Below are 251,488 nucleotides of genomic sequence, written 5' to 3'. Positions count from 1 at the left end.
TTAAGTAAATGGTAATTAATAAATTGAATATATAAAACAGTTTCTTCATTTTTTTATATAGTTTCTTCAGTTAATAATTGAATAAAAGTGTTTTCTTTAAATTAATGAGTATTCACCATACTTATGATATTGATAATTGTATAATTAATCATGTTTCTATAGATACCGGAAAATTCTATCAGTTTAAAGTCGATTGATGGAACACGAACTACAAAGAGACAACACCTTGAAATTATTTCATAAATATATTTATGTAGTTATTTTTTTTAATATTAATTTTATAGTTACTCTACAATAACTTGCAAAATTTACAGAGGTAATATTTTATGTAATCATTAAATACATTTTTTTTTCAAATTTATCGCCTAAAATATTAACTCTATAAAATTTGACCGTCCTAGAATTTCAATCCTCTTCGGCCAGATGATAGCTTAAATTACATCTGAAGTAGTGTGAACTCTGCAAGAAATTTTTCAATCAATTAACGAGGCTTTCTTTGGCGTGACGAGTGGGTTAGAGGAAAAAAATTCCGGAACTTTGAACTCTCGCCTCCATTCATCATTTATTCAATGGCGTACGAGAAATTCATGATTAGAAAATGCAATAAATTGATAGTTTATTCCAAATAATAGGATTTTTATTTTTAAAAAAAACAATATTTTCCCTTCCTGGCGTAAGTACATACGACATGCGCATGAAGTTTGTGATCTAAAACGTGAAACTAACTTACATTTGAAACACAAAATTATTAATATGTAAAATCAATATGTTAGTAACTTCAAGTCATTTGTATCACAACAAGTTAAAAGTGCGGTACAATTACCTAACTACAGTACTAAATTGGACATTAAGTAATTGTTTGTGGTTTAATTTTTAAACACCTCTATTCAGTGGATGCTTACTTTCTCGTACATACAGCAATGACATTGTCAAATGTCAAAACACATGCCAGAGTTATTAGTTACCACACATCTTATAGAAAGTGAGATTATTGACATTTAATATACGCGGTCTTAATTATCAATTTATCGTATAAAAAAAATATTATTTTAGTCAATAAACCATCAATGAAAATCAAATTATTTGACATTTTAAAGATCTGCGTGAATGTCCAAAGAATTGAGTCGATATATAGTTGTTTCTGCCCATCAAAGACGTCATCTAATAGAGCTTTTTCATAGTGAAGCTTCGAGGTTTTCATTACAGAATGGTTTGGTTCCTCATTGTTATTAAAGTTTTTGGTGCCACTCTCTGGGACAGGTTGGAGACATTGTTTTTCTCTTATAATTGGGTAGAGCAAATACAATCTCTTCCACAAATATAAATAAAATAGAATTATCTCAAATATTAGTAGTATGGATATATCCAACTATATGATTAGAAACTAGAGTTGTATTATGATAAAAACAATTTGGGTTAATCTTAACAAATTTGTGATTTAAAATATTAGTAAAACTCTTATTGTAAATATATTAATATTTCAAAACAAAAAATGAACAAAAACTTTACATTTTTTCATAATAAGTTTTGTTCTTACTATAGTAAAACCTCAACAATGAATATTTGATAAATTAATAACCTTGATTAAATAATAAAATTTTCCAACCTGTCTTGGGCTAGTGCAGTAAATTAATAATTTCGCTGAATGCATAAGATAATTATTTTTTTGTTGAAATCTTTTAGGGCCCAATGAAAATATAAATTAATAATTAGTCAAGTAAAAAAAATATGAATAATAAATAATATATAAAATTCATAATACTAAGGAATTTTTTATTGACAACTTCAATTCTATGAATTGAGGCTAAAAATAAAATTAATGCCTGATGTATTTATAGAGTTTATGCATCAATGTACTTTAAATATATAAAATACTTCAGTCTTCTAGGGTATCAAGTATAAAAAGTATGTATATTAATTTCATATCTATGTACAATATACTTACATTAATTTTTGGGCTTCTATGTGCATGCGCATGACATTTGTTAATGGTTTTTGTACATGCATGACAACTTTTTAAATTCATACATGAATCTTGGTCAAAGATTAATTGTTCACGTACCAAGATAACAAAAGTAATTAAATTATAAAACTCTTCTTAAATTAATAAATTTTTGATGATAAATTAATAAATTATTTATTCATTGATAAATAAAAAATCTCGCTAAAATAATACTTTTTCCTAACCCCAACAATATTATTTTGTAGAGGTTGTATATGGAAAAATATTAAATGAAACAAAATGTTGAAAAAAACAGTCTAAAGACACAAGCAAGTTTAATGCATTGAAAAAACTGTAAATGCTTAAATCCGCACAGAATTACACATTATTTTTGTTAGCGTTTTGTCTAATATTTTTTTTCGGCTTAATGGCAGTGTTCATGCATATATTATCACGGTTATACCTGAACTGGATATTTATGACGACCCACTTAATTACAAAGAATCGCACCTGTTAACTTGCCATTAAACTTCGACAACCTGAGGGCACAGTTTGGTGCCTCGCTGCCACTGGATAAAAAATTGCCATATCATAACTCTACTTCATTTTGTATGATTAAAGTGGAAGGAGTCATGGGTTTGAATTTTCACTCGCATAACTCGTCCACTAATTTAAGTACTTCAAAGCTGACAATAAAGCTTTGCTTTCCGAACCGAAACTCCGACCAACAAATTGATTGATAAGTACTGTTCATATGGTTTTAATGGTGCGCATTTACTAATCAGTAATCGGAATGGACTGTAATCGAAATTAAGAATGAGAATCAGAATAAGTTATTTATTTGAGCTGTAAGAATCAGAATGAGAATGAGATTTATTTCCATTGATGTGTTTTTGCCTTACTTTGGAATTAGAATGAACTTCTTACAACAACAACAACAACGTCATTATTATTATTATTATTATTGTTATTATTTATTGATTATTATTATTATTACTATTATTATTTATTATAATATTATTATAATATAATTTATAATTATTATTATTTATGAAAATATTATATAATTAAAATCTATAATAATAAGTTATTCTAATATATTTATTAAAATATTTTTATAGTTATAATTTATTAATTTATTATTATTACTATTAATTTTATTATTTTTAATTTTTAATTATTATTTAAATTAAGGATAAAATGGGTATTAGGAAGTTTAGTTAGGGATAAAAAAGTCATTTCTGGGGATGGAGTTCTGATTCCCAAACCCTTCTTGGGAATCAAAACTTTGGTAATGATTCCCAAATTTGTGTGCCAACACTATTTTGTTTTCAATTACAAGCCTTAATTTTGCAAGTAAATACATCATTGAATTCTGATTCCTGAATTTTCATTCACATTCCTGCTAAGTAAACACACTATAAATATGCTCACTTTCTCGTCTCTTTTTATATGTGTACATACGGCAACGACATTTGTCAATAGAAGTTGAGAGCTTGGTAGGAGTGGTTGTAATTCCATTATTAAAGTTGGTCATGGCATTGCACTGACGGATTATTGCGTGGATGCCTTCCTTTGGCTCTCAGAGGAGGCATTGACAAGCCTAGAGGATGCAAATATGTGGGGTGAAAGAAGATCGTGTACAAAAGGCATGAATGCATGGAAGACATGGCCAAGTTGTGGGGGTTGAGTTCTGCATGAAGACTTGGTCTGGTCTATTATATTATGAATTATTGTATTGTAGTAAGTTAAGTTTTTTGGAGTATGTTGCTTGAGTCAATAATGTAAGAGTTCTTTCATAAGTTTAGGAAAAGTAATTATTATGTTATTATTATTTAAATTTATTGAATGCGTTAATAGAATGAGGCGAAAAATATTTTATCTAATTATTGTGATCTCTTCTCACCCAAAGAGAATCTTGTGTGTTGCATAAGTGTAGTTTTGACTAGAACATATCATTGGTATCATAGCTGCATTATCTTGTTTAAACACTTTATTGTTCTCATGGCAACTGGTAAAGAAAGGATTAAGAATTTAGAAGCACGGCTCAGCAGACTTCAAAATGGAATACAACAAATGGAGATTGGTACTAATGATAAATTGTATCAGCTCGAAGAAACCATCAATCGCATGTCCAAGGCTTTATTTTCAAACAAAGAAGGGTTTAGTCATAGCGTCAATAATCACACTAACTACTTTTACAAGGAGAATGCCAAAGAGGAAGCATATGGAAGCCGAATGATTTTCTCATAAAAAATGGCTAAACTATAATTTCCAAGGTATACTAGTGATGATCCTACCAAGTGGTTTATCAAGGTTTCCCAATCCTTTGACTACCAGGGAATCACAAAGGCACAAAAGGTTACATTGACATCATTCCACCTTGAAGGTGAAGCCAAACAATAGTGGATGGCTACACAAAGCTTATAAAAAGGAGTGAAGAATGGTGACATGGACAGATTTTGAAGAAGAATTGTGGGCACATTTTGGACCTATTGAATGCGAAGATATTGATGAAGCTCTATCTAGGGTGTGAGAGGTAGGCACCTTACATGATTATCAATGTGAGTTTGAGAGATTGGGTAATCGGGTTCATGACTGGAAGCAAAAAGCTTCAGTTGAAACTTTTATAGGTGGTCTTAAAAGCAGACCAAGTCCAACGTAAGTTTTCTCAACCATTCCCAGTTAACGGAACACCAATGGCGTTGCCTGCCCTACAAATGTACTGGCGTTGCATTCCTTATCAGATTATAGAAGAGCTATTTAATCTGTTAAAAAATGTGAACCTCGAGGACAAGAGGATGCAAATATGTGGGACGAAGGCAGATTGTGTACAAAAGGCATGGATGTGTGGAAGACGTGGCCAAGTTGTGAGGGTTGAGTTCTATATGAAGACATGGTGTAATTTGTTATATTATTAATTATTGTCATAAGTATAGAAGAAGTAGTTATTCTATTGTTATTTAAATTTATTGGATGCATTAATAGAAGGAGGTGAAAAATATTTTATCCCATTATTGCAGTTTGTTCTCACCCAAAGAAAATCTTGTGCATTGTAAAAGTGTAGTTTTGACAGGGACCTATTAGTGTCGCAGTCAAGGTTGTTGCCGAATGTGAAGCCTTAAGAAACATAACGCATCGTAATATTGTCAAACTGATAACGTCATCCTCTAGCTTGGACTTTAAAAATATGAAGTTTCTTGCTCTGGAATATGAATTCTTTGTTGGGAAAGGAGCCTGTTGAGTGTTAGAAATTATATATTTATAAATGAGAAAATCATGATTTTACACTTAAAGTTTCACTAACATTCCTATTTTTATGTATTTAAGTCTCTTATGATTTAATTATATATGTTTTATTTTTATTAAGTATTTTATGTATTTTAGGGACATCATGGTAATTTCACAATGAACAAGAGATCAGACAGCAAAACGGACATCACTTTTGAACTTAAGACAGTAAAAAACCTTAGGAGGAGCATAAAAGGAAAAATGATCATGTTCACATGTACAGTACTATCTACGTTACTGTTCACGACACTGTTCACATAGACGGATCAACGACGTGGCATTGACCGATGATGTGGCATTGACTGATGAGGTGTCACGATTGTATTGGACTAAAATTCTTATGTACTGTTGATCGGTGACATGACATCATGTTAGTAGACCAAAAATCTTGTGTATGATACATGCATATACACAGAATTATTTACAACAAAACCGTGTCACTATTCAAGCCGCCTCACTGTTCAGACTGCGCCACTATTCAAACCACGTGGTCAAACCGCATACTGTTGACTGATGGCGTGGCACAATCCTGAACGTCCAAAATATTTTTAATCCGATGCCCATGATTTACTCAGTGTATCTATAAAAAGAGGGCTCTTCCCCCCTAATTTGGCATCCCTGAATTTATTTTTTAGTTCTATTTTCTGTAATTCCCCCACCATCTTGTATTTTTTACGTAATTTAATAAATTTCTATTTTACCCATAGTTCAATTATGAGTAGCTAATTTTCTTTCAAGCTTAGGTTGAAGATGAAGTCTCAACATGTGACATAGGATTTATTTGGTAAATTTATTTTCTTTTTCCCTCTAATTATTGTGGATGTTTTGACTTTTCGTCGACAAATAGTAATAATCTTGTCTAGATACCGCACTGGTTTAACCGGTTCCGTAGTACAAGGTTATTATTATTTGGCAAGATAAGCTCTTAGTACCATATTGATTAGAGCACGGTTTATGAGGAGTGGATACTCCCCTCATGATTTAATTAGCACTAATAAGGAATATTTAACCCATGGTGCATGTTAATGCAGATCCAGATACCCAAGCACTCTTTTTTAATAGGTTTCACTTCAATTTATTCCCACCATTTTTAGTTGAATTTTAGAGTAATTTAAATCACTTTCACCACAAATCCAACCACCCTCATAGAAAATTAATTCTACATATAATTAAAATCCACATCCTCGTGGGATTAACACCCGTCACCATTAATCTATTCTACAATAGATTCGTGCACTTGTAAGTTAAATAAAATTTGCATAACAGACCCACACACATGCAGTTGCAAAATAAGTGAAAACAAACTTTTTCCCGATTTGTATGATTAAAATGAGATGTGTGCTACAAATTAATAAACATAAAATAAACAACACAATCGAAAGTAATAAATCAAATATAAGAGACAAATATTTTTATGTGAAAAATCCAAATTGGGAAAAATTATGAGACTATAATATGATATAACCTTTCACTATATTAATAATGAGATTACAGCACAAATTATGCTCTATATAATACGAGAGACTAACAACATAAAAATTTCAATAATTTTGGATTACAGTAACAACTTAATATCTATCTATTTATCTAAAAAGTGAGTATCTCAAATAATAGCAAACGAGAGAATAAACAAAAATCAAGATTATTAAAAATGTAGAGGGTGATGTCAAGAACTAATCCTCTAAATTTGGGAGAAAAAAAGTTAAATTCGTCTTTCAATCGTTTAATTAAAGATTGAAATCCTTACCCCCTAAATTTAATATCACGCCACTCTCTCTCTCTCTCATCTTTTTCTGCCTTTTGCAATCTCACACAACCCCTGCTTGCCATTACTATTTATATACATATTTTTCTATCGACTAATTTCACTTAGCCCCACATTATTTATTTAATATTTAAACACCCAAACTAATGAAAGCTTAGCCCTTGGATCACCCAAATGAGATGGACCCAACATTTCTTAGTAGGGGAAGCTTGGGAGATTGGATTCATGGCGAGAGAAAGAGTGACCACGGTAATGGACCTAAATTTCAGAAGAGATTAAATATAGGCATTGATATCATCTCTGTACTGGACTTTTTTCACAAGGACTATGAAGTTCCAATTGTACATTGTGATTTGAAGCCAGGCAACATTTTTTCATTTAGATGAAGAAATGACAGCTAAGGTAGGAGATTTTGGACTAGCCAGGTTTCTACTAGCTAGAGAGAATAAACTATCATGAGAGTTGTGCTGGAAAATGTGTTGCAAGTGTTAGATCTGGAACTGCGACAGCTCATAATGAGCAATAAAATCCAAACCATACAATTCATGATTGATTGATCACAATCGTTGGGTCAGTTAGGTTGTCATGTGTTGGATTTTTAATCCAATATTGTTAGATCTTTAATCCAACATTGGACTTATATGTGAATAATTATATGTTGCAAACTGTCATATAAGGTTAATCCTAATTAAAAGTGATCTATTTATGTTTTCGGTATTATGTGCTTTAATGTATCTAATAGGGTCTGAGCTTTAATGTGTAGAGACCCAATAATATTCTAATTCTATGATGGGTAGAATTAGGAATATCCAGTGATAACAGGAAAATATTGTCTATATAAGTGGTTATAGTCCTCAGGTCACACATATCTTTCTATTCTCTACTGACATTCCATCATTAGAGAGAGAGCGCAGAGATAACTAAAGAACTCTCTAGGAGAACGTATAGATCTAGAAGGCCAACCACACTATTCTAGAGAGGAATTAAATATTATGGATTCAGGTACCCTTCCGCATAATTTTGTTATTGATTCTTGGTGATACAACATGAATGTTCCTGCATTATAAGTGATGATTTTCACTAAAGGTTTTCTTGTCCTAACAAATGGTATCAGAGCCGCTTCATGTTGAATCATTAAGAATCAAATTTAATTATGATTAATGACTAGATTTTTAGTGTTCTTGAATTTAATAATATCATAATTATTAAAATTATTGAATTTGAGAACAAATATGTAATTGTTTTTTCATAATTTGTTTTTTAAATTCGGATTTACAGTTTAAAGTAAAAAATTTAGATTTAAAAAAAATCGATTTAAGGTTTAGAGCCAGTGGCAGCCTAGCTACCACTAGCATCGTCGCCAGGTCGGTGATGGTCTGGTGGAGCTGCGGTTGAAGGCCGTGACAGAAGATAAAGAGGCAAGGAAAAAGAAAGAGACTAACAAAAAAGGGGTGGACGACTTCCGGCCATGGCTGCGCCGGTAAGCCAGTCGCGATCATCACCGTGGCAGCTTGATTGAAGCAGCAACCATGGCTGCCGCCTAAGGTAAGAAGAAAAGTGGTGGCATGGCTACGCATGAAGAAGTAAAGAAACAAAAAGAAATTAGGTTTTCGTGGTTAATATTCTAAAGATCCCTAAAGCATTATAAAAATTTCTTTTCGGCAAAATAATAAAACCCTTTTGCATTTAGTTCCTAAATCTAGTTGGGCTTAATGAAATTTAGGTTTGGGCCTAATAAGTTGGGCTTGATGAGTTAAAGTTAAATCTAGCCCATTAAAAAAAAAATTGGTTGGATTTGTGGGCTGGTTCAGGATACTGTTCAGGTCAATCCTAACCGGTTCAACCCTGAATCTATCAATGGTCAATGTTGACCGTTGATAGTTGACCAAACTTTTACCCAAATATTTTTAGTTAATTTTTTGTTCAAGTTTAAATTTAAATATTAGCAGGTTTATATGTATTTTGAGATAAATTAATTGAAACATGTTGCCAAAGTGACATCTCTTGTGGAAATTAATTTATTTTGGCACACAAATAATTTTGAACATGTAATTTCTGTAAATATCGATCGGCCCAAAGGAAGGTCTATATTTAATAGAATTGCATGCGTACCTATGGTAATAAACATGTGATGATTATTCGGTTTTACATGTGAGCAATAAATCGACCTAAATGAATCTTCATTGTTTGACATATTCTTATTATCAATGTTTGATTACTACACCAAGATATCATTTACAAGTTAATATTTTGTCAAAAAATAAAATATTAATGGAGTGCCGGGTATCATGAGATGAGGTTTACCTTTATTTGGATTTAATTTTGTTTTAAGACTAATATTAGTCTGTTTGGTTTGTGTGTTATTCTCTATTCAATTATGTTTGCTGCTAATATTACTGTCAATGTCAATTTTATTCATATACTAAATATTTGTAATTTCAAATCATGGGAAGAGAACATCTTAATAATTCTCACAGTCATGGATTTTGACTTTGCGTTAAGGGTAGATTCTCCCCCACCTATTTCAGATAAAGTACTTTTGATGACAAAAAGGATATAGAAAGGTGGGAGAGATCAAATCGCATGTGTATCATGATCATGAGGAAGGCCATTCCAGAACCATTCAGGGGCCCTATGTCTACAAGGATAACTATGGCTAAAGAGTTTATTACAGAAATTGAAAAATGATTTTTTTAAGAATGAAAGGGCATGAATGAGTACGCTCTTGACAAATATGATTTCAGTGAAGTATAAGGGCAAGAACAAGGATAAGGAAACTACAAATACAACACCTTAAAGGAAACAACAAAAGAAATCATATAATTGAGAAGCCACTAGTTGTTTCTTTTACAGAGTTGAAAGATACGGTTTGGTTTATTTTGAGGTTAATTTAACTACAATACCTAAACACACGTGGTGGATAGATTCTGGTGCAACCGCTTACATCAGTGTGTCTATGCATGGTTGCATGAATTGTCGAAAGTCTAATGATGGTGAAAGATATATCTATGTAAGTGATGACAAGACGATTAAAGTTGAAGCAATTGGAAAATTTAGATTATTCTCAAAGATCAAATTTTATTTAGATTTTGATTAAACATTTGTTGTTCCATCTTTTAGACGAAATTTGATATCTGTTTCTACTTTGGACAAATATGATTATTCTTGTTCATTTGGAAATGAAAATTTTAGTTTGTTTCATAATTCAAAACTAATTGATCCCAGTTCTTTGTCAGGCGATGATAATCTTTATATGCTTGATACGATTGCTTTATTTAATAAATCCTTGCAATTAAGTACATGGGGCGTAAAGAGAAACTTAACCAATGACAATTTAGTTACGTTATAATACATGAGATTGGGTCATATCTCCAGACAAAGAATAGAGAGACTAGTGTTTGATGAAATTCTCAATCCCTTAGATTTCATAAATTTTGATATCTGTGTTAAATGTATCAAGGGGAAACAAACCAATAAAAAGAGATTTGAAGCCAATAGAACTTCGAATGTCTTAGAACTCATACATATAGACATTTGTGGGCCATTTCTTGTGGCTGCTTAGAATGGTCAACAATATTTTATGACATTCATAAGCGATTTTTCTAGATATGGCTACATATATCTGTTAACATATATGTTTTCATAATGTTGATTTTGATGATAACAAACAAAATTAAGAATTAGACTAGTGTGAAGACCCTGGATTGAGAGGAGAGTTTAGAGTTGTACTTATTTAAGAAACAACAGGAGCATTTGTTGATGGTGTTGCCAAAGGAACTTGAAGATGAACAAAAGAATGACTAGAGGAAGAGACATATGACTCTGATATGGAAGGTGAAGATTAGTAATTATCAGAAGATGAGAAGTCTACACCAGAAACATAAGAAAAAGAATTTTCATGAAAAGCAACATGATTAGAAATGTAAACTCTCTGTGAAGAGTGAAGACATTGATAACCCTTATAATGTGGGCTATAACTAATAAATATGCATCTGCTAGTTCTAAAGTCAAATTTGTGTTTATTATATGGTCAAAGAGTGGGATAACGGGCACAACCAAAAGTTTTAAAATATGAATAATCAGGTCTTTGGTTAATTAGCTTTTGAAAAGGTGAAATGTTATTTAGGACTAGAGTAGGAAGTCTATTTATTAAGTAAATAGTTGTATGATAGTCATTCCACCAGAATTTGAGAGGCAAGTGAGCATGAGCTAGTAAACTGAGGCCAATATCAACTATGTGTCTGTGTTTCCTTTTAATTTTTCTATTTTGGTGATGAATATGGGGATAATGATGTTTGAAATATATGTCAGAGGCAGTGAGTAATGAAGAAAAGGTTCTGAATTCCCCTCCCGGTCAGTTTAAACAATTTTAATTTGATGCTACAGATGTTTTTCAATAAATGGTTTGAAATTTGAAAAGACTTCAAGAGCATATAATTTTGCTGATAATGGAAATATTCAGGTAAATCTACTGAAATCATCTAAGATAGACAGATAACAGTTACATCCCTGGGTAGAAGAAATTTAAGAAAACCCCCAAAGGTCTGCATAGATCAGTTGTAGGGGTGTTGTTGTTTTGGTTTCAATTGAATTAAAATGCAGCATATGGTTTTACCATATTGACATGCAGTACAGAAAGACAAACTGTCAATTTTATTGAAACCAGTAGAACCATTACAAGCTTTTAATATGGTTTTGAGAATATAAGGTGTTGGATGTCTTAGTCTCATATGAAATACACTAACATTAACAGATTGCATTGCAACGACAGAATAAACAAATTTGTGACCTACTTTAAATGTGTTTACAACATCTAGTTTATTGACATGTGACACAGAACATGAAGCAAAAATGGACTCAAATTTATTTAAATTTGCTGAATTGAAATGGGCTGACTGATCTGTAAAGAAATGAGAATGACAACTTTTGACCTTATACAAGCCACCTTTAGCAACACCTTCAAGCAAAGTTATTCTTGTGTTCTTGGCCTTTATAACGCACATATTGTTAAAAAATTCAACAATAACAAGATTATCAGCTAATAGTTTTGAAATACTAAGTTTTTGGTGATGTTTGGTACATAAAGAAGATGATTAAGTAACAAGGGTTCTGAAGTTAAAGTTTCAAGCAAAGTTGATTCTATATGTTTAACAAGCAATGCATTTCCCTTTCCAACAAACAATTTTTCTTGACTAGTATAAACCTGGGAGTAAAGAAGCTTACATAGATAATTGGTAATGTGATTTGTTGCTCGACTGTCAATATACTATGAGGGGTCTTCAACAAGCTCAGGTGATGGATTTTGAGTTGATGTAGGTAGAGATGATGAAGTTGAGCCAATGTATTGTCCATTATTGTCATAAGTTGCATTGGGAGGATATGTAAATGAATTAGGAGTGAATGAATAATATACAGAGGGAGTGCTAAATGAGTTGTCTGTATGTATAATGTTGCCTTGAAAACCAGGACCTCTTGGTGGATTATAATTACCATTAGCTGATCCAAAACCTCTACCACCACCATTGAAGAACCTTCCTCTTCCAAATTGTCGAGGAGGTCTAAACCACCATTAAAATTACCTCTACCATAGTTTCTTTAAGAACAAATGATGAATTATATATGTTTTTGCACTTATAAGCTCCATGTCCAGGTATGAAGAATATTTGACATACAATATCAGAAGAATTAGCACCATTATTGAATTGTCCAGTACCATAAACTGAACTATTTCCAACTCCAAAATTACCTCCAAAATTCTTTTGAAAACCACCATTATTCTCCCCAGAATATGTGCTTTTTATAGCAAAATTTATTGTCATGTTATGCACCACATCACTAGCAATTTTTTCTCTCATTTCTTCAATTCTATTTTCATGATTCAACAGCAAAGAATACAATTCATCTAATGTAATCTTATCACCTCTAGCCAAAACAGCAGTAACCAATGATTAATAGTCAGAAGAGTCAAGGCCAGTCAAAACACGCATGATCAGATCATTTAACTCTACTGGTTTGCCAATCAGAGCTAAAGTATCAGCCATACGTTTGATTTTAGCAAAATAGTTAGCCATATGCATTGATCCTTTTTTTAGTAGTTTGAATTGGCATCTTAAGTGTTTGAATTCGAGCTTGAGATTGAGAGATAAGCATACTAGTAAAAGTCTCCCAAAGCTGCTTGGAGGTTGTATAATCAATGACAGTAGAGAGTAAATTTTGCTGAATTGATGACATCATCCAGCTTAAGAGGAGTTGATCTGTTTTCATCCAAGCTACAAACTCGGGATTTATATATCTAGATTTGTTTCCAGTTGAGGTTTCAACTCCATTGTTGCTCTCAGAGATAATAAACTGTTCAGGACACTTATGATCACTATTGATGAAACCTTCTAAATCATTTCCTTTTACAGATGTAAGAACTTACGTTCACCACAAAATAAAGTTGTTCTGATCAAGCTTAACTGGTGTAACGAAGCTAAATGAAGAGTTGCTTTGAGTTATGCTCGCCAGTTATAGCTATAATACCATGAAAGAATTCTAAAATAGTGTTGTTTGGCAAGCAAGAAATGCATGAAAATGAAAGAAAAGAGAAGAAAATGAAAGAGAATTTATGTAGAAGCAAATAGAAGATTCTCAGAATTAATTGTCTAAAAAGTGAGTACATAGTACATATTTATAGCTAGCTGAAAATGATTCATTTAATCTGTTATACACACGTGAATGATTCACTCAATTTGTTATACACACGTGACTTTTGATTCGTGTGAGATGAGTTGTATAACTAACTTTCCAAATCAGTTGAATGAGCAAATCAGCTGCATCCAGTCACATGATATTAAGATGCTTTTGTGCTCTGCTCAGTACTCTACTTTGCTTGTAAATCAATATCACTAATATATGTTACAACCTTATAAAATCTCGAATCAAAATTTTTAAAAAAGATGGACATATGCATTAACGACTATATATATATATATATATATATATATATATATATATATAATCTTGACATGCATGCAATCACATACCTAATTAGCTTCATGTGTGTAAATACACACAAACGCAAATATAAATAGAGAAGTATAGAGTCAAGAAGAGGTTGTTGCTAGATTATTCTACTTGTTAGTGATATTTATTCTTAGATTTTAGCTAGATTTAATTACGATGACCCTTCACATGAGGATGATTATCGGGGGTAAAACAAGATAGGATAGGACAATATATTTGGCAGGATGGGAGGGGAATGATTTTTTTGGTAAAAAAAGATATTATGCAAAAGAGACACTTATAGTGTCTTGATTCTGTACATAGGATGGGATTAGGAGTAACGAACTTTTGCCCATTCTGGCACATTGTCAATTGTATCGTCTAAAACTCGAAAAATTGATAACGTTGAGCCTATAGAAAATTTATTAATTTAGCAATATTAATATATCGACAAGTAATATATTATTAATTTATGAAAAAAATTCCTTAATTTTAGAAAATGTAATCATATTTCTAGTATTTACTTACCTTGATTTAATATTTGTTATGTTTTATTTGAATAGTGATTAGTTGTCTTTAGTAGTAACTAGATTATTCTCGAAATTGTTAGAAAACGACAATGTAAATTGAAATTACGCATTACAAAAAGAGTTAGAAATGAGATCTAATTCCAAATTAATTTCAAGAAGCAGCAAACAACAATAATATATTTTGCAAAAGCCAAATATGACATATCTCTTGGATTTAGTTTCAAATTTGGTAATTATAAATTTATATAATAGGTGGATCTTATAGGAAAATTTGATTTTTTAAAAAATTATTTATCTAGTAAATTAATCAAATTATTAATTTACCACATTGACCTTAGTTAGGACTACAAAAACTATTTAATCGAATTATCGAGATTATCAATTTATCAAGAATTAATTTACCGATGTTCTATTATATTAAGTAATGATCGTCATTTTTTTTCGTTATCAATGATAATTTTTTAAATTTGTATGTACGTACATCCTCATCTATCAGCAGAATCTCGTATATTATTAAAAATTTAAGACGTGTCCAAACCCTAATAAAAGAATATTATCATAACGATTAACGACGTCCAACTAGAAGTTAAAGATCTCAATCTAGCAGACAGCAACTCGCTCCAGATCTTCAAATAAATATTGAAAACCAAGATTATTAACTTCATCATCTTATCCAAGTTCCAAGAAGGAATCGATATTCTATTCAAAATCCTGCAAGTGAATGTTTTGCTTATTAAATTTAGAATGAAATAATCAATAAAGAAACAAAGCCACCGTAATGCAAGGTATATTACAAAAGAAAAGTCTTCTTCTCTGTTCTAAAAATTGAATATCGGCAACTGGCAATTTGGCAATTTGGCATTCTCAACAGACAAAATAAATTTTAAGCACATGGTCTGTGATTTGTTTCACCTCTACTTTGTTCATTTTATTTATTTGTTTTGCATTTTTTAAAAGAATTTCGCGGCGGCCAGTCAGCCAGCCACGTTCTGCACCATCCAATTTTGTTCACTCAAAATATTGTCTTGTTGGATAGGAGTTCTTCCATTGAAATTATTTAATCGCAAGTAGTCTATTATTATATGAAGTTAGGGATTTCGTATTCTATGTATTCAGTATGGGTTATTGTTTTTTAATCTTCAATCTAAAGATGCATGGCTTATTTTAAGATATCTACGCAGGCCATGACTACCTTGTGTCAGTGAATGCAATGCCCCCCACTTTTGTCTTTACCAAACCTACCATTGGATATTACCTAATGGCTTAGGAAATTAATCTGACGAGTAGATAGGAGCCGGTTATCAAAAGTCTTACGATTGTTTTGTACAAAACTCCAACTAATTGATTAAAAATTGCTAACAACTAACACATTCTTGAAGGCAATAACCCGTCACATGCATGTTTAGGTTGCAAACTACTCTCTGCATCCATGCCAGTATCCGTTGGACTAAATTTTACGTGTAATGTTATAGAATAATTTCGTGAATAAGCACAAATAATCAATCTATTTACTCTCTATAGGTAAAAGTAAAAACCTTGGCCTTGGTTACATATACACATGACATAAATTAAAAAAGACTCCAGTCATTATAATGAAAATTCAATTTTTACCGTAATCGATCCTCCAAGCCCTTGGGGAGATTGTTACAAGTAATTTAAGAATTTGTTTATAAAATAAACCTCAATTCATTGATAGTGTTGAATCCGCAGGAAATCAGTAACAGCATCTTAGTATCGAGTTAGTGGAGTTGTGTGCCGAAGCCAAAACAGTATCAGGGATATAACACAACTGCTTTATAATCTCAATAAAATTAATAATATCTATATCAGCGCCAACAAAAACTTATGTACATAACTAAGATAATTCATAATAGACTCAATAAATAAAGTTTGTATAATATTTGTTTTAATTTAGTCAGGATTAAGATAATTTCATAGCTTTGCCACTGTGTACACTGTACACCAAAGTTCTGGTAAAATGACAAATGCTGCCATATGTTAATTTTGCCATTAAATAGATTGGATTGAAGGGTAAATTTGTACTTTTAAGGATTATAGGTAAATTTACATTCTCAATAAATAATGAAACAAAATATCAATGAACGTGTAGATCAGTTGGTATGAGATTGTTATAACTTAATACAGATTCTTAAATCGAGACTTGAGAACGTAATTGTGTTAAATACTAGTTGAAAGAATTTTATCATTTTAATGGTCTTATTTATCTTGAATCCGGATTAATCGGATCTCAATGTAATTTTTTGATACCAAATCGTTAATATACCAAAATAATAATAATAATTACAATGAAAGAAAATCGAGTCGTTTCAACTTTAGCCAAAAAAAGTTGGCTACTAGCTAGGCTTCCACGTTCCGCCGACATTTCAACATCTCATTAATTGTCAACAGAATCAAAAGAGGAAAGGAAAAGCACTCAACTGAAATAGTCATCCCTCTTGCTTCTATATAAGCAAACGAAGGCATGTCTTTAGAAAAGTGTATCCAAGCAATACTGCGTTTCATTCTATTTAAATTAAAATGGAATTTCTGAAGAATCTCTTCACAGCACCTCTGCATCATTTCATCCACAAAGACTTCCATGAAGTTGTCTCCAGGATGACTCTCATCGACAAATTTCTCTTCCTCGTAAAATATCTCTCTCCATGCATGCATGCAGCTTTTAACTATTTTAATTTGTTAAACATTAATAATATTGATTGTCATTCTTACATTTTGTTGTTGAATTTTTGGTTTCTTATTATGTATGTGTCGTGGTCATGCTTATGCAGATTGTGCACACCATGGATAAGCTGGGAATATTATGGCACCGGTTGCCCGTGTTTGTTGGTTTATTTTATCTGGGACTTCGGCGACACCTTCACCAGGAGTACAACTTGTTCAACGTCGGGAAAACCCCGGCAGGCGTTCGGTTTAATCCGGGCGATTATCCGTACCGGACCGCCAATGGCGAATATAACGATCCCTTCATTGAAGGTGCTAGCAGTGAAGGAACTTTCTTTGGCAGGAATGTTCTCCCTGCTGATAAAAAACACAAGGTATATACATGTATATCCAACAATAATATTAACAATGATAAGTACAAACTAGTAGAAACTGTTTTACAAATTTTCATGAACAATTTAAGGCGGCGGCTTACGTGACATGAAATAATTACTTAAAGTCAAGGCAGTTAATGAAAATAATCAATCCCTTAAACACTATGTAAATCGCCACTCAGATTGCATAAGAAATTTTGTACAACAATTTGTAGATGTATAATATTATACACGCAATCTACAAATTACTTCCCCAAGGATTTAGCCATATGATTTTTAGCAATTTTATTTAATTAGCTACTAAAAATCGAATTATAAAATGGTATGGTTAAATAATTTATATATATATCAACGTCGCCTATATACCCTTCTATCCCTAAAAAATAAAAAATCTACCAACTACTTAAATTGACCCCCAAAAGTTGTTAAATATGAGTCCTGGACAGTAGACAGCAGGAAACAAAAGCCAATTTAGAATGAAGTCAAACATTGATTGGTTTTGATACAATTATATTTGGTTTGTGGTTCAACTTATCTAAATAGTATATATTAGATTTTTGAAGCATGAATTAAGATAGAATCATTCTTTTTCTTTTTAATTTTCCGTAAAAAATATAAACAGATTTTCTAGTAAAAATATAGTTTATTATTTCGTAGAATTCAATTTTTTTTTTTTACTCTTTATTGGGCGTAGTATGACATTGGATTGGATTGTAGATAATGATTTTATCATTAAGAATAGAATAATTAATTAACTATTTCTATATTTATTCAACCATTAATTTGAATAAATTAGTACAAACGCAAACTAATGAAATATTTATTTATTTTTTCATTATAGTGTGCATTTTATTCAATTACATATTTATATATTTTATATCAATATCAAAATAAATAATTTTGATTTTTTAATTATTTAAATCAGCATGAAATTAAATATTAAATAATAAATTCAACAAATTATTTTTTATCAATGAAAAGAGAAAAAATGACAACTACACCCCCAAGGTTTAGAAAAATAGTCATGTACACCACCAAGTTTTCAATAAGAGACACCAAAATTTTTTCTTGACCATGAAAATTTTTATTTCAAAAATTTTGAATAAGTACAAATATAACATAAATGAAGTATATCCTCTATTTGGAGGTTTAAATAGGAACCCTTTGAGAACATGGAATAAGCTTAGAATTTGAAATTTTACTGTTCAAATCAAAGTTTCGACCAGCAGCTCAAAGAATTTTATCATTTGATTTTGAGTCAATGCCCCAGTGGTATAGAACATTCACATAAAACATGTTATATTGATTTTAAAATTACATAAGACGTCCTATTAATGTATGAGCATCGTTCAAGTACAGTAACAATAAAAATATATCTCATATTTTAAGTTCAATCTAATCATGACTTTAATTTGACGCAGCTACTGAAACCAGATCCAGTCGTAGTTGCCACAAAACTTCTATCACGAAGGAGTTTCATAGACACAGGAAAGCAATTCAATACGATAGCAGCTGCGTGGATTCAGTTTATGATACATGATTGGATTGATCATTTGAGAGTCGACAGCCCCTTATCAATGCTTAGGTTTGGGGTTCGAATAATGAAGGGGGAGGGGGATGATTACAGATTTTAATATGGGGTTTCCTGAAAGAATTTAAAAATACTGTTTAAAGAAGTTATTTTACTTGGAAATTAAATTAATAATAATAATGGTATGTATAGGTTGAGCTGGTGGCGCCCAGAGAAGTGGCAGGCAAATGCCCTCTTAGTTCTTTCAAATTCTACAAGACAAAGGAGGTTCCAACCGGCTTTCAGGAAATCAAACACGGGCATTTGAACGTTCGTACTCCTTGGTGGTAAGAAATCATTGATTAATAACCGGACATGTTCATGTATAAATCGAGATTTAAAATTGAACGAATCGATCATAAATTGAGAGTGAATCGATATTGTTGATGCACGTGCATGAAGGGATGGAAGTGCTATATATGGAAGCAACGCAGAGAGATTGCATAAATTGAGGACTTTCAAGGACGGGAAGCTGAAAATAGCAAAAGATGGGCTTCTTCTCCATGACCAAAACGGAGTTGCTGTAACAGGAGATGTTCGCAATACTTGGGCTGGTCTCTCAACATTACAGGCTCTTTTCGTTAAAGAGCACAATGCGGTTTGTGACGCCCTCAAGGTTCGTGTGTAAAATTAATTGAATAAAAATACGCACATCCCTTGTTAACTAAAAATATTATTACAAGTTATCGTTGAAATTTGCATGATATTTTAATTTTCCAATTTAATTTTCAGAAGGAATATCCAGATTTGGGAGATGAAGAGCTTTACCGCCATGCAAGGCTAGTGACTTCAGCTGTGATTGCTAAAGTTCATACCATTGATTGGACTGTGGAGCTCCTCAAAACCGACACCCTGCTTGCAGGGATGCGTATCAACTGGTAAATTACTTTTCAACAATGAAGCATCAATTGCTTTATAGCGACACCCTTTATTTGACAAAATGATCATTTAAACTCCTTTATTCTCAGATGATTGCGTATACCTTGTAAGAGAATTGTATTACTTGACCACAATGATCCAATACTGTAATTTACGAGGGCACTGTTATCTAACAAAGTGTTTCTTTTTCTTTTCCCAGCATATGTGATATTAATGTTATGAATTTAATTAATTTTTTTTTAATATATCCTGTGCAGGTATGGAATTCTGGGAAAGAAATTCAAAGACACATTTGGGCACGTTGGAGGAGCCATCTTGGGAGGCTTTGTACGCATGAAGAAGCCTGAAAATCATGGGGTCCCTTACTCATTGACCGAGGAATTCACCAGCGTTTACCGCATGCACGCGCTTCTACCAGATACCCTTAATCTCAGGGACATCGATGCTCAACCGGGACCCAATAAATCTCCTCCGTTGGCTGAGAAGTAAGCATATGTATTAGGAAAAAGGACACAGAGACCCCTAATGTTTGAATAAAGGACAAAGAGACCCTCAATATTTAAAAAAATGACACAAAACCCCCTAAAGTTTCAAAAAAGACACTCAGACCCCCATTTGTTAACAGAAATTATAATTTTAAAGTGTAATTACTATTATACCCTTATAGCATATTAAAAAATAATTGTTCATTGTCCAATTTATTCCTATATTATTAATAAAATTACAAATATAACTTCATTACCCAATGGATTATTAATAATATAGGAATAAATTTAATTTATTTTTATTTTGATATATACGAAAATGGATTAAATTTATTTTTATTATATTAGTAATCAATTTAATTTATTTTTATTCTTATTATATTAGTAATCAATTTAATTTATTTTTATTCTTGAGCAATGGATTCAATTTATTTAGTTGAAGAGAAAATTTGAAGTTATATTTGTAATTTTATTAATAATATAGGAATAAATTGGACAATGAACAATTATTTTTTAATATGCTATAAGGGTATAATGGTAATTGTACTTTAAAATTATAATTTATGGTAACAAATGGGGGTCTGAGTGTCTTTTTTGAAACATTAGGGGATTTTGTGTCCTTTTTTCAAACATTGGGGTCTCTGTGTCCTTTATTTAAACATTAGGGGTCTTTGTGTCTTTTTTCCTATGTATTATTATATATATGGTAACTATTCTCAAATCCACACTTTATAAAATACAGTTATCTATTTACAGTGCTGTACAAACAACCTAAAGTAGTGTACGCCATTTCTATCACTATAAAGGAGTGAATATACGCTTTTTAAGGTTCAAACATCTGTACCTAAAAATGCCTCTCGCATATGTGATTATATCTTTATTAATTAATTTATTTGCTTGCTTGTTCGAAAAGGGTGCCTATGGAAAATTTGGTTGGACACAAGGGAGAAAAGGCCTTATCAGACATTGGATTTGGGAAGCGAATAGTTTCAATGGGTCACCAAGCTTGTGGGGCATTGGAGCTTTGGAATTATCCTCTCTGGCTAAGGGACCTTATTCCGCAAAATACTTATTATTAGTATTAATTATAATACATAATAATTATAATATTATTGCTAATATAATTATAATTACTACTACTACTACTATTATTATTATGACGATGACGACGATAATAATAAATTAAGATCAGTTTAATAACTTATAACTATCAATTACAATTCCAAGATAAAGTAAACACATTAATGGCAATAAAGTTCATTACAATTTTGATTTCCATAGTAAAAGTAAACAATTTATTCTGATTCTCATTCTTCATTTCGATTTTAGCCTATTTCGATTTCACTCCATTCTGATTCCAATCCATTCTGATTACTGATTAGTGAACACACCATTAGTGTCCTGATTGTGTACATAGGATGGGATTAGAAGTAACAAACTTTTACCCGTTCTGGCACATTGTCAAATGTATCATCTAAAACTAAAAAATTTATTAATTTAGCAATATTAATATACCGAAAAAGTAATAAATTATTAATTTATGAAAAATTCCTTAATTTTGGAAATTGTAATCATGTTTCTAGTCTTTACATACCTTGATCCAGTATTTGTTATGTTTTATTTGAATAGTAGTTAGTTGTCTTGAGTAGTAACTAGATTATTCTAGAGTTTTTATTTTTTTCATATTAAAGATGGCAGATAGAGCTCGTCTCGTAGTTGTTAGAAAACGACAATGTAAATTGAAATTTCACATTACAAAAAGAGTTAGAGATGAGATTTAATTCCAAATTAATTTCAAGAACAGCAAACAACATTAAGGGCCAGTTTGGGAATGTTGTAGCTTTTAAAATAATTGTTGTTAGCTGTGCTATAGAAATAATCAGCTGTGAAGAAAATCAGTTAAGTGTTTGGTGAATTTTGTTTTCAGAAGTACTGTGAGTTTTGAAAGCAGTTATGGATGTTTGGTAAATTTTACTGGTAAACTGCTGAGAGAAAATAAATGACTAAAATATTCATAATACAAGATTAAATTTACTTATACATATAAAAACATGTACATATAATATTTTTAATTGTGTATTATAATAATTTTACTAAAAATAAAATTTATAATTTATTGATTTTACTTTTTTTATTTTTTTATCTCAAAAAATTTTGATAATTAAATTAATAATATAGTGAAACAAATTTAATAATAATTCGACCAACAAATTAATATTAATAAATTTATATTGATGAATTATAATAAAAATTTATTAAAATACTTATTTTGTTTCTAATTTGAATAAGGATAATTTTGGGTTTAGTTAATAATTTTGAGGATATTTATAGAATTGTATTAAAGGATAAAATTGATTCTTAAAATCAGAATCTAAAAGTTACTCCTTCACTGCTTTTCAAAATCAGCTGTGGAGGGGCTGATTTTGACAAAAGTGATTTTGATTTTTTTTTACCAAACACTAAAATTAGCTTTTAGATTTTCAAAATCACTTTTAAGTCTCCTAACAGCAATCCCAAATGGGCCCTAAAAATATATTTTGCAAAAGCCAAACATGACATATCTCTTGGATTAATTTAGTTTCAAATTTGGCAATTATAAATTTATATAGTAGGTGGATCTTATAGGAAAATATGATTTTTTTTTAAATTGTTTATCTTATAAATTAATCAAATAATTAATTTACCACATTGACCGTAATTAGGACCAATAAAAATGATTTAATCGAGTTATTGAGATTATTAATTTATTAAGAATTAATTTATCGATGTTCCACTATATTAAGTAATTATCGTCATATTTTTCGTTATCAATAATAACTTTTATGTATGGACATTCTCATCTCTCTGCAGAATCACTTATACTATTAAAGATTTAAGACGTGCCTAAACCCTAATAAAATACGGGTCCACCTAAGTTACGTTTAATGTAACTTACGGTTTGGCCCTAAAATTTTGTCCAGCCCCCTATACTTTATATTATTTATAATTTATTCATAAATATTATAAAACTTTCTGAATTGTAAAATTGCGTTTAACTCCTTACACTCAATTTTATTTTATTGAAACCTTGAAGTATGAATTCGCCCCTTATAATTTTAAATTTCCAAAATAACCTCCATTTAATTAAAAAATATAATAATTATTAAATGAATTATAATTATTATTATTTTATTATAATCATAAATATAATTATATTTTTTAAAATAGATGATTATATATTTTAAAAAATATAATCATCTATTTAAAAATTGATGATTTGACATATTCACATTGTGCGATTAATTTGTTTAAAGTTCTCCAATAGTGCACCACTTTCTCCAATGACTTCCATTAATTGCAATTAATTTTCTCTTGATCACAAAATTTTTTGTACTTTTTTTGCTTGGATGTTCTATTAATGGTGCCATTCCAAAATGTTTAGACAACACCAAAAGTGGCAATGGAAATTGGTGTGAGCTTCATTCACAAAAATGTTTTTACTGTTGCATATCAATTAAAAAGCAAGTCATTGGGGGAGTTACTATAAATACATCCATTGAAACTCTTAGCATCATTGGGCTTTTTTTGCAACCGTTAATTGGCTCCATAAATTCTATTACATAAAAGAAATAGTAGGGACTTGTGACTCTAATTGCTCCCTCAAAGCCGTTTCCTTATGATTTACAATTCACAAAAAGAATGTAATAAATAAATAAATGTTTAACTCGCATATACATATAAATATGTGAATACGTCAAATTGTTTAAAGTTCTCCATCAATCTTCTCTTTATATTGTTAAAAAAATATAATCATTTATTTAAAAAATATAATTATATTTATGATTATAATAAAATAATAATGATAATTATAATTCATTTAATAATCATTATATTTTTTAATTAAATGGAGGTTATTTTGGGAATTTAAAATTATAGGGAGCAAATTCGTACTCTAGGGTTTCAATAAAATAAAATTGAGTGTAAGGGATTACACGAAATTTTACAATCCAAAAAAGTTTACAATATTCATGAAAAATTATAAATAACTAGAGTATAGGGGGCTGAACAAAATCTTACAGTCAAGCGGTAAGTTACATTCAAGGTAACTTGGGCGGACCCATAAAAGACTATTATCATAATAACGTCACAACTAGCAGTTAAAGATCTCAATCTAGCAGACAGCAACTCGCTCCAGATCTTCAAATAAATATTGAAAAACAAGATTATTAACTTCACCATCTTATCTAAGTTCAGGAAGGAATCGATATTCTATTCAAAATCCTAAGCGAATGTTTTGCTAATTAAATTTAGAATTAAATAATCAATAAAGAAACAAAGCCACCGTAAAGCAAGGTATATTTCAAAAGAAAAGTCTTCTTCTATGTTTTAAAAATTGAATATTGGCAACTGGCAATTTGGCACGCGGTCTGCGATTTGCACATGGTCTGCGATTTGCTTCACCTCTACTTTGTTCATTTTATTTATTTATTTTGCATTTTTTAAAAGAATTTCGCGGCGGCTAGCCACTGCGCCATCCAATTTTTTCAGTCAAAATATTGTCTTTTTGGATACGGGTTCTTCCATTTGAATTATTTAATCACATGTTCTCTATTATTATCCAAGAATGAAATACGTGCAAGGTAGAAACTATTACATTGGTCGTTTGATCTTTTTAATGAGAGAATTAGCTAAGCGTTACAACGGAAAAATGTCAAATTGGCAACTGATAAAGAGTAATTTATTCTATATGAAGTCAGGGATTTCGTATTCTATATAGATTATGGCTTATTGTTTTTAATCTTCAACGTAAAGATGCATGACTTATTTTAAGGTATCTACGTCGGCCATGACTACCTTGCTGTCCTTGCATAAGTGATTACGTACCCAAACTTTTGTCTTTACCAAACTTACCACTGGATATTAATTACCTAATGGCTTAGAAAGATACACGTAAGGAAATTAACCTGATGAGCAGGTTGGAAGCTGGTCATCAAAAGTCTTACAATTGTTTTGCACAAAATTCCAACTAATTGATTAGAAATTGTTAACAACTAACACAATCTTGAACGCAATAACCCGTCACATGCGTGTTTAGGTTTGCAAACTACTCTTTGCATCCATGCTAGTATCCATTGGACAAAAATTTACGTGTAATGTTATAGAATAATTTCTTGAATAAGCACAAATAATCAATCTATTTACTCTCTATAGGTAAAAGTAAAAACCTCGGCTTTGGTTACATATATTCATGACATAAATTAAAAAAGACTCTAGTCATTATAATGAAAATTCAATTTTTACCGTAATCGATCCTCCAAGCCCTTGAGGAGATCGTTACAAGTAATTTAAGAATTTGTTTATAGAATAAAATCAAAAGTAATTCATTTATAGTGTTGAATCCGCAGGAAATCAGTAACAACATCCAAGTATCAAGTTTGTGAAGTTGTGTGCCTAAGCCAAAACAGTATTAGGGACATAACTTTTTATAATCTTAATAAAATTAATAATATTTATATTTCCCCCAACAAAAGTTCATGTATATATATAAATAAGATAGTTCATAGTAGACTCAATAAATAATGTTTTGTATAATATTTGTTTTAATTTAGTCTAGGTTAAAATAATTTCATTGCTTTGTAAAAATGACAAATTCATCCAATCACTTTTAGGGAGGACTTATGCTGTCTTATATTATATTTTGCCGTTGTTATATCATGCATGCATTAATTAGTTGTAATACATTAGAAGTATTTTAGAATTTTTCATTAAATAGATTGGATTGAATGGTAAATTTGTATTTTTGAGGATTATAGGTAAATATGTATTCTCAATAAATAATGAAAGAAAAGCAATTTGTTTGAACTTTAGCTGATCAAAGTTGGCTACTAGCCAGGCTTCAAAGTTCCATCATCATTTCAACATCTCATTAATGAGGAATTTTAAAATATATTGGAGGTACTATATCAATCATATAACAAGTAAATGATATTATGTCATGTGTTCATTTATTTTGAAAAACTAAAATGAAAGTGGTAGTTGTATTAAGTTAAATTGATGAGCATTAAATGACAAACAAATTTGTGAAATTATTTTGGGAAAGACCTATAATTTTGTGAAGAAAATTATTATAGTTGCCTTCATTAAAAGATCATCATCATTATCTTTACATTCACCTTTTGTCAGTGAAATTGAAATATTGATGTCCACGTGTTACTCTCTTATTGGCTGTTGTTAAGTAAAGTTGTTTGAAAATCACTTGTTTAGACCCCTAGGGAATTATTGATCATAATAAATAACATTATTTTATTAACTAGTTAAGTAAATGATAATTAATATGCTGAATATATAAAACACCTTCTTCATTTTTTTCTAACATAGTTTCTTCAGTTAACAATTGAATAAAAATGTTTTATTTTAAATTAATGATTATTCACCAATCCTAATAGTTATGATATTGGTAATTGTATGATTAAGTCTTGTTCGAAACTTGAGAATACAACTGCGTTAATTATTTGTTGGGAGAGTTTTGCTGCCTTAGTGGTCCTACCCGGCTCAAATTTGGATTAGTTAGGGTCTAATATGATATTCAAATATCAGATGGTTTAATACACCAAAAAAAAATCTTATTTCTATAGATGACTGAAAATTCTAACGGCGTCAAGTGAAATAAGGATGAAAAGGCTGTACACACACATATATATAGTTATATAGTTAGTTTTTTATTAGAAATTAATTTATAGCTAGTTACTTTGCAATAACTGTTATAGTGTTGCAAAATTTACGGAGCTAATATTTTATGTAATAATTATATACTTTTTTCTTTTTAACCTTAACGCCTAAAATATTAACTCTATAAAATTTGACCATCCTAGAATTTCAATCCTCTTCGGCCATGACGATAGCTTGAATTTCATCTGAAGGAGCGTGAACTCTTCATGAAATTTTTTCTTCGGTGTGACGATTGGGTTAGAGGAAAAAAATCCCTGAACTTTGAACTTTCACCTCCATTTACCATTTATTCAGTGGCGCATGAGAAATTCATAATTTGAAATGCAATAAATTGATAGTTTATGCCAAATAACGTACGTACGCACGCATAAAATTTGTGATTTAGAACGTGAAATTAACTTAAAATCTGAAACACAAAATATTAATATGTAAAATTAACACATTAGTAACTTTAACTCATTTGTATCATAATAAATTACTAACCCCTTAAAGTAGAGTGTGAGGACTTATGAAATATTTAAATGTTGTAGTTTTTAAACTACAACTATTTAACTACAATACTAAATAGGACATTAAGTAATTGTGCGTTGTTTGAAATTAAACACATCTATTTTTTGGATGCTTACTTTTCTCGTCTCTTCTTAATCTTTATATGTGCGCACACAGCAATTACAACGCCAAATGTCAAAAGTCAAAACACGGGCTAGAATTATTAGTTACCGCGCATCTTATAGAAAGCGAGATTATTGACATTAAATGACGTGATCTTAATTATCAATTTATCTTATAAAAGAATTATTTTAGTCAATAAACTCATTTTGTTTTCCTGATCAATGAAAATAAAATCAGTTGACTTTTAAGAGACCATTTGCCAAAGTAGCATTACTGATAAAAATTTGTAGGGAATAGCGAAAGATATAAAAAAGTTTAAAGTTACCAAATCTTTAAATCTGAGTATGTAGAATCTGATATAATACCTTTTTTGGGGAAAAAAAAGAAAGAAAATCAAGTCGTTTCAACTTTAGCTAATCAACGTTGGCGCCTAGCTAGGCTTCCAAGTTCCATCGACATTTTCAACATCTGATCAATGAGGAATTCTAGAATAAAAAGAAGAAACCCAATGATCAACAGAATAATATTTTTTAAGCACAAGCACTCAATTGAAATAGTCATCTCTCTTGCTTCTATATAAGCAAACGAAAGCATGTCTTTAGAAGAGTGTATCTAAACAATACTGCGTTTAAATCTCTGTAAATTAAAATGGAATTTCTGAAGAATCTTTTTACAGCACCTCTGCATCGTTTCATCCACAAAGACTTCCATGAAGTTGTCTCCAGGATGACTCTCATCGACAAATTTCTCTTCCTCGTAAACTATCTCTCTCTTCATGCTTGCATGCAGCCTCTAACTATTTTAGTTTGTTAAACATTAATAATATTGACTGTCATTCTTATATTTTGTTGTTGAATTTTTGGTTTCTTATTATTTATGTGTCGTGCTGAGGCATATGCAGATTGTGCACTCCATGGATAAGCTGGGAATATTATGGCACCGGTTGCCCGTGTTTGTTGGTTTATTTTATCTGGGACTTCGACGACACCTTCACCAGGAGTACAACTTGTTCAACGTCGGGAAAACCCCGGCAGGTGTTCGGTTTAATCCGGCGGATTATCCGTACCGGACCGCCAATGGCGAATATAACGATCCCTTCAATGAAGGTGCTGGCAGTGAAGGAACTTTCTTTGGGAGGAATATTCTCCCTGCTGATCAGAAACACAAGGTATATACATATATATCCAACAACAATATTAATAATGATACATGTACAAACTGTTTTATAAATTTTCTTGTACAATTTGAGGTGGCGGCTTACGTGAAAATAATCAATCTCTTAAACATTATGTAAATCGCCACTCAGATTGTATAAGAAAGTTTGTACAACAATTTTGTAGATGTATAATTATTATAATATTAAACACACAATCTACAAACTACTTCCCCAAGGATTTAGCCGTATGATTTTTAACATCTTTATTTAATTGGCTACTAAAAATCAAATTATAAAAAGGTCGGTTAAATAATTTATCTATATGAACTTCGCCTACCCTTCTATCTCTAAAAAAAAAAAAAAAAAATCTACCAACTACTTAAATTGAACCCAAAACAGTTGTTAAATATGAGTCCTGAACAGTAGACAGCGGGAAACCAAAGCCAATTTAGAATGAAGTTAAACATTGATTGGTTTTGACACAATTATTTTTGGTTTGTGGTTCAACTTATTTAAATATTATATATTAGATTTTTGAAGCATGAATTAAGATAGCATCATTCTTTTTCTTTTTAATTTTCAGTAAAAATATAAACAGATTTTAATTATAGTAAAAATATAATTTATATTTCGTAGAATTCAATTTTTTTCTTTTTTTACTCTTTATTGGGCGTAGTATGACATTGGATTGGATTGTAGATAATGATTTTATCATTAAGAATAGAATAATTAATTAACTATTTCTATATTTATTCAACCATTAATTTGACTAAATTAGTACAAACGAAAACTAATGAAATATTTATATATTTTTTTCATTATAGTATGCATTTTATTCAATTACATATTTATATATTTTATATCAATATCATTTTGATTTTATAGTTATTTAAATCAGCATGAAATTAAATATTAAATAATAATTTCAACAAATTATTTTTTCATCTATAAAAGGGAAAATGATAATTACACCCCCAAGGTTTAAGAAAATGATCATCTACAGCACCGAGTTTTCAATAAGAGACACCAAAATCTTTTCTTGACCATGAAAATTTTGACTTCAAAAATTTCGAATAAGTACAAATATAACATAAATGAAGTATATCCTCTATTTGGAGGCTTAAATAAGAACCCTTTGAGAATTCAAATCAAAGTTTCGACCTGCATCTCAAAGAATTTCATCATTTGATTTTGAGTCAATGCCCCAGTGGTATAGAACATTCACATAAAACATGTTATATTGATTTTAAAATTACATAATACATCCTATAAATGTAACAGCATCGTTCAAGTACAGTAACAATAAAAATATATCTCATATTTTAAGTTCAATCTAATCATGACTTTAATTTGACGCAGCTTCTGAAACCAGATCCATTGGTAGTTGCCACAAAATTTCTATCACGAAGAAGTTTCAAAGACACAGGAAAGCAATTTAATATGATAGCAGCTACTTGGATTCAGTTTATGATACATGATTGGATTGATCATTTGGAAGATACCAATCAGGTTTGTAAATTTTAATTACTATATACATGATTGGATTGATCATTTGACAGCAAGACCTAGCTCTTTAGATCGACACTTAGGTCTGGGTTATAACAACGAAGAGGGAGGGGGATATTACAGTTTTTTTTTTTTTAATATGGCATTTCCTGAAAGTATTTAAAAATACAGTTAAAGAAATTATTTTGTCCGGAAATTAAATTAACAATAATAATGGTATGTATAGGTTGAGCTGGTGGCGCCCAGAGAAGTGGCAGACAAATGCCCTCTTAGTTCATTCAAATTCTACAAGACAAAGGAGGTTCCAACCGGCTTTTATGAAATCAAAGAGGGCCACTTGAACGTTCGTACTCCCTGGTGGTAAGAAATCATTAATTAATATAACAGGAGATGTTCATGTATAAATCGAAATTTAAAATTGAGTGAATCGATCATAAATTGAGATTGAATCGATATTGTTGCATGCACATGCATGAAGGGATGGAAGTGGTATATACGGAAGCAACACAGAGAGATTGCATAAATTGAGGACTTTCAAGGACGGGAAGCTGAAGATAGCAAAAGATGGGCTTCTTCTCCATGACCAAAATGGAGTTGCTGTAACAGGAGATGTTCGCAATACTTGGGCTGGTCTCTCAACATTACAGGCTCTTTTCGTTAAAGAGCACAATGCAGTTTGTGACGCCCTCAAGGTTCGTGTGTAAAATTAATTGAATAAATATACGCACATCTCTTGTTAATTAAAAATATTATTATAAGTTTTGGTTGAAATATACTTTTCAGAGGGAAGATCCAGATTTGGGAGATGAAGAGCTTTACCGCCATGCAAGGCTAGTGACTTCAGCTGTGATTGCTAAAGTTCATACCATTGATTGGACTGTGGAGCTCCTCAAAACCGACACCCTGCTTGCGGGGATGCGGATCAACTGGTAAATTACTTTTCAACAATGAACCATCAATTGCTTTATAGCGACACCCTTGATTTGACAAAATGATCATGTAAATTCCTTTATTCTCAGATGATTACGTAGACTCTTTTAAGAGAATTGTTTTACGTGACTAAAATGATCCAACAGTAATTTACAAGGGTATTAATTAACAAAGTGTTTCTTTTTCTTTTCCCATTGTATGTGGTATTAATGTTAGGAATTTAATTAATTAATTTTTTTTTGATATCTTGTGCAGGTATGGAATTCTGGGAAAGAAATTCAAAGACACATTTGGGCACGTTGGAGGAGCCATCTTGGGAGGCTTTGTGGGCATGAAGAAGCCTGAAAATCATGGGGTCCCTTACTCATTGACCGAGGAATTCACCAGCGTTTACCGCATGCACGCGCTTCTACCAGATACCCTCAATCTCAGGGACATCGACGCGCAACCGGGACCCAATAAATCTCCTCCGTCGGCTGAGAAGTAAGCATATGTATTGTTATCTATTCACAGTGCTTTAGCGACACCCTAAAGTAGTGTACACCATTTCTATCACTGTAAAGGAGTGAATATATGCTTTGTAAAGTTCAAACATCTGTACCTAAAAATGCCTCTCACATATGTGATTATATCTTTATTTATTTATTTGCTTTGCTTGTTCGAAAAGGGTGCCTATGGAAAATTTGGTTGGACACAAGGGAGAAAAGGCCTTATCAGCCATTGGATTTGAGAAGCGAATAGTTTCAATGGGTCACCAAGCTTGTGGGGCATTGGAGCTTTGGAATTATCCTCTCTGGCTAAGGGACCTTATTCCGCAAAATACGGACGGCACGGATAGGCCTGATCATGTGGACCTACCAGCTCTTGAAGGTAATAGATATATCAGCTGATGATCTCAACCGTTCATTTCATGAAGTGATTGATAGCTCGTGGCAGGCAAGGTAACTAATCAAAATTGGCTGCTTATGATGATGCATGCGTGCAGTATACAGGGACAGGGAGAGAAAAGCTGCTAGGTACAATGAGTTCCGTAGGGCTCTGCTCTTAATTCCTATCTCCAAGTGGGAAGATCTGACGGAGGATAAGGAAGCGATTGAAGTGCTTAATGAAGTGTACGGTGACGATGTTGAAGAGCTTGACCTTCAAGTAGGCCTCATGGCAGAGAAAAAGATAAAGGGTTTCGCTATCAGCGAGACCGCTTTTGTAATCTTCCTATTGATGGCGTCCAGGTAATTAACTACTAAACCAAGCGCTAATGTTAAAGAAACAGAACTCCACAGATATTATATATAATCGATGAGATATTATTGAAATGTGTGATGTGGCATCCATATATTTGCAGGAGACTTGAAGCCGACAGGTTCTTCACAAGCAGTTTCAATGAGGAGACATACACGAAGAAAGGACTTGAGTGGGTGAACACCACGGAGAGCCTGAAGGATGTATTGCATCGTCATTATCCTGAAATTACAGAGAAATGGATGAACTCGACAAGTGCTTTCTCGGTCTGGGACTCACCTCCAAATTCTCACAATCCCATCCCTCTTTATCTTCGCGTTCCTCAGTGAACCTCCAAATTAATTATGAAGCCACGCACATATTTGTTACGTATGTGGGAATTAATTCGAACCCTTTTAATGTATTTGTTTCATTTTTCGTTGATTGCCTTTGGTTATTATTCTTTGTGTACTTAATTGTTTCTGTATCTTGTAAAGCTGTTTGTGACAAACACCTTAATTTCATTATTCTACTGTTTGTGGTTTGCAATAATAAATGAAATGCTACTATTACTTGTCATAAAGTTTTATTACATTCATGACATCCGTTGCCTGGACGAACGAGTTTTTATATTTCAAAATGTTACGTTTTTAAATCATATTTCTTTGAATGTATGGAATTATTTCTTTATTATAACTCAAAAAGTTTTAAAAATATCACAAGTTGTCGAGTGCAACGAAAGATTCATCAATTAACATGATTTTCTTGGTTTTCTTGGGTTATATAGTAATATCTATAATGCAATTTTATCGTTCATGAATTAATATGGTAGCTTTTTACAAATTGCAACACTCTCCAACTTTTACAAGGTATTTTAATAGGAAAAAGATTCTGACATTCCTGTGATTTACAGAATAGTAATGAAGACTATTATTTTCACAACGGTCACACGTCTCTTTTAAGTCAAACTTTAAGATCTATGTTATGATTTCGTAATATAAAATGGTATTTGCGTCCGTCCCAAGAAAAGGTTTTTGTGACCGATTCTGAGGAGAATTTTTCTTACCCAATTATAGTGTCTCTAATAATTTTGCTAAATTTTGAATTACTAAAATTCTCATCAAAATACTCATTATTTATCATGTTCGGGTAAAAATAATTTTACTCTTTGCACCCATTTGATTTGAAACCTTAATTTATCATTTAATATCTACCTAAATTTCATTATAAGCAAATAATATTCAATATAGAGATCAGATTGGTATTAAAAAAGGTGTGGAGCAAAGAAGTATGTTCTGTTCTGTCTACTCGAACCAAGCACACCTATCAACATGGCTTGCATAAAATACTTCAAGAAAAATTCTCTCACTTCTTTAAGAAAATACTTCAATAATAATTAAAATAATAATAATAACTAGTGTTATTTTTGTTGTTGCTATTATTATTACTACCACTATTATTGTTGTTGTTGTTGTTAATATTAAAACAACTCACAATTATTATAACAAATAATAATATAAATGACAATAATTAGCTAAGTGTATTTTAATAACTTAAAACAGTTCATTCCAATTCCTAAACAAATTAAACACATGAACGAAAATACAACCCATTCCAATTTCGATTCCAACAGCTTAAGTAAACAACTTATTTTAATTTCTATTCCTCATTTTCAATCTAACTCACTCTAATTCCAACTCATTCCAATTACCAATTGGTAAAAGCACCATAAGCCCTAAGGGGAAGAATTTTCAGATGCTAATGATAGATTTTAGCAGTAAGTTCTCAAAAGTGGAAAAACCATAATTCAACTTAATTTCAGAATCAGAAGGGAAAAAAAATAATTTCAAAATACCAAGTCTATTAGGGCTTGATTCACATTTAATCAATTAAGAAGCTACATTTATATCTTTAACCAGTAAAAATTAATTTATTAAACAAGATATAAAAACAATTTATGGCATCATTCTCTGGTAAATATAATTCCCAAAAAAGAAAACATGGGAAATAAGAGTATGGAGATTACTGTTAGATGATTTCCTAGGGGCACAACTACTTCATCAGTCAAAGCCTCTAAAGGAGTAACCTCCATCCAAGAGGCCCATCACACTGAATATGAATCCTCTTATATTTCATATCAAGAGCTTTTCGATGGCATCCTGCATTTGGCAGAAAGCAAACTCAGTATGCAGGATCAAAATGATTAATAAATTGATGATATTCAATAATATCGCTTGATGACAACTGAAAAGCAAATTACCTTCAGTTGTTGAATCTGAGTTTTCAGTTGGCTAGCCTCATTCGATGTCACAGAGCAAGCAACGACAGGTCTTGTAACCCCACATGCTCGGCCAAGAGCTTGTTTTGAAGGGACAAACACATAGGGAACATTCTGCCGAATTCAAATAAAAAAAGGTTATTTGGTTCTATAACCCAAGTTAAGCCATTAGGGGAAAAGGAAAACAGAAAACACATACATAAATAAAAGTAAAGGTTGGCTATAATCATGAAACCTAATTTTTGAAATTCAGCATTTCTTGGAATGAATCACAGCATTCATTTGGCTACAGTGCACAGAGAACACTTTAACTTGAACAGGCAGAAATACCAATCTCTCTAGGGAGAAAGCATACAGTACAACCATTGACAGTCATAATGGCTCCCCCAACTTCCCATTGCAAACTCAAAATCTCAGTTAAAACCTTAAGTTTTCATTACAAACCCCAAATTATGTGTGTCATATGTTACAGGATTACACTATGCTAGGAAAGCTCAGGGCTCACCATGTCAGTATCAAAAACTTGAGGGTTTAACTGAGAATTTGAGGTTTTCAATATTGAATGGGTACCAATGTACCTGACAGTGGCTGTTCCGTAGACATGCCCCTCTTTAGGACCCATGAAAATATTTTCCAGCTGTAGAATGTAAGATGCTTTGTCCTTGATTAAACAATGTTGATTTTGCATGCTGATTCCATGATTAACATTCTATGGAATGAACACCTTGTAGCCTATAATATAGGGGTTCAAACATATTTGTAAGTGTCTCAAACAAAACCTTCCGACACCAGGTAAAAGACGCTTTGTCCTTGCATCTACCAGGGTTTGGAATTGCAACTGTAAAAATATCAACAAAAAAAAATTCCAATTTTTCAAAAGTATAAACATTCCAAAGGGGCTGAAGTTTATAGTGACACAAATAAAATTCACAAGCTATCAATGATCCTCTAGTGAGTTCCTGTTTTCATATGTCGCTTGCTGAAAGTCTTAATAAGCACACTATATCCTATTTTCATATTATGGGTATGAGGACAAGAAGTACTAGTTTTGATAATGATATCAAACAATAAGCTTCCGAATAGTTCCAATATAATGCAAATGCATTCCAACATGCATGGTTCTCAAATTACAACAAGTGACGTGTGGCATCCTCCAAATGGACAATGAACCAAGGGAAGAAAAACAACTTAAAAAGAGAGAAAAACATTAGACTGATATGCACTCAAAGTCTCAAACAAACATTTAGACGCTCTATGAAGCATGAAGACATGGCCAAACCATTTCATTATTTATAATCTCGCCTGTATTACACATGGTAACCATTTAACTATTCTAACTAAAATAAAAGGGTCAATAGCATCTAACAAAAGTTAAAATTTGAGAAACCTAAGAAATTAATTTATGTAATCAACCATTATTTGCAAAAAATAAATAAATAATAAATAAAATAAAATAAAATAAACCTTGTCTTCAGCTAGCAGGGGAAGATGAAGAAGATCTCAAGAGGCTCAGTATCAGCAGCCATCACAATAAATTCGGAAGTACCCTTGTTAAGAGTCTTGGTTGCTGAAATGAAAATCATTCATATAAAAAATATATATATATATATATATATATATATATTAGGGTTCAAAGAACACAAATATATATTTATTAAATAAGTGAAAAGCAAACCTTCATTGGCGCCCTTTTTGAGGAGCTTGTAGTTGGCAGCTTGTTGAACAAGATCCATTAATGTAATTGTCAGATGTGAATCTGCCAATGGGTACGCCTTCGAGTTTACGGATTCTCCGCTCTGCAAATTCAATTAAAAATAAAACAAAAAACAAATTGGCAAAAATTACTTCAGGAAAAAAAAATGAATCTTTAAGAATTTGCGGGAGAAGAAGATACCATTTTCGAGCAGATAACGCAGAGCCGCAGAGGGTGGTTAGGGTTTTGAACGAAAAACGACCAGAGCACTGAATTGGCAACCGGGGTTTATTAATTATCAATTTATCATGCAACTCTCTAAACGTTTGTTTATTTTATTTTTATTTAAAAATGAAAATATAATTTATTTTGCTACATTTTAATCGGGCAGTTAATTAATTAATTAATTTCTATATTTGCATTTGGATGGTTGTATACTAATATTGTCATTTTATTAGTGCTACTTATGTTAAGAAAAAAATTTCAGTTCTCCCTTATCTTCTAGTTTATGAGTATTAAGTTTAAATATGCCGTAATAATGTTGTGGGTGTAGGCCACTCAATCTTTGATCAGCTGGATAGACATGTCTTGAAAATTAATAAAAATTAAAAATTTAGATAATATTTTATAAGATGTGATGTAAATTATTTCATTAAATATGAGTATAGTAAATATTTATTGAATAGCAGAAAATGTTAAAAATTTGTATAATATTTTATAAGAATTGAAGTAACTTATTTCATAAAAATTTAAGAATTGATATAAATTAATTTAAGTAATAATTTAATAATCTAAATTATAGCATGAGCACCAGTATTATGTAATAAAAAAAAATTGTTATGGGTGTTAAATTTAAATATTTTTAGTTGGGATATTTATTAATGTATCATTAATTATTTAATATGTATACAATATTAATTAATACTAAAATGTATAATTATTTTTTTAAAAAAATTGAGAATGTAAATTATAATGTCACATTTTAAAAGGAATGTTTTTTAAAAAATGTTATCTAGACTCGTGTATATTTTCCTTTTTATTCTCCGTCGGTATAGCTATTCGCAATTTTCACATCCTCATTTGTTTCCCTTCTCAATATTTTCTTTTTGTTTTGATTTCTATAAATTATTTATTAATTAATAAACCACCTGCGCATCACTTCAATTTCCACTCTTAATTTTTTCATCGCTACTACTCAGATCTCAATTTTCGATTTCTGGGTATTCTCAGATCCCTATTTTAGCTTCTGCGTTTCTTTAGCTCCTCCTCATTATCTCAATTTGGTTCTTTGTCTAACCTTTTGATTTTCACTTTTTTTTTTCAATTGGGTACTATTGGATCTCAAATTGGGCATTTGGGTACTCATAAATTTGCCTCAAATGTCACAAGGTTATGCAATCGAGCTGTATTTCGATCCAGCTTTAGAAAACCAAGTGTTGAAAGCATGGAACGTGTTGGCCCGCCGCCAAATCAGTACTCAACTCATTGAAATCGAATCACGTCCTCACATAACGCTCTTTTCGAGCCCCACTATAGAGCCAGCGAAGCTTGAATCAATCATCAAGATTCATGCTTCAAAGCAAGAGCCACTCCCCTTATGTTTATCAACAATCGGCAGCTTCTGCAACGACAACAATGTCTTGTTTCTTGCACCCACGCCTTCAATTCCGCTACTTCAGTTCCAGTCTCAGCTTTGCGAAGCTTTCAAAAGAGAAGGGATCGAGTGTGGCGACGAGTTTCGTCCCGAAAATTGGATTCCTTATTGTCCTGTTGCTCAGGAAGTGCCCAAGACAAGAATGGCTGAGGCCTTTTGTGTTTTGAGGGAATTGAAGTTACCTGTCACTGGCTACGCAATGGATATTGGGTTGGTGGAGTATTCCCCTGTGCGTGAGTTATTCTCTTTTGCGCTTGGTAACAATGCTGAAGCATGAGTTATTTCATTCGGCCTTATATAATATGTTAATTTGATGTTGGTAGTTCTATATAAGTTGAATGTCCTACTTATTTGGTTTCAACTCATATGAATGATGGAAGCAAGAGCACCTGGTTGGAGAATTGCAGTTTATGGGTTCTCAAAAGTAGTTGCAATTTGACTTATGTTTATCTTATATTGTTTTTAGGCATTTTGAAAGCTATATTATTACATGCTCATCTGATTTCCATGGTTAGTCATTAGTGGGAGAATCCATTTGCTATGATTTTTGGACGTTTAGTGAAATCAGACATGGCCATCCTTTTCTTATTTGGTTTGGGGAGCTCTTGTAGAAAATGATGCCTAGTGTTCCTTCATGCAATCCTTAGTCAGTTGATTCCAGAAAGCAATAAAACCATCCGAACTACGTGATACCTGTTTTATGGTTGGTGTTTAGCACACAGTCACTCTTTTATTCTTGTTTTCCAGGCATTAATTCTTTATTCATTGCTTAAACCCTTAGTAAATGTGATGTTCAGAAATTTTCCTAGATTCCCACTTCCTCATATTCAGGTAAACCTCTACATTGCTGTACTCATGCATTTTGACTTCATCTTCTCGGCATGTGCATGATGTTTTACATGTATTTGTCTATCGATCATTACTTTTCTTGAACCCAAATTGATGTTGTGACAACCACACCCACTTATTCTTACATGTAACTGCCATTCTACAGAATTTAACCAGCAACATTTGACTAACTGCTTCATTGCATGGAATGACCTCTGCTGGCGCATCTTTTGGTTCGTCTTTAAACTAGGAGTTATCAGAATATTTCATCCATAATTTCTAGTTTACCATAAAGAAATCGAATATGTTTTTGTAGGTTTCCAATGTGTACTCTATATGTAATTGTGGTTTACTTCAAGTTGCATTTTATGCACTGTTTTGCTCTGACTTAATATAGTGTGAGAATTTGATTAATGTCATCAGCAAAGAATTTAGGTCCATTAAACTTAGTATGATGAGCAATTTGCTGCTTTATAAGAAAGAAGTTAAGTTTCGCTGTCATGCTTGTGCATAATCCAACCGAAGAAGCACCTTGAGCTGCTTTGCTATGAATCATGCTTATTATTAATCTAACTTCTTTTTTTTCTCAAGAATGTAATTTGTGAGTCTTGGCCTAGCGGTAACAAACAAAAGAAGGAAGAAATATCTTTCACTTTTTTAATTTGGCAAATATAGATCTGTGTTATATTTTACAGTTTCTAGAACATGTCATCCTAGAATTATTTGCTAGGGATATTAGTTTTTTCATTTACTGAAGAGCCTTTCTTAGCTTTGGCTTCACTGTTTAGTGAAATCTGAGTTGAAATTTAGATGTAGGATGTGTAGCCTCGCAGCAAGGTATCTTTGTTTGGTAGCTTATCACAGATTTCTCAAGACTAGATTTTTTGATGGCCGGATAATGTAAATTGTGAATTGATCTGCTTTACTAGATTAATATGGTATTCAAATGAAATTCTAGTTCAAAGTTGTCAGACTGTCACCTAAGATGCTATCATATGTCCAGGCATGGGTTTGTTGTTGCAAGAAACTTTATTTGCCCATTTGTTAGGCAAGCCTTGTGGGAGAGAGCGGGAAAAAAAAGGTAGTCTTGGTCTATATCAGCAAGCAGATTGTAGCTGTTATAGATTTTTATTTATTTTTTCTTTTTAACCAGAACAAAAATTGTTTTATTCTTTTGTTGTTTGTTTGTTTCTGTTTCGTAGTGATGTGTCATTTCCCATTCCTATGATGTAAGTTAAGAGACATCAACCTGAAACGGCTGTTCTCGGCTGCTTGTTCTTACTATTATTTTGCTAGAAGCTTTGCTCAAAAAGTTAGACTTTGCATCATGTTTCTCACCATGTTAAAAAAGCGAATGACCAATGTAGATCATAGCGGTAACCATAAATCTGAAGGATGAGCCTTGGTGTTGCTCTATTACTTCAATTGCTCAGTTACTTAAATTGCTCAGAAATCAATGGGCATTTCTTTTGACAATTACATATAAATTACTGATTATAGACAATCAAAAGATTCTACATTTAAGTAATATTTTTAAACTATTTAGTATCATTCCATCTTTCGACAAGGATGATATATGTACGTTATGGAGGCTATTGATGACACTTTGTACATGCACTGTTCTTTTCTAATTACATTAGCTTTTTAAGCAACTAGACCAGTCTCAATTTCCAGAATCGCCATAAAAAATTCATTCCATGTATCGATGGGACCTGGCAAGCACCAATGAAGACAGTCTCTAAAATCTTTGTTCCGAAGGTTTCCCCAGTAGTCTCCAGGATGCCCATCAGGCCTCATCAGCATTGCTTTTGTTACATCCATTGCTACGAAGCTTTTACCCTGCTCTTTGCCTTCCTTCCCCATTCTTTCAGTCTCTTCTACTTGAATTTTCCTTATGTTCCAGGGTTCTCCTACCCAGATAATCTGTCTTTCATCACTAGGTTTTGTCCTATTGCAGATTCCGCCGGTATCCCAACTCCCATGCTCAAAATGAGTCGGTGAAAATGTCCTTACCACTGTCACTATGCCCCTGCACTCTTTACAGCCATTGATGTAGACGAGTGCTGTTCGGAGGGCCATTTGAATGGCACCGCTAGGGCTGACTTTGGTGACATTTGGTTCCTCACAGTCTACACATCCAACTACTGTGTCGCCTTTGTACAGGTAAATCTGTCGGAAGAACCAAAGCCCATTAGAGATGACAACATAGTCAATTGTTTGAAGGTTTGCGGTCCAATCTTCGTCAACCTTGTCAATTTGCAAATTATAAGCAGCGGATAACGAACCATTGATCATTCTCTGCTCTGCAGCTACAAGGAATCTGGACCAGAGATTCATGAGGATGAAGTCATGTTCAGGGAAGTGCCATATCCGGTTCTGTTCTGCTGAATCCTTGTAAACAAATTTCGGAACTTCCTCCTGAAGAACTAAAATGGAATAACTTGAATAAAGAGTTATTTTACATCTGCAGTTGCCAGGTAAGTTGAGGTTCAGGAAAATATATATGGACAGGGGTTTGTCATCTTATTACCTTAGACAATAAACACACGAGCGATTCCACTTGATTCATGCTAACGGAGTCGCCGATAAATGCCATTTTGTTTCCTCGAACCATATCCAGAAAAATCTTGGGATCGAACTTCGGAAGATTACAAGCATAAGGTTTCCACCTCCAGTTCAGAAAATCTCTATCCGTCCTCCCATGCAAGATGCAATTTCTTGCTTCGGGAATACAGCTTGAATTCTTATAATTAAAATCTCTGCGGTATTGTATCCAGCGACCCTCGTACAAGTTACAATTCAAAATCGCATTTCCTACAGAACAAAATCATTCATGCATAATTCAAAATTGTACCGTCTAGTACTCACGTTACAATTTACTAATCTTCATGCGTAGTAAATGTTGAGTCATGCTGAGGTTCGAATGCCCAAATTTTATAAAATTTGAATTTGAACTTGGATCAGAGTTGCACAAGATTATACCCTACAATTATTTTACACTGCTGTACAAATTCAAAATTCTAATTATTTAAATTTGAATTTTGTAAAATCCCGACATTCGGACCTAAACACCATTATTAATTACCTTCGGGTGGTTTGACAATGGGGGCACCCTTTTGTTGAATTTCTCGTTTGGAAACGGCCTCAAAAGGGTTTGGAAAGTAAAGGAAGAGGCTGAGAATTGTGGTTAAACATAGACAAGGCAACAAGAATGGAGCTAATCTCCCAGTGCTGAGACATCTCTCCCTTTCCTTTTTGCCGCCATGGAAAGGATCAAGTCTATCGAGAACGTTAGGAGCCTTCATTTTGAATGTGGATGTGGCCACCATGCAAACCAATAGACAAAAGAAATAAAAAACAATGGAGAATCTCTCTAATCTCTTCCTTTTAATTTTAGACAAACTTTTTAGAGCTAATGAAACAGCCACAGCAAGTGTGCTATGCCATGCAATTCTTTGGAGGGCCTTCGGTAGTTAAGCTAATTCCTCGGCGCAATATAATCTTTGTTTGGAAATTTCCCGTAAGAGTAGTAATTATGTTTAACATCTATTGAAGAATTTTATTTTAATACTGTCTCCTTACAATCATAAGTCCAAAGAGTAGTAATTACTGGGACTAACCTAAATCAGTTCTCCTATATTGGTATGTGGTTGAGTCTTGGATTCAAGTTTCATTGTCCAGATTTAATGATATTATCGTGTTGTTATGGTGGGACTGCAATCTTTTTCTTTTTCCAATTGAAATGTGGTTTTCACCTAGAATAACTGAGGTGGGTGGACTAGACCAGTCCGGTAAAATATCTCATATACTTCTTTATATCTTAGTGTATATCTATTTATTCTTCTTTTAATGTTGGAAAATTTACAAGGAATGTAGTCAATCTTTCTTATTGTTAGAATGTTAGGCGTTATTCTAATTTGGACTTGGAGTTTTTGGCATTGCCCTAAATATTGTGTTTGAGCCGAATATGGCCTTATATTCGCACCCTTCATAGAAATATCTTGTTAGTCATTTTTTACCTTTTAATACAATTATTAGCTAATTTCGACAAATTGGACAATTATATTAAGCAGAGTAAAAAGAAGCATGCACCAAAACTATTTTAGTTCTCTGTTGATGTTGACATGTGTTATTATTGATTTACTAGCGAAAATAGGGATAGAAACTCATTTAGTCCCTATATTTTAAGGTCAGTATTTGTTTAGTTCCTGTATTTTTAAAAACACCTTAAAACATTTCTATTGTTACTTTTTGTTCATTTTACCTTACTTTTATAATATTATACTCTTATAATAATTTTTTTGAGACATTAATAAAAAAAATTAAATTATCAATTTAATCCCGAAAAATAAAATAATAACAAAAAGAATTTATATTAACCTTTATGGAATACTCTAATGAGGAGTTAAGATATTTTTTATTAATGTCCAAAAAATTATTAATTTCATTTTTTTACAATATTAATTTTTTTAACATAAATGAACTTGCACAAAAATTAATATATGTTATTTTTATTTTTATTTTATTTTTGAGATTAAGTTGGTATGTTTTTATTAATATATAAAAAATTATTATTATAAGAAAATAATACTGTAAAAGCAATGCAAACAGTAGAGGTGTCAATAGTTTAATTACAAGAATATTTTGAGCCATTTTTAAAAATATAAAAACTATACGAACACTAATTTAAAAATATAAAGATTAAACGAGCTTTTACCCCAAAAAATAAAATATGGGTATAGACGAATAGGTATCAATTCCAGGGGGAAAAACAGCCAGTTGAATGGAATTTAATGTGTGTAAAACTAAAACATATATTATGTACCACATATGGCATCGGAAACTATCCTAACCCTGAATCCTTGATTAGCCACCAGCCCCCACTTTTGTAAGAACTTGTATCAACAAATCATTCCACACATCAATAGGCCCTGGTAAACACCAATGAACACAGTCATTGTAGCCCTTCATGTATTTGTTATCCCAAAAAGCACCAGGATGCCCATCCGGTCTCATTAGCATAGCCATGGTCACATCCAAAACTCCAAACATCTTGTTACCATCTGCAGCCTCCTCTCTGGCTCTTTCAATTTCTCTTTCCTGAACGTTTCTCAATTTCCACCTAAAATCTCCCAAATAATCTATATCTTTTTCACTGAAGGGGGATGTTCTGTTGCAGCTTCCTCCAGTGTCCCAAGCGCCGTGCTCAAAATGAGCTGGTGAAAATGTTCTAAACAATGCCAGCATCTTCCTCTTATTGCATTGCTTGCATTGGTTGATGTATCTGAGTATTGCACGGAATGCCAATCCAATGGCATCGAGAGGATCCATTGGTCGGACATTTGGTTCATTGCAGAATACGCATCCGATGACTTTGCCACCATCATGTACGTGAATTGGCCGAAAGAACCAATGTGCGGTTGAGATGATTGCATAGTCAACGTAGGGGAGGTCACTTGCCCATCTATCATCAACCTTGTCAAGGTACAAATCGTAAATGCCCGATGATGAACCATTGATCACTCTCTCCTCACCAAGAACGAGGAATTTGGACCAGAGAATTGAGAGTGTGAAGTCATGATCAGCAAAATACCATATCCGATGCCGGTCTTCAGAATCTTTGTAAGCATCAATTGGAACTTCTTCCTACAAAATATGTCAGCTGGTAAAAAAAAATGCATAATTATACGAAATAAATTCTTTAAAAAAAAAAAGGCTTCCACAGTTATTTTACTATTATTTTCTCACTCTGAACTCTCAATGGGACAATGTCTTTCAAAAACTAAGTTTGGTTAATTTCCAACATTGAAAAGTCACATTTAACCTTTAACTGTAAAAATTTGATTATTAAAATTGTAAGTCAGCTGTGTATTAAGGTATTTTTTTTAAAAAAAAAGAAAAGGAATAAAAATGAGAAACATTAGAGATGTATAAAATTTTCCCTTGATTTAAAAAAAAAAAGAAGTAATTATGTGACACTATCCTACCTTTTCACTAATTCTATACAATAATGACAATAAGCATACAAACTTAGGATACAAATTGAGTCATTGCTCAATAGTTGACTTTATTATTTCATCATTTTTATTTTATGGGCGGTGTTTATTAAAATATATTATCAAATGACCCACTCAAAGAAAACATGAGCTAAGCTACAAAATTTTATGGAAACTTAATATTGGAAAAAACACTTATCACTTCTATCATCTTATTTTTTACAAATTTTCATTTTTAGGCCACATGGACCTCAAATTTCTTGTCATTGCATTCAAAATCTAAAATATTGTAATTATAATGTATATATAACACCTGTCTTCAGCTTTTCTTATTGATATAACACCATAATTACCACACGAAAGTGTAGTTTGATTCATATTCACAAAAGATTACAATAGATTACTTCATGGAAATGGAGAAGTACCCACAGATTCCAAATTCATTATGGAGCCTATTTTTGTTTGTGCAATTAATAAGAATCAAATCTTTAGCTGGTGCATGCGAAGCATACTTAAAACTATCACATTATAAGTTTACTTTTCCAGAAAGCATTTTAGAAGGCAAGCAATACAAGCAAAGGATATCAATATCTCCATATCAAATCAAACCACCACCTCATAAATTGCCCATAATTTTTTTTTACTTTCATCTCATTATTAATTATTTTTACAGTTTACATTATGCGCCGGGGCTAACCTACATTTACTGTTAACTTAAAACGACACAACTTCATGCGTTGGATTCCATGCATTACATTAAGTTATCAAAGGTAATCAATCACCACAAGAAAACTGAACCAAAAAACTTTGAATTAATTAAAATTATATTTGCTGGCACTGCATAAAAAGGTGTTATATATATATATATAACTGGTGACTAAAATAAATATGAAAAAAAATAAAAAAGGAATTAAAAGTTACCTGTGATAGGAGACAGAGAAGGGATTCCATGTGGTTTCGAGCAACAGAGTCGCCAATGAAAGCAAGTTTTTTGCCACGAACAAAGGCGAGAAATTGCTTGGCATCAAACCTTGGGAGGTCACAATTGTGAGGTTTCCATCTCCAATTCAGAAAGTCAGTGTCTTTCCTCCCATGCCTGAAACAATTCTTTGATACCGGAATTGTTGGACAGCTCCAATTCGTGTACTGTGACCCTCTAAAATCTGGAACCCAACGCCCCTTGAACAAGTCACACTCCTCAACGTCAATTTTCTCTACAAATTAAACCCATTAACCAGTTAACAAATAATTCATTATTAACATCAACGCCTCAATATCATATACGTATGCATGTATGCGGACGCGGCCCCTGAAAATAAAGATTAAAGAATCAAAACACAAACCTCTCCCTTGATCATAATGGACACTACTTTTAGGCAAAATCTTTACAGAGCTTGGAGAGAATAGTAAGAAGAAACTGAAAACGGTTGTTAAAGCTAGAGAATAAAACAAGAAAGAACCCAGCCTTCCCATGCCACCATGGGCATTAATATAAAATTTATCTTGAGATAGAGAAGAAGATGAAGACGACTTCATTTTTTTCCCTTTTACTGTAACCGAGAGCAAGTAATTGAAAAAAAAAATGAATTTAGAAGAATAATTGGGATGCAAGATTTTCTGTGGCTATGTCCTTAAATTGTGAGGGAGACAGAAAATTGGTGTCAAGAAAGTCTATGGCTTTTTGTATACATACGTTAAAGTAAATGGTGGAAACGCTTGCCGTATGATTGAGACACGTGGAGCCCTACAATGTGTACCAGCAAATTTACATCCATGCGATGAGCATTTTTAGTCAGTGGGCCTCAACTATTTATATACCTTATTTCACGGCGTAGTTTATTCAGCGTAGTTGGGGAAATTCGTGGCTCTTAATACTTTTTTTCCATCAATCTTTTAAATTCTACCTGTGGAATTTTTTTGTATGATCGTGGAAATTGGTTCTCATTCTGGGTCTTGTTAAGGTGCATCAGCTGTATTGTATATTCAAATAAAAAATTTTAAGTGCTTTTGGAGTATTTTTTTTTTCATTTATTACTTATAATTTGTATACTTTAATAAATCACGATACTTAAGTAGTAAATAATTAAACAATAATGCTTTAAGAAGTTCGTAATAAAATTTTCACTGTTCGTAAAATTAATAGTTACTATGCTATTGTTATGCGTAACATGCCCTTTTGTAACATACATGATAAAAATATAAATTATATATAAAACAGAGAAATTATCACCATTAACGAAAATATTATTATTAACAACAAAAAATTTGAATAGATGTACGGTACAGTGATACACCATAGACACTCACACCCTTTTTATAAAGTACAGAATCAATAACTTAGCTGGCAAATCGGGGCCGTTGAAGAGAAAGATCATTTACATTTTTTTATTATGATGATCATGACTTGAAGAATCAGGAACGGTCCATTCAGGGACCAGTTTATGTTTAGATTATATTAATAATTGCCGACATTCTTTAATTCTTTATAACAAAAGCGTTCTCTTAAGAGACGATTTGGTAAAAGCTTATGATTAAAAAGTTCATTACTTGGGGTCATCTCGAATCTCGACCGTCTATTTGAATTCAAAATTCTGAAAAATTGGCGATGGCTTCACGTGTACACGAGTTCATTATAAATATCAGATCCCGGAGGCAAAAGAATCAAGGAGAAAGCTATGGCTTTGGGTACATGCTTCTCACATCACATGCTCTGATTTCATCGTTGTTCAAATAAGGTGGTGACAACTTGCGCACCACACAAGTCATCCGACAAAGCTAATTTATTTATTTGTTTCCTTGTTTAGTTTGTTTTATTTGTCAAAAGTTATAATTTGAATTTGGGAGGGCCAATAAATGCCAAATTAAAAGGCAATATTTCTCAGCCAATCAAGGATTGATATTTTCTTGATAGAATTACCAATTAAATCACTGCAAGAAATTAGGGTTGTTGTGCAATTAAATGTTTAATTTTCTTTCGAAATTTTGTATCTTTATCTTGAAAAACTTGAATCATTTATGAGACCATTCTCGTCCAAGTTCCAAACATTTTAATGTTGTTTTCACAGTCCACAGAGTCTCACGTGTTCATACCAACTCATTTAATTGCATTGATAAGTACCTCCTTCCTTTTTTTTTACAAGAACATTTTATTGGATGAAAAGAAATTAGATATAATATATGCATAACACAATTAAATAAAAAAAATTCTCAAACATTAGCAAAAAGCAAAATTCGACGAGCTGATTAAATCTAAATTTAGGAATTCCACTAGCATCTAATGAGATAAGTGGTTTGTTAAATAAAATGAAATCAGATATATTATATGCATAACACAATAAAGAAAAAAGCTGCAAGCATTCGAGTAACTAAGATATTGTTTGCGATTGAAGTGTTATAACTTTTAAATTACAGTTATTATGAATTAAAAAAACTTTAACTGTAAAATAAAAGTTAATAATATGTAGTAAATATAAATTTTAAATAATAATTTTGACAAAAGTATTAAATATATAATAGATTTTCTATCATACAAGTGAAAAATCATATCAACAAAACTTTCAAGTTACAGCAGTTAGTGTTTACCAAATATTTTAGTACTGTAACTTTTAAGCTGTAATTGCCAACTTCAATCTCGAACACACCCAAAATCTAAATTTGGGAAATCCATTAGCATCTATAGTAGATTTAAATTACCAAACTCACTCACAATCCACAATGAATTTTTAATTTTTTTAAAAAAAAGAATTGTTTGCTGCAGATTTTAACAATTACCAAACCTACATGCAACCTGTAGTAGATTTTTTACGGGTTTTGTCATCTAAAACCACAAGTTAAAAAAGTACTCTTAGTAGTACATATAAAAATTAAATTTTATAATTCAAACTATAAATTTATAACAAATAAATAAAAAATCTGCATACAATACTCAATTCTAGATTTTATCAATGTACATAAGAAATTAAAATTTCAACATAAAACAAATACACAAAATATATTAATCTTACACAAAATATTTATGTTGTAGGTAAATCATCATCATTAATATGAATGCCTTACTCCATCTTATAATCAATACGCAAGTATCATTTATACTGTTAACACGTAAATTTGTACAACTATTATTAACAATTAATTAAACAAATAAAAACCAAACTTTAAGAAGCAATCATTAGGCTCAAGTCATTAAAGGAAAGCAAACAAAATCAATCAAACTCAAATAAAACATCAGTAATATTAAAATAAAAAAATTTATTATTAAAATTAAAAATATAAATAATTAAAATAAAAAATACGAGTTGATAGATACTAGTATAAGTATCTGGTGGATTTTTTCTAAGGGAGCCCCTATGTTACAATTAATGTAACATACACACTCAACAACAACCACACAAATGATGGACCCACACAATTTGTGTGGTTGTTGTTGAGTGTGTATGTTACATTAATTGTAACATAGCATTTGCTTTTTTCTTAATATCAAACACGCCTGCAACCCATGATGAGTTTTTGCGAGTGAGATTGGGTGGCTTGGCGGGTAATTTTGCCATCCTTTGTTCTTTCCCTCTCTTGGCTAGGATTGTACGGGATTTAATGAAGGGTAATAAACACTTGAACAAGGGTTTTATATGAATAATGAAGGGGTGCGAATAGTCCAGCTCAATATTAAATCAAACAAGCCCATTATTAAAGAAAGGTAAGGCCGACATCCAGCAAATAGAAGCAGCTTTGAGCCCAAGTTCAAGCCCAAGGAATGAACTTCATCTTTGTGCAAATATGAGTCCGCATAAGGGAGTGGTACCATTGGCACCCTTTAAAAATCCTAATCAATCCCCGCCTTTATAATTACAATTTTGTCCCTACATAAATCTATAATCATAGACAAAAGAGAGTAGAACATCTTCTCCATAACTGTGAAACCAAAGCTCACTGACATTCCTCAAACTACATACTAATTTTTTAGATTCTGAGATCAAATCTCAAACTATCAATAACCAATAATCGTACTCATTAGTCATAATTTGATATTAATATTTCTCTTTCTTTTTTTTTTTTCTGTTTTCTTTTGTTCTAAAGAGAAAGTGGGCTTGCAACAAAGAGAATATGAGTCCTATATAAAAACCTTTATTGGAGAGAATACCAAGAACATGAGATTAATAGCAGTGAGTGGATTGTTCGTATCAATCAAAAATCAATTTTAGGAAGACTTGTTACTTAAAATGAGGACGAAAAAGAAAAGGTGACATGGGGTTGGGACGGGATGCATAAGACAAGGGTGTTTTTGGAATAAAGATATGTGGGTTTAGAATAATATTATTCTCTAAATCATTTAGTAGGGTTTTTTAAGTAAAGGGATTTCATAAGGATTAGAAAGCTACTCCTCACATAAACTTCAATTCAAATGAATGGTTAGATTCTCAAATTGAATAAAAATTCAAAGAAAAGGGGTAAAAAATAGAGACCTTTAAGACAAGAGTTGGCATTCTAGATTAGAAGCTAAACTTTAATTGATTTTGTGGTCAAATTGAGATAGAGTTTCTATTTTCTAATCAAAATAACTTTTAAGTTCTGAGTGGGTATTTTGTTAGTGCTAGCAGTTGCTTTTGTTAAATTTGATTTCAAACCATTGTAGTAAATGGGAGTTAAAGTGTCAAACAAAACTAGGGTCTAGTTTGTTTAAAACTTAAAAAAAAAAATTCACTCGTTTGTACAACCAATCATTATTAATTGAATAATTAATCATATCATAAATAAATTCAAAATCTTTAAACTTGAACCTGAAACAATTAATAAATATGTCAGATAAATTTAACTTGTTTAATAATTTTATCATGTTAGATCTACGCAAATTTGATAATTCATACAGTCTAAATATCAAATTAGTTGATGATGTCATAAATTGACACCCCTAATAATAATAATAGTGACATCCTTCTTCCTTGATCTTTCTCCTGCTCTTCAGTTGAGATCTCATTTGTTAAATTGTCAAGTAGTCCTAGATTATATATATATACTATATATTAGTTTTCCAATCAGATATCCCTTACTTTAATAAAGTAAGAGATTAGCTAAAAGACTAAAAAAACACAGGCTTTAATGCACTGTATTTTGTCATGTAGTGTATTAAAATATAATTTTTTTATCTTTTAACTAATTCCTAACTTTATTAAAATTATGAATCTCTGATTGAAAAACTACTATATATATATATATATATATATATATATATATATATATATATATAGATGCATGCAAAAGATAACTTCAATAGTTGGACACGTACCATCCATCAATACTTATTACTATATTATACACAAAAAATATTGCCAAGCCTTGCCTAGTTTGATAGCAGACAATTCATGAACATATAACCAATAATTCAGGCATGGTGGCAGCTATACATATGTATTTCATTTGTCCAACTCTCTGTATATGATAGACATCTTACCAAACAGACAATTGTTAAAATCTAGACAAATATTTGCAGACACACTCACATTCTTCTTATCCTTTTGCAAAAAATGACCATTCATTAGTGTTTTCCAAATTGCATTTTGGTGAGGAAGCATTGGAATTAATACTGCTTTTATAAATTACCTCGATATAGTTGATGATAATTTATGAAATATAGACAGCTCAAGTTTTTGTGTCGGCAAATCACGACGCAGAATTGAACATGTTTTGCTGTTAGTGGGTTCCCCTCCGACTCTCCGAGCCCCATATATTTATATGCGAACAAGAACAGTCATTTTGTAGGCCTTGACATGAAAGTGGCTTTACTACAGAGCCGTTCCTACCTTTTCATTACATGTATTTAATTTTTTTTTCTTTTACATGACCTTATTCACTATATATTTTGTATTAAAACCACATCAGCATATTTTTCTTTATTAGAGTAGGGGCATCTTCACATTTCATTATTGAGGTTGAGGGTTCCAATCTATTCGTGTGTTTTGAAAGTAAGTTTTCTCCTTGTTGGCTAGTTTGATCTAGGCTTCAACTGTGATAAATCGAAATAAAATCTTGGGAAATTTCTGATACAACTATTAATCAATGTGTAATGTATTGTGAAAAAAAAAAAGGAAAGAAAGAAAGAAAATAAGGTCCGCGTTTTGATCCGTTAAAATTTAATCTTTGGACACCATGTTGGTTAGCTTGTTAAATCAGACTTGACGATGCGGCCCATTAAGATATGCCCTCTTTAGTTCATGTAGCCTGAGAATAGATACGAGGCTATAAATTTTGGAACGAAATAATAATTTTTTTTCAGCATTTGAATTTTCATCCCCACTATATTTTTTGAGGGACATGTCCGACCTTGTTCATCTAGAATAAGAGGAACCTTTTTGGAAAGCAATTGAGATAGGTGTTGATGGTCGGACTAATAGCATCAGAACAGAGATCATCTCCTTATATGGGCTTCTCATGAATTTTTAAAATATTATGCTACGTGTATTTAAGTGATAGTGTATGTGTAGAATTTAATTTTTTTTATTAACTATTAATCACTCACATGTATTTTTATTTAAGAAAATATCATATAATGAGATAATCATAATTCTCGCTAAAAATCTCTTCTAATTTTTTTCTTTAAATACTTATTTATTAACTTATATGACAAATAAAAGTGTAGAAAATTAAGTCTACCAAAATAATAACAATTATATTATTTCTTTCTCTTCAAGAACTATAATATAAAAAATAATATAATATTAAATTAAAAACTTCAAAAAGATTTTCAAATGAGATTTTTCAAACGAGATAGTGTTTGTCTGTGTTCTTACTTATATAACTCTTCAAATTATAAATAAAATCTTATTTAAATTTTTTTTTGATGATGCTATAAAAGAGACTTATAAAGTACTAATAACCGTCAAAGCATAGATTGTTAAAAGTATTAATTTTTTAACGTTATTAAATAAAATTATTTAAAAATAACTCGAGTAAACTTCGAGGGGAACCGAGTTATTTTTTTTAAAGAATAGAAAAGCAGAAACACGAAGTGGCAAAGTATCAAAACACAGGGCCCTCGAAGCTTCTTCGATCTTATTCTGTTGGCTCATTGATTAAATTCCACTTAAAACAAACACCGATCCACTGGATATGGGAACTAAATCAATAAACAAATCATTCTTATAATATTTCTCAATAATCAACAGGTCAAATGATGATAAGACTAGCTTGCCGATGTTGTTTATGTATGAAACTGATGAAGATATGATGCCATGCTGGCCAGAGTAGCCAGCCAAATCACATGGGATTTGAAACAGTGGCATTATGTTGTCACATGTGACTGTGAGCCTGCCGTCAAACCAAGACAAAATTCATGGCTTTTGAGATTCAAATATCTCCCATGTTCACTGGTACCTGTAGGTTGTAGCCTGGTGGGCTATCTTTGCTAGCTAGCTGGCTGTGGCTTCACTTCCAAATTGAAATGCGTGGCTGCTAGCGTACATGCATGCACACCTACTAATATTCAACCACAGATCAAACTTCTACTGCTATCTTTGTTTTTTTATTTGATGGAAATTACTCTATGTTCAATAATTGTTTTTCTGTCAGAGTCTTACTTATCGTATGTCCTCTTTTATTCTAACTTCTAGCACATTTATAGGCATCTACAAGTAACCCAAGTCCCAAGAAATGGGATGTGCAGGAATGCAATAAATTTTGAACATTCTGTGTTTCTTGATTAGAACGTTTGGATATACACATTTATAAAGTAACTGCCCAAACTAACAAATATGAACTTGAGGAGATATCATGGAGAAGTAATATGAACTTCCCCCACAACACAGTTGTCCCAGTGGTAGTTATAGGCTTGCAGCTTGCTCACATGGGACTACAGGAAAAGGTTTTAGAAGTTCTCAAAGACCCCACCCCAATAGATAAGGCCTTCTTTTTTGGATCAGGCTACAGTGCAATTATAATATCGTATCACAGTTGCATTCGGCCGTTGAATGTATTTAGATTGGTGGAATCTATTGACATACAATGATTGGATGTAACTGTAACACAGTATCACAATTACACTACAAGTTTCCCCTCTTCTTTGACATCTACTTTGGTTGTGTATATTGTTTTGTTTCTACTTTATTTTTGCAGTAGAGAACAAATCAAAGGTGACGGATTCCGTCTTAGACAAAAAATCGTTGGGCTGATCATTGGGGTGACATTAAATTCGATGTGATGCATTTTATAAGTATCAAAAAAATTTGCGAGATTAGAGATTTCTCTAAAATATTCTTTGGGATTGGGAATTGGAACGCATATGCTCTAACATGAAGATACATAAATCATAATAGATATACTTTTACTGAGTCGACAATTCAATTTTGCGTGGGTACTAGACTATGTTTGTAAACCTATCGCACATTAAAAAAAAATAATTACAACAAATTCACATTATTTTAAAAAAAAATTTTAAAAATTCATGAGTTAAACATTTAATTTTTTTTCAAACATTTTTTATTATTTTTAACCACATAGTGCAATTTAATTACTTTATAATATAAAAAATAATTAAAAATCTATTTTAAAAAATATATATAGTAAAAGATTGTCAAATATCCTAAGTCAAAAAGAAAAAAAAAGAATTTAAGAAGGATTTAGTTATTAGTCATTCAAATTAGATATTGACTTTTATTTTCTTTAAGTAATTAATTATTTTCTAAAAGTAGGTGGATTTACAAAAATTATGGAGTGAAAATATCCCTCTTTATTTTTGAAAAATTACTTCATAATTTCCTAAGTTTTGACCTATGTTAAAAAAAATACACACATAGAGTTAAGGGAAGAGATACTGATCAACCCAACCAATGAATTATTGCCCACACACATATTTGTTATATCTGGTGAATAGTCATCAAATAAAATTATGAATCCATGAGATTATTGTCCACATTCACTTACTTTTTTCTGAATTAAAAAATATTTTGAATAAAATTACATTTACTAAATTATTTTTTAGCCTAATAATCCTTTCTCACCCATTTGAGTTAAATTTGAATACTAAACAGATTATTTTCAATATGAAATGGTATTAAAAAAAATAACACAAGGTAACTGAAATGAAGAAAATTTATTTCTTTATGCATCCACATATCTACTAACTGTAAACCCTTTTTTTTTATATATACTTATTAAATTTTCTTCTTTTACACCATTAATGTTACATTTTTTTTCAAAATCAAAGTAGTTAATTATTGCGACTTATGACGACATCAAATCAAGATTAATGAGCCCTATTAAAGTTTAAAGTTTCCTCTTATTCCAAACAAAATTTTCAAAGATGTGATTGAGACTTTGGGTTAGGTGTAATTAAGTTGGCAATAAAATTCAAATCTCAATATCATGCGCATGGACCCCTTTATGCTCATACTCGTGGGGATACAATCAAATGAAACTATGAATTAAGAAAGAAACATCAATGTTAGATTTCCAAGTATGAAAATAAGAGAGACCGAGAAGAAAAAGTATGATGAATTTTAGTGATTTAGAATTAAGGTGTGTATAGACTATAGAGCTCTAGTTTTAGTGTACAAGTTTTTTCTAATATTAGAATTAGAATTCTGTTAAGAGTAGACTTAATTAATAATTAGTTCAATTGAGAAACCAGCTGTGAAGTTATAGAAGCTATAATCCCAAACCTAGGTCAATTTAGTAATACTGCAATTTTTTAAATAATTGTTATTAGTTATACTGTAAAAACAATTAATTGCGAAGAGAATTAATTAAACTTTTGGTAAAATTTGTTATTTAAAAGTACTGAGAGTTTTAAAAATAATCACGTATTTAGTAAATTTTATTATTAAACTACTGTAAATTGAACATAATGTTGAATAAAATTTATTTAAACATTTAATTAAAACATTTATATGTATATAAAATATTTTTATTATGTATATATAATAAATAATAAAAATATTTTATATTATTAATTTTATTTTTATTTAATTATCTCAATACAATTGGTAATAATAATAATAATCATCATCATCTCTTTAAAAATGAAGATTTTGTTTCTTAATTGATAAGGATAATTTTAAATTTTTATAATATATATGAAGATATATATAAAATTATATTAATTATAAAATAATTCTCAAAATTAAAATTTAAAAAGCTATTCCATACCTACTTTTTAAAATTTCTGTAAGATAGATAATTTTGTCAAAAGTAATTTTCAAAAAAAATTTACCAAATATCGGAATTAATTTTTAACGTTTTAAAATCTCCCAAAAACAATGTGAGCCCTTAATCTGCAATGAGTTAGAGTAAAAATCAACTTTGAAATTTGATAAAATTATACTCTAATTTACTACAAAATGAATGAAAAATTTGCTAAAAATTGTCACAAGTGGGATTAAGTCTTCCGTCAAAATTATAAGAGGGAGTTGAAATCCACATAAAAAAGAGTGGATTAAGCTTCTATCTGCCCAAGTTTGAAACACTCATAGAGTTTCTATTATTATGATTATTATTACTTTTTTAAAGTGAGTCACGACTCACGAGATCCTGAGTTTCCACACTCCGATTCTTGTGAAAACAATAATGGTGTTTTCATATTCATAATAAAAGCAACAGTTTCCTTTTAGCTTTTGATGTGCCACTGCATCGGACTCATTATGACTGTCGGATCATCACACATTCCACTTGTTACATTTCCGAAATCTCATGCATGCTAAGGATGAAAAAGAAAAAAAAAAAAACTCTAAATATTTATTCCTTCATGTTAATTTTTCTTAAATTTTTAATGCACGAGCACTAATCAAGAATGCACAAGCTGCGGCACACAGTAAGGGGAAAATCAGAGCAATGATATGATATGAGCTTGTTTTTGACTTTCTCCATTCAATTCAGGAATCTAGTATTAATTACTTCAATCTTTTTATTTATTTCATTCCCAATAGCAATCACAACTAGTAAAATTACTAAATTAGTATCTTTTCAGAATTGTCAGATTCAATACATAAAATAAAGACAATGAATTAATGATTTACAATTTTTAATACCTTTTTTACGCGATCCTAGGAATTGATTGTTTTTAGACAAATTTTCTAATTCATTTTTTATCTGCCTGTAAATGTTTAATTCCGGTGAATATTATTTCAATCTAGGATTTATAAAATTTTCCGCAGAAGAAAGAGAGAGCTTACTTATCAGATCTAGTGTTGGCACCGCGCAAGTGACAGCAATCAGAGAAAGTCAATATATTAAAAAAAAGAAAATCATACTCCAGGAAAGGAAAAAAAAGATTAGAAACTTCATAGAAGTTTAGTAAATTAAGAAATAAAATTAAGTGCGCGCCACACCATTACGGCATTACTGCAGTAATACACGGTCTCCGATTTCACATAATAAGAAAGAAAGTTTGGTCAGCTGATCTGCAATTTGGCTGTGCTTAGTTGTCACTCCTCTGATATATTGCTACTTCACTCGAGTGCACCAATCAACGCATACTGTTCTTGATCTTCATCTCTCGCTTTCTTTTTCTCAGCTATAATGCTGTGAAAACAAAAACATAAATCTCATTTGCTTGTTTATTTATTTATTTATTTTTTGCAAATCTTGATCTGGGTATCAATCATTTTTTCATTTAACAATGGCTCCAAATTCAGTTGTGGTGACTATAGAGAAGCCTAACAACATCTCTTTAGTGGAGCTAAATGGCTCAGAGTCAGAGTCACTGTTGTTTCCAGAGAAACAAAAGGCTGTGAGTCCCAAGCAGTTCACATGGTTTCTTTTCCTGAAAGCTCAGAGAGCTTTTTCTTGTCTTTCATGGCTAGCCATGGCTTTCAAGACCACGTTTGTTTCAGCAAAAAAGCGGATTGAATTGTCTGATGTAAATGAAGAAGAAGGGCCTAGAAGCAGAGGAAGATTGTACAGGTTTATCAAAGCTTTCTTATTTATTTCAATAGCAGCTTTGGTGATTGAGGTTGTTGCCTATTTCCAGAAATGGAACTTGAATCTGATTCAGCCATGGGAGGTTCAGGGTCTTGTGCAATGGTCTTATATGGCTTGGTTGTCATTTAGAGTTGATTACGTAGCTCCTTTGGTCATAACGCTTTCCAACTTCTGTGTTGTACTTTTCTTGATTCAATCTCTCGATCGGTTCATCCTATGTGTCGGTTGTTTCTGGATAAAGTACAAGAACTTGAAGCCAAAGATTGATGGGGCAGCTTACGACGTTGAGGATTCTGCTTCTTTCCCAATGGTTCTTGTCCAGATCCCTATGTGCAATGAAAGAGAGGTAACTGAAACATCCTCAACAGTTCATATTTGTGCCAAAAGAGTTTGTTGCTTGCTTGCTTTGAATCTGATTCTTAGTTGGTACATGATATTTAGGTGTATGAAACGTCAATTGCGGCTGCTTGTCAATTAGATTGGCCTAAGGATAGGATTTTAATTCAAGTCCTAGATGATTCAGATGATGGAAATTTGCAGCTATTGATCCAAGATGAAGTCTCAGATTGGCGTCAAAAAGGAGTTAACATAGTCTACCGACACCGATTAATCAGAACCGGATACAAAGCTGGGAATCTCAAATCAGCCATGTCCTGTGACTATGTCAAGGACTATGAGTTTGTTGCAATATTTGATGCTGACTTTCAGCCTAATTCTGATTTCCTCAAACAAACAATTCCCCACTTCAAGGTACAAAAAGATGAATGGGATTGGATTGTGGTTGGTTTGCTCTCTAATGTTTTTGTTTTGTTGATGATTATTTTATTTATTGAATCAATCTTGTGATTTACGGCAGGGGAATCCTGAACTTGGTCTAGTTCAGGCTCGGTGGTCTTTTGTGAACAAGGATGAGAATTTACTCACAAGGCTCCAAAACATCAACTTGTGCTTTCACTTTGAGGTGGAGCAGCAAGTCAATGGTGTGTTCCTCAATTTCTTCGGTTTCAATGGAACCGCGGGAGTGTGGAGAATCAAAGCTTTAGAAGATTCAGGAGGGTGGCTAGAGAGAACAACAGTCGAAGACATGGATATCGCGGTACGTGCACACTTGAATGGATGGAAGTTCATCTTCCTCAACGATGTCAAAGTACTTTGTGAGTTGCCAGAATCCTATGAAGCTTACAAGAAGCAGCAACACCGGTGGCATTCGGGTCCTATGCAGCTCTTTCGCTTATGCCTCCCTGCAATCTTAACTTCCAAGGTTCTTGATTGCTCTTCCCATTTGTTTTCAACACTCCTACTTGTACCATATTTGTTGAGTGATTGGTTGATTGATTTGTGTTGCTGTATGCATATTGCAGATATCAATCTTGAAGAAGGCCAACTTGATATTCCTTTTCTTCCTTCTAAGGAAACTTATACTTCCATTTTACTCATTCACATTGTTCTGCATCATACTGCCATTGACAATGTTCATACCAGAGTCAGAATTGCCTATTTGGGTGATTTGTTATGTACCAATTTTCATGTCACTTTTAAACATACTCCCATCTCCGAAATCCTTCCCATTCTTGGTACCTTACCTTCTCTTTGAGAACACAATGTCAGTCACAAAATTCAATGCCATGGTCTCCGGATTGTTTCAGCTTGGAAGCGCGTACGAATGGGTTGTGACAAAGAAGACAGGAAGATCATCTGAATCCGATTTGCTAGCCCTCGCAGAAAGGGAAGAGAAGATGCAGTTGCACAGAAGGAATTCAGAGTCTGGCTTGGAATTGTTAAGTAAACTCAAGGAGGAGAAAATCCCTGTTACAAGGAAGAGAAATAGGCTCTACAGAAAGGAACTTGCACTTGCTTTTCTTTTGCTCACTGCAGCTGCAAGGAGTTTGCTATCGGCACATGGAGTTCATTTCTATTTTTTGTTGTTTCAAGGGCTATCATTTCTTGTCATGGGATTGGACTTGATTGGTGAGCAAGTGAGCTGAAGAGGCACATATATATACATACCTTTATACATAGATTTACGCTTTGAAGAATTGGAGGGCTAATTTCCATTTCAATTTGTCAATCAACTTGAGCTGGAGCTGGTTTTGATTGCAGGTAGAAAACTTACTACCTGAATTAGAGAAAGGCATCAAGAGATCAAAGTTGAGTTTATTGTACACTCATATGTGTTTGGTATAATTGTATGAATAATGAGGGTCTAAATTAATACATAAATTCTTTTTTTTTTTTCTTTTTTTCCCCCCCAAGAAAATGGACTAGAAATCCTTTTATGGTTATTGATGAAGAAAAGTTCTGTTTTCTTGATTACTTACCCTATGGTTTGCAAATAGTCTCAGTAAAATTGTTCTCCAAGGAAAAATGCCTTCTTTTGAACAATTATATCTTATTTTAAATATTTCGTATTATGTGTGTGCCACTGTTCGACCATAGACTTGAAAGTTGCGGTAGGGCATAGTTTGATTTGATTTGGGTTTAAGGTCAACCAAAACCAAATTAATTTGGTTTTAACCCACAATCAACCTAATTATTTTGCAACCAAAACCTAAACCAACCCATTTTATTTGCTTTAGATTTGGTTTGAGTTTTTGATTTCAATGAATTGACTTTGAAAAATCCATCTGTTATATATATATATATCATAATTCAAATAGGTGTTTGTCTATTGGATAATTTAAATAAGTTACTACTACTTATCACACAATTCGTTATTAAATGCATATTAAATATATATATATATATATATTTTCAGAACTATATTTAGTTGGGTGGATTTCACATTTCTTTTCTAACTTTGAGGAATGGCGTTCAATATTCACTTGTGGTGGGGGTTCATAAGTTTATCCATTATTTGGAGTAGATTCTGCGTACATTCATCAATGTTGAAAATCTGTCCAATGTATTTTGTTATTTCATGAAAGTAAACTAAATTTCTCTCTAACTTTGATGCAAGTAGTAAAATTAAAACCCCAAACTTCTAAAATATATAATTTTATCTATCCACGGTCACAAGTAATCTGTAGTCAAACATGGGGTGCAGAAGTTTCTAGAGTATTACTAAATAAAATGGTAAAATTGAATTTTTTTTTTCTCTTTTTTTTTTTTTAGTGAAAATAGTATTTCATTTTTGAAAACAAGAAGTTATAGCAAAATTGAGTTGGTTTTCCATTTTTTCAAATGAAAGAAAATAATGTATAGCTTCAAAAGAACACCGTCATACGTAATTACGTATAATAGCTCCATCCAGGGTAATTTTTGTCGTCGATCGCTAGTGTCACCGTCACTGCACATGCAAATGCAGTGAGATAATAAATATTATTATTAATACGGAGTTATTATTATTATTAATTCCATTCGATGCACATGGTCACAGTCCCCCCTCAACACGTAGATGATTCATTCTACGAAGCCAATAAAATTCAATTAAAAAAAAAAACCCAATAAACCTTTAAATAATAAGTGAAATCTAAAACGAAAGTTCCAAGATACCCCATCATTCCAAATTCAAAACTGGCCAAATTTTGACGGTCAAATCCGCGTTCCTTCCTGTAATTCAAACGTGTTCGGCTACAGGCCACTTTCCAGTTTCCAGTTTCCAGCTGTGTTTTATTTATTCTATTTGAATTCTCATTTTCAACATCAAATGACACAGCAACGACATCGATCTTTGCTGCGCATTCGATAATAATGTTTCGTCCAAGAGAGGTTTTCCCATTAATCTTGTTCGTAAGTTCCCTCGTGTTCTTGTCCGTGGATGCTGTCAGATCGTTTCCGAGGATTAAATTCGATGCTTCCGTGCAATTTCTAGAGGCGCCGGTGTATCGAAACGGCCTGGAGTGTCCGAATCTGGCCGCAAATGGCGAGCCTGTTCACATTGCGATGACACTTGATCCCGAGTACTTGAGGGGCACCATTGCTGCAGTTCATTCGGTTCTCAAACACACTTCTTGCCCGGAAAACGTTTTCTTTCACTTCATCGCCGCGGAGTCAAGTCCGGCGAACACAAATGACCTGGCACAGACTGTCCGGTCTGCATTCCCTTATTTGAGCTTCCAAGTTTATCTGTTCCGAGAAAAATTCGTCACCGGTTTGATCTCGTCTTCTATCCGCCGTGCTCTTGACAGCCCCTTGAATTATGCGAGAATTTACTTAGCTGACATACTTGAGCCTTCTATCAAACGCGTAATCTACCTCGACTCGGATGTCATTGTTGTCGATGATATACAGAAACTCTGGAGGATTCCCCTATCTGGGGGAAGAACAATCGGAGCTCCAGAGTACTGTCATGCGAATTTCACCAAGTATTTCTCCGATGAGTTCTGGTTCGACCGCGAGTTTTCCAGGGTTTTCGAAGGGAAGAGACCTTGCTACTTCAATACAGGAGTGATGGTCATGGATTTGGTGAGATGGAGGGAGGGTGATTATATGAGGAAGATTGAGAAATGGATGAGGATTCAAAAGGAGAGGAGGATTTATGAGCTGGGATCTCTTCCGCCATTTTTGTTAGTGTTTGGGGGAGATGTGGAGGCCATTGATCACAGATGGAATCAGCACGGGCTTGGAGGACACAATGTGGAGAATAGTTGCAGGAATTTGCATGCGGGTCCTGTGAGTTTGATGCATTGGAGTGGTAAAGGGAAGCCATGGGTGAGGCTTGATGCCAAGAAGCCCTGCCCGGTTGATTATCTCTGGGCGCCTTATGATCTTTACAACTCCCACACTCACTCTCAGTACTAGCATCAACAATGAAGCGAGTAAACAAACAAGCATACACTCTACAACAACAGCCAAGTTTATTCAATTTTGTTTCAGGAGACTTCAATTCTTTCATTTACATAAGAGAAGATTCATTTTTTTTTTTGTGTAAATAGGCGGATTTTCACATAGAGACACGTGTATTATTTCCAATTCTTTTTTTTTTTTGGGTATAGCATGATTAACTTCCCTGGTCCTTATTTTTTTGTTCGGTACATATAAATAAATAACATAATTCAAATTTGTGTTTTAAAAGAGTTCTTCTTTGTGTTCTTTTAAATGGCCAAAAATCCTAATATCAGTTTCTCACAATTCCAAAAAGCACAAAGTGGTCTCTAAAATCCACTTTGTAATTCACAAGCCGTGATACAAAGTATTTGAGGTGTAGAAAATGAGCGATAATCTTGAACTGTTTTATCTTCTTTTACCTTGAAGAATAAACGTTATACAGATAAAATAAAGGAAAAGAAAAGAAATTAAAAAGGGGAAAAAACAAAGAATATACATGGCTCTTACATTCTGTGCTTTACAACAATCCAACAGCACAGGTTAGATGCAGTCTATTCTCCAGTCCTCTCAAATGATGACCCAATAACATACACCTGTGAACAGAGAAGAGACTCTTAATACTTTGGGTTCAAGAACAACATTGCCTTCTCAGAAAAAAAAGGAAAATTAAGAACATTGTTGATTTATTCGTAACATAAAAAAAAAATTATCACTATTACAAAAGAGACATAACTCAGTTGTAAGTTATCAGTTATATGAAGTAGCCAAAGTAGGAAAAGATGCCTTGTGATTGTAACTTCTAAGGCATGATTAAGAATATCTTAATAAAATCATATTGTCTAATACATGTGCACACACATGCATGAACATATATGTCTGCTACTACTCAGATTCATTACTTGAGATCCGAGTGCAATGGGAGGGAAATGTTGCAAAATTATAAACATGTAAAAGCAAATTGTACATCATAAACTTAAATGATGATGGGGTGGTGAAGTTTTAAGAACAAAGTCAACCACATACCAGAAAAGCAGCTTTGCAAGGTAATCCCGAGATGTGTCAATGCTGTGACAATTTTCATTGTTAACTTCTTCAAGATTCTCAGCCTTTGTAAAGATAGAGTGTCCTTTAAAATTATTGGATGCATCATCTTTGAAGAATCTATGCAAGATGTTCTGAACTAGTTGGTGAATAATTTCTTCCACCTCTATTGATGACGGTTGGGATAATTCTTTCACCTGTTCATAAAATTATTATATAAGATATTACAAAATGACCAGAGGCTTAAACTAAAAAATTTAATTAGAAGTAAAACGAATACATTTAGAAAAAGAATCTGAGCATGTTACCATATCAGGATCCAAGAATCGGAGATACTCCAACAAACTGTTCCTGCATGTCTTATCACTTTCCATTAGCATATTTTTGTGCTTCATGGAATTCAATTCCTGAAAAAACATACAATAATCAGCTACAAGGGAGATGTCAAGCGCCACAATTAAGTATGGAGAAAATCACCATAATTCATTCAAATCTTTTTTACACATCTTAAATTTACCCTGTGGAATAGATTAAAAAGGAGTACTGCAAGAAAATTCTTGCTGTTCAACTAGTTCACACAAATCAATTTAGAAGTAAACTAAATTGGGGAATGTTCAGCAGATATGCCATTTCTGCAATAATTGAAGGTGTAGTGACAATATGGAATATATTGTGAGTTCGTTTTCCTACTTTGATCTAATTACACAGCTGAAAATAATGTCAGAAAGAGCTAAAGCTTGCTACTGCAATGCTGGTTATATCCCTTTCTCACTTCCATTTTCGCATCAAGAGAACGAATGGCAACATCACACAATTGAGTTTAAAGGCAGGCTCGTTTTCCCACTACCCCTAACAGATAGATACACTGGCATAACAGAAAGAACTAATGCTCGCTACAGCTTGGATACAGTCAAAAGGAATTAATGCTCCCTAAGCTCTCTCTTTTCCACAGCTCAATGTATGGTCAGAAAGAAATAATGCTCACTATAGCTAATGCTTGTTATGGCTCTCTCTCACATCATTCTGCATCAACAGCAAGTGTTTGTGGCAGTAGAGAATTTATTGTAACAGCTTGCTCCTTTTCCTACCATACTCTGACTATATGCAGCTTATACAACTCCGCCCGCCCGCCCCCACCCCCCCCCCTCGGCGGGGCCCATGGCAACGAGGTTATAAAGCAGCGAATAAGACCTTTCTCTTCCAGCTCTCTCTCTCCCCTCCAAGTCCATGCCATCAAGGTTCAACCAATATGAAAAACTTTATCATAATCAACGTGTCAGTCTCCCTCTCTCTCTTTCACCCCTTCTAAAAAGGTTCCCGTCTCTCTCCCTAGTCCATGCTAACAAGGTTCGGCTAAAGTAAATGAATGAAATTTATCATAAGAGTAAATGTCACTTGAAGTCACGCAAGCAATTTTATCTCCATCAAGTAGATGATAACATTTTCACAATATTTCAAGATAATTTATTATACTATCTCGTTGTCCAATTGATGAATGACTATCATTTGGGATTGAGTTTTTGAGATAAATAGCATTAACTTACCATAATTATGAAACAGATAAAAGCATTAAGTCAAGACCAAATTCGATGGTAATAAAAACCCTTGGAAACATCCTAGTAAGTCATACCAAGGTTTGTAAAAAGCAAAGTAAGACATTAACAGTATGTAACTCATTTACTAGTAACTTTAAGTTCAGACTAAAATCCTAAATGGCTAAGCATCAAGAGGCCATTTGCAAGTGCAAATCTTTTCCATCAAGTAGAGTCATGAGATGACACTTGCAAACACTCCCAATGATCCAAAGTGAAGTAGGTTTATTCTCGATGAGACTCATATTCTCACTAACCGAAACCTAAATCATTCGCATAATATTACTTGGATCATTCTCCTTGATTACAATAACATCTTTCATTAACTAGCCAAAACTCATTGAGCAACCAATTGTATCATGTTTTTTTTAAAAGGCACCATGCACAAGGTATAAACTAGAAATAACAAAAGCATCAAGCTGAATGGCAAACAATTCCGCACCTCTTTTACGTTGGATAAATCTGATTGCAACTTCTGTATATAGTTCAAAGCATCATGAGACAAATCCCCAAGAACTTGAGGACTAATCTCCAAATCTTCAACACTAATCTCACCACCCTCATTCTCACTCTCTTCGCAATGCTTGTCCAAAACCTCACCTTCTACAGAAAAGTTCAACCTTTTTAAACCATCCACAGATATATCAAAATTCCTCATCAACGAAATCCTGTATTCGGCATTCCACAACGTATACCTGCTCAATTAATTGGGAAAGAAAATAAAAAGCAATACGAATAAAGCCACCGTTCATCAATGAAGAAAATTAACAAAATAATGAATCAATTGAGACAAAATCATTACCCTGTGATGATCGAAGAGACGAGAAGAGAATGCAGAGGTTGTTTGGAAAGCCTAACGGTGATGGAGAATTGATCGGATGGGAGCAGACCCAGCATACTAGAAATGGTCTGCTTCATGGAATCCTTAGCGGACTCAGAAATTCCCTTGGAAATAACAGAATTGTCCAGCGGCTCGATTCTCTTGAGCATATTCGCAATCACCCGAAATCCACGGTCAAAGTTTGACTTCCGCGTCGAAACGAAGTCGTCGTTGGAGACTCCGCCGCCGCTGCTGAGGCAACTGACGGTTGCGGAATATGAGGCGGAGAGAAGGCCCCGTCTCGTCGGCCAGCGGATGACGTCGTGGTGGTGGTGGTGGTTGCGGGAAAACGGCGCGCGATGGAGGTGGAGAGGATTGAATGACGCGTCGGTGTTGGTATTGGTGCTGGTGGTGATGCGAGAGAGAGTGAAAGCTCGAGCTGACGCCATATAAGAGTTTTTTTTGCTGAGCTTTGGAGAAGCTCTGGCCTCTCTGGCTTTGTGGTGTTGTTATGTTGGTGTAATGATGGGGTGGAAGAATTTTTTTTTTTTTTTAATTTTTCCTCCTACCCTCTTCGTTTCTCTCTCTAGCCCACAACCAAGCATTGTCGTTGGATTTTACGAGTTCGAGGGGTTTTGTTCTGAAAAATGCCGTCGGGATTTTAGTTTATTACGGATTCGCCATTCCAGTTTGCAAAGTAAAAATGAGTTGTAATTTCCTTCTTTTCACTCTCTGTTACTTTGGATGAGCTCATTCGATTTTACCGCCAATAACAGAAACTTTTTCTGCTTTATTTCCATGCTGCGTTTCATTTTTTCATGCCACGCAAATAAAACCATTCCGGTGGTGTTTGTCTTAACTTCGTGAATAGATTTTATCACAGTAGACTTAATCTAAAATAATTTCAATAGAATTTAATTTTAAATGTACACTAATAACTAAGTTGATGTAAAAAATGGCATGAAAAAAAATTATCATTTTTCTTTCAAGATTTTATACTCACTAGTGCTTGTCATCTTGTGGTCGGGTAGGTCCATTTCTTCCGTTCACCATAAGACCGAAAAGTGGATCATCTACATTATCAAGTGGTGAACAAGAACAAATCTCAAAATTTGTCCAAAACGTGCTAGCACCACATATCCCTTGATTTCTTCTTAGACTTCTCAAGTCTGATTGATCCACAAATCTAAATCATTTACAACATCTGCTCCAATTGACAATAACGGTTCATGGCTTCGTTGAAGCTTATCAGAGTTCGAAAATTAGACAAACCAGACCATTACCATGATAGAGACATAAATATCAGGTAATTTGATTTCTAAGAAAAATGGTAGAAACATCCATAATTGTTACAGATGCAAAAACAACAATGAAACCATATGATGTTAACGTGTCTTTTCATAATTTTTTGAATTAAGCATAACATTGTGTGGTTAAAAGTCTAATCTATCAAGTCTGCATTAGCAAATAGACACGTAATCATCACAGAATGCAGTTCAAATCCAGAATTAATATCCTATTCTACAGAGAATGCTACTGACAAATTGGAAACTGATAATCTGATATGTAAATTAGGGGAAAATGCTTCGATATGAACTAGCATCAAATTATTCCTTGTACTATGAGGGGGAAAAAAAATGGGTAGAGCTCTTCTTCAGTGAGCAGACATACATGAAATTACTGCATGTTCAAGAGATATACTAAAACAATTAGAAACTAACCTGTTAAAAAAAAATGAAAAAAATAAGAATCTGACTATAATATGAAAGACTTATGGTTGATGAAGTGTGATGGTCATCAAGTTGGTGCATCAAGAAAATACATCCAACAAGCAGCTATAGATCTGTCATCGTAAAGAATGTACTCCTTCGAAGAATTTCTACTCATCATTTGTAATTGCGGATATGAAGAGTAGCATCAAGATCTTCAGGTTTTCTGTTCTTTATCCCCAACTTCGGCATACCAAGACTTCCATGCCTCCACATAATGACCAAAAAGGCCATTTACAGCTGCCACACCATTGAATAAACATTATTATGTTCTACAATTAGTTACTGTATCAGTTATGCGTCAAGCATAATCAGAATGAATATTGCAAATGCTGTGCCACGCAAGAAACACAGATATGGATTAACAAATGCCAACTTAAAGAAGCATAAAAAATAAAAAGAAAATGGGGCATAATGAGCTGAAATTTATTGCGGACATAAGAAATGCTGTGCCTCAGTGTTTTGGGAATGGCTAATCAGTGGGATCCAAGAATGAAAGTAAAAGAATGCTAATACTTTAAAACTATGAAAACTGATTCATGAAATGCTCAAATTCCTAGGACAAAACAACCATGCTGATTGCAACACAAAGGGAGTGCCGAGAGAAATTTGTGACATAGGAAAAACCACAACCCAAGGATGCAAAGACAAATCCATTATTGTTGATATGTGAAGGTTGTAAACCACAACAAAAAATTATTAAACATTATCAAAGCCATTACTCGTCAAATAATCAGCAAATGTTGATGGCATAATTAAAAATGTTATTACCCCAAAAGAAGAATCAAGGTAGAAAGGATTATGACTGATCAAACACAAAAAGTTGACAATACCATTCCAAAAAATCATCATACTTATAAATTTAAAAAATTATAAAAAGTACCTTCATTGTGATACTTAGGACGGAAAGTAGAAGCCAGGCTCGCAAAATCCAGAACCTGTTTCGTATTCTTGCTTCTAGAATCATGTATGCCAGAAATACTGGCTGGAGTAAATGGGCCATATACAAAACCTTTTGATTTATGTTTTGAATGCTGCTCCAATCTGCTCTCATCAGGGTTACTTTCTTCATTACAGTGTTTAAAATACTTTGGCACATTTAACTTTGGATTCGACTTCTTCTCAGTTAATGAATCCACCTTATTTTTCTTTAAACGTAAGTTTGTAATGTCAGTCCCAAACACCCTCTTCTTAGGCTCATTCAGATCCAAAAACCCGGCAGATCTGTTGCAGGGCTTTCCTTTCCATCCCAACCACCTGAAAGCTGGTTTTCTGCTCTCTGGATGATGGGTCTGCATACCAATCAACCAAAATTAGATCTGATGAGAAGAAATGAATATTATTTCTTAATAGTGGTCTCTCCACTTACTAAAAGATGAGCATTTCTGAAATACCTTCTCAATCAAATTCATGGAAGAAAAAACATTGGCAATATCATATAATCGTCGAATTTTTGCTGCAGAGACATATCAAAATAATTTCAGTGAATCGACTCCTAAATAACTTTGTAGTGCAAAGATGATGATGGTAAGGTCAATTACTTCTCATAGCAGTGGAGTTGTTGGAGTCACCAAGCAAGGCCATTGCAGCACTGTCAAGTGTAATCATATCCACCTAGATGAAAGAAATACAAGAATTAACCAAACGAGAGATAAACGAATAGCTCGTGACAGGAAAAGAATACAAAAAATTTCACGACTTACATCTGAACAAAGGAAAAGCTTCACAAAATTCTGTGTTAGAAGCCATAGGGACTTTTCTCTTTTGCTCTCTGTGTAAATAAACATGAATAACACAAAAGTCAGCATAGACAACCAGAAATGCTAGTCTCAACAGTCTACTCAAATTAAGTTCAATTGAAACAGCTCTGTGGAGAACAATTTAAGTGGGAAGTTTATATAGCTAAACTAAATGATTGAAAGATAGGAATGAAGATGTTACCTATTTTTGATGAAGAACTATCCTGTCCATCAGTAACTGTACAGGTTGAACCTTCATTTTCATTGTCATTCAACACCTATTCAAAATCATTCAAACAAGTACGATTCATAAGAGAAAAGCTATAAATTAAATTTCTTTTTCATTTTTGTCCGTATAAATATTACAGCACATCATTAATGGCCAGAGAGAGATTATATTTTGATGAATAAAGTGAAAATAAATGATGGTGGTTGTAACTGATGAGTAAAAAGAGTATGATCGCATCGATAAGGGTTGTAACTCATGCATAGGATATATCCATTTGTAGATAATAGTCCTACATTTTAACTTAGTTTCTATTCCTCAACTCTTTGCAACAACCAATGAAGATATTGAAAGAAGTGATAGAGGATTTCAACTTACATTCCCTGAATTGGTGCAACCGTTGATATTGAAATTCTCTCTCAAACCCTCTTCCTGCGAACAGCAAATATGATACAAGTCGATTAAGGCCTTATCATTAATGAAGAGCGAGAGGCAAACAAAAGTGATGATTCACCTTGAGCACTTCCAAGGCCTCAGGAATCGCATCAAAACCCTGCCACGAGTATAGGTTCTTTGCTTGTCTTGCTACAACCTACATGATACAGAAGCCTAATCACCTCCAGTAATTCAACTCAATAGAAGAAAAGAGAAAGAAAATAAAAGACACGAAAAAAAAAATGACAAAGAAAATTGAATGTCTTACTCCTATGCTTTCCAGTATATTGACTACATCATATATGCGGCGGCGCTCAACTCCTGCAAAATCAAATATTTATATATATTTTCTTATTTCAATTAAAAAACCCTAGGTAATGTTTGGGGGCTGAGAAAAATGCTAATAAAGAAAAAAATAAAATAAATCAAAGTCTCTGACTTATTGAATTTTCATGAATCAAAATTCAAAGAACCGCCCCTCAACATTTCCATTTTCTCAGCAGCCAAACGTTGTCAACTCAACTGTAACTCTTGTTAAAGAAGTTAGAAACTAAAAACATCAATAAAGAAAAAGAAAAAGACACCTAATCGGCTTGCGGCATCATCGAGTCCAATCGATTCGACGCCATCTCGATTATATAACTTCAAGAACCTGACCAAAAGAAAAAAAAATGAAAATAAATAAATAAATCACTCAAAATAACGAAAACGAAGCTTAAGAGAGATTCAGTACAAGAATAGTGTAATATAGATAAATACTTGGAGCACAAGAGACCGAGAGATTTCTCTTTGCGACTGTAGAATTGCTTCCCATCGGGTTCGGCTTCTCGGAAACCAAACGCCGAAGAAGAAGAAGACGACATGCTTTCAAACAAAAACAAAAAAAAAAAAATCAAATATCTGTTTCTTGATTTTCCTTTTTCTTGAGAGACAAAAAGAGAGAGCGTGACTCTGTTTGATCCGTTGATTGTTTTGTTTTGTTTGGCGGGTTTCGGAAATTTCAAATGTGGATTCGGATCAGACGGAGGAGGGTTTCCTTTCCTTCCGATTGGATCGGGGGGGATTATTCAAATTCAGATTTTCCATCAAGAAAGCGCGGTTTCGAGTGAATTACGATTCTGCCCCACTGTTTGGCCCACCGTTAGGTCTTTAGCTTCTTATTAATTGTTTTATTATTATTTTCAGTTACAAAGGTGTCGCCGCAAAGGACAGCAGAAACAGATTTATTCTCATCATCAAGGTTCTTGATTTGTTTTGTTTTCAAAAGAATCTTCGCGGGAATCTGGTGATATGGTCAGAACATGTGTGCTCTCTACTTCTGGTCCCTTGTTTTTATGATTTATGATGTGCGTACGTTGATGTTATTGTTATTGTGGACATTTCACTAAATTTTTCTTTCAATTGGAATGTGGTTTTCACCTACAATAACTTAGGTGAGTAGACCAATCATATAAAATTCCTCCAATTTTCATAAAACTTTGTGGCTAGGCGTTGCCTTAACTTAGGCTTGACTCCAGGAATCAATTGTATTACCGTGTATTTTAGGTGTAAGTCAACCGTTGTCTTATTTTTTTTCTTTACATTCTATTATTTAATCTATACTAGTTAGTGTTCCAGGAATATGTAATGTAATGACTTTTTTTATTTAATAAATTATTTAGTGACATAAAATTTGACCTTTATAGCATTGCAAGACTAGATTCTAGCAGTCAATCAGAGCTCCTTTGCTAACGAGTAGCGAGAATAAGCTTCATGTAAAGACCTAAGCAGAGAACATGCCTCGACCTTTCTGAAGAACATGGATTTTTCTTTAGGGCTTTTCTGGATTTTAAATTTTAATCATACAAAAAGATTGTTTAGCTCTGCCTCTGCGGGTACATGCGTTTTTGTTTAAAGCCTTGATTTATATGTTAGAATCCAACTGATTGCCATGAAAAAGAACCTTCCTGCTCGCACTCGAAAATCATTCCCCAGTTACATTGGATGATTTGTGAAATCTGATTTCACCTTCAGCATAAAGAAGCCATAAAAACCCCACTAAACAGAGACAAATTTAATAAAACCTCCTAAAATTAAGCCCCCCAAAACAAGATAATATAGAAGTTCCCTACTAAACAACAATCTAACTTAAGTTCAGGAAATCACAAATGCAAAACTCAGAGTAAAAGTAAATAAGCCAACAAGCAATTTACATTCCAACAATTGAGATCAACTACCTAGAGAACAGAACAAATGACAAGGAAAATGAACGATATACTCTCATTATCATTAGCATTAGTGCAGTGGCATGATTGGTTAATTTCAAAGTGAAAGCACATGTGATAAAGACAATATTCAAATGAGCGTACAAATAACGTAATACACCCATGAGCCATCTGCATGAATCTCTTACGATAAAAACTGAGCCACCAAGAAACAGCGTATATGACCAAATTGAAATGATCATAAAATAGCCACAAATCCATAAAGTCATCAGTTCAGTCTAAAGTATACAATGATACTGCCCAGTAGTATTGACAGAACCACAGTTACCCACATCTATAGATCATACAAAATTAGTTAAATACCCTCATCTGTTTCTTTTTGGACAATAGAAATTGAAATGCTCCGCATCCCAGCAAAACCATGACAATATCCAAGCTGATAAAGAAAATAGTATACATGACCGATTGAAACAATCATAAAATAGCAACAAATCCTTGAAATCATCATTTCAGGATAAAGAGTTCATATGTAATTTAACAGAAATATTGGCAGTCACAAATACAGACGTATGGATGGAGATTAAGACACCATCATTTGTTTCTGAATCTGGCAAGAAAGAATAACAACTAACCAAATACAAATTAAGTATTCAAACAAAATCAATCCAACCCAAAAAAAAACTAAACCAGGTGTAAGAAAGGCTACTTCCAATAAGTCCAAAAGAGAACACAATGATTGTGAAAGGGTAAGTAGGAAGACACCTTATGTCTGTGGCTCGACTACACTCACTTGTTGCCACTCACCATCAACAGCTTCCTTCCACAATGTCACATTATTTGCATCAGCCACAGCCAACAAATTTCCAGTCAGTGACCACGAAACACTCCAAACTGGTGTCTTAAAATCCTTCAAAACTCGACCCTCCCATTGCTCCCCTTCCTTGGCACAGGTCCAAATAACAACTGTCCCATCCTGTGATGCACTTGCAATTGTGGATTTTGGAAGACCCAAGTTGGGTGCCCATGCCACGCTCCGCACCCAATCACTGTGCATCTGAAGGGCAGGGAAGCAATCCATCTTCCAAATCCCATTATACATCTTCCACACCTTTACAGTATTATCACAACCACAAGAAGCCAATTTCTGAACAGGATCCAGTAAGCCCAATCCAACTAAAGCACCAGGAGCCATTGCCGGGGCCCATGAAACAGATGTTACTCCGACTGGATGGGCCTGGTCTATCCTGGTAGTATCCCAGCCACCATCAGCTGTAGCAGTAAAGACTGAGATGTTCCCATCAGAAGATCCACAAGCCAAGGAGAGACCAAGTTCATGAGGTGCCCACGCAATGGAGTTGACAGATGATTTATGATCATTAAAAGTATGAGCCTGTGTCCAATCATTTTGATTACCTTCCTTCCAGATAATAACTTGGCCATCATAGGAACAGGAAGCAAGGATTGACCCAAACTTGGGGTGTGCCCATGCAACTTGCCAAACAGGACCTCTATGGCCTTTCAATGTAGCAAGGTGCTGGGAAGCAGAGTTGCTTAAACCAATTATCTTAATGCTGGAGTCAGACGAAGCTGTGGCTAAACGTTTTCCATAGAAATCCATGGCTACATCATGGACAGTGTCTTCATGACCAGTTTCAATTTTTTGTGCAGGCATCTTACTTTATATTTCTTTATTTTACCCCTCAAACTTCAACTCCTTGATCACTAGTTCGTAGCTCCTTTTTATCTTATGTTCTCAGCTCCAAATTTCTATAAGAAATTCACGTTACACCATCAGCACCAATGATAACAAAATCGTTGCAGGAAAAAAAAAATGAACTTGCCAATATTCACATGCAAATAGATCAAAATTCAATGAAGTCATTCTACATCTAAATTCACAATATCACAATATCAAAATTCATTGATTCCCAATATTCACATTACACCATGAACCCTAATCACAATAGTCACTGCATGCTTGCAAAGTAACAGCTCCTGTCAATCACTGGAGACTTCATTAAAGCCTACAAGCATGTTCACTCCACCACTTTCCAAGGCCCGACATACTTGAAAATTTGGTTTCCCTTTTTGGAGCATTATTCAAACTTCGCTTTTCAGCTGCGGCCTTCGTAACACCATGCAACCATGTACTAGGAGAATGTTTAAAATTACAATAGATTTTGAAATAATCACTTTCTTGTTCGATTTGTTTTCGCCTAATGATGAACTCCAACTAATCAAATTCATCGAATCATCAAAGATTACCAAATCAAACCACTATACACACACAAGACAACACACAAGAGATTCTCATTTACACCTAAAATTCAATCAAATCATAAAACCTAATCCAAACATCAAATACCACAAATTCAAATTCTGTGCCTTACCCAGATCAAAATGGAAAAAATAACAATGATTTACCCACAAACAATTTTTAGCCAAAATTTCAGCTAGGGATATGATCAAATTAACAAGAGACCCACATGTAAAACGCAGCAGATCTAAGAATCTAACGATGATTTCCTTACACATAACATGATAAATTCAAAGAAACGTAACAAAAGTGAGACAAAGGGATTCCATATAATTACCTTAAGAGAGGAGCGGATTCGAAGACCGACCAGTAGCACCGGCTGAGAGTAATAAACGTTTTTAGGCTTTTTGCGTGGTGGTCGGAACTTAAAAAAGCTTCTCAGTCGAAGAGAAACGTCTTCAAATCAAATGGATCTTATTGAAGGCTCTTCAATTACTACGGCCTGTTTGGACGCGCGGAATTTTATAAACCCAAACGGGCAGAACCTTGGCCCTTTTGGGTCATGGGCCTTCGGCTAAAGGAGTTTCTTAAAAATGTATTTTAACAATGTCTTTTAGAATTTGATTTTTACTTATTTCATCAAACGTTATATATATATATTCTTCTATAGTGCGGGTCCCCTCATTTTTTTTTTATGTAAACATAATTTAAGCCGCAGAGTTTATAGCATTAAAAACTGATTTTATTAAATTACATGCCTTAACAGCGTGTCTGAATTAAAAAAAAAAAAAGAACGTCTGTATTACAGAAATATTATATATACACAGACACATTAGAGTTTATAAAATCTTTTTCAATTTTTTTCTAGCAATATTTCTACCTATTTCGAAAGACTAGGAAATGTAAAAAATACTTCAAAATACACATTCAACCTAAATATCCTAATCCATGCCACTTGCGTCTATTAGAATTTGGTCAAAGATCATTAATCAGTTCTAGCATCTTGAAGAGTTATTAGGAATTTAGATGCAAGATTGGAGGAAAGATCTTTCAAAATTGCCGAGGTAATAATGTAATTAACAATAAAAAGATTCTGACTAGTTTATCGTATCAAACAATACAGTGACAGCACTGCTTTAACCAAGCTTGAAATGAATTGCCATCAGCCTAATGCTTAATTAAAATTTAATTTAACATGAAACGCTCTGGAGTGAGCTTAAGTTACATAAAGATTCATATGCCAACAACAGGCATAAATATTTAACTCTTGGTTTTTCCATTTGGCACCTGCTGCTTGAGAAGGATCTCTTGAGAACTTTTGAGCCTACGGAGAGCTTCTCTGATGCCAATGCGGCCACCGGGAGATTCAGTGGTGCAGGACAGCCCAACTGATCCAATGATTGTGATCAAACAATCATGCAATTGTATGGTTTGGCTTTCGTTGCTCGTCATCAGCTGTCGCAGCTCCGGATCTAACACTTGCAACACATTCTCTGGGAGATTCGATTCCACCCATTTAACAATATTAAATTCTCCGGCAAAACTCTCGCTGGTTGGGCTCATCCCGGTAAAAATTTCGAGTAGCATCACTCCGAAGCTGTACACATCTCCAGCTGTTGATGGCCTTTCACCTAAACCATATTCTGCATCATAATTTAGTTTTCATTTGATTGTTAGTTTAAACTTATATTAGTCTAGACGACTTAAACCTTCGAGGGAAGCGTAGAGTTGCAAATTAAGGCACTAACCTGGAGGTACGTAACCAATTGAACCCATGAAAACGTGCGTGGAGCTTATGGAAGATTGATTGTCTACTCTCTCCAGAAGAAACCTGGCCAACCCAAAATCTCCCACCTTTGCTGTCATTTCTTCATCCAAAAGAATGTTGCCTGGCTTCAAATCACTGTGCACTACTGGAACTTCACAGTCATTGTGAAGGTAGTCCAGTGCAGAGGTGATATCTCAGTCATTGTGAAGGTAGTCCAGTGCAGAGGCGATATCTATGGCTATATTCAATCTCTGCAGAAAATTAAGGCCATTACCAAGTTCATTCTTTCTCTCGCCATGAATCCAATCTCCCAAGCTTCCGTTACTAAGGAATTCGTATACCAGAGCAAGAAACTCCATATTCTTGGAGTCCAAGCTAGAGCATGATGTTATCAGTTTGACAAGATTGCGATGCCTAACATTTCTCAAAGTTTCACATTCGGCAATGAAGCTCTTCCAAGATCCAGTCCTTTCGTTGTGAAGAACCTTGACTGCAACACTAGTGCATTCTCTGAGATACCCTCAATACACTGACCCAAAGCTCCCGCTTCCAATCAAATTTTCATGGCTAAAATTCCCAGTGGCTCGACGCAGCTCATCATATGAAATCTTTGGATGGCAAACTTTGAACAATGCAGAAACTCCAACGCGCTTCGCTTTCCTTTTCCTCACTATAATCGGCCAAACAATAAGGAAACAACCAGCAATCACAGCCATAATGGTAACAATAATAGATAAAATGATTAGTCTACTTCCATGACTACGAGGGTTCTCACACCCCAATTGCAAACAAAGCTTTGGATTGCCTTTTAAATGGACGTTAGACATATTTCTGAAAATTCCTTCGCTGGGAACTACTCCTTCTAGATTATTGAAGGTGAGGTTCAAAGAACGGAGGGCTTGTAAATTTTGGAGATCAGAAGGAATGGAGCCAGAAAGTTTGTTGGAGGAGAGGTCTAGAACTTCCAAGCCTTTCAACTCTGCCACGATATTCGGAATAGGCCCTGAGAATTGATTGTTAGTCATCAATAGCTCCTCCAAACTCTTACAATTTTTTAAGGAGTTTGGCAGATTACCAGACAGACTATTGTCCGATAGGTCGATTGTAACAACATTTTCTAGCCTGCTAATTTCTTCAGGCAAAGGTCCTTCAAGGAAATTCTTTGACAGATTCACAATGGTGGATAAACTAGGGATACTAAGAATCCCTTTGGGGATGTTTCCATTGATTCTGTTGTTGGACAGATCAATCGAAAGTAGACTCTGAAAGTTCCCAAATGAAATTGGTATTTCACCAGTCAATTCATTTCCTGATAAATCAATCTGGTTTAACTTCTTGAGATTAGCAAAGGAATTCGGAATAACGCCGGAGATTTCATTTCCAGCCAAACCCAGAACTTGTAGTCCTTGTAATTGGCCTATTTCAATTGGGATTTCGCCAGAAATTGAATTGTAGCTCAAATCCAGCAAAGTTAAGCTCCTGAGACGGCCAATCGAGGCAGGTATTTTACCATAAATATGATTGCCTCCCAGGTACAGTTTTGAGAGCTCGTTGGAAAAATTGCCGATGGATTCTGGAATTTTGCCTTCAAATTGGTTGCCGTCGAGGGCAAGATAGTTGAGATGCGTGCTGTTTGTTAAAGAAGTGATGAATGAAAGACCCTCATCGTCTCCTGAGCTAACAATTTTGTTGAATCCGATGTTATACGTCCGTAGGAAAGGGAGATTCCCCAAGCCTGGTGGCAGAGTTCCCTCCAGGAGGTTGTGTGTCATGCGGATAATTTGTATATTGGTGAGGTTGTGCAAAGACCCTGGAATTTTCCCTGTAAATCTGTTGAAGCAGTAAATGAAGTCCAATAGATTTGGGAGTGTATCCCGAACATCATAGGGAATCTCTCCCCCGAGCTGATTTGAAGCTAAACGCAAGTGAACAAGAGAAGTCATGTTGTAAATTGTAGAAGGAACAGTGCCAGCGAGCCTGTTGATGGTGAGATCAAGAACTTTCAAGTTTTCAAGACGGCTCAAGTCACTCGGTATGCTGCCAGTGAGATTATTTGTGCCAAAATTTTAAGGTGTTGAGTGATGACAGATTTGCGATGGATGGTGGAATTGATCCCCAGAGAAGATTTTTCCCGAAGTTCAGAACCTGGAGACTCCTAAGATTTCGGAGTTGATCATCAGTAACTCTGCCTGTAATCTTATTCGCCATCAAGTCAAGCATCTTGAGCTCAGTTAATTTGCTTATATTAACTGGCAGCTCACCTTGTAAGTTGTTGAAGCTAATGTTCAAAACTCTCAGGCGAAAAAGATTACCAATTTCTCTGGAAAGATTTCCTGAGAGCTTGTTGTTTTGGAGTTGAATTGAACGTAGGAATGAGAGATTGCCAATATGAGGGCTTATAGTTCCCTCGAGTCCGAAGCTGGAGAGATTGAGGCCAATCACTCTGTTGCCGAAGTTGTTGCAAATAACTCCAGGCCATGTGCAAGGAGAAGAGCTTGGATTCCAATAAGACAGAGGGCTACTGGGACTCTCCTGGCTTATTTGAGACTTGAATGACATCAAGGCCTCCTTATCCGTATTGATGCCGACAGAAGCTGAATCTGCACCAAATGGTAGCCATGTTACGTGGAGGAGAACAGCTAAAGTGGCAAAATGCATTAAAGGGGACGGTGAGGAATGCATGTTACTGTAGGTTTTTGTGTTGCTCTGAACAGACACGAATTCTGTATTTATAAATGACCCAACTGCCAAGAATCGCACGTGAAAGGCACGTGTTAACTTGCTAATTAAATTTGTAGACTTTAAAAATGGGGAAATAGGAATACAACCACGGTGAACCTCACAACTATCATTGGAAAAGCGAATAAAATCATAGGACTCCTCTGTTGAGAACAAGAGTAAAATTTGTTTATTAAATGAATATTTATTTTATATTATATCATAAACTTCTATTTACCCTTTATTTAAAATAATAATTTTCAATTTACTTTTTCAAGGTGTGAAAACATCAACTTACCTCTAGTAGTCTAGTTCCTGCAATGAAAACAATTAAAAAAAAATCACCAGCATGCCCCAATTTTTGCTCGTCTTTTAAATAGAAATAACAGTAAAGTGAATTTCTCACACTTTTGGAAGTAAATTGAAGATTATCATTTAAGTTGAGAGTAGAAAGAAGTTACATACAGTAAAACCTTTATAAAATAATATTGTTGAGAGCGGGAACAATTATAATTTTATCGAGGTTATTTATTTATCGATAAATGAATATTTATTAATTTATAAAGAGTTTTCTTCGTACATGTATTATTCTTTTAACTAGGATTCATGTATGAATTATAAATACAAGTATATGTACATAGAAGCCAAAAAGTTAATGTAAATATATTTTAATTATCATGTATTTACAAATGATTTTGATAACTTAATACAATTACATGTACATAGAAGCCAAGAAGTGAATGTAAATACATTTTAATTATCATGTATTTACAAATGATATTAATAAATTAATGTAATTACATTGTACATAATTCATAGAGCATGGAACACAAACTCTATAAATACATAATCCATTATTTTTAATTTTAGACTCAAATCACTGAATGATAACATCTCATTTGAAAGAAGTAAAAAAAATCAACATTGACTGATGGGATGAGGAAAGTATTGTCCAAATATTAAAATAAACATCCCTTCTTAAGTCAAAAAGATCTACAACAATGAGTTTAATAAAAATTTCACTTCTCTATAAGCCAGTCAACAATATCAAATACTCTTAATATTCTTATAAAGAATGAGAATGTTAAGAATAAAATTGAGAAATGTAAGTTATAAAAAAAATCCTTAATAATATAAACTTTATATGTTGCTTATTGTTAATATTTTTTATATTTGAGCAATTATTAATATATATTTTCGTTAAGCCCTTAAGGATTAAAAAAAATGATCTTACGGATTTAGCAAAATTATTATTTTAGTACATTGGCCTAAGTCGGGAGACTCGGAACCAAAAAAATTTATTATTTAAGCGAGGTTATTAATTTATTGAATATTCATTTGTCAAGGTTTTACTATAAGATCATTCACATCTATTAAATGAAAAAAAATTAATATGAGTCATGCTGAGATGATGCTCTCGTCCATAAAAACCTTTTAGTTGGTTAAGTACGTTGAATTCATCTGAGGAATTCTTTACTTTAAAAAAAAATTATAACTAATGGTTGATAGAGTATCACTGATTATGGGTCTTCCTCTAAGGCTCTAACCTCAGCAGCACTGAAGTATTTCTCATGTTAAATCTCAAATCATCCGCCACCCCACCCCACGACACCCCCCCCCCCCCCCCGCCGGGGGGGGGGGGGTTGTGGTGATGAGGGTGGAACTATACCAATTAAACATATTCTGCTATTTAAGATAGGTGGGTCCCCCAATTATATTATTTATTAGCTTTAATATAAAAAATTATAGTCCCATCATACATGTCACAGAGCATGAACGGTTAGTCGGTTACGGTTCGGCATATCACCTCTGACCAATTCCTGTGGTATACGCGTATTTCGTCTTTTCCCACATCATACTTTCTATAGGACACAAACGTATTAACTACTAATTTCGTTGAAGTCAATTTTATTCAAGTAGAAGACGACTTATGCAAGTGAATATTCAAAGGCTTGACTCCTTCCACTTTAATCATACAACATGGAGTAATTATGATTTGTCAATTTTACATTCTTTGTGGTTAGGAGGCCTCTGGGCACAGGTTCAAGAATGTCCGCTTTTAATTTATTAGGGACTAAATTATTGGATCCGTCTCATTTGGGTGGCCTAAAAGTCTAAAGTTTAAAAGACTAATCGTTACGGTTCGGCACATCACCTCTGACCAATTCCCGTGGTATGCGCGTATTTCGTCTTTTCCCACATCATACTATCTGTAGGCCGCAAACATATTAACTTCTAATTTCGTTGAAGTCAATTTCATTAAAGTAGAAGACAACTTATGCAAGTGAATATTCAAAGTCTTAACTCCTTCCAGTTTAATTATACAAAATGAAGTAATTATGATTTGTCAATTTTACATTCTTTGTGGTTAGGAGGCCTCCGGGCACTGGTTCAAGATTGTCCACTTTTAATTTATTGGGGACTAAATTATTGGGTCTATCTTATTTGGGTGACTTAAAAGTCTGAAGTTTAAAACACTTACTTAATGTGCGATTATTGTTAAGTTTTGAACTTGGATGACGTTTGTCATTAAAAACAGGTTTTAAAAACCACATGGGTATAAAAGAAAAAGAAAAGGAAGCGACTACAATTATTGATTTTTATGGATCTAATTATTTTGTAATCTTAATTTGATTATTTGATTTTTATTTTAATTAAAAACGTTGTGATCTATAATTTTAACTTGGTCATGATTAATTGTTACAATGAAGATCAACAGTGGTGTTTGGGAGGAAATTTGGATGTTGATATGGACTAATAACAAGTAAAGTCAGTTTGTTTGAGGAATGGCAGTATAACTCTCAAAGGTTAGAAGAAAACTCTTTGAGGAAAAAGATAATTTTGATAAATATGTCAAACATCAAGGAATATAATTGAAACACAAATTTTGATGGTTAGAGACAGTATGTGAATAGTGCACGTCATCATGAGAAAGACTAAAATATATTTTTTTTAATAAGGATAAAGAGCTAATTAGAAAAAAAAAATTCTTTGAGCAAAACAATATGAGGGGACTACATTAGTTGTTCTTTTGTTATCTTCTGAAAAGTAGTAAGACCACAAGACTAAGAGGCTGCCACGCTCCTAGCTATGGAGGCTAAAAGAAAGAAATATGTTTCCTTACCTCTCAAGCTCATGAATGTCACCATCAAAGGGCAAGAATGTAAAATACTAAAATAACCTCACTTATGAAGGATAAAGAAATGAAATTTTTTTAATTATCCAAAATTATTAAAATACCCTTAGGAGCACTCCTATATAAGCTCCACATGTTCAATTTTCAGGGGATCTCTCTCTCTCCTTTTGCTTTATCCAACTCTTGGGGGATATTTTTAGAGATTTAATTTCTTAAGAGACTACTTCATCTTCTTCTTCTTCCTCCATCTCTAGGTTTTCTTCTTCACTTTTTATACCTCCATAAAAGATTTTGACCATCTCATATGTAAAAGAAGCTTTTCCCTTATTCTTATCTTAAAGAACTCTCTAATTTCTATAACTCACATCTCTTTTATCTTATATTCACCATAAACAACCTTTAATAAGGTTTGTTCATACTGACATGCTGTAAAGTAAATCATATAATACTTTATCTATATAGTGGATTAGAGATAAGCTATGCTCATAGATGTAGGCCAAAGGGCCAAACCACATAAAATCTTGTGTGTTCTTTATTGTTTATACTTATTTTCTGCTTATTATAATGATTTTGATGCCTAAATCGTATTTCATATATGAGTTCATATGAGTTATCCTACAAGCTCTACTGCGTTCCCTAGACAGGCTCTCTAGAGCTATCCTCAGAGCTCTCTTGAGGTCTCTATATCAACTCTCCAAATTAAATCCATAGAGCTCTTTATATTATTTCGAACTCAATTTACCTCCCCAAATCACCTAAGTTCACCTTCCAGATTACCACAACTACACCTCTTACCTTGGATAGTAGAAAAATATGCCCAACCCCAAATATAGCCCAATCTCCTCCTAAAATGTAAAATTTATTTGTTATAATTAGATTTGACTTTGATCAGGTGAGAACAACCACTTAATGGTTCAAATTAGATCCTAGTGAAAATTTGATTAAAACAGGTGGAGATGATGCTAATATTAGAGAGAAAATAATGTAATCATTTTTGTACGGGAGTAATTTGAGAAATTAATGAGGAAAACTAAGAGTAGGAGAGATAGGTTAAGAGGGTCAATTATCACAGCCTTTTTTATTCAATGGAAGTGTGGGCTTTTATTCTTTTAAGGTTAAAGTTTTAATTTTATAGGTTTATAAATTTAAGAGTTTATGAGGAATATTTTTATAGATCTAATAAGGACTATTTTAATAGAATTAATAAACTAGTAAGAAACTCAAGTAATTTTTTTCTTTAAATTTTAAAGTTTATTTTCTCCAATGAGAACTTGAACCCACACGTTGGTCATGAGCTAAATGAACTCTGTTCAACTTCCAACTGTCTCATCTTGAGAAAGGGCAATATTTTTTTAGGTCAATCTGGGACTGTCAATGATATACTGGAGGAAGGGTGGGGATGACGTCAAGTCCGCATGGCCCTTATCCATCCCTGCTTTTAATTGGGTAGGTATGATGATGTAGATATATTATTTGAATATTAATGGAGTATATATACCCTAATATAAGACTAGAAATATGAGGCTTGCTATAATAGTAATAAAATTTAGATAGGTGGAACTTCGCCGTGAGCAGGTAAGTTTTGGAAAATTAGACGACTTATGTTGCAAGCGAAAATTCAAAGTCAAGTATGACTCCTCCACTCTTCTACTTTAGGGACTGAAGTTGTTGTGATACAAATAGTCAGTTAAAGTTATTGTTACGGACATATGATTCACAGTATTCCCCATTTGGCATGTGACTTTTACGGATGGTATTGTTATGGACTAATTCATAATATTTCATAACAATTATTTTCATTGTTTTGTGCCAAATCAACAATTGAATCTTCAGTGGTTTGTTAGTCTTCTTCATCATTTGAAAATTATAACAAAAACTCTTTCTTGTACTCATTTGATTTTTGCTAAAACAAGTTTTGAACTTAAAATGTAATTTCATGAATTATCATATCGTTCCTCGGATTCAGAAGAGGTTCCAATTAATATAAGTTCAAAATTTTTAACAATTTCTTCATCAAGTTCTAATTGGTTTATTTTTCTTCTTATTCAACAATATTTTGTTGTGTGTCCAGATTTTCCACATTTGAACAAAGAATTATTTTATTTGAAAATTTTTGTAGTATTTTCTTGGAACTTTTATCTTTTTTTGATGTATTTGGTTTTCTTGGGTCTATTATAAAAATATGAATTTTCTTATTGTTTTTCAAATTTTTTTCTTCTACAATAAGATTTCCTAGCACAATTTACATTACATGTTTGATAAATTTTCTTTTCTTTCTTGTTTGCGTAAAAGAAAATATAATACAAAGAATAGAAAAGCAAATCCAAGAAAAAGAGATATATATATCGGGTGATTTTCTGTATCATCCCTAGAGGTTTGGGGTCCCTTCACTTAGATAGAATGTATAAGAGTATCTCCACTTTACACCCCTACCATTAGTATAAAGTTTAATATATATTCAGTATGTGAGGACATTTAAGTAATTGCATGCTAAATTAATTAATTATTAAAAATATTTTGAATTTTTGCACTTTGGAAACTGGAACATGTCAGAAACATTGTTATGTCCGCTGGGTAATAACAGAAGCATGTTAGCATTCAACAAGTTTTACGCCAAATTGAAAACAATGATTTGTTTAATTTTTATCTTCACTAATCGAAAAAGCAAATTCATATCACCATTAAGCGAATTCGTTGTTGTGAGGAATAAGATTTCGGGGAAGCAATCGAAATCAAGTTTGATAGGAATTGATGTAAGATTTCAAACTGATTCGACGGCCGTGAGCGAATATCGATGACGACTAAGAACCCACCCACTTGTGATGGAGCCGCATGCCAGGTAACTGAAACTTCCCTTGTTTGTTGTATTTTTTTTTTCATTTTTACAGTGCTGGGATGAGCTAAAAGTAAAGCTAAGGTTGAACAATAATGCTAATGTTGGTTTGCAGAGGTGGTGCATGTTTTTTTTTTTTATAATTCAAATCATGAAAACCCATGATAAAAATTGTTGTTTTAGTTGATTATTTCTTCGTTGGATACTTATTTTAGAGGATGACCGCCGCTAGAATCAAGAACTTGGCATGCTAATTTTAGTTGGGTTGTATGTTTTATCTCTAAATTGTGAATATTCATTGCATAAACAGTTGTTACGTTGGTTAACATCTTGTTAAAGATGAATATTTCGGACAAGATTAAGAGCAATAATATGGAAAATGCATGTATTTATTTAAACTAATAAAGTCTGTACTTGATGTTCTTTTTTTTTTTTAATAATTATTAAGTGTGCAGATTACTTACCATGATAATGTTGGTCTGTAGATCGAACTAGGAGCTTGATACAACAAATGATAAGTGTATTTCTCATGGGTTTTACTGAGATATTAATATAATTTGGTGCCACATTTTTGAATGATCCAGTGCCCAGTATGTATCTAGAATATTGTTTTCTGAAGCAAGGGTATTTCAATCATTTATTCAATCAATTAACAGTTAAACTTTATACTAACGGTAGGGGTGCAAAGTGGAGATACCCTTATACATTCTATCTAAGTGAAGGGACCCCAAACCTCAGGGAATGAAACTGAAAATTACCCATATATATATATATATATATAAAAGAATTTTACAACTTCAATAAACTATTAAAGAAACAATTTGTTCAAACTTATTAAATGCTTTTTGGGAAAGAAAACAATATATGGCTGAACTTCCTTAATCCTTACGAAAAAGAAATTGATGGGAAAATCAATTCCAAGAAAAGCTAGACCAGTACAAATGAATAAAGAATGAGAAAATTATTGTAAGAAAGAAATTGATTATCTTTTGAATAAAAAATTAATTAGAAAAAGCCAATCTCCTTAGGGTTGTTTGGCTTTTTATGTAATGAAGAATGCTAATTAGTGATAAAGGCCCAATTTGGGATTGCGAAGGCTGATGAAATAAGTTGTTTGTACTGTGCAGATGAAATAAGCTGCTGATTAAAAAAGTAGCTCAATGTTTGGTAAATTGTGCTGTTGCGGCCGCTGTGAGTTTAAAAAGTAGAGTACATGCGTTTGGTAAATCTTATTGTGAAAGTGTTGTTGTATTATATAATGACCAAAATAGACATACGTTTTAATTACTTTTTATTTTATGCTTAATAAATTGTTTGGACATATTTTTTTTTCTTAAATATGTAAAATTACATTAAAAAGGCTCAATTAAGAGAAATGTGAAGAATTTCATAATCTATTACATAAAATATGATAAAAATTTATACTTTTATATAATCTAAATAAAATAAAAAGTAATATGTATTACATCGACAATAAATTTTTTGCAATAAAATTCCGCAAATTTTCCATTTTCCATCACTAGAGCAAAATTGAAGAGAACGTACTTGGTTATGGCGATAACTAAATTGTGATGGTAAAATAATATTTAATAATTTATAGATTAGGGTTTATGGATAAGTAAGATATAATTGTCTTTTTATTAAAATACTAGGGTTATAATAGGTATTTTAAAAAAGTGTGGTAGCTTATTGAATAAGTTGCTTATGAAAAGCAACCATATACCTGCTTTTAAAAGCTGTTGATGAAATGGAAAATATTATAAAATAAGCTGCTTTTACAAAATTTACCAAACACTATTTTTATCAAAACTTATGAAATAAATAGTTTATTGAGTTTCAACCTCAATCCCAAACGGCCGGGGCCAAAGTATAAACCTCTAAATCAAGCTTTAAGATGGTTTAGATATCTAATTCTCAATAAAAAAGATTTACTGTAGACACTTTATAATGCTAAAATATTTTTGAAGTTTAATATGAAATTTGGGTTTTAGCAAATACAAATAAAAGAAAAGGATAGACTTGAAATTGTGTTTACTATACAATTTGACTAATATAAATGGAATGTTGTACCATTTGAATTAAAAAATGCTCCATTAGAATTACAAAGAATAATGAATGAAATATTAGATATTCAAGACAATTCTATAATGCCGTAACGAAAACTACGGCATCAATACCGAAATAGACATAAAAATTATAAATTATGCACAGAATTAGTAAATATAAAATAAAACCAATAAATTCATACAAGATTATTAATTATTTAAAAAATTAATATTGTTTCTATAGAATTTTAGTGAAAAAAATTTTCATTAAAAAAAAGTTTTAAACAAAAGAAAATTACAAATTAATTAAATAAAAAAGAATCCTAGACTATGGGAAAATGCACACACACAAATTGTCAAACAAATAAAAAAAAAATCAAATCAAGTTTTTGCCTTGTTCGCATGTAGCTGATCTAAATAATTACAAAATTATTGAAACTGATGCATCTGAAATAGGATATGGAGGTATCATTAAACAAAAGAAAAATAATACAGAATAAATTGAAAATCTGCAAAAGAGATTTATCAAATCAAAATTTCTTGTATGTGCTGATTGCGAATCTGCAAAAGAGATTTTACAAAAAAGATGATAAAAATGTTGCATCAAAATAGATTTCCCGATGGCAAGCAATTTCTTGTATAAAAAGGAAGTCTAATTTCCTTCTTGACTATCTCACCAAGGAATTTCTCCGAGGGAGGTATAAATGCCACGTAAACCCCAAGAGAAGAAAACCACCCAAAAAACCGTCAAAATCGTCTTACGGTCAATCTTCCAGTTCTAAAATTCATGATATGAAATTGTGTAAAGATAAAGAAGCTCTCAGAGGTCAAAGTGATCAAAACCTCAAAGAGAAGGCTACATCTAGTTCTTCTCCAAAAAAATTTGTCAAGAGAGAAATTTATTCAATTATGGATTTATTGTTTGAAAAATCTCCAAAAGTAACTCTTGCGATTTCTCCAGCAAAACCGGAGATAGAAATAGTTCCATAATAGATTTGAAATCTGTTGTAAAAACAACTCTTTCTTTGAACAAAAACACAGAGGTTGTTCCTTTTGCAAATCGAACACCTCTTAAAAGCTATTTTCAAGATAAAGAATGTTTTAAAAAATCTTGAAATAAAAAATTCTTATATTGGAAGATAAATATATTTTAAAAAATGCACAACAATTTGTCAAAAATCTTCTTTCAGAAAGATTTCATTTCGAACCAAAAGACTTTAGGGAAAATCAAAATTTTTATGAATTTATTTTGATTGATTTAGAATTAGCTAAATTCAAACATTACCCTCGTCCAAAAAATCTAATTTTATTACCTATTCCACAGTCAAATTTTGAAAGTTCTTACTCCTCCTGAGGGGGGAAAAATCAAATTAGTACAAAAAATTCTCAAATAGTTTTGCCCTCCAGGTCATAGTTATTGGAATTACTATCGAGCATGGCTTAATGCATTTTTGTTTTAAACTGACAACAATAGTGCTCTTGATTTTTCTACATCAAAAGAGGAATCGATTTCATATTTTCATACTGGTTCATTGAATGGTGGAATTACTTTGGAACTATTCCAGAAATCCTGGAATTTCATAGATATAAAACTCACCCACTTTTGTTTTTAGCCGAAAGAAGTCTCACAATACTAGTAAGAGAGTGCTCTTCATATTTCGCTAAGGTCACGGTAAAACAATAGATTTCTCTTTGCTTATTTATGAAATCCTATGTTGAGTTTTGTCCAGACTTCAGTTGATGTTAAGCAATAAATTAAAATAGTGAAATTACAGCTACCCAAGTAAAGCTGATTCAAGATCAAGCTCATAAAAGCTATCATAGAGTTTTTGTTTTTCCCTTTATACAGTACATTGAGAGTGAATGAAGCCTTTCAAAAGATTGGAGTTCAAAAAATCTTTTTCAATATATTTCTAGAAATACGCCTATCTATATATAGTTTAATTTTTTTTTTTTGAAAATGGCAAAAATATTTAAAAATGCATCCTCAGCGTAAATCTATGCCACTTGCTTCTGTTAGAATTTGGTGAAAGCTCATTAATCGGTACCAGCACTGTGAGAGATATTGTGAATTTAGTTAGATATAAAGACTGGAAGAAAGGTATATCATACGAAATAATGTAATTAACAGTCAGCAAATTCCGATTTGTTTATTCCCACGCTTTTGTACCATACACAGCACTGCATTATTAAGCTTGACATCAACTGACAGCAGCGTGAATTGCTCTCGAACGAGCTTATGTTATATATATGTGTGTGTGTGTGTATTAATTCATGGTTTTTTCATTAGGCTGCCGCCGCTTAAGAAGGATCTTTTGAGCATTTTTGAGCCTGCGGAGAGCTTCTCTGATGTCAATGCGACCACCGGGAGATTCAGTGGTGCAGGACAGCCCAACAGATTCAATGATTGTGATCAAACAATCATGTAATTGTATGGTTTGGCTTTCACTGCTCATCATCAGCTGTCGCAGCTCCCGATCTAACACTTGCAGCGCATTCTTTGGGAAATTTGATTCCACCCATTTAACAAGACTAACTTCTCCAGCAAAACTCTCATGGGTTGGACTCATTCCGGTAAAAATTTCGAGTAACATCACTCCGAAGCTGTATACATCTCCAGCTGTTGATGGCTTTTCACCTAAACCATATTCTGCATCATGATTTAATATTCATTTAATGGTTAGTTTAATTTATAGTAGACGACTTAAACCTTCAAGGGAAGCAGAGAGTTGTAAATTAAGGCACTAACCTGGAGGTATGTAACCAATTGAACCCTTTAAAACGTGTGTGGAGCTAATAGAAGATTGATTGCCTATTCTCTCTAGTAGAGACCTGGCCAGCCCAAAATCTCCCACCTTTGCTGTCATATCTTCGTCCAAAAGAATGTTGCCTGGCTTCAAATCACAGTGTACTATTGGAACTTCACAGTCATTGTGAAGGTAGTCCAGTGCAGAGGCGATATCAATGGCTATATTTAATCTCTCCAGAAAATTAAGTCCATTACCATGTTCATTCTTTCTCTCGCCATGAATCCAATCTCCCAAGCTTCCATTACCTAGGAATTCATATACCAGAGCAAGAAACTGCATATTCTTGAAGTCCAAGCTAGAGCATGATGTTATCAGTTTGACAAGATTACGATGCCTGGTGTTTCTCAAAGCTTCACATTCGGCAAAAAAACTCTTCCAAGTTCCAGTACTTTCGATGTCAAGAACCTTAACTGCGACACTAATGCCTTCTCTGAGATATCCTTTGTACACTGACCCAAAGCTCCCACTTCCAATCAAATTTTCATGGCTAAAATTCCCTGTGGCTCGACGCAGCTCATCATATGAAATCATTTGAGGGCTATGTTTGAATAATGTAGAAACTCCAATGGGCTTCGCTTTGCCTTTCCTCACAATAATCAGCCAAAAAATTAGGAAACAACCTGCTATGATAGCAATAATGGCAACTATAACATATATAATGATTCGCCTTCTTCCATGACTAGAAGAGTTCTCACATCCCAAATGCAAGCAAAGCTTTGGATTGCCTTCCAAATGGACCATGGACGTATGTCTGAAAATTCCTTCACGGGGAACTACTCCTTCTAGATTATTGAATGTGAGATTCAAAGAACGAAGGGCTCGTAAATTTTGGAGATCAGAAGGAATGGAGCCAGAAAGTTTGTTGGAGGAGAGGTCTAGAACTTCCAAGCCCTTCAACTCCGCCAAAATATTTGGAATAGGCCCCGAGAATTTATTGTTAGCCATCAATAGTTTCTCCAAGCTCTTGCAGTTTTTGAAGGAGTTTGGCAGATTACCGGACAGGCCATTGGCTGATAGGTCGATGGTAACGACATTTCCTAGCATGCCAATTTCTTCGGGCAAAGTTCCGTCAAGGAAATTCTTAGACAGATTCACAATGGTGGTCAAACTAGATAGGCTTAGAATCTCTTTAGGGATGTTTCCGTTGAGCTTGTTGTTGGACAGATCAATAGAAAGTAGATTCTGAAAGTTTCCAAATGAAGTTGGTATTTCACTGGCCAATTCATTTCCTGATAAATCGATCTGGTTCAACTTCTTGAGATTACCAAGGGTATTCGGAATGCTACCAGAGATTTGATTTCCAGCCAAATCCAGTGACTGCAGTTCTTGTAATTGGCCTATTTCCGTTAGGATTTCGCCAGAAATCGAATTGTAGCTCAAATTCAGCAGAGTCAAGCTCCTGAGACGGCCAATCGAGGTAGGTATTTTCCCATAAAAACGATTGCCTCCCATGTACAGTTTTGAGAGCACGTTGGAAAGATTGCCGATGGATTCTGGAATTTCGCCTTCAAACTGGTTGCCATCGAAGGCAAGGAAGTTGAGACGGGTGCTGTTCGTTAAAGAAGTGATGAATGAAAGACCCTCATCTCCTGAGCCAACAATCTTATTGAAACCAATATTATACATCTTTAGGAAAGGGAGATTCCCCAAACCTGGCGGCACAGTTCCCTCCAGAAGGTTGTGCGCCATCCGGATAATTTGTATATTGGTGAGGTTGTGCAAAGACCCTGGAATTTTTCCTGTAAATTTGTTGAAGCAGAAATTGAAGCCCAGAAGATTTGGGAGCTTATCCCCAACATCATAGGGAATCTCTCCCCAGAGTTGATTTGAAGCTAAACCCAAATAAACAAGAGAAGTCATGTTGTAAATGGTAGAAGGAACAGTGCCAATGAGATTGTTGATGGTGAGATCAAGGAATTTCAAGTTTTGAAGACGGCTCAGATCACTTGGTATGCTGCCAGTGAGGTTATTTGTGCCTAAGTTTAAGGTGTTGAGTGATGACAGATTTGCAATGGATGGTGGAATTGAGCCCCAGAGAAGATTTTTCCCCAAGTTCAGGACTTGCAGACTTCTAAGATTACGGAGTGGTTCATCAGGAACTCTGCCTGTAATCTTATTTGCCGTCAAGTCAAGGATCTTGAGCTCAGTTAACTTGCTTATGTTTAGAGGTATTACACCTCGTAAGCTGTTGGAGCTGATGTTCAAAACTCTCAAGCGAAAAAGATTACCAATTTCGCTTGGAAGAGTCCCTGAAAGCTTGTTGTTTTGGAGTTGAAGTGAACGTAGGAGTGAGAGGTTGCCAATATGAGGGCTTATAGTCCCCTCAATTCCGAAGCCGGAGAGATTGAGGCCAATCACTCTTTGGCCGAAATTGTTGCAGGTAACTCCCGGCCATGAGCAAGGAGAAGAGCTTTGACTAATATTCCAAGAAGACAGAGGGCTACTAGAACTACTCTCCAGGCTTATTTGAGACTTGAATGAGATCAAGGCCTCTCTGTCCGTAACAATGCTCAGAGAAGCTGAATCTACACCAAGTGATAGCCATTTTATTATGTGTAGGAGAACAGCCAAAGTGGCAAGATGCATTAAAGGGAAAGGTGAGGAATGCATGTTATTATTGTAGTAGATTTTATTGTTGTTCCGAACTCTCTCAAGTGGCGAATTGGATATTTATAGTTGTAAAACGATCCACCCACTAAGAATCGCACGTGAAAGGCACGTGTGAACATGTTTACCAAAATTTTTATATTTCAATTATGGGAATAGTAATACAACTCTTGTCAAAGTCACAACATATGTTCACGTTTGTCAGCTTTGAAAATAATTTACTTTAGAGCATTATTAAAAAACTCTTCTAATCAGATTTTATTATTTATTTGAAGAGTCACATCAATATTTAAAGTTTCAAAAGACACTCCAATTAAGATTTTTCAAATAAGAACTAATTCGCTCTCTTCAAATTTGGAGAGTTAATTTCTCTCTCTTCAATATATATTTTATTACTTTTCATTGAAGAAAGAGAGAGAAGTGCTTTAATTGCTATTGACTTTGCCTTTAAAAAAAATTATTTGATTAAAATAATATTAACTTATTTCTATTTGAAGAGTTTTTTCGATAATATCATATTTTTTCAACATTCTATTTGCCATATAGGTAAGCAAATAAGTATTTGAAGAATAAAATTTATAGAGAATTTTGGAGATGCTCTTAGTAGACGACTTATTCAAACCCATGGCTCCCTCCACTTTAATCATACAAAATGAAGTGAAATTATGCGAATGCCAATTTTTCATCCAGTGGCAGTGAGGCATCCAGGGGCGGTTCAACTGATCATATGGGTTGGGCAAATTGTTCCATCATTTTTCTTTTTTGTTCAATTACTAACCTTTTACTCAAGGTAGCATCTTTATTACTACTTGTGTAAACTCATTTGAAATAATTTTTCTACTATGTTTTGTTCAAATTTTTTCTTATCCTGCTGAATATTAATTTTCTTGTAGATATTTTTTCAAAACAAGCACACAATTATTTAAGGAAAAGTAGAATCAAAAGCCTACGATACAATTTTTAAAAAGAAATAAGATAACTTAATAAGACAAGTAATTAATAGGAGCAGAAAAAATATTTACAATCAAAGTTTTATTGATATTTTAAATCACGAATTTATTATTAGTTCTATTATAATACAACTCATACTTCTAACTAGTTCTAACCTACTAATATTTGAAATAAATGTACTTTATTTATTTTTATGGTAGAGATTGTACATACTTTACCCAATTATAAGAGAAAAATAGTATCTCCAACCTGTGCCCAAAAATTAAGTGGCACCAAAACTTCAAAAATAATGATGAATCTTCATTACAGCAAAGCTCTATTAGATAACGTCTTTGATGGGCAGAAACAACTATATATCGACACAATTTTTTTAACATTCACAAAGATCTTTTACATGTCAACTAATTTGATTTTCATTGATCAGGAAAACAAAATGGGTTTATCGGCTAAAATAATTTTTTTAATACATAAATTGATAATTAAGATAACGTCTATTGAATGCCAATAACCTCACTTTCTATAAGACGCGTGGCGACGGATAATTCTAGCATTTGTAGACATTTGACAATGTCATTGCTGCATGTACACATAGGGGTGGGTATAAACCCACAACTCATGGGTTTACCCAAACCCAAACTAAATTAAATGGTTTGGGTTGGGTAAATCATGAAAATGTGTTAGATGTGGGTTTTATATAGAAAATCATTTCATTATGGGTTGGGTATGGTTTACCCATGGGTTATGAACAAAACCCCAACACTCAAATTTTTCAAATGAAATAAATGAAAACAAAATAAATGAACACAAATAGGTAAAATATTTTATTATTTATCTTAAAATAAATTTTTATTTGTCATTCAAGTTTTCTTATAATAATTTTTTTATCATTTTACTAATAATTTTCTTATATATTTATTATAAGAAAATTTTCACAAAATAAATAAGTATAAAAAAATTTTATTATTAATTTTTTTGTTAATATCAAAACATATATTTTTTATTTTTAATGCTTTATTTTTATTTAGTTTCTATTCATGTGATTTATTTAATTTATAATAAATATAAATAAAAGAGTAGTTGAAAATAAGGGTAATATTGTAAACTTATACTATTAGGGGGGTTTTTGGCCATTATAAAAACAGAAAGGGGAAAAATGATATATGTTGATTACTGTAGGGAGGAAGGTGGCAATCTCCCTAAAATTAAGCATATAAGTAGACAACATAACGCAAAACTACCAAAACGATAAATAAAAATAAATATTGCATAATTAAATAAACAACAAGTGGCAAAATTTATTATTGATTGTTAATGTCATGTTTGTGAAAGTTTATTATTAAAGTATATGTTCTTATTTATTGAGAAATAATAATTTTTGTGATTAAACTTTATTTTAATTTTTTAGTATTCTTTAATTTAAGTAAAAATTATTTTGATAATAAAATTCAAACCAAACCCAAATGGTTTGGTTTGAGTTGGGTTAAAAATATTTGGGTTGGTTTGTGTTGGATCTAAATTTTTATGGTTTGATTTGGGTTGACTTAAAATCCAACCCAAACCAACCTATGCCCACCCCTATGTACACATATAAAGATTGAGGAGAGATGAGAAAGTGAGCATCCTCTAAACAGACGTGTTCAAAAGCTAATGCACTTAAATGTTTCATGAGTCCTCCACTATACTTTAAATGATTAATAATTTGCTGTGATGAGTTAAAGTTACTAACACGTTATTACATGTTAGTAATTTTGTGTTTCAAATTTTAAGTTAGTTTCACGTTTTAAATCACAAATTTTATGTGTACGTACCTACATATTAGGAACAAGGGGAAATACTTTTTTTAATAAAAAAAATCTATTATTTGGCATAAACTATCAATTTATTGCATTTATTTCTAGTTATGATTTTTTCTCCGACTAGATTGAACAAATGATGAGAGGGGATGAGAAGTCAAAGTCCCGAAATTTTTTTCCCTAACCCAAGCGTCACGCCAGCGAAAGCCTCGTTAATTGGTTGACGATCCTTCCATTATCTATATGATAATATCTAAAAAACGTAACTATATAAATTATATTCATGAAATAAAGATTTGTCTCTTTCGTACTTTGTCTTCGAACAATTGCCTTCCAACGCGTTCGGAGCAAAAATTCAGCTCCCAATCTTGTCAACACTAATATATAGTTTGAAATCTTGTAAGTTGTTGGGAAAGAGACTCACACAATCAACTGTAAATTAAGCGGAACCAAAACTTTTTCTTTGTTTGTGTGATTAAAATAAGATGTGTACCACAAATAAATAGGTAGAAAAATAAACCAACACAATCTAAAATAAAAATCAACCACAAAAGACACAAATTTTTACGTGGAAAACCCAAAGCGGAAAAATCACGGAACCGTAGTCCTAAAATCTTCTACTATATTAATGAGATTATAATACAAATTCTTCCCTAAGTAATACCATAGGCTAGTAACATCAAGAATCTCAATATTCTTGTGTTACAGTAACAACATAATATATGTCTCTCCAACAAGTGCGTATCTCAAATAATAACCAACGAGAAAATAAAATAAAAATCAAAATAAGTGAAATTATAAAAGACGATGACATGAACTTACCCTCAAAATTTAAGAGAAAATAAAGTTAATTTCGCCTTCTAATCGTTCAATCAAAGATTGAAAACTTGACCCCAAATTGAATGTCACGCCACGGTCTTCTCTTTTTTTCCCTCGTCTTTCACGTCTTCGCCAAATTTCATGGTAAATTTCATCCAATTCCAAAACTTAATTTTAATTGCACATTAAGCAAGACTTTTTAGGCTTTTGACTCTTGGGCCCCCAATGAGATGGACCCAACATATGTTTGGCTTTATTTGGGATTGAGATACTGTTGAAATCAAATCAAAATCATATTGCATGCCGACTATCTTTGGACAACTGTTCATCCTTATTTCGTTGACACTATTAGAATTTTTCGTTTAATCAATTATTTTAACTGCTTTTGTGTTATACATTTGACTTACACCAAACGTAAGTGATCATGTTCTTATGTGATTATTGTACAAGCCGTAATTAAAGAAAAAATTTGTTCTCAATTTTTTTCTCTCTCTTCCTTCTTCCCCATCTATCTAACCTCGTTACAAGCAGGGATGGCAATATTACCCACACACCTACAAATACGCATTTATATGCCCACTAAAATATGTTCATTGTAAGTAATTTTATGAGTAATGAATGGTTTTGTTAATAAATGCGAGTAGTGGACGAGTTTGATTAGGAGGGAAAATAAATAGGCAACGGCTAACCTGCATTATTATTCATTATTTTTTAAATTATTAAATTTTAAAAATATAATTTAAAAATAGAAAATATTAGATCTATGGTGAAACAGAAATTTTATTGAGTTTGCTGTTAGAAGAAACTAGATTTCTGAATGATGATAAATTTTATTGAAAGTTTGAATAAGTAAAAACAAGCCTAAATATCACGATTTACCAAAATAGGTAAATCAAAATATAATATGACAATAAAATTTTTCTAATCAAAATAAGAAGAGGAAAACAAACGGCACCCAAATTCGAGTTATAGAAAAAAAACATAAAAATCCTAGAAAAATTAATAAAAAAAATAAGAAAAAATCTTAAATTTGAAAAACAAGTAAGAAAGAAGTTAAATGTCTGGTTCGACCCCGAGGCAGAAGTGTAAAAATTGTTCTAGGTTAGATTCATATCGTCGCAAGCTTTATAAAAATATATTATATGTCGAAAATGGACACTTATAACTCAAATTATGACCCTAGAAAAGTACCCTAATTGTAATACACAACTATAATCTAATCGTAATTTCCTAAACCTAACTCGGTGCCTTTGCTCTTATCAATTGAGTAACCAAACATAATAAATGATATGTATTGTATCTAGTTTTTGCCTAACACCCCCTATAATGTAAGTCTAGAATATATAACCAAATCAGCCTTGAAATCTCTCAAGGTTGCAATTTTTAAATTTGTTCTTCACCGTCTTTCGCTCTAATTTTATTCAAAGTTTAAAAATCTTGAGTTAGGAAACTTTAATTTCTCATTTACATAGAATAAAATTAAAATTGAGTATTTTATGTGTATTTCTTACGTTAAATTTATAAATTTATAGTTTGAATTATATGTATATTTTTAAGTTTAAGAATCCATAAAAAAATCTGTTGGGTATTAGTGTGGTTTGGTAATTGGCTAAACCCGTAATAAGTGGGTGTTTTTTTTTCCCAAATGAAATCGACAATGGACATGGTGCGAGGTTGGTTGTTCATTTTTTCCACGAGTGTAGGTGTGAAGTTAACAAACCCCACTCTACTCTACCAATTGCCATCCTTAGTTAGGAGTTTCCATTACATCAACTTTTTGGGCTATTTTTTGGGTTAAATGACGTTATTAGCCTCATGTGCTTTTGACTTCACTATAACGGCAAGTTTTCTATAAAATAACCAATAGGCTTGTAGCCTATTGGCAACCCATGTGCCCAATAACATTAGGCAAATGGGTTCGAGTCCTAGCAACATCTGGGACTAAACTCGATTACTGTTGGGATAAGTTTTATGTAGAGTTTTACTTGTCTCCCCATATTTGGAGTAGAATCAATTTTTCTTCATTATTAAAGTGAGGGTAGATCCCCCTCTAGTATTAAGTGAGGGTCGACCTTTGAGCTATGCCATAATAAGAATATTAAGAAGAGTCTCGGATGATTTTTTATCGTATTATTTGATTAATATAGTATTAACTTATTTCTATTTGAAGAGTTTTTTTAGAGAATATCATATTTTTTCAACATTCTATTTGCCACATAGGTAAGCAAATATGTATTTAAAAAGTAAAATTTATAGAGGATTTTGAAGATGCTCTTAGTAGACGACTTATTCAAACCCATGAGTCCCTCCACTTTAATCATACAAAATGAAGTGAAATTATGCGAATGCCAACTTTTCATCCAGTGGCAGTGAGGCATACAGGGGCGGTTCAACTGATCATATGGGTTGGGCAAATTGTTCCATCATTTTTCTTTTTTGTTCAATTACTAACCTTTTACTCAAGGTAGCATCTTTATTACTACTTGTGATAAACTCATTTGAAATAATTTTTCTATTATGTTTTTTTCAAATATTTTCTTATCCTGCCGAATATTAATTTTCTTGTAGATATTTTTTCAAAACAAGCACACAATTATTTAAGGAAAAAATAGAGTAAAAAACTTACGATACAATCTTTAAAAAGAAATAAGATAACTCTATAACACAAGTATTAAGAGGAGCACAAAAAATATTTAAAATCAAAAGTTTTATTGATATTTTAAATCATGAATTTATTACTAGTTCTATTATAATACAACTCATGCTTCTAACTAGTTCTATCCTACTAATATTTGAAATAAATCTACTTTATATATTTTATGGTAGAGATTGTATATATTTTACCCAATTATAAGAGAAAAATAGTATCTCCAACCTGTGCCCAAAAATTGAGTGGCAGTGGCACCAAAACTTCAAAAATAATAATGAGCCAAACGACAGAACTGAAGACCTCGAAGCTTCATTACAAAAAAGCTCTATTAGATAACGTCTTTGATGGCCAGAAACAACTATATATCGACTCAATTTTTTAACATTCACAAAGATCTTTTACACGTCAACTAATTTGATTTCATTGATCAGGAAAACAAAATGGGTTTATCGACTAAAATATTTTTTTTTATAAATAAATTGATAATTAAGATCACGTCTATTGAATGTCAATAATCTCACTTTCTATAAGACGCGTGGTGACTGATAATTCTAGCATGTGTGTTGACATTTGACAATGACATTGCTGTATGTACACATATAAAGATTGAGGAGAGATGATGAGCATATAATATATACATATTTTACCCTTAATTATATTATTATTAGTTATTTTTAATTAATTAAATTATTTTATTGAACAAGGAATTAATTAGAGATTATGGATAAAAAAGGCAGAAGAAATTTAATTTGGGAGCATTAAAGATTAATTGAATTTGGAAGTAATTAGACGTACATGCACATGAAAGTGAAGCCGAGGAAACTGAAGCTAGTTAATTAATCCATCCATACACATGAAGATAAAGAAGATTATCGTCATCACGTGAAGATAAATATAGAAATTTACTTTAACTCAATTTGGTGGCTTTCCCGTTTTGCTTCATATAACAATTGGAATAAAAATCTTCAAAGATTTAACTATAGAGGCAGCTGGTTGGCTTACTACAATTATAATTTAAGTTAGAGAAGAATTCTGTCAACTAGGATTATAAAAAGAGAAGCCGCCAGAGAAAAAAAAGGGCAGCCGCGAGGCAGGGAAGAAAATAACGGCTGCAGCACTTCAATAATTTGCATGGCTGGTTTTATTAATTTTGTTGTTCTCAATTCAAGTATTCTAGCTAATTGTCTTATACTGAGGTTAAGGATGAAATCCTATTCAATGAAATAATTATCTTTTTATTTAATTAATTCCTTATATATATTTTTTAATGTTAATGATTTTTGTTTTACATGATTAGTTGGATGTTATTAAATCTTTTAACTAATTCTGTCATGCATTATTGATTGTTAAAATTAATATTTGACTAAATCAGTGCTTGGATCTATAAAGTTTATATATGATTATATCTGATTCTGTGTTTTTCATTAAATTATTTACATAGAGTGCTTAAGAAAACTTTGATATTTTGTTGTTCAATATGTTTACATGGGATGCTTATATATCATACTGTTAAGAAGAAAAAGAACTTATACAAGATTAATTTTATTTGGGCTTAATTGTTATATCCATAAGATGATATAGATTGATTTCGAGTTGTCACTCTAAAATTGAGGATTAATTAATAATTAGATAATTACTAGTTGAATATTGATGGATTCTGAAAAGCTTGGTAATTTTTGTCTTATTGAATTCTCCTTTGTTTTAATTGTTTCTTAGTTTAATTAGTTTAATTTCTCTTGAAAACTCAATTTCCTCAACTAGGTTAGGATTAATATTAATTTTAAATTTAAATTATACATTTCAATTTATAGCAATCCCTATGAGTTCGACCTCATTACTACTATTATATTTTTAGATTCGTGTACTTACGAGTATATTAAAATTTTTCACAACAAGAGATGAGAAAGTGAGCATCCTCTAAACAGACATGTTTAAAAATTAAACCACACACAATCACTTAATATCTTATTTAGTATTGTAGTTACATAGTTGTAGTTCAAAAGCTGCTGCACTTAAATATTTCATGAGTCCTCCATTCTACTTTAAATGATTAATAATTTGCTGTGATGAGTTAAAGTTACTAACATGTTAAGTTTTACATGTTAGTACTTTTGTGTTTCAAATTTTAAGTTAGTTTCACGTTTTAAGTCACAAATTTTATGTGTACGTAATTACATTAGGAGCAAGGGAAAATACGTTTTTTTATTAAAAAAAAATCTATTATTTGGCATAAACTATCAATTTATTGAATTTTCTAGTTATGAATTTTTCGCGTACTGGATTGAATAAATGATGAGAGGGGATGAAAAGTCTCAGTCCACAAATTTTTTTCTCTAACCCAAGCGTCACGCCAAAGAAAGCCTCGTTAATTGACGATCCTTGCATTATCTATATGATAATATCCTAAAAAAGGTAACGATATAAATTATATTCATGAAATAATTTCTAGGATTTGTCTCTTTCGTAGTTTGTCTTCGATCAATTGCCTTTCAACGGATTCGGAGCAAAAATTCAGCTCCCAATCCTTTCAACACTGATATTTAGTTCGAAATCTTGTAATTTTGTCTCCTGATCTAAAATTACTAAAATTAATATTTCCTGTTGAAATCAAATCAAAATCATATCGCCTGCCAACTATCTTTGGACAACTGCTCATCCTTATTTCGTTGACGCTATTAGAATTTTTCGTCAAGTCAATTATTTTAGCTGCTTTTGTGTTGTACATTTGACTGACTCCAAACGTAAGTGATCATGTTCATATGTGATTACTGTACAAGCCGTAATTAAAGAAAGAATTTGTTCTCAATTTTTTTCTCTCTTCCTTCTTCCCCATCCACCTAACCTCGTTACAAGCAGGGATGACAATATTACCCACACACCTACAAATCCGCATTTATATGCCCACTTAAATCCATCCATTGTAAGTAATTTTACGAGTAATGGGTGGTTTTGGTAATAAATGCGAGTAGTGAACGAGTTTGATTAGGAGGGAAAATCGATAGGCATTTGCTAACTTGCATTATTATTTATTATTTTTTAAATTATTAAATTTAAAAAAAATATAAGTTAAAAATGGAAAATGCTAGATCTATGACGAAACTGAAACGTTATTATGTTTGTTATTAGAAGAAATTAGGTTTCTGAATAACAATAAGTTTTATTGGAAGTCTGAATAAATAAAATTAGGATTTTGAGTCTCTTTTATAATAAACTTAAATATCACGAATTTACCAAAATAGGCAAATCCAAAAATATAATATGATAATAAAATTCTGCTAATCAAAATAAGAAAAGGAAAACAAACGGTACCCAAATCCAAGTTCTAGAAAAAAAAATAAAAATCTTAGAAGAATCAGGAAAAATAGGAAACAATCTTAAAACTCAAAAACGACCAAGAAATAAGTATAATTTTCAGCTCGACCTCAAGGCAAAACTGCAAAAGTTGTTCTAGGTTAGATTTGTCTCATCGCAAGGTTCGAAACAGTAAATTATATGCCAAAAACGGACACCTATAATTCAAGTAGCCTTCGAAAAATACCCTACTTGTAATATACAACTATCCTACATCAATCTAATCGTAATTTCCTAAACCTAACTCGCTGCCTCTGCTCTCATCAACTGAGTAACTAAACATAATAAATGATATATATTGTATCCAATTTTTGTCCAACACCCACTTTGATGTGAGGAAGTCTAGATTATATAACCAAGTCAGTATAGAAATCTTTCAAGGTTGCAATTTTTGAATCTTTTCTTCATCATCTTTCGCTCTAATTCTATTCAAAGTCTGAAAATCTTGATTTGGGAATGTTGGAGATTTAGTCAATTAATTGTAAATATTTTTGGTGTATTTTTTCATTTATTATTTGATTTAGTCATAACAGGAAAGCATATATTAGGGAGATATTGTAGGATTAGTTTACATAATTTAGAGATTCTTTATTTAGTAGGATTAGTTTACATAATTTAGAGATTCTTTATTTAGTTTCCTTTTTAATTAGCTTTCTAAGTGTATACATTCTGTCAAAGTTAATGAGAAAACATGAACAAGAATTATTCATTCATTAGTATTCTTGTTTCAGGGGAACTTTAATTTCTCATTTACATAAAATAAAATTAGAATTGAGTATTTTATGTGCATTTCTTTGGTTAAATTTATAAATTTATAGTTTGAATTATATGTATATTTTTAAGTTTAAGAATCTGTATAAAAATTTGTTGGGTACAAATGTGGTTTGGTAATCGTTAAAATCTGAAATGAGTGAGTGTTTTTTTTTTTGTTTTTTTTTTCAAACAATGGACATGGTGCAAGGTTGGTTATTCATTTTTCCATGAGTGGATGCGTGAAGTTAACAAACCCCCCTCTACTCTACCCATTGCCATCCTTAGAGCATCTCCAAAAGTCTCCATAAATTTTACTCTTCAAATAACTATTTGCTTACCTATGTGACAAATAGAAGGGTAAAAAAATATGATATTCTCCAAAAGACTCTTCAAATATAAATAAATTAATATTATTTTAATCAAATAATTATTTTTTAAAAGGAAAAGTCAATAGTAATTAAACCACTTTTCTCTCTTTCTTCAATTAAAAGTAATAAAATACAAATTGAATAGGAAGAAATTAACTCTCCAAATTTGAAGAGAGAGAATCAATTCTTATTTAAAGAATTTTAATTGGAGTGTCTTTTGGAGCTTTAAATATTAATGTGCCTCTTTAAATAAGAGCATCTCCAAAAGGGTCTTTAAATTTTACTCTTCAAATTTCAATTTGCTTACTGATGTGGCAAATAAGTGTATAGAAGAATATAATCCCCTCCAAAAGACTCATCAAATAAGAATGAATTAATATTATTTTAATCAAATCTTTCCCACTATCAAATGGAATTATTATTATATTTTTTAAAAGAAACATAAATAATAATTATTACAGTCTTATCTTTTCAATAAATAATAATAAAATATTAATAGAAGAGTGAGAAACTCACTCGGCAATATTGAAGAGTGAGAAACAAATCTTATTTGAAGAATCTAAATTAACGTGTCTTTTGGAGTATTTAATATTGATATGGCTCTTCAAATAAGAAGTAGAATCTTATTTGAAGAGTCTTTTGGAGATGCTCTAAGTAATAAAATCTTATTTGAAGAGCTTTTTGGTGATGCTCTTAGTTAGGAGTTTTCGTTACATCAACTTTTTGGGCTGCTTTTTGGGTTAAATGACGTTATTGGCCTCAGGTGCTTTTGACTTCGCTATAATGTCAAGTTTTCTATACCCATACGCCCAATAACCTTGGGCGCATGGGTTCAAGTCCTAGTAGTGGCTATGAGTTGACTTCCCTCTTATGTGGGAGTTTACTTGCCTCCCCGCATTTGGTGTAGAATAAATTTCCCTTCGGTATTAAAGTGAGGGTAGATCTCCCTCTAAAATTAAGTGAGGATCAACCTTCGGGCTGCACTATAATAAGAATATTAAAGATAGTCTCAAATTATTTTTTATTATAAATATCAGTAGAACTCTAATTATAATATATCAATAAAAACTATTAAAATAAAGTTTTCTGTAAAATGCTCACAAGCCTTAATTAAGGAAAAAGAAAGAAATCATTTTTATTTTTTTAATAGTTTTTCCATTAAATGGGTGTAGAAAGCATTTTTTAGGTAAAAATAATCCAACCAAACTATTTACAATGAAAACAATTTATCTTTAATTGGATTGTTGATGGGTTTTTACTTGAATTTATAAAAGAATTTTCAGGGAAAGAACAAACAATTAATTAGTCCGCTGTAGCACTAATGGTAATTTCTGCACATGGCATCGGATATCATTTAATCAATGGATGCCACTAAAATTTGTATTTTATCAATCAACTAACGGTGTTAATGAAAATATGATAAAATGAAAAGTTTTGTAAACATATGGTAGTGAAATAATTTATATAGTCATATTTAATGTTTATAATTTCAAAAGTAGTCAAATAATAATAAACTTAATTAAAAATAGTATGAACTTAATTATGAACTTAATATATATAAATAAGGTACAGATACTAATTGAAATATAAATTTAGTTTTATACCAAACATGTTGCAATGTACGTAAACGACCAAGCATATGTGTGTTTATTGATTCATATCTCCAAGCTGTAATCTGCAGCTAGCTAGTTAACAACTCTACAGTTTGCTCGAATTTCGCCAGCACTAGCCGTTAAGACACCAATTTGGCCCATCTTCACCATAGCAGCAGCAAAATTTGTCTTCCAAAGCTTCGGAGTTTTAGCATTTTGGTTTACTTGGCTTGCAGTTTCTGGGTCTGACAACAGAGTTTGGTCTGATGTGAACAAACCACGATTCCTCAAGATATCAATGTAGTACCCAGTGTCAGCGATGCTTGGACTCCCAGGATTCATTGGCACCACTAAGTTCGGATTGGTACCGTCTTGGGGGCACTGCTGCTTCAACTGAGCAGCATACATGGGATTTAAGCTTGGGTCCTGACTCATTGTGCCACTGAAATTGTATTATCTGTTACTGAAGGAAGTACAGTGAGAGCGTCCAATGGTGTGTGCTCCTGTATATGTTATATGGATTTTACATTAACTAAAATTATGTTTTATTTTATGTATATAATAAATCATTTCTGGATGTATAGTTTGAGTCATTCTTAGGTGCGGATGTCTACACTTTATAAAGTGCAGACTTGCACACTTTTAAATTATCATAAATGATTTAAAGTGTTGTAAAAGTAAGTGTCCGATATTTTATAATGCAGACGTCGTCCGCACCTGATAATATTTATATTTAGAAAATTTATATAATTAATTACCAGAAAGTGTAACCATTTCTTCTTGGGTAAAGCCCTTGTTTGCGAAGGATTGAGTGAGTTGGTTGACAGTGAATGTAGGGGGAGGTAGATTGGTTAATGCCTCAGAGGCTAGTGAAATTCTTCCATCTCTTCTTCCTGAAGGAACATCATAGCCCAGCCCACCACTCTGCAAACAAAATGTTATATGGCATCAAGCAAACTAAGGCATTGTTTGGTAGTATAAAGGCCACAGCTGTGGTAAATTACAAGGTGATAATTAATTAATGTTTGATAAATATGATCTAAAATAATATTTTCAACAAAAATAGTAAAGATAACATAAGTGTTTTTTTTTTAAAACCAAACAAATATGAATTAAAATCACCTAATCAACTTTCAACTACTTGTGTAAGTGTTGTTCAAGGAAATGGATCATTTTTTCATCTTGTCTTTCACTTACCTTTTAAAGATCTTGCAACTCGTGTACATTATTAGTCGAATATATACATATGGTTTAGAATTATCATTTTATTGTTTTTATTTTATCATCCACAAATAAGGGGATCCAAAAAGGTTAGCCAAAGACAAGATGAGTGTAAAATTGGAATTCTTTTCCTAAATATTTTAGAGCTGTGGTTTTACTAAATAGTTGAGTCAAATGGACCTAAAATTAGCTAATTAATGTCCTGAAGGACAAAACATTAAATTTATCTCTGCTTACTATCTCCACACTGTCCCTTGCCGCAAATGCAACAATGTCAGCACATGATACAATTCCTTTACAAACAGATTCTAGGGCAGCCTTTGCATTGTCGATGACTTCAAACCCTCGCAGACTAGGGTTATTGACAGGAGAGTCTTTCTCGGCTGTGTTTGAAGAAGTGGAGTCGATCAGCACTGATGCATCACAACCCTTATAAACAGAACCAACGAAGATCTTTAAGTTACTTTATTGCGTCGTCATATAAATGATCCAAAAAAAAAAAAAAAAGAAACTTGTAAGTGCAAATATAAATTAATAGTTACATTACCCTAACAAAGCAATCATGAAAATGCATTCTCACAAGACCAGCAGCCACTCCTTTATCTTTAAGGACACTTTTTCTAACCTCATCTTTCACAATAAGTTCTGCTGAGCTACATGAATTTCGATAAAACCCTACTTGAAGCTGAGAATTTACAATTGTGCATAACAAAACCACAATCAAAATAACAAAAACATGAACGGACCACTTTGGACTCATTTTCATTTGTTGAACTTCAAATGATGGTATAATTAACATCGAACTAGAGCTATTTATGGTTGTCGAAAACTGTGTGTATATATAATAGACCGCAAATGATAAACCCACCCCCTCATGTTTTTCAAAATTAATTATTTTCTCTTCATGCTTTAAAACCCGCCAAAACTCTCCTGAAATTAAAATGCTAACTGCTAACATGTTGGCGGCTACAAATGTGTTGTGGAGGGCCAATATATATTTTTTTTGAGAACGTGGAGGGCCAAATTTAGTCTCTAATTACATCACACAAGCTTTGTTTTAAGTAGAATCCATTTTAATGGATTACATGTAAGATTTAATTAGGCATAATTTATTTTATCAGGGGAAAATAGGGTGAAATCCAGTGATCCTCTCCAAAAAAAAAAAAAAGACAAAAATGTTAATGGAATTCAATATACTTAGTTTATCCATCAAAGATGAAAGAGAAATGATTAATTTTAGCAAACAAGAGGCGTGTTTTGTTCAATTTCCCGATATTACTATTAGTTTATCCATCAAATGTCAGGAATTTACTTTATTCATCAAAATCAAATGTATAGAATCTAAATGTCGTTGTTATTTGATCAGCACAAGATAACATAGTAGAAAAAGGACAACCAAAGTGGTTTCGTTACAATTGGTTTTAATTATATATATATGTTGTCACATTTCACATGGTATATGGTGGTAATAAAAGTGCATACCGAACATTTCCGAAATTTACGTGCCTATTGTATTGTGGAAACCGGATGAAAAATCCAATCCCTCATTGACTTGAGTGCAATAAAATCCAACCATAGTTGTTAGAGTTCAGTATCATCCAAAAGAGAGAATCCTAATGAGATAGCTATATCTATGCCGTGTAATGTGCATGCACGTTAGGTCTACTTTTAGGAGTCATTTTCCAATTAATTGTCAACAAAAAAAAAAATCAAGTTGCACGATGTGATTTTTTCTCGAAATTAAGAGTAATGTTAAGTATTCTAATATTTGATTTTTAATTTATGTTAGGAATTCTAACAGTTGAATTAAGTCTTTATTAAAGTATGTTAGTTTGTGAAAGGATAAACAGAAATTTACCATAATTAAAAATGTAGTCGAGTGTTTGATAAATTATGTTTATGAAATTATTGTGAGTTACAAAAACATAATGTACGAGTTTGATAAATTTTATTATTCAACTTATACACAAAGACTAAAAATCAAAATAACCATAAGTTTAAGTTTCTTACATAAAGGACCCCCGGGGGGGGGAGATGTTGGGAAAATATGCTCTTTAAAAGCATATGTGTTTATTTAATTGTAATAAATAATTTTTCTGATTAATAAAATAAATGAGGTATTTTATTCAAATATCTTAATTGCATTAATATTTGTATTAAAGTCCATTTAATCATATTATATGTATTTATGTGATCACCATGTGGATTCACAGAAGACATAAATACAAGTTATCTTATGATTAAATAAATTTAGTTCGCAGTTGATAAATAAAGTTGGGCACTTTATTTAGGTATAGACTGTAATAAATTCATTGAATGATTTTTCTTAATCATGTATGAATTTATTAATGTAGTACGACTACATTGAACATGATCACATATGAGATTTAATTAACTTTGTAATAACTGTCAGACTTATTAAATCTCATAGGCGTTGATTTTACTGTAATCTTAATCTTGAGTTAATTATGATTTCATGATTGTAATTGTTATTCCATTTGAGTTACCAATGGGCACAACACATTCTTGTGGTCAAGATTACCCGGTATCTTGGTGGGAGCAATTATGAGTATTGGAGTTATGGATTAACAATATAGAATTTGTACAACATATCTCTTGATGGGTTTTCGGCACTTGATCATAGAATTCTCTGGCCAGAGTGTGTCAACATATTTAGTATGTTGAAAATGATCATTAGAGAAAACCAGTAAGGATCAAGGAATAAGATGTTATTAAATTGATTGGACAGTTGAGATATCAATTTAATTAACGATGTGGTACAAAGGATTGTGCAGTAAAGAAATCAATGTGGCTTGGGACGAATTATTATTCGAGCATACAATTATGGAAGTCAGTTCCAATCTTTTAGTGGAGTAGATTTGGAATTAAATAATTGAGCTAGTTTAATTACAGGCCTAATTATTGTAGCCACTATTGTATGTTCCCAAATGATCCCTGGGTTAGCTCATTTAATTGACTGCACCACTACTGGACTAATAAGTAAGATAACTAGCGATTTGGGTCAAAAGCCTAAATATATTATTTAGTGGGAGGCTCCATTTAATTAGCTTTTGTATAAGGGGCCTTATGTTATTTTACAAGGTGGGTCCCCTATTGAAAAAGTAAATAAACGTGAGTTTTATTTAGGGCATTATTTGGAGCCTAGGGTTTTCACTAAAGGGAGATATATAAGGCTTATTTTTCCCTAAAGAAAAGTAGAGAAGCCACTTTTTATACAGATCAGAGAAAAAGATTTTTCTCTCCATTGTTGAGAGAAAAATTTTCTCGTGCTAGTTGCTTTGGTAGTGATAAAGGCGCCCACACGTCAAGTGCAGATCGAACCTGAGTCATAACCTGGAAGATCATTGGAGACAGTTCGTGATCTAACAAGCGTGGTGGTGACGGATCGTGATCTAACAGGAGTGGTGGTGGCGGATCGTGATCTAGGAGCCTAAATCACTTCAGCGGAAAAAGCCAACTCAGATTTTCAAGGTACGATTTCTGAATTACATATTCCTATATATTATATGAGAGCGGTCCTTAAAAGGTTTTATAAAAATTTTAAAAACCTGATTTTTCCCCAACAGGAGATCCTTTAATTAAAAAGCTCCAAGTTATTTTTGTTTCTACTTCCTAGGTGTGATAACACATGGCTTCCTTAGTTTTAGAAAAATTTATTCCTTACATCTAAGTCATAATTTACAATCTTTTACACTGTTGTCGTGTTAAAAATCCAAATAGAACCAGCAATTTATTGTAATATTCCTTAAAATTTGAAGCGAATAAGTTCCTGGCTTCCTGCTGCCATCACAAGTTACATTCAAACACTGATTCCATAAATGGATTTGAACATATGTGAATGCGGTGGTCCGTACGAACAAAATTTCAAACTGTCTTTATTTATGATTTTATTGAATATCAAGGATTTTAGATATTATTGCTCGCTCTTAAATTTGATCATCTTGTGCGGGTGTCAACCAATATTTCTGTTGGTAAAATTTATTGAGTTGAAAGGGAAAAGGACAAACACACCCCCAACGTTTAGGTAAAGGGACAAAAACCCCCTTAATGTTTTAAAAAAGACATTTACACCCCAATTTATTTTAATTTTACCATTATACCCTTCTAGCATATAAAAAAAAATTAGTAGATTATCCAATTTGTCTATATATTGTTAATAAAATTATAAATAGAAAAATTGGATATTATAAAAAAATTATAAATATACCTTCATTACCCAATTCCTCTATTTAAATTTTTATCAATAACCAATTTTTTAAAAAGACATCTATACACCTAAAAAAATTGTAAATAAATTATAATTTAAAAAATAAAATTGGTTATTAATAACCAATTTTATTTAAACTTTAAACTTGTATATTTAACAATTCTCCATATGTCAATCATTTAAACTTGTACATTTATAACCAATTTTCTATGTTATTTATTATGGTATTCATAACCAATTTTTTATAAATTCTAATTTATTTACAATTTTTTTTAAATGTGTAGATGTCTTTCTTTAAAATTGGTTATTGATAAAAATTTAAATAGAGGAATGAGGCAATGAAGGTATATTTATAATTGTATTAACAATATATAGACAAACTGGATAATCTAATAATTTTTTTATATGCTAGAAGAGTATAATGGTAAAATTATAATAAATTATGGTGTAAATGTCTTTTTTGAAACATTAGGGAAGTTTTTGTCCCTTTATCTAAACGTTGAGGGTGTGTTTGTCCTTTTCCCGAGTTGAAAACAAGGGCCTTACTTAAATGAGTGCCAAGAAAATTATATTGTACTTTTGTCAAAGACCAAAAAGAAAACAATTGAGCTATTGGCATGCACCCTCTAATCTCTTCGTAAAACCTCTACTCTCCTTACGAAGAGATTAAAGTTTCGATCGTACAGCGTATTGGGCTGCCTGAGGCCCAAATTTATTCATTCATTTTTTTTTGGGGGGGGGGGGGGGGGGAAGGGGGGGTAATCTTGTGAATCCATAAAGGTTTGATTTGGAAAATTCGGATTGAATTCTTATGAAAGAGACAATTGTAAAGAAAACCTGATTGCACTCCTGAATTCCCATCAATCATATATGTTTCTGATTTATTGACTTTTTATCTTGGATTTTTCTATAATTTCACTTTGATCAAACTCTAGCAAAATGTTCCCATCCAAATTGATTGCGCCATACTCTCCAGAGTTTTCGAAATTTTTTATAGTTAGAAGGTTTTAGATTCATTCTCACGTACGAAGTGCGGATTCTCTCTATATATATGCCCACACACATAAATATTATATATTTAATTTACACAATATATAGCAAGTGTATATAATGTATGCATGCAACTATCTTAAATAATAGCATGCTTAGGTGTTGGGTTTGATCTCATCTACGAGATTTTCTGCTGCATAGTTGTCTTTCCCATGCATAAACAACATCTAATAACAACGAGAGGGGAAACTTGGGGAAGAATTTGGAACGTTAAAATCCACATCCTAAGTTGACGGGTATTATGATCATTCCGCACCACCTTTCCAGCTTCAATTCCTTTGTTAACTTTTTACATCTTCAATTTCTAGACTTCCTTTGCATCATCTTTTAGTACTCCACTTACAGGAACCAATCAAAATTCAGATTCTTACCCCGGGTAGAGGTTTATACGTTCTGGTTTCATTTGCATTGAAGCTCCTTATTTTATTGTTTTGAATCTTTTTAGTGAGAAATTGAATTGAATTCTTTTGCAGCCTCTCTTGATCTCATGGCGGCTCACAAAAATAATGATGATGCAACAGGATCAGGACAGCCTCTGCTTTCATCGAAGCCAGTTGATTATCCGAATTTAAATGAACCCATGGAGCAAAATGACAAAAAATCTCTTTTGCCCCTTGAATCGGCATTGATGTCTCAAGAAGAAATCAGGTTCAGGCAAGTGCTTTTGTTGTTAGTTGGCTATCTGGGCGTAGGCGCACTTTGTTTCTTCTTAATCAGGCATCAAATTAAGGGTGAGAAAACAAACGGGGTTCTTGATTCAATTTACTTTTGTATAGTGACAATGACTACCGTGGGATATGGGGACCTTGTACCCCATAGCACATTGGCAAAGTTGCTTGCCTGTGTCTATGTTTTCTCTGGCATGGCTCTTGTTGGGCTTATTCTTGGTAAGGCTGCAGATTACCTTGTTGAAAAGCAGCAGCTTCTTCTGGTCAAGGCAATGTACAATTACGAAAATGCAAGTGCTGGTTCTGGTTCAGCAGCTGAGGTTCTTAAGGATGTTGAAACCCACAAAGTCAAATACAAATTGGTTACTGCAACATTCATCCTTTTGGTGCTTATAATTGCGGGAATTGTCTTCTTATCTGTTGTTGAAGATTTGAAGTTTGTTGATGCCTTGTATTGTGTTTGTTCCACTATCACTACTCTGGGTTATGGGGACATGAGTTTCTCAACTAGAGGGGGTCGTTTTTTCGCTGTCTTTTGGATATTGAGTGGTACAATTTGCTTAGCTCAGTTCTTTCTTTACCTTACTGAACTATACACCCAAAGTAGGCAAAATTCTTTCGTTAAATGGGTTCTTACGCGACAATTGACATTCTCGGATCTTGAGGCTGCAGATCTTGATCATGACAAATTAGTCAGGTACATGTAATTTGCATAATTTAGACTTGAGTAAAATTTTCATAATTTCTGATGTATCTTGATGGTTTGCTTCATCACAGTGTAGCAGAATTTGTAATATATAAGCTTAAGGAAATGGGGAAGATCAATGAGGAAGATATTTCGGTCTTGATGGAAAGGTTCCGAACCCTTGATGCAGATCAGTCGGGAAATCTGACAGCTGCAGATATAATGTTATTGCAGCAATCATCTTAACTTTGTAAAAAGATCAGTAGCATTACAACTGTCAGAATATGATTACTTCTAGAAAAAGAAAAAAATTTAGTTTTTGCAGGGAGAGATATTACTAATGCAATGAATCCCTTTTTCTCTTTGCAACTGTTTGATTAATTACTGTCAAGTAATCCTGATAGGATCACCAGACTTTGGCAATTCATGAGCTGAACGTTTGAAATGCTAACTTTTAGACGCACAGGCATCTAAATGTGCCATTATGAGCAACAAGGGACCTTAGCAGAACTTTTTATTTGATATCCTTTCACAGAACATCCATATACCAAAATTAACAAACATGATAAAATTCAAATTAGGTACAATAAATGGATGGCACGGTTTCTTTATTGAGAATTTGAGTTTCTCGTTGTCCATTTTCGAAACCATGTTCTTTTTCACTCTCAGTGGTACTTGCAAGAACAATTTTTGAAGCCAACGAAACCTTAAAATTCTTGATCAACCTCTTCCTCAGTGAAATTGTAATTGACAAAGTTACCGATCTATTGGGTTCTTTCATAAATCCCCGGAACCCAACAAATGAAAGTGCTTCATATGTTATGAGATATCAGAAACTGGAAGTGAATTCATCAATTAGTGTTTACACTGGTTTCAACAATGCCCATCACTAAAACTGCTGAATAGAGAAGCTATGTAAAATTTTCTTATATTGACTGCTGTAGGAAATATTTACATTTTATTGTGTATTGGTCAGTGAACACACAGATGAGTAAGAAGTTTAGCATTTGTACATGACAGTACTACATATGCGAAACTGGTTGGAACTGCCAATGAGCTACCCTGGAAATGGCTTCAAACACCAGTCATAACCTCCTTGGATATAAAGCTGGTGCTCTGCAAGCTATATTCGTGGCTCCAGGAGTGGGGGGATGGTGAAGTCAGTAGAGGCCATAGCATGTTCTTCTGCTTTCTGGCTTTACAAAAGACCATCCTTGTATGGTCCATCCTTGAATGTTGTCTCAGAACTCCATGCACAGCCTTCAAGTAATTGCTGGAGTCATGGTCTCTCAGGATTGTACCATCTGAACCATAGGCTGTAGGATCACTTAAAGTAGCCAGTGGGTGTGGCCAGTTGAGGAAGAACCTCAGTGCGCTTGTGGAATAGCCACATTTCGTTTTGTCAAGAGCATATAGAGCATTCCCTTGAGGAAGTAGAGGGTGTGAAGGAGATAACTTTTCATCAGGTTGGAGAATGAAAAGTTTGCCCAGTGGAGAATACAATAGTTTCTGCATAAGCACCCCGATGGAGCAGAGGGTAATGAGAAAACTTGCAAGTGTGAAAATAGAACAATGGGTTCTTTTCATCAACACCAAAGATGACACTTACATTTTTATTGAGACAAGGATGCGAACGAAAGGTGCCACTCAACCTCTTGAGGACCAAAGCAACGTGGTTAGGGTAACTGCAGGAGAAGGCTCTAGGAACAATATCTCTATGCATCATCACACAATGAACATGATTCTCGTCCAATCCAAGGTAGTTGAGTAATTTTTGGCCTCCACAGAACACAAATGGTGAGCCAAAAGTGACAATTGGTCGAAGAGTAGAGGGTTTGACAATCCCTTGATTTAATAGCATCAAGCTAACTAAAAGAGATAGGCTTCCCCCAAGTGAATGGCCAGTGAACTGAAGCTTTGCACGTTCACCATGTCTATTTAGATGGTCCATGATCTCTGGCATGAATTGTTCATATATTCCTTTTGCAGCTTCATAAATTCCTCTGTGAACAAGTACATCCGTTCCCTGTGAGAAAGACAAATAAAACTTTTAATAATATAGTAATTCTTTCTTTGTTCCAATTTCGGTACAAATTCATCGAGTTGAGGAGCCATTCAGACTCGTGGAAGCTGCACTTCTACTCACTTCAAATTCAGTAGGTTCAAAGAAGAGATTTGCCTGCCAAGATGCCAAAGAATCTGATCCCTGCATCTCAAGGAATATTACCATCAGGCCATCTTAAGATTAAAAAAGTCAGTTTAACATAAACATTAAAAGGTGAATGGATTCAGGGCTTACCGGAGACACAATAAGATGAAGCAACTAAAAAGATAACTGACCTGAATCACAAAGCAGCGGGTGTATGTCCTAAAATCATCACAGATGAACCATTCACAGGGTGAGGAATGAAGTGACTGAAGGTCCTTAGCAGCCTCCTCCTTTTCCTTCTCCCCTGCTGCAACAACTGCAGTCATTGTCGATGCTGCTACATAAGCAGCCACCTCTGACTTATATACTCGTGAATTCCCACCATCTCCCTGTTGTTGGTCTTCAATTTCAAATGGATTTATTCCTGTATCCTCTTGGGGTTCACATCCAAGGGACATAAGGTCCTTGGCACGAGACTGGACATAAGATGCAGCTGATGCAGCAATCTTGGAAGCAACAAATGGTCGACTTGAGGTCCTCAGCTCAGAGTCCACATGCTTTTCTGTATCAGATTCAGAAGCAGATTGATTGTTTACAGGTACATGAGTAGAGTCCAGTTTGAGCTTAACTTTTATCGCGGCTGCCTCTGCTTTCTTTTCCAAGGAAGATGTTACAAAATGTAGGCCATAATATCTTCTTAAATCATTCGCCTGCATAAGTTAGTCATTATTTGGATCCGAGCAAGATGGATTAAGAACAACTTTTAGAAGACTTTCGAGATTGAGCCAAGTTCTAATAAAAGATGTAATTGCAGGGGAAATTATAGCTCATTCTGATAATAACAGTTATCCATATTATAAAAGTATCTTCCAGTAAATTCATCTGTATATGCAATTAAATAGAGCTTGCATTTTTGGCTCGAATTTGAGAAGAAAAGTATGAATAAATCTTGGCTAAGAAAAAAGAAAAGGAAAAACAAAAAATGTATACCTTGATCTCTGGTATCACATAAGCCATATTAGATAAGAAAGCAAGCTGAGAAAATAGCTTGGTATCAGACAATGGCACTTCCGCCAGTAATCTTGAGAAGGATTCACGGTCATATCTAATTTCATCTCCTTCATTTTCAGAGCCATAATCAACCTCACAGCCACCCTTACAAGCGTCTGGATGACAAAAACCCTTTTCATCCTCATCACCAACTTCTTCACCGTCTACACTCTGTTGTTGCTGTCTCTTCACCCATTCTTCTCTTATTTGCATTAACCTCTCCACCCAATTTGCCTTCTTTATTTTCATTTCTTCCTCGTTACTCTCTGCCAAATCCTCAATGACATTCATCTTCTTGTCAACTATACTCATATCTTTACTAGTTTCCGGGTCAAACAAAAATGATCGAACAGAGTTTGGAATTATGGAGCTAGATAACTGGCACTGAAGAGGGAAGAGCCCAACTGAGGGGCTGCTCTTTAGTTTTGGTGACTTTGATGCTGCACGATTGCGGTTAACAGAATAACAAAGATTGTTATCAGAATAAGACCTTTGCATCCCAGCACGTTTACAAAGGTCATTGCCAGACTCTGATCGGCGAAGCCCATTGTATTCTTTAAAAGTATCTTTTGCTGCTGTGCCAACTGGAGAGGTAGGAATTGTCACTGTTGTGCATGCCATGGCTTGTAAGTTGTATCAGATTGTTACTGTACAACAAGGCTTGCAAAATTGTTGTCAAGAAAGAGTATTTACCGATTGGCTAGGCTTGAGAAATTACAAACCTTATTAGTTGCAATATAGAAATAACACTTGGAAGTTTGACTCACATAATCTCAATTATTGAGTTCTATAAAACAAACGGCAAAAATGATAACTTTTAGCTGAAATTGCTAGGAATGCTTTAACAAATGTTTTATCCTAGGAATTCCAGACAAAATCATTACAAGCAATGGACTCCAGCATTGACTTTGCAATAGAATTTCTTTTCATTTCAGCATTAATAGGAAGTGTGCTCAGAATTAAATCGAAAGGGAAGTAGGACAGCAAGAGAATTTCAAAGCGTTTATGTTTGTAAACTTGTAAATCCAATAGAGCAATACGGCTGTTGCAAGTAACAATTCCATAGACAAAAAAATATGTCAGTAAGAAATTATTGCCCTTTTAATAAAGCCATTGTTACCACTCATAACAGCAAACTAGTGCACCTATACATAGATTGCCTCACTCAGCCATGTTCAAAGCCGGCAAGCACCAAAAAAGAGGATGCATCATTTCCAATTAATATAAGAAAGAAATTAATTCAAGATACATCATGGTTTGAGTAAGAAAGCTCGCTTCGTAGAAGCACGTGAGCTAAAATGCAAAGCCAAAACCCATCTACAGAAAATAACTAAAATACATTTATCAGCTTTTAAGACACCAGTCAAGAAAACATGACACATGAAAGAAAGGACTGGTTATAAGGCCGCTTCTTAGTCTGAACTATGTTTTTAGTATAGAGTTGATGGTAACAGTTTTCCACTCAATAATATAGTTTAGAATAGGGATAGAATCTTACATATCAGTAACAAAAAGACTGATTAGTTCAGGGGGAACATAATCAAACACAGGATTGACTACGTGAAGTGGAGAAGAACTGCTTCCAATTCCATAATCCAAGAGACTGAGAATTCCTCGTAATTCAGCAGTTCAGAAGGGCACCTGATTGCATTTAGTAAAACCTCCGGATTTTGCTGATACAGTGAGCACAACTGTCAAAAGCAACACAGAAGTAACAAAAATCAATACGCATTCAGCAAAGTCATCAGCATCCACGGAAAGGTGAATTCAATTTATTTTAATAAACAGACAATAACCAAAAAGTGAATCAACAAACTGAATCCTATCAGTCGATAACCCCAAATCTTATTGTCTATTTATGAGCTAATTGCAAATAGACTTGTTGTTACTGGTAATGGGTTCCAACAACCAATGATACCAATTAAACAAGCATCTTCTACAGCATTTCTCGAATTCAAGAGTGGAGTGAGGGCAACTTCAAACATCCCATTTGACAGCCTCCGCACCAGGACCACCAGATGAACTGATAAAGACAGTACGGACGTTAAACATCCAGGCGCAATTTCTGCCGTCAAGTTGAATATAAAACTTAAACTAATAGGACCTATTCATTCACATAAGATGCACAGAGGGACTCCACATCCCCCTTCTGTTTTGAGTACTGAGCAAGTGCAAAATTAAACAAACTTAAGTTATTTTAACAAGCAAAAGCAACCAAATAACAAGTTCACATTATTGTAAGCAGGAAAGAGGCCACAACTCACCTCTCTGTGTCGCCGGCGGGGACAATGGCGGCTAGTGAGGCTCACTTGGGAGGTTTTGGTTTTTGGCGGAGTTGTTGAAAAGAGCTGAAGCTATTGTAACCGTTTTTATAAGAACAGTAACGGGTTACAAATATTGCATTGGAAACATCAAGATGCCGTATCGGTTTTAGCCGCCAAAGAAATACGAGTCATCTACGCACAAACATGCATGTGTTTTCGAGATCATGTGTCAAAATATTATTTGCAAGGTACTTGACTGTGGTCTTTACAAGTGGGTTGCATGTATCATCGATTGATTAGTCACATATTTTAACAACAAAACATGTGTTAAAAACAAAAATAAATTTGTCTTCTTGACAATAAAATCAAAATGTAGCATGCACCTTGTGGTTGATTTCAATGTGGGAGTTTATTTCTACATATATTTTAGCTAAATAATTAAACGAAGCATCTAGTTCTACTATGTACTTCGAAATTTCCATCCATGGCTTCATTAAAAAGTGAACAAGGTCAAATTAAGACGGTTATTAAATCCCACACGTCTAGGACGGTGCAGAAACTACAAAACATGAACTGCTTTTACTGGTTGACTCTTTTTTTACCCTTTGAAATTGTCGAAAGTGAAGAAAGATTGGAACCAAATGAGTTTGTTAGAATAAAAAGATCCATAAATTTTGAAAACTCTAATCCGACCATAAATTCCAATGTTGCAACGTATATGAATGATAAAATAAAAGATTCAAGACTATTCAACGTCAAAATCAGAAAAAACAAGAAGCCTCGTGAGTGTGTGTATATATATTTTCTTTAAAATTAGATTGATGAGTTATAATACATCAATTTCAATCACACTTTCGCTATGAAAAGATGTATTAAATTCATTTAATGCATGTATGACATATAAGTATATTAAATATAAATATTAATTACACGATAATTTTTTTAAATAAATGTCATACATGCATTAAATGAGTGTAGTACAATAAAAATGCTCTGCGACTTCTCCGTTACCGGGGTATTGTCCGTTATTGAGATTGTAATAAAACTATAGGGGCATTTTTGGCATGTAGAAAGAAGAGCCGTGGAAGTTTATTATGAGTGAAGAGCAATAGAAAAAAAAAATGATTTCAATTTTGAAAGATCCAATAGGGCACATGCCAAATGTGCGGCTGCATGGAGCGGTAGACGCCGCAGTCAGCACCTGCATGCAGCAGGCTGTTTCTTGCCAATCCCACTGGCGTTTCGATGGAAAAGGCAGATGTACAAATTGCCCAAGCCCAACTCGCTTGGCGATCTCAAGGCTTACCACGTTTCCTCAACAGTGGTTACAGTGCGAGGCTGATGAAAAGAGGCACCACGCAAACAAAGAATGAAACAAACTCCCTCCGTTTTGAATAGCGAACTTGATAGCTTGAAGCTAAAGAAATTGAAGGAATGAACCACAAAAACTGTGCGGTATATTATAGTATTATTTGATTATTTATTTAAATATCTTTGATTCGACATGCATCATAGCTGCAGTCTCATCAAAGAAAGATGTTTAATTTGCAGTCCAATCGGCATAGTAAAACACAAGATGATGGACCTGAATTGCCCTTTGAAGGGCCATTTCAACTTGATGCAAAGAAGGAAGAAGCTACACGAACGAAGCTAGTTAAGAGCCACACCAACTTGCCAAAAGAAATACCCAAATGATGGAAAGATGGATCAAGGATTTTGTGTTAGAACTAAGTTTTTTTTTAAACACCGAATCAATGATTGTTAATACTGAAATAATAGAAATAAAAACCCAAAATACAACATATAATTTCAAGATGTTAATAATAACATTGGTCGTTTAAGCTTAAAATGATCGCGAAACCCCAAGCCACACAAACTTGGCAAAAGAAATACATCAATGATGTAAAGATGGATCAAGAATTTAATGTTAGAACTGAGTTTTTTTTTGAACATCGAATCAATGATTGTTAGCACTTAGCACTGAAATAATAGAAATAAAACTCAAAATACAATAAATAATTTCAAGATGTTAATAATAACATTGGTCGTTTAAACTTAAAATAATCGCGAAACCCCAAGCCACAGAAGTCCTTCGGAGTGAAAACTTTTTAAAAAAATTACAGTAAAAGGTAAAAAAAAAATTTATTTTTATTATTATTAATTGACACCAAATCCTATTTTTGTCAGCATCGGTCTAATGAAATTTTAATTATATATTTCAGAGTGCAATTATAGTGATGTGAATCATACAGCTGGAAAATAAGAATAAGAAATTTTTATTATTTTTAAGTAAATGTAAAATTATACAGTTAGGTAGTAACTTTTACCTTTTTCAGAGTACCAAATTATCTCCCTAATTCCCAATTGTTGGGGAGAAAATTCAAATCATAAATCCCACAATTTTTAAAGTATTTGTGGAAAAGTAAATTTCGTGATGGAAATCTCCAAATTTTCTCTCATTTGACTTAAAAAATACTCCAGAAGTCGCTGCTCACTGTTAGATCCGTTCCCATCTCGCTTGTTTCCACCAGCTCTCGCCTCTCTCACTCCGTCTCTCGAATTGAAGAATAAAATTCAAAATCCTTTTCCATTTTCAGTTTCAGAAACAAAAACGATAAAACAGAGCATATAGCGACCAACGGCGGCGAGCGAGCGAACGATGCCGTTTTCCTCGTACATAACGAACCCACGGCGTGGAACCGCCACGTGGGCAAGTTCCCTTCTGCCATCAGCCACCAAATCAAAAATCCCCTCCTCCAGAAAGTCACGCAAACGGACGGCTCTGATCAACTTCGTTTTCGCCAACTTCTTCACCATCGCTCTTGCGGTCTCCGTTTCATTTTTCCTCCTGACAATCTTCTTCTTCGGCGTCCCGACTCCCATTTCTTCTCACTTTAAATCCAAACCCGCTCGTGGGGTCAGACCCAGAAAGCCCATTTCTCGGAACCACCGCCACCATCGCCTGGTCGATAACAAGCAGAAGACGAACGGCGTCGTTTTGGAGGCTGAAGTTGATTTAACCACCAAGGGTTTGTATGATAAGATTCAGTTCTTGGACGTGGATGGTGGCGCGTGGAAGCAAGGCTGGGATGTGAAATACAGAGGCGACGAGTGGGATCACGAGAAACTCAAGATATTTGTTGTGCCTCATTCGCATAACGATCCTGGCTGGAAGCTGACTGTTGATGAGTACTATGATCGCCAATCCAGGCATATACTTGACACCATTGTTGAGACTCTATCCAAGGTCATTTCCTTTTTTTGTCTTTTTTTTTTAGCTCATAAATTTATTGTTATTGGTGGATTATTTTGATATTGATTGATTGTTGATTATTTTTTATGAACTTGCTGTGTGTAATTTTCAACTGATGCTATGTCTTATTAGTTAGTTACTTATAAAATATAAAATCTTAGCAGCTGTTCGGTTGGAATTTTGTAGAAGCAAAGTTAGATACAATCCTAAAACTCGTGTAGATTATGGAGATATAATGCAAACTATATTCCCCCTTTGATTTAGCTTTGGTTAGGTGGGATTGATTCTTTTAATTTCACTTAAGATAATACAGTGGATGTTGCATGTAACATATGATGAATATTTTTATGTGTGTTAGAGTTTATTGTGTTTGGGAGTAGTGAGCTGTGAAAATGATAAGGATGTTTCTGTAGGATGCTCGGCGGAAATTTATATGGGAAGAGATGTCTTACCTGGAGAGATGGTGGAGGGATTCCTCTGAGAGTCAAAGAGCGTCTTTCACCAATTTAGTGAAGAATGGTCAGTTGGAAATTGTTGGAGGGGGTTGGGTGATGAATGATGAGGTAATGTCATTTGGGTTTATCTAAGTTTCTTCATATTGCTCCATTCTTAAATTTCATGCAATGGCCGTTCACCAACTTGCCTTATTTAGTCATTTTCCATTTTTATCAAGTTTGTTGTTTACTAGTGATATAGTTAGAAACTCAGGTATGATCCTACGCTCTCTGAATATGAGCTTATTTATGACTAATGATTCTTCTTGAGGATTGAATTGACAGATTTATTCGTTTCTCTTCCTGTTGTAGGCTAATTCACATTATTTTGCCATCATCGAGCAGGTATAACCTTAATGCCCCACCTTTAATAGCTTCTCATTGTTTAATTATATGCAGTCTTTTAGTGACTAGTTGAATTCAGCATATTTAGTGTTCGGTCTTTTATTTGTTGTACCATTATATTTTTGAAATGCTCTGTAATATGTTACTGTCCCCTGGTTTAGCTCTCTGTTTTACTCATAATCAAAACAATTTATATATTGTATTTATTTTCTTTTTTTTATTTTTTTTTTTATTTTTTATGTATCTCAGATATTAGTTGTTTGGTTTACCATGAGCTTTTGAAAAGTACTTAAATTCTAACCTATACAGTTGATTAATATAAGAAATTGAATTTTTGATGAGTTATATAAGCTGTTGAATAGTTATTGCTGTAGTTTTGGGTACTTTGATGATAGTCTTATGAATTGTTTGGTAGGTTTGGGTCTCATTTCATTGTTTTGCCCTGGGAATATGTTATTCTGGATCTTATGTTGCCAACTCAGAGGTTGGCGTATGTTTTCTGCTAATCAACTTAGGGAAAAAGGAAAAAAAATTGAAAAATGCTGGATAGATTGCTACCATTCTCGGTGACAGAAACATACACACAAAACTACAGATTCACGCATGCATATGCACAAACATGCCCACATGTGATGTCTATCCTCACCTCTTCTGTTTGCATTCATTTTGATGACTGAAAAAAGTTTCTGTGCTGATAATTATTTCCTAAATAGCTGTAGAATATTCATATTTGCTCTCATTCATGCATCAGATTATGGAGGGGAATATGTGGTTGAACGATACCATTGGCTTTATTCCAAAAAATTCTTGGGCAATAGACCCATTTGGCTATTCAGCTACTATGGCATATCTTCTTCGCCGTATGGGCTTTGAGAATATGCTTATCCAGAGAACTCACTATGAGTTGAAGAAAGAACTTGCTTTGCACCAAAATTTGGAATATATATGGCGTCAGAGTTGGGACACTGAGGAAACTTCTGATATTTTTGTGCACATGATGCCTTTCTATTCATATGATATTCCTCATACTTGCGGTCCAGAACCTGCTGTCTGTTGTCAGTTTGACTTTGCTCGAATGGGTGGCTTCTTTTATGAAGCCTGCCCGTGGAGACAAAATCCAGTAGAGACCAACCAGGAAAATGTACAGGAGAGGGCACTAAAATTACTGGATCAATATAAGAAAAAATCAACATTATACCGGACTAATACACTTCTCGTTCCTCTTGGTGATGATTTCCGTTACACGACCATTAATGAAGCAGAAGCACAGTTTAGGAACTACCAGTTACTGTTTGATTATATCAACTCTAATCCCAGTTTAAATGTGGAGGCTAAATTTGGTACTTTAGATGACTACTTCCGAACCCTTCGTGAGGAGGCTGACAGAATAAATTATTCTCGTCCTGGTGAGATTGGCTCTGGTCAGGTTGAGGGTTTTCCTTCCCTGTCAGGTGATTTTTTTACTTATGCTGATAGACAACAGGACTATTGGAGTGGCTATTATGTTTCAAGGCCTTTCTTTAAGGCTGTTGATCGGGTACTAGAGCAAACTCTTCGTGCAACGGAAATGATGGTAGCTTTATTGCTTGGTTATTGTCAGAGGGCACAGTGTGAGAAGTTGCCCATGAGTTTTGCGTATAAGTTGACTGCAGCTAGGAGGAATTTAGCTCTTTTTCAGCATCATGATGGGGTGACTGGTACTGCGAAGGATCATGTTGTATTGGACTATGGAACTCGGATGCATACATTTACAGGATTTGCAGATTTTCATGTCTAAAGCAATTGAAGTACTGCTTGGAATCCGTGAAAGATATGATCAGAACCTATCCCAATTTGAGCCAGAACAAGTGAGATCTAAATATGATGCTCAACCGGTGCACAAAGTAATCAACGTTCATGAAGGCACTTCACAATCAGTGGTCATTTTTAATCCTCTGGAGCAAACAAGAGAAGAGATTGTAATGGTTATTGTTAACAGGCCAGATATTACTGTTTTAGACTCAAACTGGACTTGTGTACAAAGCCAGATTTCCCCTGAATTGCGGCATGGTAAAAGCAAGATCTTTACTGGAAGGCACCGTCTCCACTGGAAAGCTACTATTCCTGCCCTGGGCTTGCAGGTATATTACATTGCTAATGGTTTTGTTGGGTGTGACAAAGCAAAACCAGTAAAACTAAAGTACTCATCAGATAATTCATTTTCTTGTCCCACTCCGTATGCTTGCTCAAAAATAGAAGGTGATGTGGCTGATATCAGGAATCGACATCAAATTCTCAGCTTTGATGTCAGGCATGGCTTGTTGCAGAAGATAAGCCATATAAATGGTTCCCAAAATGTTGTGGAAGAAGAAATAGATATGTATTCTAGTCAGGGAAGTGGTGCCTACCTATTCATGCCCAATGGTGATGCTCACCCTATCACAGAGGCTGGTGGATTGATGGTGATTTCTAAGGGTCCATTGATGGAGGAGGCTTACTCTTATCCAAGGACAGCATGGGAGAGAAGCCCCATCTCCCATAGTACTCGTCTTTATAATGGAAACAATATGATACAGGAATTTCTCATTGAGAAGGAATATCATGTTGAGCTTCTTAGCCACAATTTTAATGACAGGGAATTGATTGTTAGGTACAAAACTGATATTGACAATAAAAGGATATTCTATTCTGACTTAAATGGCTTTCAGATGAGCAGAAGAGAAACCTATGACAAGATCCCTTTGCAGGGAAACTACTACCCCATGCCTGCACTTGCATTCATGCAAGGTTCCAATGGGCAGCGGTTTTCTGTTCATTCCAGGCAGTCACTGGGGGTGGCAAGCCTTAAGGATGGATGGTTAGAGATTATGCTGGATCGTCGCTTGACTAGAGATGATGGACGTGGTCTTGGGCAAGGTGTATTGGATAATCGTGCCATGAATGTAGTCTTCCACATTCTTGTCGAATCCAACATTTCTTCCACTTCAAATTCCATTTCCAAACCACTTACCCTAAGCCCCTCTCTTCTTTCACATCTCACTGGTGCTCATCTGAACTATCCATTACATGCATTCATTTCCAAGACGCCGCAAGAGTTGTCTATGCAGCCCCCACCAAGATCCTTCTCTCCTTTAGCTGGTTCCTTGCCATGTGATTTGCATATCGTGAATTTTAAGGTTCCACGGCCATCGAAATATTCTCAACAGTCACCTGATGATTCTAGGTTTGTCTTAATCTTACAGAGGCGATATTGGGATTCTTCGTATTGTCAGAAGGGCAGATCACAATGTGTTAGTGTTGTTGATGAGCCTCTAAATTTGTTTTCCATGTTCAAGGGATTGGCAATACTGAATGCAAAAGCAACGTCTTTAAATCTCCTGAATGATTACATTGGAATGCTTGGATACCCTGAGCAATTAGAAGATGTTTCTCAGGATGGACATGTAACCATCGCACCCATGGAAATACAAGCATACAAGTTGGAGATGCGGCCAAATGAATGAATGCAAAATAGGGACTTGGTTCCTGCAATCTCATTGATTATGGTTGAATGAGGTTAGTGGCAAAGAAGAGTGAATGAGTGATTTCATATTCCTCTGTCTGCACGGCTAGCTTCAGGAGTCGCCATCTATCTGCGGCTACTGCTGCATGAAATATCTGATCAAGTGAAGTACTGCACAGACATTTGTAAGAGTGGCAAGGCATTGACAATGGACAAGGCAACAGAACATTCTGGTGGTAATCTTGCTGAGGAAGTTATTTGAAATATATGGCCTGATATTTACTTTTTGCTGTATGCTCCCTGTTATCGAAATATATAATAGGAAATACATCTGTTACTATTCTGGAATTAGAGCAAAACCGCGATGAGGTTCAAATTTTGCTGTATTATAAGTTTTCTGTAAAAATGAACAGTATGTGCTTTTCCAGTTAAAAATAAAGTTTGCCACTGTAGTACAGTAGTTAGCTGTGACGCATTTGTAGCTTTTGAGACGCACAGAGGAAAGGATGTGGGCTATTTTCATTTTTTCCCCTCATTTTTATGTTTGTGTGTGTATTTTTTACCTTCTCTCCATACAATCTTGTTGTTGGGTCACTGCTTAGTGCTTATAGTTGGGTTATATGTGGGAGATTATAATGTTTATCTTTTTGCATCGCTTAGCGACTAAAACCGCATGTTCAGTAAACCAAGGTGTCGTTTGTGTTTGTTTAGTTGAATACTGAATAGGTCAGGATTTCAATAAGGTTTTATTTGATTTGAAAACAAATGTCTAAATTATATATTTATTTTCTTTTTTAATCGTCTTTAAATGTTCAAAATCTAATAATTTGACAGGTGTGTCCTTTTAAATATGTATTATATTCATTAAACTGGTTTGAAAATATCTACTTACGGCACGTCTGGCGCGCGTGTTTCAGGCGGTACGGGTTGTACAAAATTTCCGGCACTGTGTTTGGTGCATATAATAAAGGTGAGGATGTATAAGTTAGGCTTATAAGGCCCGCGCCCGCGCCCGCACCCCCCCCCCCCCCCCCCCCCCCCCCCCCCCCCCCCCCCCCCCCCTCCGGGTTTATGCAGTTCTTGTACAATAGTTTTTTTTTTTTTCAAATTTTTAATTCAATTCGTTCATTTATTTTTATTATTTATTAAATATAAATATTTAAATTATGGCCGGCGACTTGACCACCACCACCACCCCTGACCGTTGTTATTTTTCAATATCTTTTAACATTAATATTAGTACCTATAAAATACATGTCATGAGTTCTGCGCAACTGCATCAATACTTTCAGTAACGAAGTTTATGATTGTCGTAAATATACAATCAAGGCTTTAGATTTCAAAATTTTAACTGTAGATCTACGGTAAATGAGAGCTCCGTTTCAAGTGATTTTAGTACCATTGTGTATAAGAGAACTCTAATGATATTAAATGTGACTTAAACCAACAATGTTTAAAAATTTCCTATGGTGGTCAATGCTGGTTGTCGATGACTAAATTATTTTTTATTATTAAATTATAATTTTAATATATGATATGTTCCATACTGCACCAAATGTAAGTTAATGTATTATTTAATACATTCTAATATAATACAATTCAATATAAATCAATAAAATCGAATATAATGCAGTGTATCAAACACACTTTTAGTGCTTGGCTTAATTATTTGATAGTTTAACCGTCAAATAATTTAGCTTTTTTGTGGTACATAATAGTCTCGGAGGCGGGGGCTTGAAGTGGTTGTAAGCCATTTTCTTTAATTAGTCACCAAACCCGAATTGTAGAAAATAAAAATTAATTTAAATTTTACCCCTTCTGTTCTTCTACCATCTTTTAAAAAAATGAAAAAAAAATACAAAAAAAATTGTCACTACCAATGACCCAAAAAACTCTTTTTGTCTGTTAGTTAGTTTCACTATGGAAATTTTACTGGTTCATTTTATCATTTAATTTTATGAAATGAACCAAATTGGGATTGCTTCAAGGAAGGAGTGAGGTAAAATCAGGTCCCAAGTATAGCAATGAGTCTATCATATTGCTAATTTCCTACAAATGACTTAAGGATACTTGGTAAACACAGGATCCAAATCGGCAAACAAAATGAGAGACATTTCGACATTCCAACCGTTTATTTTGTGAATAAATGAAGTTAAAAATCATATAATATCATATCCAAAATTTGTGATCCTAATTCAAAATTCTCGGTTGAGAACCCAGATTGTAATAACATTATGCATAACAAATTCCAAATTAAAATATAATAATAACAATAATAATAAAAATTTGAAAAAAGAAAAGAGAGAAAAGAAGGGAAGAGAGCAGTTGGGGGGGGGGGGGGGGGGGGGGGGGGGAGGGAATAGGCTTCTGTTTGTATTGTACCTCAACTCTGTAATGTTACTTTTCTAAAACTTGAGAAGTTGAGAAGTTAGGACTTTGACTTGGAAGGCCTCATGAAATCTCTATAAAATGATCTCTTCCTGTACACTAACGTTAAGAACCTTATTTGGAAGAACAATGCTGTTGATCACCACAACTTCGTCTTCGACGGTTACAGCTTCGCCTGCACAACGGAATGAACCAACATTGAAATATTTGTTCAAGCGTGTTAAAGTTTACAAATGTGAGCAGGTCTGGATTTGAAACCATCAAATGAAGAAATGAAGATGCAATGATATTCACCAAGGATTGTAATTCCAAGCTTTGCGTTGTAATCTCCATTGCCCTGAATCAGTCAATTGACATATCAGTCACCCACAATAACCAGAGATAACAGGCCTCACTTTAATTCACAAAGTATTTCGGGCAAATTTTGCAGCAGTATTCGTAAGTTTCCTTTGTTAATATTGGTCTCCTTTTGTAAACTTGATGAACTAAAAATTAGATTAATTATGGAAGGAAAGAGGAAATGCTGCAAATATTAATTTCAGATGCCACTGAAACCATTTTCTGAGGCTTGGGGTTGCAACATCTGATGAAGAAATGTAATTTTACAAGTTATCTTTAACAGGTTATAGGCATATTATCTCAAGATAGATTTCATTTCTCTAAACAATAATAGAAGGATTCTGAAAGATCCTTGAAGTTCATTGAAAATGCCAAACTAAAATAGTAGACTTGCCTGAACACGTGCCCATCTCCCAAGAGATGACTTCCATCCAATGATAGAATTTAAAACAACTGCATTTTCCTGTCAGAAGAAAATACACTACATAATTTTCCCTTTTATAGGAATGTAGATGTCGTTGCTGCATTAGCTTCCAATACCTTAATTTCAACATCATCCAAGACGATGCAACTTATAAGCCTCACACCTGCTCCTACGCGAACATTAGCTGAAATAGAGACATTTGGACCAATCTGTTGAGAAAGAAACCCTCGAATTAGCTAGGAAATTTGGTAGAGGGAAATCATAAAGCTAGAAAATAAATCCAATACGGTTACTGCAGTTAGATGAGAAAGGAAGATGTGGGGTGTGGCAAAGAAAGTATTCAGCGCCATTGTAATTCTGCACCGTCCAATCATTGACAGTTCACAAATTATACCAACCTAAGAATGAAACTTACAAACAAAACAATCTTATATTGCCACCTCGTGAAGAAGCCTGTTCAATTTGCTGCTCAAACATTCTTTTTAGCATATTTTATTAGGAATCAAGCAAAAAAAATCATTAAATGAACAGCCATTTAATACTAATTGAATATTATCCTCTCAAAAAAAGAAAAAAAAAATTAGTAGTATAGACAGTAACTTAGAGCAATGGATACAGCTGAGGACAGTATGCTGGAAGAAGACGAGATATTGATCACCTTCGCAGTTGGATGAATTTTTGCAGATGGATGAATGTACACGTCACCAGCAATAGTAGCACTAGTAATTCCATTACCACTAGCCAAAAGTTGAGGCGATGTAATTTTAAATAGTGCAAGATACAAAGATGAACATTTCAAAGACATCCTGTAACATAGAAACTAAGTTTTCAGTTAAGCCAGATAAATGTATTTGGAAAAAGAAAAAGGTTATGCCAGAATAACTCTACCCTGGAGTCTTGATCTGTTCCCAGAAATCCATTGTCTCATATGTATATAGTTGCTTCTTTCCAGCAAGAGGAGACAGAATATCTTGGTCTAACCTCACAAAATCTACAGGAAGGGTCCTGCTGAGAAGAGGATATATCCGCTTAAAAGAGAGACAAAAGAGAAGCTGCAGCTTTTGAATACTAACAGAATCACAAGTATTTTCCCATGTATGCCATATGATTATGAGTGAGTTCAATTCATATAGGAAAAGCAAAAGCTTGAAAAATTATCCTAATACTCTGTGATGAATATGAAAGCTCATGCAATGCTAACCAAATGACATCTATAATGTACACCTCTCAGATCTTACACATTAATTTTGCTTATAGAACACTTTTTTAACACACAAATGACTGAAATGGATATGTACAAAAGCACCAAATAGTAATCACGACCCCTAAGCTGGTTGGGGAGCAACCGTTAACCATTTCTTTCACATGTTTTCTGAAATTTAGAATAAAAAACAGAACCATTCAATATTTCAAAGAATAGAACAAAATATAAAAGGTTGACCTTGTTGCAGACTGAAGAGCTTCAAAGCTTGAAACCTGCCTTATGTTAGCTGCAATAAACCAATTGCTAGTTAGGTACTAACGAGACTCAAAATATTTCTTCACACGTGTCACATCAAATTGAACCACCAGATTCCGAAAATATTGTAAATGTAACATGCAGTCTCTGCAGTTCATTAGACATTGAAATGATAGCCAATATATAAATCAAAGTTAAAGATTATGCAGCTGAACCTATAAATGATTGTTCAACTGCAGCATATCATAGTTCATCCAGCATCATTTATCAACATGGAAGCATAAAAATATTGTTCAAAGTCGAAGACAAAGTCCTTGATATAACAACCCATGAAAAAAGAACAAATGATAATTCATGTGTTATGATAAAGAAAATTCGATAACACCATTTAACCATGATCCTGAAAGGCCCAGAAAAGATTGATTTAGAAAAGAATCGTGGATAAAGTGAATTTCATCCAAACCTTCAAGTCCAATCGCCAATTGGCTGCTGCAACCCGTTGGTTTCATCAAGAATTCAAATCCGTAGAGCACAAATAGCGGAAGGCAGAAGTAGTTGCTCCCACAAATAATTTTTATAATATAGGTGAAGTAGAAAAGAAAATTCTATTCTGGCATCCAATGCAGACCGGCCAAAATATCTGACACTATAGTCCTCTCCCTCATAACTTGAACAAATATCAACTATCAAATAGCTGAAAAATTAACATAGTATGAAATTTCACCATCTTTGGATATAGATTACATTTGTCAGCCTAAACTGATATTAACTTAGTGTGGATGCAAGCTTTGGTTTGGTACGAACTTCCAGAATAATTTACTTTGTGCATGGGCATTAGACATTAGGATTTGCGATGCGGGATATATTTTCCACATCCAATGATAAGCATGTTTCCAGTTTTTCAAACTAAAGGCAAAGAATCTTAGCAGTTAAAATGATATACATATATTGTGTGGTATACCTGTAATAAGGACACTGACACAAAGAACACAATGAAGTATATCCAGGAAAAGAGGAACAAGAGTTCAGAAAACAAAAAGATTTCATTGCTTTCAGTAGCATTGTTCCTGACTTATTTACATATAATTTTACAAACAAAAAGGAACAAGGCAAAACAAGGATATGCTATTTGCCAGGCCAACCATGTTCAAATTTACGAAACATAAATGAAAATATTTAACAAGTCCGAAGGGAAAGACCAACCTCTGTCCTCCCGATGAGTGAGGACACCCTGAATGGCAGTAAAGAAATCTGGGGTAAAGACGTAGACACCACAGTTTATCAAATCACTTACCTGCACTTGATGAATATTGTAAACCTTAAGAATATGGAAGATAAAAATTCAAGAAAATCATTAAGACTAATCAGCCATGAAAAACTTCACAATTCGATGAAGAGTAGTGAGTATGTACAAAAGTCTCAGGCTTCTCGGTGTAGTGCAACAGTTCTTTGGTGTTTGGATCAGCAATCAACTCACCAAACTGGTGGGCAGATTCAGCAGAAACCTGCACATGGAGGGGAAATGTACACAATGAAAAACAGACATTTTTCAAAGAAAAGAAGAGTTGTATGATAAATATCTGGAGGATTTAAATATATAATTAAAGAAAATCAATCTCCACGTGATCCAACCTTGATTACTAGCATCGTTCCCATCCCACCATATCTTTTATGGGCCTCTGTAGAAAATAAACAAAAGAAGCTTTTAATACCCAATCACAGTTATAACCATAAACCACTATATGAAGTAGAAAATTTACCAAGCAGGCCAGGGAGCGGAAAACTGCAGCAAACATCACAGTTCAGCAAAATGATATGTGACTGCTCAAAAAAAAAAAAGAGTGAGAATTTAGTAACCAGCTCTGTTCTAACAATATAGCTCAAAAAAGAGTAAGGGAAGAGAATATGAATAAAAAACATACCGGATTTTCTTCCATGATCATATCTCTGAAGTAATAAAGGCCACCAGCTGAACCATGTGGTTTGTCCTCTTTCAAGTATCTAAAGCAAGGCAAATAACATCAATAACATTCAAACATATGGTACTTAAAAAGCTTTTAAAGTTAAAACTATGACGAAACAAGACATAAGATTGCTAGAGTCACCTCACAGGCACTTTGAGCTCATTAGAGATGGAAGAAACATACAAGGCAAATTCTCTTTCCTCATAAAATCCAATTAAAAATATTTGAGCCAAATTTGGTATCTACACAAGAACAATGAAATCAAGAATGCTCCAATTCCATTAATAAAACATTATAATTCAAAGAGACAAACCCTTTTGCAAGCAGAAATCGGATGTTGAATCATTGGCTGCCCAGCCAATGGAAACAGTGGCTTTGGTGTATTGAAAGATAATGGCCGAAATCGGGTCCCTCAAAAAATAATCGAAGAATCATTATCAACTTCCATCCACATCAAAGTATAAAACTACACAAAAAAAAAAAAAAAAAACAAAACAAATATGAAACCTTTAGTGGGCCCGCCAACCATGATCACAGCAACTACCTTCTCCATATACAAGAACCCTAAAACTGAATTGACTTTATATTATTTGTTTCTTAAACTGACGAAAGCAAAGAAAGTACTCTTCTTGTTCTGCAGAAACAAGTGAAAGCGTTTTTTAAGTGACGAAGAAATGTGCGAGGGAAGACGGAATTGAATTGGCACGCTTTCTCCGTGACAATGAAGTTTGTTGGTTTCAAACGAAACCCCCAACTGTCAAACAGGTGTTGTTTGGTCGGATATTCTTTCAGCTTAACTCAGTTTTAGCTTTGGTTTTGGGCAGATGCGCTACAAATTCAATGCTCTCAAGTCCACCGTAAGAGCCGTGGATGCCTCTAAATTTGTTATTTAATATATACAAATATGTATTCCGTCCCTGTTTTGTCTTAACAAAAAGGAGAATTTTAAACATTCCCGCTTGAACCATACAAGAGAAGCTCCATTTTATACACATTCCAAATATTTTAAAGCAAATTTAAACAAATAAAAATGTTTCAACTGATGTTTCAGCTGCAGTCAAATATCAAAAAACCCATTGACATGGACATGAATTATACAAGTATACCAATATAAATCAACGAGGATTTTAGAGTCATGTGCATGTTTCTTTCCACCACCTGTTAGCAATACAAGAAACTGAAAGCCGATTGATCTATCACTCTATGAATGTTAGTCAGCTGATTTGTTGGACGAACTGTTGCCTTCAAGACTGGCAAATGCAAGATCGAATAGCATGTGACATAAGCATCACTATCCCGATCTCAGGTTGTCTGAAACTCCCCAAGTATGATGTAGCTCCGGTAAAATTATTAGATTGCTGAAAAGGAGTATCCGTCACAACATCTCTGTAGCCAAATGCAGTTGGCAAGATCAATTGTGCTAATTTCTCCTCAATTATCTTTCTAAAGATGGAACTACTTCAGAAGTTGCTACATTAGCTACCTGACACATTCCACCTGCAAGGTCAAGTCTTTGATTCCAGCATCAGATAACATGTGAGACACTTGTGCCTTAATAGAAACCATGTCAGCTTCACTTGAAACATGAAGATTAAGTGTCCCAACCACATCTGTGCTTGTAAAGCTCCAAAGATGCAGGTTCTGGATGCCATGTACCCCACTTATTTTCATAACATCATTCAATGTTTCCTTCAGATCCAGCTCATGAGCTCTAGAAACTCTCTGAAGCAAAATTTCTGCAGAGTTCCTGAGCAGGGGTATAACTGAGGATACAATCAACAGAGATATAAATATTGAGCAGGCAGGATCAGCAACAAGCCAGCCCTTGTACTTAATTAACAGGGTTGATATAACAACTCCAACACTTCCCATGGTGTCTGCCAATACATGCAAGAAGATTCCTTCCATATTGTGGTCAATGTGCCGGCGGTCATGCTTTAGTGGTTCCTCATTTGAGTGAGCATGCAAACTTTTTGAAGCACTATGAAGCAGGCTTTGATTGACATGGTGGTCGGCATGATGATGATGGTCATGATCATCATGTTCACGAGCATGGAAGTTGTGGTTGGCAGGATGATGATGGTAATGGTTATTGTGTTTGTGAGTATGGTCGCGGTGACTATGTTGATCGCCGAGGCCTTGGTCATCATATCCATGAGTATGTTCATGCTTAAGAGTGGAGTCACAGTGGTCACGGCGGCCATGATGATGAGCAGTATGCCCGGTGCAATGGTGATGATCATGGGAAGAACATGATTTTTCATTGCTTTCATGGGAAATGGAGATACATTCCTGACGCTTGCCATGGCCTTCATGATCATGTGAATGTTGGTGATGATGGTGGGGATGTGAGTGAGAATGAGAATGTGAATGAGAGCACACACCACCATGAGCATGATGATGCTCCTCATGAAAGAAAATCAAACCAATTACATTCACAAGAAGCCCTCCAATCGAAACAGTCAACAAACTATTAGTTGATATCTCCTGAGGGTCCAATATCCTCTCAAATGACTCCAACACAATTAGCGCCCCAACCAAAACAAGAAAGACGGCATTAGTGTACCCTGATAAAACTTCAAATCTCCCTCGACCATAATTGAACTGACTATTCGCAGGCAAACGCGATATATAAGAAGCATATAATCCAATCGCCAATGCAGCACAATCAAATAACATATGACACGCATCTGATATCAATCCAAGACTGTTACTCATGAACCCAGCAACAAATTCAACCACCATGTAACCAGTATTAATCAAAAGGAAAAGGGCAATCTTACGAGACTTCCTCTCACTCAAAATGTGGCGGATAGGCTTCATGATCAAAGAACTGAATGACTCCGACGATTCAAATCCCAATTCATGATAATTTGAATAAACAGGATCTAATTCTCTAACAGCAAAATATAACAATAACACGCATAGCAACAATCCCCAAAGCGAAAGCTCAGGATAATAAAACAACTCCAAGACAATAGTACAAACTAAGGTAACCACAAACTCTCTTTGAAAATCAGCCGAAATCACAAACTTCTGATCACTGTAATTCTCACTCAAAAGTACACCAAATACAACGGTATTAGCTAAAGGCCATGCTAAATTCGCAAAAGATATACTATTTTCATCCCCGTCGCCATAATTCTCAAACACGATCCAACTCACAAGGGCAGGAACAGAAAGCAAAACTGTTGTATAAAACAATGAAATCAACCTAACCTGTTTTTGACTCAGCTGCCTAATTGCTCCCCAGTTCATTGAAACTCTCTCGTAACAACCTAAAAACCCAGATAAAAATGGCAACAACATTGGCCATAGCCTTACACAATGTTCTCCATATAAACTCCATTTGCCAAGAAAAGAACTCGAAAGGGGAAAGCATTCAGTCCGATCCCAACTAACAGACAACAAAAACAACCCCACAAACATACATGAAAAGCCACCAACTTTAGAAAACTTACTCCAATCAGTAAACGACCCATTTTTGCGGCCCTCGGCAACAAAACGTCCGGCGACATTACCGGAGATTTCGGCCAAGATCATAGCAGCAGTGCCGCAGTACCTGAGAGCCTGGAACCTGAGGAGAAAGACACAAGCCAAGAGGAACGATTTGGCGAGTAGGGATTTGTTGAGGGGGAAAATGGGTAGTGGGTTTTGATGTTGCTTTGGATTGAAGAGGCGTTTCGAGGAGGGAAACGAGAAGAGAGAGAAAGCTAGAGAGAGAAGGAAGGAGAGGAGAGAGACGAGGAAGGTGAAAGGGAAGAGAGAAAAAGAAGGGGAGGAGCGGAGGAATGGGAGGAGAGAGTAGAGCGAGCGAAGAGAGAAGAGAATTAGGATGAGGAATTGAAGCGATGATTTGCTGTTGCTGTTGGATTTGGGACGGTGGCCGGATGTTGCCGGCGTCGGGGTTACGGGAGGATAGGAAAAAGAAGGGTAGCGCGTGGAGGGAGTGTTGATGATGGTATTGGTGTTGGAGGCGCGTGGAGGAACGGAGATCCGTTGTGGACGGTGGTGACGGTGGTCAGCCATGGCGGGATTGGGTCGGGTTCGGGTCAAGTCAGCTGCGTGAGTTGATCGGGTTATGTATGCATTTTTTATGTAAAAATTAAGAAGGCGCGCACTTCGACTGGGGTCTTGGGGAAGACCGCCGCCGAGATAGAGTCATGGCTGACTTTGTTTACTTTGGCTGACGTGGACCGAGCGATAGTAATGTGATGAGATTTCGACCGTTTGATTATTATATATTCCTTCGCTGAATGAAAAGGGAAAGCACTGTCGCGTTGGGTCAATCTTTTTCCTTTTCAAATTTCACTGAGAGAGTGTGAGGCCATCTCTCTGGGATAACCCATAAAAAAGTCTGGGTTCGATCTGGCACGGTCCAGCTTGCCAGGGCTTGAGCCCGGCCCATTGTTTTACGGCAGCGGCCGAGGCCTGATTTTTAATGGGTCTCGACCTACGATCGCATAAAACCCTTGAAAACCGACCCGGCCGTTAAAAATTTCTCTAAAATGAAAGCAAATTTTATTTTTAAAATCATTAAAAATAAATTGAGAATGTCTTTGGTGCCCTGGAGTATTGCTCCTTGTCCGTTCATTATATATATATATATATGCATATTATCATGATTAGTTGAAGTATACACATAATCAAAAATATAAATCTTCTACTAATACTAAAGATATTTGATATATGCATATTTAATCTTTAAGTGTATCTTTTCTCATTTAAAATCATCACAGCAAAATTCTACAAAGAAAAAAGCTCAATCATATTATTCGTGATCATATTGATGGTTCAGTTATATTCATGACTTAATTAGAAAGAATTTAAAATATGAATTTAATTTAATAAAAGTTACACATTGCCAATCAACTATCAAGTGAGAGCCGCATGTCAACTTGGAATAACTCAAGATGCTGTAAAATTCCTATATATTATTCCGAACTCAGATCACACCTACCAAAAAATAAAAAAAGTTAAAAAAATAATAAAAAAAAGAATTTGTTTCATGAATCCTTATCGTTTCATCTCATTAGTATCTAGAAAGTTGACAAAAGAAGGATTTTCCAAAACAAAGTTTTTTTTTCCCCTGAAAGTTAGGAAGCATAATTAAATTCGTCTAAAATTCCACGAATATTAGTTGATGCGAGATGAGTCATCTAATTAATATAATAATTATAGTATGCCAAAAATAAATAATTATAATACCACATTTTTTATTTTACATTTACTTCTGCTTTTTGTTTGAGAGACTGTCACTTTCCCTTGGAAGAAATCTCCTTTGCCATGTACCCCATAATATTTTCATTGCCCTCTAGTGTCATAATTTTAACGAAATAGTCTAATTTTTTTAAACTTTCATGAGTCTCACCTTATGTAATGCTAAACTCTTATTATTTATAAAATAAAATGTTATGACAGATAATAAAATATTGTTCTGGGGTTAATAAGTTAATTTTTTTTAATAATTACTTAGATATTTTTATCTTTGAATATTTGAACATTTGTATTTTAATAAATGTGGATTTTAATATTTTTAATAACAAATGTCAAGCAAATGACCTATCTCATCATTCTTTTACAAAGTTGTAGAGTTATGGGAAAATGGTTATTATGAAAATTCTAAGGAAATAGTTGGTAAAATATGATTTCAACAAGAAAAAAAGTGACATGATTTCAACAGGGGGGAAGTGGTAATATCCTATGAATTCAATATTGTAAATTGTAATGTTGTGCGCAAAAAAAGATATGGTAGGTGAGGATGAGAATATGCTATGTAGATTATTTTGGAATTTTTATTAAGGCATGATAAGAATGGTAGGGGAAGGATAGAATTAATATTATATATGTTAATGTATATCTTGTTCATAAATAATAGTACTTATCGGTTGGTAACCTAGTATCTATACACCACTATATAAGAGTTAGGTAAAGGATAGAGATAGGAGACAAAAGCTTTTTATTTTCTTTCATTTTGAACGCTCTAAATTTTAGGGTTTTCTAATAACCTAAAACTTCAAATCATTATTCCATTGATTTAGGCTCTCAAAGTATCATTGCCGGCCAAAAATAATATTATTATTTTGGCTTGCACGATCAATTAAATACTCGTTTAGTTAAATGTTTGTACTGTAAACTTTGCTTTTAAGGTTGGGATGGAGAAACAAGATCACCCAATTAAGTTGATCCACAAAAGATGTGGTTTTTAAAGTAAATGTTTACAGTTAAAAGCTGGAACTCCAATGAAATTAAGGTTATTCGAATGTCTTTCTCATAAGACAATCGCACCACCACATCATGCATGCATCAACCATTGAAATTTTAATACGTATGCATACATTTAATATGAACTAATCATAGCCTGCATGAGATTAAAAATTTAAGACGCGTGATGTGATTTTGATTAAGCTGTACCATACTCTCCTTTATAAGAATTTCTAAGTGTTGGTAAGTTACGTTATAATGCAACTTGCATCAACCCAACAATAGTTTTCAACAACTTAAAATTGTGTTAACCAAATTATATTTGAGTTTGTTAATACAACTTCTGTGTGATATAAGCTATATTATTACGTAACTTATGAACATGATCATTTTCTCAATCTTTTTTTTTTCTTTTTTGGCACTATAATTAGGGCATAGGAGTCTTGTTCCTTTGCATGTAATCCTTTCTTTTATGAAACTCTAGTAACTAATACTCTTCTAAATAGCTTTTCTAGTTTTCTCTCTCTTTTCTAACATCTTTTTTAAATTTCTTTGAGGTTGAGAATATGCTATGTAGATTATTTTGGAATTTTCATTAAGGCATGATAAGAATGGTAGGGGAAGGATAGAATTAATATTATATATGTTTGTATATCTTATTCATAAATAATAGTACTTATCGGTTGGTAACCTAGTATATATACACCACTATATAAGGGTTAGGTAAAGGATAGAGATAGAAGACAAAAGCTTTTTATTTTCTTTCATTTTGAATGCTCTAAATTTTAGGGTTTTCTAATAACCTAAAACTTCAAATCACTATTCCATTGGTTCAAGCTCTCAAAGTATCATTGCCGGCCAAAAATAATATTATTATTTTAGCTTGCACGATAAATTAGATACTTGTTTAGTTAAATATCTGTATTGTAATCTTTGCATTTAAAGTTGGGATTGAGAAACGAGATCACCCAATTAAGGGTGTATTTGGGATTGAGGTTGTGCAGCTATATCTTAAAAACTACAACACTAAAGTGTTTAGTAAACATTAGCTGTTGTAGCTTATAATATATGTTGATATGATTTTTCACTTGTATATTAAAAAATTTATTATATATTTAATAATTTTTTTAAAATTAATTTATTTAAAATTTATATTTACTTTATATTATTAACTTTTTATTTGATAGTTACAACTTTTTTTCTACGGCAGTTGTACCTTAAAATATATATCACCTCAATCACAAACGGAACCCAAGTTGATCCACAAAATATGTGGTTTTTAAAGTAAACGTTTACAGCGAAAAGCTGGAACTCCAATGAAATTAAGGTTATTAGGATGTCTTTCTCATAAGACAATCGCACCACCACATCATGCATGCATCAACCACTAAAATTTTAATACGTACACATACATTTAATATGAACTAATCATAGCCTGCATGAGATTAAAAAATTAATACGTGTGATGTGATTTTGATTAAGTTGTACCATACTCTCCTTTATAAGAATTTCTTAGTGTTGGTAAGTTACGTTATAATGTAACTTATATTAACTCAACAATAGTTTTCAGCAACTCAAAATTATGTTTACCAAATTATATTTGAGTTTGTTAATACAACTTCTGTGTGATATAAGCTATATTATTATGTAACTTATGAACAAGATCATTTTCTTAATCTTTTTTTTTCTTTTTTGGCACTATAATTAGGGCATAGGAGTCTTGTTCCTTTGCACGTAATCCTTTCTTTATGAAACTCTAGTAACTATTACTCTTCTAAATAGTTTTTCTAGTTTTCTCTCTCTTTTCTAACATCTTTTTTAAATTTCTTTTACGTTAGTAAAGCTCTTCATTAGAGTGTTCTGAAAAATTCTCAATATATATCTAGGTGTAGTATTTCAACTTTATTGTTTCATAACCTAATTTTCTATGTAAAAAATTTGCTATCAAACTCTTATGATTTGGAGGCAAGTTAAATGTAAAAGAAAAATGTATATTTTTTTTAACATCTCAAAACCAATATTTTTTTCACATTTTTTTCCATTATATATTTTGTCATAAACTGGCTTTCTGTTTTTTTAATCACCTTCTGTGAGATGGCTAGAGAATTCTCCAGTGGTGGTCTCAATCTCTCTTTTCTGTAATAATGCTTTTCTCTTTCAATGAAGTTTCTTTCTTTTTAAAAAGAAAAAACAAAGAACTGAGAAAGATACCTTGGACAAAAAAATCTACAGGTATATATCAGCTCTATTATTTGTCCAATTAATTGTTAGGCCTTAGCTCATTATCAAGCATCTGCTGCTTGGGAGTAGGATCCAAAGCAGAACCGAACAGTGTATATTGGCCACGTAGCATAAAAAGATACGTCTTTAATTTTGAGACAAAAACCAAACAAAGTGGAGATGCGAAGTGGGGTTTGCATGCTATTTGCGTAGATAACCACATGTTTATTTGTCGAAGCTGTGATTGGTGGTACTTTCTATACAATATGCCAAGTGATATCCATCTCAGTGAACCACTAAACGGAAGCCATGTTTGTATAGTTGATAAGTCTTTGCTACAGCTCCGGAGAAGTCGTCAAGAAGCTAATGGTTAAGGCAAATGACATTTTAACCCTTTTAGATTCCTTGCTTCGTATTCTTTTAGGAGAAAGTCTCGGGTATTATTGAACGTGTATATATTTCATGAAAACAGCTCCTTTGCGTGATCAAATTTTACCCCAGCAAGGCAATTTTCAAAACGATAAACTAGATGTCCATCCAAGGAGGTATCATTGATACTTTATTATTTATTGATTTTTAAGATACGGTAAGAATTTAATAGATGAGAGAGTATGCACTGAGACCACTCAAAATCTATTCCTTTTATAGTTTTTTATAGTTAGATGTACTTTCCTTCATAATGATAATTTTGGGTTTATTAAGAATTCTGATAACATATTGATCTGAATTGTGCTGTGCATTAATTCAAATTCTCGTCAAATAATTTAGTATCTCAGATACCTTGATAAAAATTATGTGTATGGTGTGTGTATTAAAAAAAAATCCTTTGATCGATCTAGACAAATTAGAAAATCCTACACATTACTCATCCAGTTAAGGCCTTGTAGCGCTAGATGTAATGCTTTTAAGGACATTAATACATTGGCTAAGAGAAATGATCTTGAATTAAGTATATAAGGCTTGAGTAAGATCTCATGTACCGTGGAGTTAGCTTTTTAGTGCAAGTTGGGCCCGTGAGATTTTATATAATGCCATCAGAGGTAAACTTATGCAGGATTGTGTCCATACTATTTTATAACATGACAAAGTCTAGACAATAAGGCTGACTAGAATGGCACAAGTCCGGATGCACACCCATATAATGGCAAGAATCAGTCGAAAAGGAGTACACATTAGGAGCACCAAGAAATTTGCATGACAAGTTCACGTTTGTTATCAACTCAAATTATGAGTCCATGATTAAGGGCAGTCTAGTAATTTTAAGATGGTTGCTTCTTCTTCGTATAAGCGATCCTTGTCAACTAGCACTGTAATTATTCCGCGATCTTGTTCGTATCTCTTTGTTTAGTGTGTGCCTGTGGTGTGTTTGCACGTGGGCTTTACAGTTATAAGCGAATGCCATGCAATTGTCACATATAAAAGCTCCATAACGTAAAGCAAAATAAAGCTTCAGTTGCCCTTTGCACAGTTACGTTTCTAGCGTACGTTATGAGTAACTGAAACAATCAGCACTTAAGATTTACGCCAACTTAATTTTATTTTGTATAATTTCATGAGCTAAATTTGAAATTTTAACCCATAAAAAAAATTGCAAATTAATATGGAAATTAAATATTCCCCGCAACTATCTTGGACAGTACTCAAAAGCTTTACTCAAAGGAATGTAGACGTCAACTGCATGCATAAGTAGTCTTTATCTTTCTTCTCTTTGTAGAATTTCTCCTAGAATGGTGTCATAATTATTACTAGCCGATATTTCGAGTACTCTAGTGGGCTGACCTGGCAGAAAACTGGACCTGCCACGTGTCAAGACGAGACATGTCAGCTACGTGGCATGTGTGAATTTGTTATATATCTAAATTAATATTCATAATATATAAGCCGAATTTAAATTTAATGCTGGGAAGTTTTTTTATTTTATTTTATAATACAGCCAATGATATGCGGTTTGCTATATAAAAATTAATATTTAATTAAATTTTAATTATATAATGTTATAAATACAAGTGTTATAAAAGATTGTAATTAAAAAGTTATGGCACAGCTCAACACCGAATATCTAAATTCATATCCTTTAATAGAATATATGTCGACACTCTTTGTTAAGCTAGCTCCTCGATAACATGCCAGTGTGACAACATTTCCAACTGAAAGTGGGGGCATCAATCTTTTATCGTTCTTAAATAATGCAAGCTATCGTTGCGCAACTTTATTTAGTGATCGATTGATTGATTGATTTGTCTAGTGCTCCATTCGGAGACAAGCCTTTAAATTAACCTTTTAAAAGGCAAGGGAGAGCCAATGCTGGCCGAAACTTTGAAGTGGCTTTGGCAACAGATAATGATATAATCACATCCTGTTGTTGTTATGCTCTCTTCCTATTCTTAAATACTCATATTCCGTTCTCGTATTAGAAGACTAGAGACCAGCCCAACAGAAACTAATCATGGGGCTAAGTAAATCTTGTATTATGCTCATAGGTACTGATTCTCTCATCATTATTTGTTCTAGGTTAATATAAACACTATATCTCGATATCTATATATATTTTATAATTCATTTTTTTTTATTTGTTAATGTGTAGTGATAGCTGGTAAGGAGAGGTTTGCGTTCAAAGGGGTGGCATCAAATCTGGTAACTTACCTCACGGATGTTGTGAAAATGAGCAACTCTTCAGCAGCAAAGACTGTTAACAGTTGGTGTGGCTTCACATCGATGCTGCCGCTGGTATTGGCACCACTTGCTGACTCTTACTGGGATCGATATTCCACCATTCTTGCCTTTTCATTCATCTATGTTGTGGTTAGTCACCTTAATTTCTTCTCTTCTTCTTAAGGAAAAATGACATTTCCTCCTGCAATTATAATGTTTTACTACTCTATCTGTTACCGTTTTCATAGTACTCTGTGCCGTGGCGGCACCATGCACGTTTGTAGGGTGGCCCTGTCCACCACCCAAGTCTAAAATGAAAATAATGTTTAGAACTATTTTATGTGAATTTTACTTTCAACCACCTTAATTTTAAACATTTTTGTTATAGCCTGCTAAATTTTGTAGCTTATTCATTATAGTTTTATGCTATAACCTACTCAAGTTTGCAGTCTCTATGTCTCTCTCTCTCTAAATATATATATAAAACACTCATTTCAATTATAAAAATAGTTATTTTTATTTATTTATTTATCTCAACATAAATGGGACAAAAGAGAATCATAAAATTGTAGAGATAAGTGTCAATGTCATTATTTCCTTCTTAATGATCAGTTTGCTAATAGAGTCACTACAACAAAACTCAACAACACAAAATTCTATAATGGTATATCTCTTCAAATGACAAAATATTTAACTCTCAACACTTATTATTTACTGTCATTAATATAACCATTTCCTGGCTAATAACTTGCCTTAATTAGTCTCCAGAAAGATTGTTTATATAACATGCTAAGTGCATACGCATGGACGATGACTCACGATTCACGAATATATTATCGTTTTCCATTAACAAGTAGGTAAGTCTAGTCATAGATCATTAACTCCGACAAAATTTCTAAAGTTATATATTTGAGTGCCTGGAAAATTTTGTGGTCAAGCGTTGATTCTACTGAATAAAATGATGTGGGCCTTCCTTTTTCGCGGGGAGTCTTTTATGCCCCTTGCCTACTATTTCTTATTCATGTATTAATTGTTTATTATGTGTTTATGAATATCATCACGATTAATTGAAACATATGCGTCAATGTTCATGATGTTACATGCATGTTATCACAGTTAATTAAAGCATGCAAGGTCGTGTACCTTAGTGCCGAATACTTTTTCCCTTTACACAATAATAGGAATCATATCATTATCCATCAGTACTGCTTTCTCACATTTCTTGCACCACTAAGTTTAGTCAGGGCCTACCATTTCATTTAAAAATTTTTGAAGTAACTTGTTGTAGAAAAATTAAGTAATTCATTATAGAAAAATTTGTAGAAGTGGGTATACTACCTCACATAATAAATCGTAGTATTTATTAAGGAAAAAATTTATAAACAATTAATAAATCATATTGAAATTATTGATAACAAGTTGTAGCACTAATTAAAATAATGTTTTAATATTAATATAAATGTTAAAATTTATATTTATAATATGAATGTTAACCAAAAGCAAAAGTGGATATTTATATGTTAGCTGTGTGACTGTGTCCTTTGAAATATTTCAGTAGTCGATGATTTTTTACTTTTTCTTTGTTAAGGGACTTGTGGCATTGACATCAACGGCATTTTCTTGGGCATGGTCTACTACAAACAAGATAAGCTCTTCATCAGCTTTCCTATTTTGGTCTCTATGTTTGATTTCACTAGGTCAAGGGGGGTATAATCCATCTTTGCAAGCATTTGGAGCAGACCAACTTGACAGCGATGACGAATTGCCAACCACAACAGACAATCAGAAATCGGACAAGAAGAGCTTGTTCTTCAAATGGTGGTATTTTGGTGTTTGTAGTGGTAGCCTTTTGGGTGTCACTGTTATGTCTTATATTCAAGATACCTTTGGTTGGGTTCTGGGATTTGCCATTCCCACAATTGCTATGGTTACTTCAACAGCATTTTTCTCATTTGGAAGCCAGATCTATAGGTACAAGTCAGATGAGACTCTAAAGTGTACTGTGTCATTGATCAACATAGTTCAAGCCATCAAAGCAGCTGCGTCAAAATTGAAGAACAGCAAAATCGTCTTACCCATTGACAATTCTGATACAGTGGAGCTTGAGTAAGTTTGAATTTGAAATTAATTATTTCGATGGGGTAAATGCTCTTTTAGTCCCTATAATTTAAGTTCACTATCTACTCAAATTTTATTTATCAAAAAATACTTAAAACAACCATGTTTTTTTGTAGCGGTTGTATTTAAATTTTCTTTTCAATTGTAAAGTAAAATTTATGTATGATATAGAAAATAGATAATAATTAAGTAGATTTTATCATAAAATAGTGACTTTTTGAGTAATTTTTAAAAACTCAAAATCTCTATTTCACTCATACTTTAGGGCTAAAAGAGCATACAACCTTATTAGGCAGCTTCATTTTGTAATTAATGTGCATTCTGATAATAAATTTTACTTTGCTGATAGGCTTCAAGAGCAAAAACCTCTTTGTGGTAATAAAAAATTGGGCAGCAGTAAGGAGTTGGATGAGGATGAGTATCCCAAAAGTGGCAACCATCTTGTTAAAAATGCCAAAGTTGTACTGAAGCTTTTTCCCATATGGACAATGCTACTCATGTTTGCAGTAATTTTTCAACAACCTGCTACATTCTTTACTAAACAAGGCATGACAATGAAGAGGAATATTGGAAGCAACTTCAAGATCCCACCGGCTACACTTCAAAGTGCTATTACAGTCTCGATAATACTACTAATGCCTTTGTATGACAAAATTTTGATTCCCTTCATACACATTATAATCCGCTGTGAAAAAGGTATCACTGTAATGCAGAGAATGGGAATAGGTATGTTTCTTTCCATTATAGCCATGATCATAGCTGCAATTGTTGAAACAAAGAGGCTGGAGATGAACCAACAATATTCAGAAACCGTGCCACTTAGTATTTTTTGGTTGCTACCTCAATACATTCTTTTAGGCATTTCAGACATTTTCACGGTTATTGGTATGCAAGAATTTTTCTACAATGAGGTGCCAGTTAGAATGAGAACAATGGGCTTTGCTTTGTATACAAGTGTTTTCGGTGTGGGAAGTTTTTTGAGTGCCTTATTGATCACAGTGATTGAAGCTTTATCTAGTTCAAGAAATGGACGGAGCTGGTTTTCAGATGATATGAAAGAAGCCCGACTAGACTTATACTACTGGGTTTTGGCCTTGGCAAGTGCTTTGAGCTTGCTGTTGTATGTCATGTTGTGTAAATTTTTCAAAAGTAGGACTGATAATTTGGATAATGAGGCCTGTAAATAAGTTGTGTTTGGATTCTACATGTAGTTTTGTCCGCTGATAACTTCTAGTCATGTAAATACTGTTTGTTAAGAATAGAATTAGTTAGTTAATGAGTATGCTGACATGGCAGCTGAGTCAGCTAAAGTTTGTTATAATTTGTTATAGAGATTGTTAGCAGTAAACTGTGCGTGTGTGCAATGTGTGTAGAATCTTCTACTCATATATAAAAAGGCTTGTAATTTTCAGATTCAATAGATCTATAATAATAGAATTCTCAGCTTATAAAAGTTCTCTTTTCTTCTTATTTTCTCAATAACCAAACAACATCATAATTTCATATAAATCTTAATATGGTATCAAAGCCTTTCTAATTCAATCTTTGATGGCTTCTGTCAACTCAAATACAAATGTTTCTTCTTCCACTTCATCATTCACCTTCACAACACCAATCAAACTTGATCGCTCCAATTACATGATCTGGAAATCTCAGATCTTATCTTCAGTTCGAGCAAATGATCTAAAAGGATTTCTTGATGGCACTAAGATCTGTCCTAGTCAATTTCTTGATGATGAACCGAGAAGCTCCAGTGCAGATTTGCGTGAAAATCCAGCTTACATCACTTGGAAGAAACAAGATCAGATACTCTTAAGCTAGCTTCTTTCCTCAATCGGTGTTGAAGTTCTTAGCTTAGTTGTAATATCTAAAACTTCTTTTGAGCTTTGGACTAATTTAGAACAACAATTCGGATCTGAAACTGCTGCTAAAAAGGCTCACGTGAAAATGCTACTGAATAATCTCAATAAAGGATCCCTAATTATGACTGAGTATTTTAGTAAATTGAGATCTATTACCGATGAGTTAGTCATTGCTGGTAGTTTAATTAACCATCTAGACTTTATTACTCATTTAATCTCTGGTCTAAGACAACCTTATTATCCAGTTATGGTTTATATTGAAGCTAATGTTCTTAAGATGAGTATAGATGGAGCCTATTCTATGCTTTTGACTCATGAACCTCGATTGGAAAGTGCTAACTCTAATGCCAGTAAAGAAGCTAAAATGAACTATGCTGCTAATTTGGTTCAAACTGGAAATAATTCAAGGAAAGGCAATTATAATGCTGGTTGGAATAATAATAATAATAATCAAGGCAACTATACTAGAAATTATGGAAACAGAACTGAAGGTGGAAATTGGAATGGAAATTATGGTAGAGGAAATTCTGGAGCAAGGAGATGAGGTAATGCAGGATATGGTACTGGAAGGGGACAATGGAATGGAAATCAGGGAGGTAATCAAGGCAGAGGTGGCTTTGCTGGATTTAATGGAAATGGATTTGCTGCTGGTTTCAATAATTCTGGAAGAAGAAGTGGCAAAGGTATTATATGTCAGATCTGTTTCAAGCCAAATCATTCAGCTACTGAGTGCAGGAATAAGTTCAACCAAAATTTTGTGCTAAATCCTCTAGTTCAGGGTTCTTTTCCAAATCAAAATCAAGGTCCAAGAGCTGCATACATGGTGACATCAGAAGGAGTTGCTGATCAAGGGTGGTAGTTAGACAATGGAGCAACTCATCACCTCACAAATGCTGTGAAAAATATGACTGTTGGTAAGTCTTATTCTGGTTCTGAAATACTTCTAGTTGGTGATGGTAAAGGCCTTTCTTTTACTCATATTAGTTACACTTATTTTTACACTTTCCTTGGAGCTATATTACATCTTACTGACATGCTATGCGTTCCTCATATAACAAAAAATCTCATCAGTGTGTTCAAACTCCTTACTAATAACAATGTTATAATAGAATTTTCCTCTGAATTTTGTTTTGTAAAGGACAAGGTGAAGGGGACATTACTAGCACATGATATTGCTAAAGGGAGTCTCTACAAATTACTGTCTCAAGATGATTTCTTCTCAAATTCTGAAGTACAAGTCTTTAAGCTAAATTCTATGCTGTAAGTTGTTTCAAATAAAATTGTAAACTCTTTTCCAGAGTCTGTCAAGTCAGTTTCTGTTAATTCAGTTTCTTTCAATAATTCTCTTGCAAGTTTTAATACTTCTAGTTGTATCTCAATGCAACTGTTACATAATAGACTTGGTCATCCTAATAAACATGATATGCAAATCATTTTAAAGACTCAACCTTCACATGTTGTCAATCATTCTCTTAGCTTCTGTGATGCCTATCAATATGGGAAACTGCATCAGTTTCACTTTCCTGTAACTGAAATAAAAACCAGAGCACTACTTGAATTGATACATACTGATCTCTGGAGACCAGCATTAATGCCATCCAAAGATGGATACAAATATTACATATCCTTTGTAAATGACTTCACCAAATATAGTTTGATATTTCCTCTTACCTTAAAATCAGAAGCATTAGACATATTTAAACAGTATAAACTCCTTGTTGAAAAATAATTTTCTTTGTCTATTAAAACCATACAATTAGACATGGGGGTTGAATTTAGAGCCTTTGGTTCCTTTCTTCAACAACAAGAGATACACCTTAAATTCAGTTGTCCTCATAAACATCATCAAAATTGAGTTGTGGAGAGGAAACACAGACACATTGTTGAAACTGGCCTTACCCTTCTTGTTCAAGCAAATCTTCCACTTACCTTTTGGTGGGAAGCTTTTCACACAACAACCTATCTAATAAATAAGATTCCTATACCAGTCTTAAGCAATAAAACACCATATCAAAAGCTACACAATCGATTACTTGATTATCAATTCCTTAAAGTTTTTGGCTGCTCATGTTTTCCATTGTTGAGACATTATAATCAACACAAGTTAGACTTTCCTACACAAAAATGCGTTTTTATTGGCTACAGTCCTATGCAAAAAGGTTATAAGTGTCTAGACAAATCAAGTAGAATTTACATTAGTAGATATGTTGTGTTTAATGAGTCTGAATTTTCATATCCAGATTTGTTTTCTATTTCCAACAACTCTTCCTCTATTCCAACAAAATGTATCACTCCTACAAATCAGTCTTTCACTCATATTTCTCTTCCAAATCCTCATCTTGATGATAGTAATGTAGTAGCACCACTTATAGCAACTTCAGAACCGAGAAGTGGAACTCAACTTCCTGTTGCTACCCCTGAGCCAAATTCACTTTTAAGCCATTCACCAGCATCAACAAATATCCCATTTATCTCTTCCATACCTTCCATTTCTATACATCCCATGGTTACTAGAGCAAAATCTAGAATATTCAAACCCAAAACTTATCTAGCAGCAATTCAGGATATAAAACCAACAAGTGTCAAAGCAACTCTATCTAGTCAGAAATGGTATATGGCTATGAAAGAAGAGGTAAATGCTTTACATAGAAATCAGACATGGACTCTGGTTCCTTCTGATTCAGCCTCTAAGATTGTAGGTAACAAATGAATTTTCAAAGTTAAATACAATCCAGATGGAAGCATCTATAAGTACAAAGCACGCCTAGTGGCTAAAGGTTTTCACTAGACACATGGAGTAGATTTCTTTGAAACCTTTAGCCCTGTTGTAAAGCCCTATACAACAAGAATTATTCTTAGCTTAGAAGTAATGCAACACTGGACTATTAGGCAGCTGGATATCAACAATGTCTTCTTGAATGGAGTACTTACTGAATATGTATATATGCACCAACCAGAGGGTTTTATTGATTCAAAATCCCCTTATCATATATGCAAGTTGAACAAGGCATTGCATGGTCTTAAACAAGCTCCAAGGACCCGGTATGATCAGCTGAAAGGTTCACTGGTACAATGGGGTTTTCAAACTTCAAAGTCTGATACTTCTCTCTTTATTAAACATACTGGTGCTGATATTTTGGTTATTCTGATTTATTTGGATGACATACTCATCACTGGATCAAATACACAACATGTAGAGGGAGTAATTAGTAAGCTTGGCTCAATTTATTTTCTTGGCATAAAAGTAACTCCTAGCCTAGATGGGTTACATCTCTCTCAAACTAAATATATTGGTGATATTCTTCAAAAGGCACACATGTTAGGCAGCAAAGGCTATAACACACCCATGAGCACAATTGAAAAATTAAGGAAAGAAAATGGTGTCCTATTTGAGAATCCTTCTCTCTACAGAAGCATTATTGGCTCTCTTCAGTATGTGACTTTAACAAGACCTGATATTGCCTTTTCAGTCAACAAGTTGAGCCAATTCCTTGTTGTACCTATTGTCCTTCATTGGCAAGCTTGTAAAAGGGTTCTGAGATATCTACAGAGTACAACAAATTATGGACTTCAATTTCTTAGCTCGAGTTTTCTCCTTCTAAATGCTTACTCTGATGCTGACTGGGGATCAGATCCTGATGATAGAAAATCCATTGGTGGATATTGTGTATTTCTTGGCAATAATCTAGTCTCATAGTCCTCAAAGAAACAACATATCGTCTATAGATCAACAGTAGAGTCTGAGTATAGAGCACTTGCACTTGCTACTTCTGAGATGCTCTGGATCACTTATCTTCTAAAAGAACTTAAGGTTTTTTGCTTAAGCTTCCTGTCTTATATTGTGAAAATAAGAGTGCAGAAGCATTGGCTAATAATCCAAAGTACCATTCACGCACCAAACACATAGAACTTGATCTTCATTTTGTTAGAGACCATATAGCTAAACATGAACTTTCTATTGATCATGTTCCTACCTTTGATCAATTAGCAGATACTCTTACTAAGCCTTAGCCTATGACCAGTTTGCTTATTTGAGAAACAAGCTTAATGTTTCTCCGAGACCTTAAGCTTGATGAGGGATGTTAAGAATAGAATTAGTTAGTTAATGAGTATGCTGACATGGCAGATGAGTTAGCTAAAGTTTATTATAATTTGTTATAGAGATTGTTAGCAGTAAACTGTGCATGTGTGAAATGTTTGTAGAATCTTCTACTCACATATAAAAAGGCTTGTAATTGCCAGATTCAATAGATCTATAATAACAGAATTCTCAGCTTACAAAAGTTCTTTTTTCTTCTTATTTTCTCAGTAACCAAACAACATCATAGTTTCATATAAATCTTAATATTGTTGACTACTATTATATGTATACTTATTCAAATATATTCTAAGCTTTTTCCAACCTCCAAATGATGTGTCTTTGCAGCTTACTTTCCTCCTTTTACCCTTTCTAAGAAGTGAAAATGCAACCACCACCAAAAAGGTGGTGAAAACCTTAATAACGAAATATATGGGCAATGCTAAATGGACAAAATCATCATAAAATAATGACAATTTTTATATCTTTTAGTCAATTTTAAGGATTTTAAAGAAAATTTTTAAAAATTCACAAAAAGACAAATGTTTTTGTCATGATTTTATTTTGTTTTTATATTTTAACTATTTTTTGCAAAGAATAGGTGTACGATGAATTATCATTTTAATTTTGAAATGACTGTGAGTATGATAAACGATCATTTTTCGTAATGAATAGGGGTGTGATGAGTAAGAGAGAGGGATAAGAGGTAATATTTATATCAGATAAAATAAGATATTTTATGCAATAATTTAGGATGCATAATTAGGCTGATACTATTTATTTTTTCTTCAATTAAGTACTATAACAAATTCCTTTTCGTTCATCATATTATTATTATTATTGTTAGCTCATACATCTGTTGCAGTTCGAACTCAAGACTCGAGCTCGATGTCAAAACACTACTTCTCATTCAAGAGAGCAAGCATGCATTAAACAGGCATAGTATGTTGATAAACACGTGATGCACACAGTCACTGTGAACTTATTCCAATTGAAACTTCACGATCCTTAAAACGCTCCATTCGGATTAGGATGATAATGTACTTGCCAATTTAAGAATTTGCGACCAGATATCTGATAATTGCTATCAAAAGTTGGGGTAAATGCTCTTTACATCCTTGTAGATTGGCTAAATACTCTAATATATCCATAGAGTTTGTAAATTATCCCAAGCTCTCAATTTTTTGCTTGATCTTTGACAGTTTTACCCGGATGAATTTAGATAATTAAAATAAATTACAAAGAAATTAACAAAAAATTAATAGGAATTATTTAAAATATGAATGACAGAAAACAAAAGTTTATTTTCGATTGTTATCAAAACTAACACAATAATTAATTATTACTACATAAAATTTATTTTCTTTAACGAAGCTATTGAATATTAGGGAGGACAAAAAAATCAGTGCTTACAAAAAAATCAAACCAAGCTAGAAATTCAGTTCGATTTCAAGAATTAATAAAAACCTATCAGTCTGTATTAAAAAAAATGCTGAAAACCCATAAAAATACAAAAGAAGTAATTAAACATACCGAACCAAACATACATGTGCCCAGACTTATTCAATACTTATGGAAAATAATTCTTTATTATGATTATTACTATTAGTTATTTAATTTTTACAAATTAAATTAGAAAACTATTTCAAATATTTCTTCATTTCTAGAGTTGATAAATATATAAACACAATAAAAATTTAATTTGAAAAGAAATAAAAAAAATTTCATTTATATTTATAATAAAAGGTTAAGATTGTCAATATGAGTATAATTGTTAAGTTTTTATTCCTCGCAAATTAAATTTGAAAAATGATATAAGGTTGAGAAAGAAGGATGTCTTTAGGTATTTTGAAAATCGTAGGATGTAATGTGCTATTAAACGGAACTACAGGATGTAAGGGATATTTGCCCAGCAAAGTTGGATTTGCATTAATTTTTGAAACAAAATCCATGAAACAGATTTACTTCAAGATTTGTTTTGATCTTATCCCTTTCTTTTAGTTATTTTGTTATATCTATTATAACCAGTGAAGATTTTTATACTAATATCTGCATATTGTATTTTATAGTTAAGCCATTTATGGACTTGGTTAGTAATTTCATAATTTGACAAATTTATATTACTGGTGGGATTTGTTAATCTGCTCGTCCAATGAATCAATTTTTTTTTGTGTATAAATATCGATAATTCCATTGCATCAATCTCACATATTTTTCTACTTTGAAGAGTGATAAAAAGTGATACAAAATCCATGAAGAGCCTAAATATATTTCTCATATTCATGCTTGTTCTTCTTTTCCCCCTCGGTAAGCATTTTTACAGCAATTCATTAGCAATGTTTCATTAGGCTCTGGGAGCAAATTTCATTTATATTACGTAGATGTTTTAAGATTCTTGCTTTGCATGAAGTCTATACTTACAAAATTTTTCTTCCTATCTTAATTATACTCATATTATAGGAATATAATTTTATGCTAACTAATCCTATGGTCCCTATAGGACAAATTTTCTTTTGTAATTAGGACTACATGGTGGGCTCAAGGATAAGTGATCCCAAGGCACTTCTACTCACCAAACATTCGATAGGATTTGCTTTAGATAGTGCAATCCTAAGTTTTTTTATCCCACAATAAAATATGCTCTTAAGGTGTGAACCAATTACATAGTTAGTCCATGCATTTTAAAAAAATCACTCAAAATGATCTTGTTGTATTACTTTTCTTGTTAAATAGATTTTAATTATTTTTCACTTATTCCATGTCGGATTTTTTGAATTTTATGTTAGATAAATGCTTATTTAATCATTATAATTTGAACTTATTCTAATTACCCAATTAATCACTATATTTTTTAAAATCCCCAAAACATCATGGTTGCAAGTGTACATATTTTCATTAAATTTTACTTATGACATTATTCTTCTTTTACTTATATTTCAGATTTGTGCAACTGTTAGGATGGGTAAATGCTCCTTTGATCCTTAAAATTTGAGCTAAATACAAAGTTATTCCTTATATTTTAAAAAATTATCCACAAACCTCTATTATAAATATGTTTCCATTAAAATTTACTTAACTATTCTCTATTTTTGTTTGTAGCGTATCTAATTTATATAAACTTTTATTTATATAATTAAAAAAAATACTATTTTCAACTTGTAGTTATATATATGTATATATATAATTACTCTTTTAACTTTGAAAAATTATGTCCAATAACTGTAGAAGTAATGACAAAAATATTTATAATAATTTTTAAAAATACATGTACTACTTGAGTAGTTGACACAAACTTTAGAGTCTAAGGTGTATTTTACCCTTTTAGGTTGTTTCAAACATAAATTACCAATTTATCATTGAAAAGTTAATTAGATCTAACAATTATCGAAATAACAATATGACTTTCTGAGTCATTATTGAAATACAGGAGGTTAAATGAGCAATTTTCCCAAATCCCAGAAATCAAAGGAGAATTTACCCTCACCGATATCTGTGGTTAATTGCTTCACATCCATAATCACTGTGAGAGTGAGCAATCAAATTTAATGACTATGGATAAATTTCTTCTCTACAGGAAATGAAGGCAGGGTAGAGCCAGCAGCGGAGGGGAGGATTTGTGCGAAACCTGTAACCATGCCCAATTGTACTGACCAAAAATGTTTTAGCTTTTGTGTTAAAAATAAGGCAGCAAGTGGATTATGTCAAGGCAGTATCTGTCTTTGCTTTCAGCCATGTTAAATAAAATTTGTTACTAAATAAGAGAAATGATATCAAGATACCCGAGGAAAATAATAATAAAATCGTTGTCGATTTACCTTTCTTTTTTTTTTTCAATTAATTGGGTAAATATGTATTGGTTTATTACTATTTTTATCATCAAATTGAATATCATTTCTCAACAAATAAGCTCTATTAGAATGAAATAAAATCAGTATTTATTTTCGGTCTCTATTTTTCTCATCGAATTAGCTTTGTAGTAGGAAGCAATTAATAAAATGGATTAAATCAAATATTGATTCAATATTAAATTTTAGGTTTCATGTATGTATGGTATAATAAGGGCTTGAATTTGTTAAAACACAGGCTAGGTACATAGACCCCCTTTTTTTTTTTTTTTTTTGAAAAACCTCATCTCTATACCTCTTAGTATTTTAGACAAATGTTTGAATCAAATCAAATTTTAAATTTTTCCTCGCCTGTCTTTTCATAGATGACTTCTAGTTTCTAATTAGAAAAACTAGACGAAGGAGACAGTTTTCAAAACAACATAGCCAGGTCAATTTCTATAATATCGAACGCACCAGAATCAGACAGAATGGAAAAGGGCGAATCAATCCAAATAAAACAAAGAAAGCAAGTTATTTAAACGAGCCAGATTCTTTTTTTTTTTTTCTTGAAATATTGTCATGTCGATAATTTTCTTTGCTAAGGCTTTGTTTCTAAAATTTAATTGAGGTACGCGCAAGGAAAGAAGTAGTGAATTTAAAGAATCGATAGTTGCCGCTTTTGACTACAGACTTGGGAAATTATTTGGATATGCCGCTTTTGCACTCGAGGGTTAGTAAAGCAACATATCATGGCATATTAGAGAAGGTGGAGCGTAAACTAAATGGTTGGAGTGCTAAAGTTTTATCTTTGGCTGGTAGAATCACTCTCACACAGTCTGTGTTGCAGGCGTTGCCGATTTATTCAATGCAAACAACGAGACTGCCTACATCAATTATAACTAAAATTGAGCAACAATGCCGCAGATTTATTTGGAGCGGTAACTCAGAGGCTAAGAAGCTTCATCTGATTAATTGGGCTGATGTGTGTTGTCCGAAATTGTCAGGAGGTCTGGATTTGAAGAATTTAACGCTTATGAATGAAGCATTATTAATGAAACTTGGCTGGGGTTTGCTGATCAATAGTAATAGCTACTGGGCTCAGGTTCTATGGTCGAAGTATGACTTTGATCCGAACAATATGTCAACTTCCTTGCCTACAAAATATGGCTCATATTTGTGGAGGGCTATTGGTCGGATTTGGCCAAAGGTGTTGCAGGGGCTACGATGGAATGTGAGGGACGGCAAGCGGATTCGTTTCTGGCAGGATGCTTGTTGAGTGTTAGAAAATGCATATTTATAAAGGAGAAAACCGTCATTTTACATTTTAAGTCTTGCTAACAACCCTTACTTTTATATATTTAACCTTCTTGTGATTTAATTACATGTGTTTTATTTTAATTAAGTATTTTATGTATTTTAGGGGCATTATAGTCATTTCACAATAAAGAAGAGATCAGACGGCAAAACGGACATCACTTTTGAACTCAGGACGGTCGAAAACCTTAGGAGGAGCATAAAAGGAAAAATGGCACTATTCACATGTACGGTACTATTCACGTGTACGGTACTGTATACGTTACTGTTCACGACACTGTTCACATAGACAGATGATGATGTGACATTGACTGATGAGGTGTCACGATCCTGTTGGACTAAAATTCTTATGTACTGTTGATGGTGACGTGGCAGCATATCAGTGGACGAAAAATCTCGCGTACGGTGCATGCATCACACAGGATTATTTTCAACCAAACCGCGTTACTGTTCATCCGGGTCAAACCGCGTTACTGTTCAAAGTCGGGTCAAACCGTGTTACTGTTCATCCGCGTGGTCAAACCGTGGACTGTTGACTGATGACGTGGCGCAATCCTGAGCGTCCAAACTGTTTTTAATCCGATGGCCATGATTTACTCCATGTATCTATAAAAAGGGGGCCTCCCCCCCCTAATTTGATATCTCTGAATCCATTTTTGGGATCCATTTTCTGTAATTCCCTCTCCATCTTGTATTTTCTTTGTATTTTAATAAATTTCCATTTTGCCCCTAGTTCAATTATGAGTGGCTAATTTTCTTTCAAGCTTGGGTTGAAGGTGAAGTCTCAACATGTGTCATGGGCTTAATTTGGTAAATTTATTTTCTCTTCCCCTCTAGTTTTTGTGGATGTTTTGACTTCTCGTCGACAAATAATACTAATCTTGTCTAATACCGCCTTGGTTACACCGGCCCTCTAGTACAAGGTTATTATTATTTGGCACGATAAGCCCTTAGCACCATATTGATTAGAGCGTGGTTCATGAGGTGTGGATTCCCCCCTCATGATTTAATTGGCATTAATACGGATTATTTAGCCCATGATGCATGTTGATACGGATCCAGATACCCAAGTATGTCATTTCAATAGAATTATCTTCAATTTATTCTCGCCATTGCAATTCCAATTTTAGAATTTATTCTCGTCATTTTAATTTAAGTTTTAGCATATACCAAATCATTTCCACCATAAATCCAACAACCCATTTACAAAATTAATTCTATACACAATTAAAATCCACCTCCTCGTGGGATCGACACTCGTCACCATAGATCTATACTACAATAGATTCGTGCGCTTGCGAGTACATTAAAATTTGCACAACAAGTTTTTGGCGCCGTTGCCGGGGAGGTAAGTAATTTTAATTCATAGAATTAATTTTTGTGAATAATTTCTTTTATTTGTTTTCTTGTATTTTTTTTTTTAAAAAAGAGTGAATCTACATTTAAAGGTTAGTATTTCTTTTATTTTTTCTCTTCTTTAAAATTCTGTAATTTAATTTTCTATTTATTTTTCTTTGTAATTTTTTTTATCTTATTAATTTAATTTTTAGTTAATTTCTTTCACGTATTTATTTTTGTGTATTTTTATAGAAAGGTTGTAATAGCGCAATAAGGTTAGTATCGTAATTTCTCCCTCTTCTTTATTTTTATTTGTTTTGTTCCCATCTTTATTTTTTTATTTTATTTGTTTTGCATGCATGGTCGTAGGTCATTATTACCTAATCTTGAACCTATAGACCTTGAATTAGAAAAAACACTTCGCACACAAAAGCACATTAAAAATAAATTTGAAATGGATTTGCAACTACAAGAGAGGCCATTTAAGGACTACTTCAGTCCTTTAGCTAATTTGAGCACATCATGCATAAGATACCCTAATGTAGCTGCTAGGAGCTTTGAACTAAAACCTAGTGTGCTAAATTGTCTCCCCACATTTTATGGCCTAGAAAATGAGGATCCATATAATCATCTGAACGATTTTCATGCCATTTGTCAAACTTTTAAATATGAAAATTTTTCAGACGATGATGTTAAACTTAGACTATTCCCATTTTCTTTAAAGGATAGGGCTCGTTCATGGCTTAATACATTGCCTGCTAATAGCATTGCATCATGGGAACAAATGGTTACAAAATTTTTGAATAAATATTTCCCAGTACATAAAACCAATGCTATTCGTAGGGAAATCTCGGAGTTTACCCAGAGAGAGGACGAGCAATTTTTCGAAACATGGGAGCGATTCAATGGGCTACTCTTGAAGTGTCCACATCATGGGTACGAGAAATGGCACCAATGCCAATACTTTTTGGAGGGATTATTGCCGAATGTGCAAGAATGGCTAATGGCAACAAGTGGAGGAGAGCTAATGTCAAAAAGTGCATCAGAAATTTGGGAATTCTTCCAGCGACAAGCAGATAATTCCCAACAACGGAGTCGATCACTTAGGACTACTAGAAGAATTAAAGGAGTGAATGAGGTTCAAATTGGCGAATCAACTTCAGGAATCAAAGAAGTCAAGGAGATGGTTGAAGGTCTTGCTCGACAAATAGCATCGTTATCGACTGCTAAATCAACAGAACCACATGACCAGGACTCATACTCAGATCAAGCCAATGCCATAGGTGTAATGAGAAAGCCATCAAATTACAACCCATACTCCAACACATATAACCCTGGATGGAGAGACCACCCCAATTTTTTATGGTCTCAAGGATTCCAACAGAATGGACCAGCAGCTCCAGCTCCACCAATGCAACAAATTCCTCAAGTTCCTCAAGCCTCTCAGCCCCCATTCAGACCATACAATCAGAACCAGAACTACTCTCAACCCAGACCATGGGAGGATGCATTCCAAAATTTCAAGAATGTTACTCACTCCACGATTGAGCAACAGAATCGCACCATTGATGGACTACGAAATGAGTTGAGAGCAGGCTTCAATTCACAAGCCCAATCAGTTTCAAGCCTCGAGAAGATGGTGGGACAACTTGCTTCTTCAGTTCAGACCTTGGCAATGACCGTTGAGAAAGGTAAGTTTCCAAGTCAACCAGTGCCTAACCCTAAAGGAGTACATGAAGCAAGTACCAGTTCACCACAGCAGCATGGAGAGGTCAAAGCAGTAATGACCTTGCGAAAAGGAAAGGAAGTCGACAACAAAGTGGAGATGCCGGTGACAAAAGAAAATCAAATTGTACCTGTGAATGTTGAGGACTCATCACCGGAGGAGAAAGAAGAAACTAACCCACGAGAATATGTTCCGAAAGCTCCATTTCCTCAGAGGTTACCTAAAGGAAAAAAGGGAAAATCCACAGGTGAGATTCTTGAAATCTTCAAACAGGTAAGTGTTAACATTCCTTTGCTTGATGCTATTAAACAAGTTCCATCTTATGCCAAGTTTCTTAAAGACCTTTGTACTAAAAAGAGAAATATGCATGTTCAAAAGAAGGCATTTTTAACAGAAAACGTTAGTTCTATACTCCAACATAAAATTCCTTTAAAATGCAAAGACCCAGGCTCCCCCACTATCTCATGTAGTATAGGGAACCACACAATTGAGAATGCTTTGTTGGATTTAGGAGCTAGTGTAAATCTGTTGCCTTACTCTGTATTTGTAAAACTTGGATTGGGAGAATTACACCCAACTCCAGTGGTGTTACAGCTTGCAGATCGGTCCACGAAAATACCTCGTGGTATTGTGGAGGACGTGCTTATCCAGGTAGACAAGTTTTATTTTCCTGTTAATTTCATTGTAATTGACACTCAACCAATACAGGATTCAAGGAAGCACATCCCCATTATTCTAGGCCGACCTTTCTTGGCAACTGCGGATGCTCACATTCAATGTAGAACTGGAAATATGCAGTTGTCCTTCGGCAACATGACTATGGAGCTGAACATCTTCAACATTGCCAAACAACCTCACAGTGCAGATGATGGAATTGTTGATGTGGATTTAATCGAAGCATTAGTTGATGACACTTTTCTTTCAAACCTTAATGATGATCCTTTACAAACATGTTTAACTCACTTTGGTTTTGATTTTGATATTGACAGATCGGTTGATGAGGTCAACGCCCTGCTTGACTCAGCACCATCTATGGACACTAATAAATGGAAGTCAAGAGTTGAGCAACTAGCACCATCAGAGAAGCAACTCATTCCATCATCAGAATCACCACCGAAACTCGAGCTCAAACCATTGCCCAACACTTTGGAATATGCGTTTTTGGGAGAAGAAAGTACTCTGCCGGTAATCATCTCATCATCCCTAAATGACGAACAAAAAGATAAGTTGTTGGATGTTTTAAAAGAGCACAAAGAAGCATTAGGATGGACCATAGCAGATATTAAAGGTATAAACCCAGTAGATTGCATGCATTACATTCACCTTGATGAAAATGCTAAAACTACTAGGGAGATGCAACGTCGGTTAAATCCTAACATGAAAGAAGTTGTTAGAACTGAGGTCCTTAAGCTATTAGATGCAGGTATCATTTACCCAATTTCTGATAGTTCATGGGTCAGTCCTGTACAAGTTGTCCCTAAAAAGTCAGGAGTCACAGTAGTTACCAATGCTGATAATGAATTGATACCCACTAGAGTAACTACAGGATGGCGTGTTTGCATTGATTATAGAAAGTTGAATTCTGTCACACGTAAAGACCATTTTCCTTTACCATTTATTGATCAAATGCTTGATAGATTAGCAGGCCATGAATTTTATTGCTTTCTAGATGGCTACTCAGGATACAATCAGATTCCCATAGCACCAAAAGATCAAGAGAAAACTACTTTCACTTGCCCTTTTGGCACATTTGCATATAGGAGAATGCCATTTGGATTATGTAATGCACCTGCTACATTTCAACGATGCATGTTGAGCATTTTTTCTGATATGGTTGAACGATTCCTTGAAGTCTTTATGGATGATTTTTCTGTCTTTGGTGACTCGTTTGATCAATGTTTACATCATCTAACACTAGTTCTGCAGAGATGTATCGAGAAGAACTTGGTCTTAAATTGGGAGAAATGTCATTTTATGGTAAAACAAGGTATTGTTCTCGGTCACATCATTTCGAGCAAAGGTATTGAGGTTGACAAAGCCAAGGTGGATCTCATTTCTAATCTTCCTCCACCTAAAACAGTCAGAGAAGTAAGATCTTTCCTTGGGCATGCTGGTTTCTATAGACGTTTCATTAAAGATTTTAGCAAAGTTTCTAGACCCTTATGTAATTTACTTGCTAAGGATGTACCTTTTATCTTTAATGATTCATGTCTTATGGCGTTTGAAAAATTAAAACGGTTGTTGACATCATCACCCATCATTCAGGCTCCAAACTGGAGCTTACCATTTGAGCTAATGTGTGATGCATCTGATTATGCAGTAGGAGCAGTATTAGGACAAAGAGTTGATCGAATTCCCCATGTTATTTACTATGCTAGTATGACATTGAATGATGCACAGTTGAACTATTCAACTACTGAAAAAGAAATGCTAGCAGTAGTGTTTGCATTAGAGAAATTTCGATCTTATCTCATTGGTTGTAAAATAATCGTGTTCACAGATCATGCTGCTCTTAAATATCTTCTCACAAAGAAAGATGCAAAAGCTAGACTAATTCGTTGGGTGTTACTTTTGCAGGAATTTGACTTGGAATTCAAAGATAAAAAAGGGACAGAAAATGTTGTGGCGGACCACCTCTCTCGTCTCCATCTTGACACAATTACAGAGCCATTAATATTGAATGAGTCATTTCCAGATGAACAATTAATGAGTGTGGAAGTATTACCTTGGTATGCTGATATAGTTAATTATCTTGTTACAGGTAAACTTCCTGAGCATTGGACCAAGCAAGACAAGGCAAAATTCTTTGCAGAGATAAAGAATTTTTTTTGGGATGACCCGTATTTGTTCAAGTATTGTGCGGATCAAATTGTTAGACGATGTGTCCCAGAAAGTGAAATTCAGAATATCCTTTCATTCTGCCATGAACAAGCTTGTGAAGGCCATTTCAGTGCTAAGAAAACAGCGACTAAAGTTTTACAATGTGGTTTCTATTGGCCATCTATATTTCGAGACGCTTACACTTTCTGTTCTTCATGTGATAGGTGTCAACGAATGGGAAGCATTACGCGAAGGAATATGATGCCACTAAATCCAATTTTAGTGGTTGAGATTTTTGACGTATGGGGTATCGACTTCATGGGACCCTTTCCCCCTTCTTTTGGCCATCAATACATATTGGTTGCTGTTGACTACGTATCAAAATGGGTAGAAGCAATTCCATGTAGGACCAATGATCACAAGGTGGTGATAGGATTTTTGAAAAGCAACATTGTCTCGCGCTTTGGATTCCCTCGAGCAATAATCAGTGATGGTGGTGCCCACTTTTGTAACAAAGCATTCAAAGCTCTTTTGACAAAGTATTCAATCACACACAAAGTGGCGACCCCGTATCATCCGCAAACCAATGGCCAAGTTGAGATCTCCAATCGAGAAATAAAGCACATATTAGAAAAAACGGTGAGGCCGGACAAAAAAGATTGGTCATTAAGACTTGATGATGCCTTATGGGCATATAGAACGGCTTTCAAGACCCCGATTGGGATGTCACCCTACAGGCTAGTGTATGGAAAAGCTTGCCACCTACCTGTGGAACTCGAGCATCGTGCATATTGGGCCATCAAGAAATTCAATTTTGACATGCAGCAAGCCAGCTCAGAAAGAAGATTATAGCTGGCAGAACTTGAAGAAATTCGCAATGACGCGTACGAAAATGCCAAGATTTACAAGCAACAAATGAAAGTCTTCCATGATAAGCAAATTATGAGAAAATCGTTCACTCCAGGTCAGAAAGTGCTTTTATTCAATTCTCGCTTGCACCTATTCCCAGGTAAGTTACGCTCTCGTTGGTCTGGCCCATTTATTGTTCATACTGTTTTTCCACATGGGGCAATTGAAATTAAAGACCCAAAGAATGGTGTCACGTTTAAAGTTAATGGTCAAAGATTAAAGCCATATCTAGAGTACCAACCACATGAAGAAGACACCGAAATAAATTTGAGACCCACCAAATTTGAATTGATTTTTTTTTCTTTTCGTTGATTTGATTTTTCTTTCTTTCTTTTTATTATTATTCTTTTGCTAATTGAAATTGTTTTTGCATAAGTGTGTTTATTTTACCATTAAGTTTTCTCTTATCATTTTTAATCATGAGTCTCATACTTAGACCGTTCCTCCTGAACATTCTTAAACCACTTCAACGTGTCAAAACTCATCTCAAAAGACAGATTCAATTTTGTAAAACACATCGCATTTGGGCTCTACAACCACCAGAGTTAGTAGCCTATGTTGAGGGTTTAGAACACCAACTCAGAGACATTGAGAGAAGTGTTTACGACATCCAGTTGGAGCTTGAGGTAAATTCAATAAGAGGACGATTTTAATTTTCTTTGTGTGTTTTAATTTGTTTTTCTATTTGTGTGCTTTAGTTTGTTACCCCGGTGAAGTGGCGGATAACGGTACTCCGTGACAATCAAGTCGGTTACTTCAGTTTCCCATAATAACTGATATTCTGAGGCGAAGGTATGGACAGAAACGAGATTCTAGCGAAGCTTCACAAGCGATTCCCTTCACTTCCTCAGAATGCCCTCCTTACGATCTATAAAGCTCGGTCCGAACGCATGCGATTACTCATGAGGAATAACATACCTGCTGACATCCGTTGGTTAATCGAGGCTAAAGTACGATCGGCAGGTGAGATACCTCCAAAATTTATTGCATACATGCCTGGTTGTGGTAAAGGAAATTATGCAAGAAAACGACGAGCTCGAAGAATTTCTGTTGCTTGTCATAAGTGTGCCAGAATGAGTTGCAATAAAAACCCATGTTCTTTAGGAATGGTGTCTGATAACAGGGAAGATAAGATTCAATTCATTAGGGATGGCTTGAATAAGGAGTCATTGGATGATATCCTTTTGTCTCTTGAAACGCATCCCAGTGGATATGTGCAAGGAGCGATTCTCCAGTTATGGCCATTATTCCAGAAAGAGCATGCACGATATAGTCTCGGGAATCTGACTATAAACGACCCTGTTTGCCAGTTTATAAGAAAACTGGATAGGAAGCCTATCCTCGACCCATAGAGGGCGTTCAAGCCGTTTCTGGACGTAAAACCAGAGGAAGATGTGAGCCACAGTCGCAACTACCTGTAAATATCCTTTTACTTTATTGTTATTTTATTTCACTATTGTCTTATTGTTTGCATTATTGTCTTTAATAATTTTATTACTGTTTGCTTTTTCCTTTTTACTGTTTTCTTTTTGACTTGCGAGCCACGTGCTTTACGCGTTATTTGACACTAACATATTACCTCATACACAACCATGACCCACTATCACCGAGACTCTTAAATGTGATTTCTTTTTTGTCAAGCACTCACAAATTGTTTTCGAGAAGTATCACAATGGCAGCTACTCCCAATAGACAATTCAAGAACATTTGTGTGCTTTCTGGATTTACCTATGGCAAACATAAAGAGTTCGTTGAGGCAGCCATAGATCTTGGTCGAAGCATAGCAGCGAGAAAATTACACTTGGTGTATGGAGGAGGTAATCGAGGGTTATCAAAAATGGTCTCAGAAGCAGCTTTTATCAGAGGAAGTCAAGTGTTAGGCATCATCCCAAGAGTCCTAAAACCATTGGGCAATTCGTCTGACTCATCAACTGGAGAAGAGTTAGTCGTCTCAGGTATGCAAGAAAGAATAACTGAAATGCTTAATTATGCTGATGCTTTTATTTTCCTTCCAGGAGATCTTGCAACACTAGAGGCACTTATGACACTAGCATCTTGGGCCCATCTACACATTCACCAGAAACCCATCGGTTTGTTAAATGTCAATAACTTTTATGATGGCTTTATCGCATTTCTTAACCATGCAATAAAAAACTATTTCATTCCCTCTAATGCGAAAAAACTCTTTATTTGTGCTCACACTGCTAATGAGCTACTTGATATGTTACAAGCTTATCGACCGGAGCCAGACCCCTGGACCTTTGTGTTGGAGCGTCCAAATAATGATGGTAACAGTAGCCGCAGTAAGAAGTACAAATTAGATTTAACTCTCCGCCTGTAAATATTTTCTTCTGTGTTGCACCACCCAGGTGATGTCTTCTAAACTCTACTTCTTTCATTTCAAACATTAAGGACAATGTTTCGTTCTGGTTGGAGGGAGGGAATAGTCGACAATTGTGGAATTTTGGTTAAGTTTTTACTAATTTTTTGTTGTAGAAACTAACTGTTGCTAACTTTTTGTGTTGAAGATGGCTGAATATGGAGTGTAGTTACTCTAGAAACGCATCTTCATTGTTTGAAAAAAAAAAAAATTCAGACATTTTCTTTTTCTTTATTATGTGTTTATGTTTATTTTTCTTCTTTAATTTCTCCTCTATAAATATACATTTTCCAACTTTTGAGTCGAAGATGGCTGAATATGGAGTGTAGTTCCTCTAGAAACGCATCTTCTTTTAAAAAAAAAAATCATTTTCGTTTTCTATCATTTTACGTGTAACTTTTCTAATTAGTTTTTATACATCATTTTCACATTTCTGCATGCATATTTTCCTTTCATGTTTAGAATAGGTTGGGGGGTAGAATGATGTTTAAAAAAAAAAAATGTGTGATTTGTTTTAACATTGGATGACATGATTAATTTCAAATTTTAGTATTTGTATTATCTTTGGTCTTAAGTGATGTTACGCTATGTTTGCTACTTTACATGTTGATGTCGGAGACAAATGTGAGTTGCTTGAAGGAATGAACATGTCATAATAAGTACCAAGTGAGTTTTTGAGCCTATTATTTTTCTTGGAGAATAACCCTTTTGTCCACTCTTTATACAGCTTAGCAGTTTATTATTTTATACACGATCTCTAAATTACTTTTGAGTTAACCCTTAAAAAAAATTGTAAAATAAAAAAAAAAGAGAAAAAAGAAAAAAAAAGTGTGATGCTACATTTGGAGGCCCATCTAACTAGTAGATATGGAAGATTATTTAGAGCCCTAAAAGATGATGGAAAGGCCATCTTTGATCCGTTTGAGCCTTTCTAGCCATCCCTTTTATCAAATATCCATAGTTAACCCTTTTGAGCCTTTAAAAAAAAAAAAAACCTTTTTCTTTGTCAACTTATCATCTTGACCCACTCCGATTTGGAGTATTACCCAATGTCTTATAAGTTCCATCACCTATTTATGTTTGAGAAAATGTAAATAATTATGTTGTTCAGTAAAGTTATGCAAAAAAAAAAAAAACAAACAAAACAAAAGTTGTTGTTTCAAAAGAAAAAAAAATAATAATAGGTGAAATCCACCTTGCAACTTCCAAAAAAAAAAAAAATTCTCTGCATTTTTCTCAAACATACACTTTGTTTTCCTTATTTTCCTTCTTTGTTAGCCATGTCCCTAGCCTACGTTACGTCCTAATAAAAGTCCTTCTTGATTTTAGGGAACTATAGTTTGAAGTAGAAGCTAGTTATATGGGCTAAAAAGATGTAGTGATGCATAATTAAAAAAAAAAAGATAAATAAAGTGGGTTGACTAACATTTTATTTGACTTGAGATCGTATTATTTCTAAGCTGAGGGCATATTTATTTCATCTTGGTGAGAGCATGTGATATCACTTCTTTATTATTTTCTCTCTCAATTACCATTCATTGGAGTGACTATTTTTATTGGGATTAATTTATTTGTGAGAGTGTCACTACTTCCAGTGAGATTTTGGGGTTTGACATGTCATTCTTGAGAGTAGCTAAAACAAAGTCTACTGGGCTAATTCATGTGGATGGTTGATGTGGGTGTGATGTTGCTTTAGACTGGAGATAATGCTTATACTTTTATTTGATTGCTATCATTAATCTGATGGAATAAATACGAGTGTTTCTATTAAAACAAAAAAAAAATTATTTTGAATTTGAATTTTGTTTTCGCTTTATTTGCTAGGGACTAGCAATAAGCTGGTTGGGGGCTGTGTTGAGTGTTAGAAAATGCATATTTATAAAGGAGAAAACCGTCATTTTACATTTTAAGTCTTACTAACAACCCTTACTTTTATATATTTAACCTTCTTGTGATTTAATTACATGTGTTTTATTTTAATTAAGTATTTTATGTATTTTAGGGGCATTATAGTCATTTCACAATAAAGGAGAGATCAGACGGCAAAACGGACATCACTTTTGAACTCAGGACGGTCGAAAACCTTAGGAGGAGCATAAAAGGAAAAATGGCACTATTCACATGTACGGTACTATTCACGTGTACAGTACATTCTTATGTACTGTTGATGGTGACGTGGCAGCATATCAGTGGACGAAAAATCTCGCGTACGGTGCATGCATCACACAGGATTATTTTTAACCAAACCGCGTTACTGTTCATCCGGGTCAAACCGCGTTACTGTTCAAAGTCGGGTCAAACCGTGTTACTGTTCATCCGCGTGGTCAAACCGTGGACTGTTGACTGATGACGTGGCGCAATCCTGAGCGTCCAAACTGTTTTTAATCCGATGGCCATGATTTACTCCATGTATCTATAAAAAGGGGGCCTCCCCCCCCTAATTTGATATCTCTGAATCCATTTTTGGGATCCATTTTCTGTAATTCCCTCTCCATCTTGTATTTTCTTTGTATTTTAATAAATTTCCATTTTGCCCTTAGTTCAATTATGAGTGGCTAATTTTCTTTCAAGCTTGGGTTGAAGGTGAAGTCTCAACATGTGTCATGGGCTTAATTTGGTAAATTTATTTTCTCTTCCCCTCTAGTTTTTGTAGATGTTTTGACTTCTCGTCGACAAATAATACTAATCTTGTCTAGTACCGCCTTGGTTACACCGGCCCTCTAGTACAAGGTTATTATTATTTGGCACGATAAGTCCTTAGCACCATATTGATTAGAGCGTGGTTCATGAGGTGTGGATTCCCCCCTCATGATTTAATTGGCATTAATACGGATTATTTAGCCCATGATGCATGTTGATACGGATCCAGATACCCAAGTACGTCATTTCAATAGAATTATCTTCAATTTATTCTCGCCATTGCAATTCCAATTTTAGAATTTATTCTCGTCATTTTAATTTAAGTTTTAGCATATACCAAATCATTTCCACCATAAATCCAACAACCCATTTACAAAATTAATTCTATACACAATTAAAATCCACCTCCTCGTGGGATCGACACTCGTCACCATAGATCTATACTACAATAGATTCGTGCGCTTGCGAGTACATTAAAATTTGCACAACAATGCTTGGGTTGCGGATGTTGGGCCGCTCGTTCATCTTGCAGTGGCTCCTATTCCTGAAGCTATTTTACATGATTGGGTGGCTGATGCCACTAGTGTTGATGGTTCATGGAATTGGGGCCGTTTTGGTTTTCTTTTCCCTCATAATGTGGTGTTAATGATTGTAGCTATTAAGCCTCATTCCCTGGATAATGAGGCTGATCAGTTTTATTGGGGATCATCAAATTCGGGAATTTTCACGGCAAGAACAGCTTATAACCTGCTTCTTGGAAATTTGGTTCAGGATGAGGAGGTGAGATGGAAGAGTATCTGGAAATGGAGAGGTCCTCACCGAATCCGGACGTTCCTTTGGCTTGCTGCGAAGGAAAGGATTAAGTGCAAAGCCGAGCTTTATAGAAGACATATTGGGATGGATATGATATGCATGCGCTGTGGTTATGCTGTAGAGGATACGGCTCATGCTCTTCGTGACTGTGCCACTTCTAAGAGAATCTGGAATATGTTGTTAACAGGTCACGAGACTGCTTCTTTTTTCACGTTGCCAATTTGTGATTGGATTTTTGCCAATCTTCAAGGTAGGGGTACTCCTGGTAGCAATCGAGAATGGAGTTGCATTTTTGGGGTTGCCATCTGGTGTATATGGGTGGCACGGAATCAGTTGATTTTTGAAGAGAAAGTGGTGAATGCGGAAAGCATGGTTCGGGATATCAGGGTGCGAGCTGAGGAGATAATTCGTACTTCTGAGGCTTTTCACAGTGATAGAGGTCTGAGAGTCCAAAAAATGTTTGGTTGGTTGCCTCCTCGATGGCCATATTACAAATTAAACTCTAATGGTGCTAGGAAGGGATCTGGTTTGGCGGGTGCAGAGGGATTGATTAGAGATGCTACTGGTAGATGGCATGGCGGATTCTGCATGAATATTGGTATTTGCTCGGTAACAATTGTAGAGCTTTGGGGTTTGTACCAGGGTCTGTTTTTGGCTTGGCAAATGGGTATAAGATTGTTGGTGGTGGAGATTGATAGCCTTTGTGTTACTCAGCTGCTAAACAGGAAAAGCTTTCATGCTACCTTGCCCTTTGTCAATGATATTCTTGGTCTTCTTTCCCGTGATTGGCAGGTGTCTGTCCACCATGTTTATCGAGAAGCTAATTTCGCGGCAAACTTCATGGCTAGTCATGCGCTGACTCTCCCTCTTGGTCTTCATTATTTTACTTCCCCTCCCCTGGGCGTCAAGACTTGGCTTCGGAATGATGGGTTAGGAACGGCGGTTCCTCGTGTTTTTAAGCCTTAGCTTCCGCTAAGGTTCTTTATTTTAGCAACAAAAAAAAAAAGAATCGATAGTTGCAAAATTGTAAATAAATTAAATCTTAGCTTTAGAATCTTCTGGATTCCCTTTTTTTTTTTTTCCTTAAGAGTTATTATTTTCACAGGCCTTTAATATCTTTCTATCACCCCACTTTTGTAATCAAAGATCTATTGTTACTAAAAATTATGTAAAAACATAAATATAAATTTGATTACACCAAAATATCTTTGTAAATAATAAAATCTAACAATGTACATGTGCGCGCGCACACACATGATATAATTAAATTTGTTGAGAAAATAAAAATAATGAAGAAATGAATTCAAAATTATAGTGAAATTTAATTAAAATTCTATGTTAATTTTATAAAAGAAAGAGAAAAAATGGGGTGCTAGATGCTCTAATAATTTTTTTTATAATACTTAGTGAATAATTGTATAAGAACTTATATCTAAATAGAGTATTTATGGGTTAAGCCATTTATGGGGTTGGTTAGTAATTATTTCATTTGACAAATCTTACTAGTGGAATTTGTCGATCTGCCCATCCGATGAATAAAAAAAAAATTTTGGATAAGGATCGATATTTCCGATGCATCAAATCTCAGATATTTTTTTTCAATTTGAAAAGTACTAAAAAGTGAAACAAAATCTATCAAGAGCGTAAATATATTTTATTCATGCTTGTTCTTCTTTTTCCCTTCGGTAAGAATTTTATTAGGCTATGAGCTCATTTCATTAATATTATAAATGTTTTTAAGGCTTCAGCTTTTTATGAAGTCTATCCTGACTAATCCCATGGCCTTCCATGTAATAAATTTTCTTTATTACATGGTGGATTCGGGATAAGAAATCCTAAAGCACTTCGACTCACCAAACATTTGAGAAGATAAGATTTATTTCAAATAATTAAGTCTTATGTTTTCATTTTCAAAATTAAATATATGCTTAAGGTTTGAACCAATTATCTAGTTAGTCCATATGTATTTTAAAACGTCATTGAAAACCAATTTGTTGTATTACTTTTTCTATTAGATATATTTTAATTATTCTCTATTTTTTCACGTATTGCATGTAGGATTTTGTATTAGGTAACGCTCCTCTAGTTCATATAATTCGAGCCAAATACAAAGTTAGGCTTTATACATTAAGAAGTTGATTAAAAGTCCCTATCGTAGATATGTTTATGCTAAAATTTACTTTTATTCCCTACATTTTACTTGTGGTGTGTCTGATTTACTTTAACTTCATATATATATATATCATTTTCTGAAATGAACAATTTTCAAAATACCCCTAAAATATTATAAACCTCACCTTATCCTCTATTTTTAAAAGAAACAAAAAGGGGGTGTAAGTCATTCTTTATAATATTTAACCGGTACTTTGAAGATTGTTATTTTACAAGAGAGGTGATTCAAAATTTACAATAATAATAATAATAAAACTCTTTTAGCTTTAAAAAATTATGTCCAACAACTGTAGACATAATGGCAAAGTCACTTTTAGTAATTTTAAAAATACATAGATTAGTTAGATAATTGACCCAAACTCTAGGGTCTAAAGTAAATTTTACCCTTTTAAGTTATTTTAGACAAAAATACTAATTTATTATTAATAATAAGATAGATCCAACAATTATAGAAGAAATGGTGCGACATCTTAAGTCACTGTGGCAATACAGAAGCAGAATGAATGAGTGGCCCAACACTACAAGAAAAAGCATCTATTATGACAGTCCTTCATGTGACGGTTTTTGGCCTGAAGGTCTATAATGATAGACGCATGATAAATTATTTTTTTGTCATGCGTTTATGATATATTTGTGATAGAAATACAATCTATCAAGAACTTATGATAGACTGGTGATAGTTAATTTAGCTATCAAGAATGCATGAATAATTTTTTATTTTCACTTTAATTACGCGAGTTTGACTTTATTTTTAAAAATATTTTATTACCAAATAATAAAGTGAAATGCTGTCGTTTCTTACATTCTTCTCCAACGACAGCGTTTAGGGAAAAATAAATTAAATAAAACAAAAGAAACAGACCTCGTTCATTTCGTATCGATATTTTTAGTTTTTACAAGTGTTAAAAAGCAAAAGTGCAAAACCCAAACACACTCTTCTCTCACTCTCACAGCAAACCCATCACTTGAGACCCTAGCACCACCTTTAAAACACCGTTGATTTTGATAACCCAAACCCTTTAATTATCAAAATCGGCGAACCCTCACTGAGAACCATACGGAGAACCCACCGAACGCGTGCTGCCACACTCAAATTTCAGAACCTAAGCTAAGAGCACACCACTGATTGAGCATATTAGAACCTGATTGTTCGATTGTTACAGGTAATTATTGTTCGAACCCTAGAAAAGAAATTAAAAACCCTAGAGTTGTAGTTCTCAAATTCATTCACTGTGATGTAAAGGTTTTTTTTTCATTTTCATTGGTTGAATTTACTAATTTGTTGAAATTAGCGAACCTTAGAACTACAAAATGACATAGGCTTTGTTCTTGGGTGTGGCAAATCACATGTTTATAGTCGTATGTTCACTATCTTCGAATTGGGGATATAGTTAGTATTTTTGTATTCCCTTCAAGTGTTTGATAAAAAGCCTGAATCAATTTTGCTCGGCTGAAAAAAATTGAAAGGGAGCTATTTTAAGATCATTTTCCCTACCATTTTAAGCGTACTTTGCAGTAGATAGGCTGGGTTATAGTCCTTTACAGGTCCAGAGTGAAGGGCTGCTTCATGTGAATGAATGTCATGTTTGCTTTGTGACAGGAAGCACACACCACTCTGTTCTTCCTCTTCACAATCACAGAGACGCACACACCACTCCCTCAATTAGTCAATTATCGTCTTCATGCATTAACATTCTATATTAGAGGTCAGTCAGATCCATTTTCATACTATAATCTTTACTTCAATATTGCTCCCGTTCTCTCATATTCTTTGTTCAATTATGGTGATTTCATCTCTTAATCTTCGTTACAACTCAATACCCATATTGCAAAACTATTAAATCTGTGTTTTTAGACTAATTTCACGATCTGGGCTGCCCAGATCTGACTCAAATTCATCACAGAGTGGGCAATTTCTGGATATGGGTTTTGTTCGTTTTCTTCTTTTTTTAATCTTCTTGTTTGGGATTTTACTTGCGGGGTAACTACCCTCACAAACATGTTGTTAGTGACCTTTTGTCTGTGAAGGTGAATTCCATCACTGCAATAGACACCAAAATGCTGTTTAGTTACTATAGCTTGTCGTTTTGCAAGCCCCAGGAGGGTGTTAAAGATAATGCTGAGAATCGTGGTGAGCTTTTGATGGGTGATAGGATTGAGAATTCCCCTTACAGGTTTAAGATGTATACCAATGAGACTGATATCTTTTTTTGTAAAACGAATCCATTGTCGAAAGATAATTTTGAGTTGTTGAAGCGGAGGATTGATGAGCTGTATCGGGTTTTTGTTTTCTTCAGAGTAAGAAGCTCTTAGAATTATTGTTTCATATTGTTTTTTCATCAGTTATGAATTGTTTTTAATGTCATATTAATCCATGCTTTAGGTATTACAAATTTCAGAGGGTGGCCAATATCACAACATACTTCCTTGACAATTTTGAGGGGTGACAACTCAGATACACTACATTGGCCTGAAAAGGGAATCCACCCAGGTAATTTATTGGTTGAGATCAAATTTTCTAAATTTAAAAAAATTTTCATTTGATCATCAGCTAGCTATTATTCGATTGCTTAGTATTCTAATATATATGGGTTGTCACAGACTTTGAATTTGATGAAGTTATATTTTACTTGTGCAGTTACCTAGCTTGTTACACTTGCTATGTTGGAATTTGATGAAGATGGTGGGTATTGCTGGAGTTTGCTATCTTTTTCCTTTGATGCAAAAATAGTCCTGAGTATTGATGCAACTTTGCACGTTTAGCTTCTTCTTAGATTGGAATTTGTAGTGTGTTTCACCAAAACTACTAGGATGACTTTTTTTTTTTGGTTGATCAGTGTTGGCTTCGTTGTGTTGCTGGAAATTACTGATCATGGTTCATTAATCTCAAAACTGCTAGTCTTCTAGATGGTACTGAAATTTGGTTTTTATGTTGTTACAATACCTTCTATATATGTTGGACTTGTCACATGTATTTGGATAAATTATGTTTGTTGACAATTATCAATAATTATTCAGTGTTATTCATTTCATTTTCTTTGTCAATGAATTTTTAATTGCAATATTCATTTTAACAGTCTAATGAATTAGCTAAATTATGAATTTTAATTTCTAAATCAATTTCAGGATTTTTATTAAAATAATAATGATTTCATGGTAGTAACAAAATACTCATTTTTATTAATTATAATTTCAGTTTCTGAATTAATTGAAAAAAATCAATTAATTATAGTTTCCATTTTCGTGCCAAATTTAAGATTTCCCACTAAAAATTCAAAATATAGCATGCGAAATTCAAAAAAAAAGATGGAAATTTAAAATTATTATATTTCCCTCTAAATAAAATTATGATAGTTGTGCGACTGGTTATATCCATCACAGGCTATGACGGGTATTGTTCTGTCATCAATTCTTAACGCTGGCTATAATGACGGTATGAACAACTGTCATCCATCCCCTAGTATGATAGTTTTACCTGTCATAGTAGGTCATTTTTCTTGTAGTGCAAACCTTAGAAACTAAAGGAGAATTTACCTTACAGAAACATGTGTGGTTAATTGTTTCATAATTATTGTGAGGGCGAGTAATCAAATTTAATAGCGATATGTTTCTTCTCTACAGACGAGGGGAGGATTTGGGCGAAACCCAGAAACTTACCCAATTGTACCGACAAAAGTTGCATCAACTTTTGTGTTCAAAATGGAGCAACAAGTGGATTATGTCAAGGCTGTCTCTGCCTTTACTTTCAGCCGTGTTAAACTAACAATAAATGAGCGAAACGATATCAAGATAAAATGGTGACAAAATAATGACGAAACTAATAATAAATTGGTGTCGGTTTATCTTTATTTTAATTAATTGAGTAAATTAGCATTAGTTTATCACTATCCTTGCCATCATTTTTCTCTTTGAATATCATTGCTCAACAACTAAACTCTATTATAATGAAGCATTTTTGGTCTCTCTATTTTTCTCATCGCATTAGTTTTATAGTTGGGAAGCAATTAATAAAATGGATTAAAATCAATCATTGATTTAATATTAAATGGTAAGTTTCGTGTATGGTGTAAGGGCTTAAATTTGTCAAAGTACCGGCTTATTACATAGGGCATAGACCCCTTTTCTATTGTTCTTTGAAGCTTGCAAATAGACATGCAAGATTAATTTATTTTTTTTAACCCCATCTCTATATTTCATCTGGGTATTTTAAACAAATATTAGAATCGAATATAACCTGCGCATAAGTTTCAAGGAAATTTAGCAACTAACTTATACTATGGATATTGCCCTGATTACTTTTGGGCGTTTTAGTCTTGGGCTGATATTAGAATCTTTTATGGGCTAAGGTCCTCGAGTCAGCAAAACCGTGAACATCAAGCCCCTGTAAGTGATTTTCTATTTTGTTTAAACAAAAAGCCGCTGTAAGTGGCTGGGCTCCACTGTTTCTTCATCTACGTTTTCGGGCTATGAACTCAGGCATGAACCTTTTGTTGGCTTTTTTTCACCGGAGCTTAATTATCTATGGCACCGCGACATATGCTAATTTTCCACTGAAAGTTAACTGGAAAATATAACCATTTTATATTCTGATATTTCATCTCTCTTTTGAAAAGACCAAAAACATTAATTTTTTTTTTTAAAACAAAAGTTGGCTATGCTTTATACATGCTCCGAACTTATCTCACAATCACATGTGAGAACAAATGATTGGTTATGGACATTATAACATGTAATACCAGAAAAATAGACTATAGTTAAGTATATTTTTACGAACACAAATGATAAGTTAGCTAGGATGTTAAGGAAAATAATATCTTCACTTGAACTAAATGATGCAGTCTGTTGATGCAAATTTCTACTTAATGAATATTAATTGATTTTTTGTTCCGAACTTTCTTTAAATGAAGTTTTTTGGTCTATTCTCTTCTTAAAACAAATGTTTTTTGGTGGTTCATTGTTCTGAAAAATGAAACAATTGTCAAGGGGTTCGTCATGCTCACGATAATCCATTTGATGCTTGAGTTAGTTGATTTTAATCAATTTTTACAGAGAGAAGTTTTAGAGTAGGATGTGTACCATTTCGTCCCCTTTTTTTTTCATCTTACCTTAAAATTGGGTGGGAAAAGGAGAGGGGAGGGGAGGAGTTACAATGACAATTTTCTTCTGACAAGTGTCAATTAAGTCTCATGCATGGAAACATATATCCATATGTGTCGATACTTGTTCATGACGAGTATTCTTTTGACACTTATCATATTTTCTTTGGGCTCTTGACATTTAGTGGGATTGAGCTTTACTTCAGCTTTTAAGTTGGTTCCTCATAAAAATGATTGATTTTACAGCATTTTGCCCATAGGCGCATTTTATAAAATGTTTGTTGGCTAGTGGACTTATTTCATAGGATATATAATTTTGCTCATAAGTGCATTCTATCAAATATTTGTTAGTTAGTAGGCTTATCCCGTAGAATGTTTATTTATTGGCAGACTCATTCAATAGATATTTGTTGGCTCATGGCTGATTCCTGGAATATTTATTTGCTCGCAGGTGCAATTCATAAATGTTTGTTAACTCATAAGCTCGTTTCATAGAATGTATATTTGCTCGTAGGTGCATTCCACAAGATGTTTGTTAGCCTGTGTGAACATTCTGTAGAATATTTATTTGCTTGTAGGCACATTCTATAGAATGTTCGTTGGCTTATGGGCTCACTTCGTAAAATGTTTATTTGCTCGTAAGTACTTTTTTTATTATTGCGTTCAGGCAATCTACTCAAAATTTTCTTAATACCTAAGTTATTCTTATAGAGAACGGACCTAGGTCATTTTGGTAAAATCACGCCCTCAGACATTTTGTCGAAATTCACCCCTTGGGCATTTTACTTAGAATACTTTCTAAGTACTTAGATCATAACTCTAAGTCATCTTTAGAGAATCACGCATTTGGATGTTTTGCTGATATTCACCTTTTGGACAATTTACTCATAAATACTTCCTAAATACTTAAGTCATTCTTTTAGAGAATGAACCTAAGTCATCTTGCACTACAAGAAAAATGACTTACGATGACAGGTACATGTGTGACGGTTCTTGGCCTAAATCTCTTATTTTACAGAAATATGATAGATTTATGATAGAAATTTTTTATGTCAATAAATATGATAAAATTGTGATAAAAATTTGTTCTATCGTAATAGTGAGACAAATTTGTGATGAGTATTTAGATTATTATAAATTAATGACTTGTCTGTGATGGTGATTTTGGTCGTCAGGCGGTTTGAAATAAACTTTTATTTTCGAATGATTTGACTTAAAATTTTAAAATGATTTTATTAAACAAGATAAATAAAAAATGAAGAATAAAAAGAAGAAACGGTAGCGTTTAGAGAAAGTTAAATAAAAATTAATAAACACAAAACACTTCATATTGGTTTTTTCCCAAGTGTTTAGCCGAAACTCAAACGTCTCTCACATTCACACGGTCTCACGCGCATAAAAACCTATCACCTCAAACCCTTGCATTAGTAACACCGTTGATTTTGTCTCATGTCCTAACATCGATTTTGGCCATCATTGAGATCCACACGAAGAACCCACTAAACTTGTGCTACCACCGTTGCATTTCAAAACCCTAACTGAAAGGCCACCGTTGATTAAGCTCAATTTTTTTATTAACACATGTAATTATTCTCTTTATTTTCTCTTGCATGTCAATTTAATTAAAATTTCTTGTCAATTTCAATACTAAAGGTGTAGTTCTAAGCACTAAAGGTTTATCTAAAATTTGTTCACTGTGTTGGAAAAATGGATTTTTTTCTTAAACTTTATGTGCTTAAATGTACTAGTTTGCTGAAACGAACGAAACCTGAACCTATAGAATGATATCGGTTTTTTTCTTGTGTGGCTAATGACCTTGGCATTTTGTTCAGTCTTTAAATTGGGGATCCAATTATTTTCTTCTCAGTTCTTGTGCGATTGATCTTCTTTGTTGGCCGAGGGCTTTGCACCTCTGCCTCGATTAGTTAATTCTCTCTTATTAATTAATTATTTAGTTCATTCATTTTAATTTGTATATTTTCAAATCTAACTTTTATCTCACATTCGGTTGTTTTAGGTTTTTTTGAAAATTATTTTTGCTTGCTTTTTAGACTTGACCTATTGTTACTTTTATTGCATTCTATAAAATCCTAATTTACTAATGGCATTGGTACTTTTTGCTTTTTGGTTATATATTTTATTTATTTATTTTTGGTTACTGAACGTCTACTCTAAGCTCGAAAAGCACCATATTAGCTCCGTGAGTGACTAGAATATTGTACTTTGCTTGTGTGATATAGGATTAGATTTTCATTAGTTTTTGTTCGAAGTTTATTTATCTTTGTCACTTATTTGACAATTATTGTTGTTACTTGTGCTAGATCAAAATGATACTCCAAGTGGTTCTAATAAGCAAGTAGCTTGTTGCTACATTTTATTTTCTTATTATTATTGTTTAGATTAAGAGATTTTGGTTACTCTCTTTATTTATATAGTTAAAAATTTAGTTGACTAGTGCAAAATTACATTGGAAAGAAAGACTGGCATTGTCGTACTTTAAATCTCTACTATCAAAAAATGTAAGTGTGTGTTGGTGAAGAGTTTTAGTTACAAGTTATTTGTATTACCTTACTTACAACAATTATGCTTTCCTATTATCAATTATATTAACTATATATGTGGCAAATTATTTAAACCAATGTTTATGTCATTGATGTTATTATATTCACTTCATTTAATTGCCAAGGATTGAAAGTAAAATGTTGTTGTTTGTTTTTTTAGTTCACTTCATTTAATTGCTTTCATTAATTTTTTCTTTTTCATTTTTATTGGATTGCTTTTCTATGTGTCTGCATTAAATGAGATTGTTCCGGGGAGTGTCAAATCAGTTTTTAAAGCACAGGAGTAGCATCTGAATTCTTTTGGGGTAATTTGTGCACTTGTATACTTTTTTATGGTTTACTTTTTATCTAGACATTGGCATGTTTCCAAGAAATGTGTTTGAAACATGGATGGCATGTATGTGATTGAAAAATATTTGTTGTTGCACAGAGTCTATTCGATACTAATTTCCAACTTTTAAGTATGTTGTAAATGTTCAAGCCTTGAATCATTCATTGAAAGTTTTAGTTGACTTCGTAAAAGTCTTTATCCTTGCACCATAGCCATAGACTTTTGTACTTGAAATCTAGTTCTATGTCTCCATTTTGAATTAAAATTATGTTAATTGAGTTTTACTTGTAATATTGATTTGCTTTTGATTTATTGGCATGACTTTTTCACATTACAATTAGGTGAGCATTTATGTTGAGTTGATTGACTATGCCTGGTTATATTTTGAAGTTCTATTGAAGATGTAGGATTTTTGAAGATATGATTCAAATATGCTGCAAAAGTTGTTTTACAGACCACTAGAAGTTACTTTCTGTTGATTAATTCCTTTTACCCATAATATCATTTTACTGAGATAGGGTTTCACTTGTAAATAAGTTTATACATCACTTGTATGCCTCTTTTGTGAAAATAGTGTTAATATCACAACCTGTGAAAAATAACCACTCTGATTAAGCACACTTGATTAAGTTCTTCTAAAAAGATGAGAAAGCTTCAAATAAAAAATTTGAATGCCAAGCATAATAGATTTGGTCATGATACACATTACTTCTTGCTACCCACGTGAGTAGTGCTCTCTTCTTTTCAAATGATACACATATAATACATAAAAATTTTCTTGCTACTCATATGATACACAAAAATTTTCTCTCTTCATTTCATCAGTTATGAACTGTTTTTAATGTCATATTAATCCATACTTTAGGTATTGCAAATTTCAAAGAGTAGCCAATATCACAATACACTTCCCTAACAATTTTAAGGGGTGACACAACTCAGATACACTACATTGCCCTTAAAGGGGAAGCCACCTTGGTAATTTATTAGCTTAGATCAAATTTGATGAATTTCAAAAAATTTCCATTCGTTCATCAGTTAGCTATTATTCTATTGCTTAGTATTCTAATCTATATGCATTGTCACGGACGTTGAATTTGATGAATTTATATTTTACTTGTGCAGTTACCTAGCTTGTTACACTTGGTATGTTGGAATTTGATGAAGATGGTGGGTATTGCTGGAGTTGGCCATCTTTTTTCTTTTATGCAAAAACATGTCCTAATTATTGGTGCATATTTACACATTTAGCTTCTTCTTATATTGGTATTTGTTGTATGCTTCACTAAAACTGCTAGAATGAATTTTTTTTTTTTTGGTATGATCAATGTTGTTGGCTTCGTTGTGTTGCTGGAAATGAACCGATCATGGTATTAGTCTCAAAACTGCTAATCTTCTACGTTTGCTATAATGACAGTATGAGCAACCGTCATTATAAGGGTTGAATGACGGTTGCTAATCTTTATGTTGTTACAATACTCTTCTATTTATGTTGGACTTGTCACTTGTACTTGCATAAATTACCTAAGTTTACAATTATCGATAATTATTCAGTGTTATTCATTTCATTTTATTTGTTAGTGAATTTTTAATTGCAATATTCATTTTAACAATCTAATTAATTAACTAAATTATGAAAATTTCTAAGTCAATTGCAAGATTTTTGTTAAAATGATAATGATTTCATGGCAGTAACAAAATAGTCATTTTAATTAATTATAATTTTAATTTCAGAATTAATTTCAGAAAAATTTTCCATTAATTATGATTTTCATTTTTGTGCCAATTTTAAGATTTCCCACTAAAAGTTCAAAATATAGCATGCGAAATTAAAAAAAAAAGAGTCAAATTCAAAATTATTATATTTCCCTCTAAATAAAGTTATGATAGTTGTGTTACTAGTTATATCGATCACAGACTGTGACGGGTATTGTTCTGTCATCAATTCTTAACGCTAGCTGTAATGACAGTATGAGCAACCGTCATTCAACCCCTACTATGACATTGTTTACCTATCATAGTAGGTCATTTTTCTTATAGTGTTGTTGAATCATACCCTTGGACATTTTGTCGATATTCACACTTAGGCTTTTACTTGAAAATATATTTTTTAAGTATTTAGGTCATTCGTTGTAAAGAATAAACTTAGGTAATTTTTTGTAAAGATTGGACCTAGATCAGCCTTTATAAAGAATGAACCTAAGTCATTTTTTTTTATAATAACATCTTTAGTGCTTTGTTGAAAACTTGTCATTTGAACGTTTTACTTAGAAATATTATCTAAGTGCTTAGGTCATTTTTTGTAAAAAGTGAACTTATAGGCTGGAAATGGGAATGAGCTGGAATGATAATGAGGAATGAGAATGAAATTCCAATGTTTACTTAGTAAAAATAAATGAGGATGGGAATGTGCTAGAATGTCATTGATGTGTTTACTTAACAAAATAAATGGGAATGAGGAATGAGAATGAGAATCAATTTATTAAAATAGTCATAGTATTAAATAATGTAATTTTCACTAACTAGATATACGTATAAATAAAGTTATAAAAATTATATTAATTAAAAAATAAAATTAATAATAATAAATGTTAATAATGATAATATTAATAAAAATAAAACAATAATTAAGAATAACTAAAATAATAAAGTTAATAATAATAATAATGACATTTAAAATAATAAAATTAATTGTGATTTGAATGAGAGTAATTCAAAAAATATGAAAAACTTAAAGAGATATAAAAGTAAATATGAGTTTAATTTCCATTCCTAACCCTCCTATGGGAATGAGATTCACATTTCTTATTCCCAAATTGTGTGAGACCCACACATTTTATTCTAATTCCCAAATTACATTTTGCCAAGTAAACATAGATTCCATTCTCGTTCCTTCATTCCCATTCCCTAAACCCTTAAGTAAAAACACCATTAGATCTTTCTTTGTATTATCACGATTTTGGAGCTTTGTCAAAGACTAACCCTTTGGGCATTTTACTTTAAAATACTTTCTGAGTACCTAGGTCATTCTTGTAGAGAATGAACCTGGGTCATTTTTGTAGAATCACACATTTGGATGTTTTGTCGATATCCACCCTTTAGACATTTTACTTAGAAGTACTTTCTAAGTACCTATGTCGTTATTATAGAGAATTGACTAAGTCACCTTTGTAGAATCACATCCTTGGACATTTTGTCCATATTTGTACTTAGGCTTTTATTTAAAAATATTTTGTAGGTACTCTGGTCATTCGTTGTAAAGAATAAGTTTAAGTTATTTTTTGTAACGAATGGGCCTAGTTCAATTTTTATAAAGAATGGACATAAGACATTCTTCTTAGAATCACACTTTTAGTAAAGACTTGTCCTTTAAACGTTTTACTTAAAAATATTTTCTAAGTCCTTAGATTATTCTTTATAAAGAGTGAACCTAAATCATTATTTATATTATTACATTTTTAGTTCTTTGTCGAAGACTCGCCCTTTTGGGCATTTTACTTGGAATTAATTCTAAATCATTCTTTATAAATAATGGATTTAGACATTTCTTTATTAGGGCTATATTTCTCGTGGGCTTTGGGCCTTTCGTAATTTTGTGTATCAAAATCAAATCTTGACTTATGCTTTCAAGAATATAACTTCTGAGGAGCCTACCTCATAGTAAAAAATTAGTTCCTTCTCGTGCATATGCCTAACTCTAATATTTACACTTAAAGACCATCGAACTAAGTCATCCTTAAAAGATAGCTCAAGAGTTTATAGTTGATTTAAACTTACCTTATTAGTTTAAAAATTGGTCCCAGCTGATGTGAAATGATCTCCTCGACCGTGTATATTCTGACAACTTAGTACATCTTTCATCATCAAGACAAGGAAATAAAGAATTATTTTCGTAATTCGCTTAATTAAATATACAACAATGATGTCCTAGATAATTTATAGTTGAATATTTGAACGGAACCGTAAAGGCAAAAGAACATGTACCGCATGCTAATGATACTTGTGGCAGATTGTTCAGCTAATTAATTAACAGTGGTTCAAACAAATTAGTAATGGTAGCAAGGCGGGCCATGGATAAAAATCCGTCTTCTTTTCATTTTCTAGGTCATCGTGGGTGACAATTTTTATGGCCACCACTTTCTAATAAATAATACAGCATAGATAGCTTAAGAGAATTACTTTTGATCATGAAGATTGGATTCTGTCAAAAGAAGCTTATCTATTAATTTTAATACATTTAAAGATATTGTCAATGAAAGGGACAGTGGGGCACTAGCAGTACTCTCAACTACCATCTTAAACAAAAGCCTAAATGATCATCCTTTAAAAGGCAAAACCTTTTTCAGACTGAAAGTTTATTTCTGACGTGAATAGAGATCTAGGAACTGGAAGTTATCAGATGTTTATCTTCACCAATGTGTTACGACTACCATGCATGCGATGCATTGATACATCATCTGAATAAATGTGAAATCTTTGAACATTTAATAGTGGTTTGGAAAAATAAAAATAGAATCTTTTATAATTATGTTGTGTTTATTTGTTGGAGAGAGTGGAGAGTGTGGATTCCTCTCACTTCAGTATTTACTTGCTTATTAAAGGAGAGGAGTGGGAATTTCACTCCGTAAATCCTACTCATTTTTGGAGTGTGGAGTGAGATTCCCACCCCCATAGGGGGAGGTGGGAGTGAGAATCCACTTTCACTCTTCCTTTTTCAACATTTCTTTATTAAATATAGTATAATTATATTTATTAAAATAAAGTAATTATATAATTACTTTAAAAAAATAATATTATTATATTTATTAAAAATGATAATAATAAACTTGTTAAAAATAATATTATTATATTTAGTTAAAAATAATAATTTTTTTAATTCAAGTTAAAATTATTTTAAAATAATATTATTATATTCATAGAGAACTAATAATATTAGTATATATTTATCTAATTTTAACGGTATTATATTTATTTAATGTTAATAATTACTAATAATAAGTAGTTTATTCGAAGAAAATATTAATCTTGTACTATATTATTAATAATAATGTTTCATGAATTGCTCTTATCAATAGTTTTTAATTTTCATAATTAAAATTAAAACTAACAAAAAATTATGATTTACATAATTAAGAATATTAATAATTATTATTAATGATATAATTAAAATTAATAGTTTAATTTATAAATATATTTTTATTCACTTTGTCATGAAAAATTACAATTCTTTAATTAAGGGTAAACCTATAATTTGAAACAATTCACTCCTAATACAAAACAAAGTAAACATACAAATTGATTCTATTCCATATTTCACACTCTTATTTCAGTGTAAGAAAACAATCTACTCACACTTCCACTCCACACTCCCAACCCAGGATATCTACTTAGGATTTCTAATCCATTCCGAGAAGTAAGCACTACCTTAGTAGCGGTATGAAGAATATAATTATAGCATAAGCTAGATTATAATAATTTCTTGTACCTATTATATCACAATTGATCAATTACGCCATTAAATAGATGATTAACCACTGGATTGATCCATTGTAACCGGACCTCACCAGTAAATTTATTCGGTGACCGTTAAGAATGACCTTCAAATTTTCTTTTAACTTTGTATTCCTTTGATTAATTATCATGAATAATAAAACCTTAGGAATTAAAATGATTCCAAAAGTGCCTGTTTCAGTTGATATTTATGTTTATAATTAATCCTAATAGGATACGGGCTCTACTTAACCCTAGAAGGATTATGATGTTAATACCATGACCTCCAATCATTAATATTGAACGTCATATAGTGAAAACTATTTACTGGATTCAAGAAAAGTTATGACTTGTGGATTGGAAGTACAACATATAATTGATTTGTGATACGGTTACGTCTATTTTACTTAAATAAAACTGATTTATAGACGACTGAATATGATTTGGATTTGAAGCCACTTTAATTGGGATTTCAGAACTTTAATTAGAGAATTTACATGATCTTTAGACTTTGTAAATTCGAGATTCCCTTCCACAATGTTGTCAATGCGCTTTTTCTGTTTATTGACGTTGTTGTAAAAGTTTTTGACAATAGAGTGTGTGTGTGTGTGTGTCTTAATTGTCTTTTCCTATAAATGTTTGCATGAAATAAAACGAGATTTAATGTTTTATATCATCGTTAATCATTTTACAACAGCGAAAATCATTTTGCTAGATCGTAAATTACTAAATCGATCCTTATTTTATTTCATCCAAATGTTCACGGAAGAATTTTCATATATGTGTGTGTATGTGTGTGCGTGTGCATTTAAGAATGGGCAGATTATGATATTTAGTGCAATATAAAGTTGTGGATCAAAACCTCATGGATGGGGCTTCACAAATTATCCAGCTAGATAGATTAGAAAGAAATATAAATAATAGTAAATTTTCATTTGGAAATACCCATCAAAACAAAAATATATAAAGCGATAATATGAGTTGAGCTCAAAGCAAAAACAATGATAAACAAAATCTGGTTTACACATAGATATAACTTCATACCGTGGCATGTCAACTATTTGAAAACCTAACTCGTCAACAAGACTTGAGAGGACCCTTTAGAAGACATATTATTTGGTTGCATGCATATGAGCAATCTTTTAAACAACAATCATTTTAAGTGTATACTATATGAAAACCTAACAAGCTGTGCTGCTAGCTAGGGCTTACTTCAATCAGAACCCGGTGGTCCTTTGTGGCCAACACCAGGGCTATGTCCCGGACTCGTGGGGCGAAAAGCCTCTGATTCTGTCAACTTGTAACGATTTGCAGTATATGCATGAAAAGAAGGAGGTTTAACCTTGTTCAACAAAGAGCCTCTAGGGATAGTTGGTGGGTGAATATGAGGTGGCCTTGATGCTGATATTAAATCAAAGCTTTTGCTTAGGAGGAGAACCACAAGGAGAGTTAACATGAAAATTTTTTGTGCCATGAATGATGAAAGTGGAGGTTTAATTAGCCAAGATAAGAAGAAAATGGGGAGAGAGATTAATTATGCCAAACAAAGCTTTAATTTGAGGCTTCTTGAATCATTCACAAACTGCACTTGAAGTGATGTATTCTTAGCAGACTGGAGAGTTATATTTAAGGTGATTGTAACGGCCCCACGTGAGGACTTGTTAATTAGTTCTCAACATGTAAATAAAATAAGGGTTTGGTTCACATGGTAGGGTTTTACAAAAAATATTAATGTAATATGAAGCAAAGAAGCAAGCATGGGAATAATTTCTAAATAGGGCAATTACTGTATTCTTGACTCATTCCAAATACAGAGAGTTTGCAAATAGCCATTCGTTGGAATGCATATAAGGAAAGAGCATTGAGTTCGATTAGACAACACCGATGGAGAACACTTGCTTTAACATTATATATTTCTGTTTATTTAGTAGGTCGAGAGAGACTCAAGTCTGCAACAAGACACAACTAGGTAAGATTTTATAAAGAAAATGCTTCCTCCACTAAACTTATTGGGATTTGTTATAATTAAATGAGATTTTTGTCTTTTATATATATAAATTTTCCCATCAACAGAACTTGAAATTTTTCAAGGTCACAACTACCATTTTTAGTTTGCAAGTTTACTTGAGTAAGGCTTCGGCTAGCTTTACGTAACAATCAGTTAAATTTTCAAGTGTGCTACGGACTTCCTGGCTAAACTAGGCCATAACTTGCTAGATAAACCCTCTGATACTGGATTTAGGCCGCTAGAGGAAATAAAGTTTGACATGTGGGTGAGCAAGATCCAGTCCCAAAAAAGAATCGTGCACCCTACAAAAAAAATTTCTTACTTCATCAAGGTTATTTAAAAATAAAATTCCTTTAGAATAGGTCCTTTAATATTAATATTGAACATTACATGAATATCAGTAATCCCTTGATTAACTACATGCCTGATCACTTGTTCATGTCTAAGGTTGTCTATGGCTTTGTAGTAGGGAGAGAGATTGAGAGATTCCATGTGCGATAAGGGTTCTACCCCTTCCATTACTTTTATGCACGTTTGTCTCCCCATATAAAAAAGCTTCCATTTGCCACACTGAAACATATTTTAAAATTTCAACTGCTTTGAATACACTTCAATCCCCATCAGCTCTTGCTTTTTCTTGTTTAAGGAAATCCTGGCCTCATCATCAAAATGCAGTAGGTAAAGTTATTTATAGGCTATACCTAGCCCACAGTTAGGACAATTAAAGCTTTTGTTTTTTGTTTCTTTAACGCTTTTAATTTATTCCCAACCAATCCCATCTGAGGAAAACCATTTGCATTCAGTGCCATGTGATGTTATCAAATAGCAATGGGCTGACCTCTTCAGTTCACACGAGGAAAGATTAAATAAGTGGCTTGTGGGATTAAGAATATCTGCATATAGGACTAGTTTCAATTTGTATGCTCTCAAATTTCGACTGCAGCAAAGTACACTAGTGCATCTTCACTTAAATTAAAGGAAATCCGGTGGGCCGGTGCTTGTTCAGGACACCGGTTTATAGTGATGGCAAGGATACAAACTGCTGTGAGTTTATCATTATTAAATTCGTGCCTAGAGGCGGATTTATGAGTGGACTAGAGCCCGGTCTAGTCCAGTAAAGATCGTTTATATCTCTTATGTTTTTATTAATTTAGTAAAATAATAGAATTTTTATTTTTTTATATATGTCCCTAAGTCATTATCCTTATGATTTCATCAATTTAGTATAACAATAGATTTTGTATTTTATATTCAAATATATCCCTAACTCAATTACCCTTATATTATCATCAATTTCATATAACAATAGAGTTTTTATTTTATTTTCAAATATGTCTCTAATTCAATTATATTATTTTCAATTGAAATTAGTGACTTATTTTATAAAATGATTAAACTATATATTGACTTATTTTATAAAATGATTAAACTATATATTTATTGAATAGATTGTAAATATTAGGGAGCTAAAATTTTATTATTGCTTTAATTTATTTTAAAAAACTTCTAATTGAAAAAAAAGTATGTCAATGTAATATAACATCATCAATGGTATTAAAAATACTTATAAAAACAACATATAGTAACAATTATCAACATTTTCATAAATTTTTATATGAATTTTCAGACTTTATTTTTTAGTTCCATTAACTAGGAGGACAAGTTAAAAAATAAAATTTGAATATTTTAAGGAACTTTTGATAGAAGAATTATCAACATTTAGTTCTTTAAAAAGAGTTAGAGCATCTGATAAAGAAACAACTGCATCCAAATACTTTTTTGCTAAATTGAATTTAGTTTATTATTAAAACTTTTAACTAATAATACTTTTATAATTTGAATGGATGAATAAATTTTAATTGTTTAATTTATTAAGACTGGTAATTTAGTATTTGATTTCAAACATAAAAGTTTTACTTGTAATTTTTAATTGATTGTAATTACATATATTAATCTATTTTAGTTTATAATTCTTAATTGATTTCTTAATCCTTATATAATTAGAAGTTATTATAGGTTGTAATGTCAGATTCCAAAATTGAAAAATAGTATTTTGATATTTAAATTATCTTTTGTTTTCTACTCTTTTTTTATAATTATTTTTGTTTGTAGTACATATTTATGGGGATAGAGTTCTTAGTGTTCCCCTTATTTAATGTACTTTTGTCTACTTATAAATTTTTATATTTGCTTCAAAATATAAATTTTAAAATTTAGCTCGGGGTAATAATAAGTCCTAGGTCCGCCCATGTTCGTGCCCATGAAAGTTTAATTATTAAACCTCTCACAACTCACAGCGGATTTTAACAATTATTGAAACTACTCGCAATAAATTTTTTATAAGTTATTACATTTAAAATAATAAATATTAAAAAAACTTAATGATATATAAAAATTTAATAATATAGAAGGAGTAAGATATGTAGTTGTAGTAAGTTAGGTTAGGTTTTAAAAGTAGGAAGATTAGATCATGATTAATAACTTTATCTTTCATATATTTATGACTAAATTTTTTTAATGTACTTTCTATGATTAAAATTAAAAACATAAATTATTTAAAAAAATGTAGGTCAACAAATAGCCATCGAACTTTTCTCAATATTAAACCCACCGGCAACCCGTAACAAGGTTAAATTTGAAATACCAAATTCGTTTATAACCCGTGAAATCAACCGTAAGGAGCAGGTCTATATTAATGGTTCGCGTGGGTTTGCAGATAATTTTGTCATTCCTCCTAATTTAAATTTCGTGAAATTTCTTTCTCCTTATTTTGTATAAAAATATGAAATAATTTTCTTTTCATATGTTGTTAGCGATAATAAATTTTCACATAATATTTTGTAGACCTCTAAATAAAAAAAAATTATATCTAGATTTTAAGTAGACTCCTAAATTATAATATATATGTAGATTGTAATAATTTTAATAAAATAAGCGGAAAGGAGATGTACATATTCTAGTGGTAGGCCATAAAATACCTTAAATATGGCTCCCCTGAGATTGCACTTTACACGACGGCATTAGATTCCTTGTAGCCGAAAAAATAAAGTTGAATATTATTAAATGTTCTCATTTCTTAAACTGCATTTATTTAATTTTAGCGGTTAATTAGATTGACATATGGCTAACTCCTTGAGCATAATCTTTAATGTAACATATAATGAATTAATAACTATTAAACTTGATTGTGTTGAAATAGTTGTAACGTGATTGCATGAAGCTTTCCCATCGCCATAGCAAATCTTAAAGCACAATTCTTATGCGTCCTCTGTAATTACATTTCGTTTAACTCATTTACCAAGTTTGAGCATTAAAAGAGCTGACGTTATATGAGCATCTCAGTGCAACCAAATGAGTTGCCTTTTAATATTCAAATGCATGACACATATCAAGTATTTAAGATGACCAAAGTGAGTGTTAACTATTAAAACTAAATCAAATTAAAGTTGTAGTAAAAACTGTATGTATTTTGCGTTTAAGCAGTCGTCAAATTTCTAAAGAAAATGTTATTAACAAATTAGTAATAATTGAGTGCAAAAACTATTAGCCTTGACGGATCAAACTAGCGATCAGCGAAAACCAATTTTATTTTCTTGCAAGTAAAATGTTAACTAAGTCCCCAATGATTTATTGTTTTATGGCTTTGAGTTGAATAATAGAATTTGTTTGAGATAAGTCCCTTAAAAGTGCCCTTGATAATTCTAAGCTTACAGAAAAAAAGGAAAAAAAGTAAACAATCCAAACTCTTTATTTTACTTTCAAACAATATTTTTCACTCTCCTTGTTAAACATTTTAAATAAACATTAACTTTTAACACCAATCCTTCACTTTAATATATCATCTTAATTTTATGAAAAACATAAAATTACTTAAATTTTATCATGTAAATTTAGTAATTTCATAGATTTTGCATATTATTGGTGTATTAGTGGTAGCTCTCTTTGAATTAAGGGTTTGTTTGGTGGTGAGGTGTCGTGACTCGTAATTTACAGTTGTTGTAGGATAAAAACTAAATTTATAAATAAAAAAAAAGCTTATAGATTATAGTAAATAATAATTTTTTTATAGTAAATAATAAATTTTGTATTAATTTTTAAATTTAACAAATTACAAAAATTATGAAATGAAAAAGAAAAAAGAGAACCACCAGCTAGGTTGAAAAGCAAAACCAAATATGTTCGAAATGTCTTAATTCTTTATTGGGTTTGACACTTTTGATTAGGGATGGCAATTAAATCCAGACCCAGGCTAGACATAGATGAACCCAAAAAATCTAGGCTGGGTTCGACGCTCACTGGATTAAATTTCATACGAAATCTGAATGGAATTTAGTGAACCTGCATATGTCTCGGTCCGGATCCGGGTTTAGGTGAACTCGCAGATCCGAAACCAAGATCTGGATTTTTTTATTTTAATATTAATTTTTTAAAATTATTTAATATAAATAGAAAAAGAAAAATATGCCATAGTGCTAGTTGCATTCGCATTTACTGTCGCGGCCACCATTTCCTCTCTCAGTCTCTTTTTAGCTCTTCTCTAATTTTCTTCTTTCAATCACATTAATCACCTTCATCATCACCTCGCCAATCAGCACTTTCACGGCGCAACTATGTTGATCTCGTCATCATCACCAGCCATCTTTATTGCGACTAGTAACAAGCTATGGGTTGAAAGCCACCTCTATTGCTGTTGTATTCATCATCATAAGTTACTGTTCTGAACACTAAATTGTGAGTTTCGGCTTCCTTCTTTGTAATTTATGCTCTGATTTTAATATCTATGCTCTTATATGCTTCCATTTTATTATTTATAGTTTATTTATTTTTGAATTATTTTTTATTGTTGTTATTAATATAATAGAAACGGTATCTTCAAAATATGTATAGTTTTTACAGTTAAAAACAACACATAAAATGGAAGAAGTTGCTGGATTAGACATTAATTATGGAACTAATTATATCTTGACATAAGTTTTGTAGGGTGAAAAATTCATAATGGAAAATGAACAATGAATTGATCTGGATGTCTTTGAAAAGATAGATGAAAGTGTGTGAGTGAGGGTTAGGACAAAGTAGAAAACAATAATGATAGAGCTGTTGAATTAGAACTATATTCAACAATAATAGTTCAAGGGAGTGGGCGTGGCCAAGGCCGTGGCCGTAGGGGTAATACCACTTCTATCACTTCACGGAAATGAGATGGTGGTGGTTGCAAAGGAGCACTTCAGGTAGAGTAGCCTTTGCAATTATTGTGGGTTAGTTATACAAGGAAATTATTCTAAGGGTACTAATCACTTGACCAATCATGCTAAATGTTGTCCTAGAAGTTAATTCAAGAATGTGCAGCAAATGCACCTATCTTTTTCTTTTAAAGCTTATGAAATCATTGCACTTAGTAACTCTAGTTCTGAATCAAAGTGCGATATGGCAATAGTAAAATTTTTTGTGGCTAGAATGATTATACTCCATAAGCTTCTTTTAGCATTTGTTGAATATGTTGGGCTTACGAACTGTTGAAACTATTCTAACCTTCTATTAAGACTTTTAATAGAAACATTATCAAAGTTGAAAATTTAAAACTTTATAATGTTGAAAAGAAGAAGACAATGGGTATTTTAGAAGCTTGTGAGAGTAGGATTGTAGTTCCTGCAGATATGTGAACTGCCAATAACCAAAAGAAATGGCACATGCTTAGCATGACACATTACATTGATAGCTCATAGGTGTTGCGAAGTCATATGAAGTAATATTCTTGAAACTTACTTAACCATAAATTAATGTATTGTTTAATATTTTAACTATTTTTCACATTGTTAAATTTATCTATATGCCAATTGCACATAGTGGTAAGGTAATGTGCGATGAGTTATATGATTGTTTGATGAATTGGAATATAGATAGAAAGTTGTCAACTATAATTGTTGATAATTGTGCAGCAAATGATTCCATGATTGACTTGTTGTTGGGGAAATTTTCTACTAGTTCAATGATTATGGGCGTCAAATTCTTTTATATGCATTGTTGTGCTCATTTATTGAACTTGATAGTCAAGGATGGTTTATCTGTGATACAAAAGGGACTTCAAATAAATTAGAGACAATGTTCATTACTAGGCAACAACACCTACTAGAGTTGAAAAGTTTGAGATTACAAAAAAACAATTAGGTATTAAGAAAACCAAGAACCTGGCACCTGATTGTAAAACTAGATGGAACTCTACATATTTGATGCTTAGTACTACTTTGCTATATAAAGACATATTTGATTGTTTGAAGGAATGTGAGAGAAATTATACATCTTTGCCTAGTGAGTTAGAGTGGAATTTGCCAAAGCTTATGTGTGAGTACCTAAAGAGTTTTTATAAGTTGATATCACTTTTTTCAGGGACACGATATCCAACATCTACTTTATTTTTTGCCAAAATTTGTGAAATTAAATTGTTAATGAATGCATGGTTGCAATCGCCAATTGAGGGGATAAGAAATATGGCCACTAAGATGATTAGAAGTATGACAAGGATTGGGATATTATTCATGGAATTCTTACAGTGGGGACTATGTTAGATCCTAGACGTAAGATGCTATTGACTAACTTTTTATTTCCTAAAATATATAGATAAAAAGCTAAATTTGAAATTAAAATGGTGTGTAAGTTATTTGTTGATTCAGTGCATAAGTATGGAGTAAAACATTCATTAAATTCAAGTGAAAGGATTAATGGTTCTGCCAATTCTCAAGCTGCTACAGCAGGGGATTCTATTATGTTGGGCTTGGACATGGATGAAATGGTTGAGGAATGGGCATCATCCAGAAATGAAAACACACAGAATAATCATCCAAAATAGAATTATAGCTTTATCTTGAGGAAAGTACTTTGCATTCAACTAGTCAATTTGATATTTTGTCATGGTGGAAGAATAATCAAGACAAATATTCTATGCTTGCAAAGATTGTAAGAAACTTTTTAGCTATTCCTATACCAGACGGCTCGGGTACGGCATGTGTCCGTACAACACGGCATAACACGAGCATGTTTTTATGGGGCACGCGAAATGGTAAGGCATGCACGTGGGCCATGCCGGGCTTAGAATTTTAGGCATGTGGGCCTTAAAAGTACGACACGATTAGAGATGGGCTAAGCACGACAAGATAAAAATGCCCGCAATAAGCACGTTTTATTTTTTAATGAAAGTAAACATAAAATTTTATGATTTTACAAATAACTTGAAATTGAATTTTTTAAATTCATTTAATTCTTTGTTTAAAAAATCTATAATTGATTTATATTTATAATTTCTTAAATAAATAATTGATATCATAATTTTAATGAATAAAATTATAAATATCATGATTTTATAAATATGCATTACTATTATTGTGAATTATAATTTATGACTCTATGTATAGTCCAAATTAACAATTAAGTTAACCCATAAGAAAAATTCATTATCATTATTGTTGTTAAGTATTTAAAAAATTCTAATACTATAAGGTCAAACTTAGTAATTAATATTATATTTTCTTACTGTTATTAGTTTATTATTATTAAATATGGACTTGAGTTTTTAATTTTCGATTCTATTAAATTTGAATAAAGGTATAGACCTAAGAAAAGTACATAGACTTGAAAAAAGTATGCCAATAGCTTAGCATGAGCTCTTAAAAAATAAAAAAATAAAAAAGAAAAAAGAAAAAAGCTTATTGGGTTTTTTTTCTTAGGCATGGCACAGCACGGCACGTATGGTCACAGCACGAATGGGCACGGCACGTGTGCCGGGCCGGGCCTAAGTAAAAATATTTAGGCACGGCACAACACGGGCACAAGCACGCATGGGTCTTGCTTTGGTGGCGGCACGACCCATTGGCCATATCTAGGTAGACATTTGAGCCCTCCTCGCAGTAAATTTCATCCATCTACAATGGAGGCATTAGTGTGTACTCGATTGGTTTTGGCTTGAATAAAACCTAAAAGATATCGAAAACTTATTTATTAGAATCAAATGACTTCGTTATATTATTTCTATTATCAATTTATCACTAACTGGTTGTCTCACTCATTATGTTTATGATTTATGCATTTCTTTAGATGGAATTCCGGAGGAAGCAATACTTTCTACAGAGCATTTGATTGTTGAAAGTTTGATGAGTGAGCACAGTCAAATGAAGTATATGATTGAGAGTTTAGTCTTTAGACTAATGATTTGAACTTTGAACTTTGAATTGTAGATTTACGTTATAAATTTGTATTTGTAGATATTTATTGCTTTGAAACTTTGTATTTTAGATTTTATATTTTTTTACTATCTGGAAATGTCATATGATTTGCATTTGATTTTTTTTAGAACAAGTTTATTTTTCATTTGAACTGCAAACAGGTTTTTGACTTCATTCCAATCTCCAAAATTCAGAAAACATTATAAGCAATCCAAGTTTAAAACCCACCATCCGAAAACTTAAATTTTTCTGGGTTGACCCTGGCTCGGATCTGGATCGGAAAAAAATCGGGTTCAAATCCAAGTCCAGTACAAAAAATTGGTGCTTGGGTCGGAATCTAAAAAGACTGAAGTTGGATCCAAGCCCATAAATTGTCATCCCACTTTTGATACCACATATTTGAAAAATGTTTGATTTTAATATTTTATTGCTTATTGTTAAGGGATGGCAATGGAACATGTACGAGTTGCATTCAGATCTTAAATTAATCCAAACCGACTCCAATCCATCTTCAATATGCTCATTCAAATCCAAATTTATTTAGATCGATCCAAATACAATTCATTGGATTTAGATGATCATGTGGATCACGGGCCAGCCTCGGACCCATTGTCGTACTGGAGTTTTAGCTAACACATGGCAAACCTCCTTGAACCTTGATTATTCTAAAAGAAAACATAATGCGTGAGCGATGTTGCCCGTAGTTTTTATTTATTTATTTATTTTTTTTTTATCAGAACAGAAACAGGGAACCTTCACTTTTCCCATGCGCCAAGTTTACAAACTCTACGTGAACAAATTAAGCATACTTCATGCCAATGAACACCCGAAAGACACAAAACCCTAAAAGTAAGTAGCAAATTTGGAAGCAAAGAAATGCATAAGAATAACCATTATTCAAAGAAAACATCAATCACAACTCAGAAGGTTCCTTCTATAATTTATCAATAATAACTAATAATCTTTTTGCAACGCATATGTATATATATGAAACAACCAACACATTGAAGATTATATATCATCTTCAACCAGCAGAAACAAATCATATCCATCAGTAGAAGCAAAGGCTAGCCATTCAATAAGATATGGAAAGGAAACCACTGGCAGCTGCTCAAACTAATCGCGAGTATGAGAAATTTGAGCCATCGACAGAGTGGGCACGAGAGGATGAATTTGACACTCTTATTGTAAATTTACCAGGTTTTTTCCCCCCCTTTTTCCCTCATTTCCTTCATTTGCATTAGTTCAATTATTAACATGTATCCAAATCATGACAAATTTTTGCCATTTAAGGTCCCAAAAATATATGGAGACATATATAAGATGCAGACGTTTGCACTTATAAAATGTGGGTTCAGCATTTTAAGCTCTTTTTGTAAAATGCTTTTACAATGTTCTAAGGTCCATGTACAGCCTTTTTATAATGTTTTTGAAATGCCGAATCTGCACTTTATTACGTACAGAAGCCTACACGAAGGACTCATTATTTATATATATATATATATATAACACTTGCTTTAACATACCTTTTTTTTAAGAATATAACATAGTTGAGGACGTCTACATTTTTTATATGATTTAAAATTTTAATTTTGATGACATCAGTTTCCATTAAAATTGGAGATAGAATTGTTTCGTACAAAAATTTCATCTTCACGTTAATCCTTTTTCCGCTTTCAGAAAGAACGATGAGAATATTTAAAGACAGGAAGCTGATGCCTTTTTCTTTGCTTTTCTTCATCTTTTGCGTCTAAAAGGAAGGAATCAACTAAAGTCAAAGAAACATTCAGACTGGAAATAGAAAAATAAAAGGAAAATTTGCACATCATGAGGTTAAAGGGAAAAAAAATAGAAGCGTCCAAGATTATATTTAACAATATGTATATCGTTGTTATCGTAACTTTACAGGTTTTAGAAAGGAACAACTGAAGGTTCAAGTAACCACTTCAAAAAAGATGAGAATCAGTGGAGAACGCCCGCTTGGTAACAACAAATGGAGCTCTTTCAGCAAGGAATTTCCGATTTCATCGAATTATGACTTCAATGAAATCAGTGCCAAATTTGAGGGTGGTAAGCTTTTCATCAAACACCCAAAAATCATTACACCAGCTGATCATCAGCAAGAGGAAAAACCTCAAGCACAAGCAGTGACAGAAGCTCCAAAGCCTCAAAAGCCTGAAAGCGATTATTCAGAAGCTCATCAAAAGAGAGAACAAGATCAACAGGCAGCCACTGCAACTCAACAGGTTATTAGTCCTCCGAGTGCTGCTGGCACTAATGGCCCTGAAAAGAGTGGAAAAGTTGATCGTCCTCGGAAGAGTACTATTGCTGAAAAACAATCAAGCAGAAAGGCTAATAATAACGAAGAGGCGAAAGCTGCTTCTGTTGAAGCTAAAATTACTGCTACCCAGAAGAACAAGCATTTGGCCGAAGAAGTTAAAAGCACGTCGGGTGCAAGAGAAACTGTAGAAAAGGATAAAAAGGTTGTTGATTATGATGCCGCAGCATCAGCAGAGGCGGGCAAAGAAGCAGCTGGAAGTTTAAATGAGAGGGCTAGTAAATACAGAACAGAAGATTTGAAGCAAGCTCTTGGTGGTTGGGTGATGGAGCTGAAGCAGCCAAGAAAAATTATGAACTTCACCGTGGCTATTTTGCTGGTTCTGGTAGTTTACATTTATGCCAAAAATGCAATCGGGTATATTGGAAAATCTAAGAATTAAGTCCAACAATATGTACTCATCTCTATAATAAGTTCATATAAATGTCAGGGCCGTGGCATAACAACATGTACCGGAAAAATGTAACTTCGAAAGTGATTAATTAACACCCACCGTTTAAAAATTTCAATCTTGTTTCAGTGAATTTCAAATTCTGCCCCTCAACAAAATTGGAAAGTTGAAATTTTAGGACGTTTACTTCAAGTAGTAGAAATTGAGGCAGGTGAAGAAAACAGAGGAGGAACATCGAATTATTCGCAAATTTGAATGGTTGTGATGCCTGATAAAGGCAAAATACAAATCAGCAAATCTCAACATTAGAATGTTTTAGATGCCATTAAGTCACTAAATCCTCCAAATATAAGAAAATAATGGGGTTCGGAGAGAATATAGGTTCATAAAATACCCGGTTTAATTTAGGCCTGGAAAATGTTCATGCCTAAGCAGTTTTTTGAAAGGACAATTTGTCAGTACAGAAGCTATCACAAAGTCTCCAAGTTACTCTCAATATGAAAGCACATTTGGTCTAGATGTAATATATAGGTAAAAGTCATCAGAATAAAGCACTCATAGTTATGCAAAGGGATGTACAAGCATCTCGGGATGATACAAGCGTCTCCACTAAGTCAATTGCCTTCTTCGTTGGGGAACTCCAAGCTCACAGCCACCCACTTGTCTTCACTAATTGGCATCAAAGTAATACCTTTGGGAAATGCAATGTCCGGGATGCGGGTATAAACCCTTACCCTGTTGCAGAGTAGGTAACTGCTTGTTACGGTAGCCCTTTTGGCAGCCATGGAGTCTGAAATTGAGAGAGCTGAGACATCTAGTTCTGTCATTGGAAGAGAAGACGATAAGCATCTTTTTGGTGAAGGAGGCACATCAAAGCAAGGCTATATATCTTTGTTTCCAATCAAGTTATACATGCTTCGTGTTATACATACTTCTTGAACTTTTGTAAATGCAGGACATTATCAGCATGTAAAATCTATGATTTATGCACCTTGAAATTCTGTGCTTGTACAATCTAGAATGAAATAGAGAAACGAGATGTTACCTTTACCATCTTCTCCATGTTCCAAGACTGGAGATGAAACCGACATAGATTTCTGAATGAAATTTGGATCAAGAGTGACATCCAAGTCTGAGCTAAGAGTAGAATTGGGAACTCCATCTGCCTTGACAGTGTGGGTAATAGACCCAATGCTGCAACTCCGTCCACCTGAACAAGAAGTAAAACTTAGGTGCTTCCCCAATTAATTTCTTGTTTACTTAACTTTCTCATACTGTTTAGCAGAAAATTCATAATGAAACTGGGATATGGAGGCCTTGAAAGAATGACAGATTAAATATGATGGTTTCCAGCTATCTAAGGCTTTTTAGTCAAAGAGCATCTGAGTTTCAAGAATATTTTAGATCCAATGCTGTCTTCAGAGTACAAGATACCATGGAATGGTAGGGAAAATATCAACTTACGCTCTATTAAAGCAGTGTAAGCAACTTTAGCAGCTTTCATCTCCGCCTTTTTCTTTGTTCTTCCAGCCTTTCCATAAAATACCTCGCCATCAACTTCCACCATCGAAATAAAGGTAGGCATGTGAGGTGCACCACATTTAATTGTCTCGTACAGTGGCACTGGAAGACCTTCTCTTAGGGATAATTCATGCAGTACATTCTTGTAAAAGACACCGTCATCCTGCAAAAAAAGAGAGAATATGAAACCATCCAAAACAGGAATCACTGGCATCTAAAATTACCCATAAACACATGCTAACATGTGCATATAGAAAAACTCATAGTAGTTACCATGTATTGATGCGTTTATGAGCTACGAAATGTTTTAGTAGCATAGCAGGTTTAAGTTTTGGAACTTGCCTCTTGAAAGTCATCACATGCCAATGAGAATAAGGCAACTTTTGCGGCAGCATGCTCTGCTTGCTTTAAGTTTTTGAAGAACTCTAGGCTCTCGAAGGTGTGCCCGTCAATTGTGACTCTAGCCTTAAAGGAACAAGCATGTGCTGGACCCTCTCTTATACTAGAATAGAGTGGCGAGTCAAGGTTTTTGCGCCGAGCATAGTTCTGCAGCACACTTTTGTATCGGCATTGCACATCTACAAGCACAATCAACTTATTAGGTAGAGGTTTCAAGATTGCGAAGGATAGGACAAATCATAAGAAAGCAAACTTGGCACAAGGTGTATATATGGAAAGTCTAGATGTGCTATTTTTCTGTTATTTTTTCTTGTTATATCTCATCCAAGGAAGCATGAAGCAATCATATCAATTATCCAAGAAGTGCTGCGACAAAATATTTCAATCCCAAATATCACACTCGCAAAATTCTAAGTTCTCAGGTTATGCAAAAAGTCGTGTTGAATAAGCTACCATAAGAGTATGTAAAATGAAATAAGTTGAAAAGATCACAGGGAAATAAAAATAGAACACACTTAGATGTGTCGTATAGCAGAATAAATTCTTTTCTGCTATAAACATGATAATTGCATCATGCTTTCCACAAGCACATTCTGGTGATAATTCCGCGGAGCATAATAAAAGCAGAGAATTTTACTGCTACATTCTCATGTTAACTAAAAGAATTCTAAAGCATTAAGAAAATTAGTATAGGATATAAAGATGGCAAAAGAAGATCTCATATTCATCACCATTTTTGACTCCCAAAGCTTCCGAGTGAATCTCAAGACCTTGACATGTTTCAGCAATCTTTACTTCTCCAGCACTTGGTTCAGCAATTGATATCAAAGAATCTGGAACAGTGACAACAAATGTAACTGTCTACTTGAGGGACTAAATCATTTGCTCCCACTGACAAGACAAAAATTACAAACTTTCACACAGTAAGAGCATGTTTCACTGAGAAAAAAAAAAAAAATATATATATATATATATATATAGAGTATAGAATTACAATATACTAATATCATTGATTCTTGAAATGCTTTGCCATCTATGGTACCTGAAATATCGGGATGATTGATATCAACCAGTTGAGGCTTTTCATCCATTTCCAATCCTTGATCAGCAAGCGGCTCATCTTTTGTTGAAGGCCCTGATCAAATAGTGCATCACATATAGTACAACAATTTTTCAGTAAAATATATAATAAACTCAGGGTCCAGTACTGTTTCCACACGAAGTGCTTTTGTAAAAAAGCAGTAATGAAGCTCACTTGGAGGAGGAGGAGGAGAAGTGAAGTGGAGGAAAGCGAGCTTAGCGGCGTCGTTTTGGGATTCTTTAGAGGATTTGCAAGAAACGGAAGAGTGAAAGGAGAGGCCATTAACGGAAACAGAGGACTTGAAGCGAGGGTCGTGATCGGCTCCATCTTTCATGGTGGAGTACCTTGGCAAGCTCCAACGCTTCTGGTGGCACAGCTCTTGCACCTTCGTCTTGTACATTTTTTTTTAATTTATTATTTATTATTTTCACTCTCTAAATTATTAATTAATTCATCAGAGTTTAGAGTTGAGTTTCTTTCATTTAAACCAAGTTCATGCCATGCATGCAATGCCACCCGCGTTTTCTACTTTGTGCTCTCAAACTCAAAAATATTTTTCTCATTTTCAGTAACAGGAAATTTATTGTGATTGTGAGTACCAATTCAATATGCATGTCCATGTGCTAAAATGTCAAAATGTTAATTGGATGAGGGGTTTAAGAAAGGATTCAAATCCTCTTGCGATCGTCCAATATATGATCTTTTGAAGATCTATAGACACGTGGAATTTATCAAAAATGTATGGCAAAAATTTATTTCATTATTATATTATAGTTTGTGGATGTGTATTGTTATAATTATTTAGGTTGATCCAATGTATTTTACAGTGGAATTTACTATTTTTTATTTTAAATTAGTGAATTTGAATTTAACATTAAGCTAATATGTTCTCAACGCTTTATAATTTTTTATTATATATATATATATGTAAAATAATATACTATTAAAATTTTATATTCTTATCTAATAATTACTTCTTTGTAAAAAAAAATAGTAAAAAGATTAGCTCAATTAAACATTAGTACCTCGAACCCACCAGACTTTCTGAGATAGTGCGCGGAAGCCAATGAAGTTTTTTCTTCTCCTACATTATCAAATGTATTTCCTTTTTCCAGGAACTTTGTTTGTTACTTCTTCTACTACAATACACAATACCGAGAAAATCCTTCGAACAACATTTATTAACAAAATTACTCTTACAACAAAATGAAAATAAAAAAATCAATTAATAATTATGATTTCAAATAAAATCATCAAAACAGTGCCTATGATAACACCTCATATACCATCAGAATCAAAATTTTCAGCCACGCACAAAGGTGGTTAACATGCATAACAATCAATTTTTATTTCTGGGTCTTTAATTGCACGTTTCATTTTGCATGTTTCATTTGATTTAATATTGTTGTAATATCAATTAGAAAACACATATTCTAATTTTTGTAGGCATATTTGGTATAAATCCCCCTCCTAAGACAAGAGAGGCCTCAATTTCGTTGTAGGTTTTCACTTCATAAACAGAACATAGTAAGGCAATAAAATTGCTCCCCACAGGAGAAAACAGCGATAGGAAAGCCGCGTAGCAGTCCAGATATTGATACGTACACATCACCTCCTAATATAAGAGTAAAGAAAAAAGGAAGCAACTCATCGCAGAGAGAAGCCGATATATTATTTGAACTTTGGGATATAATTCCAAATTCCCCTTCTTATATGTAACAGAGAAATTTTGACCACGTTTGTTAACTCACTTTGCACTTGCCAACTGGGTGCGAAGGAGCTTGGCAGCAGCAACCATGTTGCTAAGGGCAGGCTTGACTTCAGAGTACTTGCGTGTCTTGAGGCCACAGTCAGGGTTGACCCAGAGGATGTTGCTCTCAAGAACTGCAAGCATCTTGTTGATGCGATCGGCAATTTCTTCTGTCGATGGGATCCTCGGAGAGTGGATGTCGTACACACCGGGACCAATGCCAGCACGATACTTCACTCCCTCACGGAAGACTGAGAGAAGCTTTTCATCGGATCTAGAGTTCTCAATAGTGATCACATCTGCGTCCATGTCCATAATTGAGTGGATGATATCGTTGAAGTTTGAATAGCACATGTGGGTATGGACCTGCACGAAAATTTACAAGAAAATGATTCAGTATTGCAGTCATTTGTTTACTCATAATGCATGCAAAAGTATGCACATTTTTAGCGTGCTCTAAATGGCATCCTCTTCTTTCTTTTTATTATCCATATATGCTCCGAGCAAAGATTTGCCCTAAATTTCTCTTATAAATTCTGAATAATTTCCGAAATCAAATGACTTGATATTTTTTAAACATAAAAATTAAACGCGGCATGCATAGCACTAGAGGAACAACCATCCAGATATAAATAGATACCACTTTACCAGACAAGTAAGAAATAACTGGTGGGCTAGAGAGGCAAAAATGAACCTGGGTAGTGTCTTGAACACCACAGTTAGTAATCCTAAAGGAGTGCACAGCCCATTTCAGATAAAAGTCCTGCTCAGACTTCCTGAGTGGTAATCCCTCTCGTAAAGCAGCCTCATCAATCTGGATGACAGTGATACCAGCTTTCTCAAGATCCTCAACTTCATCCTTGATTGCCAATGCAATCTGATAGCAGGTCTCGAATCTAAAAACAGGCATATATGCAAAGTTAATTAAACAATTTGAAAATGCACAAATTAACAGGGCATTGAATTTGGTTAATTCCTTGCCTGGGCTGATCATTTCGAACAAATGACCAGTTCAAAATGGTGACAGGGCCAGTGAGCATTCCCTTCATTGGTCGCTTGGTCATACTCTGTGCCATTGAAGACCAGAAGACAGTCATGGCCTTGGGGCGGCTCACATCACCATAGATGATAGGAGGCTTGACACAGCGGGAGCCATAAGATTGAACCCACCCATTCACAGTGAAGGCAAAACCAGATAATTGCTCACCGAAGTACTCAACCATATCATTCCTCTACATGCCAATATAGATCATATGAATGAATTACACAAACACACACACTCACTATTTATGTAACAAAGCATGACAACATCTTAAGTTATTTAGTATAGGATGGTAAGTCACCTCTGGTTCTCCATGCACCAAAACATCAATGTCAAGTTCTTCCTGGAGCTTGACAACGTTGTTGATTTCCTCCTTGATAGTCTTGACATAGTCATCCTCAGAGATTCTGAAATAAAAAACTAGCTTATGAAACACAATTTGAAAATGATGAAAGTTCAACAACAAAATATGAAAAAGCAAGAGAACTCGCTTCTTGGCCTTGAATTCACGTCGGACTCTTCGGAGATCCATCGTTTGTGGGAAAGATCCAATGGTGGTGGTAGGAAGATTTGGCAAGTTCAACTTCTTCTGCTGAGCATCCAGCCTAGCACTGACATTTGTGGCTCGGCGATGGTCAGAACCCTTCAAAGCAGCAGCCTAAACAAGAAAGAATAATAATACCAGGCAAGCACAAGTAAATAACTGCTGGTAGTGTAGATATGTGGAAGATGGAAATACTTTATTGTTAATCACTTACAGGCTTTTGGACAGCCTCATTTGTCACCCTTGGGGAGGATTTTCTTGAAGCCTGAGCTGCAGCATTAGAAGAGAAGTATGCCTGGAGAAAGAAAACGATGCCATAAAATACTTTAAAGGATTCATTAAGAAAAGAGCGTCAGTCTAGTCAAGCTCTTCCAGAGCTCAACAAATCTAAAGAATCAACAGCTATGATTGGTGATACAGAGTTAGTCTAATAGTGGTAAAAGTTAACTAGGTGGACTCAACAAAGTGGAATGAGACATTCAAATTTCCCGCATAGTCAACAATTTCTGGAATTTTAACTAATAGGCTTTAGCAGAGCTGCAGAGAAGGATAAACTTATGTGGACACATTTGTGTGAAATATACATTAGAAAATCAGAAACAACAACCTGAAGTTCTTGTAATTAAAAAAAAAAAAAAACCATTTTTTACACATTAAAATCAGAGACAAACAGACAAAAGTCTGAATCTCTCAAGAATGTAAAATATGCAATATCACAAGTGAATCATGCATCAAAATATAAAGTACCATGGCTTTTGTTTCTAATTCATAAGCAAGTTAACAGAGAACAGAATTAGTAAGACTACATCATCTGGTTTTACATGTGAAAAAAAAAAAAGAGAAATTGATTTACTTTCAAAATACACCATCTCAACAAACGTAAAGTTGATGAAAAACCACACATATAATTCATTCAAAGTGTGTTTATTAGAGCTCCAAAGTATTTTAATGAGTTTGATAGGCAAAATGTACAGATGTAAACTTGCAAGCAACAATTTGTTAAATGAAAAAGTTGTACTGTTTTCAAAAGTTCAAATGATAAAATTAATGCGTAATAACAATTCCAACTGGGAAATACCTCATCCTTTTGCCCAGACAATGCCTTGGCCAATGCATTTACTTCAACTACTTTCTGTGCAGCAAATGCAAGCCAGGACTTGATCTCTTGGTCCAGCTCAGTCTCATTCTCTAGATCAACCGCAGTGTGCAGAAGCGAGCAGGATGTTGAGACTACAACCTTGTCTGCACAATTAAACCGATAGCATAATTTAGTACCAAGAGACAAAAATTAAATTTGCAATCGCCAGAGAATGCATCTAAGAAAAGATACCCTTTCCAACAGTTCCTGCAAGATCCTGGAGGGTAGTGAGTGAAGAAGCAAGATCGTTGGCCCAAATGTTTCTACCATCAACCACTCCAGCAAAGAGGTATTTGCCCAAAGGAAATTCAGTTTTAATCAAATCAAGTGTCTTTGTTCCACGAATAAGGTCAAACCCAAATCCAGTGACACCCTTCAAAGAAGTGAGTATTTTGTATGTCTCTGCAGGAACATCAGCAAAGTACGTCTCAATTAACACATTCAAACCAGATAGCGATGACTGCAGCTCTGAGTATGCATCAGAAAATGCTTGTAATTTGTGAGAATCAAGGTCCAGGATAAGAGTTGGCTCATCAAACTGAATCCAGGTGGCACCAGCAGCCTTTAGCTCAGCCACAACTTCCCTGCCAAGTAATTGACATGATATGCATTAATCATGAGAATATACCTACAATGCACTATTGACGACGTATCTGCTGATTCCAATCCAGCAAAAACTATAATTAATCAATCCATAATTTTTCCATTTGAAAAGGATAGCATTAAACAAAGAACAATTTCATCATACTTGTAGACAGGAATAATCTTGTCAATTAGGGAAAGAAGAGAAAAGGATTTCTCTACACCCTTTGCTGGTTTAGATAACAACAAATAGGAAACAGGGCCTACAAGGACAGGAACAGTTTCCATGCCAAGCTGCATTGCACAAAAGTAAAGAATAAGAACATTAGAGAATCGAGAAATCCATAATTAAATAGAGGAACTATAAAAGCAAAAACCAACAGTAATGATTCGAATAACATTTTAAGAATAATTAAAATAACCTTAGAGAAGATCTTTTAAATTAAAAATTACAAGCAACATTACTCAAGAGTAAAAAAACTATGCAATAGGATCTGAAATATATTCATGATTATAAAGTTGGAAACCTTATAGGATATAAGCAAGATCATCAACTCAGAAAGCATAGTTGTGAATTCTCATACTCGGAAACATTTTTAAAAATTATTATGTGACCCGGTCTGTGCCTACTTTTAGTGGATTTTTAACGATTGGGTTGAATCGCTGTATAATTAAAAACAGTATTTTGAAGAAAACTTACAGCTCTGGCTTCCTTATACTCTTGAACAGCCTTGTGAGATGCATAAGAGAAGTTGACATCCGGTCCCAATTCAGGCACAATATAATGGCTACACCCAATTAAACAAATTAAAAATCAAAATCACAAAAAATAAACGATGATGCTAGCGATCCCAGCTATACATCATATGAGTCATTAAGTTATAATTTCACCTCTCCATGATATATATTAATAACTAACGGATGTCTTTGGGAATCAAAAACTAGAATTATAGTTAGGATTCCCAGCATCACTCAAAAACAAATAAAAATCTCATGAACCCAGGTGAGCAAATGCAAAATGATCGAAGATAAATAGGAAAAAAGAAGCCTTACTAGTTAGTATCAAACCACTTGGTCATTTCCATGGCGGGAACAGAGGCGTTACCTCGAGCCATAGAGAAATAAACATCGAAACCAATCTCGCCACCGTTCCAACTGTACCTAGGCGGCACAGCACCGAGCATGGCCGTGGTGTCCAACACTTGATCGTAGTAAGAGAAAGTATTGCTGGGGATAAACTTGATGCCAGCATCAGCCATTTGATTCCAAATTGATGCTCTCAAATCAGCCGCCACGTTCTGCAACTCATCGGCGCTGCTCTTCCCGTCCCAGAATGACTCCAGCGCGAACTTCAACTCTCTCTTCGGTCCCATTCGAGGGTACCCCACCACATGCGACGCCATTGCTCTGCAACACCCCAAAACAATTAACCCAAAATTCACAACCTTAAAAAAAGAAAAAAAAAAAAAAGACCCAGAAAGAAATTTGTGACAATCTGAAGAACCTGAAACGAGTGCGACGGAAGGAGCAGCGAAGGAATGAGAAAAGCGGAGACGTTTTTGAAAAAGATATGGATATGGATACTCCACTCAGAGAGCCTGGCAGTGGCTTAAGAGATATATTATGGCAGTGGCTCATTTATATAATAGTACTATATTCCCTGCTACTGCAGACAATTATACTCTCTTTATCTTTAAATCTAAGTCTGATTTTTTTGATTTTGTTAATGTTTTTTTTCTTTTTCGGTAGGTCAAACGTATGTTAACATGACGGACAAAACTACGTTACAGAATCTGTAAGGTACAGACTGCAGCATCAGCCGTTGGATGTGGTTGGATGTGGAGTGAGAAACTAAACAAAAGAAAATCGGATGGTGGGATGACGGGAGATGTTTGTTACAGAATCTGTAACATAGACATGTCCTGACATGACTCATGACTCTGTTCGGGCTTTAGGGTTTTTGGCATAATTAGACATATATTTTTAATTTTTATTATTTTTCAGCCATATGATGGGTCAAACGTATAGTACTCGGACTGTGAGGTAGAGTATCACACTCAAACCATCTTTAATATATCATTAAAAACATAGAATTAAGGAAAATTGTAAGCAAAAATTATTTATTTTATTTTTGGTGAAATTTCGAATTCCAATTGTTTTAATTTTTAATTCTTTTCTTGTCGTTAGGGAAAATTCAAAGATAGCGGGGAAAGAATTTTGTTATTTTTTTTATAAAAAAAACATGTAATGCATTGGTGCTTTTGAAGGGTGTTTTGCTTATATGAAAGTATGGCATCTTATTCATTTAAAAAAAAAAACATGTAATGCATTGGTGCTTTTGAAGGGTGTTTTGCTTATATGAAAGTATGGCATCTTATTCATTTATAGCTTGAGAGTGATTCTGGATTCAATTTTATTAGCTCCTTGTTATTTTCTCATCCATGGAAACTGAGTAATTTTAGATGGATAAATTGTTTGTAGATGAGTATACACATCTTATTGTTCTCATATATTTTCGCAAAGAGAATGTTGTCGCTAATCGTTTGAAAATTTAAAAATAGAAAAAAGATGATATTTGGAAAATCTTTTTGGCATAATTTGAAAATGAGTCCGGAGTCAGAACTCAGAAATATAAAAAGTAATTAGTGATATTCATGATTCGTGACCCAACCCAACAACTAATAACTATTTTTCATTATTTTTAGTATCAATTTCTGGTCAATTTTTTTTTTTTTTTTTTTCAAAAGGAAGAAAGTTGGTGGACAAATGGTGGTAAGCCACTATCCTGGCACAAAAGGTCGCATGCATTTTACTCAAGCAGTCAAGCTGGAAATTGAAATTATTAGGAGTCACTTGAATAATAAACATAATCAATGTTTAATATGATAATTGTCTTTGCTTGAGTAGGTATAATGGATTGGGACACTTTCACAAAAATTCGTGCAGAAGCCTTCCTATTCTCTCATCAATTATTTTATGAATGACATAAGGTTCAATCTTGCTTCGTTTATCGTTGCATTACAAATCACGCATAAGTTATAAATGGAAAACTGTATGCTCCTCTAACGATGGGATAAATATAAAGTATCTACATCCTTGATTTGCATGTACTAGTCTCCCGTATATGAAAAAAACAACCAAGTCAAGAAATCTTAACTTTGGGTGGTTGAATGTGGGAACAGATTAACTTGAGGTTATGATCCAATATTGTCGATAGTTAAGAGTATAATCGCGAGAAGAAAAATCATCTCAATTCACAAGACTTGACTGTCTCTTCTCTCATTTTTTTTAACCCAAACTTCTAAGCATTTCTCATTTCCTAATTAATATCCATACACCTAATCTAAAATTGAATAGAGATACGGATGTAGATATTATGAATAATTATAATTTATGTATAGATGAGTTATATCCATATCCAATTAGATATTTACCACTCCTAATATCAGGAAGAGTTTTGAGTTATGAATTTATGTAGAGATGAGTAATATACTTCTTCTTTGTTTATTTGTTTGGTTTTTCAAGAACAAATAAAAACATATAGACGGTTCTCATTAATTTGGGGCAATGCTCTGCCAAGTCTATATTTAATCCGTCGCAGGGGTTGTCATCTTTATTGTTGCATTTTCACAAATAAAATTAAAGCAAATCTGAGTTATTGTAATTGTTGTAATTTGTGAGATAAAGTTGAAAACATTGAACGGATAATTGAAATTGATTCGTATTATTGTATTTTAAGAACGTTGTGACATGTCAAAGCTGGAAATGAAATTGGAATGTCATTGCTTGACATCAGAGATATTACGCGTCCTATGCTTGTCATAATTTGCTCAATGGGGTTTCATTATATGGTATTGGGTTGTCTTGGTTACTGGTGTGGTAGGATCGCGAAGTTGTTGAAAAAAGTTTTCTACCTGGTGGTAGCCCAGGCTTTCTGCAGTAGGCTAACAACATTTGTCCTCCAAATGAATATGGTGAGTGGCTACAATTTGGCATTTAAAAATTCTTGATTTATTTCAGTGGACTATGTGCCCATCTTGTTTGCTTTGTAATTGATCAATTTCTATTGTATAGAGGAGATTTTAATTGTGTCCAAGCACTGTGGTTGAATCTCAAGTTGTACGATGTTATATTTAATTATGGTTTCATTCGTTAATTTTTTTTAGTTTAAATAACTGCTCTCAATGTGTGTGTGTATATATATATATATATATATATATATGTATGTATGTATGTATGTTAAGAATATTAGATTTGACTAGGTTGATTTAACCAACATGTGCAGAGTTTTATTAAATGTATGAAGTTTGAAATTTTATTAATTTAAAATATTTCTTCTTAAATTTATTTGTTTGTTTTTTATAATTTATATATATTTTTCAAACATTTACATGTGAATAGAAAAAATAAACTTTTGTGATTTTTATCTTAATAGGAAAATGTCTAAATAAAAAGTTATATTTCAAAAAAGGGGGCAGCTACGTTGCGTCGTGGGTTTCGTACCCAAGCCTTTGTCTTGTAGCATGGTCACCGTTGGATTTTATCGCTTGGCTGCAGAAGAGACACGCAGACAAAAGGAGTAACCTGAGATATAGGTAATGGGCCGGTAACATTGCAGGGAATCAACTTTTTGACCAAAAAAACGCCTGTAGTGGGTTGGAAGTTGTTACAGTAACACATGTAAAACAATAGAAAAAAGGGTGCATGCAAGTATTGGTTAAAAACAAGAAGTTGGAAGCGTGCAAGTATGGGTTGGGGTTAGAATGATTTGAAAATTTCGAAAATAGTGACGAAAACATTTGGAAGTGGATTTAAGGTCCATTGCGTACTTGGTGGGAAAAAAAAGGCAAAATATCAACTTTAATGTTGAAAGTAGCCTGGCATGAATTTACAGTTGAGTTAGCCTATAATTTGTTTTTGTGGAAAATTTGCGTATGAGTTGAGTAAATGAAAAGCATATAAAATAAAAATATGTGGAACAATTATGTAGTGAGTAATAATAATAATAATAATAATAATAATATAAATAAAAAATGAACAACGAAGAATGACGGTTTTAATTGAGGTGAATGATAAGTTGAAAGAGGAAAAAAACTAGGAGAAAACTATCTTGGGGTTGTTGAACCAAACACCGTATCGTAGCTATTCTCATGAGCAGTATGTCGCGGGATAAGTGTTTTGCAAAGGAGGCTATAAACTAATGAAGTAAGGATGCTTGTGGAAATGATACAGAGAAATAAGAGCAGTATGACTGAATGTAAGTTTATTACACAGTAAAGAGAAATTAGAAGAGAACTTTTATAAGAGTTATAGAGCTTGTACGTGTGCTGGTGGGTTTGTGTGTATGGTGTGTGTTGAGTGTTAGAAAATGTATATTTATAAAGGAGAAAATCGTCATTTTACACTTCAAGTTTTGCCAACACCCTTACTTTTATGTATTTAAGATTCTTGTGATTTAATTATGTGTGTTTTATTTTAATTAAGTATTTTATGTATTTTAGGGGCATCATGGTCATTTCACAATGAACGAGAGATCAGACAGTAAAACGGACATCACTTTTGAACTCAGGATAGTCGAAAACCATAGGAGGAGCATAAAAGGAAAAATGTCACTGTTCACATGTACGGTATTGTTTACGTTACTGTTCACGACACCGTTTATATAGACAGATCGATGACGTGCCATTGACCGATGATGTGGCATTGACTGATGAGGTGTCACGATTCCATTGGAGAAAATTCTTATACACTGTTGATCGGTGACGTGGCAGCATGTTAATGGACTAAAAATTACGCGTACGGTACATGCATATACACAGGATTATTTTCAACCAAACCGCGTCACTGTTCAAGCCGGTTGATTGTTCAAACCGCGTGGTCAAACCGTGTCACTGGTCAAACCGCGTACTGTTAACTGATGACGTGGCGCAATTCTGATCGTCCAAACTATTTTTAATCCGATGGCCATGATTTACTCAATGTATCTATAAAAAAGGGGCCTCCCCCCTAATTTGGCATTTCTGAATTCATTTTTGGGCTCCATTTTCTGTAATTCCTTCTCCATCTTGTATTTTCTGTGTATTTTAATAAATTTCTATTTTGCCCCTAATTCAATTATGAATATCTAATTTTCTTTCAAGCTTGGGTTGAAGGTGAAGTCTCAACATGTGTCATGGGCTTTATTTGGTAAATTTATTTTCTCTTCCCCTCTAATTTTTGTGGATGTTTTGACTTTTCGTCGACAAATAATAATAATCTTGTATAGATACCGCCCTAGTTTCACCGGCTCCCTAATACAAGGTTATTATTATTTGACACGCTAAGTCCTTAGCACCATATTAATTAGAGTGTGGTTCATAAGGTGCGGATACCCCCCTCATGATTTAATTGGCATTAATAAGGAATATTTAGCCCATGGTGCATGTTGATACGAATCCAGATACCCAAGTGCCGCATTTCAATAGAATTCGCTTCAATTTATTCTCGTCATTTTAATTCAAATTTTAGGATAATCTAAGTTACTTTCACCACAAATCCAACCACCAATTTAGAAAAATTAATTCTACACACAATTAGAATCAACTTCTTCGTGGGATCGACACTCGTCACCATTGATCTATTCTACAATAGATTCGTGCACTTGCGAGTTTAATAAAATTTGCATAACAGTGTGCAAAATAGCAAGTGTCACGGGGTTGTTATAGGCTTGGATGCCAAGGTAATAAAGTTTCGTAAGAACATGCGCAAATATCTCATAGGACGTAAATGCACAATTCAAACAAATTGTAGTTATTTGCAAAATGTAGAGAAGTCTAGAATTTGGGTGGGCTCGGATGGATGCAAAGCAGACCATGACTGAGTGTTAGGTGAGCCATTACTAAGTGCATCCCACTTGTAAGAGCATATGGTGTTGAGTGCTAATGGCAACTTGGTTGTAAGTGCACTCCACTTATTGGTGGACTTTTGGTAAGTGCAGCCACGCATGCAAAATTAACTACCATTTGCTAGAGATTTAAGCTTCCTTGAGAAGGCACAATTGTTTGTTGTAAGTAAAAAAAAAAAAAGTAAAAGGTATAAAAATTTTTGCAGACGCAGCCTGTAATAAATGGTAATAATTATTAAAAAGAAATTTATTTCATATGTTATTCAACAATCCCTATTGTTATTGGTTAAGAATGTAAAAAATATGGGGCAATTAAAATACGATAAATTTTAGTATAACAAAGAAAAATGTTTTCTCTATCTGTATCTCTAAACCTTAATTTATTTATGATAAACCAAAAAAATGTCATAATGTATAAAAAATCGGATAGTCTTGTAGCGATAAATTTGTGTTTCTTTAACCACCAGATAGGTAGGGCGATAGGCAGGGGGCCACGTGCAAAAACCTGCAAGTTAAAAGAAAAGTACATTCAATTGACAACAAAAAAGATGCAATAAGGCAAAAAAAAAATAAAGAAAAAAAACAAATGCATCCGTCTGTAGTGCTGCCAACGACACCTGCAGCAATTGACAAGAATGAAGCTCAACTTTTGCTATCCTGTAACATCAGGCCCATCGAGTACGGGAAAACAACACCTATTAGACACCGGCGTGTGATCGGAATGGAAATTGAGTTCAGTGTGAAAAATATAACCCAGGGCATGCTGAATGTACCACTTCCAAGTAGTCTCGTTTATTTTTAAGTAAAGAGTACTTTCTTAAAAAAAAAAACAGAGAACGTCAATGCTTGCATTGACCTAAAAGAACTCTATTATTTTAGGGGTCTCTTTTAAGAGAAAGGAGTTATACTATACTTTCTATGAGAATATCCAAAAAATTACGGGCTGGTGAATGCAGTAAAAGATGGTGAGATTGGATTAATTAAGTTAAATTTGATTCCAACATAGGGTTTGATATGAACAGGTAAAGTATGAATAATACAATTTGGATAAACGAAAGTATGACGTGATAATATCTTTTTTCACGCGAACAATACTGCTATTTAAACAAAATAATTATAAAAAATTAAATGATAATAAAATTTAATTATTAACATTAATTGAAATTTTTTTCATATTATCTTTATTTTTATACTATAATTAAAATATTACAATATCTATGATTTAAACAAAATAATTATAAAAATTAAATGATGGGCATCATGCATTACGCGTGTAATCATGTGCATAGAAATTATAATTTTATCTCTTATATCATTCATCTCTACAATTTAGATTTCATATCAAATCATCCATAGAAAAGAATTAAAATAGAATAATAGTTTAATTTACAATATTCACATTTAATCAATGAGGAATACAACAACAATCAGTTATTTACAAAATTAATTAATACGATGGAATCAACCCTGAAAACAATGTGGTACAAGAGAAAAAAAAAAAAGAACACCTAACAAACACATATCTTAGTGAACAAGTGATGACAAGAATAATTCATAAAAAATGATCTAACAGGAAGTGTTTCCTGTGCAATAAATAAATGGCTGAGATTGAATGTATTGCCACAAAAATTGCCATGAGCACATGCTTTCGGTTATGATGCCCTACATCTTGCAATCTCAAGGTCTTAAGAGTTTGGGACCATGCCCTTAAAAAGCTTGCTGCGATGCAAGGTCCTGTCTTAGTCTCACATGTCGTTGCAACTTTACAAAATTCATCCTTCTAATTCAAGGCATGAAATGGAAGATATAGCTTAGAAATTAAAACAGAATTATCATCATCAACAAGGAAATGGGAGAATATATTGATCAATGATCAATCATAGAACCACTGAAACTACATTTGGGATTCAAGTGCTTTGTCGAATGCAATGACTACCCATGAAGTGAGGATGGTTGATAGACATAAGCCATCAAGTAAAAAGTGCTTGTTCAGCAAACAAGATGCAAAAACACAGCAGTTACAAATATAACATGAACCCAACATCAAAACCAAATTGTCCAAAATACACAGCTGAAAATAATATATGGTATATATGTATACATAGGTTCCTAGTGTATTTCATATCCAATCACAACCATTTTGTTGTAATTTCAATGCAGTCAGCAGTAATTAAACTGAAAAATGCAAATCATCAGATAATAACAAACCACATGTTCCTAGTGTATTATTTATAAAGATGGCCAACGGGCCGTGCCGTGCCGGCCCAGCCCCATCAAAGGAAGCCCACGAGTGCTTGTGCTCGTGCCGTGCCCACTATTCATTTCATGTCGTGTTGTGCTGTGCCAGCCTGGCACACGTGTCGTGCCCACTCGTGCCGTGCCTAGGAAAAATAGCCCACTAAGCTTTTTTTTTTTTAAGAGCGCATGCCAAGTTGTTGTCTTATTTTTTTTCAAGCTTATGTATTTTTTTTGGATCCACGTGCCTTTATTTAAATTTAATAGAATAAAAAATTTAAAACTCAAGTCCATATTCAATAATAATAAGAGAATGTAATATTAGTTGCTAAGCTTGACTCTATGGTATTAAAATTCTTTTTTAGTACTTAACAATAACAATAATAATAATTTTTTTAAGGGTTAACTTAATTGTTAATTTAGAATTACGTAGAATCATATATCATAGTTTATAATAATATTAATACATGTCTATAAAATCATGATATTTATAATTTTATTTATTAAAATCATGATATCAAGTATTTATTTAATAAATTATAAACATAAATCAATTATATTTTTTTTGAAACTAAGAATTAAATAAATTTAAAAAACTTGAGCCAATAAAATATATTAAAAGATTTAATTTCAAGTTATTTATAAAATCATAAAATTTTAAGTTTACTTTCATTAAAAATTGAAATTGCGTGCTTTTTCGCGTGCCGTGTTTTGGCCCATCTCTAATCGTGTCGTGCATTTAAGGCCCGCGTGCCTAAAATCTAAGCCCGGCACGGCCCACGTGAGTGCCGTGCCATGCCGTGTGCTCAATCGAGACGTGCTCGCGCCGTGCCGCGCCTCGTGCCGTCCGGCCCATTGGCTACCTCTAATTATTTTATACAGTAAACCTGTAAAGCTTATGCAAGTACCTTGAAAAAATAAACTTGTGATCGTGAAGACATAATGAGAATCAATATTATCATCATCATTGCAATCACTTTCTTAAAAAACTAAGGATATGCAAGCCCCATAGTTGTAAAATAAAGATTAATTCAAATGAGTATCTGCCATTTAAATTAATCAAGTCTATTTGATAGAAGTCATTCTTGCTCTCCCCAGCCAACTCCATTTCAATTTTCAGCTATTTATTTGCCATTGCACTATTTTTAGAATCATCCCTCATTCATTCAAATTCTTTGTAACCCAAGTGCATTAATGTGCTTATCTCTTATTCTCGATAACAAGACTTTCCAAATTGTCATTGCCAATATGTTAATTGCTTCTCAGTATGATATAATAAAACAAACGAATTATATGAGCTAACAAACAAATACCAATTTCTTTAATGATGGCTTCACTGATATTGCAAGCAAAAAAATTCCAACTGCAAGACACAAACAGGAAAGCAAAAACCAAATCAAACATATTAACATTTTCTCCTGGACATGTGACACAAGATACTCATGCATCAACCAAATTACCTTTCAAAAGGTACACCAAACTCCAGAATAATCCAAAATCCCACTAATACCAAAATCCTTATACCACCAAGGTCCATGATATGCAAGTTTATCCTTTTGTAGTTATTAAGTTAAATCCTTGAAAATTGGAGCATGAAAAAAAAAAATGAAAGCCCTTACCCCATTTGAGGTGTAGAAGCCAAGCTGTTAGTGAGTTAAAGAATTCCATAATTAGAAGTATAAAAAATCTCGCCAAAAGATTTGCTAAACCCACGACTGTAACTTGCTTTCTCAAAACTCTGCAACAAAGACACAACACCAAATCCCATATCCATAATAAGACACAGAACCAAAGCAAAAATGAAAGGTTTCTTCTTCATTGACAACATTGCCATTTCCACTCTTATTATTTCTCTTACACTGCTTTTCTCTTCTTATTCCTTAAAACGCAGGGACAAGTGAAGCTTGGAAATATAAGAATAATGAAATCAGAGCACAAGATAAATAATAATTACTCAAAATTTACCCAAATAGAAGAATAATACTAGTGAGCCAATGTCGATCCTCAACATATATGCTTAGATCTCATTATAGGAGCAACCTGAGAGAGAGAGCGAGAGCAGCAGCAATACCAGTTGAGACCGAGCAGAGATATAGCAGCAGCAGCAGCACCACCACCACCACCAATTGAGATAGATCACAGACGCATCAATAGCACCAGTCGAGAGAAGCAGAGGCACAACAATAGTCGATTTTGGTTAAAGACCGTGATGGAGAGAGAGAGCTGTGATGAACTATGGTTGAAGAACTGTGACGGAGAGAGAGAGAGAAAGGGAGTTGTGAATTTCGATCAGGATGAGGAGATAAGGCTTGGGTTTTGTTTTGCAATTTCTTTCATGATTTAATTTGTGATACCGAACGGGCAACTATTCTTTCAGCCAGTTACCCATTTTCCAATGGTTAAATCTCAGCCCTCAAATTCCTCTATTGGTTATCCAAAGGCGCATTTATTAAAAGACAAATGACTGGGTCTGACGCAAAGTAGTTGGATCCTTCAAAAAAATCTTTATAAAATATATTTATTTCTTAAATTATGAAATCTAATTCTTTTTATTGTTTTGATTTGTAAGGATATAAAAATTAAATAACCATATTTAAGATGTTTTTATTTATGAAAACAAACAAGATGTCAATTATATTCTAATATATATATATATAATATTATTAAAATATTCATATTCAAACCAATTTAAATTTTTAAAAAATTTAGACTCATTCATATTTCAAAACAAAAAAAAATTACCTAATTTAATTAACGATTGTGCATAACTATTCATTTATAAAGCTAATTATTTTTACTATGTACATTCTATTCATAACTTCACTTCCTATTAACATATGAATAGTTTTGCCCATGTTGCGCAATGCAATTGGCAAATACTCAATCATAATGAAGTATCAAAATGTCCTTCATTAGTTTCTTGAGATTGTAGTTTATTCGGATACTAAGAAAAGCAATAGAAATGTCAGATAAAACGAGGAGAGGAGAAAAAATTGAAAGCTTCGTTATTTGCCTTTGATATTTACACGTGAATGACACTCTAAACCAAAATATGATTATCGATTCTTTTTATGGATCAAGACTTATTATGAAACAATAAAATTCAAGTGGTGCTTAATGTAAGAAAGATGAGAGAAATTTGACCTCTCTCTTTATCGACCCACTCTCTCTCTCTTTTTATTTTTTTTTTAATTTCTTTCGTCTTTCTTCACACTTAGCATTTTTCATAAAATTCACGTGACATTCAATGAAACCTTTGGTGAATTGCATGTGATGAGTTTATACACACGTGTCACCTTATTTGCCTATGATTAGTTAGGAGCCGTTGCCCTTATTCGCCGATAATTGGTCACAACTATTGCCTAATATTCATCTATCAGTTTAGATCCATATTTAATTTTTCCGTCATCATTTAGAGCAAAACTTTCGAAAATATAAATCGCTAACAAAGATAATTTCTAAGCCAGTTGATAAAATATTCATTTACCTGAAAATTACCAAGCATGCATTCAACCTCGTCTGACTTTTTTTTCCTGTGAATATTAAGTACTTATAATATCAGCCTTTTCCTTATGACCACTATCTGTTTTACACGCACATACAGACAAACACATACGAAGCAAATTATTCCTCTGGCAAAAATATATTAACCTTTTTTAAGCAAATTATTATTATTTTTTCCATAAGAAATGTAATGTTTCAAAATAATGACAACTCCGCTGCTACTTTCACTTGCATAACAATATCTATAAATCCAACAGTTCCAGCCAGAGAAGTCACATAAAAAGTTACAAAGCTAACCGGCCGGTCCGAATTTCTTGTGTAGGTTCTAAAATGGACCACATATATAGCCTGTGACTTTGTGGTATGTTCCGGCAGAACAAGAAACCAAGTCAAATTTGTACCTCAATTTTACCGTCGACGTACTTCCTCAAGTTATTTATACATGTTGTTTCCACATGCATTCATGTCATTTGTAAAGGAGGAGACCAAAAAAAAGAAACAATGAAGCTAACATTGGTCACAAGGCTGCTTCTAGCCCTTTGTTTAACCCTTTTGGCATCATCACTTAGCTTTAGTGAAGCCAATGATCATCAGCTGGCTGACAACGCTATTAAAAGGCTGATCAAATCAAGGAGTAGGTCAAAGAATAGTCCTGCAGCTTTGCCACGGTCTTTCAAAAAGATTATTAATTTTAATGCCAGGAAAGAGTATTCTCCAGCAGTGCGATCCAGTATTTATCAGCCTCAGACTGGTTCAATGGAACACGACAAGATTAATGCATTGCCGGGCCAACCAAATGGCATCGGCTTTAATCAGTACGCAGGATATGTGACTGTTGATGCACAAGCCGGAAGAGCCTTGTTTTACTATTTTGTTGAGTCACCAGAAAACTCTTCCACAAATCCCTTGGTTTTGTGGTTAAATGGAGGTATGTACATCAATAAGAACCAATATACATACACAAACACACGTATATATGTATGTACACATATACATATATAAAGTTTTTGCTTTATTCACTTTAAAAGAGAGGAAATACAATGGCAGAATGTCAAAATTGTTTTTTTAAACCCTCTACTTGTTCAGGATTTGAATTCCAGGACTAACTGAATAAAATTACTTGAAAACAATTCGACCAGGCCCTTGTGGCAGCTGCAGGAGAAATATTGTTTTTCATTAAAGAAATTAATAACCATAACCAAAATACTGATTTTTTTTTTTTTTTTGAAATTTGCAGGACCAGGATGTTCCTCATTTGGGAACGGAGCCATGACTGAATTAGGACCTTTCAGAGTAAATAGTGACGGAAAGACACTATTCCAAAATGAATATGCATGGAACAATGGTAAGCACTAAGCAAAACTCTCATTCTTTTGTAATCAAATCAATTTTCTTATTACTTAAAAAACTTACAATAATTTTAAATGGCAGTGGCAAATGTAATATTCCTGGAATCTCCAGCTGGGGTAGGCTTTTCATATTCGAATACAACTTCAGACTATGATCACGCAGGTGATAACAGCACTGCAGCTGATTCTTACACCTTTCTTGTAAACTGGCTTGAGAGGTTCCCCCAATATAAAAATAGAGATTTTTTCATTACTGGTGAGAGCTACGCCGGTCACTACGTCCCTCAGCTTGCAGACACCATTGTATCTCACAACAAAGTTGCAAATCAAACTATAATCAATCTCAAAGGAGTTGCGGTATGCATGATTTAGTGATCTCTATGTATATAAACAATTAGTCTTTAATGGGGACATTCTCATTTTAATTAAATAGGGACACCATTAAACGGTAAAAAAAAAATTTACTAACATCAATGTATTAAAATATTAAAAAAACATAACTTTTATTCATGTAGTTTCTATTATTTTGTGCTTTAATGGCGTCTTGATTTTAATAAAATGAAACATCTTACCCGAGAATTATTCTATCTTAAAGTTTTGCTTTGCAGTGTATTTTCTTTTCAATATGTATATAACTTTTTGAATTGCAATGTTAATAATTTCAGATTGGTAATGGAGTGCTAAACGATCCTACTGATGAATGGGGAGCCGTTGATTTTTATTGGAGCCATGCTTTAATTTCTGATGAAAGCTACAAAGGGATCCACACATATTGTGACTTTACAAGTGAAAATAGTACGGAACAATGTGACAAGTTTCTATCTCAGTCCTCGGACGAGATAGGAGATATATTTGGTTACAATATTTATGCCCCATTTTGCAACGGGACTGGTACCCAAGGAAATCCATCTGGTTCAGTAAGTCATTATAAACAGCCTGTATATAGTTAAATAATAGCAATCGTCAAAACTTAAATATTGTTGTTGGACAATCCCTATCCCCATAAGATCGATAGGTAATTGAAACTAATAATTAATTGGTAATTATCTAATTGCAGTAGGAATTAATTGAGTCCATTAAAATCTCTGTCGTCATCTGCAGGTCAATGAGTTCGATCCCTGCTCACGCGACTATGTGAATACCTATCTGAATAGTCCACAGGTTCAAACCGCTCTTCATGTAAATCCTACAAAATGGAGTAGTTGCAGGTATGCATTCCGTATAATGCACCGGCTTAAGGCTACTCTTGGAATTGTGGCACAGTGCCTTAAAAGCTTAAAAACTTCAATTTCACTGCTGTATTTGAATTTTGATACGGTGCCTTAAAAAGCTTCAATTTTAATCATTTGAACTTTCTATCTACAATTGTAAATGTTTTCCAAATAATTTAGAAATGTAGTTCGAAACTTATAGGTGCTGGATAACAATATGAGACAAAAGTCTATGGTTTAAGTGAGCGATGACTTTCAAACAGAAAAATTTGGCAGAATGCTGATAGAAACAAGTTAAAGCTAGTGTCGGTTTCTCAATTGAAAACTTAGTAAATCAGCACCAGTTTCAACTTTGTTTCTGTTATCACTCTATTTCTATAGTATTTTGTGTTGGGGGGACTTAGCATAAGATTTCTAGGTATCCAACTCAAAAGACTAGTCTTTTAAGTGGAGTGACCTACCACCTTATAAATCCAAGCATCTCCCATTTACTAGCCAATGTGGGACACAACTCAACATTTTGCTTTACGGTTCAAGTAAATTAACTTATATTTTAACTCTTGCTGTAACATTCGCAGTGCTATTGGCTGGACTGATAGTCCTCCGACAGTCCTACCGCTCATCAAGGATCTCATGGCTAACGGCATAAGAGTGTGGATTTACAGGCAAGCATAATATTATCACCTTAATAAGAGAAACTCTGTGTGTGTGTGTGTGTGTATCTTGCATTGAGCATGCAGCGGGATGTAATTGCCTTTAATTTGTTACAGCGGCGACATAGATGGAGTTGTGCCAATTACATCAACCAGATACTCGATATCAAGCCTCAACCTTCCCATCAAGACGCCTTGGTATCCGTGGTACATCAACGCCAATGAGGTAATTCTTACAATAACGCTAAAATCTCGGACTCTTTGTGTGAACTGATGTAACGTATGACTATTGATTAGATGAAAATACAAAATATTAAAATATATCATATAGACCATATGATATTTTCTTTCCACTAATATTATTATGTAACGTTAGTTGTACAAAAATAATTTATATATTTTGTCCAACGGTAGTTGTTCACATAAATATAAATTAATTTTGGTGACAGGTGGGAGGGTACGTGGAGGGATATGAAGGATTGACATTTGTTACAGTGAGAGGAGCGGGACATTTTGTTCCAAGCTACCAGCCGAAGCGTGCACTCGTTATGATCGCGTCATTTCTTCAAGGAATCCTCCCTCCTTCTGAGTCCTGAACGCTGTCTCAAACTTTGAATAAGCCCCAAAAAAAAATGAAAAGAAGAAGAAGTAGAAATAACACATATGCAAGCTAATAATTAAGAATTTCAAGCAAATTCATTTAGTAGTCTTCACTCAATAATTCAATTACATATGATGTAACAGCTTTAAGGTTTGTTGTTGTCGTTATCTTCTTGAAAGAGAATAAAGGTTTGAATAGCTTGTTGAACTTGATACTAATAATTTTGGTTGCAAAATGACAAGATATGATTGACATATAATCAATAACAAATTAACAATGAAACACCAATTCCTATCAATGCAAAGGGTTTTTCAAAATTTAGATTCAGTAAGTATGGTTATTTGAATATTTCTTCCTGACAATCTTTTTTTCTTTCTTTTTCTTTTTTTAATGTTATATTTCTTTCATAAGGTAAGGCTTCTTATATCCCCTAGGCTGTATTTATGTCCTTGCCAAAGTCAGTTTTAAAAAAAATTAATTTTATAAAATGTGTGATGGGAGAAATTACAGATTATCTCTAAGATACCATGTCAGTCATACAATAAGTAAATGATATTGTGATATATGTGCATTTCCTTTAAAGAATCAGCAAGCAATTAGTAGTTATAAAATTCAACTACACATATCATACATGCATTAATAGTTGTATCATATTTGATGCATTCTAAAATTCCTTGCGTGGTGAACATTCCTCTCAATGCCTTAACTATTCAGAAATATATGAAAATAAGTAAACTGCAAAGAGAAGACGAATGGGAGTGCACAACTATAGGTGAAGTGGAAGTGTGGAACAAGTAGATAAACGAAACAGATAAGCAGAACATTCCCAACCATTTAATTCAATAACATTCAAAAACAAAAAATGCCGGCCAAATTTTGTATTATTACTAATATAAATCATAATTAACGACCCGGAATCTCCCAAAGCACAATAATCCGAAACGTCGATTTTTTTACCATTCATTCTGATTATTATATTTAACACATCGTGTGTCGACTTAATTACACACTGCAAAATTAAAGATGAAGAAAATTATAGCAGTGTTTTCACTTTCATGGCTACTAATGTCTACTTGCCTTTTAATATTACTAATTACATTCGCTGAAGCCAATCAAGCTGATAGTCTTGACAAACTGATCAAGTCCAAGAGGTTGAAAGACTGTCCTCTGGCTGAACTGCAAGCTGATGAAAAAGAGTATTATTCAGCTGCTAATACTTATATTAAGCCTCAGCAAAATGGTTTAATGCAAGCTGACAAGATTAAATTGCTGCCTGGCCAGTCTAACGGTGTTGATTTTGACCAATACTCCGGCTATGTAACGGTTGATCCCAAGAGTGGACGTTCACTCTTCTACTATTTTGCTGAATCCCCACAGAATTCTTCCACCAATCCTTCTTTGTTGTGGCTCGATGGAGGTATATATGTATACATTAACCCCAACTACTGCCCTTTTAAATTCATTTTCACTGGCTTTTTTTTTTATATTATAATTTTTCTGTACAAACTGGGGCATAATGATATTGGTTAGTTAAAAACACTTCTTGAAAAATGCTTTGAATTATTATTGACAGGACCGGGATGTTCATCTCTGGCATATGGAGCCGTGACCGAATCAGGATCCTTCAGAATGAATAAAGATGGAAAAACGCTTTTCAGAAACAATTATGCATGGAATAATGGGGATAAAACTTTACGGCTGTTTACACCTGATATATATTTTTTTCATTTGTTATATATAATTAAGTACGTCATGTCTATCAAAAAAAGAAAAAAAAAAAAGAAAAAAAGTATGTTATGTTTACAAACAATTTTTGTATGCAGTGGCAAACGTGATATTCTTGGAATCCAGCGGGGGTGGGGTTTTGGTACTCAAGTACAACTTCGGACTATAAGCTTAATGGTGACAAATTCAATGATCAAGATTAATATACCTTTTCTTATCAAGTGGCTTGAAAGGTTCCCGCAATATTAAACCAGGATTTTTACATAGCCGGAGAGAGAGCTTTGGCGGTCACTATGTGTCACAGCTTGCATGCACCTTTCTTCAGAGGAGCAAAAATACTAAAAGTACCTTATCAACCTCAAAGGAATTGATGTGATCAGTCCACTTAATTAATAGATTATTCTATATGCATTAACTTCAATTATTAGCTTTTTAAATGATTTGGGTATTAATTTGATCGGGGTATATAGATTATTATTTCAGATCGGGAATGGATGGATTGATGATGCCGTTGCTTTAACGGCTATATACGAAAATTTTTGGACTCATGCATTGAACTCGGACGAAAACCAAAAAAGAATTTTCACTCACTGTGAGTTGTAAATGAAAGCAGAAATACTAAAGAATGCTCCGACTCCCGTGACGAAGCCGCTGATGAGATCGGTGATATTGATATTTACAACATTTGTGCTCCAATTTGCATTAGCCCTACTTTCGGAAATGGCTCCCTTGGCTCTGCAAGTCTTTCTTAATTATATCACTATTTGCAAATTGATCAAAACTTATCGTGTACAAAACTAATCTTTGATCTTTCTCTGCTCAAATTGGTCCATAACTTTGACCCTTGCACCGACCGCATCGTGGACGCTTACCTACATATTCGAGAGGTTCAAATAGCCTTCCATGCAGCACCCACTAACAGGACTGGATGCACGTACGTACCAAACGAAATGCCAATTTTTTTTTAAAAAAAATGTTTATTTATTTATGAAACTCAAATTAATTTTTTAACCCTTACCTTGCTTGCTCGATTCCATCTTAATAAATTACTTTTGTACCATTTTAATTCTTTTTTTAAATGGACACAGTTAAACATATTTTAGGTTTAAGTAGGTTTACATTATTTTATTCCTACATTGGAATTACCAGTTTCAATTTGTATTTCCTTTTTTTTCAGTCTAGCGATTCGTATTTAGCTGATTGATTGATTCTCAATCAAATCTGCAAGTGGGAGAATTGTTGAAAAAAAAAAAGAAAAGGAGGGGCACCGTTTTTGTAGAAGTTGTGCCTCACCTTTCTCTGTTTTTTTTTCAACAATTCTTTTACTTGGAGATTTGATTGAGAATCAATCAATCTCCACATCATTCTTTCTACTTCGCCATTTTCATGTTACTTATGTTTCTGCAAGACCACAAGAGGATCTACTCCATACAAACTTGTCAATGTTGATTGACTTGGTAAAAATATCTACTAGGTTGTTGTTTGTTAAATTGATCATAAGTTGATCATACGAATTAGGTAGATTTTGAAGTAGAAGCTCCGCACGTTCATTTTCCACAACGAGAAATTATTCCCGTCGAACTTCTCAATTTCGAACTTTGCTGTTATTTTGTTGATAAATACCATGCAGAGGCTAGTGTACCACACTTCGGATAGTTGTGAGTATGTGTGAAAATGCACACCAGGAATGTTCCCAGGAAATACTAGAGGGATTACAATGGTCCCACTTAATACCCAGACTCTTTAAGTACTTATCACCTTTGTGACAGAACTTTCCTAGACATGTACAAAACCACACAGTTACTCCACTCACACCACTATTCCCTACTTGAACAGTACCATATGCATGAATAATACCTTGGTGAATAGTACAATATGCGTGAACAGTACCGTTTACCTGAATAGTACCCGACTCAAAAAATACAACCAATAGCTCTGATACCACATAATGCCACTTGTCGTGAAATTCTTGATAAGCGGTAGGGAAATAATGGGATTGTCCATCCAGTGAAAAGGATTGCAGCTGTAAGAAAAATTCAATGATAACTTTATTTAAGACTATTATGAAATCTATACGACATAGAGGTGTCTTTAATTTACATAGGCTAATCCACACCATTATTAGGGTTCTAATAGTGAACCAAAATATTACAATACTTTTAATCCTCATATCACTAGTAAAATATTTTCCTTCTATTTTTGTCCGTGAACGTAGGCTAAAAACCGAACCACGTAAATTTTTTGTGTCCTTTGTGATTATGTTATCTTATTATTTCTCAATTTCACTTTAGTTACGTGTTTGTTTCACCAATCAATTTCCCAACACATTAGAGTTTCAATTTACAAGTAATTGTTTCAACTAGCTAGTTAAAGACAGATTCAGAGTTGTACAACTTTAAGAGATAGCGAGATTAATACTTTATTTATTGTTATTTGTTTTGTACAATTTCAGTGGTGATTTAGACGGACTTGTACTAGTTGCGACATCTAGATACTCAATTAACACCCCTATCTTCCTGTAAAAATTCCATAGTACACCAATAACGACGGCAAAAAGAAAAAATTGTCTTACCTTTTACAAGACTTTAAGCCTAGAATTTTAAGTTTTTATTTAGTTGAAGAGTTGAGTACTTGATGAAATTAAATTTGATGATAACAGTTAGGGATGGCAATGGGGAGGGGAGGGGAGGGGACCAATCTCCCCGTACTCATTCCCGATATTTGCGTATGTCCCCGTTCCCTCCCCATTCCTGTCAGAATTGCTTAAAAGAATCCACATCTCCTCCCCGAATAATAACAGGGGATCCCCGAAAGTCTCCGATCTCCGAATAACTAATACATTTTTTTTTCGATTTTGAGTTAGTTATATTAAAATAAAAAATTTAAATAAAAGTAAAGTTCAAAATATATCTTACATTAACATTGATCCATTACAAAAATCACATGCAAAATATAAATTATCAAAATAATTATCTTTGTCAATCTTCATAATCCTACAACAAAAAGAAAAGGAATTTATTTTTATATCGACAATAAAATAAATGAAATAAATGTGAATATTTAATTAATATTTTTAATAAAACAAAATTTTTGGGCTAATAGAATCTACCTGGCCTTTTTAATGTCCTAAATAAAAATTTAAGACTTTAATTAGTTAATTAGGCCTAAAAGTTTAATAATATAAATATTTTGATATTTTTTATTTTTACCAATATTTATAATTTTATAATATAATTCAAATTTTATTATTTATTTACTAGTAATTTTAAAAATTAAAATTAAAATTAAAAATTAAAATAGGGGAAATGGGGAGGGGATGGGGATTCCACCTCATCCCCGTCCCTTCCCTGAATAAAAAATTGAGTAAAATAATTTCTCCATCCCTTCTCCGAATAAGAAATCGGGTATAAAATTATCTTCGTACCCTCTCCGAATGGGGAAAATCCCCAAGAATACCCGTCCCCGTGGGGATTTTTGCAATCCCTAATAACAGGTTGGAGAGAACGTGGAGGCATACCAAGGATTGACATTAGTTACAGTGAGAGGAGCTGGATGTACATCTTGTTCCACGGTACCAACCAGAACGAGCACTCGGCACTCACTTTGATTCCTGAATTCCTTCAAGGAATTCTTCTTCCCTCTAAACCATGAGATTCAGGAAGAAATTGAAGTAATTGCTTCTCCTCACTTTACTTCCATTTTCAATAATAAATTATAAGTACTTGCTTCCATGATCTCAAATCGGTTGTTCTGTGAGCATATTTCTGCTCATCCTTTTTTGTTCAATTTATTTTTATTGCAATGTATTAGATACAGCCAGTCTAGGATTTAGATTCGGTGGTAAAACGAACTTTGTGCTGAGCTTTTAAGTTTTTATGATATTGTATATGATTGGCAGATATTAAATGAAAAAAAAAATGTAATTAAATTTTAATCATAAATAATTATAAATGCACCCATTATAACTCAGATTAGATTCATCGTAAAATTCCATGTAACTTGACAAACTTGAACGTTCAATCTTTTGGCGCAGTTGAATTTTTCTCGCACTAGTTGATAAAAAAAATATATTTTGTCCATATTATTTTATCAAAAGCAGAACTACAACCTTTAAATTTATTTATTTAATTTTATATGTAAGAAATATATGAATTACATTAAAAAAAATTTAAAAAAAAAATTACACTTAATACAACCCTTCATCGGAAAAATTAAAAGTTACTCGATGACTTCACTAATACATTTTTTTTTATGGGAGAAGAAACTAAACCTTTCATTGGATCAAACAATATTTAGCTTACACTTAAAATTGAAACCTAATTTTATTTAAAATTTTCAATTCCCTTATTATAAATAGTGTCTCTTTTTGGGATTCCTATTCTTTAGAGTGATATTTTTACCCTCACTCAATAATTAAAATTATTTATGTTCCATTCAAATAATAATAATAATTTTGATGGAAGGTTTAAAAAAGTAAAATCGGGATTTTCAAATTTTGGCAGGAAGATCTAGGAAAGAAGATTTCGGTCAATAGTAATTATAATATAACAAGGAAAAACTTATTATATACTGTTTCCTTTTGAAAACAAGATTTGTCTCAACAAATTCTATATATAAGCGTGAAAATATTAATAATTTTTATACTCAAGCGTACTCCGCTCCATCTTGTTGATTGATTCAATGGCACCACAACAGCTATCATGGTCCAGTCTTCCAGATGAACTTCTATCAGTAATTATCCAAAAACTGATTGATTCCGATGATATTTTAAACTGTGCAGTCTGTGCAGCCGTCTGTTCGTCATGGCAATCTGTCGTCAAAGATCTTTATCACCAAATTAGACCTAATTTGCCTCCTCTCTTGCTTCGAAACTTAAACGAAAATTGCGTCAACCGTCAGTCCTGTACCTTCTTCAATCCCAAAACAAAGAAATTCCGCGAAATTCCATTACCAGAAGTAAAGGGGAGATGGGTTTCGTGTTCATCTCATGGATGGCTGCTAACCGTAAGCTGCTTGGATGAAACCCAAAATATGTTCCTCTTACATCCTTTCACCAGGTCTCAAGTCAAGTTACCCCCACCCCCACCAGGAACCCAACTCCAGTTTCTAAACGGCTTGAGGGTGATCACATCGACCAGCCCTTTGGATCCAGACTGTCTCGTTCTTGCTTCCTTATATGTTTCGTCAAAATTGGCCTTTTGCAAACCCGGAGACAGGAATTGGACGAGTATAGTACATGATCAATATATTCGATTTACCAACACCTCGGCCCACTTTTATGACGGTCGGAACTGCTGCAAAGTAAAAAGCGGCAGTGGAATAAAGAGATACAGAACTCCAGATCCAATAGCAATACATAGTTTTGATGTCTGTCGTTCAAGGGGACCCTTATTTTATAAGGGTTACTTCTATTGTCTTGGTAGTTGCAATTTCATCTTCCGTATAAGATTTGATCATCCTCATGCACCTACAGCAGAAGCAATGCCTTTTAAACCACACGAATTTTGCTGCAATGCCAGATACAATTACTTGGTGGAGTTGAACAGCGACTTGTTTATTGTTTCAAGATTCCTTATACCTCACAAAAGCTATCCTTGCGAGTTGACTTGTGCTTTTATAGTCTGCAAATTAGATTTGGAGACGGAAAAGTGGATTATGGTTAACAATATAGGTAACAATGCAGTTTTATTGGGCGAGAATAATTCCACAACTTGCGTTGTTAGCAGCGATGGAGAAGATAATTATTTTGGAGCAAATTGCATATATTTTGTTGATGACATGTATCCAAGGGATATAGGAGTATACTACATGACTTCACAATGTATTCAACGGCCTCGACGGCCTTTACCACTTTGGACAACGTCTACAAGTCTAAATTGGCTTCAGGTCTGATCAGAGTATAGATAATGTATCTATCCTCCATTCAGCAGATGGCATATTTTTTTATTTTTCTGACTAGTAATTGTTTCTCTTGTAAGTTTTTGGGCCTTTTGTCAAAATTTTATATGGATCTTTTTACCAAAGTAGCATTGTTGATCCATTATACATATTTTTTTTTTTACCCGAAAACAAATACGCTTTGATTAAGAAAATTAAAAAAAAAATAAACTGTTTTTTTTCACATTCTGCTTAAACAAAAATATGTTAGAAAAGCTATTAGCTAGCAACACAAAATAAAGAAGCAACATAAGATAAAGAGTAAGATGAAAGAGCGTTATATTATAGAATGATTTTATTCATTCCAATTGTGTGTACAAAATAAAGAGATAGATTTCATTTTATAGTTACATAATTACTTCGTGAAATTAATGGAAAAATTATGGATCACAATTTCCTGCGAGATAGTAAGAGTTATAGGGAAGCTAAAGGTTATTAATAGGAGATAGTGGGAAAACTAAGAAATCACATTTATTTTAATAAATTCATAACACTCCCCCTTGGATGTTCATTACAAAAAAATATATCTCATTAAAACATTTACTAAAAAAACCCTTAGGGAAAAAAATTATTAACGGAAAAAAAGTACATTATTCATTGATGTCTTGAATAATTTTGGAAATATAGAGTTACCTCATTAAAACTTTACTAGGAAAAACCCTATGGGATAAAAACCTAGTGAGGAAAAAGAGTACAACATATAAAATTTCCTCCAAAATAAATTATTTTCTCTAATAAGTATACTCCCCCTTATCTTGACATAGATTCTTCAAGATTTGGAGAAAAATCTTTGACCTGACGCATCCTAATTTTGTGTACCAACTTTTTGAATGTCATCATTGGTAGGGATTTTGTAAATAAATTTGCAAGATTATCACTTGAGCATATTTGCTGAATATCCATATCACCATTCTTTTGAAATTCATGTGTATAAATAAATTTGGGTGAAATGTGCTTGGTCCTATCACATTTTACATAATCACTTTTAATTTGAGTAATGCATGCTGCATTATCCTCATATATTATTGTGGGGTTATTTTTAATTGACGACAATTCACATGTTTCTCGAATATGTTGTGCCATTGATCTTTACCAAATGCACTCAGGACTTGCTTCATGAATAACAAGTATTTCTGAATGATTTAAAGATGTTGCAACCATTGTTTGTTTCATTGATCCCCATGATACAACACACTATTACCAGAGCTAAATAAATTACCTATTTGAGATCGAGCTTTATGTGTATCAGAGAGATATCCAACATCTGCATATCGAATTAGTGGAGATTTTGATCCATTTGGATAAAATACACCCATGTCGATTGTTCCACAGAGATAGCCAAATATATGCTTTACACCATTCCAATTCCTATGAATTGGTGTAGAACTATATTTTTCTAATAAATTAACTGAAAATGCAACATTAGGTCAAGTACAATTTGCTAGATACATGAGTGCATCAATTGCACTTAAATATGGTACTTCAAGACCAAGAATTGATTCACCATCTTTTTTAGGACGAATGGATCATTTTCCACATTAAGTAATTGTACCACCATTGGAGTACTTAATGGATGAGCTTTATCCATATAAAAACACTTTAAACTTTTTTAGTGTATGTTGACTGATGTACAAGTATTCCACTTGGCAAATACTCAATTTGTAAGTCAAGACAAAATTTTGTTTTTCCAAGATCTTTCATTTCAAATTTATTTTTCAAACAAGAAGTTATTTTTGAAAGCTCTACAGGAGTTCCAATGAGATTTAAATCATCAACATATTATGCAACTATTACAAATCTAATTTCAGATTTTTTTAATAAAAACACAAGGACAAATTGGATTATTTATATATAATTCTTTTAATAAATAGTTGCTTAGGCGATTGTACCACATACGCCCATACTGTTTTAATCGATACAAGGATATAAACTACGAGGTTTTAATTTGTTTGCTTCTAGCATTTGAAGTCCTTCGAGAATTTTCATATAAATATCTGTATTAATAGAACCATATAGATATACAGTCACAACATCCATGAGACGCACATCAAGCCCTTCAAAGGCTACGAGACTAATTAGAAATCGAAATGTAATTGCATCTATAACAGGAGAATGTGTCTCCTCATAATCACTGCCATGTCTTTGAGAAAAATCTTGTGCAACTAACCTTGCTTTATATCTCACAATTTCATTTATCTCATTTCATTTTCTAACGAATACCCTCGTATAACCAACAAGTTTGACATCTTCAAGCATCAGGACTACTAGTCTGAATACTTTAGTTTCGCGAGTGAATTTAACTCTATTTGAACAGTATCTTTCCACTTTGGCCAATCATTTCTATGTCAATATTTTTCCACAGTTTTTAGGTCAGGATCCTCATAATCATTTATGCTATTAAAAGGCACAGTAAATTAAAAAAATATCATTAATAATTATTTCATTTTGATCCCAAGATTTTTTTATACCAAAAAAACCAATTATAATTTCATTATTTTGTTTCTCTTCAGGAGAAATTTATACTTTCTTAGTTGTTGGAAATGTTTTTCTTTTGGGTCAATGGGACGAATATTATTTGATTAGCGGGCAATGACTCTTTAAGAGTGCTAATTTCATTTTGTAACTTTTCTGTGTTTTCCTCTTCCGAGGAATTTTGTCTTTGGAGCCAATTGGCCTTCCATGTTTCAAATGTACTTTACTTTCGTTAGTTTTGGTGTGTTATCCTTCATGGATCTCAACACGTGTTGGGGCATTTTCAGTTGGAATATGTGATTATGTTATATTTCTTGAATCAGTAAATGCATCAAGAATTTGATTTGCAATATTTGACAAATGAATGATCATTTGAACTTTAATTTCACTTTGATTTGTACGAGGATCAAGATGAGATAATGATGATGCATGCCACGTAATTTCTCGTCATTCATTTGTTTTTGTCTTCTCTACCCCTGATGACGGGAAAACTTGTTCACCAAAATGGAAATCTGCAAATCGTGCAGTAAAAAGATCTCCAGTTAAAGGTTCAAGATACCTAATTAATTATAGAGCATCGAAACCAACATAAATTCCAAGTCTTCGTTGCAAACCCATTTTATTTCTTTGTGGGGAAGCAACTAGGACAGCACATCAAAAAATTTTCAAATGAGAAATATCTGTCTGTTGGCCAAAAACAAGTTGTGAAGGTGAATATGTATGATAAAAACTTGGCCGAATGTGAATTAATGATGCAACATGTAGTATTGTATGTACCCAACATTAAAAAAGGAAAATTTGATCTAAAATTTAATGGTCATGCAATTAATTATAAACTTTTAAATAAAGATTCAGCTAAACCATTTTGTGCATGAGTGTGTGCAACAGAATGCTCAACATCAATTCCAATAAACATGTAATAATCATTAAAAGATTTAGATGTGAATTTACCAGCGTTATCAAGTCTAAACTTTTTATTAAGAAAATCATGAAATTGTGCTCTTAATCTAATGATTTGAGCAAGAAAATCTAGCAAATGCAACACCACAACTAGAAAGTAAAGAGACATGTGACCATTTAGTTGATGCATCTATTAAAACCAAGAAATAATGAAATGGTCCACAACTTGGGTGTATAAGGTCACATATATCTCCTTGGATTCTTTCTAAAAATTTAGGAGATTTGAGAATTACTTTCATTGGAGATGGTCGAATTATTAATTTCCCTTGAGAACAAGCAACACATGGACTTTCAGTTGATAAAAAAATCATCTGGTTATTTAATTGATGTCCATGTGAATTTTTTATAATATGACGCATCATGATTGATCCAGGATGCCTAAGTCGATCATACCAAAGTTTAAAAATCTTTGGATTAGAGAACTTCTGGTTCATTATAAAGTTTATTTCTACTGTTCTTATAATTGTATGATACAGCCAAGAAGAAAGCGAATGTAGTTTTTCCAGTACATACTTTTAGCATGAAATAGTTAAAAGTAATGCAAAGAAATTCAGAATTACCTTCACTAGATGTTTCAATTTGATATTCGTTTTGATGAATATCCTTAAAAGTAAGTAAATTTCTGCTGGATTTGCTGGAATATAAAACATCATTTATTTGTAATTTTGTACCATTTAATAACATAATATTAGCTCTTCCAGAGCCTTCCATTAGATTAGTAGAACCAGATATTGTATTAACATTAACCTTAGCTAATATTAAATTGTGGAAATATCTTTTATTTCGTAGAATTGTGTGCATTGTTGTACTATCCACCAAACATCCATCTTCATTTTTCACCAAGTGTAAATCACTTTGCTTCCGCTTCCTCTAATCGTAAGAGAACTTTCACAAAATTATTAAGCTTACATAGCAAATTTACTGAGCTAAATTTGTGAAGATTTTGGATTTGAACTTCTAGTCCATCATCAATATTGTGATTTCTTGTAATAAGATCTATAGTCATTATTTTCTTTTGAATCAAAAATTCATACTTTTTCTTTTAATAAAAGAAAATATACATTAATTTATATTGGTACTCTTGATTTGCTACTAAAGGAGCATATGTGCGGTATAAAACCATGTCCTATTTCTTTTATTTTTTTTCTCCACTTAATTTCAAATGAGAGAATTAATTGAGCTTTTGAAATTATCGTCAAGCTTATAAATGAATTTTTAGCTCCTTCAGAGAGATGATCATAAAAGAAAATCATAATCTTTTACAATCCTTTTGGGATTGATTTCTTACACAAAAATACTTTAGTACTATTCATGGTCTTAAACATGTGAATATTAATTAGACTTTAGTAATTCAAGACAATAATAATAAATGTTCATCAAGAATTCAATAAAAACATAGAGATCAATTTAAAAGTTCAAATACATATATATGCTACTTACAACTCATTCCTATATTTTATCATATCAAACTATTGTTGAAAATCATCTAATATAAATAAGCATGCAAAAATCTATCACTAAAAGTCTAAGAAGTTGAAAACAGAACAATGAGCCAACGAAGTCAAGAAGTTGTTAAAATAAAAAAAAGAACATTTTTTTTAATGACCTCATTTATTACTCAAACACTTTTGATTGTCATATTTTTTCCTTAAAAATTTTTCAAGGAAACAATTATGTGTTATTTATATATATTCACTTTGTAATTCCTTCTGGGAGATATGGAGAAGAAAATTTGTATATAGTCTTACATGACATATACATGAACTTATAATATTTATATAGTCCTTCGGGGACATTTAATTGTTAGGATTAATATTCGATTAAATCTATGCACGGATATATGAAGTCTATATATGATTATCTTTGATTTTATGTATTTCATTAAATTGTTTACATAGAGTGCTTAGAAAAAATTTAACTATTTGATATTCAATATGTTTACGTGGGATGTTTAGATAACATACTATTAAACAGAAAAAGAACCTACACAAGATTAATTTTAATTGAATTTAATTGTTATATCCATGAGATGACATAGATTGATTTTGAATTACCACTCTAAAATTGAGGATTAATTAATAATTAGATAATTACTAGTTGGAACAATGGTGGATTCTGAAATCTTGGTAATTTTTGTTTTATTGAATTTTCATTTGCTTTAATTATTTTCTTATTTTAATTAGTTTTATTTCCCTTAAAAACTCAATTTGTTCAACTAGGTTAGGATTAATATTAATTTTAGATTTAAATTAGACTTTTCAATTTATAACAATCCATGTGGGTTCGACCTTGTTACCACTATTCTATTTCTAGATTCGTGCGCTTACGAGTATATTAAAATTTTTCACAACAAACATACACTTGTATTCTCTCATTAAAACAACTGAAATTAATTAAAATAAATTCAAATCTAGATAACAATAAATTAAGCTCTTAACAAAAAATAAATATTACATTTATTTTCAGAATATAAAATTATTCTAATTCATTTAAAGAATAACTATAAGAATGTCTTCCTAAAAAAATAAAAATAAAAATATAATTAACAGCTATACTTAGCTGAGCACCGAATTCCATTAATTCAATACTCACCATAAACTTCGCTAAGTTCCAGATCTTAATTTGTATTTGACAAATTAAAGAAGGATCCTATTTTGTCTCCACAATTATCTCCTCTCTAATCTAATTTATGATTTAAAAACGTATGAATGAATGATATATTTGGTTTTGTAAATTATATAATTCCTAATCTCCTTTGTTCTTCTAAAGCAAAAGCAATTAATTTTTTTTTTTTTTATAAAAAAACAATAATAATGTCAGACACGAAAGCAGAAACAGCATACAAATCCCTCTCAAGTATCCTCACCAACACCCCTCCTTCCTCTCAAAACCCGGCGTCCTCTCTTCTCTACGACCCCGAAATCTCCTCCCAAGTCTCCGCCCTCCTCCGGCATCCAAACTCCGGCGCCGGCGATGACAACCTCTGCCGCTGGCTCTACGACACATTCCAATCATCCGACCCGCAACTGCAGCTGGTCGTCGTCCGTTTCCTCCCCATAATCGCCGGCGTTTACCTCTCCCGTGTCACCCTTCGTAAACCCTTAGCCGGTTTCGAGGCCGTTCTCTTAGCCCTCTACTCCCACGAGACCACGTCACGCAAAGGACAGTCACTGACTGTAAACGTCCCCGATTTGTCACACCCAAGTATATATCACGAATCCAAAGCGCCATCGAAGAACAACGCCACGGATTTGAACCTAGCGGTGATATCTCCGAGCTTGGAGCCACACGGAACGGTGAGATCCACAAGGAGAGCAAGAATTGTTGGGGTCGCGTTGGAGTTATATTACAGTAAGATCCCACAAATGCCTGTAGGATCCAAGATTGAGTTCTGCGAGTTTTGTCAAGCTTGGGCTGGCCAGGATGGAGATATGCGTAAAGATGGAAACGGTGGTGATGAAGCTATAAATCAAAAGGTGGGGATTAGTAAAGAGGGGAGAATTCCATTGCCTTGGGAACTGTTGCAACCGGTTTTGAGGATTTTGGGGCATTGCCTTTTGGGTTCGAATAAGAAGAATAAGGAGCTGTATGAAGCTGCTTGTTGTGCAAGTAGAAGTTTGTACGCTAGGTCTTTACATGATATAAACCCTAATGCGATATTGGCAACTGGGAGTTTGGTTAGACTGGCGAAGATGGGTTTGGATTCTCAGAATGATCAGGTTGATCATACTGAGGTACCATGGACTAGAGTCATCTCACTTTAATGCATTGTATATAATGTGTATGCGTCCCATCACTTCTTTCCAATTCCATTTGGCCCATTTCTCATTTAACAAAACATTAATCTATAGAGATTTGCGAATGTAATCAAAATAAGACCAGCTAACAATAATACTACTGATACAAATTAAAAAAAAAAAAAAATCGTTCAGCATAGTTTTTCTAACTTTACTTTCATTCTTTGTTTTAAATCATACTGGGTAGAAAAAAAACGATTAATTCTATTTTTATTTCTCCTAAAATTTGGGGTTTGTTTAGTTTAAAACCTAACTTTATTGCTTTTGATTTGAATTGACCTTAAACTCAAACCAGCACAAGCCCACCGGCCACCTCTGTCTATATATACCACAAGAAAATTCAAATGTACTCAAACAAAACAAATGTTAACGTCCTTGTCAACGTCTGCAATCACAGAGTGCAATAAATGCTTTCTACTTTTAAATCATAATCAAAGGTATGATTCAACTTCCAACTCCCCCGTCCACAACCGGATGAACAAATTCTTGCGGGCTCTAATTTGATCCATTTGATGGATCTCCGTCCAGCTGTCTTCATCATCACTTTGTTTCTTCTCAAAGGAATTGTGAACCTTTTAGGGTTAATTATTGAAGTAATTTATTGAATTGTTAACTAAAAGAGCAAGGAAGTACGCGTGGGTATACTCCAGCGAGCATTACCATGGCCGTGGTGTGAAATAATTGAAAATTCGGTAATGTGAACATAGAACTTTCTTGTGATATTTGTGTATTTGCGTGATCTAAACAAATACTAAATTGTTGGGCATTGCCAGGGTGTAAACTTATACTTCTAGTCAAGCTTTATTTGTTAGCTACCAATAATAAATGATCTTCTATATACATATTTGTGGGTAAAAGCTCATTTACTCCTTATATTTTAAGATTAGTATTTATTTAGTTCTTATATTTTTAAAAATGTCTCGAAATATCCATGCCGTTAAAGTATTGATACTCGTATCGTTACTTTTTATTTCTTTTTGCTTACTTTAACAATATTACCCTTTTATAATAATTTTTTTGTTTGGACATTAATAAAAAAAATAATTAAATTACCAATTTAACCCTAAAAATTATATTAATTTTTAATTGTCAAAAATTGTATGCAATCTACCAAGTGTGCAAAACTGCAAATGGTGCTTGCAAAAAAATTAATATATGTTTTTTTTTAAGGTTAAATTGATAATTTAATTATTATTTTTATTAATGTCCTAATAAAAAAATTATTATAAAAGGGTAATATTGTAAAAGTAAACTAAAAGAAATAAAAAGTAACGGTAGGGATATCAATACTTTAACGGCAGGGATGTTTCGAGATATTTTTAAAAATATAGGAACTAAATGGACACTAATCTTAAAATATAGGAACTAAATAAGCTTTTACCCCACATTTGTTTGAAAAGTACGTTTAACCTTTGCTATATGTACAAGTTTTTCTTCAAATAAGAAATGTTCATTTGCTACCATAATTTTTCTATAAGAAAAGTTACTCTTGACCTCCATATATAACGTGCTCGCTACAACTATATATTTACATTACACTTGAATAATTAATGCCTTGAAAACATATTACCCTGTGCTTCTAGGCCACTTGTCGAACATTTGGAGAAACAATAAATTTATCAGTAAAGAAATCTGTCAAAACATGACTACACTATGAAGCCCACCCCCGCAAATGATCTGTTCGAATTATGTCTAGACGTGCGTTTAACATAATCCACCTAAAACCCAGCCCATAAACGTGCTCCAAACGAAGATGGACAGACAGACTTACTCTTAAATTATAAGAAATTTTTCTCTCAGGAATATATTGAAAAACTTGAACCCCTGATTTAATTATGAAGCAATGATGTGTCAACAATTAGGCTAGAAAGTGGTTGATAGTATTTAATGTGCATAAAATGTTAACATCGCCCTTTTTTGTATCATGATTCTTTTAATGATACATATTGGGTTTATGAGCTAGTTTCTCATTTATTTGGGGTATATGTGCCAAAGTCCTTATTTAGTATGCACTCATCATCAATGCGTTGATCAAGGTTAGCCCTCATAATGTTATGATTTATGACCACCCTTTAACATATTATTGGTTTATATATATGCTCACGTTAAGTTAATGGAAGTATACAAAATTAATGAAAAAAAAGAAATTTGAAAAAAAAAATGAAAAATATAACAAATTGGTTAGTAGTTGCCCCCTTATTTATTAACGCCTGCTGGCAAGAAGTTGTCTCTGTGCTTGCCCTTTCTTTTCCCACTCACGCACTTCACCGGAATCGCCACAATATAACAACACTTCACAAAACCTCAGCAATAGTTAACTTAAATATTTGTCATTCGCCAATATGGGAAAGGGAAACCGCAGCGCAGCAGCAACCGCAGCCGCCGCCGCCGCTGCTTTCTTCTTAATAATGGTTTCTTGTATCGGCTCTTCGTCAGGCCAGGCGTTGGCGCCGGGGCCATATATGGCCTTCGGGCCGTCACCCTCGCCCGAGGACGACTGTTTGATGAAGGTACTGAACATGTCGGACTGCTTGTCGTACGTGACGGAGGGAAGCAATGTGACGGTGCCGGACAAGCCGTGCTGCCCGGAGCTGGCCGGTTTGGTTGAGAGCAACCCCATTTGTTTGTGCCAGCTTCTCGGGAAGAACAATACGTATGGAATCAAGATTGATATCACTCGAGCTCTCAAGCTTCCTTCTGTTTGTGGCGTCACCACCCCTCCGGTTAATCTTTGCTCCTGTACGTGCACCCTTTCTTTTCTATTATTATTATTTGGAGAAATTATGAGAATTAAAAAATAAAAACACACAAAATTATACACGTAATTGCAAAATTGAAAAAAGAAACCATAATAAAATTTTCAACTACAAAATTTTCAGATAGATACTAGAACTAAAATGGATTTTTTTTTTTTTAAAATTTAGTAATGTGAACTGAAAATGTTATTTGGTGAAGAGATGATATATTTTTATTCCTAAATTTTAACAATAATAATTATTATTTTCCCGGCGTATGTAATGACGGTTACCGTGATATCGTGGGTAACGCTTTCAAAAATCATTAATGGCTAACCGACTCGGCGGTTGCGTTGCCCACTCCACGCCAATGATAGTGATAAATGCGCCACGCTGCTGTGTATGCTTACCTGTCATGGGCCACGCTACTATTTCTGTGGGGACCACATGAAAAAAATTGGGATTTTTTTTTTAAGAGAAAAAATTGGAATCTAATTTAAGGACATTAATGATTTTATTGATTGTCTCACCAACTCACGTGGACTGCTGCTTTCTTTACAAACGGATGGAAATAAATAAATAAATGCATTAAATTCACGAAATTTATAATGGGCCGACATTGGGTCGAAACTTGGGTTAATTTTGTTATAACTTTTAAGTGCATGTTGTGTTTTTTTTACAGTGGCTGGAGTTCCGATTGAAGCTCCAACAGGAAGCCCAGGGCCCGCGTCACCAGGTATTTATTACAATTTCTTCATACACCACATGTATTCTAGGGAAGGGACTCTATTTATTTATTTTTGAACCACAATTATGTAAAAAGATTTGATATTGGAAAAGAGTAATGCTACACATCTTAAATTTTTTATCTTAAAAAGTTATCCCAAATGATGTGTCATTTATCAATTTGTTTGTGAGATAATATAATTAATTCACTTGGATCTTGTAAAGAATTATCAACCACTCAATTAATGACACATCATTTGAAATAACTTTTTAGAATAAAAAATTTGAGATGTGTAGCACAAACGTAAAAATTTTATTTTATAACAATATAAAAAATGTGTTCATACTATATAAAAAGTACGGACGTCCGCATTAAAACAAAACTCTTATTTATTTATGGTCAGTGCTATGTTACGTTAATCGTAACGTACGCCACGCACAACAACAGTAGCGGGTTCCATCATAGATATTGTTGCTGTGTGTGGATGTACGTTACGATTATCGTAACGTACATCCACACACAGCAACAATATCTATGATGGAACCCGCTACTGTTGTTGTGCGTGGCGTACGTAACGTAACGTAGGGGCTCCCATTTATATATATGTTTGTTTGTATAACAATTGCTACTAATCATTTGAAACATAACGATACAAATTAAATGATGAAGGTACTCAACCGCCGTCCGGTTTAGCTGCCAGCCCTTCAAATGGAAATAATGACAATGCAGCATCAGGCAACGCAGGCTCCGTTCTGGCCCTCCTTGTTGGCTTAGCAGTTGCATCTCTGATTTAATTCTTATTTTATTGTTTTAATTTCATACTTGAATATTTTTTTCTTTTAAATTTTTGGAATGGTATTTTATGTTTTATTGTATTTGTACCCAGATAATTTGTGTCTAGCTAGTGACACCAATAATATTCTCTCTTCGGTACATTCACCCATCTTCCTGTAGAATCATTTTTTTTTTTTTAATAACTGTAGAATCATTTGATTATGATGATATAATGTGCTGTAATTTTTTATGGGAAAGTTTCTTGATCTCTATGTTATTGCCCATGGCAGCCAATCTCTGGCAGTAGTCTTTCAATTAGGAAAATTACTAATACTGTGCATCAGCCTTTCCAAGTCCTAAACAAAATTCCCAAAAAAAAAAAAAATTATATAGAGTTGACAATCGGGTCCGCGATGTCCTATCATGATATAAGAATTATTTGAGCTGAAGAATTCAAGTTCAGGCTCGGTGAATCTAATTAAAATGTCATACAAGTTGAAGTTGTGATTTATTATGTTAAAATTATTATTAAATTAATTTTAACAAACTAGATTTCTAATTCGGTTCCTAACAAAGTTAAGTTGTAAATATAATTATTAAAAAAAAACTATTATTATTAAAAGTAGAAAATGGACAAATTTTACGGCGCCGTAGAGAACACTTTTGTTGACAATCTTTTACTCTCGAAGACCAATATCGTAGCTTGGTTTGGTAGACGCTGTCGCCGTCTTTACGGGTAGGTAAGGACAACGAAGAAAGCGAGAAAACAAAAGATTGTTTTAAAAAATTGATACCCATACGTGATTGAAGATTAATACCACAAATTATTATTCATAAGTAAACAGCATAAATTACACGGTCAGTAGCAGCAATTGTTTGACTTTTGAAATTAAAAATGGCATAAATAACCAGCAATTGACGTTGAGGATTGGGACATTATTGATTTTGGCGCAAATTCAATCCTCGTGGAGACAGAGGAGAAGCATGGCGATGGCGTCTTCTTATTTGCAGTGCAATCACCAGCATCAACTCCATCTACCTTCGATTAGGCCAAATGGGTTTTCTTTTTTTAAACCAAAAACAAATTTTAGAAGGACCCAACTTATCAAATGCACCAGAAAGCAAGTCGAGGTTTCTATCCTCTCCACTCCTTTTTTTTTTCCCTTCCTTTTTGTGGCCATTTATTTACTTTTTATTTATAATTATTTTTTTTTCCCCCCCTGATTGGTGGGAATTTTAGGTAGTGTATGATCCTGATGAAAGGAGAAACAAGTTGGCAGATGAAGTAGACAGGGAAGCTCCTCTTTCAAGGCTCACTCTGTTCTCACCTTGCAAGGTTTTTATTAATTTAAGCTTAAATTTTTAATCTGATATTTTCGGATATTTCGTTTTCATGCTTTGGCTTATATAAGCTTATGTGGTGCAGATAAATGCTTTTTTGAGAATTACAAACAAGAGAGAAGATGGGTTTCATGATTTAGCATCGCTCTTTCATGTAAGATGCGGAAACAGTTGTAGTAATCAGTTAATTATTATTGTTTTTTTTCCCCATTTTTGTTTAGCAATCTTATATCTTGACCATTTTTGGGGTTCCAGGTAATTAGTTTAGGTGATACAATTAAGTTCTCTTTGTCACCCTTGAAGAGTAGGGATCGTTTGTCAACCAATGTGCCAGGGATACCTGTTGATGATAGTAATTTGGTGGGGCATAACTCTTTTCTTATTCTTCAGTTATTTATTTATTTTAATCTCTTTTTCTTTGTTTCTGATAAGTGGTAATGTTTTTGAAACTTTTCTTTGGCAGATAATTAAGGCGCTTAACCTTTATAGGAAGAAGACTGAGAGTGACAATTTCTTTTGGGTAAAAATTTACGATGAGTAATTTTGATCTGTACGGAAGTTTTATATAAATTCGTATTTTTATCAGCTGATATACTGTCTGCAAACTTTTTTCAGCGACTATTCTCATTAAAACTTGTCTGCAGATTCATCTTGATAAAAAGGTGCCTAGCGGAGCAGGACTTGGTGGTGGAAGCAGTAATGCAGCTACTGCACTTTGGGCAGCTAATCAATTTAATGGTTGTGTTGCCACTGAGAAGGAACTTCAAGAATGGTCAAGTGAGATTGGTTCAGATATTCCCTTCTTTTTCTCCCATGGAGCAGCGTATTGTACTGGTAGAGGTGAGGTATGTTTTTGTTTACACAAAAATGGAGCTAACAGATGTTTGTCCTGTTTCATTTCAGACCATGTAAGTGCATGAAATTGTTCTGCAATTTATTTTCAAAATTTTAGAGGTGTAACTGTGTGAGGGAACTAGACTATTTAGTGCCATGTAGTGTCAGGACTTGTTTCATTTGCATCTTCTTTTTTTATTAGTTTAGTGTCTGGGACTTTTACTTTATTTTCCCATTTTAGATTCACATATAAGCCTATCATTTATTTGATAATATCACTTGGAAATTCAAATTATTATTTATATTCATTTGATTAAAACTGCTATGCTGCTCTTATATTTTAGGAAAAATATAGGGTTCAACGGCATAAGGGATAAATTATGTTTGCATTGAGGTGGCAGTCATGTATGCTGCACTTACTTTTGGAAGAATAATATTTGGTAAAAGATGGTACAGGGATGCATATTTTGGAGTTTTAAGATGTATCTAGATACAGTGTCTGAGTATTTCAGTCATTTATTTGTAGTGACTTTTCAATAACTGTTTTATTGTTAGAATTTTTCAGTGTCCTTTAGTTGGAATGGAAAGATTAAGTAGACCATTTTTCAGAGACAAAATACCATGGTTACCTTTATATACTTTGGTATCGTATTTCTTGCAGCACACAAAGACACAAAACACATTCATTTATTAAGTTGCAACTGCTTATCATCATTGTTCCAACATTTTGAATTTCCACTAAAGCCTTGTTTTGCATTGTTCAGGTTGTTCAAGATATTCCCCCACCCATACCTTTGGATGTTCCAATGGTTCTTATAAAGCCCAGGGAGGCATGTCCCACAGCTGAAGTGTACAAGGTAAGGCCTTCTATTTTATTTTATTTTATTTTGGTCTATATTACATAAGTGAACAAATGTCTGAACTATATTGTTTACGTATGATGTGTCATTGCTAAGAAAGTTTTGATTCTGCAGCATCTTCGACTTGATCAGACCAGTAAGGTTGATCCTTTAACATTGCTCGCGCAGATTTCTGGGAATGGATTGTCTCAAGACGTTTGTATTAATGATTTAGGTATGAGTTTGTGAGGAATACTCTGCGTGTCTTTTTTCCCTTTTGGTTCTCCCCATACTTTCTTCTTTTCCCCTATTTTAGCTTTTATTTATTTATTTCTTTTTCAAATTTGGCAATCAATACTGCCCCAATCTATTCGTATTAGGTTTGAAGTGGTGCATAGGTTATTTGATTGGTTACTAGATTTCTGACATTGATCAGCTTTATAGAGTTGTTTCCTTTCCTGTGTGAACATCTGTTTCACTGTTAACTTTTTTTTGGATTAGTATACTCTTATTTTTTATCCAAATTAAAAAGAAATGGTGAGATATTCGTCCTCTGTGATTACGTAGACATCATGCATCAAACCAATACACATGTTATGGGTGGTATTGGAAGTTGATGTATGGTGATTTGGACCTTATTCGCATTGAGGCACTGTTGAAATTTTGTTAGTATATCCGTCATAGAAGTACTTATAGTTGGTAATAGCAGGATCGCTGTTGTTATGTAACTGCTACAATTCTATCTTCCATCCTGTCTGTTGCCTTTTACATGTTTATATTTGTGTTTTCTGCAGAAGCACCAGCATTTCAAGTTCTCCCATCTCTTAAAAGATTAAAACAGCGTATAATTGCAGCTGGTCGTGGACAATATGATGCTGTGTTTATGTCTGGCAGGTATGGAGACCGGAAATGCTTTTGAACATCAATTTCTAATTCAGAATTTTGCATAAGTTCCGCAAGATTTGTTCCTGGAAATGCTGTTTCTATCTCTTGTCACACAATTGTCTCTCTCTCTCTGTCTCTTCAGTATTGTTATTATTTATCTTTCTTTCTTTGAACAACACCACCTGTCCACCCTATACACAAGCAGAAATTCAACTCAACCCCCTTCCAAGGTTGATTTGATGGACCAAAATCTTTGTCCCCAAAGCAATAGCATATATCTCTTCCAATGAAGCGGACAAAGATTTTTGTCCCCAGCAAGAAATCTGATTTGAGATTGAGTTCTCGATTCTCTTGATTTCATTCTTTTAGCTACTGTAAACTCATTTCTGCTGTCTATATTTGATGCAGTGGTAGCACTATTGTTGGTATCGGTTCCCCAGACCCTCCACAGTTTATCTATGATGACAATGAATATGAGGATGTCTTTTTGTCAGGTAAGACTTATGTAATTGAATCGATAGTTTGCTAGTTTTATATCTTTATAAAAAATGATTGCTGAAAGTCAAATGACTTATAAGAATGAATTATGTTTGAGAGAATCATATAAACCGATAAATAACTACTGTCAACGCTTATTCAAGAATAGATAATCGTTGTAATATGGTATCTATAGCTTATCTTTCTGTTCATTTATGGTTTCTATAGCTAATCTTTCCATATATTTTGAATCAGTAGATAAATGCAATTATAAAGTCTCAGTTACTTAGAAATAGAATAGAACAATTTACAGGAGCTTTTGGGATTTTTGTACCCTGTTTTTTCTGAATGAAGTGGGTTATGTTCTAAGGAAATTCTAATTCAACTTCGTATGTTCCCAACTTGTGTACAGACATTGATTTTTGGAGATGGAGATTAATACAGTGTCTTGTGCATGAAGTATGCACATTAGTTCACTAATCTCACCATCCTTTTCTGTCCTGTGACTTCTCTGATCCATATTCTGTTCATTTCTATTTTTATTTTCACTTTTTTAATTATTGCCTAATGGTCATCCAATCCCCTTCCCACCCTTATGAGCGGGATCTGAACCGTAGACCTCTTGAACCATCTCAAGAGGTTTCACCAGTTAAGTTGCTAGCACCCTGTCCGCTATCACCTTGATCAAACATTATTTAACTTGACCATTAGTTGAATCTTGCTTCAAGATATGAATAAATGTTTGATTTGTGCTGCTGTCTTTGGCTGTAATTTTTTTATTTAGTTTTGAATTTTTGGCTTTGTAGCTCCTACATAGATGATTCCTTCCAGAGTCTTGTCATATTACAAAAGCAAAGAACTACTCCATGACTAGTTTAATTCGTGATATGTGAGCAAACATTCACAACACATCGGATGTGTCATTGGGGCTTCAGCACTTATCCTGTGGTGCCTGAGCAGTAAATTCAAAATTGATACTTATCAATGCACTGGATCTTGCCCTTGAGCAAAAAACCTTTTGTGCTCAAGCTTGGATGCTAGTGTAGAGCAGTTACTTGTAAAATCACGGTGTCGTAATCCTGCATAAGATAGAAGTGAATGAGTTTCTTGGGCATATGAGGGTAATTGTTCAGTATCACCTAATAAGCTAGTCTTTGGTTGATGTAGGTCTTAATCCACAATCAATGGTATGAGGAAAACTTTAGATCTCTACCTTCGATTTCTATTCCAAGCATTTTTGTGCATGTGCTAACTAGATTACTATGCTGAGTGGGTCCCCCACGGGTTAGGAATGGGCCTGTCTCAAGCAGATTACCATGTTGGAGTAGGGCTATAGGGATAGGATGGTAGGTGACCTTAGGAAACAAGAAAGGTGGGAACCACAATGGATTGGCTAGACATACGATGGCAACACATAATTGGGTGAGGTAATATAGGGTTCCCATTTTGGGTAGAAAATTGATATATCCTGGCTTATAAAGGTGGGTGTGCTATTTGACATAATGGGCTAGTCTTTTGTTATGAGAAACATCTAAGCTAGTCTCTTGTTTATGCGAAGCATTTAACTTGTGAAAATAGATGTTAATGCTTCAAAAGGATTTCTCTAACACTCCAAAAGCCTTTTGTAGTTTTTTTTTTTCCCTCTCTCTCTGTCTCTCACACTTCAATAAATATTGGCATGAACGAAATCCAAGCTACCTCCTCTCCTATGTTAGTCAGGTACTGCCTCAGGAGTATTTAACTGTTGATCTAACTAGCACCTATAATTTCTCTAGAACTGATGAAGTTTGATGTATACAATAAATGAAGTGGTTTCTTATGGTTGTAACCTCTTGTGTCATTATCTTTTTGTTGAATGGTAAGTAAGAAAGGGCATGACCTTTCTGTTGGGTTTTTTTTTTTTTTTTTGGGGGGGGGGGGGGGGGGGGGAGGGAAGGTATTCTATATTACACATGAAGCCCAACTTATTACCACACTAAACTGCAGACCAGAAAAGAGAGTTTGATGTTTAAGCTTCTGGAATGGATAACACAAGGATCGGATATTTTTTATGACATGTTTATGTTTATTTTCTCATATCGAAATGTGGCGTATAAATAAATTTATTAAGGGATGTGTTATCAGCTGTCTAGATTGCTACAATAATCATTTTCATTCCAAGTATGCTGCCTGACCTTGAACTTATTTTTGATGCAGAGGCTAGATTTATCACTCGCGAAGTGAATCAGTGGTATAGAGAATCTGCTTCAACAAATGCTTGTAGCGAACCCCCTGCATTTTCCGAAACTGTGGGGTGATGTCTTGATAATGAAGAAATTGATAACACAACTTGTTCAATTTACTGTTGTGCTACTTCATTTTATGTGACATAGGATGCCTACGTTCGTTCGTTGTAGGTAATCTAAGTTTTACATACGGATTTAAAATTAAATCTGTTGTCATATTATGTATTTTCTATACAACTGATCATGAGTTACCAAATGTGTTGAAGCTATGGATTAAAAATATGAGAGATTTTACTTTCATAGTTCAATACAAATGTTTATCCTTTTATATAATGTAACGACAATCATTGCCAACTAGTTTACCCGAACGTACCGTGGCATGTAGTCAATGATCTAAAATTTGTGTTAAAATATTGTTATTTTAAATTTAAAAGTATCTAATAATTTTCACTATGTCATTAGACAAGGACATTTCTGCACTATTGAGGTACCGTACAGTCATTTTCGTATTATTCGCCGAGACGTCGTGCAATACTCTTCTTTTTCCGCAGAACGACGCGTTATCCGCAGTATTGAATTCTAAATTATTTTAATAAAAGTAAGTGATTGTACGGTTTTTAATTATTGCATGGAATAATAATCGTTGATTCAATGAAAATATAAAATAATATAAATAAATAATATAAATTAAATAATATTTAATTTAATTAATTTTATCATATCACATTAATTTTTATAAAATAAATTTGTATAAGAGTTTATGACTATATTATTATTCATAATTGTTATAATTGTAATTGTAAAATAAAAGATATACACGCATAGAAGCACGAGCGATCACAATATTAGAGTTGCAATTTCAATCTCATCTTTTATAGGCGGCTCATCTAATAGATTATAAATTTTATAATTTATAAAACTACTTATTTACCATCCAATAGATGGTTACCCAATTTTAATAGTGATTATAATAATAATTTTAATTACAACTACAGTTATTAATCACAATTAAAACTATGATTATGACTATCGTAAAACAACAAGATAATAAATTTCGGTCATAGAAATATACCATTATACAGTAATACTGCAGACTTGAAATCCACAAACTTCAATTTTTATGCTTTTAATATTTGTTGTATATGAAATTAGAATAGATTATACTCCCTTAGGTATTAATTTTGTCTGAGAATTGGAACACACCTTTAGAACTTACCAAAATGTTCTTAGTTGAGTATTGTTATTAATATTATCAGAATCTATTATCATAGTAACAATAATAATGATGACAATGACGATAATGACGACAACGACGACGACGATGAAGATGATCATGATGATACTAATAACAATAATAATAACAAAATAATTAAAAATATTTTAATCAGGGCACAGATACTGGATGACAAGTTGTTTATAGTTCTATAAACAAACGACATAACATCAATTAATATACAAGACGAACAAACTCGTTGTCCAAACAACGACATGCAAAAATAATATGCACCAATGCATACTATTTATGCCCTCGTTCTTTATGTTTTCATGTGAAATGGTGAGTCGTTTTAGTTTTATTCATAAAGAGTTCATGCCATATGTCTTTTTCCCGTTGAACAATGCATCATCTGCAGTGTTGAATTCCAAACTATTTTTTAAAAAATAAACGATTTGCAGTGTTTTATATATTACATGTAATAATAATCATCATAACTGTAATTGTAAAATAAAATACGCACACGTACATAGAAATACGAGTGATCACAAATTGTAAGTTTAGTCTTAACTTCTGTGGGCTGCTCATCCGGTAGATAATAAATTTTATTTTTTTTATAAAACTATTTATCTACCATCCAATAGATGGTTTACCAAATTTTAATAGTAATTATAATAACAATTGCAATTACAACTTCAACTATTAATTACAATTAAAACTATAATTATGATTATTGTAAAATAACAAAATAATAAACTTTGGTCATAGAAATACCCCATTGTATTGTAATACTACGGACTTAAAATCCACAAATTTTGTTTTCATTCTTTTCATATTTGTTGTATACGAAATTGGAATACTATTGGGAGCTAACTTTGTATGGGAATCGGAATAAACTGTTGTAAGTTATTAAAATGTCCTTAGTTAATTATCATTCTTAGTATTATTATTATTATTATTATCTATTATTATAGAAATAATAATAATGATACAACGACAAAGATAAATAATAATAATAATATAAATATTTTAATCGAGGCATAGATATTAGATGACAAGTCATTTATAGTTATGTATACCAACAACATGGCATAAGATGAAATGGCTCGTAATCCAGATTATTATCACAACCGACGTATGGAAATAGTACATACCAACGCATATTATTTACGCTTAGTCGTTTATATTTTGGTGTGAAACAACAAGTCGTGTTATTTTTTTTTTCACAAAGACATTGTGTCATACATCATTTTCCCCATTGAATAATGAGTCATCCGCAATGTTGAATTACAAACTATTTTAATAAAGGTTAGCGATTGTACGGTTTTTATCTATTGCATGTTATAATAATTATTACAATTGTAATTGTAAAACAAAAAAAAAAAAAACACACACTCATAGAAATATGAATGATCATAATTTTTGAGTTATAATTTCAATCCCAACTTATTTATAATTTGTGAAACTATTTATTTACTATCCAAACCATGTGTTACCCAATTTTAATAGTAACTATAATAACAATTCCAATTGCAACTACAAACATTAACTAAAATTAAAATTAAAATTTTGATTGTAGCAAAATAACAAGGTGATAAACTTTAGTCATAAGAAAACACCATTGTACTGTAATATTTTGAACTTGAAATCCAGAATATTATTTTCAAAATTACTTTTGAACCTCCCAAAAGTAATCCATTGGGTTATGTCGTGACTTTTAAAATAATTGTTGTTAGTTGTCTTATAGTCTTGTAGAAGAGTCGTGATATTAATCATTTAAACATTTTGTAAAATTTATTTTAAAAAATGCTGTGAGTTTTAAAAGCATTCATATGTGTTTGATAAATCTTAACGTTAAAATACTATGAGAATGTAACTAACTGAATTAGATATAATATTGTATATATTTTATTTACATATTTATAAACATGTATGTAAATATTATTTTATTATGTATATATAATAATTGATAACTAAAATAAATATTTTATATTATTAACTTTCATTTTTTTTATTTTTTTATCTTAATATAATTGATGATAATAATAATAATAATTTCTTTAAAG

General features: G+C 33.3%; 26 protein-coding genes, 2 long non-coding RNA genes and 3 pseudogenes across 42 annotated transcripts; 17 read left to right on the top strand and 14 right to left on the bottom strand.

Moving 5' to 3' along the window:
- Nucleotides 1–17,024: 17,024 nt before the first annotated feature.
- LOC102610448 (alpha-dioxygenase PIOX-like) lies at nt 17,025–33,215 on the top strand. Of its 2 annotated transcripts, none has more exons than XM_052431973.1 (10): nt 17,025–17,158; nt 28,724–28,990; nt 30,338–30,487; nt 30,711–30,844; nt 30,963–31,176; nt 31,268–31,413; nt 31,670–31,897; nt 32,082–32,284; nt 32,400–32,643; nt 32,757–33,215. In XM_052431973.1, the coding sequence occupies exons 1-10, from the start codon at nt 17,051–17,053 to the stop codon at nt 32,980–32,982; spliced, it is 1,920 nt and encodes a 639-aa protein (XP_052287933.1). In that variant the 5' UTR covers nt 17,025–17,050; the 3' UTR covers nt 32,983–33,215. The 2 variants fall into 2 exon arrangements, with proteins under 2 accessions (XP_052287933.1, XP_052287931.1); XM_052431971.1 differs by lacking the exon at nt 17,025–17,158 and adding an exon at nt 28,264–28,578.
- LOC102610137 (alpha-dioxygenase PIOX-like) lies at nt 17,308–21,581 on the top strand. The gene is made up of 7 exons (XM_052433342.1): nt 17,308–17,568; nt 18,990–19,127; nt 19,292–19,425; nt 19,541–19,754; nt 19,871–20,016; nt 20,275–20,502; nt 21,416–21,581. Exons 1-7 carry the CDS (start codon nt 17,314–17,316, stop codon nt 21,579–21,581), a joined length of 1,281 nt encoding a protein of 426 aa, XP_052289302.1. The 5' UTR covers nt 17,308–17,313.
- Nucleotides 33,216–34,478: 1,263 nt separating the features above from the next.
- LOC102610748 (uncharacterized) lies at nt 34,479–37,110 on the bottom strand (annotated as a pseudogene).
- Nucleotides 37,111–37,620: 510 nt separating this feature from the next.
- Nucleotides 37,621–41,933, top strand: LOC102611547 (uncharacterized). 5 transcript variants are annotated; one of them, XR_001507325.3, is made up of 3 exons: nt 37,621–38,486; nt 41,043–41,308; nt 41,395–41,933. XR_001507325.3 is itself a non-coding variant. In XM_015527664.3 (2 exons), exons 1-2 carry the CDS (start codon nt 37,983–37,985, stop codon nt 40,131–40,133), a joined length of 549 nt encoding a protein of 182 aa, XP_015383150.2. In that variant the 5' UTR covers nt 37,621–37,982; the 3' UTR covers nt 40,134–40,366. The 5 variants fall into 5 exon arrangements, 3 of the variants coding, with proteins under 3 accessions (XP_015383150.2, XP_015383151.2, XP_006470396.2); XR_001507326.3 differs by having other exon boundaries at nt 41,043–41,248; nt 41,395–41,929; XM_015527664.3 differs by lacking the exons at nt 41,043–41,308; nt 41,395–41,933 and adding an exon at nt 40,089–40,366.
- Nucleotides 41,208–42,390, bottom strand: LOC107175900 (xyloglucan O-acetyltransferase 2). Its single transcript, XM_052434848.1, has 4 exons — nt 42,171–42,390; nt 41,616–41,899; nt 41,371–41,503; nt 41,208–41,254 (listed from the first exon to the last, which is right to left on the bottom strand). The coding sequence occupies exons 1-4, from the start codon at nt 42,388–42,390 to the stop codon at nt 41,208–41,210; spliced, it is 684 nt and encodes a 227-aa protein (XP_052290808.1).
- Nucleotides 42,391–43,770: 1,380 nt separating this feature from the next.
- On the bottom strand, nt 43,771–46,751 carry LOC102611834 (xyloglucan O-acetyltransferase 4-like). Its single transcript, XM_006470334.4, has 3 exons — nt 46,425–46,751; nt 46,003–46,295; nt 43,771–44,731 (listed from the first exon to the last, which is right to left on the bottom strand). The coding sequence occupies exons 1-3, from the start codon at nt 46,615–46,617 to the stop codon at nt 43,952–43,954; spliced, it is 1,266 nt and encodes a 421-aa protein (XP_006470397.2). The 5' UTR covers nt 46,618–46,751; the 3' UTR covers nt 43,771–43,951.
- A 10,491-nt stretch (nt 46,752–57,242) lies between these two features.
- LOC102612123 (xyloglucan glycosyltransferase 4) lies at nt 57,243–60,219 on the top strand. The gene is made up of 4 exons (XM_006470335.4): nt 57,243–58,330; nt 58,426–58,734; nt 58,841–59,245; nt 59,346–60,219. The coding sequence occupies exons 1-4, from the start codon at nt 57,683–57,685 to the stop codon at nt 59,967–59,969; spliced, it is 1,986 nt and encodes a 661-aa protein (XP_006470398.2). The 5' UTR covers nt 57,243–57,682; the 3' UTR covers nt 59,970–60,219.
- A 1,284-nt stretch (nt 60,220–61,503) lies between these two features.
- Nucleotides 61,504–62,997, top strand: LOC102612425 (probable galacturonosyltransferase-like 10). The gene has a single exon (XM_006470336.4). The coding sequence runs from the start codon at nt 61,675–61,677 to the stop codon at nt 62,722–62,724; it is 1,050 nt and encodes a 349-aa protein (XP_006470399.2). The 5' UTR covers nt 61,504–61,674; the 3' UTR covers nt 62,725–62,997.
- Nucleotides 62,998–63,141: 144 nt separating this feature from the next.
- On the bottom strand, nt 63,142–66,805 carry LOC102612725 (uncharacterized). The gene is made up of 5 exons (XM_006470337.3): nt 66,187–66,805; nt 65,827–66,079; nt 64,101–64,199; nt 63,775–63,989; nt 63,142–63,344 (listed from the first exon to the last, which is right to left on the bottom strand). Exons 1-5 carry the CDS (start codon nt 66,651–66,653, stop codon nt 63,269–63,271), a joined length of 1,110 nt encoding a protein of 369 aa, XP_006470400.2. The 5' UTR covers nt 66,654–66,805; the 3' UTR covers nt 63,142–63,268.
- Nucleotides 66,806–67,741: 936 nt separating this feature from the next.
- LOC102613036 (E2F transcription factor-like E2FF) lies at nt 67,742–72,919 on the bottom strand. Its single transcript, XM_006470338.4, has 11 exons — nt 71,133–72,919; nt 70,958–71,025; nt 70,642–70,694; nt 70,453–70,530; nt 70,317–70,370; nt 69,915–69,990; nt 69,677–69,744; nt 69,515–69,587; nt 69,368–69,429; nt 68,857–69,265; nt 67,742–68,213 (listed from the first exon to the last, which is right to left on the bottom strand). The coding sequence occupies exons 1-11, from the start codon at nt 71,234–71,236 to the stop codon at nt 68,131–68,133; spliced, it is 1,128 nt and encodes a 375-aa protein (XP_006470401.2). The 5' UTR covers nt 71,237–72,919; the 3' UTR covers nt 67,742–68,130.
- Nucleotides 72,920–73,059: 140 nt separating this feature from the next.
- Nucleotides 73,060–75,338, bottom strand: LOC102613333 (protein transport protein SEC13 homolog B-like). The gene is made up of 2 exons (XM_052435040.1): nt 75,172–75,338; nt 73,060–74,344 (listed from the first exon to the last, which is right to left on the bottom strand). The coding sequence occupies exon 2, from the start codon at nt 74,247–74,249 to the stop codon at nt 73,341–73,343; it is 909 nt and encodes a 302-aa protein (XP_052291000.1). The 5' UTR covers nt 74,250–74,344; nt 75,172–75,338; the 3' UTR covers nt 73,060–73,340.
- A 541-nt stretch (nt 75,339–75,879) lies between these two features.
- On the bottom strand, nt 75,880–79,287 carry LOC102613619 (LRR receptor-like serine/threonine-protein kinase EFR; annotated as a pseudogene).
- Nucleotides 79,288–89,458: 10,171 nt separating this feature from the next.
- On the bottom strand, nt 89,459–92,781 carry LOC102613917 (putative receptor-like protein kinase At3g47110). The gene is made up of 2 exons (XM_006470340.4): nt 90,084–92,781; nt 89,459–89,984 (listed from the first exon to the last, which is right to left on the bottom strand). Exons 1-2 carry the CDS (start codon nt 92,752–92,754, stop codon nt 89,602–89,604), a joined length of 3,054 nt encoding a protein of 1,017 aa, XP_006470403.2. The 5' UTR covers nt 92,755–92,781; the 3' UTR covers nt 89,459–89,601.
- Nucleotides 92,782–105,121: 12,340 nt separating this feature from the next.
- Nucleotides 105,122–107,079, bottom strand: LOC102616075 (peroxidase 5-like; annotated as a pseudogene).
- Nucleotides 107,080–111,539: 4,460 nt separating this feature from the next.
- On the top strand, nt 111,540–113,245 carry LOC102614217 (two-pore potassium channel 1). Of its 2 annotated transcripts, none has more exons than XM_006470341.4 (3): nt 111,540–111,763; nt 112,001–112,892; nt 112,973–113,245. In XM_006470341.4, exons 2-3 carry the CDS (start codon nt 112,015–112,017, stop codon nt 113,124–113,126), a joined length of 1,032 nt encoding a protein of 343 aa, XP_006470404.2. In that variant the 5' UTR covers nt 111,540–111,763; nt 112,001–112,014; the 3' UTR covers nt 113,127–113,245. The 2 variants fall into 2 exon arrangements, with proteins under 2 accessions (XP_006470404.2, XP_015383201.2); XM_015527715.3 differs by having other exon boundaries at nt 111,540–111,903.
- Nucleotides 113,246–113,792: 547 nt separating this feature from the next.
- On the bottom strand, nt 113,793–118,504 carry LOC102614506 (phospholipase A1 PLIP1, chloroplastic). 7 transcript variants are annotated; one of them, XM_052435320.1, is made up of 8 exons: nt 118,344–118,504; nt 117,876–118,102; nt 117,578–117,770; nt 116,020–116,784; nt 115,221–115,739; nt 115,027–115,086; nt 114,490–114,906; nt 113,793–114,389 (listed from the first exon to the last, which is right to left on the bottom strand). In XM_052435320.1, the coding sequence occupies exons 4-8, from the start codon at nt 116,698–116,700 to the stop codon at nt 113,955–113,957; spliced, it is 2,112 nt and encodes a 703-aa protein (XP_052291280.1). In that variant the 5' UTR covers nt 116,701–116,784; nt 117,578–117,770; nt 117,876–118,102; nt 118,344–118,504; the 3' UTR covers nt 113,793–113,954. The 7 variants fall into 7 exon arrangements, with proteins under 7 accessions (XP_052291280.1, XP_052291279.1, XP_052291275.1 ...); XM_052435319.1 differs by having other exon boundaries at nt 117,896–118,102; XM_052435315.1 differs by having other exon boundaries at nt 117,998–118,102.
- Nucleotides 118,505–120,733: 2,229 nt separating this feature from the next.
- Nucleotides 120,734–126,457, top strand: LOC102615196 (alpha-mannosidase 2). Its single transcript, XM_006470345.4, is given in 5 exon segments — nt 120,734–121,590; nt 122,010–122,159; nt 122,403–122,435; nt 123,187–124,181; nt 124,183–126,457. Coding segments are annotated over 5 exon segments (3,501 nt in total). The 5' UTR covers nt 120,734–121,002; the 3' UTR covers nt 125,918–126,457.
- A 1,568-nt stretch (nt 126,458–128,025) lies between these two features.
- Nucleotides 128,026–133,316, bottom strand: LOC102615470 (uncharacterized). 2 transcript variants are annotated; one of them, XM_006470346.4, is made up of 15 exons: nt 132,998–133,316; nt 132,804–132,901; nt 132,632–132,732; nt 132,449–132,527; nt 132,287–132,347; nt 132,159–132,205; nt 131,939–132,031; nt 131,730–131,820; nt 130,509–130,557; nt 129,956–130,075; nt 129,726–129,873; nt 129,184–129,276; nt 129,038–129,106; nt 128,599–128,641; nt 128,026–128,479 (listed from the first exon to the last, which is right to left on the bottom strand). In XM_006470346.4, exons 1-15 carry the CDS (start codon nt 133,041–133,043, stop codon nt 128,379–128,381), a joined length of 1,239 nt encoding a protein of 412 aa, XP_006470409.2. In that variant the 5' UTR covers nt 133,044–133,316; the 3' UTR covers nt 128,026–128,378. The 2 variants fall into 2 exon arrangements, with proteins under 2 accessions (XP_006470409.2, XP_006470410.2); XM_006470347.4 differs by having other exon boundaries at nt 129,956–130,072.
- A 149-nt stretch (nt 133,317–133,465) lies between these two features.
- LOC102615971 (uncharacterized) lies at nt 133,466–136,701 on the bottom strand. Its single transcript, XM_006470348.4, has one exon. It carries the CDS (start codon nt 136,517–136,519, stop codon nt 133,970–133,972), a length of 2,550 nt encoding a protein of 849 aa, XP_006470411.2. The 5' UTR covers nt 136,520–136,701; the 3' UTR covers nt 133,466–133,969.
- A 6,470-nt stretch (nt 136,702–143,171) lies between these two features.
- Nucleotides 143,172–147,102, top strand: LOC102616258 (protein NRT1/ PTR FAMILY 5.9). Its single transcript, XM_006470349.4, has 4 exons — nt 143,172–143,394; nt 143,499–143,716; nt 145,155–145,672; nt 146,034–147,102. Exons 1-4 carry the CDS (start codon nt 143,361–143,363, stop codon nt 146,869–146,871), a joined length of 1,608 nt encoding a protein of 535 aa, XP_006470412.1. The 5' UTR covers nt 143,172–143,360; the 3' UTR covers nt 146,872–147,102.
- A 6,744-nt stretch (nt 147,103–153,846) lies between these two features.
- Nucleotides 153,847–155,444, top strand: LOC112497134 (uncharacterized). Its single transcript, XR_003063711.2, has 2 exons — nt 153,847–153,931; nt 155,199–155,444. It is a non-coding gene; the product is annotated as an uncharacterized LOC112497134 (long non-coding RNA).
- A 17,031-nt stretch (nt 155,445–172,475) lies between these two features.
- LOC127899654 (uncharacterized) lies at nt 172,476–174,608 on the top strand. Its single transcript, XR_008051557.1, has 3 exons — nt 172,476–172,726; nt 173,947–174,054; nt 174,202–174,608. It is a non-coding gene; the product is annotated as an uncharacterized LOC127899654 (long non-coding RNA).
- A 21,653-nt stretch (nt 174,609–196,261) lies between these two features.
- LOC102616549 (protein RESTRICTED TEV MOVEMENT 2) lies at nt 196,262–198,100 on the top strand. Its single transcript, XM_006470350.4, has 2 exons — nt 196,262–196,459; nt 197,168–198,100. The coding sequence occupies exons 1-2, from the start codon at nt 196,345–196,347 to the stop codon at nt 197,977–197,979; spliced, it is 927 nt and encodes a 308-aa protein (XP_006470413.2). The 5' UTR covers nt 196,262–196,344; the 3' UTR covers nt 197,980–198,100.
- Nucleotides 198,101–198,277: 177 nt separating this feature from the next.
- On the bottom strand, nt 198,278–201,426 carry LOC112497287 (double-stranded RNA-binding protein 4-like). 2 transcript variants are annotated; one of them, XM_052433048.1, is made up of 6 exons: nt 200,951–201,426; nt 200,640–200,741; nt 199,852–200,087; nt 199,453–199,672; nt 199,034–199,198; nt 198,278–198,808 (listed from the first exon to the last, which is right to left on the bottom strand). In XM_052433048.1, the coding sequence occupies exons 1-6, from the start codon at nt 200,997–200,999 to the stop codon at nt 198,603–198,605; spliced, it is 978 nt and encodes a 325-aa protein (XP_052289008.1). In that variant the 5' UTR covers nt 201,000–201,426; the 3' UTR covers nt 198,278–198,602. The 2 variants fall into 2 exon arrangements, with proteins under 2 accessions (XP_052289008.1, XP_024951247.2); XM_025095479.2 differs by lacking the exons at nt 200,640–200,741; nt 200,951–201,426 and adding an exon at nt 200,424–200,573.
- Nucleotides 201,427–202,424: 998 nt separating this feature from the next.
- LOC102616845 (5-methyltetrahydropteroyltriglutamate--homocysteine methyltransferase) lies at nt 202,425–207,718 on the bottom strand. Its single transcript, XM_006470351.4, has 12 exons — nt 207,550–207,718; nt 207,099–207,452; nt 206,746–206,833; nt 206,212–206,339; nt 205,656–206,047; nt 205,404–205,567; nt 204,540–204,620; nt 204,273–204,439; nt 204,083–204,188; nt 203,721–203,971; nt 203,434–203,635; nt 202,425–203,105 (listed from the first exon to the last, which is right to left on the bottom strand). The coding sequence occupies exons 1-12, from the start codon at nt 207,681–207,683 to the stop codon at nt 202,737–202,739; spliced, it is 2,436 nt and encodes an 811-aa protein (XP_006470414.2). The 5' UTR covers nt 207,684–207,718; the 3' UTR covers nt 202,425–202,736.
- Nucleotides 207,719–218,970: 11,252 nt separating this feature from the next.
- LOC102616361 (serine carboxypeptidase 1-like) lies at nt 218,971–222,688 on the top strand. The gene is made up of 8 exons (XM_006470431.3): nt 218,971–219,595; nt 219,905–220,012; nt 220,099–220,373; nt 220,682–220,933; nt 221,118–221,224; nt 221,806–221,892; nt 221,998–222,106; nt 222,330–222,688. Exons 1-8 carry the CDS (start codon nt 219,031–219,033, stop codon nt 222,474–222,476), a joined length of 1,650 nt encoding a protein of 549 aa, XP_006470494.3. The 5' UTR covers nt 218,971–219,030; the 3' UTR covers nt 222,477–222,688.
- An 817-nt stretch (nt 222,689–223,505) lies between these two features.
- Nucleotides 223,506–224,662, top strand: LOC102616651 (serine carboxypeptidase 1-like). Its single transcript, XM_052435430.1, has 2 exons — nt 223,506–223,898; nt 224,055–224,662. The coding sequence occupies exons 1-2, from the start codon at nt 223,547–223,549 to the stop codon at nt 224,453–224,455; spliced, it is 753 nt and encodes a 250-aa protein (XP_052291390.1). The 5' UTR covers nt 223,506–223,546; the 3' UTR covers nt 224,456–224,662.
- A 4,224-nt stretch (nt 224,663–228,886) lies between these two features.
- LOC127900249 (putative F-box protein At5g55150) lies at nt 228,887–230,098 on the top strand. Its single transcript, XM_052434847.1, has one exon. It carries the CDS (start codon nt 228,887–228,889, stop codon nt 230,096–230,098), a length of 1,212 nt encoding a protein of 403 aa, XP_052290807.1.
- A 6,282-nt stretch (nt 230,099–236,380) lies between these two features.
- Nucleotides 236,381–237,515, top strand: LOC102616947 (uncharacterized). The gene has a single exon (XM_006470432.3). The coding sequence runs from the start codon at nt 236,389–236,391 to the stop codon at nt 237,337–237,339; it is 951 nt and encodes a 316-aa protein (XP_006470495.2). The 5' UTR covers nt 236,381–236,388; the 3' UTR covers nt 237,340–237,515.
- Nucleotides 237,516–239,584: 2,069 nt separating this feature from the next.
- On the top strand, nt 239,585–241,767 carry LOC102617153 (non-specific lipid transfer protein GPI-anchored 2-like). Its single transcript, XM_006470352.4, has 3 exons — nt 239,585–240,111; nt 240,790–240,843; nt 241,504–241,767. Exons 1-3 carry the CDS (start codon nt 239,715–239,717, stop codon nt 241,626–241,628), a joined length of 576 nt encoding a protein of 191 aa, XP_006470415.2. The 5' UTR covers nt 239,585–239,714; the 3' UTR covers nt 241,629–241,767.
- Nucleotides 241,768–242,359: 592 nt separating this feature from the next.
- Nucleotides 242,360–248,547, top strand: LOC102617443 (4-diphosphocytidyl-2-C-methyl-D-erythritol kinase, chloroplastic). The gene is made up of 11 exons (XM_006470353.4): nt 242,360–242,739; nt 242,849–242,944; nt 243,035–243,103; nt 243,205–243,309; nt 243,413–243,469; nt 243,594–243,794; nt 244,548–244,640; nt 244,758–244,857; nt 245,417–245,516; nt 245,916–246,001; nt 248,181–248,547. The coding sequence occupies exons 1-11, from the start codon at nt 242,593–242,595 to the stop codon at nt 248,279–248,281; spliced, it is 1,155 nt and encodes a 384-aa protein (XP_006470416.2). The 5' UTR covers nt 242,360–242,592; the 3' UTR covers nt 248,282–248,547.
- Nucleotides 248,548–251,488: the final 2,941 nt, after the last annotated feature.

Source organism: Citrus sinensis, chromosome 2 (genome assembly GCF_022201045.2).
Source record: "Citrus sinensis cultivar Valencia sweet orange chromosome 2, DVS_A1.0, whole genome shotgun sequence".
Taxonomy (NCBI): domain Eukaryota; kingdom Viridiplantae; phylum Streptophyta; class Magnoliopsida; order Sapindales; family Rutaceae; genus Citrus; species Citrus sinensis.
Note: the sequence above shows the minus strand (reverse complement) of the source record. Positions and strands in the feature narration are given on the sequence as shown.

Excerpts from the sequence above, each read along its gene's own strand:
- LOC127900249 (XM_052434847.1), top strand. The coding sequence starts at position 228,887 with ATGGCACCACAACAGCTATCATGGTCCAGTCTTCCAGATGAACTTCTA.
- LOC112497287 (XM_052433048.1), bottom strand. The coding sequence starts at position 200,999 with ATGGATGAAAAGCCTCAACTGGTTGATATCAATCATCCCGATATTTCA. Across the intron at positions 200,742-200,950 it reads CAATCATCCCGATATTTCAG|ATTCTTTGATATCAATTGCT; the intron begins GTACCATAGATG and ends TCACTGTTCCAG. Across the intron at positions 198,809-199,033 it reads ACATGGAGAAGATGGTAAAG|AACTAGATGTCTCAGCTCTC; the intron begins GTAACATCTCGT and ends TTCCAATGACAG.
- LOC102615470 (XM_006470346.4), bottom strand. The coding sequence starts at position 133,043 with ATGGAGAAGGTAGTTGCTGTGATCATGGTTGGCGGGCCCACTAAAG. Across the intron at positions 132,902-132,997 it reads GGTTGGCGGGCCCACTAAAG|GGACCCGATTTCGGCCATTA; the intron begins GTTTCATATTTG and ends TTATTTTTTGAG. Across the intron at positions 129,874-129,955 it reads GAACAGATCAAGACTCCAGG|GATGTCTTTGAAATGTTCAT; the intron begins GTAGAGTTATTC and ends TCTATGTTACAG.
- LOC102617443 (XM_006470353.4), top strand. The coding sequence starts at position 242,593 with ATGGCGATGGCGTCTTCTTATTTGCAGTGCAATCACCAGCATCAACTC. Across the intron at positions 243,104-243,204 it reads ATTTAGCATCGCTCTTTCAT|GTAATTAGTTTAGGTGATAC; the intron begins GTAAGATGCGGA and ends TTGGGGTTCCAG. Across the intron at positions 244,641-244,757 it reads CCACAGCTGAAGTGTACAAG|CATCTTCGACTTGATCAGAC; the intron begins GTAAGGCCTTCT and ends TTGATTCTGCAG.
- LOC102616947 (XM_006470432.3), top strand. The coding sequence starts at position 236,389 with ATGTCAGACACGAAAGCAGAAACAGCATACAAATCCCTCTCAAGTATC.
- LOC102612123 (XM_006470335.4), top strand. The coding sequence starts at position 57,683 with ATGGCTCCAAATTCAGTTGTGGTGACTATAGAGAAGCCTAACAACATC. Across the intron at positions 58,735-58,840 it reads AAACAATTCCCCACTTCAAG|GGGAATCCTGAACTTGGTCT; the intron begins GTACAAAAAGAT and ends GATTTACGGCAG. Across the intron at positions 59,246-59,345 it reads CTGCAATCTTAACTTCCAAG|ATATCAATCTTGAAGAAGGC; the intron begins GTTCTTGATTGC and ends TGCATATTGCAG.
- LOC102616361 (XM_006470431.3), top strand. The coding sequence starts at position 219,031 with ATGTTCCGGCAGAACAAGAAACCAAGTCAAATTTGTACCTCAATTTTA. Across the intron at positions 220,374-220,681 it reads TCAATCTCAAAGGAGTTGCG|ATTGGTAATGGAGTGCTAAA; the intron begins GTATGCATGATT and ends TAATAATTTCAG. Across the intron at positions 221,893-221,997 it reads ATAAGAGTGTGGATTTACAG|CGGCGACATAGATGGAGTTG; the intron begins GCAAGCATAATA and ends AATTTGTTACAG.
- LOC102615971 (XM_006470348.4), bottom strand. The coding sequence starts at position 136,519 with ATGGCTGACCACCGTCACCACCGTCCACAACGGATCTCCGTTCCTCCA.
- LOC107175900 (XM_052434848.1), bottom strand. The coding sequence starts at position 42,390 with ATGAAGGCTCCTAACGTTCTCGATAGACTTGATCCTTTCCATGGCGGC. Across the intron at positions 41,504-41,615 it reads TCGTGTGTTTATTGTCTAAG|GAGGAAGTTCCGAAATTTGT; the intron begins GTAATAAGATGA and ends TTAGTTCTTCAG. Across the intron at positions 41,255-41,370 it reads AGAGCAGAGAATGATCAATG|ATTTACCTGTACAAAGGCGA; the intron begins GTTCGTTATCCG and ends TTCTTCCGACAG.
- LOC102613917 (XM_006470340.4), bottom strand. The coding sequence starts at position 92,754 with ATGCATTCCTCACCTTTCCCTTTAATGCATCTTGCCACTTTGGCTGTT. Across the intron at positions 89,985-90,083 it reads AATTGGTTACATACCTCCAG|AATATGGTTTAGGTGAAAAG; the intron begins GTTAGTGCCTTA and ends ATCATGATGCAG.
- LOC102613036 (XM_006470338.4), bottom strand. The coding sequence starts at position 71,236 with ATGTCGTCTTCTTCTTCTTCGGCGTTTGGTTTCCGAGAAGCCGAACCC. Across the intron at positions 70,695-70,957 it reads TGATGCCGCAAGCCGATTAG|GAGTTGAGCGCCGCCGCATA; the intron begins GTGTCTTTTTCT and ends TTGATTTTGCAG. Across the intron at positions 69,266-69,367 it reads CCATGAATTTGATTGAGAAG|ACCCATCATCCAGAGAGCAG; the intron begins GTATTTCAGAAA and ends ATTGGTATGCAG.
- LOC102610448 (XM_052431973.1), top strand. The coding sequence starts at position 17,051 with ATGGAATTTCTGAAGAATCTCTTCACAGCACCTCTGCATCATTTCATC. Across the intron at positions 30,845-30,962 it reads AACGTTCGTACTCCCTGGTG|GGATGGAAGTGGTATATACG; the intron begins GTAAGAAATCAT and ends ACATGCATGAAG. Across the intron at positions 32,285-32,399 it reads GGACCTACCAGCTCTTGAAG|TATACAGGGACAGGGAGAGA; the intron begins GTAATAGATATA and ends GCATGCGTGCAG.
- LOC102617153 (XM_006470352.4), top strand. The coding sequence starts at position 239,715 with ATGGGAAAGGGAAACCGCAGCGCAGCAGCAACCGCAGCCGCCGCCGCC. Across the intron at positions 240,112-240,789 it reads TCCGGTTAATCTTTGCTCCT|TGGCTGGAGTTCCGATTGAA; the intron begins GTACGTGCACCC and ends TTTTTTTTACAG. Across the intron at positions 240,844-241,503 it reads CCCAGGGCCCGCGTCACCAG|GTACTCAACCGCCGTCCGGT; the intron begins GTATTTATTACA and ends TAAATGATGAAG.
- LOC102616258 (XM_006470349.4), top strand. The coding sequence starts at position 143,361 with ATGGGGCTAAGTAAATCTTGTATTATGCTCATAG. Across the intron at positions 143,717-145,154 it reads TTTCATTCATCTATGTTGTG|GGACTTGTGGCATTGACATC; the intron begins GTTAGTCACCTT and ends TTCTTTGTTAAG. Across the intron at positions 145,673-146,033 it reads TCTGATACAGTGGAGCTTGA|GCTTCAAGAGCAAAAACCTC; the intron begins GTAAGTTTGAAT and ends CTTTGCTGATAG.
- LOC102611834 (XM_006470334.4), bottom strand. The coding sequence starts at position 46,617 with ATGAAGTCGTCTTCATCTTCTTCTCTATCTCAAGATAAATTTTATATT. Across the intron at positions 46,296-46,424 it reads CCATTATGATCAAGGGAGAG|AGAAAATTGACGTTGAGGAG; the intron begins GTTTGTGTTTTG and ends TTTAATTTGTAG. Across the intron at positions 44,732-46,002 it reads TTCTCTGTCTCCTATCACAG|GAAGAAGTTCCAATTGATGC; the intron begins GTAACTTTTAAT and ends CATATTTTGTAG.
- LOC102616651 (XM_052435430.1), top strand. The coding sequence starts at position 223,547 with ATGTCTACTTGCCTTTTAATATTACTAATTACATTCGCTGAAGCCAAT. Across the intron at positions 223,899-224,054 it reads TTTGTTGTGGCTCGATGGAG|GACCGGGATGTTCATCTCTG; the intron begins GTATATATGTAT and ends TATTATTGACAG.
- LOC102616549 (XM_006470350.4), top strand. The coding sequence starts at position 196,345 with ATGGAAAGGAAACCACTGGCAGCTGCTCAAACTAATCGCGAGTATGAG. Across the intron at positions 196,460-197,167 it reads TCTTATTGTAAATTTACCAG|GTTTTAGAAAGGAACAACTG; the intron begins GTTTTTTCCCCC and ends GTAACTTTACAG.
- LOC102611547 (XM_006470333.4), top strand. The coding sequence starts at position 37,983 with ATGTCACAAGGTTATGCAATCGAGCTGTATTTCGATCCAGCTTTAGAA.
- LOC102614217 (XM_006470341.4), top strand. The coding sequence starts at position 112,015 with ATGGCGGCTCACAAAAATAATGATGATGCAACAGGATCAGGACAGCCT. Across the intron at positions 112,893-112,972 it reads GATCATGACAAATTAGTCAG|TGTAGCAGAATTTGTAATAT; the intron begins GTACATGTAATT and ends GCTTCATCACAG.
- LOC102610137 (XM_052433342.1), top strand. The coding sequence starts at position 17,314 with ATGGATAAGCTGGGAATATTATGGCACCGGTTGCCCGTGTTTGTTGGT. Across the intron at positions 20,017-20,274 it reads GCAGGGATGCGTATCAACTG|GTATGGAATTCTGGGAAAGA; the intron begins GTAAATTACTTT and ends TATCCTGTGCAG. Across the intron at positions 20,503-21,415 it reads TCTCCTCCGTTGGCTGAGAA|GGTGCCTATGGAAAATTTGG; the intron begins GTAAGCATATGT and ends TTGTTCGAAAAG.
- LOC102616845 (XM_006470351.4), bottom strand. The coding sequence starts at position 207,683 with ATGAGCCACTGCCATAATATATCTCTTAAGCCACTGCCAGGCTCTCTG. Across the intron at positions 207,453-207,549 it reads TTCCGTCGCACTCGTTTCAG|AGCAATGGCGTCGCATGTGG; the intron begins GTTCTTCAGATT and ends GGGGTGTTGCAG. Across the intron at positions 203,972-204,082 it reads TGGTGCATGGAGAACCAGAG|AGGAATGATATGGTTGAGTA; the intron begins GTGACTTACCAT and ends ATTGGCATGTAG.
- LOC102612425 (XM_006470336.4), top strand. The coding sequence starts at position 61,675 with ATGTTTCGTCCAAGAGAGGTTTTCCCATTAATCTTGTTCGTAAGTTCC.
- LOC102614506 (XM_052435320.1), bottom strand. The coding sequence starts at position 116,700 with ATGGCATGCACAACAGTGACAATTCCTACCTCTCCAGTTGGCACAGCA. Across the intron at positions 114,907-115,026 it reads TTGAACCTACTGAATTTGAA|GGAACGGATGTACTTGTTCA; the intron begins GTGAGTAGAAGT and ends TCTTTCTCACAG. Across the intron at positions 114,390-114,489 it reads ATCCTTGTCTCAATAAAAAT|AAACTATTGTATTCTCCACT; the intron begins GTAAGTGTCATC and ends GTGCTTATGCAG.
- LOC102612725 (XM_006470337.3), bottom strand. The coding sequence starts at position 66,653 with ATGGCGTCAGCTCGAGCTTTCACTCTCTCTCGCATCACCACCAGCACC. Across the intron at positions 66,080-66,186 it reads GTCTCTTCGATCATCACAGG|GTATACGTTGTGGAATGCCG; the intron begins GTAATGATTTTG and ends TTAATTGAGCAG. Across the intron at positions 64,200-65,826 it reads ATTTATCCAACGTAAAAGAG|GAATTGAATTCCATGAAGCA; the intron begins GTGCGGAATTGT and ends ATGTTTTTTCAG.
- LOC102613333 (XM_052435040.1), bottom strand. The coding sequence starts at position 74,249 with ATGCCTGCACAAAAAATTGAAACTGGTCATGAAGACACTGTCCATGAT.